Source organism: Cupressus sempervirens, chromosome 11 (genome assembly GCF_028749045.1).
Source record: "Cupressus sempervirens isolate cs-2001-9-10 chromosome 11, ASM2874904v1, whole genome shotgun sequence".
NCBI classification, from domain to species: Eukaryota; Viridiplantae; Streptophyta; class Pinopsida; order Cupressales; family Cupressaceae; genus Cupressus; species Cupressus sempervirens.
The window spans coordinates 750,568,651-750,857,008 of NC_143128.1; the positions used below are offsets into that span (position 1 = coordinate 750,568,651).

Consider the following 288,358-nt stretch of genomic DNA (forward strand, 5'->3'; position numbering starts at 1 on the left):
GGCGAGGTGGGACCAGACATGGAAGTTACGCGTTAAGTCCTATGCTAGGTTGTAAAGAAAATGATGATGTGTAACAAAATTGGGCCATTCGAAAGGATTCATGAGATGAGAACGTAGATAATTGTGTGATCATCAATTTATATCAAGATCACAGGTAGACACTTCCCCATAGTTTGAAGCTGGACAGGATTTAAACAAAGTGGGAATGCACCCTGTAGATACATGTCCATGGTGATGTCTAAAGCTTTTACTCAGATCCCTTGCAAGGTAAAATTAGTATGGGATCTACTGATGTGGAATGTTGTCAGACGACATGAGCTCATACGATAGTTCTTATTGGTCAGTATAGTTGACTAGTTTTTATTAAAAAGTGGATTAATCTGAACGTTGATCTTGTCTTGATCAATGAACGATGCTTCCCTACAATTCTAAGATGCAAGGAATTTAAATAATGCAAGGAAGCAAAATTGTGACACATAGCATTGTTTTAAAAGTTCTAATGCTTGTTACCTTTTAAATCAGGACCATTCGATCCGGTGAAGATCTATGGATGGGATTTAAAATTGGATGCAAATTGTGAGTGACAGTTACTAAGAGTAAATATGATTTAGACCTTATGCGTGCGATTTTATTGTACGATAAGAGCCCACAAGTTCACCATTAATGAACCACTAAAGCGCAGAGAGAATATCAGGGCATACAAAATATTTAGAGCTAGGGCACGCAAATTCTTAGTTAACACTATAGTAAAATTGTAGAAGACATCTAATTCTAGCGGGTAAGTACTTTGTGACTTTCTAAGAAATTTTAAAGTGTCTGCTATTGTGAAATTCCTAGGGTTTTATTCAAAATGCCTCCTCGAAAAGAGTTTACTAGGCAAATAGATTATTTGAAATGTTCTGTGCATGATGACTTTCTTGAACAATTCCCCTTATCAATGCATGAAATAACTAAGGGGAGGGAACTCATTCCAAAAAATCCAAGAATAGTTGTAGCTGAGGGTTTTTATGACAAACCTAGTTGGGTAAGAGATGCTTAGGTTCCCATGGGGGGTCTGGAGTTGTTTAAGAAATGGTTTTTAGAATGGAAACTGGACACTCCTATGAGAAATGTTTGGGAGTTTGATATTGGTGAATTAATAGTCCCCACAGTTTTCTTTGATAGTGATTTATCGATGGATCTAGCAAAGAAATATGATCCTATTACGGGATGGGTAAAAACTCATTCCAGAGTCAATCTTTTTAGGGTTTCCCCTGAGCTGTTCAATGAGGTTTTCAACCTTAACCCTAACCACACTGTGCATGAACTCATTGATATGGATGATTTACAAGCTAGATATGATGCTCAACAAATTTACTTAAAAATAGGGCCACTATAGGAGCATGCTACCAAGGTTGGTAATTTGCCTATGATTACAGCCAGTATATTACTTGGAGGAAGAGCAATAATTGAGAAAGGAGAAATGGGTAGCATATAGCAAAATTGTAGAATTCATTAATGCATTTGACTCCCATTATGATGCATTGAAAGAAAAGAAATATTGCGGAGCCAAGATACAAGCATTAATGAATAATTTTTCCATAATAATTGAAACCATGAATGAAAATAAAGCTATGTATGTTGAGGCACATCCAGAAAAGGCTACAGAAGTACAAAGAAGAATAAGCAGTAGAAATGTGGTAGCTATAGGGAAATACACCTTGCAGAAAAGAGTAGGGTATGTAATGATTTAGAATGTACAACAGGCTCTCCCTCAGCAGAAGCCAAGACTAGAGAGTGCTCCAAAGAGACAAAAGTTAGAACATGGGTCCTCTTCCTCTCAAATAGAGCAATACTCCCCAAGTTGGTCTCCAATTAGAAATGATAATGAAGAATCTTTAAGAGAATAGCTTAGACGGATTGGTGGAAAGGGAGATATGGTTGTTACTTCCACAGAGTTGAAAATTGGTAAGCCACAAGAACCACCTACACCTTCCGTGGAGCTTACTATTTCTGACTATCAAGGTAAGGAAATTGACCCTATATTTGCCCAAGCCTCCAAGGGGTTTGTCAATGATGAGGACTTTGTGAAATCTAGAGCATTTGCACAATTTTTGTGGAGGTTGAATATAGGCAATTTTGAAAAGGCTTGACAAAAAATAAAGGCAAAACAACAAGATAAACCAGAATCTGTCGTTAAAGAAGAGGTAAAATCTAAATAAGTAGTAGTAAGAAAATAATAGGAATGGCCTCAGAAGTGCTGAAATTTGGTGATGTTGTATCTGGCCAGGAAGAAGATAGATTTACCCAACTCAATGCTAAGTTTGAAGAATTTTTAAAAGCATATGAGGAAAGGGGTATACAGATACAATCACTGGAAAACAAAGTGTCTCAAATGGAGAAGATACTTAGGAAGAGAAAGGTGGGAGAATCTAGTGCACCTAGAATTGCATACCCTTCACAATCATTTGTTGGAGCAACCCCTATTGTTGAAATACCAGACACCCCTAAAAGGCCCCAATTCTATACTGCAGAGGATTTTGAAGAATAAAAAGCCAAATTACATGAGTTGCAGGTAGAATTAAAAAATCAATATGAAGGAAAATTAAACCAAGGTGTGATGTATTTAAAGGATAAAATACAATGGTCAACCTTCTTTGATTAGTTGACAAGATTTGCAACCCTTATGGATGAGTTGAACAGAGATAAGGATAACTTGACTCCCCTTGCACACAAGTGGAGGGAGAGGAATAATGATATCACAATTATGTGTATAACTGCCATCCAAATGCCTTATCATCAAGTAGAGAAAACTTTTGATTTGTTAAATAAACAAGAAGATTTTGATGATAAAAGGGATTGTTTGTAGAGAAGATTAACACATTGTTTTTCCCAGTATATTCCTGAAAAATTCATTTTATTTCCTTGTGCTTTAAAATCTATTGATACAATAAAGGAAAAGGAAAAGTTGAGAAAAGATTTGGATGAACTATTTTGTGAAAGGATCAAGAACATCAAGAGTGAAACTAGCCACTAGTTCTAGGCAAGGACAAACGAAGAGTTGGTAAAGATACAGTTATTTTATAATGCCAATAGAAAAGAATTTGATGATTTAGAAGAATTTGCAAATTCTTTAGTAATTATACTAAGAGATTCTTTAAATTTTAATTGGCCGAATGATGCTTCTTATAATGAATGGAAAAATCAATTCATAGAACGGATGTCGGAAGATGATGAGGAGGAAGATGCAAAAATAAAAGTTACCCTTATAGTTAGTAATGAAGACATGCAAAATCCCCAGATTAAAGTAAGTTTGTAGGTAGTTGAAGGTGATACGTCACTTTTTAACCTCATGGCCACTTACTTTGAGGATGAAGAATAAATGAAGAATCAAATCATATTTTCTTGCCTCAACAATTGATAAGCATAATAGAAACGACCCCACCAAGGAATGTTCGATGTAATAACCTTTTCTGAATGTATGTCAGTATCTTTTAGAAGACACCTATCACTTTCTTTTAGCCTGAAGCTTGTTGCATCTCACACTATTTAAGTGAGATTCCAAGGCTAAAGAAAGGTCTGAATTCTATATTCTAGGTGATATGCTTAGTCTGTTTTCAGTCCAAAATTTTGAAAGAAAGTTTATGATGTATTTTCTCTATCAATTCTCTGAAAATACATGAATACAGAATGAGTTGTGTTTCTTTCTGAAGGTCATTTTGAGTCTATTGTAAATGGTATACAGTTTTCAAAAAAAAATGAATACAAATTATGAACTGTCTCCATATCAGTTCTTTCTGAATCTTGTCTCCCTCTAATTACTTGGTTATCTTGATATTGTATAAGTAAAAACTTGTGCAATTGAATGCAATCTAGTTAGGTTGTATATCTATTTATCACTGCTATTAATTCAATGGATTAAGTAAAAGCTTTGGTGAATGTGATAAGGTTGCCCTAGTAGTGGAAAGTATTTTGAATGATAATTTCTAATAAGAATTGCTGATAGAATTTGTTGTAAGGCAACAAGTTAGATCTAAGAAGTTACTATAGACTCTAAACCCCAATGGATTAGGCATTGATCAAATTGATTTAGTTGAAGGAGAAGTATGTCACAAATGGTTATCAAAACGTAGCATCAAATCAAGTTTTATTTTTATTTCCTATAGATTTTCAAAGATTGGCCCATACTTGTCTACATGGAATGTTTTACCTTCAATTAGCCACTACTATTGAGAACATCTGCAAATCTATAGAAGATTTTTTATCCATATCTGTTATATGGGATGTTTTTATTAACTTATGAAGAATTGTACATGTGTTGGAGAATTTGAGATGAGAATCAGAATGAAACTAAAATAATTCTCATATAGTTTTTCCCAGTCTTGTATGATCCTTAGGTGTACCCACCCTAGTTTTGCAGAGCCAAAAGAGTAGAAAACCACCCTTGGTTTTGTAGAAGTTGGGCCCAAATGCTTTGCACATACAGTTGTTAATAAGAATTGGCTGGTCTTTAGATTGTGTGAGTAATGTCAACTTGGTATTAAGCATTTTGTACTATTTTAAAACTCCAACAAAATGGTGAGTCTACTGTGGTATCATTTTGTTGGAGTTTTAAAATTGATCTTAAAACTACTAAGCAACAATATGCTTAATACCAATTTGACACTGCTCACACAATCTAAAGACCAGCCAATTCTTATTAACAACTGTATGTCCAAAGCATTTGGGCCCAACTTCTAGAAAACCAAGGGTGGTTTTCTACTCTTTTGGCTCTGCAAAACTAGGGTGGGTATACCCAAGGATGATACAAGACTAGAAAAAACTATATGAGAAATATTTTAGTTTCATTCTGATTCTCATCTCAAATTCTCCAATACATGTACAATTCTTGATACTTTAATAAACACATCTCATATAACAGATATGGCTAAAAAATCTTCTATAGATCTGTAGATGTTCTCAACAATAGTGGCTAACTAAAGCTAAAACATTCCATGCAGACAAGTATGGGCCAATATTTGAAGATCTATAGGAAATAAAAATAAAACTTGATTTGATGTTGTGTTTTGATAACCATTTGTGACATACTTCTCCTTCAACTACCATTTACAATAGACTTAGAATGACCTTCAGAAAGAAACACATCTCATTCTATATTCATGTATTCTCAAAGAATTGATAGAGAAAATACATCATAAACTTGCTTTCAAAATTTTGGACCAAAAATAGACTAAGCATATCACTTAGAAAATAGAATTCAGACCTTTCTTTAGCCTTGGAATCTCACTTAAATAGTGTGAGATGCAACAAGCTTCAGGCTAAAAGAAAGTGACAAGTGTCTTCTAAAAGATACTAACATAAATCTGTCATAAAAGACAAAAGAAAATAACAGAAAAGGCTATTACATCAAACATTCCTTGGTGGGTCCCTTTCTATTATGATTCTCAATTGTTGAGACAAGAAAACATGAACTGATTCTTCATTTATTCTTCATCCTCGGAGTAAGTGGATATGAGGTTAAAAAGTGATGTATCATCTTCAACTACATGCAAACTTACTTTAATCTGGGGATTTTCCATGTCTTCATTACTAACTATGAGGGTAACTTTTACTTTTGCATCTTCCTCCTCATCATCTTCTGATATCTGTTCTATGAACTAATTTTTCCATTCATTATAAGCAGCATCATTTGGCCAATCAAAATTTAAAGCATCTCTTTGTATAATAACTCAAAAAATTGCAAATTACTCTAAATCATGAAATTCTTTTCTCTTGGTATTATAAAATAACTATATCTTTACCAACTCTTCATTTGTCCTTGCCCAGAACCAGTGCCTAGTTTCACTCATGATGTTCTTGATCCTTTCACAAAATATTTCATCCAACTCTTTTTTCCACTTTTCCTTTTCCTTTATTGTATCAATAGATTTTAAAGTACAAGGAAATAAAATAAATTTTTCCACAATATACTGGGAAAAACAATGTGTTAATCTTCTCTACAAAGAATCCCTTTTATCATCAAAATCTTCTAGTTTATTTAACAAATAAAAAATTTTCTCTACTTGATGATAAGGCATTTGGATGGCAGTTATACACATAATTGTGATATCATTATTCCTCTCCCTCTACTTGTGTGCAAGGGGAGTCAATTTATCCTTATCTCTGTTCAACCCATCCATAAGGGTTACAATTCTTTTCAACTAATCAAAGAAGGTTAACCATTGTATGTTATCCCTTAAATACATCACACCCTAGTTTAATTTTCCTTCATATTAATTTATTAATTCTACCTAAAACTCATGTAATTTGGCTTTTTCTTCTTCAAAATCCTTTGCAATATAGGATTGGGGCCTTTTAGGGGTGTCTAGTATTTCAACAATAGGGGTTGGTCCAACAAATGACTGTGAAGGGTATGCAATTCTAGGTGCACTAGATTCTCCCACCTTTCTCTTCCCAAGTATCTTCTCCATTTAAGATACTTTATTTTCCAGTGACTGTATCTGTATACCTGTTTCCTCATATGCTTTTAAAACTTCTTCAAACCTAGCAAATATTTGGGTAAATCTATCTTCTTCCTGGCCAGATCCAACACCACCAAATTTCAGCACTTCTAAGGCCATTCCCATTTCTTTCTTACTACTTACTTTACCAGCCCTGTATACTATCAATGTACCAGTATGCTCTGCAGTGGGAAATTCATGCATCCTAGTATTTTCCCTCTTTTCCATGCACCATATAAAAAGGGCTTGGTGGTCATAACTAAATTTGACTCCTTTATGAGCCTGTAATATTTCTTTAGCAGTTGTTAATTGAACATCTTTCTATTTCCTTACTGAATAAAAAACAATAGTATTTGCTATATCCCATTCTAGTAGAAGTAGGACTCCTGATTGTTTAACTAATTGCCTCCTGGCCTCAGGTGTGAATTGGGAAAAATCACTCAAGAATTTAGATTTTACCTCTTCTTTAATGACAAAGTCTGGTTTATCTGGTTGTTCTATCTTTATTTTTTCACAAGCCTTTTCAAAATTTTCTATATTCAACCTCAACAAAAATTGTGCAAATGCTCTAGATTTCATAAAATCCTCATCATTTGCAAACCTCTTGGAGGCTTGGGCAACTATAGGGTCAATTTCCTTACCTTGATAGTCAACAACAATAAGCTCCAAGGAAGGTGTAGGTGGTTCTTGTGGCTCACCAATTTCCAAATCTGTGGAAGTAACAACCATATCTTCCTCTCCACCAATCTGTCTAAGCTATTCTCTTAAATATTCTTCATTATCAATTCTAATTGGAGATCGACATGGGGAGTATTGCTCTACTTGAGAGGAAGAGGACCCCTATTCTAACTTTTTTCTCTTTGGATCACTCTCTCCAGGTGGACTCTCTGGTCTTGGCTTCTACTGAGGGAAAGCCTGTTGTACATTCTAAATCATTACATACCATGCTCTTTTCTGCAAGGTGTATTGCCTTGGACCTACCACATTTCTACTGCTTATTCTTCTTTGTACTTCTACAGCCTTGTGGAGATGTGTCTCAACATAAATAGCTTTCTTTTCATGCATGGTTTGAATTATTATGGCAAAATTATTCACTAATGCTTGTATCTTGGCTCCCTAGTATTTCTTTTCTTTCAATGGATCATAATGGGAGTCAAATGCATTAATGAATTCTAGGGTTTTGCTATATGCTACCCATTTCTCCATTCTCAATTCCTGCTCTTGCAGAGTAAAGACATTCCTAATCACATCCTCCGAGTAATATACTTGGTGCATCATATGGGCAACTTTTATTCTTTCTCTTAAAAGGTCATGGAATCCTTCAGGGTCATTAAACTTGGCATGAGATTCTGCCATGTTATATTTATCTAGGAACATATGAAGGTGTTTCCACCCTTTTCTGACAAAAACAAAATCATGGGGCACAGTAACAATTGGAAAAAATGTGCCCTTCTTAGACAACTCCCTCTCATCTATAGTACCTATCTACCATAGGAGTTCAACTATCCCTATCTTCAAAGTTACATGAAATGGTAGAACATGAGGCTTTCCTAGGAAGCCGTATACCCTTATCACTATTTAAACATTATAGGGAATGATGTCCCCCCAATTATGACTTACTAGTAATCCCTTTGCATGGTCTTTAGGTCTAACCAATTCCAATAATGCTTGTGGAATTTTTGGGCTATCACCTCTCAATAAAAATCTCAACCTAGATGCGAAATATCTGTCAAATCTTACATAACTAGCATCTATGGCTTCTAAAGTCATATCTACACTCCACAACTACACTAGATTCCTCTCCCCATTTTTGGTTGTTTTCGACTCCATATCTTTGGAGAAAAAGGTGAATCCCTTGTATAAGGATACATACATAAGCAAGGAATACCAATAGAATGGTTTGTTTACTTTTTCCCTTGCTATCCCCACCAAACCATTGTGAAACTCTTTTGATAGAAAAGTGGAAAAATCTAGAATGGTACTCATTCCAAATTGGAGGGTTTGAGCTATTATAAGGAAAATAGAACCAAGAATTTGATCACCTTCATCTATCCCAAAAATCTTGCAAAGAGAAAAATATAGTGCTTGAGCTCTAAAGTTGAAATGTCTTCTCAACGATGGCTTTGGGGGATTGGCTGTAATCACAGGCAAATTACCAACCTTGGCAGCATGCTCCTGTAGTGGCCCTGTTTTTAAGTAAATTCCTTGTGCATCATATCTGGCTTGTAAATCATCCATATCAATGATTTCATGCATAGCATGGTTCAAGTTAAGGTTGAAAATCTCACTAAATAGCTTAGGGAAAACCCTAAAAAGATTGACTCTAGAATGATTTTTAACCCATCTCGTAATAGGATCATATTTCTTTGCTAGATCCATCAATAAATCACTATTAAAGAAAATTGTGGGGACTATTAATTTACCAATATCAAACTCCCAAACATTGCTCATAGGAGTGTCCAGTTTCCATTCTGAAAACCATTTCTTTAAAAACTTTAGACCCCCCATGGGAACTTGGGCATCTCTTACCCAATTAGCTTTGTCATAAAACCCCTCAGCTATAACTATTCTGGGATTTTTCAAAATGAGTTCCCTTCCCTTAGTTATTTCATGCACTGATAAGGGGAATTGTTCAAGAAATTCATCATGCACAGAATGTTTCAAATAATCTATTTTCCCAGTAAACTCTTTTCGGGGAGGCATTTTGAATAAAACCCTAGGAATTTCAGAACAGCAGAAACTTTGAAATTTCTTAGAAAGTCACAGAGTACTTACCTGCCAGAATTCATGCTTCTGTACTGTTTGATATCTTCTACAATTTTACTAGAGTGTTAACTAAGAATTTTTGTGCCCTAGCTCTGAAAATTTTGTATTCCTTGATATTCTCTTTGTGGTTTAGTTTTTCATTAATGGTGAAATCATGGCCTCTTATCATACAATAAAATCACACGCATAAGGTCTGAATCATATTTACTCTCAGTAATCATTACCTACAATTTATCCAGAGATCTTGACCAAATCAGACAGTCTTGATTTAAAAGGTAATGAGCAGTATGACTTTCAAAATAATGGTACGTGTCACAATTTTGCTTCCCCACACTATTTAAATTCCTTGCATCTTAGAATTGTGGGGAAGCATTGGTCATTGATCAAGACAAGATTGACAATTAGATTTATCCACTTTTTAATAAAAACCAGTCAGTTGTACTGACCAATAAGAAACTATTGTATGAGCTCATGTTGTCTGACAACATTCCACGTTAGTAGATCCCATATCTTTTTTAGAGAAAACAAGTACTTGGCATCATTTACTCCATGTGTCATGCTGGTGCATTTTTGCATTCCTTATCTAACGAGCATCTTAAAATTGCAGGCATGCTTTGGCTTTTGATCTTTGATAGATCAACGGCGATACTAATTTTACCCTGCAAGGAATCTGAGAAAAAACTTTAGACATCACGATGGATACGTGTCTGCAGGGTGCATTCCTACTTTGTTTAAATCTTGACTAGCTTCAAATTGTGGGGAAGCATCTACCTCTGATCTTGATATAGATCGACGATCACACAATTATCAACCTTCTCATCTGACGAATCCTTTCGAATGGCCCAATTTTGTTACACATCATCATTTTCTTTACAGCCTAGCATAGGACTTAATGCATAACTTCCATGTTTGGTCCCACCTTGCCACTTGTTGCGCTACTGCTTGCCCACATAATTTAAATCTTGAGCAAGTCCATATTGCAGGAAAGAAATATTTGTCGATCTGCCTCAGATCAACGGTAGACCACCCTGCATCTACTTTAGTACCTCATCAGTTCTATTGATGAATAGGAAAATGCCACCTGGCCCAGGGTGTTGACTTTATCATGGAAAATAGAGGCATTCCTTGTGCTATGTGCCCTCTTTTTGCTTCCCTATATTATTTAAACAACTGGAATCTAGAGATTGCAGGAAAGCGGAAGCCATTGATCTAATCAAGATCAACGGTGCTAAAAAACATTTCAACTTGGTCATCCCTTTAAAATACAATATCAATTAAAGTACAAGAAAGGTTTATCACAAGGATTTAAAAGGTATTCTGATGCGAACAAAACATTAGGATAAAATGCCTCGCCAAAATTTTGAAACAATGCCTTTTGAAAAAAATGAAAGCTAGGGCAACACAAAACAAAGGTATAAGGGTTCTTTACACACTTGGGGCTTTTTTATGGATAATTTGAGAGACAAACCCTATTAATTTAAAAGGATAATACAACACATAGAATAGGACACGATCAGGGAAATTAAAAAGAATTTATGATTTCATAGGATAAAACCCTAATCTGCAAGAATCAAAGATTTAACTAATTTTTCAACCAAATATCAAAAGTTTTCTATACTGTGAAAAATCACACCAAAAGCTACGAATGATATTATTAATCCAACAACCCTCATTGCTTCATTTAACATATCAAGTCAGAAACATCTGGAGAAACACATCTATTCCCTACCTAAGTTTTCTAGAGTGAACTTATCCTATCAATATTTCCAAAACACCTTGTGTATCCTAGCTTGTTACTCTTAATGAATCATGGTCAACAAAAATCCTCACATTGTGAAAATACATAGGAGTTAGAGGAATCATATTCACTTGTCATGCCACTATGCAAAACTAGTGTTACCATGAAGCCAAAATGATCACCTATATGAGTGAGTGCTAGAATAACCAATAGAACCATCAAACACACAAAACCTTTGGATCTCATTGAACCTGATACCCAAAAAATTGTTTGTCAAATGTAGTTACTCACAAGTCATCCCTATTTAAAAAAAGTTCAGAATCCTTTACCAAAATGGGTTCATCTAACATATGGGATGAAAAGAGCATTGAAACTAAAATTGAAGACTTTCAACAAAATCCTAAACTTGTCGATATTATGGACAAGATACTTGAGAAATACAAGGAATGCTACATACTAGCATTAGCACAACAAGGTATGAAATTTCCATCTGACTTTGACATGACCAATCTGAAACAAGACAAAGAAAATTCACCCTTAGATATTGTCACAAAAAAATTACAAGACTTACAATTGGAAATGGAATGGATGAAGTAAGGGAAAATACAACCTGTAGAATTCAACCTTGAAAAGGTATGCCCTCTTCCATTTTATAAAAACATTACCTTTACACCTTTCCCTTAGAATGTATAGATACCAAAATATGATAAATATTTTGGTACATCAGATCTACAAGATCACCTTAGGTAATTCTATACCCTAAGTATGGAGTTTATCCATGACACAACTTACCTAGTGCATCTATTTCTTAGGAGTCTTGGAGGGCAAGCTATAGAGTGGTTCTCCAAGCTACCCTCCAACATTAAAACCTTTGATCAATTGGCTTCCATTTTTATCACCCAATATTCCTATAACATCAAAAGGGAAGTTACAATGATTGATTTGTGTAACGCAAAAAAACTTCGTAGAGAATCATTCAAGGTCTTCTTAAAATAGTGGAGACACAAATTTGCCAAGTATCATCGAGACATACCAAACAAAGAGAAGATAGACATCTTCACTAATATTCTCTCAAAACCCATGAATTATTGGCTACAACTCCAAGGCCCTAAAGATTTTATGACTACCTTAGAAAATGTTGCTAAGGTAGAAGAAACCTTGATTAAAAATGACATTATTAAATTATCTAAAGATGGTAAGGGTTTCTACAATAGTTCTACAAAAAATCATAACTCCTCTAATCGGACCATAGATAAATAAAAGTTGTGGTGGAAAAACAATAATAGGAACATCGCCAGTGATGGGTGGTTGAAGCTAACCATGTTAAACCTCAAACTCAGGTGTACCTGATACTAGGATGTTAGAGACAAGTGACAAGTGTACCTGGTATTGGTGTAGTAGGACATATAGAGTTGACATGTAGTAAGAGTGTGGAAGTGGGAGGTAGGGTGAGTGACAACCATAAATAAGTGTGAAACGTAGATGAAATAAAGCATGATGAAGGAGAGAGCATAGCTATTTAGCTTATTCAAAATTCCAAGTAAGTGCATGAGTGAAAGCATTTCGAGCTTGCTAGATCAGTCACAATAAGAAGATGATGTTAGCCAGGGGGATGGGCCAAAGATGATAGAGAAAGCTTAGTGGATGTAAAGTTACTAAGGAGACAAAGGAGGAGAGACAAACATAGTTGACAAGAAGAGAGTGAAGCATCCTCTCATTGAACTATGTGTCAATGTGGGCTGGAAGTGGAAGAGGAAAACCAAGGTGATTTGGTTGAGGAGTTTGTAGAAGAAAAAGAGGAGGATCCTACCTTATGAGAACTGTTAGTAGAAGGTGTGATGCAAAGAATAGAATAGAGAGATAGCAAAGGAGATGAAACCTCTAGGGGTGAGAGTATTAACAAAAGAAGTGGATGTAGAAGATTAGCCACCTATGGAAGAGAATTTACCAGAAGTGGAACATAGATCTATTGTGAGGCTAGTAGCAGAAATATGGAGGAAGGAAAAGAACATCTTGGGGGACATGAAAAATATCCTCGAAGAACAAATAGATGATCTAGTGTTATCTAGATTTTGACCTTTTCAAGTAATGCAACTTGATGTTGTGGTACAAGCAGCGCATGATGCATCAGTGGTGATGGAAGAAGAGTTGAAGAAAGCACTGGTGGTTGAAAAAGAGCAAGCTGACGAGGTAGAAAAAGATGCTAAGTTCTTTCAAGGTCTAATTGAAAAGGTTTGAGAGGATGGTTCATGAATTGAAGCTAATCACCAAGAAATAGTGTTGTTAGCCGAGTGAGCAAGAGTAACGAACTACAGAGGTAGTTGTGGCTACTAAGAGAGCTATTTTCGAGAGGATCCATAATCAACTAGCTTTGTTGCAGTCTCAAGTTAAAGAGTTCAAGGAGACAATGGTGAAGACCAATGAGATAGCATATAAGTCTCATAAGTAGTTAAATGTGAATAATGCATAGATTAATTGGTACCAAAATTAGTTGAATATGGTGAAACATGAGAGGGAGTTGATGAAAATGCTAGTGAATAAGTATGAAAGGGAGCATGATATTGCACAAAGGACAATAATGTTTCCTGAGGTGGAAAGACTGTGAGAAAAGATGAAGGATGTTATGGAGTAGTCTGTCCAGGCTGCACAAGAGGTGACATATTATATGGAGCTATATGATCAATCCATCCCTTTGGAATAAACAAGAGGAGTCATCTACTTAGAGAAGAAATTCATGGAGAAGACGAACATTATGTTAAGGTGTGGCAACATCCCAATTATGAAGGACATGATCTAGGAAGGTTCAAGGATGATACTTAGGGCATCATCATCTAGGACTAGGCAATTGAGGATGCCCTCAGCAAGAAACCCAAATGCTCTACCTCTACGAGGAGGTCATTCATGAGCTATGTATTCATATTTTGGATTAGCATGTTTGTAACCAACACTCTTTATTTAGTAAATAAAATTACAGTTGGATTTATTTCTGAAACATTTATTTTATATGGTGTATGATGTATTAAAAATATGGATTTGTTGTAATAAAGTATTTCACAAAAATTAAGGTGGGACTACCCAGATATTTTTGAAATTGTTTGGAATCTTGATTTATTTATTTTTTGGGATATTTGGATTTTTATGGAAATTTTCCAAATATTTGGAAGGTGGTCAATATCCATAAAAGTGCAAATGATGGGATATTTAGAGGAATATTGACCTTCACTTATGTGGGGTAATTGAATAGAAAAAAGGTGTTTTGGCCCATAAGAGGTGTTGATGGCCAAAAAAGGTGCTAGATGGGCCCTAAAAAAGGCATGTGGACTTGAAAATGGTGAAACTAAGCCTCGAAAAAGCTGTTTGAGACCTATAAAGGCAAAATTGAGCCTTGAAAAAGGCATCTGGGGATTGAAAAGGTTAAATCGAGCCTTGAAAAAGGAATTTGGGCCTAAAAAGGAAAAATGAAGCTTTGAAAAAGGTGTTTGAGCCTAAAAAGGCAAAAGAGAGCCTTGAAAAAGGTGCTTGATAGACCTAAAAAGGTGAAACTAAGCCTTGAAAAAGATGTTTTGGCCTAAAAAGGCGCATGGGACCTAAAAAGGTGCCGTGGGAGCCAAAAAGGAAAGAATATTATGATAATCTCTCAAACTTATGCTTACTTATTCTATGCCCCCTGTTAGGTGATGATGAAAGAGTTTGACAAATATCTGGGCCTTTCGGGATATGATTGATATATTTGTTGAAGCGGTCTAGATCAATCATGGCCATTGCAACATAAATAAGACTAATTATATGTCAGGATTTTTTGTTCTTGATAGGAGAAGAAAAATGGGGACTCTACTAGCACCTCTTATGCTATTTTCATTCTGCAAGATTTTCCAAAGCCTAGGAAGATGTTTCAAGACATATTTACGCCCCTTCTTAATCAAGTGAGGCACTTGTTTATTATTTTTTCCAGAGGTAATAAGGCTATAAAATATGCCATAAAATATTTAAATAATTTTCAATGAAGTGGGCCTCACTATTGATTCCATATAAAATTGGTTGAGGTACGTAAACTTGTCTTGAAGGAGCAACAATTATAGATGAACATCAACTCGACATGAGATCAAAGGATCATTAGTTTGAAAAATACAAAATAATTTATGCAAAATTAAACTAGCCTATTTTAGATGAGTTTGGCAATAATTGACTTGAGTTTTAGGCTATTTTTTATATTGTTGGGATTGTTTGATTGTTTCTAACAATTTGTAACAAATTTTGAATGTTTTTGAGAATTTATAACAATATTTGAATGTTTTTGAGAATTTATAACAAAAAATTGAATATTTTTGACAATTTTAAACATTTTTCGATTGTTTTTGACAATTTTCAACAATTTGTGAATGTTTTTTACTATTTTTGACAATTTTCAACATTTTTTTGAATGTTTTTGATAATTTTTGACATTTTTCAACTATTTTTGACAATTTTTGAATGTTTTTGATAATTTTTAATATTTTTTGACTGATTTTGATAATTTTCAACATTTTTTAATGCTTTTGACAATTTTAAATAATTTTTGAATAGTTTTAATAATTCTTAACATTTTTGACTATTTTTGACACCTTTCAACATTTTTGAATGTTTTTGATGATTTTTTAATCTGGTAATTTGTGAGAGAGGATGTGAGTGAGATTTGTTGGAATATGGAGATAGTTGGGGCCTGTTGGAATACATAAAGTGTCAAGGAGACCAAAAGTGGGCTGGGAAGGCTAAAAAGAAACTTAGAGGGCTATAATGGGGACCATGGAGACAAAAAATAAATTTTGGGACTTCAAATGGGGTGGATGAAGGCTAAGATGGATGTTGGGGACTATTGGATGTAGCATATTTTTTTTAGATGTGCATTGATTTTCCTACAATTCATGTCTAGGATATCTTATAACATAATCAGACTCCATGTTTCCTCTGAGTTGCCTATCTGCCTCTTTGTTGTTGTTTTGTTGGTTATATCTATTGTGAGCTATTTCTAATGCCAAGAAACCACTAAACTATAACCCACAAGCTTTTCTCAATTGGGTATCTGTGAAATTAACATGATTATGCTAGGTAGTATGTCAATATGGAGTGAAAAGGCCACAAACAAGCAAAAATTATCTTAAAGAGAGTTGTTTGAGCCATGACTTGTTGTATTTTCACATTAAAGGACTTGTGTTGTTTATGGAAGTCCAAAGGTGTTATCTCTTTGTCCTTCTAAAAAAAAGTCTCAATCCTTTTTGAACCTTTTTTTTTTTTAGATCCATTTCTATTATACAAGCGATAGGATTGTTATAGGTTCTAAATGTAAAATTTTTTTAGATGAATGCTATTGAGGGGTTCCTCACCATCACAATTGGCCAACTTATAAGTTCTAATCCTAAATGACTCAACAATAATATAGGGACCTATCCAATTAGGCTCCCACTTTCCTTTCCTCTCTTTCAACTTGATTTTTTGGATTCTCTTTGAGAACTAGATCACCAACTTGAAAGACACTTCTTTGACCCTCTTTTTATAGTGTCTAGATAACCTATTTTTATACACTTTAAGATGTTCATATGCCATGTTTTGGTATTCTTATAGAAGTTCCAACTACTCCAAACAAGCCACCCTATAGTCTTCATTAGTCATTACATCATGTAAAGTGACTTTAAGGGAGTGAATTTCAACCTCTAGCAGTAGAATTGCCTCACTTCCATAGACCAAGGAAAATGTTATTGTTCTTGTAGGAGTCCTCACACTTGTGTGATATGCACAAAGTTTAGGATTTAGTTATAGGTGCCAATCTTAGCCAAAATTATCAAGAGCCATCTTCAGAATGTTGGTGATGTTTTTATTTGTAGCTTCAACTTGACCATTTCCCTGGGGATAATAAATGGAAGATGAATGGTGAATGATATGGAATTTATCACATAATTCATCAACAAGTTGATTTTTGAAATGTAGGATGTTATCTACCAATATTGAATGGGGTGTACCAAACCTACTGATAATATGGTTCAATATGAATAAAGAATTTTTTTTTGTTGTAGCATTCATGAGTGGCACTGCTTCTACCCATTTGGTGAAGTATTTTGTTGCTATAATGACCCATTTATGTCCATTAGAATAGGGATATATATCATAACAATAAAATTAACAATCCATTGATAAAAGGGTCGCGGTGTTGTGAAAGGATGAATAGCTTGAGCTAGTGCATGAATAAGGTTACCATGGATTTGGAATTTTTTATAGGCTCTAACAAAATAAATAGAATCCTTTTCCATAGTTGGCCAAAAATAATCTATTCTAAGAATCTTTTTGGCCAAAGTAAAGTCACTATAATCTGACCCACAAATTCCCTCATGTACTTCTTACATAGCATTTTTAGACTCCTCACTCTCTAGACACCTAAACAAAGTCCTGTCAAGACCCCTACGATACAATGTTTCAGTTATGAGAGTGTAATGAGAGGCTTTTCTTACAAAGTTTCTCTTTTGGTTTCAGGAGTGGTGGTTGGGAAAAATATTATCTTTGAGGTAGGTATAAATAGGTTCATACCAAGATGCCAATAGTGGCATGTTGTGATGGTTAAGTTGTTGAGTTGTTATCCTTCCCATCAAGGTTCAAATCTAACAGGGATGAGGTCCCCTGTTTGTGACCTCATTGGTTCATAGCTCCAGGTCAAAGCATTTACCCCTCTTTAAAAAAAAAAAAAGGTTCATACCAAGATGATTCTGGGATATCAAGAATGCAAACAATGTGGGATTGGGGTAGGGAAAATATAGGTTGAACCTATTGGAATTTACAATTGGGAAGATTTAATTCTAAGAGGGTAGTGTGAATCAAAAGTAACTAACTTTAACCTCTTTAAAATATTTTAACTAAAAACATTCACATGCATCTAATTCATCTAATAAACATAAAAGTAAATTCATGCATGAAAAAAGATAACACAAGATTTGGTAAACTAGAAACCCTCCAAAATGAAAAGGTAAAACTGGGGTGGGGATGGCACCCAAAAAGTATCACTACAACAATATGTAGTTATTCAAGGTTACAAAGTTTGACCACTTCCAATGGTTTTCCCTATGGAAGGCATGTCTTGTTAAAGACTTTTCACCCCATTAAAAGTGACCTGGTTAAAGGATTTACAAATATTCACTTAGAATGTTACCCTATTAAAGGATTTACAATCCTCTTAAGGATCTATAATATGGTTGCTAAACCAATATAGCTATTAAGCCAACCTATTAGAATAGGGTTTCCATTCTCACAATACAATTATTAGAAAGTATGGTAGAATGTCTTGACCTAATGACTTGCAATCCTTAATTGCTAATTCTAGATCTTCATTCTACTTTGTCTATTTTGATCCTTGCTTGATCCTATATGTCACTCTTCACAACTCTAATACTCTATTCTTGATCAACTATATTCTATAATGTTGTTCTACTCTTCTCTAAGTCTTTATATCCTTCTTCAATTTTCTTTAGTTCACCCATACAATGGCTTTTCATCCTCCTTTTAAAGATTTCAAAGACCTATGGTTAGGTATGAATCTACAATCAATATCCACTCTTCATTTCCTGCTCAATTCTTGCACTTTTCCTATTAGTTGCATGCCTTCTCCAATTTTCTTATTAGTTGCATGCTAATTACATAAGTAATACAAAAGATTCGATCTTATCTTCAAGATCCTTCGAGATTCATCCTATGTTAGCTCAAAAATGATTTACATTTAAGTTTGTGAAGGTACAAACTCATATGTTGATTCTATGTTACTCAACACTTACTATTTGCTGATGCTCAGCACATATAAGAATTTACTCTCACTTGGCTCGTATAGCAATCCTATTTCACTCAAAATCTATACTTTTCTTGACACCTATAGTGACTCGGCATCACTCGACACCTATTGAATTCTCTGGCCTGGCACACACTATAGCTTAGCTTCTGTATTATACTCAAGATCATCTTGAGAATTGGTTAAGTGTATTAACAATCAATTGTCAAAACCAATCTGAGACTAACAATCTCCCCCTTTGACATGAGTGGAAAAAATACTTAACTAAACATTATGAATCTAATCTTTATGAGTATACTACACATTCTATTTGGCATATGTAAAAAACTTCAAAAACTTTTTCAAAAATTTTGCGTACCTCAAAATCTTGTAACTCCCCCAAGCTAATGTGCCATTTTTGCAACCAAAACTATTGTGCTGAATTTGTCTCATGTTGATGTATCTAATACTCTTTTTCTTTTCTACCTTATCATTCTTTTGCCTTTGTTTCTATGTGCCCTATTTCTGCTTTGTTTGTACTCTGTATCTATTCCCTCTTTTTCACATCTCTCTTACAGTTTTTACATCCTTTTGGCTTTATTCCTTTATTACTTCCTCAAAATTTGAATTTGAATATCTCCCCCTTTAGATATTCTTTAATACTTCCATGAATATAATATTTAACCAAAATAGTTTTATTTACCTCCACGATCATCTTCAAAGAAGCATACCAATTATCTAAGGCAATTTTCAATGATTTGTATTGGATGGATATCTTTGTTGCAAGATGTACTAGGCCTTCTAAGGTAGAAAGATTAGGATCTTTCTTTAGAACATTTTTTGCATGGGCCATTTCCTTGTGTAGAACTTCTAAATGTGGGGTAATGGAAGATTGAATTTTTATGAATTTGGCGTTAACATTGGTCTCTTTTGTTATCAATATAGCTAACTCTTTCTATGTGTGAAGTGTAGTTGTAAAGTGCTTCTCACTTTGAGCTAGATCTTTGGGTAGCTGTGTGCTACAAATCTTGAGATTTTGTTCCAAGCTCAAAATCCTTTGGCTAGTTTCTTCTATGAAGAATGATGAGTCACACAATTTAGAGTACAATGAGAATATATTCTCAAGTACTATTTTCACTTTCTTAACCTTCTTAGCTAATTCAACTTGTGAAAGTGCTATCTCACTAGATATCTTTTCATTGAATTTCATTTGAAACTTCTTTTCATGTCAACCATTCTAATAATTTAACATTTGTATCAAGGTCTTCATTTTGTACTTGGTCCACTATGTTGAGAAATTGCTCCATGATGGGCTATGTTTCATCACGGAATATGTCTTTGATTTCCACAAGTGTTTCCGTCTATCTATACTCATTTATGAGTATCTCTTGTTTCTTCCTTCTCTCTAATGCCTCTTGCACTTCATTTATCTATGCTAGGTTCATAGTCTTGGAGTCATAATTAGGTATGACTATTTTTTCATCAAGTGTAGTGTCTCCATAGTGAAGTGCCCTTGCAACCTTGGTGGAGCTTGAGCTTGGTGCTGAAATTTGCAGTCGTACTACATCAGTGCTTGACTTTTTGGTAGAAGTCCCTGAGGTAGGAAAGTTCACCAATGTATGTATTTCATCCTACTCTTTTTCTTTAGGGGTTTTCTCCTCTTCCTTCTATTCATCTCTATTTCCTTGATCAATAATAATTATTTGAGGAGGTGCACCTTGGATTTGTGCAGTAGGAATATCTTGTCCCATTTGTTCCTTTGATGGCTCCTCAATAGTTGCTATTGTTGTGACTATATGATCAGCCCTAATAGTTGTGTCATGTGTTGCTTGCTCTTTAAGTTGATCTACTATAGTTGTGGGAGGTTATGAAGTTGGTTCTTGTGTGTTCACCTTCTCCATAGTGATCTTTGCTACAACCTTTTGTAATTCTTCCACACTCACCAAAACATAATTTGTTCATAGTTGTGATTGCAATGTAGTTTGGTGAAGGATCTTTTTGGGATCCTCTGTAGCCAATGGATTTATGTTCTAACCTAAGATGTTAGGAAAATCCTTCACAATTATTATTTTTGTAGGTTTTGTGTGTAGAGGACTTGGTGGTGGTAGTTGGGTGTCTTGGACACTCTATTCTGGCTACTACTCCTTAGTTGTTGCCTCTTCACCTTGTGTCCTCTCCACTATTTCCTCTTCTTTTTCTTTCTCTACCTCCTCCTCTTTCTCATTTTCCTCTTCTTCTTCATCATTTCTTCCCTCAAAGGGCTCTTCTTGACCTTTCCTTATAGTTGTCAGTCATAAATTAATTTGCATATCTGTGTGGACTTTTGTACAACATCTTCAATTTGATTTTGCAAAATTCTAAAGTCTCTATATTCGAGTGCAAATTTTCTCCAATGTTTCTTACTAGCCTTAGTTATTTGACCTTTAGTTAGGTCTAGAAATACACAAGTAAATTTTGAATCCCTTATTTCCTTCTCCATTTTAAAACAGTAATGCCATTTATTTTCAACAATTCAGCTTAGCTCCTTAGGCATTGAATTGTCTAGTTCAAGTGGGGTGGTCTTGAACTTAGATATCATAGTGTAGATGGATTCTTCTACTATGTTTTTTTGTTCCCTTGAAAACTTATTGAAATCAATGGTCTTTAAAATGGTTAAATCTACATTATCTCTAATGTTATTACAAATATTTTCCAATTTAGACTTGGTAGAATGTCTTACTAATCTAAAATGCTCATCATCAAACTCTATCCTTTCTTTGTCTGATTCAGGAGGTGCAACATACTTTCTTCTCTTCTTTTGTTTTGCAAGCCCTCCTTACTCTATCTATTTTTGTTTCTCCTTTTTCTTTTTCCACTTGGGTTTTTGCCTTGGTATCTACCCTTGTAGTTGGCTTGGCTAGGCTAGGCTTTTTTTCTTTCTTCTTCCCTTTTGGCTCTGCAACTAGCTATTTTTGTGCCTTTATTTTCTTTGGCTTACCCTTGGGTGCTTCTTGCTAAACACCTTCCTCCTCTTCTACATTTTCCCCCCCTCCTTAGGTTAAAAAAAGCATTTCCTAACCTTGTTCCTCTTCATCATCTTCTAGTTCTTCACCTCCTTCTTCTACTATGCCTTCACCAAATTTGGCCTTTAACCTCTTAACAAGTTTGTCTTTCTTTTTTAGTGTGGAGGTAGTCTTTAACTCCATATCCACTTTTGATCTAACCATGTCATAGATTCTAAAATGTGATGCACTTTTTTCCACCTCCTCAACTAATAGTGCAGTTATAGCTACTGATGCCTCATCTATATTTATTTCATAGCCAAGAGGTCTTAACCATATCATTATTTGTATGGTAGCTTGTATGTATGTGTAGTCAATATCTACAAGAAAGCATACATTATTTTCATGTTTCTCTACCAACTAAAATGGAATTCTTAGCCTTTGCTTCATAGTCTTCTTGAAGTCTTCAAAATAGCTAGTCATTAGGGTCTCAAAATTAGCTCCCATCTACTCTATGTATTCATTAACTTGAGCTATTATTGACCTATTTTCTTTCCACACTACTTTACCAAAAGAAGGAAACTCATTCTATACATAAAAGAATATACAAATCAAAATAGCACCAAACTTGCATTGGGCTCCCTTGGTTCTCCTTATAGCTACTAAATTTTCATTAATCTATTGCAGTTCTAGTTCTGCAAGATCATAAGTATGATCCTTTTTCACTAATTTGTAGCCTACATCCACTGCAATGCAAGGCACATTGTTAAGTCTACTGGATTGGTAGAATTTGTGTGTAATGACTCTGACAAGAAAATCAAGGTCTTGAATGGTATCTATCATCATCCCTCTCTTGTTCCAGTTAGCACTATTGTTCTTCTCAATTGCCTCCTTAGAATCACTCCTAAGGGTCTTTGGCCGATCTAGGGTTGGGTACCCTGTCACTCTATGTACAACCATTTTTGTAATTTTTATTGGACCATCTTCCAACTAGAAGCTTCCATCGTGTATTTTTCTAAGCACTAGCCTAATCCATTCAATTTGAATACTATGGAGAATTCTAGGGCTTGCATCAAACCCTTCTTCTCAACAATCTAATATTCTTCCTTCAAAACTCCATTATCACATAGTCTCTCATAAGCTTCCCTCATCTCCATGTCTACTATGGCTCCAATCTTATAGTTTTAACATCTTCTTACATCTTGAACCATAACTACCTAAGGGGGTATGATCAATAGGGCTCGAGTTGGGTCATTTTTATATGCCACTTTAGGGATTGGGTGGAAGTGAGGTTTTTTCACTTCATTGGACTCTAGTTGGACCTCAAATGGTTCCTTCTCTTGAGTTTTCTTAGAGCTAGAAGCCATTTGTGCAATCTAGGGTTTGAACACAAAGAAAATATGAAACTACATAGCTCAACACAAATGTAAATACCTAAAAATTGATGAAATCATGCTAAAATGCTATTGAAATTTGTTTAAACACTAGATTCTCTGCTATAAAGTCACTCTATGCTCTTTCTCATCTTTCCTCTTCATTCGTGATGAAGAAAAATGATTGAAAATGTGATAATATACCCTATTTTCATTGCATTTAATGCTTAATGCATTTACAGTTCTCCACTTGACTTCTAAAGGATTTCTGTATTACTTGACTTTCAATGGCTTTTCATCACTCGACATCCATAGAAGTACTACCCACTCGGCTTAAACTAAATTTTTCTCTCTACTCAGCTACTACTACCAACTTGGCTTCAACTAATCTTTCAGCTTCTAATATCTCTAACAGTTAACTCGACATGCACTGACATTTTACTCAGTATCTAAGTGCAACTCGGCAACACTTGTAAAATTTTGAAATTTTAACTTTGTATCTTTTTTCATGCTGACCTCTTCCTTTCACTACTTTCTTATTTAGGAATTGATGTATGATAAATCTTTGTAAATTAGTTCCTCATGCCTTCCTTTTGCTTAGTTTGATGATGTGTGACCACTTATCCTTAAAGGTGAAGTGATCCCTTCCTTTCATGTGCTACACCCATCTTTCTTCTTCCATGTCTTATTCATTTCTCCTTTGATGTGCTCAACATCTAACTTCTCTTTGCCTTTGTTGTTCTTTGAGTTGGGTGCCTTTGACCTTGTTGGATAATTCCTACTAATATGACCAGTCTCCAAATAACTAAAACATGTGTTTTGGCTCAACCATCTACTATAGTTCCTTCTAAAATGTGTTCTTATGCAATTTTCAAGAATGTGTCCATATTCCTGACAGTAATGATAGCTATACCTGGTTTTGTAGTCCCAATTGTAGTAATGTCCATGGTTATTTCACTTAGCTGGTTGATTTGGTGTCCACATAGGCTTTGATCTGCACTCAAAAGCTCTATGTCCATACTTCTTGTAATTATAGTAGCGACTTTCAAATCTTGGTGTCCTGATGGTCTTATTCTTGTAGTTATGTGCTTGATGTCCTTGCTAATTGCACTTATGACAATGACTCACATTCTTGGGTTTGTCATGTTGATGGGTATTCTTGCTCCTGCATACATTAGAGATATGTCCTTTGTTACCATAGAAATGACAAGTAGGTTTAGTGTTCTTATTTTTCTTACTCCTTTCTTCTGTAGTCTTGGATGACTCTACTTGTTCAGTGTTGATGTATCCTAGTCCTGAAGGATCATTTCTAGCCCTTGGTGATCTCAGTAGCTACTCAAAGTATTTGGTGGCCTCATTAGGTTTGTTGAAGCTCTCTGCATTCTCCTTCTCTCTTTTTAGTTCATTTTGTAGTTGTTCAATTTGCATCTATAGTGTAGAGATCTCAATATCCTTGACATTTAGTTCATGATGTGAATTCATCATCCAACTTAGGGTGTCTAGCTACATGTTTGAAAGTCTTGCAAGCTCAATTGACTTTTCTTCTAGTCAGTTTTTAAGGTTTCTCTTGTTTATATCCTTGTCTTTAATGGCTTTTTTGTTCTTTTTAGTCACCTCAGAAAGCATCATGGCTTGTGATTCTTGTTCAAGCTTGAGTGTTCTGATTTCTTCTGCTTGAGCTCTATTCTTCTCCATCAGGTCTACTATTGCTACATTAAACTCTTTGAAATTCCATTTGCAAACAATCTTGAGGTGTCAATCTCCTTGTATTGTGTATCATTCTTAGCTATGGCAATATCTCTTCTTCTCTTTAAGGATTTTCTCAGTTATTCTTTGGCTTCTTCCAAAGCATATAAAGAAAGTTGTATATATATTCACTAATTCTCTATGAACTTCCTAAGTTTGTAGACTTTAATTTCTCGTTCTTTTCTCCAAGTTTTAAGGCTCATCCTTGTGAGAACTTGGCTCTGATACCAATTTTTGGAATTTACAATTGGGAAGATTTACTTGAGGGGGGGGGGGGGGGGGGAATCAGAAGTAACTAACTTTAACCTCTTTAAAACCTTTTAACTGAAAACATTCACATGCATCTAATTCATCTAATAAACATAAAAGTAAAGTCATGCATGAAAATAGATAACACAAGATTTGGTAACCTAGAAACCCTCCAAAATGAGAATGTAAAAATAGGGTGGGGATGACACCCACAAAGTATCACTACAAGAATATATAACTGTTCAAGGTTACAAAGTTTGACCACTTCTAATGGTCTACCCTATAAAAGGCCTATCCTGTTAAAGACTTTTCACCCTGTTAAAAGTGACCTGGTTAAAGGATTTACAAGCATTCAATTAGAATGTTACCCTATTAAAGGATTACAATCTTGTTAAGGATCTACAATATGGTTGCTAAACCAATATAGCTACTAAGCCAACCTATCAACATAGGATTTCCATTCTCACAATACAATGGTTAGAAAGTATGGTAGAATGTCTTAACCTGATGACTTGCAATCCTTAATTGTTGATTCCAGATCCTCATTCTGATGTATCTATTCTGATCCTTTCTTGATCTGATATGTCACTTTTTACAACTCTGATACACCCGCCTTGGTTTTTACAGAGCCAAAAGAGTAGAAAATCGTCTAAGGTTTTGTTGGAGTTGGGTCCTAGTACTTTGCATATGCAAGTGATAATGAGAATTGGCTATTCTTTAGGTTGTGTATGTATTGATATCTAGGTATTAAGCCTTTTTTTGCTTAGTAGTTTTAGCACTATTTTAACATCATAATAAAACACCAACAAAATGGTGACTCTGCTGGGGACTGTCTAACACATCTGTAAAAAGTACTGCAGTGGTCTTTAGTCTTACTGAGTACGTATGTGTTGTGTGATCTTTATTTTTCCCATAGCTATAAGGAAATATTTAGTGTCAAAACTTGAGGATTTAAAGAAGATATAACCCAAGTACCATTGCTACACACTGACGCATCCAGCTTATCCAAGTGTCTTATCTAACAAGCAAGAGTTGCAGTCTTACAACATTAGTGATTGGTCTGTCTGTGCCATTTTTTTTTTTGTTCCTACTTGTGTATTGTTTTTTTTCTGTCAGTAAGAGTGTTATTATATTTTCCTGAAAGAGGGTGGCAACTCAGTCAAGTTTTTGAAGCTAGTGCTTATTGTAACGAAAGAAGAATATGGCTGACAAGAGAAAGAACACAAGGGCTTACATGAGAGTCAATCCTGATGTATCAATGTATACTGATCTACCCCAAGGTGGTAGGAAGAACCAAAATAAGAAAAGAACAGATCCAAATCCTACTTGGAAGCCTAGAGGTAATGCCTCTGTAAATTTCCATTATCAACCAATAATAGCAAGAGAGTCATCTTCGCTTAGCTCTGAATCCAAAAATACAAGACTCATAGGAGGTATTTTCAGTACCCCATTACCAAATCAGAGAGTTTTTCAAGACAAAGATGTATCTACTATGGGAATTGCTTCACTAAGACCAGAGCCTGTAGCAAATATAAATTGTAGGCTAGGATTTAGGAGTTCATTTGATAACCCTTTTAATCCCAGAGTAGCCCCGTATATGGAACCAAACCTTATAGATCTAGATGACCCTGTTGATTTCAAGGCAACCTCTGCTGATTCTAAAGAAGTGCAATCTGAAATAGGATTTTTGAAGAAATGGATAGCTGAGGAAGAAGCTAAACGCATCCATCTTGAAAAGGAGAGGGAGCGAGCCACTTTGGATGCAATAATAGAAAGAGATACTCTACTAAGAAGGATGGCTGCTTTGAAAGAGCAAAATAAAAAATTAGAAGAGAATACCCGCACTCTCCATCAGGATGTCTTTGGAGATGTTGATAATCTAAGAGCTAAAGTTCAACAACAGGAGAAACGCCTAAATCAAAGGCAAGAACCAATTATTGCTCAAGTTCAAGCTTATAAACCCATTCAAGTTGATCCAATAGAGCCCACTAGAATAGTTCCAGATAAAGGGAAAGGCATGGCTATAGGAATCCAAATAAATGAGCCTCAAGCCATACCGAGCAAACCTATACAAGCCTCCATATCTAAATTAGATCTAGATCTAGAGAAGGCTCGAAAGGAGAGGGAAGACCTTGCAAAAGAACTTGAGAAGGTTGAAAATGAAGCTCAGGCCACAGAAACCAGAAGGAAAATCCAATTCATAAAGTCTAATTCTGCATTGAATTCATGGCCTAGTTTTTCTATCCCACCTACAAATCCTGCACCAGTTAGTGGTCCCATAATCCTGACTCAGAGAGTACCCCAATCTGCTCCTACCTCATCTTCCAATATTGGCACTCAAGTCCCATTTGTCCCACCACAGCTGTCCCAAGCTGCTCTCCTGAGTCAAGCTAATACAACTAGTACCTCTAATGTTCCTAGTTTCCAGAAGAAACCTATATACCTCAAAAAATATAGAAAAATATCATTTTCCAGTATTCCTGGTGCCCCCCATCCCATATCTTTTGATTTAAGGGATAAAGTGGTTAAGTTTTCTGAAAATAATGCTGTTACTGGTGAAGAACATTTGAGAATTTTCATTGACATGCTCAATGATTATGAAGTTGAACATGAGGACATGGTGATGAAATTATTTGTGCATTCACTCACAGAGGATGCAAGGGATTGGTTCCAGAGGTTGCCTGATGATAGTATTACTTCATGGAGTGATTTGGAGAAATTGTTCAAAGAGCAATATGGGGACAATACTAATGCAAGATTCATGTTGAATGAGTTCAATAACATCAAGAAGAATCCAAATGAATCCACATTTGATTTCAATGTGAGATTTTAGAAGGGGATGTAGAAACTATTTCAGTTTATACGGTTAAATCAAGACGTCTGTCTCACAACCTATTTCAATGCTTTTGATAGCAAAATGGCCTACCAACTGAGAGATAAGGATCCTAAAATTTTAAGAGATGCCTATAGAGTTGCAGTGAATATAGAAAATAATAGAAAGGCCTCTAGCAAATTAGGGAGGAGGGATGATCCTAAGCTTTTCAATCCTAAGAATAATAATAAAAGGGAGGGTGACAAAACTCCCATAAGAAAAAAAGCCTGAAGAACCTACTATAGGCCATGTTTTAGAAATGCTCAAGAAGATGAATCCCACTATTTTCAATAAGCCAAATGTTACTGAGAGAACCCCTATGAATAACAAAAATTTCAATAGACAGCCTAGGATGCAAAATTACCCTTACACCACTCAGTGGAAAGATGGTAAACCAGTTCCCAAACAGACCCAAAATATGAAAGATAAGGGTACTCCAGACCCCCTGCAAAGGAACACTGTAAATATGAATGATGATGTACCATGGTGCATTATATGCCAATCACCTCATTCTGCTGATTATTGTGATGTCGCCCAGTCGTTCGCCCAAGCTCAAGGAGTGCAAGCAGAAGAAGAAACTGAAGAGGAAAACCATGATGATATAAGCTGCAATATGGTGAACACATCTGATGATTTGATAGATTCTGATTCAGAAGAACCCGAGAATGATGTTACTAGCCAGAGAATTGCTTACCAGTTACATCATCAGCAAATATTTTTAGATGATGAAAAGAATGATACAGATAAGGTATGCAATACATTTTCTGACATAGGTCTCACAAACCTAAGAATCCCCTCCAAGGAGGAAATTGATAGAATTACAGCCGAGATGATTTCACAAGTCCATAGTAATTACAATTTGAGAAATAGAGCAATAAATAATGATGCAGGAAGGCCATCTAGTGTGTTCATCAAAGACACCACTCATAAGAAAAATGATCAACACAAGAAAGTCAGTATAGATGTGCCTAAGATCAAAGAGAACAAGGGTCAGAAATGGGAACCAAAGAAGAAGGTTCAATTTCAGATAGGTGAAGCAACAAAGACAGTAGTGCAACCAGAGAAATCAGAACCAGATATTTTCAAGCAAAAAGTGGTGCCCACTACTCAAAAGACTCTGATTCTAGGTACTATTGTAAAACCTACTGTGGTTGAACCTGTTGATATGATTGCCATGTTATCTCAAATTACTATGAAAGTACCCTTGTCTGAGCTTTTTAGAATTGAAGAGCATAAGAATAAGGCTTTGTCATGGTTGGGTGGAATAGCAAACAACAATAGTATTGATGATCAAGCTGTAGCCCAAAAGACCCCATTAATAATAGAGGACAATGGTATTATATCCTAGATTCCTCAGATGCTTTTAGATGATTCATCAATTGCATTCATAGAAGATATTGATCCTTTTTTCCTTAGTCTAATCATAAAAGGGAAAACCTTAAAAAATTGTATGATAGACTCTGGAGCTTCCAACACTATAATGCCTTTCAAAGTAATGGAAGCCCTAGGATTGAAGGTGGATACTAAGCAAGGTAGATGCCAAGGGATGGATGCTAGAGAAGTTCCAGTAATAGGTACTATAAATGCCTTACCATTCAAATTGGCTGCATTTCCTGAGGTAGAATTAACCATGTCTATCCTTGTGGTGGATATACCCCCACACTACGGGATGCTACTTTCAAGAAAATGGAGTGTTGCCATGGGGGGAAGCCTACAATGTGACCTTACTTATTCTACCTTCCATATAGGGGACAAAGCTGTCAGGGTAAATAAGGAACCAAGGGTTAACCACATCTTAGGTGAAGAAATTGACAAAGATACCACTTGTTTCCTAGACACTGTGATTAATGCTTTCAGGGCTGAATTAATTATTCAGGAAGTGGAAAACTTTCCTGCTATCATTGAAAATGAGGTTGAATGTTGCATGAATTCACCAAAATTATGGAAAATGTTCTTTGATGGGGCTAGTTCTAAGGAGGGTGCAGGGGCAGGTGTAGTCTTTGTGTCCCCTGAAAATAACACCTTCAGGTATTCATTCACCTTGAAGTTTCCCTGCACTAATAACATCGCTGAATATGAAGCATTGCTGCTAGGACTCAAAGTGGCCACACACCACAAAATTAAGAAATTGTGTGTCATAGGGGATTCTGAATTGATCATCTCTTAGATCAAAGGAACCTACTCCTCAAAAAATAGGAGATTAAAACAATATAGAAATGCAGTCTGGGATCAAATAGAATTCTTTGATGCATTTGGGATCTCATGGAGAGATAGGACCCAGAATAAAATGGCTAATCTTCTGGCCAATGTAGCTATCAAACCAAGAGAAATATCATTTGCAGGAATCTCCTAGATCGAGGTCCAAAACAAACCTTCTATACCTGACAACATTGAAAATTGGCACGTGTTTGAAGATGACAAAGATATTACAAATTTTTTGCTAAATGAAGACAAATACCATGGTCAGGAGATGGACTACAATGGACTGATTGAAACCATAAATGGGAAAGAAACCATTTTTGGTCAAGAAATCATGCAATTAAAAACAAATAAGATGCCTAAGGGGTTGGTAGCCTTGGAGAATATTTTTGATAACCAAGACAGAGTAAAATCGAGAGTAAATGACCCCAAACCCTAGGAGCTAGAAGAAATGAATTTGGGAATGGATGAATTCCCTAAAAGGGTTTACATCAGCCAAGATCTGCCTGTTCAAATCAGAAAAGCATTGATTGACCTACTTAGAAAGTACAGGCATGTTTTTGCTTGGTCATATGATGACCTTAAAGCTTACAGGGAGGACCTTTTCCAGCATGTCATACCGTTGAAGGAAAATGTAAAACCTTTTAGGCAAAAAAAAAGGCCAATCAATCTTACCCTTGCCCCAAAAATGCAGGAAGAACTGACAAAACTGAGAGATGGTGGAATAATCAAACCAATTAGGCATTCCACTTTGGTTTCAAAACTTGTTCCTGTGAGAAAAAAGAATGGAGATATTAGGCTTTGTGTGGATTTTAGAAATCTAAACATTGCATCTCTAAAAGATAATTATGGCTTACCTAATATGGAAGCCATGTTACAACAAGTGATCAGCTCTGAATTGATGTCAATGATGGATGGCTTTTCTGGATATAATCAAGTTCTGGTAAAAGAAAGTGAATAGTTCAAAACAGCTTTCACAACCCCTTGGGGAACATATGTGTATGTGAGGATGCCTTTTGGCTTGATTAATGCAGGAGCTACTTTCCAAAGAGCCATGAATGTAGCATTTCATGAGTATATTGACAAATTTTTGGTTGTGTACCAGGATGATCTGACAGCGTATTCTAACAAGGCTGAAGATCACTGCAAACAGTTGGAAATTTTTTTTATAAAAGCCCTGGAATATGGGGTATCTTTAAACCCAAAGAAATTATCGTTTGGGGTCACAGAAGGAAAGTTATTAGGACACATAGTGTCTAAGGATGGGGTAAAAATAGACCCAGAAAGGGTAATAGCTATTGATAAAGTCCCCAAACCTAAAAATGTGAAAGGTATACAGTCCTTTTTTGGCCAGGTTAATTTTCTGAGGAGGTTTGTTACCAATTTCGCTGAAATTAGTAGACCCATTTCAAAAATGCTCAAGAAAGGAGTTGTTATAGATTGGAATGGTGAACCTTCACAGGCATTCCAGGATATAAAAACTGCAATAAAAAATGCTCCAGTGTTGAGGACCCCAGATTATGCAAAACCCATGCATATTTTTTCTTTTGCATCATTCCATACTGTAGCTGCAGTTTTATTACAGAAAAATCAAGAAGGGTATGAGCAGCCTATTGCCTTTTTTAGCAAATCCCTGCAGCATGCTGAGCTGAAGTATGAAATAAATGAAAAAAAAAGCATATGCTTTGGTAAAGGCTATAAAAGCATTCAGAAGTTATTTGGTAGGTGCTACTATTATTGCTTTTGCACCTAGTGCTGCAGTTAAAGATATATTCTCTTAGTAGGAAGTGTCAGGAAGGAGATGTAGATGGATCAATAGAATCCAAGAATTTAACATTGATATGCAGAGAACTAAGTTAGTAAGAGGTCAAGGTTTGGCCAAACTCATGGCCAAAACTAACCTAGAAGCTAATCAGATAAACCTCGTAAATGATGATCTCAGAGCTAACTTTTGCGACATGGACTAGTGTGACTGGTACACCAATGTTATACACTACTTGCAACATATGGAAGTTCCTCCCCATCTGCCTAATAATGAAAAAAGGAATATTAAATTACAAGCCATCAGGTATGTAATTGTTCAAAATAACTTATGGTGGAGAAACTTTGAGGGAGTTCTATTGAAATGTGTTGACAAAGAAAGGGCAAAAGAGATTTTGAAAGAAATGCATGCTGGAGTATATGGAGGACATTACATGGCCAAAGCTACTACGCATAAGATAATGAGGGCTGGTTTCTGGTGGCCTTCTTTGTTCAAAGATGCTCAAGTTATGGTTAAGAAATGTGATCCTTGTCAGAGATTTGCTGGAAAGCTGAAATTCTCAGGAAATACTCCACTGAAGCCAGTTGAAACTCAAGCACCTTTTCAACAATGGGGTCTGGACTTCATAGGAGAATTTTTTCCCAAGTCCAGCACTGGCTATTCTTGGATTCTGGTTGCTACTGACTACTTTACAAAATGGGTAGAGGCTATCCCTACCAGAAATGCAACAAGTAAAGTGGTAAATAATTTCTTATTGAATAATATCATTTCCAGATTTGGATGTCCACAGAGAATTGTCACAGATAATGCTATGTGTTTTAGGTCTGAGGAGTTCATCAAGTTTTGTGATAAATATGGAATGACAAGAACATCATCTGCTCCATATCATCCACAAGGGAATGGACAAGATGAGTCCACAAATAAAAGCCTGTTGAAAATCATTAAGAGAACCTTGGATGATAATAAAAGGGCATGGGATTCCAAGTTACAGTTGGCAATATGGGCTGACAGAGTAACTGTAAAGAAGGCAATTGGGGTGGCTCCATTTGATTTAGTGTATGGAATTCAAGCTAGAATGCCCCAGAACAACTTGATGGGATTATACAATTACATCCAATCATATGATGAAGATACTATTGATGAAATGAAAGAAAGAATGGATGAATTGGTAGGATTGACCGAAGCCAAAAGAGAAGCATCTCTGAGGAATCAAAAGTTGCAGTTACAAGTCAAAACACTCTATGATAAAAGAACTGTAAACAAGAAATTTGAAAATGGAGACCTAGTCTTAATGTGGAACGCCAGAATTGAAGATAAAGGAAAACATGGCAAATTTGATCCCATTTGGTTAGGCCCATATCTCATTGAGAATGCTTGGGGTAAAGATTCTTACATAATCAAAGATATATTTGATAATATTCTTGAATTGCCAGTTCATGGACAGCTCTTGAAGAGGTATTTTTCTTGAAAAATACTTATTTTCTTCCATGAACAATAGTTTTAGGGTTTCCTATCATCCTATTTTTTGTAAATCCTTGTACAGTCTAGGTTTTTTGTTTTTGTGTGTTGCTTTGTGCTCTCTGAAGAAGTTATCACCTTATCGAATGTGTGGTCTACTCTCCCATAGATTCTGAATCCTTGCATAGACTCAAGTAGTCTATCATAGAAAAGTCAAATGTTCTATGCCTAAGTGAAGCATAGGGTTTTGGATAAATCATCCATAAGAAATAATCGTCATATAAACCCTATATCATCCCTATTCATAAATTTTTGGGTGCGAAATTTTGAATTTTCAAAAGAGACGAATATGCTATCATATTCCTTTTCCTTTCTCCCAGGTTACCTTTCTTCCTATTTGTCCCAACTGTCAGATCCGATTAGATCTACCGTTGGCGTTACCTCGCTATGACAAGTTGCATGCTTATTAAGTATAGCGAGATAATGAGTATTGAGTATTTAAAGCGGCGAGACCGTAAAGTGAAGATGTGGTGATCAGAGATTTTCTTATTAAATGATTTATTGTGCAGGTACACTTTGCAAGTCACCATCCAAAAAGGGATAGGGACCCACTAGAATATCTGACATTAGAGCTAGAATGTTGGTTTTTCCGGATGTTCCGCCACCTCGCTATCGGAAAATTCAGACACTTCACCATTAGTGAAGTAGCGAGGCCACGTGAAAATCTAAAAATGATGACATTGCATCTTGCTTGTATCATAATTACACCAGGTGGCATGACCAGTCATAAATACCGTTGTCAAAATTAGTTTTAATTAACAAAAGTAATTATTGGGTAACCCTTACATTTTTTGGCACAAAATCCTTTTAAGTACCAGAGCTCGCTACCTTGCTATCGGAAAATTCAGGTGCTTCACCGTTAGCGAGTTAGCGAGGCCTCGTAAAGTAGTAAAAGATCGGCAAGATCTCTGATGATGGGGAATGACAGATGACTATGATAAATTTTGACATGTGCCAACTATGCAGAGATCTGATTCTCATTAATACCTATCTGACTGAATGTACAAAAAATCTTGAACGTCAGCTTGAAGTGGATCAACAGAGCTCACTACCTCGCTATGACAAGTTGCATGCTTGTTAAGCCATGCGACATAGCAAATATAAATCAGGAGATCTTGTGTTTCTTCTTCACCTTTGATTTGGTAAGTGATCAACGGCTGTCATCTCCTCGCTATGAAGAGTTGCAAGGGAGATAATTATAGAGACATAGCGAGTTGGGCCCACCGCCTTCTTTCTTAAGAAGCCCTGTAGCGTATCTTTCGATCATTTCTTGATCTGATCAACGATTGTCGCCGCTTCACCATGGCAAGGTGCTTGTTCTTTATGCATAACGAAGTAGCAACATGCTGACATGTGTTCTCCATCGTCAGTGGGTCCAAATATAAGCGCCATCAAAAGAAAGAATTATGTACGTGGCAAGTTCTCATTGGGTAAAATAACTGACATGGAAAATATAACTCCTAGTTGTTCTCTTTGTACTGCATGATCGTAGGATCTTTGAAGATCGATGGAACAATTTTAAATGAAAATGTAGTGCCACTCTCTGTATTAATTAGACAAGAAAGCTTCATCTGTGAGGAAAAATAGAGTATAATACAGAGAGATTTCATCAGTTTCATTTCACGCAAGAAAAGATTTGGAGCCATTCTTGTGCAAAAGCCATTACTGAAAGAAAAGTGTGCCAAGGTTTGATAAAAAATTGTCAAGTTGTCTATTCACGGAAAATTTGCAGGAATACAGAGGAGAATTGAGATAGAATTCAAGTAAGTAAAACTACCATCATCTTTGAGAGCTTTTAAGTTCTAAAAAGATAGCCCAAGATGCCTCCGAAGAAGGGATTTACAAGTGCAATAAACTACTTGGATAGAAATGTGCATGATGATTTGCTTGAGTTACTTCTTGAGTCTACTGTAGAAACAGTGCAAGTTAAGAGGTTAACCTCACTAAACCCTAGGCTAAGGATAGCTGATGGATTGTGTGATAAGGGTAATTGGGTCCGGGATGCTGAAACTTCTCAAAATGGTTTGAGTTTATTCAAAAAATGGTTTGCGAAAAGGAAGTGATATGCCCCTCATGCCAATATATGGAATTTTTATCTTGGAAAGCTTGTTGTCCCCAGCGTGTCTATGGATTTTGACCTGCTTGAAGCTATAGCAAAAAACTATGACCAAGCCACTAAGGTAGTGAGAAGAATGGATGGTGAGGCTTTAGTTACCATCAGTCCCGAGGAGATTAGGAAGGTTTTCAGTCTGGGACCTCTCAGCATGTATCATGTGCCCATTAATTTGATAGAGTTAGAAAAAGAATATATATCCAAAAGGGATGTAGTTAGACAGGGTGCACTGAAAGCCCACATAGGCCAGATTGGAGGCCTCCCAACCATAACATCATCTTCTAAAGAACCATTCAAGAAATCATGCTTTAATGCCAGGGCAGTAGAGATATATAGGACCCTATGCAGAGTCTTCAGAGAGGGTGAAGAAGATTTTATTCCGGTGAGCTTCATGTATATGATCACCCAAATCTCCTCTTTTGGTGTGGAAATAATTTTTGATTTTGCATCTTACTTGGCAAATGAGATTCACCAAGGATTGGTGGGGATTGCAAAGGGCAAGGTGGAAAAGGTTTGGGGCCAGTACTCCTTATTGATGCATATGTTTCTTTTTAAAGGGGCCACTTATTTTGGTAAAGAAATGGTTTTAAATAGAGAACAAGAGGGGGAGGCACTGCCAGTCCAATTATGGAGTGTAGACATGACTTGGGAAGCATAAAATACTAGCTTTGTTAGATTTGATAGGCACTTTGCCTCCAAACTAAGATGCCTCATATTGAGTGATAATCCCAGAATCCCTAAGGCGTTAATGCACCTTGTTAGGCCTATGGACAAACCCCATAATCTAAAAGTTTCACATAATTGGGGAGATATTATCCCATATTCAGTCTCAACTGTCATCAGGGTCTATGGATTCAAAGGAATGCCCCATGTGCTACCCTATCAGGTACCTTTAAAGGTAGGGATAGCTGAATTTTTGTGGCAGTTGGGAGGAGTGGAGGAGGCCTTTTTGCAGAAAAGGGGGACAGGATCAATTTTTCCTACTTGTACTATAGCCCACAAGTTTGTGATAACTAAAGAAGGGTGGGTCTTTCTCCACAAAATTTTGGATCAATATAAGATGGCAGTGTCTCATTCTCATTTTTGTGATACAGAAGGTTTCTTTAACTCTGCTCTTAGATTTAGAATCAAGCTTCATCCAGTTCAGCATGAATTCTATTTTCCTGAAGATATAATAAGAAATGAATATTCTCTCCATGAGCAAGAAATAAAGAAAGAAAAATGGAGAGTCTATTCAAAAGTTTTGGAATTCATTAATTGTTTTGACAAAGATTACAGTCCTCTTAGTAATGCTGCAACCAATGCAGATAAGATAAATAAGCTCATGAGTACTTTCTCTGAGATAATGGAAGTAATGAATGAGAAGAAACAACATTTTATTAATTCTTTTCCAGATAAAGCCAGAGAATTTATGAGACAATTGGGTTTCACCCCCAAAATTGGAATGGGTCCACTGGTGGTACAAAAGAAGATAGGATATACTATTGTTCGACAACAAGTGCCCATTGTACACAAAGAAAAATAGATAGTTGAATCCACCAGTACTGTTTTGGAAGAAAGACCCCCTGAACCTTCTCCCAAAAGAAGAAGAATAATAAGGGAGGAAGAATCCCCTGATGAAAGTTACTCACCTTCTCAAACCCCAATAAGAATTGAGGAAGAACAGCTCACCAATGAGAAATTTGAACAAATGGGGTCACAAGGAGAAATTTTTGTTACACAAGCAAAAATTGATGAAGGGAACCCCCAGGAACCTCCTGTGCCAAGTTTTGAATTAACTATAGTAGATTTTAGAGGAAGGGAATTGGACCCTATTTTGGAACAAGCCAGTCAGCATTTTTTGTCTGATAACAATTTTGTAAGATCTAGGGCTTTCCATCAGTTTGCGTGGAGGGTAAACATGCACATTTTTGAGCAAAGGTGTAAGAATATGAAAACAGAACATCCAAAAATGGATGAGACCTCCATTCAAAATCAAATAAAAGAACAAATGGTGCAAGAGTTCCAAAATATAACCCCTGATGAGGGAAGACAGATGGTAAAAAATGCTAATGTTTTATTATTTCCCAATTGGGATATTGCTGATGCATTAATTTTTAATTCTGTTTCAAATAATTTAGGACTCCAGGATCCAAATAAAGAGGAATTCTTGGGTATAGCATTCAACAATGATCAAGCTGCCCTTGTTATGTGGTCCCTGACAAGAGGATCCAGAACTACTTCATCACAGCCTGATGATTCAGGACTAACAGGGAGTATCATTGTAAGGAGAGTTGCTGATACTTCAAATGTACAGGCAGCCCACATGAATGTGGATTATTCTAAATTTGCCTTGGCTACTGCAGAAAGAGAAGAGAGGGAAATGATTGATATGCATAATAAATATGAAATAGTGGTGGATGCTTATAACCAACAGGTAAAAAGGAGAATTGAGTTGGAAAACAGGGTATCTCAATTAGAGAAGGTACTTGGAAAGAGGAAAGTGGGAGAATCTAGTACGCTGAGATTTGCATATCCTCCACAGTCATCTGTGGGATTAACCCCTATTATTGAGATACATGACACCCCTGAAAGACCCCAATTCTATACTGCAAAGGAATTTGAAGCAAAAAAAACCAAATTACATGAGTGGCAGATAGAATTTAGAAATCAGCAGGAAGAGAAATGGAGGCAGGGTGTGACATATTTGAGGGATAAAATATAATGGTCAACTTTTTATGATCAGTTGACAAGGATTGTAACCCTCATGGATGAGTTGAATAAAGAAAAGGATGGACTAGATTCTCTTGCATAGAAATGCAGACAGAGAAATAATGATGTTACAATTATATGTATATCTACAGTCCAAATGCCTTATCATCAAGTTGAAAGGATTTTTGATTTATTTAATCAATTAGATAATTTTGAGAATAAAAGAGATTCTTTACAGAGAAAATTGATACTCTATTTTTCAAAATATCTTGCTGAAAAATTCACCCTATTTCCTTGTGCTTTAGAATCTTTTGATACAGTAAAGGAAAAAGAAAAATGGAAAAAGGAAATGGACAAATTATTTGATAACAGAATAATAAACATCATTAGTGAGACTGGCCATTGGTTTTGGGCAAAGACAAATGAGGAGCTGGTAAAAGTACAATTATATTATGCTGCTATGAGAAAAGAATTTGATGATTTAGAGGAAAATGCTAATTCTTTAATAAAGATACAAAGAGAAACCCTAAGTTTTGATTGGCCAGATGATGATACTTTTAATAGATGGAAAAATTAGTTTAGTGAGTAGATGTCAGGAGACAATGAGGAAGAAGATGTAAGAGTAATAGTTACTTTTGTAATCGGCAATGATGACATAGAAAATCCCCAGGTTAAAGTGAGTTTGCAGGTAACAGAAGATGATACATCACTTACAAACCTCATGGGTATGTACTCTGAAGATGAAGAATGATTGTAAGATCAGATCACATAAACCAAGAAGCATAACAGAAAGGGACCCACCAAGAATTGTTGTTGTAATTAACCTTTCTGTTATTTTAGTTTTTGTCTTTCTAAAGAAGGACACCTGTCACCTTCTTTAGCCTGAAGCTTGTTGCATCTCACACTATTTAAGTGAGATCCCAAGGCTAAAGAATGGTCTGAATTCTTTTTTTTTACTAAGTATTATTCTTAGTTCTATTTTTGGTCCAAGCATTTTGGAAAGGAAGTTTGTAGTATACTTTTATGTCAAAATTTCTGAGATATAGATGAATGTAGAAAGAACTGTGCTTCTTTTCTAAAGGTCTTTCTGGGTCTATTGTAAAGGATATACCATTTTCAAAGGAAATGAATACAAATTATGAACTGTCTCCATATTTGTTCTTTCTGAATTTTGTCTCCTTTTAAATACTTAGCTACCTTGATGTTGTGTGAGTAAAAGCTTATGCAATTGATTGCAATATAGTAAGGCTGTACATCCATTTGTTATTGCTGTTAATTCAATGGATTAAATAAAGGCTTTGATGAATGTGATGAGGTTGCTTAGGTGTTAAAAAGGATTTTTGCATGATAAATTCTGGTAAGAATTGCTGATAAGAATTTGTTGCAAAGCAACAAATTAGATCTAATAATTTACTTGACTCTGAATCCCCAATGGATTAGGCACTGATCGAAAGTATTTCAGCCAAAAGAGAAGTATATTATGATTGGCTTTTTCAAAGTACATCATAAAATCAATTTTTACTTATATTTCCTGTAAGATATTCAAAGTTGGCCAGCACTTGCCTGCATGGATTGTTTCAGCTTCATTTAGCCATTGCTGTTGGAAACACCTGTAGAGCTATAGAAGATTTCTTGGCCATATCTGTTCAAGGGATGTGTTTATCAATTCGGTAAGATTTACGTATATGTTTGAGGATTTAGAGATGAGAATCAAAATGAAACTAAGAATAATTCTCATACAATTGTTCCATCTTTGAACCATCCCCAGGTACACCCACCCTAGTTTTTACAGAGCCAAAAGAGTAGAAAACCATCTAAGGTTTTGTTGGAGTTCGGTCCTAGTACTTTGCATATGCAAGTGATAATGAAAATTGGCTATTCTTTAGGTTGTGTATGTACTGATATCTAGGTATTAAGCCTTTTGTCGCTTAGTAGTTTTAGCACTGTTTTAACATCATAATAAAACACCAACAGACCTAAGGTTAGGCATGAATCTATGATCAATAATCACTCTTCATTTCCTGCTCAATTCTTGCACTTTTCCTATTGGTTGTGTGTCTTCTCCATTTTTCTTATTGGCTACATGTTGATTACATAGGTAATGCAAAAGATGATATTATCTTCAAGATACTTCAAGATTATCCTATCTTGGCTCAAAAATGGTTTACACCTGAGTTTTTGAAATCACAAACTCATATGTTGATTTTGTGTTACTCGGCACTTACTAGTTGCTAATGCTCGACACATATAAGAATTTAGTCTCACTCAGCTCCTATAGAAATTTTGTTTCACTTAGCATCTATACTTTTCTTGGCACCTATAGTGACTCAGAATCACTTATCACTCGACACTTGAACTTCTCTATGCACCTAAAGTTCACTCATCACCTATTGAATTTTCTAGCTCAGCACACACTGTAGCTTAGCTTCTATATTATAATTGACATCATCTTTAGAATTGGTTAAGTGTGTTGACACTCAATTGTCAAAACCAATCTGAGACTAATAGAACCACCTCCTCTACCAATAATTCAAAATATTTATTTTGATCTAGTGACTAGAGTAAAGAATTCAAGGTAGCCATGGAATCTTCCACTTTGTTTTTCTCTCTTGGAATCTACTCAAACGTAATGATAACAAAGCATTCATTTAGTGCATCCACCATTTGTTTATATGGAAGAAGTTTATCATCTTTCATTTGATAAACATCATTGACTTGGTTTATAACCAACTAAGAGTCCCCATATACTTCTACTATTGTTAGCTTCCATTCTAATGCTAACTTGATGCCAAGTACTAGAGCCTCATATTTGGTCATGTTGTTGGTACAAGGAAATAAGAGCTTGTATGTTTTAGGTATAGTGATTCCTTGAGGAGTAATGAACAAAATTTTGGCTCCTGATCCATGATGTGTATGAGAACTATCAAAATGTAACTTCCATGTTATTGGTTCTAGATGAAGGATGTGTTCATCTAGGAAGTCTACCTCAATGGGGTAAAATACCTCCAAGGGTGATTTAGCCAACTGATTAGTGATAACCTACCGTATATCAAATTCACTCAAAATCATTACCCATTTAGCTAACCTCCCAATCAATGTTGTTTTACTTAGAAGATATTTTAATGGATCTATTTTTGCAATAAGTTTGACCTTGCATGCTAGGAGGTAATGACATAAATTTTGGGAAGAAAAAACCACTACAAGGCATGCTTTCTCTATGCAAGTGTAATTAAGCTTGTAGCTCACTACAGTTCTACTAATGTAGTAGATTGCCTTTTCATTGCCTCAGTCATTTTTTTGTGCCAAAAGTGCTAGAATGACCTATTACTTACTAAAATATATAGCAATAGGGTTTTTCTTGGAATTGGTGGCATCAAAATGGGTAGGTTGATCAAGTACTATTTCAAAAAATTGAAGGATGCTTCACACTATTCATTCCATTGAAATACTTTTTTTAATGGAGAAGATGAGTAAAAGGACTACATTTTTTGGCCAACTGAGAGATAAATCTTCGTACTAACTGAGGTTTTTAGGTGCTTTCATTTCCATGATTTCTTGTACCTTTTTGGGGTCACCTTCAATTCCTTTTCCAAAAACAATGTAACCTAATAATTTTCTAGACTTCACTCCAAAGACACACTTCTTTGGATTTAGCCTAACATTGAATGCTTCTAGCCTTATAAAAATTTGAGCTAAAAGAGGAAGGCGTTCTTCTCTTGTATGTGACTTAACTAGAATATCATCCATACAGTCTTCCATTACCTTATGGATCATATCATGAAAAATGGTGGGCATGGCTGTTTGATATGTGGCCCATATATTTTTTAGGCCAAAGGGCATAATATTCCAAAAAAGGTTCCCCAAGCACAAGTAAATGTGGTCTTTTCTTGGTCTTCTAGAGCTATTCTTATCTTATTGTAACCTAAAAATATATACATTAAAGAAAACATGGCATGGCCAACTACGAGATCTACTTTGGTATCAATATTGGGTAGCAAAAAATCATCCTTAGGGTAGGCCATTCTCTAAAATTAATACAAATCATGAGGTGTTGTATCCTAATTAATAAACTTAGGATAGATTAGGGTCAATGGTTCAAGATTATAGGCCAAATTGATTAGGTTCAAAGACATAACTTCATTTGATGCATCATGCATTGTATCACTTAAGTCAATAATGTGGGATTTTTCAAGGTGATCTAGATAACTACGGTCACGAAACCATTCACTATACTCATTTGTAATTTCTTATGGGAAAAAGTGTGGAAATAAAGCCTAAAAAGGGAACTCGCTATCATCATTTCTTCTCTTAGATGGTTCAAACCATCAAGTCATTGGTTATTTGGGTGATATGTTTGGTCTAGCTACATAGGATCAAATCTCTATCCTAAAATGTCATTGGACATTTCTAGAAATAAAGTGGTTTCTGGACATGAGTGTGCTCGCATGGGTTCAACAACCTATTCCAAAATGTTTTTTGAATACCCCTAATATGAAGTGAGTTCTAGAGTTGGGTTGAAGTTCATGTCAAATGTAGATTCTTGTCCACTTGTGGTTTGTGGATAACAAAGGTGAATGAAAATGTATTCTTTGTCTTGGGTAGACTCCTTAGATAAAGATTCAAAGTCCCATAGAGTAAAATCATCAATTGTTGAAGTGTTGTCATCATTCTCACCATAATTAGTACCCAAAAGAGGTTCCTCAATGGTATGGATGTTTGAAAAAGATGACTTCATGGATCCCAAGCATGTCACAAAGTTCTCAATGCCTACTTTTTTGTTAGGGACCCAAGCTTGTTTAGAAGAAGACATTTTCTACAAGTGTTGCTGGTTAGGAAAATATTGTAGTTTGGAATAAAATGGTAATTTTTTAGGGAGGTATTTTAGGTAACCAACACCTATCTTAATTTTATAGGGTCTAAAGTTTTCTTCTAATGGTTCTACCAAACTGTTACTACCTCTAAGTGGACCTGTACTAGTATATCCCATTTTCTTCATTACATCCAAAACTTTACTAAAGAGATGGGGTGAAATGTCAACATGTTGAACTCTTTGGTCTTCACCTTCTAATGCTATAAGTGATGAAATATCTATAGGTGTAGTGATCAATGAAGCATTGCCTCTAAAATATGTTAATTATACATTAGAGTGAGTATAGTTTAAGATGGTTTACCATGCGATTTAGGAGATATGGGTAAGTCAAATAGAGAAACAAAATATTCTTTTACTCCTTTATGTTGAATTTGGAAATTACGTTCAAAGGTTTTCATTTATTTTTTCATCTTTGTACATGTATTTGTTTCCCCTCCAATTTTGAAAGTGGCAAAAGAGCTAAAGAAGTAGAACAATCAACCTTCTCTTTATCCTTAACTAGTGTTTTTTGGTGATTGTTTTCTTGATCATGAGAACTAGAAGTTGTTGCAGTCATAGGTCCTATTCTTTGATCCATATTGTTAGAGATACTACAAACACGAGATAAACTTGGAACTGGAGTTAATTTAGAGTCTTTATGTTGATTCATTTTGGCAGACATGTCTTTCCTATTGTGACAAACAAAAGAGTTACAATACTAAGTGTTGTTTTGATCCCCTACTATGGTAATTTCTTGCCCCATGTATGGAAATTTTAGGCATTGGTGATATGTAGATGGAATAGCTTGCATGTAATGTATCCATGATCTATCCAAGAAAATATTATAGGTTAACTTAAGGTCAAGAACTTGGGAAATAGTTTCTTTGATCACAAGACCAACTCTTATAGATAGAATAACCATCCCTTTAGAAGATCTTTCATGTTCATCATACACTTTGATCAATATTTTCTTCAATGGATCAATAGTATCCTCCAAATATCCTAATTGTTTTATGAGACTTAAACTATACATGTTTAAGCCTGTATCCCCATCAATCATTGCTCTTTTAACTTGATGTCTACAAATGAAGACCTATATGTGCAAGGGGGAGTTTTGAGGTTAAGAAAAAGACATGTCATCTTGGGCCAAGAAATGTTGGAATTATGATATATTTGTCATTAGTGCAAACACTTATTCTATCCTAAATGCTTTTCTTGCTCATCACTTAGTCTCAAGTATATACCGAGCATTTAGTTGTTACCTTATAAGTTGAACAAGTAAATAGTTCTCACCGAGCATTCCAGAAGATACCGAGTGAGAAAGGTAAAAGAAGTTTAGCAGTGTTTACTGAGTGATAAAGGTAATCAAAGATCAGCATTTTTTACCAAGCGAAAAGGTAATCAAAGATTAGTAGAGTTTACCAAGTGAAAAAGGTAAACAAAGGATTTAGTGTTTACCGAGCTAAGCAAGGTAAACAAAGAAGATAGTTTCTACCGAGTAACACTACATCTACCGAGTCACCAATGGCTATCAAGTTCCAAGCAATGTTCTGTGACTAGTATGAACTAAGTCTCTACTTCTACCAAGTGCATGATGATGTCAAGTAACATAGTGGATGTCGAGTATAAGAAGGTCACCGAGTCAGTTTAGTGAACCCAAGTTTACTAATGGGCCGACTCATTAATGTTTTGTTCACTTGTGTTTTGGTTGACCTTGTAACGGTAAAATAGTGGAATGATATATATAATTTATGATATTATTTTTGATATATGAATAGGGATGTGAATATATTTTGGCATAAAAAGAAGAAAGTATTGTTCACATGTGAAGAAGGTATTGCTATTAGTAGCAGAGCGAAAGGAATATAGCAAGGTCAGCATAAGGAGCAAAAAAGTTATATCTATCACATTAGGTGATAAATGCAAAAGGATCTTATCAGCAAAAAAGTTGTAAGTAGATCCACTGTTTCATCCTAACAGGTGAATCAATTTTTTTTTTTAAATCCTTTAACAAGGTAGACTTAACAGTCTTTTGTAAATCTCCTAACAGAGTGCACACTTCACTGTATGTTTGTAAAACCCTCTAACAAGGTGGATCTAGTAGTCCTACTTGCTCCTAACAAGGTAGACCACCAGAAGTGATCATTGTAAGCCTTAACTAGCCAACTTCATACTGCAGTAATGAATTTTTGTGGGCATCATCCCCGCCCTAGTTTTACTTTCTATTTGGAAGGTTTCTGGGTCACCAATGCACTGTGTTCATGTGTTATGAATGATTGATCTTTCATTTATGCAATAGATTAGATGAATGAATGATGAATGCTTAAAATGCATAAGATTTTATATGTTACTGATTCACTCCTCCCCTCTCAATAACACATTTCATCCTAAATATTTCCAACAAGAAAGAGACACAATGAGGTGTAATGAGAGTGTTGACCATATTCTGAAACCTTACAACATCCAAATTATCATATACTAAGTGTTGGAATTATAATAGAAAAGATAAAATTTTGAGATTGGGGGGGTGTGGGGGAGGGTGAATCAATAGCTTAAACTTTGACCCATAAAACATTCACCACACATCCATCTCATACATTCAATAAGTAAACTAAAATAACATGTAAAACATGTACATCTAAATCATGTCAACAAATAAACATTCACAAATATATGACACTAGATATGATTACCCAGAATCCCTCCAATGAGAAGGTAAAATTGGGGTGGGGATGACACCTACAAATCTTCACTACTATAGTAATAAAGTGTATCCAATGAAGGTTAAAATGTTTGATCATGAGACATAATCTACCTTGTGAAAGGTGTGCCCTATTAAAGGCTTAGAAAGACCATTAGGTCTCACCCTATTAAAGGATTTTAACACCATGTTAAAAGTGTGCCTTGTTAAAGGAATTTAACTCACAATTAAGTAAGCACCTTGTTAGAGGATTTCAATATAGCTCATTAGGACTACTCTATTAAGAAATTTAATTGATTCACCTATTAAAATTAATGTGATGTGGAGCCTAATTAGACTCAAAAGTTTATTTGGCACAATTTCCCTTTAGATTATTTCTATGGAGGTTTGGGGGCAACACCTCCAAGATGAGGTCAAGGGGTAGTGCCCCTATGGAGTCTTGAGGTAGCAACCTAGGTGCACTCCTTATCACAGTATAGGATGGGGTCGAGAGGCAACACCCTTGTGGGGGTTTTTGGCACAGTGCCCCTGAAGCCAAAAATGACCTCATATTGTAAAAGGTATTGGCTACTATTTTCTATTATTCTAGCCCTAATTTTGCAAGTAACACAAAATTGTATAAAAAGGATTAGGGTTAGGGATTTTCATAATGTGTGATGTGAAAAATGGTTCTAATAGTGGTATTTAACTATAAGGGAGTATAAATTGTAATTAGGTTGTAATCACTAGATCATAATGATATTAGATTTTCTATTGGTGGACGTAGCCTAAGGATTGAGTGAACCATGTTAAATCTTGGTGTCTTGTGTTCTTTTATGTGTGATCTACTATTTTTTGATATTGGTTATATTTTTATGTAATTTTTATTTCTATCTGAGATTAATCCTAACAAAAAAGACTCAGCATTGATTTTGCAGTTAGCACTTTTTTGCTTGATGATATATCACCTCTAAATTGATGTATTCTTGATCCTTCTTGATCGATGTCTCTCTATTGCATACTATTTATTTCCTCTATTCTCCTTTAAATGATTATGTAATGCAATTTAATTTCACAATTTCTTAATCACCATGAATGCTCTATTTGCACATGAAAAATTCTCACTTTCCTCCTTCCAGATGCATATGAAGTTTTAGGGTTTTTCCTCCTTAAGAAGATCTAGGTGACTTAGGGTTAGGTATGAATCAACAACTGTGATTCATCCTTTTTTCCACTTACCTTCTCTTTTCCTGATTAGATGCATATAATTCATAGTGATTCCAACTTAACATTAATCCTTATCATCAAAATATTATAATTCAATCTATAAGTTGGCCCAAAAATGGTTTACATAGTAGTTTATGCCATTACAAAAAATTATGAAAAACTATGTTACTTGACATCTATAGTCTTTGATGCTCAGCATATACTGATTTCTATATTGTGACTCAGCATCTAAATGACTCAACTACTTACTCAATGTCTATATCACTCAGCATACATTTTCTACTAGGAACTTGAGTGACTCGACACATGAGTGCCTCGGCACTAACTATGAACTCAGTATGCTCTATCTTATGAATGTTGTGCTTGGCATGTACTACTTTTTCAACATGAACTAAGTAAATTACTTAAGTGTGTAGACACTCACTTGTCAAAACCAATCTAAGATCAACAATCTCCCCCTTTGACATGAGTGTTAAAAACACTTGGTCATGCATTGATATCCTTGTTCTTGTTGGAGTTGATGAAATCCAACTCTGAAGACACCCAAGATCACCTGCATGTGAAAACCTATCAAAGGGAAGCCAAGGAGAGAAGAGCATGGTGCAAGGAAAAAACCCTAAACAGACATGAGAGAGAGAGAATATGCAAACACAAGATAATATGTATTTACAATAGAATGCGACTTGTTATGATATGAAAATACAATGAAGGAGCTCAAATATAAAGAGCTCCAGGAATCTTCCAGAACAAGCTGGAAGATGCTAGGAGATAAGTGTGACAACTAAGCATACATCCACATGAGGTGGAAAGTCCTTGAACAATGTGAGAGGATAAGTATGACTTAGGAGAGAACAAACTCTCCTATTGTCAACAACTTATAACTAGATCCTAGACAACAACTGATAAATAAATGCATTTACCTAAGTAAGCTTAATTAAATAGAATAAATAATTAATAAATTAATTATTTACTCTAACACCCCCCTTAAGTGCAACTTAGGGAAATACCTTAAGCTCACAAAATTAATATGAATACAGAATGGGTCCTAGCAACGAGGCCATGTTAGGTACCCATAAACAATGCAAAAGAATGCAACCTCTATAAATGGGGAAAGAGAGAAAACCACGTGGGAAAAACCCTCCCCCAAAAAGAGGTAAGAACCTAGTGAAGAACTAAAGAAGCTTCCAACTAGGGGAATGTCCCCTAAAATAGGAACAATGATTGATCATGAAGAGCATCACTGAAGCATGTAGAAGCCACAAAAAATCTACCATCAAAAATAAAACTACTGATTAGAAGAACCTCCATGGAAGACAAAGGCACGAACTAAGCATGTCTATATGGTAGATGATCCATCTCACCGATATGCATAGGTAGCCAGCCACTGCAATCACCTTGTATATACGATCAACCACTAAATACATAGCTCACACTAATGAACCATCGAACCAAGGATGCATTAGAACAAAAACATAACCCCCCCTTAATGCCAACAAGGTGAGATTACAAGAAACTAAAAAGATGGGCAAAAAATCTCCTACAAATGAACCAAGAATGATGAGAGAGGGAAAGAGGTACAGACACCTATAAAGACATGGTCTCACTGACATTGCATGCAACTAATGTCATGGAAGGGAAACTCACTTGACAAAGGGAGAATGCCTAAAATAGCAAAAAGCTATCCCCCCATGGTGCTTTATGAAAAGAGTGCATGTACAACTGACTCAAAAACAATGTTCATGACCTTTGGAATGTAAGAGTGACACTTTATCTTAGTGTGATACATAAAAGTGCTTCAAAATGATAGGTAAAATGATCAAAACTTAAAACAAGCTACAACAAAATAAAGTACAGCCTAAAACAAAGGAAACCATGCCAGGAAAATGATCCTCAGGCCTAAAATACTCAAGATATCCACCATATAGAAAAAATGCCAAAAATATGATAGAAAGAGCATGGGAAAAAAACTAAGAAAAAGGACCACATTTTTGAAAAGTACACAGAGCTAGCTTTTCAGAAATATAAAGTTTTCAAAAAATTGACATGGGATAGAAAAGATATGTCAGAGTCAAAAATAGAACTTCAGACTTCACTAGAAAAAATGGGAAATAAAAATGATTCAAAACCTAAAAATACCTACACCAATCTCTCTGTCTCAAAACCAACTTTCTGGCACTTCTTTTGGATTGGAAAAATACCTCCATATGCTCAAGTTATGGCCAAAAAATTGAGAGTAGGTCAAAAAGGACCTAGAAGGAGAGTGCAAGAAGGTGTGCTAACATCATGCTGACATCAACATTTCATGCCATTAAATTTGACAGGTAAACTTCCATCATAGAAAAAAAGAATACCACATGGATGACACGTGGTAGCCACATGGATGACATGTGGTAGGCACTAATGGGGTAGGTGTGATGTATCGGGTGGAGCAGACTGGTGGTGTTGCCTCAGCTGAGCGAAGATCTAGAGGGAGCACAAACTAGTGGTGTGCTGGTTGAAAATATCCGCATAGCTCTGCAGGCGATTAGTGTAGAGGAGGAGATGGTTCCTAGGATAGCACTGCCCACTATGATTGCTACGGGTCACATGCAGGTGGCATGGTGGTGGGCCCATGGTGGCATGGTAGCAGCACTACATATTTTGAAATAAAATCACAATTAATGACCTAAAAATTGTCTGTATGGCCTCTTGAGCAAAAAAATTTTGCCTCCTGGAGCCTTGTCTCCAAAATTGATATGGATCCTAGCTAAAAAGCGCCTTTCAAATCCAATGGCAACATCTATTTGGGCTGAAAGTGCTCCAAAAAATTGATGTTCCCTCAATTTGAAGAAAAAATGCACAAACAAACTAGGGTATGTGACTCCAAATCACGGCTTCAAAAATTCTTCAAGAAAGCAATAGTAGGGAGGCTCTGATACCATGTTGGAGTTGATGAAATCTAACTCTGAATATGCTCAAGATCACTTGCATGAAAAAACCTATCAAAGGGAAGCCAAGGAGAGAAGAGCATAGAGCAATGGAAAAACCCTAAACGAACATGAGAGAGAGAGAATATGCAAATATAAGATAATATGTATTTACAATAGAATGTAACTTGTTTTGATATGAAAATAAAATGAGGGATCCCAAATATAAAGAACTCTAGGAATCTTCCAGAACAAGCTAGAAGATGCTAAGAGATAAGTGTGACAACTAAGCATACATCCACATGAGGTGGAAAGTCCTCAAACAATGTGAGAGGATAAGTATGACTTAGCAGAAAACAAACTCATGTATTGTTGATAACTTATAACTAACTCCTAGACTAAAACTAATAAATAAATGCATTTACCTTAGTATGTTTAAGTAAATAGAATAAATAATTAATAAATTAATTATCTACTCTAACAGTTCTTACAAGCATAACATATCTCTTATTTAACTACCATACAAAATATCAAAATATCAAAATTTTGCAACAACTTATACCTCAAAATGTTATACTCCCCCTAAATTATTTGATCTAGTTCTATACTCAAAATGTTGCAACTACTGAGTAGATATGCCTCAAATGATACTATTTTACTTCATACTTTCTCGCCCATCCTCTTACATTGTCTTAGCTTAGCTCTCTTTCTCTCCTTTCTTAATCTTTTAATTTCTCCTCCTTTGGTTCCCCCTTTTTCTTTGGCTACTCCTTCTCTCCTTTTTTACTTTCTCCCCCTTTTTGACATTGATGTCAATGGGCTATACATTGATAGTGTGTTTTTCCAAGAAAGATTTATGGACCTTGACGATAATTTTAAGAGCTACATCCCAATTGTTACAAGCTAAATCAAAAGACTTAATTTGGATAGCCAGCTTGGCAACAAGGTGAACCAAGCCATCTAATATAGAAAGATTGGGGTCTTTCATCATAAGAGTTTCTGCATAGCCTAACTCCTTCTACAAAATCTCCATGTGAGGAGTCAATGTTGTTTGGATGCTTATCAATTTGGCCCTTATGTTGGCTTCTTTAGTAGATAATGCTACTAACTAACTCCAAGTCTACAATAAAGCTTTGAAATGATTTTCACTTTGAGCTAGAGTCATGGGAAATTTAGCTCCTAATGATTGTATGTTACTTTCCAAGCTCAAGATGTGATTCCTTGTCTCTTGAGTGAAGAGTGTGCGATTGCACAATTTGGTGTATGATGAGAAAATGTTCTCAAGTACCTTCTTCACACTCTCTACCTTAGTTGCCAATGTAACTTGTATAAGTGCTATATCACTAGATATTTTCTCATTTACTTTACTTTGGAATTTCTTTTCAGACCATTCTAATAATCTTGCATTAGTATCAAGGTCTACATCACTTACCTTTTCCACTATAATTTTCAATTGTTCAAATAGTGGCTTGGTTTCATCTAGAGTAGGTAGATTCAATGCATCTAGGAAGATGTCCTTAATATCAAGCAAAGCTTGCTTCTACCTATGTTCCCTATTGAATAGTTCTTGATGCTTATTTTTGGCCAAGGCTTCTTGTAGTATACCCATATGCTCTATTGTCATTGTATCATAATCCTATTTTGGTAAAATAATCTCTTCATCCAAGCTTACATTTCCATATGTTATGACCTCTTCTACCTTTGATGAACTTGGACTTGACACTAAAAATTGCAAAGGTAATGCATCTATGCTTGACCTCTGAAGAGTGTGACTGGAAGGTATGCCAAATTTTGGTAAAGTTACCAAGGCTTGAATGGTTGCTTTCTCCTTTAGCTTTGGTGCCAACTCAGTCTCTTTAAGCTTGTATTTTTCTATCATAATGCTTTGGATTACACATTGAACTTGTGCTAGAAGTGCAAATAAGTCTATCTAACCTATTTGACTCTATGTTTTAGTAGTGGCTTGAGTTTCCACTTTATATTGTCCAACTATATCAACCTTTATTGGTGTTATTTATGGCATTTTAACTAAAAGTTTTACACTAGTGACTTGAGGGGTTATGGTAGGTGGTTATTATGTATTCACCTCTTCCCTTGTAGTGTCATTCACTGATTTTTGAATTTCATCTACACTCACTAATACAGGGTTGTCACACAATTTAGCTTGTAGTGTAGTTATATCAAGTATCTTTTTAAAGTCTTCTTCTATAAGGGAGTTGATGTTCTAAGTAGTGATCCTTTACCGTAATTTTTTCATTATTTACACTTGGAATTTGTTGAGGGTTGATATTTGGCAATTGTGTACCTTTTACACTCTGTTCTTCTAGCTACCCTATCTCAACTATTGCCTCATCATCTATATTCATTTCTGTACCTCCCTCACCTGTGCCTTCATTGTTGTCATCTTCTTCATCATCTTTCACCTCAATAGGCTCCTATTCTCCTTCTTTGGCTTTAGCTAACCCATATGTGACTTTCCACATTTGTGTGGTCTTCTTTACAACATCTTCAATATTGTTCTACAATATGCTAAAGCCTCTATATTTGGGTGCAAATCTAATAGCATATTTCTTAATAGCTTTAGCAATTTGTGCCTTACTAAGTTCAAGCATAACTTGAGAAAGAAATGTGTCCCTAATTTTCCTTTCTACATTCAAACAATAATGCCATTTTTGCTGCTCTCTTTCATATAAATTTTTAGGCATTGAGTTAGCAATCTCTAGTGGGGCTTTCTTAAAAAATTTCATCATGGCATATACTACCTCCTCCACTTGATTCTTTTCAAATTTTCCAAGATTATCAAAATCAATGTGAGAAACTACTGATAAATCTGCATTATTTTTAACATTCTCACACAGGTTGTCTAAATCTCAAGATGGATTGTGACTCACCACTTTGAATTGGTTGTTGTCATCACATTATGTTCTTTCTTCACTAGATGTAGTTTGAGAAATATACTTTCTCCTTGGTCTTTTATTTGCTCCTCCTTCCTACTCTATAGGTTTGGCTTTCTCATTAGCCTTTTGTGTTGTGACATGTGCACTAGCCCTTGTGGTAAGTGTTGTAGGTTTGTGTTTTCTTGGTTTGACAATCTTTTTGGGTCTTGTCCCTGCTTGTGCCTTAGCCTTTCTCTTCTTCTTATCAATAGGAGTGGGTGCTTATTGACACAAGGAAGAGTGAATAACTAGTGCAAAAGACACACCTAGCTATCCAAACCACCTTGCAAGAGTTAACATAGCAGAAATACAGCACACAAAAAAACAACCAAAGGAAGAAGAAGAGAAAAACACTTATTGATTCATCAAATAATCAGCATACATGTCCAACTATAGAAATTATAGGTTATGGCTAGATACAAAATATTCAAGATCAAAGATCCCACATCAAATTTGTAGCTCTAGATAAGCTCTAGAATCCCTCCTTATTGCCCTAACTCCAAGCCTAAACACTGTATATATACTTGTCCAAAATAGTTTATAGATCATTCTAGAAAATTATATAAGAGGAAGGCTGACCCAACAATAGTTTGGACACATCCCAAAAAAAGATCTTAACATAAATGTCATGATTGAAATAAATCCTACAAGTCAGCTCACAAAAATCATGTCCAAATGCTAACACTTAGCATAAATAGGAAAACTTGGCACATGAAGGGTCACTCGACATACACTAGGTAGCTTGGCACATGAACAGTCACTTGGCATACATTGGGTATCTCAACACATGAAGGAACACTCAATCAACACTAGATTGCTACAATAACTTGGCATCCACTAGAGCTATAGTAACTCGACATCTATTAGAGCTATAGTAACTTGACATCCACTATAGTTGTAGTAACTCAATATCCATTAGAGCTATAGTAACTTGACATCCACTAGAGCTATAGTAACTCAGCATAAACATGTAGAATGAACAAAAATGAGCAAGATAACAAGGCAACCCAGGATGCTCTTGCATCAGACAACTAGGGTTGAAAGAAATGATTCTCCTAAATCACTGAAATGTCACAATCTGAGTTGAATCTAACTTAGATTGAGAAATCCATGAAGCATCTTCAATAGGTATGTTCTTCCACTTTATCAAATATTCATAGTAATCTTTTCCACTTGTGTCCTTGCCAACTCTCTGATCCAATATCTATTCAACTTCTTCAATCTACTTCTTACAATAATCTTCTAATACAAAAACTTTATCATCTGACTCATCATACTTATACGAATCAATAATATTAGATATAGGAGATATATGCATGTCATCAAGTAACTCAACTTCATAAGCATTACCACTATCAAAATTTTTTAGGATCTTATAAGGTCCAAATTTCTTCATCTTCAACTTACTATATGTTCCAACCAAAAATCTTTCTTTTTTAAAATGAACTATCACCTCATCACCAACTTCAAAATCATGATGTCTTCTAGAATTATAAGCATTCTCCTTATACTTCTGATTACTTTATTCCAATCTCAACTTCACTTCCTTATACAAAGACTCTATAAAATCAGCAAATTCTTCTCCTACAATGCTTCTCTTTTCTTCCCCAACAACATCTCTCAAATCTGATATACCTCTAGGCTAGATTCTAGTAACAATCTATAAAGGTGTTTTCCTTGTACTCCTATTCATAGAATTGTTATATGAAAACTTAGCTTGTGCCAACACTACTTCCTAATTACTTGGCTTATCTCCATCTAAACATCTCAGTAAATTATCCAAGCTTCTATTCACAACCTTTTTTTGTCTATCTATCTATGGATGGAATGTAGAACTAGACTTCAACTTAGTACCCATCTTCTTCCACAATGTCTTCCAAAAATAACCAACAAACTTACTATCTTTTTCAGAAAAGATACTTCTTGGTAATCCATGCAATCTCACAATATCTTTAAAGAAAAGTTCAGCAACATGCTCAACACTTAATGTCTTCTTACATGGTATGAAATGAGCCATTTAAAAAAACCTACCCATCACAAAAAATATAGAATCATACCCCTTCACTGTCTTAGGTAATCCAAGAACAAAATCAATACTGATGTCACTGCAAGGTTTCTCAAGAATAGTAATAGTTGTATACAAACTAGTATTTTGACTCACTCCTTTTGCAACTTGACAAACTCCATAACTCAAGTTACAAATTTTTGAACATCCTTATACATTTGTGGCCAATAATACTTCTCTTTCGACAAACTCAATGTCTTATCAATTCCAAAATGTCCAGCCAATCCACCACTATGTTTTTCCTTAATCAAATTCAACCTCATAGAACCTTTACGAATACACAACTAAATACCTTTGAACATCATACCTTCTTTAATGAAATACTCATCATACTTACTCATGTGATCTATCAGATTTGGTGGTCTAAACTCTCTCAACACCTCAGAAAAATTAGGATTAACATCATACAACTCTTTCATTTCATCAAAATCAAGAACTTCAACCTTCATTTTAGTCAACAAAGAATTTCTTCTACTCAATGTATCAACTACTCTTTTAGTAACTCCACCCTTATGCTTGATAAAAAATGTGAAACTCTACAAGTACTCCACCCACTTCGTATGTCTCTGATTCAATTTATGTTGACTTCCCAAGTATTGTAAATCTTTATGATTAGTATAGTGTAAAAGTAAAAAGTTGTGTCACCTTTTAGGCTAACTTATCAGAACAAGTGAATTTGAGTATTTCTATCTAAAAAGCAATTTTTTTTCAAAAATATGATCTTGATAAAATTATTTTAGCTCAGTTATATATGGTCTCACACTTTTCCAATTGGAAATGTTTATTAAATGCATTTTTTATACTAGTTAGTATCCAATTACTAAAAAATTACAATTATTTTAGAAAACTAACATTTCAATAACTCTTACTATCAATTATGATATTTTTTTAATAACATATAAACACCATTTTATAGAGTTCAAAGTCAAGAATATTCTCATATAGAGTTCATCATGTTTTATTTGATATAGTATATTGTAAATAAAAAACTCTACAAGTATGTATTATAATACTCGACAAGATGTTGATTTTAAGAAAGAAAAAATATTAAATAATACAAAAAAATAAAAAATTATATGAGGTTCTAGAGGAGAGAGTCCTCTTTCAGAATCTACAATTTTTTTTTGGTTGGAACATATTTATTTTGAAAAATATGGTGGGAGATGAAAATTATCGATTTGAATAAGTTGAAATTTGAATCGTTATAAAAGAGAAAATATAGGTCTAGAGCGCATTTTTATTTTTTATTGTTCTAGTTGCATATATTGTCAATAAAATAATCTAAGATCAATGGAAATAATTTTATTTCATATAGTTTTGGGGTGGGAACTAGACCCCTAATTTCCAACATTTTTTAGCAACTAAAATTTATTTTTAAAAAATAAGAAAATATATAATTTTTTATTACAAATAATTATTAAAAATTATAATCCTAAAATTCATCCATTTATACACATTTCATTAGTTTACTTCATTTTAAAATTCTAAATAATAATACCTTTTTATGTCATTGAATGTGAACAACTAAACTTTTGTTAGCTTTTTCTTTTGTAAAATGGTAACATTGGTTTGTGCTTTTACTCTACACAACACAAACTCCTTAGGAATCAAATAATGTCTCCACTTCTTCAAGGCTTGAAAAATAGCATAAAACTCTTGATTATACATAGAATATTTCCTTTTAGCATCATTCAAATTCTCACTAAAGAAAGCAATAGGTTTACCTCTTGACTCAATATAGCTCCTATTGCACTACCACTTGCATCACATTCAACTTGAAATACCTTATTGAAATCAAGCAAAGAAAATACAAGTAACTCAACAAAATTTTGTTTCAAAGTCTCAAAACTCTTATTAGCTCCATGTGTCCATTTAAATTCCTTGTTATCTCCTCTTATTGTCTCAGTCATAACATTACACATAGGATTAAATTTCTTATGAACTTTCTGTAGAAACTAGCCAAACCATGAAATGATCTTACCTCACCCACATTCTTAGGTTTAAGCCATTCCAAAATTTCTTTAACCTTCTTAGGATCCATCTTCAATCCATTAGCTAAAATAACAAATCCGATATACACAATCCCTTCTTGCATAAAAGAACACATTTTTAGATTAATCAACAATTTTTCCTCTTCCAACCTTTGCAATACTTTCCTAATATGATCAAGATGTTCTTCCTTAGTCTTAATAAATATTATAATATCATCCAAATAAACAATCATAAACTTACCCAAGCATCTTTTCATAAATTCATTCATCAACCTCATGAAGGTACTAGGTGCATTAGTTAAACCGAAAGAGATAACCAACCATTCATACAAACCATCTTTTGTCTTGAAAGCAGTCTTCCATTCATCACCTTCTCCAATTCTAATCTGATGATAGCCACTCTTCAAATCAATCTTTGTAAAATACTTTGCTCCACTCAAACAATCCATTATGTCATTCATCCTTAGCATAGGAAACTTATATTTCACTATGATCTCATTAATAGCTCTAGAACTAGTACACATTCTCCATTCTCCATTCTTTTTAGGTGCTAATATAGCAGGCACAACACATGGACTCAAGCTTTCTCTGATCAAATCTTTTTGCAACAACTCATGCACTTGCCTATTAAGTTCTTCATTCTCTGTAGGTGTCAATCTACATGGTGCTTTGTTCAAAAAACTAGCTGTAGGAATTAGATCGATACAATGACTTACACTTCTCATTGGAGGTAAACCATCAGGTATATCCTTTGCAATAATCTCTTTATACTCATTCAGCAATTTTGCAATTTCTTATAGTACTCGATCAATACTACCGGCTATCACTCGGTCACCACTAATTGGCACTTGGTTAACACTATCTTCTAGCACTTGGTTACTATTGACACAACTCAATTTCTTTGGAATTATAGCAAAACAAACTTGATTTTTTTTCATTTATTTTTCAAATTGTTCCCATTGACTATGCAAATTTTTACAGCAATACAATTAACCTCATCTGGACTTTCAATTAAAGGCAGCAATATTTGTTTTCTCTCATTCACCCAAAGAGTATATTGATTCAATCTTCCATCATGGATAGCATATCTATCATGTTTCCAAGGTCTACCCAATAGAATATGACAACAATCCATAGGCATAATATCACACAAAATTTCATCAAAGTAATGTCCAATCTTGAACTTCACAAGGCATTTCTCATTTACCGATATCTTATGCTCATCTTTGATCCATGAAACATGATAGGGTTTAGGATGCTTCAGCCTTTGCAATTTCAACTTTGTAACCAGCTCTTCTAATGCCAAATTTTTAGAACTCCCACTGTCAATGATCACTTTGTAGCATTTTCTAGCCATCTTACATCTTGTCTTGAAAAGACTTCTCCTTAAAATGGGTTCCTCATCACTTCCCTTATTACATAAGGTCCTTCTCACCATTAGATTTTCTCTAGCCTTAGGTCCACTTGGTGAACCTTCATCATTTCTTTGAATTGCATCATTTATGTTACCTTGCCCACTTTTAGAGGATCTACATTCAAAAGATCTATGTCCCCCTTTACCATATCTATAACAATTACCATGAAATCTACCTCTAGAATAAGAATTACCTCTTCCTTGGTAAGAATTGGTACCTCCTTGGTAAAAATTACCACTTTTTCATTCAATCTTGCCTTTGTCATCATTTTTTAACTCAGATTTGCCTTTATCTTGTACAAAATTGTTAGATCTACCACCTTTACCATAAGATCTACCTCTACCTCTTTGTCTTTGTTCATGTTTCTTTGTCAAGATCTCCTTAGCCTTCAAGGCATATTGGTATGCTTCTTCCACACTTTCGAACTTCAAAAAACATATTTCATCTTGTATTCTAGACCTCAATTTATTTATTTACCTTGCACATTTTCTCGACATTATCATCCACATGTCCAAATCAGATGTCTAATCTATAGAATTCCTTTGTATACTCTTTCACAGTCATGTCCTTTTTTTCTCAAATTTTGCATCTTTCTCAACAAGCTAACTTGGTAATTAGTAGGAAGTAATTTGTTCTTTACCTTGTTCACCATCTTTGGCCAAGTTCTAAACTTCTCATTTTCTCCCCTTTGTCTATCAGTTTGCAAATGCTCCTACCATAATGAGGCATGACCTTTTAACCTAGTAACTACAATCTTCACCTTCCTATTATCAAGAGTGTTTACATACTCAATGAACTTATGTATATCTAAGATCTAATCCAACACAACATTGGTATCCAATTTTTCATCATAAGGAACTTCCACATCAGGCTTTGAATTTTCTCAAGATAAAACTCTCAATAATCTTACTTCATCTTGGTCTTCTTCAGGTTCTAGATTAGGGTTTGGTGCTATTTATTCATCATCACTTACCTCATCAAGATGTGCTCCTCTCCTATGGGTTGTCTCTATAGAATCTAATATGGCTACAATTTTTCTCAATGTATTTAATATTGCATTATCAAAATTTCTTCTACCTCAAACCATCTTTAAAAATTAGGTTCTTGCAAGATCGTAATAATCTACAAGCTATAGGTCAAATCCGTAGATATGTAACCCTACAACCAAATTTACTGATGGTTCTACATGATCCAATCACCACAAGGATGAACCTTAGGATTTGATACCACCTGACAGGGAGTGGTGAATAATGAGGGCCAAAGGTATAGCTAGCTATCCAAACCACCTTGCAAGAGTTAACACAATGGAAACACAAGACATAGAACAACAACCAATGGAGGAAGAAGACAAAAAGATTTATTGATTCATTAAATGATTAGCATACATGCCCACCTATAGACCTTCTAGGTTATGGCCAGATATAAAATATTCAAGATCAAAGATACCACATCAAATTTGAAGCTCCAAAAAAGCTCCAGAATCCCTCCCAGCTACCCTAAATCTAAGCCTAAACATCTATATATACTTGCCCAAAATGACTTATAGATCATTATAGAATATTACATAAGAGAAAGGCCAACCCAAAAATGGTCTAAACACATCCCAAGAAAAGATCTTAATATAAATGTCACAATCAAAATAAATCCCACAAGTTAGCTCATAGAAATCATGTCCAAATGCTGACACTCAGCATAAACAAGAAAACTCAACACATGAAGGGTCACTTGATATACACTAAGTAACTCAACACATGAATAGTCATTCGATATACACTAGGTAACTCGGCACATGAAGGAACACTCAATCAACACTAGATTGCTAGAACAATGCAACATCCACTAGAGTTATTGTAACTTAGCATCCATTAGAGCTACAATAACTCAGCATCCACTAGAGTTATAGTAACTTGGCATTTATTAGATCTATAGTAAATTGGCATCAATTAGAGTTATAGTAACTCAACATCAACATGTAGAATGACCAAAAATGAGAAGGATAACAAGGCAACCTAGGATTCTCTTGCACCACTTCCTTGGCTTCTTCTTCCTCAATACCTTCTACAATTTTTGTCTCTTCCTCTTGCTAATCTTCACCCAGTCCTTGTGTTAATGAAACTGGTGCTTGAATCTAAGTGTCTTGTTCCTCTTCCTGCTCGACACTTTTTCCAAATTTAGCTTTCAATTTCTTTACCAACTTATCCTTCTTCTTGATGATAGAGGTAGTCTTTAATTTCATGGTAATCTTTGATTTGGCCATCTCATAATTACCAAATGCTTTGGCATTTTTATCTATTTCTTCTAGAAGTAATTTTTTTTATTACTATAGAGGCCTCATCTACATTAGTTTCATAGCCTAATGACCTTAGCCATCTTACTCTTAGAGTTGCTACTTGAACAAATGTATAATCAGCATCAACTAGGAAACAAACATCATCATAATGTTTTTCCACTAATGATACTGAAATTCTCAATCTTTTCTTCATTGATTGCTTGAAGTCCTCAAAGTAACTAGTCATTATTGACTCAAAATTATTAATTAACTATTTAATAAGCTCACCTATTTGAACTACTATAGACCTATTTTTATTCCCTGTCACAGTGCCAAATGTAGGAAATGTGTTTTGAACATAAAAGAAGATACATATCAAAATAGATCCAAATTTGTGCTAAACAATCTTTGTCTTCATTATTTCTCCTAGGTTTTCAATCAATTGTTATAGTTGTAGCTTGGCAAGATCATATGTATGATCCTTCTTCAAAATATTATAACTCAAATCTAATGAAATATAGGGCACATTGTTCAATCTACTTGATTGGTAAAACTTATGTGTGATTACTCTTACTACAAAATCTATTAGAGGATCTATGATGGTGTCAATTGTCATTCCCCTCTTATTTTACACAGCCCTTGTGGTCTTCTCAATAACTTCTTTGGATTCACTCCTCATAGTCTTAGGCCAATCTAGGGTTGGATATCCTATTAACCTATGGGTTATTCTTTTGGTGATTTTGATAAGCCCATTATCTAACCGTAGTGAACTATCATGAATCCTACTCAATACAATTATGATTGATTCAGTTTTGAAAACATTGGGGAAATCTAGGGCATGAGTTAACCTTTCTTTCTATAAAATCTTGTATTCTTCCCTCAACAATCCATTTTCGAAAAAAAATCAATATGCTTCTCTTATTTCCATGTCACCAATACTTCCAATTTTACAGCTGTAACACTTTCTGACATCTTGAATCATTAAAACTTTTGGTGGTATAATAGATAGTGCACCAAAGGGATCTTTCTTATATGAAATTTCTAGCATGGCTTTGAAAATAGGTTGTTTAACTTTGTTACTAAGCAACTAAACATTCAAAACCTCATTAAACTCTACACCCTTTGAACTAGATGCCATTTTACGAAACTAGGGTTTATGAAATAAGAAACAACATAGCATAGTATACATTAAATACCTTGAAAAATCTAATGAAATGGTGTCAAATTACTGTTCAAATCTTTTGCAAATGCTTCAGATGGAATTTCTAGATCTCCTATACTTCTTCTTTCTCTTTCTTGATTTCAAATGATGTAAAAATGAGCTAAAATCAATCAAATACCCCTTTGAAATACTACAATTAATTCTAAGTGCTTACATAGCTATAAGTTCAACATTAACTAACTTCTAGATCACTCCACATCCATTAGTATTTTCATTCATTTGGCAACATTACAAGCTCAATAACATCTAGCCATTCTATTGGCTCAATATCCTCTAGAATTTCACTCAGTAATCATAGGAAACTTTTCATGCTCGGCAATAGCATGAAAAACTTAAAGATTTTTCTTTGATTCTTGATATAATCTTGCATCTTTGTTCATGCTTATGTAAACTTTTCAATAATAAATTATTTGAAACTGATGTATAGTATAATTTTTTTTTTGAATATCAATCCCACATACCTCTTGATTGCTTAGTTTGATGAGCTGTGATCACCTAACCCATTGGGTGAACTGATCCCTTCTCCACTTGATGTGTTGCAATCTTCCTTTATCTTCTATGTCTTGTTCATATCATTGCTCACATTTTCAACATTTACCTTGCCTTTTCCTTTATTGAACTAACATCTTGGTTCCTTTGACATTGTTGAACAATATCAACTGATGTGACCAATCTTCAAATAGCTAAAACACATGGTCTGACTCAACCACATTTTGTAGTCATTTTCGAAGTTTGTTCTAATACAATCCTTAGGAACATTTCCATACTCTTGATAATAATGATAGTTATATCTTGTATTATAATTGAATCGTCTCAGAATAGGTGTTGCATAGTCATGCGCTAGGCCTAGCTTAGGAATAATCTATTCAAGCTAAGGACTAAATTTTCCCTACCATGAGGTGCATTTAGATTATCAACCCAGGGATGTACACTTGAAATGGTCGGCACAGTATGGGCACTAGGTACCTTGATGAGTCATTATGCTTGTGCTGCAAGAAAGTAAAAAATTCAAAGGAAGGAAACTACACTACTACTGTAGAAAGGAAACTACTGAATCTATGAATGTTGAAAACACAATGACAAGATAACAGAGATTCCATCTTGTCTCATCAATTAGACTATTCTCGCAAATGTTGCAAGAACGTTCATTAAGTGTGATGCTACAGGAAGGAGTTAACTAGCTATGTCTTACTTAAAATACTACTAATGCTTAGTAAAATGAATCTATTATATCCTAATCTAATCCACCTTCCAAGTGGGCCCCCTTGGTTGGCTTCTCTAATCTACCAACATAGGATAGAAACTAAAGAGAACTAATTCATTTTATTTATCAGTCATTACATAATTCAGAATTGTAAAACACAAGTGCAACAAACTATAAATCAGTGTTTTCTCTTAGTCGATAAAACTTATCAAAACCAAAAGCTGAAAGACTAAAATCTTTTTACACATAGGAGTCGATCCTAACATATATAGGGAATCTACTCTTTATTGCATAACAAAAAAGTAACTATCCTAAGTTAAGTCTGCAGGAGAGAATATAGGAGAACAACTGAAAGCGAAAAGGAAGGATAACAGAATTGAGGAGGAAGTAATGAAATCGCAGCATCCACTTGTTACAACGTAAATGTAGAGAAGGTAATGGCTCGTAAAAACTCCTCCTTATTTTCTGCCATGTTTCCTGGAGTGTTTATAACTTCCTTTTTGTGGTTGTTCCTTGATACTCATTTCTCCTTGAATGCTGTCGGCAACAAACTTCTAGATTCTTCCACTCATCCTTTAATCGTTATCATCAGGTTAGTTATGATATAAACCATATTTGCAAATAAACATCCATCAAACTAAATTCAAGCATAAGAATGCACATTTGGATATTTATATGAAATATTGCATATTAGATATAATTTAGGCAAAGGATGACATAGTTTTTCTACCCCATAAATCATCAAAGGTTTATCAAACATAAGCTTATAAGTGTTAAAACAATGATGAACAGAGTATCATAAAGTATCTTTAACATAACAAAATAAAGGCATTTTTTAGACTCATCATCTGCCCCCTACTAAACTAATGCTTGTACTCAAGCATTAAACTTCTTTGTCAAAGATTTGAGCTCCCCAACTTCTATCTTTCCCTTTCTATTGCTCTTGAAGGTGTAATAGAATCCTCTGGTCCTTTCCCATACTTCTTGCCTGTGGTCTTCCTGCAACTTATCAAGTTTGTCAACATCAATATCATACAGGGGCCATAAAAGCATTGGAGGTTGCATGGTTAAAGGACACCATAGATTTGGCCTTAGTTTCTTTCCTAGTTCTAAATATTTTGGAACTCTATAAAATGATGCTTCTAAATTAATAGGACTGTGTGGCTCTGATTTCTTAAGAGAATCAGGTAACCGTGCCCATCTACCTCTTACTCCGGTCATAGCTCGTTGGAATGCAAAGTAGGACAAGTTTTCATATTCAGCATATACTTTGGCTCTAGCATAAAATACCTTCTTTCTAATGTCTGCATTACTCTTCCCATAGGTTAATGTAAACCAGTCTCCAAGCATTTCTTCTGATTGTTTACTTTCTGCCCTTAAGGGTAAAGGTTTTGTTCTCTTCTCATCTCTGTAATTAACCAATTGTCTGTCATAATTTGCCTCATTAGGCATCCATGACATTAAAGCTTTCAAATGCACATCTCCTATATAGAGCAAAGGATTCCACTCAGTTTCTACAGGAATGACAAAATTATGAATATACAACTCACACAATAGATTTTGCTGCCATGGTGGTAAGGTTTGATACAACCCATAAATCTCTTGTGTGGTTTTGAATTCTACATTTACATTTTTGAGGGTTAACATCAACTGAAACAAAAGATATTGTTCTTCCAAACAAAAAGCATATACTTAAGGAGGTGGTCTGCAAGCAAGAGCTTGATCAGCTAATTTAAGTGCATGTTCCATGCATTGTTTCTTTCTTTCTAGCTGTTCTTTCAATTCTTCAATCTCCTCATTTTTTGATGTTATGATCTTTCTCATTCTTCTCTTCTCCTCTTTCCATAGCACTTCAGCAAATAAATGCTATCCATATAATTGGAAAAGGAGTTTTTGCAAGGTGACAGCACTGTTATCCTTTTCATAATCCTTTTTCTTTTTCCATTCCTGTCATAGATGTTCCGCCAAACTATTGATCTATGTTGACTTATAGGGGACTAAGGCAGTATTCGAATCATGAATTTTAGGAACTACTTCATTCTCATGGCTTGAAACACCTGGTAAATCCATTAAGGTTTCATTAATTTCTTGCTCACATGTTGCAGGAGGACTACCAGAAGCTTCTGTCATCTCAGTGTGAAAGGGAGAATGGTCAAAAATTATCTGCATAGGCAACTCTAGAGCAGGTGCTTTAGACAATATAGGATATTTAAAAATCTACCCTCTCATTCTAGGGCTTCTCCACAAAGGAGTCTCTTCTTGTACTATTGTCTTTTGCCTACTTTTCTATTTTGATATCACTGCTGTAGGATTAGTTGTTGTAGGAACCTTCTTTGTTTTCTTCTATTGCTTAATTGTAGGACTAGGTTTTTGTTGAGCAATAGTTTCTTCTACTGACTTCTGTTTCCTTTTAGCTTGACTAGTAGTGGGTTTCGAGATGTCCTGCTCAGGTGGAGGCACATTCTCTTGAATGGAAGAAAATTTTGGTTCAATCCCTTGTGCATTTTTTGTTTCAGCTCCCTCAATATTTTGTTCTGCAAGCTCACTACTGGAAACTACATTTTCCTCACCCTGCTATTCACTAGGGTCAACTTGGGGTTGTAGGGATTCAAATTTCACAAAGTCATCCCATGTCAAAGGGGATATGTCCCTAAGAGACCTTTCTATTAACAACTTAATCAAAGCATGGTGAGTGACAGAATTATCTTTCCCTTTTTGAGTCTCTTCCACACTAATACAGAGCATATTATACAGAAATTTAGGGAGATTCATAGAAATATTGTGCCTTATACAACTACGCAACTTAAAATGGTGTGCATGTAAGTGAGAAAATTTTCCTTCACAAGTAAAATACCTAATGGCATGCATTGCTAGGTCAGGGTATGGAGGCGGCAAAGACAATCTCTTGCACCCCTGCTTTGTAACATCCAATGGAGGGTCATGTGGGGTAGTGAACTGGGCCCTTGCTGACCTAGCATCATGCGAGCTTAGATAATGCTCTCCAACAGGAGGTAACCCTATTACTTCTGCAATTTTTTCTTCTGTTGCAATCACTATCAAACCCCACACAGAAGCTTCACCTTCATCAAATGTCCTGGTGAATTCTATAGCTGCTTCTTCATCATATGCTGTTAAATTCAAACAATAACCTAACCACCCACATGCATTGAATCTTCTTACTACTTCTACATCAGAGAGCAACAAAATGTGCTCAACCGACTCTTTTCTCTATAAACCTCCTCCCATTTCTTGATACTTTTGCTACTCTGTTTCCCTCTCCCTTTCTGAATGCAAACTTTAAAACTCTACGTTATTTCTCAGATGCTTCACCGCTTCTTTTTGGGAACATTAATTTCCATAACCAATTGTTATGTGCCATAATTAAACTTTAGGTAAAAGTAAATCATGAATTTGCATGTAAATCGTCTGAAAACATGGTACAAACGCCAAAAATAATTTAAATAAATAGGTCACATCATGGCTTAGCACAAAAAATTTGGCACGAACAAAGAAAAATTCATTCAAAAATTGGGAGTACAACACTTGACATGGCATACTTATGGCAAAAAGTTCTCATTAATAAAGGGTAATGCCAAGATTTTTGAAAATCATCACAGTTCATTAGGCATGTCATTGGATAGTATGACACTCCCCTGCCCCCTGCTAATTTTATGACAAGTGTCCTCACATGTCAGACTCATATGGGTTAGGGACTGGAATACACCATAACTATAAAGACTATGCAGTATTAGACTATAAATGAATAATAATTTGAAAACGTTTGTACTTGCCAAGTGGATTGTCACATGCTCCAAAAAAAAAAGGTGGTGGAAATAATGTTAAAGGTAGCATCTATTAGCATGTGTAGATTTGACTAAAAACACAAAAATGTAAGTATGTAGAAAGTGAGTGGATGGAAGATTAAGAAATGGAGTGAGGTGGGTGGATGGAAGATTAAGATATGAATGGAAAGAAATATCATGAAAAGAAAATGGACTTTATGTGAACATAAAGTTATTATTATGGACATGCAAATTAGAATTAATGTTGAAGAAGAGCAGGCGGAAGGTTTTCACCTTCGGCTGCAAGAAGAGATACTTGAGTTGTTGTTGGATCCGATTGTTCGAACTGTTGCATGAACTCGGCTTTTGTTTGAGGTTGTTTGTAAAGTTTAAGTTGATGAATATTGATCATAATTTTGAAAGGCTTATCATCAATTGTGGTTAGTTCAACTATTCCATTATCAAAGACATGGATGATTGTGTATGGTCCTAACCATCGCATCTACAGCTTCCCTGGCATATCCTTGAAGCAGGAATCATACAATAAAGCCTAGTCACCAAATTTGAACTATTTGTTGAGGATATGAGAATCATGCCAATGTTTTCTTTGTTTTTGCACCAGTTTAGTATATTCTAAAGTGCTCTTGCAAATTTCATCCAAAGAATTAAGATGTAGGAGATGTTCTCTTTGTGCTGCAAGAAGATCAATATCTAAGGTTAAGGTTGTTCTTAAAATCTTGTGTTCAAATTCAATTGGAAGCATTACCACTTTCCCATACAAAACATCAAATGGTGTGAATACGGTAGTGGTTTTCCAAGTTATTCTATAAGCCCAAATAGCTTCTTGTAACTGGCTGGTCCAATCCTGATGATGCAAATGGACTATTTTGGTTAAAATATTTTCCAGCTCACGGTTGGTAACTTCTACTTGTCCATTGGCTTGTGGATGATAAGGACTGGATCTGTCATGCCTAATGTTATAGTATTTCATCAATTCTAAAATTAGGTTAGAAGTAAACTGTCTGCCTTGATCAATAACCAATTCTTTAGGAACTCCATAATGTGTAAAAATATCTTCATACAGGAATTCGGAAACTTTTTCTTCACGAGCATGTGTCATAGCCTTAACCTCAACCCATTTGGTTAGGTAGTCAATACAAACAAGAATATAAGACTTCCCATTGGATGGAGGATCAATAGGACCGATGAAGTCCAATCCCCATTTGTTAAATGGTGTTAACACCATTTGAGGGTTCAAAGGAATTTCATCTATTTTGGTTGGGCAACCCATTCTTTGGCATTGGTCACACTTTCTTGTATAATTGATTGCATCTTTATGAAGGGTAGGCCAATAGTAACCAGTGGCTAAGATTTTGAAAGCTGTTCTTTTGGCTGCAAAATGTCCTCCGTAGGGCTTATTATGACATGCATGCAAAATATCATATGTCTCATCTTCTCTTATACATCTACGCATAACTTGATCAGGTCCAGTATAGAACAGAAAATTGTCTATCCATGAGAAATGGAAGCTTTTATGAATGAGTAGCTTTCTCTCCTTATAAGAAAAATGCATTGGTGTCTTATTAGTTACAATGTAGTTAGCAATATCTGCATACCATGGAACTTTAACAGTAATATGAAACAAATGTTCATCTGGAAATGCATCATCTACTAAAGTAGTGTCAGTATCATGATGATTGATTCTTGACAAATAATTAGCTACGGCATTTTTTTTTCCAGGCTTATCTACTATGGTTATGTCAAATTCTTGTAACAAGAGTAACCATCTTGCTAACCTACCAGTTATAGTAGGTTTGTTCATGAGATACTTGATTGTTGCATGATCGGTATAAACATAGATAGGATAACCTATGATGTAATGTCAAAATTTATTTAGAGCATAGACTACTAATAACAATTCTTTTTCAGTCACTGTGTAATTTAGTTCTAGACCATGAAGACTCTAACTAATATAATAAATGGCATTCTCAAGATTTGAGTGTTATTGTGCTAAAACTGCTCCTATGGCATAATCAGAAGCATCTGTATATATGTGAAAAGGTAGGTTCCAATCAGGGCCTTGTAAAATTGGGGTTGTGGTCAAAAGTTGCTTAAGCTATAGTAAAGCTTTATCACACTCAGGTGTCCATTTGAATTCAGATTCTTTTGTAAGTAACTTATACAAGGGACTGGCTATTTTACTGAAATCTTTTATAAAATGCCTGTAATATCCAGCATGTCCCAGAAAAGATCTGACATCTTTTAATTTAGTGGGTATGGGTAATGTTTGAATTACCTCAATTTTAGCTAGGTCTACTTGTATACCTATAGTAGATATGAAATGACTGAGTACCACACCCTCTTGCATGAGCATGAAACACTTTTCACTATTTAGTGCCAAATTATGTTCTTGACATCTTACCAAAACTTTTTCAAGATTTATCATTGCTTCTTCAAAAGTAACTCCAAATGTTGTAAAGTCGTCCATATAGATTTCCATACAATCATGTGATATATCAGCAAAATACTAATTACAGCCCATTGAAATGTTGCAGGAGCGTTACAAAGACCAAATGGTAAAATAGAGTATGCAAAAGTACCCCATGGACAGGTAAATGTAGTTTTATCTTGGTCTTCAAGAGCAATACTAATTTGATTATAGCCACTGTATCCATCTAAAAAGGAGAAGTACTTCTTTCTAGCTAGTGTATCCAAAACTTGATCTATGATGGTAAAGGAAAATGATCCTTTTTAGTAGCCTTATTCAACTCCCTATAATCTACACAAATTCTCCATTTTCCTCCTTTCTTAGGTACTATAACCAGCGGTGATACCCATTTACTATCAGATATAGGATAGATAAAGCTAGCATCAAGCAGTTTCTGCAATTCTGTTTTGACTATTTCTCTAAGGCTTGGATTTATCCTCCTCTAAAGTTGACGAAGTGGTAGACAACCTTCATTAATGTATATCCTATGGGTACACAGTGTAGGGATTAATCCTTTCATATCATCATAATCTCAAGAAAAAGTCTTCTCATGCTTCTAAAGTAATTCTTTTAATTGTTCCATCTGTATCGATGTCAATTTGGGGTTAACATGTAGTTTATGACCTTTACTCAATTCAATAGGAATAGTGGATTCTACCATAACAATTTCAGAGATTGGGCTTCCTTCTACTTCATAGGGAAGTAGTGAACAAATATTTTTAGGTTCCTTAAGTAAAGTACAACTTGTATCACACTCCTCATATATAATCAATTCTAATATAGAGCTTTCAGACACATCTTTTCCTACCACACAGGTGTTGGTAAGGATGCTCTGGATTACTGAATCTTCTTCTTGCAACTTTAGAAAAGATTGCCTATGTAACATCATAAGTTGTACTATGGAATTTATCTCTTCTTCTTCATCTCCTAAATTTGGCCAAAAAGATGTACTCAAATCTGGTAATGGTTGTGCAGGAGGATATAGATCAAATTGCTTGGTTGCTTGGCCATTTAATATGGTCATATTCCCTGATCTACAATTTATGTTTGCATCAGCTATGGCCAACCATGGTATACCTAGAATGACAGGATAGCCAAATATGTTTACTTTAGGGGAAAAAAATCATGAAGTTCATAGGATATTCTAGGGAATCTAAGGTCACAACAATATTTTCTATCATTCCATCAGGAGTGACAGTGGAACTATCTGTAAGCTATAGAATAGTTGGTGTGGGCCTTAATCCTTCTATTTGTAACTTCTTCATGGTTTCTTTAGCCATCAGATTAATAGCAGCTCCCAAATCTATTAAGGCATTTTTAACAAATTTATCATTGATGCTGACACTTACTACTGGACTCCCTGGGTAAGAATATTTTGGTGTAATCACTCTTCCTAACTTGATATCAGCTAAATGTCCAACAACATGAACTATGGTAAGATCCTTCTTCTTCCTTCCAGGTTTCTTTAGACAAGCTTCCTTTATAGCTTTTCCATAAGTAGGAATTTCCTTAATAGCTTGAAACAAAGGTATTTGGACATGCATATTCTTCAACTAGTTAACAATGTCAAAGGGTTGTTCCTTGCTTTGTTCCTTTTGTATTAGTTGGTCTGGAAAAGAAGGCTCTACTGTTGGTTGGTCTGGTATTGGTATGGTAACATTAGTTGGGTCAACAGGTTCATCAACCAAAGGTTTTGATGCTGCAGGAGAGTCTGATGCTTCAGTTATAAGAGGTGGCCTTGGTGCTGGTAAGGTCGTTCTAGATCTCAAATGTATATCTGTGACATCTAGGGCATAAGCAGGGTACTGCTGGGTATTAGTACTATACATGGGCTGCTATGGTTTGCTATTCGGATTTGGTAGCTATGTTTGCTTTTGAGGTCCACTATTTGTAGGTGGTGGGATTAAAGCAAGTTGTTGAGCTAGAGGGGGTAATTGTGGAACACCAGTATTTTGGTTAGGCCATTGTTGAGATCCCTTCCATTGGTTTAGAGATTGCCAATTCCCTTGGTTTGGAGATTGCCAATTCCCTTGGGGTGGTTTCCATTGGTTCTGTTGGTTCTGGGGCCATTGGTTATTCTACTGGTTAGGGAAAGGTTGTTGGAAATTTTGAGACCATTGAGACTATTGTGGGTTATTTTGCCTAGCATTACTCTAATTGGGTTGGTTTTGTGGGGGACCTTGGGTATTGCAGTTTTACCATTGATTACCATATAAATTTGAATTTTGCAAGGGGTCTTGAGGCATACCTTGACATTGAGCCCATGGTTGGCATTGAGCAACAAAGAATACTTGCTCATCATCCCCATCTATCTTCACATATTCAGTTGGAAGATGTTGGTTCTCCATGCTTGCAACCAATTTACAGTGGCAATCTTTCTTTTGCTTTCGACAATGAGGACAGTACTCAACTAGTTGTAACTCAGCCTATGCTTGCTTCTTCTTTGCAATCAATGTATCCAATTGTGTAGTGACATCATTACTGATGTCTTGTTTGAAATTTGACAACAAATTGGATATTTGAAGTTTTGAAATGCCTTGACTAATTCCTTTTGTAACCGTAGAACGGGGTCCTCGACCTTTCTTCATGGTTGACCTTGAGTGGTTCTGACATATCTTTTTGAGGTCATCCCATTGAGCTTGATATACATCTCCACCGGCCATCAAGTCCAATGCTTCCAAACGGTCTTCATTCACTTCTCTTAGAAAGACTAGTTTTTGGGAATCTTCAGACAATGTGTGTTGAGGATTCTTTTGTAGTGTATATAAAAATTGAGAAACATAGTCTTCTAATGTCTCTTCCTCCTTCTATGATATCCTAAAGATATCCTCTCCTCTTGTGCTAGATTCTTTGTAATATTCTTTATATTTTTCCAAAAAAAAGGCTTGCATTTCATCCCAATTTACAACTGCATTGGCTCCTAAGCCCATGAACCATTGTAAAGTTGATTCTTTCAATGTGGCTAGAAATAATTTAATCTTATGGGCATCAATGTTATAGTTGAAACTATGACAAAGGATGTCAAACTCAAACAAGAAGGTATCGGGGTCTTCATTTGCAAGGCCGTAGAACTTTGGAAGAGCAGTGGGAGGTATATTCTTCAAATTGGCATTGGTTATGAGACTTGGAAGTGGAAATGGAAAAGTGGGTTGTGCCATGACTGGTGGGACTAGATTATGAGGTTGCTTCTAAAAAGGAAGGTTAGGCACTAGGTGATTAACAACTGGTGGATTCGAGGTAATGTTATCAAGAAAATTGGTCAATATTTTAGTGAAGCGCTGGAGACCAGATATATCTAGGGATTCAGCTCTTGGTGATGATACTGTGGGGAAAATAGGACTTGCATCTTCAAAGGGCAAATAAACTTCTTCTTCAACTTCTTCATTCAAATTAACAGATCCCTGTGGAAGAAATCTACCATATTCATCTCATCGTCTTCCTCTTCGATGCATGCAACTAAAATTTTCACTGGTAAAAAAACTTAATCTAAAAACTATGACTCAAAAAATGCTCCCCAAAAATGAACTGCCTCACAATAGGTGTTGTATAGTCATGTGTTAGGCCTAGCTTAGGAATAATCTATTCAAGCTAAGGACTACTTTTCCCCTACCATGAGGTGCATTTAGATTGTCAACCTAGGGACTTATACTTGAAATGGTCAGCACAGTATGTGCACTAGGTACCTTGATGAGTCATTATGCTTGTGCTGCAGGAAAGTAAAAAATGGAAAGGAAGGAAACTACACTACTGCTATAGAAAGGAAACTATTGAATCTATGAATGTTGAAAACACAATGACAAGATAATAGAGATTCCATCTTGTCTCATCCATTAGACTATTCTCGCAGATGCTGCAGGAATGTTCATGAAGTGTGATGCTATAGGAAGGAATTAACTATCTATGTCTTCCTTAAAATATTGCTAGTGCTTAGTAAAATGAATCTATTCTATCCTAATCTAATCCAACTTCCAAGTGGGCCCCCTTGTTTGGCTTCTCTAATCTACCAACACAGGATAGAAACTAAAGAGAACTAATTCATCTTATTAATCAGTCATTACATAATTCAGAATTGTAAAACACAACAGCAACAAACTGTGAATTAGTGTTTTCTCTTACTCGATAAAACTTATCAAAAACAAAAACTGAAAAACTAAAAACTTTTTACACATAGGAGTCGATCCCGACATATATAGGGATTCTACTCTTTATTACATAACAGAAAAGTAACTATCCTAAGTTAAGTCTACAGGAGAGAATATAAGAGAACAACTGAAAGCAGAAAGGAAGGATAATGGAATTGAGGAGGGAGCAATGAAGTTGCGGCATCCAATTTTTACAATGTAAATGTAGAGAAGGTAATGGCTTGTAAAAACTCCTCCTTATTCACTGCCATGTTTCCTGGAGTGGTTATAACTTGCTTTTCGTAGTTGTTCCTTGATACTCATTTCTCCTTGAATGTTGTCGGCAACCAACTTCTGGATTCTTTCGCTCATCCTTTAATCCTTATCATTAGGTTAGTTATGATATAAAACATATTTGCAAATAAACATCCATCAAACTAAATTCAAGCATAAGAATGCACATTTGGATATTTATATGAAATACTGCATATTAGATATAATTTAGGCAAAGGATGACATAGTTTTTCTACCCCATAAATCATCAAAGTTTTATAAAACATAAGCTTATAAGTGTTAAAACAAGGATGAACAGAGTATCATAAAGTATCTTAAACATAACAAAATAAAGGCATTTTTTAGACTCATCAATAATCCTAGTTATAAGATTTTCCATTGTTATTTACCTTTTTTTACTAGTCTAATGACCACATGAGTTTGGATCTGCACTCAATAGCTCTATGTCCATAGTTTTGATAGTTACAACAATATCCTAAAAAATCTTTGTGCATACATGGTCTTATTTTTGCATTCATGTGCTTGATGATCTTATTTTTTGCACTTATGGTAATGAACCATGCCCTTATACTTGACATTTTTATTTACAGTCTTGCTCCTACAGACATTAGTAGTATGTCTTTCTTACCACAATTATGACAAGTAGGTTTTGAATTTTTACCTTGGTTGCTCCTTTCTTCAACACTTTTGAATAACTCTCCTTTAGTAATTGTGTATCCTAGTCCAAGTGTATCATTATTGGATCTAGAGGATCTCAATAATTTCTCAAAAGTATTTCATGGCTTCACTTGGTTTATTGAAACTTTTAGCAAATTCCTTTTCTCTTTTAGGTCATTGTACAATTTCTCATTTTGCAACTTTAATGTTTTTATATTGATGTCCTTGACATTCAATTCATACTTGGTATTCATCATTTGACTCAAAGATTCTAATTGCATGTTAGAAATCTTAGTTATCTCTACTAATTTCTATTGGTCTCAAATTGGTTTTGACAATTGAGTGTCAAAACACTTAAGAAAATTAGAAGGTTTATGCTAAGTATAATATAGATGCCAAGCTATAGTATGTTCCAAGCCAAAAATTCAACAAGTGCCAAATTATTCAAATGTTGAGCAAGTTTCAAATGCCAAGTGACAATTGATGCTAAGCAAAGTATAGGAGCTAAGTAAAGCATAGGTGCCAAGAAAGACAAAGTTTCTATAGGAGCTAAGCAAGATAGAATCCTATATGTGTCGAGCATCAGTAATCAATAAGTGTCATGTAACACAAAACCAACATATGAGTTTGTGCCTTCAAAAACTCAGATGTAAATCATTTTTGAGCCAACTCAAGATGAGTCTCATAGGATCTAAAAGATAAGATCAAATCTATTACATTTCCTATGTAATTAGCATGCAACCAATTAGAAAAATGGACAAAGCATGCAACCAATCAGAAAAATGGACAAAGCATACAACCAATCAGGAAATATGGAAAGAATTTAGCAAGAATGATGAATGAATCACAATTGTAGGTTGATACCTATCCCTAAGTCTCAAAGCCTTCAAAAAGAAGTCAAAACCCCATAATTTAGTGTTGAATGAGAGAGTGAGAAGTCATGTGGGAATGCATGAAAGAATTCTAGAAAAGTTTTGAAGGAAGAAAAAGGGGTGTAAGGACTTAGGAGAAGAACAACACTATAGAATCAACTTGATTAGAATAGAGCATCAGTACTATGATCAAAGATATATCAGATCAAGAAGGATTAGATTAGATTGGACAAAGCAAGGATCTAGAATCAACAATTGAAGATTGTAAGTTATCAGGTTAAGATATTCTACTATACTTTCTAACCATTATATTAGGAAATTGAAAATCCTATGATGATAGGTTGGCTTAGCAGCCATATTGTAAATCCTTAATAGGGTTGTAAATCTTTTGACAAGGTAACATTCAAAGTGAGTGTTTTTAAATCCTTTAACCAAGTCACTTTTAATAGGGTGTAAAGCCTTTAACAAGTAGGCCTTTCATAGTGCAAACCATTGATGGTGGTCAAGCTTTATAACCTTAACCAGTTACATATTGTTGCAATGATAATTTTTGGGTGTCATCCCCACCCCAGTTTTACATTCTCATTTCGGAGGGTTTCTAGGTGACCAAATCTTGTGTTATCTATTTTCATGCATGTCTTTAATTTCATTAGATATGTTAGATGCATGTAACTAATCTTAGTTAAAAGTTTTAGAGGTTAAATTTTGTTACTTTTTATTCACCCAATCTTCCCACTTGTAAATTCCAACAATTGGTATCAGAGCCAAGTTCTCACTAAGGAGAAGCCTTACTACTTGGAGAAAAAGATCTAGAAATGGAAGTCTAAAAACTTGGGAAGATCATAGAGAACCAATAGATTTAGATAAATCTCATTTTGCATTCTTTGGAAAAAGCTAGGGAAGAATTGAGAAAATTCTTAAACAGAAGAAGAGAGATTGTCATAGTTGAGAATGATGCACATTACAAGGAGATTGACACCTCAAAATTATTTGCAAATGGAAATTCCAAAGAGTTTGATGCAGCAATAGTAGACTTGATGGAAAAGAATAGAGCTAAAGTAGAAGAGATTAGAACTCTCAAGCTCAAAAAATAATCTCAAGCCATGATGTTTTGTGAAGTGACTAAATAGAAGAAAAGATCCATTAAAGATAAGGCTATGATAGAAGAAGATAAGAGAAATATTACCAAAAAATTGGAGGAAAAGTCAATTGAGCTTGCAAGAATTTCTAACCTGCAGCTAGACACCCTAAGCCAAATGATGAATGCACATCATGAACTGAATGTCAAGGAAATCGAGATCTCCACATTGAAAATGCAAAATGAACAACTATAAAATGACCTAAAAAGAGAGAATGAGATTGTAGAGAGCTTCAAAAAACCCAATGAAGCCATCAATTACTTTTAATAGCTACTAAAATCACCAAGAGCTAGTAATGATACTTTAGGACTAGGATATACCAACACTGAAAAAGGAGAGTCATCCAAGACTATTGAACAAAGAAGTGACAAAGGTAAGAACACTAAACTTACTTGTCATTTTTGTTGTAAAAAAGGACATACCTATAATGTGTGTAGCAGCATGAAGGCCCATTAGCATAATAAACATAAGAACATGGGTCATTGTCACAAGTGCAACAAGCAAGGACATCAAGCACATAACTATGCAACTAGAACCATCATAACACCAATATTTGAAGGTCACTGCTACAATTGCAAGAAGTATGGACATATAGCTTTTGAGTGTAAATCAAAGCCTATGTGGACACCTAATCAACTAGAAAAGGGAAATAATCATGGATATCAATCAAATTGGGACTACAACACCAGGCATAGCTATCACTACTATCAACAATATGGACACATCTTAGAAAATTGCATAAGAACACATTTTAGTGGAAACTATAGTAGATGGTTGTGCCAAACTACATGCTTTAGTTGTTTAAAGACTAGACACATCAACTAAAATTGCCCAACAAGGTCAAAGGCACCCAACTCAGAGTTCAACAAAGGAAAAGAGAAGGTAGATGTTGAACACATCAGAAGAGAAATGAACAAAACATGGAAGAAGAAAGATGGAAGTAGCATATCCAATGAAGGGATCACTTCACCCAAAAGGTCAACTGGTCAAGCTTCATCCAACTAAGCAAAAGAAGGTATGTGGGATTGATATTCAATGTTTTATCATACATTAGTTCCAAGACAAGTACTGAAAAGGATAAATCATCTTGAATTAAGAAGCAAAGTTAAAACTTCAAATTTTCACAAGTGTTGCTGAGTTGCATTCAAATGCTAAGTAAAATCCTAGTGTATGTTGAGTTTTTAGTTTTAGATGAGTTAGTAGTGGATGTCAAATGGTAGAAAGACAATGGAAGCTAAGTAAAGCAAAATTGCTTAAGGAGCTAAGTGGACAACTATAAATGCACTAAGCATTAAATGCTATGAAATAAGGGTATATGATCACATCTTGAATCATTTTTCACCATCATGAAAAAAATAAAAAAGATGAGAAAGACATAGAATGATTTACAAGCATTGTTCAAAGAATTTGAGTATATTTCAACAAAGATTTAGAATAGTTTCATTGATTTCAAGGTATTTATACTTGTGTTGACATACGCAATTTTGAAATTTCTTTGTGTTGAAACCCTAGATTGCACAATGGCCTCTAGTTCTAGGAAACCTCAAGAGAAAGAGTCATTTGAAGTTCAATTAGTGTCAAATGAAGTTAAAAAACCTATTTTCTGACCTATCCCTAAAGTTTCCTACAAGAATGACCCAGTCGAAGCTCTATCCGTAATTCCTCCTAAGGTAGTAATGATACAAGATGTTAGCAGATGTTATAACTACAAAATAGGTGCTATTGGAGACATGGAAATTAGGGAATCATATGATTAGTTGTGTGAAAATGGAGTTTTGAAGGAAGAATATCAAATCATTGAGAGGAAGGGCTTAACCCATGCCCTAGAGTTCCCTACTGTCTTTAAGACCAAATGGATTAGAATTGTGTTGAGTAGGATTCATGATGGTAGTTTGTGGTTAGAAGATGGCCCATTTAAGATATCAAAAAGGATTTTTCATAGGGTAACAAGGTGTCCAACCCTAGATCTTCCTAAGACCATGAGGAGTGACTCCAAGGAAGCTATTAAGAAGAATATAGGAGCCAAGTGGAACAAGAGAGGCATGAGCATAGATACCATTAAGGATCCTCTTGTTGATTTTTCTATTAGAGTCATTTCCCACAAATTCTACCAATCTAGTAGACTCAACAATGTTCCATGCATTGCAATAGATGTTGGCTACAAACTAATTAAAAAGCATCACACCTATGATCTAGCTGAACTACAACTGCAACAAATCAATAAAAATTTGGGAGCTATAAGAAGAACAAAGGGAGCCCAATGTAAATTTGGTACAATTTTGATATGTATATTCTTCTATGTATAGAATTAATTCCCTTCTTTTGGAAAAGTTAGCTAGAAGACAAATGGGGGAAAATTTTGAGACATTAATGACTAGCTATTTTGAAGATTTCAAGAATTCAATGAAATAGAGACTTAGGATTCAAGTCTCACTTGTGGAGAAGCACACAAATGATATTTATTTTCTTGTTGAAATTGATTACACTTACATTCAAGCAGCCATACCAAGGGTAAGATGGCTCAATCCTCTTGGATATGAGATAAATATTGATGAGGCATCTACAACAATAGCAACTCTATTAGTAGACGAAGTAGATAAGAGTGCCCCTCATTTTGGCACATATGATGTGGTGAGATCCAAAGTAGATATGGATTTAAAGACAAATTCTACACTTAAGAAAAATGATAAATTGGTAAAGAAGCTCAAGGTCAAATTTGGAGAAGGCATAGCAAAGGCAAAGGAACAGGAAGAAGAAGAAGAAGAGGAACAGGAACAGGGGCAAGGGCCATTAGCACTGACCCAAGGCATGGGTGAAGATGTTGAAGAAGAATAAAGTGCCAAGAAAGAAAGAGAAGCACCTAAGGTAAAGCCAAAAAAGAGGAAAGCACAAAAGCAGCTTACTACATAGCCTAAAGGCAAGAAGAAGACAACCAGGCTAAGTCCAACAAAGCCTACCACAAGGGCAGATACAAGAGCTACAACTAAGGTGGGAAAGGAACAAGAAAATAAGAAAGCTATAGAACAAGGAGGGCTATTAAATTAAAAGAGGAGAAAACATATGGCACCTCTAGAGTTAGATGAGGAGAGGATAGAGTATGATGATAATGAACAATTTAGAGTGGTAAGTCACACCACAAAATAAGATTTGGAAAACATCTATGACAATATAAGAGATAATGCATAATTTTTAGGACTTAAAGGCATTAATTTTAATAAGCTAACAAGAGAAGAGAAAAACATAGTGGAAGAGTCAATTTATACTATAATGGACAAGTTCAAGAATACTCCACTTGAACTAGATAATACGATGCCTAAGGAGCTATATTCAATTGTAGAAAATAAATGGCATTGTTTCCTAAATATGGAAAAGGAAATAAGAGAGTTGACATTAGCTCATGTAATGCCTAACCTCAAAAAAGGTAAAATAAGCAAGGCAAGTAAGAAACATGGGAGAAAATTTGACCCAAATATAGAGCCTTTAGCATATTATAAAACAAAATAAAATATATTGTGAAAAAGTCCACACAAATGTCGAAATTGATTTATGGGCTGACTACAATGAAATAAGGACAAGAAAATCCCTTTGAGGGAAGGAATAATTATGAAAAAGAAGAGGAAAATGAAAATGAGGAAGAAGGAGAGAAAGAAAAGGAAGAAGTTATAGTGGAGAAGGAAACACAGAAAGGTGATATAGCAATAACTGAGGAGCAGCAACAGGAACATCATGTGCAAGACACACAATTGCCACCACCTAGTCCTCCACATGCAATACCTACATATATAGAGATAATAATTGTGAAATATGTTCCTAATACCTCTAGTTAGAACATCAACCCATTGACTACAGAGGATCTCAAAAAGATCCTTCACCATACTACTTTGCAAGCACAATTGTGTACCAATCTAGTCTTGGTGAGTGTAGAAGAACTTCATAGGGCAGTAATTGAGATAACCAAGGAGAAGGTGAATCCACAAGAACCACCTTTACAAACTCCAATAGCTACAAGTGAACAACCACAAGAGCAAACAACACAAGATGTATCTACTAAGGTTGATTCCATAGTCACAGTAACTTCAACTGTTGAGGAGCAAGCTAAGGAGAAAACAAGATAGAAGGATACCTCTGCACCTCTTCTGATCACTATAATTGATCAAGGAAAAATTGAAGAATACAAGGAGGAGAGCCCTAAGGAAAAGGAAGAAGAGGCAATCCAAACAATAGTCAATTTTCCTACTATAGGGACCCCTACTGGAACTAGACAGTAGTCAAGCAGTGATGTAGTACCACTATAAACATTAGCACTAGGTGCAAATTCTACCAAGGTAGCAAGGGTACTTCACTATGGAGACCCTGCATTTGATGAGGAGATAGTCATACCAAGCTATGACTATAAAATAATGAACATAGAGAAAATCAATGAAGTGCAAGAGGCACTAGAAAAGAAGAAAAATTAAGAGATACACATGAATGAGTATAGGCAAGGGCAAGCATTGATAGAAATCAAATACATCTTTCCAGATGCTTTCAGCTTGCAAGTACCTGATGAGACAAAGCCCATCATGGAGCAACTATCCAACATATGGGACTAGGTAGAAAATGAAGACCTGGATACCTATGCTAAATTTCTTGAATGGTCTGAGAAGAAATTCTAGATGAAAGTAAATGAGAAAATATCTAGTGAAATAGCACTATCTCAAGTAGAACTGGCTAAAAAAGTTGAAAAGGTGAAAGCAGTACTTGAGAATATATTCTTATTGTACTCCAAATTATGTTATTACTCATACTTCACACAAGAAAGAAGCCAGAGGATATTGAGCTTGGAAAGGAACCTCAAAGTATCTAGCACACAGCTACCAAAGAATCCAGCTCAAAGTGAGAAGCATTTTGCTAGAACACTTCACACCCAAAATGAATCAGCTATACTCATAGTAAACAAGGCTAACACCAAGGCCTAGTTGATATAGATACAGTCTACCATAACTCCTCACATGGAATTTTTGCACAATGAGATGGCCTATGTAGAAAATGTCTTAAAAAAAGATCCCAATCTTTCTACATTGGAAGGCCTAGTACACCTTGCAGCAGAGACAACCATCTAGCTTAAAGCATTGGAAATTACATTAGACAATTGGGATGCTGCTCTGAAGATCATTATGGAGGTAAATAATTTCTTTTGGCTAAATAGTCAATTCATTCATAGAAACCTTTGACATAAGTGTCAAAAAGGGGGAGATTTAATAAATTGGGGGAGATAATAACCCAAAGGGGAGATACCCAAAAGGTATAGATAATAAATATTCAAAAAGGGAGATAATAAAATTTTGAGGAGAAATAAGGAGATAAAGCTAAAAGGATACAAAAACTACAAGGGAAGATGTGTGAAAGAGGGAGCAGAAATAGAGTAGATAGAAACAAAGAAGATAAGGGAAGTAATGACAAGGCAAAGATAAAGAGTATCAAAATAATCAACATGAGACAAATCCAGCATAAGGACTTTTGGATACAAAAATGACACATTTAGCTCAGGGGGAGTTATAAGTTTTGTACATATGCCAAACAAGATGTGTATTATACTCATAGAGATTAGATTCATAATGTTTAGTTTAGTATTTTTGACACTCATGTCAAAGGGGGAGATTGTTGGTCTCAGATTGATTTTGAAAATTGAGTTTCATAACACTTAAGAAAATCCTAAGGTTGATGCTAAGTATAATATAGATGCTGAGATACAGTATGTACCGAGCTAGAAGTTCAATAGGTGTCGAGTTATTCAAGTGCCAAGTAAGTTTCAAGTGTTAAGTGATAGTTGATGCCAAGAAAAGTATAGGAGCTGAGTAAAGAATAGGTGCCAACCAAGACAGAGTTACTATAGGAGCTGAGAAAGATAGAATCCTAATGTGTCAAGCATCAATAATCAGTAAGTGTTGAGTAACACAGAATCAATATATGAAATTTTTGCCTTCACAAACTTAGACATAAACCATTTTTTAGCAGACTCAAGATGAATCTCAAAGGATCTAAAAGATAAGATCAAATCTATTACATTTCCTATGTAATCCACATGCAACCAATCAAAAAAATGGAGAAAGCATGCAAGCAATCAGAAATATGGAAAGAATTGAGCAGGATGGATGAATCTCGATCATAGATTCATACCTAACCCTAAATATTGAAGCCTTTAAAAAGAGGATGAAATCCTATAATTTCATGTTAAATTAGAGAGTAAGAATTTGTGTGGTAATGCATGAAAGGATGCTCACAAATTTTTGAAGGAAGTAAAAGGGGTGTAAGGACTTAGAGGAAGAGCAACACTATAGAATCAAGTTGATCATAATAGAGCATAAGTACTATGAATAGAGATATATTAGATCAAGAAGAATTAGATTAGATTGGATAGAACAAGGATTTGGAATTAGCAATTGAAGATTGTAAGTCATTAGATCAAGACATTCTACTATACTTTCTAACCATTGTATTAGGAGAATGAAAATCCTATGATGATAGGTTGTCTTAGCAGCCATATTGTAGATCCTTAATAAGGTTGTAAGTCCTTTAATAGGGTAACATTTAAAGTGAGTGTTTGTAAATCCTTTAACTAGGTCACTTTTAACAGGGTGTAAATCCTTTAATAGGATAGGCCTTTCATAGGTTAGACCATTGATGGTGGTCAAACTTTATAACCCTAACTAGTTACATATTGTTGCAGTGATAATTTGTGGGTGTCATCCCCACCCTAGTTTTACCTTATCATTTTGGAGGGTTTTTGGGTGACCAAATCTTGTGTTATCTATTTTCTTGCATGTCTTTACATTCATTACATATGTTAGATGCATGTGATTAATCTTAGTTAAAAGTTTTAGAGGTTAAAGTTTGTTACTTCTGATTCACTCCCTCACCCTCTTAGAAGTAAATCTTTCCACTTGTAAATTCCAATAGATTTCTCGTCCATTCTATTGGTCAAAACTCTTTTCTCCTCTTCAATCATGTTTTTTTCTTCCATAGCCTTTTTTTTTTTTTGGTCACCTAACATAGTAGTATGGCTTGTGATTCTTTCTCTAACTTGAGATTTCTGATTTCGTCAAATTGGACTCTATTTTTTTCCATTCAATCTACAACTGTTGCATCAAATTCATTGGAGTCTCTATTAGCAAATAGCTTAGTAGTACCCATCTCTCTATATTGTGTGTCATTCTTCTCAATAAAAATTTCCTTCAGTCTCTTTAAAGATTTCTTTAGGTCTTCTCTTTCTTCATTTAGTTGATGTAGAATGTGTTGTATTTCAATTCCCTGATTCTCAATGATCTTTCCCAACTTGTAGACTTCCATTGTCAAGATCTTTTCTCAAAGTTGCAAAGATTGTCTTTTAGAGAACTAGGATCTAATACCAATTATTATAATTACAATAGGAAAGGTCAACTAATTGGGGGGGGTAGGGGGTGAATCAATAGTTTAAACTTTGACCCATAAAACATTCACCACACATCCATCTCATACATTCAATAAGTAAACTAAAATCCCATGTAAAGCATGTTCATTTAAATCATGTAAACAAATAAATAGTCACACATATATGCCATGAAATATGATTACCTAGAAACCCTCCAATGAGAAGGTAAAACTAGGGTGGGGATGACACCCACAAATCTTCACTACTATAGTAACAAGGTGTGTCCAATGAAGGTTACAATTTTTGATCATGAGACATGATCTACCCTATAAAAGGTCTGCCTTGTTAAAGGCTTTCAATGACTTTTAAGTCTCACCCTATTAAAGGATTTCAACACCCTATTAAAAGTGTGCCTTTTTAAAGGACTTTAACTCATAATTTAGTAATCACCTTGTTAGAGGATTTTAATCACCTTGTTAGAGGATTTTAATATAGCTTGTTAGGACTACTCTTTTAAGAGATTTAATTGATTCACCTATTAAAATGACTCAACATTGATCCTATGGTTAGCACTTTGTTGCTTGATGATGAATCACCTCTAAACTGATGTATTCTTGATCCTTCTTGATTAGATGTCTCTCTAATGCATATTATTTCCTTCCTTAGTTCTCCTTTAACTAATTATGCAATTTCACTTCACAATTCCTTAGTCACCATGAATGCTTAGTTTGTGCATGCAAACTTCTCACTTTGCTCCTTCCACATGCATATGAAGTTTTAGGGTTTGTCCTCCTTAAGAAGATCTAGGTGACTTAGGCTTAGGTATGAATCAATAGTTGTGATTCATCTATTTTGACACTTTAAACTTCCCTTTTCCAAATTGGATGCATTTAATTCATAGGGATTCCAACTTAAGATTCATCCTTATCACCAAAATATCATAATTCAATTTGTAAGTCAGCTCAAAAATGGTTTACATAGTAGTTTGTGTCATCAAAAAAAACTATGAGAAAACTATGTTACTTGGTATCTGTAGTCTCTAATGCTTGGAATTTATTGATTTCTATATTATGACTCAACATCTGAATGACTCAACATGCACTACTTACTTGGCTTCTATATCACTCGACATACACTATCTGCTCGGTACTTGAGTGACTTGGCACATGAGTGACTCAACACTCTTTGTGAACTCAGCATGCTCTATCTTATACATGTTGTGCTTGACATGTGCTAATTGTTTGGCATGAACTAAGTAAATGACTTAAGTGTGTAGACACTCACTTGTCAAAAACAATTTGACATCAACAACCTTGATCAAAATATCTTTATGTGTAGGGGATATCTATAATAACTCAAGAATGGAGATATACATAGGATTTTTTAGCAATTGATTCACCAAGTTATATTTGGTAGGGTTGTAAATTATGGCAGGTTGTTCTAGGTTTGTTGTTATTCCTAACAATACTACCCTAGTAGCTTGTTGTCTTTTGGTGACATTTACTAGTTGTTTCTTGTATTGGTCTTTTACTATTATAAGACTCACAAATTCCTCAAACCTGAATAACATCTTGATGGTATGGTCATAGTTTTGGGTATAGTTGACCTTTTCATTGGTAGCTTTACTTTACTAGCTCTTGAAGATTCCACTTTCTCATGACTCATGAAGGGATTTTTAAATGTGGTATTGTTTTCATTGGTTTGGAGGTTATTTGCATCAATGAGCTTAACATTGATCAATTTTTGGATGGTATCCTTAAGGGTGAAGCAATTATTTGTAAGATTCCCCTAGTTTTGATGATAGGTGTAGTAATTTTTATCACTCCACCATTTTGGCTTAAGTAGGGGTTCATATGATTTAGCCTTGGGAAAAATAATAAGTTCATCAACCAAAAGTGTCTTCAAAATATTCTCATAAGTATCACCTATTGGGGTATATACTCAAGGTGGTTTGTTGGTATACCTTGTTGGTGGAGGGACCTAATTATATGCCACTTATTGGTTTGACATGTTTCTTATGGGTGATTGAGTATTCCCATGGAAATAGTTGAGGATTGATTGTTTGGGAAGAAATTGTACTAACATTATTATTTCTAGGAGATGAATGTTGCCTCATACTGTTAGCATCTATAACCCCATCATTCACCACATTCTTGTTGTTGTTTTGCCAAGAGTTTTTTTTTTTATTAGTGGAATTATTGGTACAGTCATTGGAGGAGGAAGAGTTGTTAGGAAACCCTTTTCCATATTTATAAATTTTAAGGCTATCAGTATTAAGAAAATTTTCCTCTGCTTTTGTAGCATTTTCAAGTATTGTTTCGAATTTCTATGGGCATTGGAATTGTAACCAATAATTCATTGGCTTAGTATTCACAAAAATGGCAATATTCTCTTTCTTGGATATGTCTCAATTGTATTTGGTGAATATACATCACCACCTTTGGAGGAATTGTTGAAAACATTCTCCTAAGAGTTGTTTGGTATTATAGAGATCTATCATTTTGACCTCTTTCTCGATGTTATAAGCATATTGTGTGACAAACAAAGAAGCTAGTTGGTCAAAAGTTTTGATATTAGATGGAAGTCTTGAAAACCAATCCATGGCTTGCCCCCCTAAGCTCCATGAAAAAAAGATCTTTAGGTAAGTAGTCTCATGTATGAATTTTATACTTAACATATAGAATTGTCTAAAATGATCTTGGGGATCAGATGTACCATGATATTTATCATACTTTAGGATTTGCACATTTTGTGGGAAGGGCACTAATATGGCTCTCTTGTTAAATGGGATAGGGCATATCTTTTCTAGACTAAATTGTGTCAGTTGGGTCTTTTCTTGTCATAGGGTATGAACTTCCAACTCCATAGCTTGCAGTCATTGAGTAACAACCTCAAATGGTGTATCATCATGGTCTTTATTTATATGAAAAATGTCAAAATCTAAAGGAAATTTAGCACCTCTTTCTACAAGCAACAACAAGGATCATTCTTTATTTCATTCCATCATTTTATCCATTAAATCAAGTAAATAAGGGTCTTTTTGAAGTTCATTAATTTTTTGATTGTAATACTTATCACTCCTTAGTGGGAATAGTGAAGACATCTTAGTTGATGATTGTTTTTCCTAATCTGATTGTTCAATTGGGTCTGATTATTCAACTTGGTCTAGTTTGGGTGTTTGATTAAGGTATATTTGGTTAATGAATATGGATGAGGAGTCAAGTTCAATCTCTAGATCAAATGCATTTGGTGATTCTGAGGAATCTACAACTACAACCTTTCTGGATAGTCTTGAACTCATTCGTATGGGAACTATTCTTATTTCTCCTATTCTCAAAGCAGTAGATCTATTTTCTCTTATTCTTGGGGTACTAACAAATTTTCTAGGTGACATGAACAATAGCTATACCTTTATTCAAATGTTTTCATTGTAACAAATGAGTAAAATCTTTGGACTAAATATGAGCATAAAGTTTTTATGCAAAATCAACAAGTTACTCAGACAAGACAAATCACAATAAGCTCTTTAAAGTTGGGATGAGAGGATGAAAATATCTTGATGTTTAACTATAAAGAAACTTAGTGATGTTGTTTGATGGGACCTGAACTTGGTTGTTTGTAATCAACAAGATAGTGTTAAACATTTTTCTTAAATTAGACATTATGGTCTTTCTGATTCCTTCAAGTAGTAGAATGTAGATCAAGAAAAATGGTATCCAATTGATTTTTGCTATGTGGAGTGAAAGTAGCCTTTTTTGGCATTTTTTTTCTTTCAATTTCAAATATGCTATTCCAAGTGATGGATTGTATTGTGAATGGTTTTAAATGGGCTAGCAACTACAAAGTTTTATTGACAGTGCTTTTCCAATATAATCCAAATTTTTACCTCTCTTAGAAAGAGAGCTTCCCACCTAATAGCTCCTATTTTCATTGAGCTTAATTTTATATTTTATGGTGAAAATACTGAATTGATTATTAGAGTTACATATACCTTATTTCCCTTTGTAGAGAAAACCCTAGAATTATTTTGCTCTGATCCAATTATTTTTATCAATTGTCCCAAGTATGTGATTTAATGCCCTTGGATTAGAATTTCATGTCACATTGCAAAAATATTCATAAAATTGATCTAAGCCCTAACCCTAGGTTTTTGAAATTAATCAAGTTTTTATTTTTTCTTTTACCATATTCCTTTAGGGTGTTATGATGAAGGGGTTAGTGAAGCATCGTAAACAAGTTTTTTCTTTGTTATAATCTTGAGATAAATATGTTGTCAATATATCATGAAAGGTTTAATTTGTCTTCTGGATCATACAACTTCCTTTGTGTCATAAGATCATGTCATAGTTTTAAATGGGTTAGTGAGTGGCCATCCCTAACATTATGACAACAAAAAAAATCATGGAATCATGACTAGTGACAAAGGATGCTATGAGGTACCAACAATCATAATATCCTAGAGGTTTTAAAGGTAAGTAATGGTGATAGTATGCTTGCAGATAGGTGTCCAATTTTTCATTGGTCAAAATATAGGTATGGATACTAGGTGTGTGCCTAGCCAGAAAAAAATAGGACCAAAGGAAATAATATATTATTTTGAATGGTTCATCGTAAGATCTTATAACAAAATAAAGTGTGGCCTGATGATATAATAGACCTGTGATTGTAAAATCGTGCATGAAAATTATATTGACTATGATGCTACAATGCAAAGGGTTAAACATTATCAAAGGATCAAAGAGGTCCCAAACATAACTAGTAATGTTATGAAATAGCAAATGAGACTGTGATCATAAGATCATATAGTGGGAAAGGTCAAGCTTCAATGCTATGAAGCTTTTTGTTGTGAGATCATGGAAGGAGAAAAGTTTAGGGCCAATGCCGCAACAATGAAGGGATTGTAAGATCATAGAAGGGATTTGCCATGGGTTTTGACTGATCAACAAAGGTCTTTAAGGGTTTTCATAACATCAGAAAACTAGTTTTGCAACAATAAGATGCTATGAAAGGTCTATTCATTAGTTATTGTCATAATATCATAGGCCATATTTTGACATTAAAATAAAAGCCATTTCTCTAAGCTGAAAATAATAGTAAAGTTCCCGACCAATAGGAATTAAGTGTAGTAAAAAAACTACATTGTTGGATAGTAATGGCAATGCTCCACTCAATTGATAGAAAGGATTGACATTGTATTTCAAGCATGCTAAAATAAATGTAAAGTGAATGTTTATTTACATGCATTAATTTGTAAAGATTTTCCCACCTTACAATCACAATTTGCCAATTGCAAAGAGAAGAGAATTTGAGCAGTATCAAAGTTTTTCAGTGCACTCCAAATTATTATTTCTAGAGCTTTTGAGATAAATTTAGTTTCCATATTTGGTGTTTAATTGCATAGTATCAAAATGTCTGACCAAGAAGCAGAAGAGATTTGAATCTCAGACATGGTAGTTTTAGAACCTTCAATTTCTAAAGGAGACAAAACCAAAAAAAAGAAACCACATAGATTTTTTGAAGAATGGATAAAGCTTTTTTGTGGTTCTTCTAATGCAAATTCTGTAGATGATTAAGCATTCATTAACCCATATGCTTTATGCAGAGATGCTATATGCCCTAAAGTTACAAGTTCAGAGCTTTTTAGATACTTCTATCATAATAGGGAGAAGAAAATTCTTACATGCAACCCATGGAAGAAGAATCTCAACAAATTGATATTTCTGGAGGTCATTGTAGATGTAGACCTGATGAAAGCCTTGTTTTGGTGCTATAATCTGGCCACAAAATCATTCTATAGGAGGGATGGAACTATCCTTTATACCATAGATAGAGAATTATTCATGGAAGCCTTTGGATTAGATGGAGCTATAGGTCAACCTATAGATTTAAAGGATTTACAAAGTGAATTTGAAGCAAACACTAAGGCATATGTCGGTACATCAATGCTACAACATATTCCCATGAATTTGAAGAAAGTGGGTGATTACCCTAAGAAGGATGAGAAAATGATGCCGCTAGACAAATTTAAGAATTATTTTGTTAAAATTGTATATGGTGTCCATAAAGTGATGGGTAAGGATGGGTTTGATATGGTCTATGGAGTAGACTTCATAATTACAAAAGACGTACAAGACTCCTACCATGTTAGGGAGTATGATTATGTAAATTATATTCTAGAAGTGATGAAAGAAAATATTGCCATGACTTAGACCAAAAATTTAAAAGAATTCACTTTCTATCATTATTCATTATTGATGCTTGATACTCTACAAGAACATAGGATACATCAATTCTGATTTCATTGGTTAGACTTTTGATGTAAATTGAGATCTACCAGTGCAGCTATGGATACGGGTATGGCACAACACTTACCATTTCTCTAACTCTCTCTCATTTTTCAATAATTTTAGTGCTATAATTATGAGAATGTTAGATCCAAGATACTTAAGGGCTCCTAATATTTTGTAAGGCCTTTTGAGACCAGGCCTGCTTCCTAAGGGAAAGAGACTCAACTACAATTGGGGAGATATTTTATTATTTCCCACATTTTCTTTAATGAGATTTTATGGTTGTCCTCAACCACCCCAGAAATTACCTAAGTTTATCCCTCCTAGATTAGGAATAATTGAATTCATTTGGCAATTATTTATGGTCAACATGGAATACTTGGGACCTAAAGTGCATAGAGGTACATTTTTTCATAGATGCTTTAGAATTGGTGATTTTACAATTAGCAAAGAGGTCCTAGATGAGATTCATTCCTTTCACAATCACTACAATATGTCTAATGGCCCTTACAAAATGTATGACCTTGATTTTTGAATGAGGTTCACCCTTAAAGAAATGAGAAACTATGTATTGCCAAGCACCAAGGAATTACCCCATGAGGATGTCATTCCAAAGATAATAGTGCAGGGTGAGATAGCTGATAAAATATCTTGAATACCATTATTGAGAGGGATAATTTATTGAGGAGAATGGCTTCTTTGCAAAACCAAAACAAGAAATTGAAGGAAAGATCTTCTAATATACATTCTAACATCTTTGGAGACATGGATGTTTTAAAGTCTAATATTCAAAAGTAGGAATAACTTCTTAAATAGAAGGAGGCCCATGTTGTTATAGAGGTTCAGTCTTACAAACCATTAGAGACTAGAGTAGAAGAGGTCAATAAGAAAAATTTAGATAAGGGAAAGAAAAATGTTGTTGGGATACAAATCAATGAACCCAATCCTCCTAATAAACTCAGTTCCTTTGCTATGTCAAGACTTGACCTAGATTTGTAAAAAGCTAAAAGGAAAAAGAAGACCTAGCAAAGGAACTGGAGAACATAGAAAATGAAGCTCAAGAAGCTGAGACTACAAGAAAGATCTAGTTCATTAAGTCAAACTCTACCATAGCTATTCATCTTGGCCAAACTTCACAAGTTGTTCCTACTATATCTAGTTTTGGTTCGCTAACAATAGGGCAAAGCTCCTCACAACTAGCCCCATTTTCAACTTCTACCACAACTAGAAAAATTCTTGTTTCTCAACAAACCTAAAAAACTCAAATTCCAGTCTGAAGTTAGCCTACTCATGCAAGTACTTCAAGTATCCTAGTTTCCCAAAGGATACTAGTTTATATGGAAAAGTATAGAAAGATGTCTTTCCTAGGTACCCCTAGTTTTCTTCATCCTATCTCAAATGACATTACGGATAAAGTCACAATTTTTTTTGGAAATAATTCTATTACTATTGAAGACCACCTCAAAAAGTTCATTGATATGTTGAATGACTATGAGGTGGAACATGAGGATATAGTGATGAAACTTTTTGTTCATTCACTAATTGAGGATGTTATAGATTGGTTCAGAAGATTGCCAGATGATAGTATCAAATCATGGAAGGATCTTGAGACAATTTTCAAAGGATAATATGGTGATAAGACTAATGTTCGTTTCATGCTAAGTCAAGAAGAATCCAAATGAGTCAGCTTTTGACTTCAATGTCAAATTTCAAAAAGGTATGTATAAGTTATTCCAAGTGATAAGATTAAATGAAAATTTTTGTCTCACTACTTATTCAATGCTTTTGATAGCAATATGGCTTATGTTCTTAGAGACAAAGATCCAAAAATATTAAGGGATTCTTACACAATGGTTGTAAATATTGAAAACAATAGAAGTGCTACTGGTAAACTTGGGAAAAAGGACAACCCTAAATTGTTTAATCCTAGGGGTAAGAAAGACAATAAAAAGCCTATTATAGGAAAGAAACTCGAGGAGGGTACAATGGGTCAAGTTTTAAGTTTACTAAAGAAGTTAAATTCTTTAACTTACCAAGAAAACAAACCAAATATTGCAGAAAAGGTTCCTTTTAATAATAATTTTAATTGGCAACCTAGGATGCCAAACTACCCTTATACAACTCAATGGAAGGATGGTAAGCCAGCCTTAAATGCCACTCAAGGAAAAAATGATAGAGGAACACCAGATCCTTCATGAAGAAACTCTATGAATATGATTGAAGATGTGCCTTGGTGTATTACTTTTCGACCTCCCCATTCCCCTAATTTTTGTGCTATGGCTCAATCTTTTGCTGCAAATCAGCAAGTACAAAATGATGAAGAAGTAGAAGGAAATCAAGAGGATGTCACATATAATATGATTCATCTTTTATATAGTGATGGAGAATCTGATATTAAAAAATATAAACATGATATTGCCGACCAAAGAGATTTGTGTAATACATATCATCAACAAGTGTTCTCTGATAACACAGATTAGGATGAGAATGTTATATGTAACACTTTGACTACAAGTAATCATATAAATTTGAGAAAACCTTCCAAAGAGGAAATTCATAATATTACTTCAAAAATGGTTTCACAAGTCCAAATTACTTATAACTTGAGAAATAGATTTCTAAATGGGTCCCTTGTGAAGTGAGCAGGTATTTTTATCAAAAATACTACTACAAAGGTTACTATTGAGATTAAGAAAGATATTCCTTAGACTTCTAAGATCAAAGAAAATAAAAATAAGAAGTGGGAACCAAAAAGGAGGGTACATTTTCAAGAAGTTGAAGCTACCAAGCCAATTGTATCAAAAAAAGTATCAAAACCTACGATTGTCAAGCAGAAGGAATCATCTATTGTTCAAACTCTTGTACCCACAAGTATTAATGCTAAACTATCCAATTATGATCCAGTTGATATAATTTCTATGTTGTCACAAATTACTATCAAGGTTCGTTTATCAAAAAAATTTAGGATAAAAGAACACAAGGATAAGGCTATCTCGTGGCTAGGAGGGATAAATAATAATAATGTTATTACACGAGAACCAACAATTACACAACAACTCCCCTTGATAACAAAAGAAAAGGAGGATAATGGTGACATGTCCCAAAAACCCCCAAATTTATCTAGATAATTCATCAGTTGCATATTTGTAGGACATTGACCCTTTTTTGCTTAGCTTGGTCATAAAGTGTAGAATTTTAAAGAACTGTATGATGGATTCTAGCGCCTCAAATAGTATAATTCCTTTTAATGTTATGGAGGCCCTTGGTCTAGCAGTTGACACTAGGCAAGGTAGGTGTAAGGAAATGGATGCCAGAGAAGTACCTATCATAGGTACTATTAATGCTTTAACTTTCAAACTTGATGCATATCTTGATGAAGAACTAACTATGTCAGTCCTAGTGGTAGATATCCCCTCTCATTATGGGATTTTTCTTTCTAGGAAGTGGAGTGCTGCAATGTGATTTGTCATATGCTACTTTTCAATTAGGGGAAAAGGCTATCAAGGTCAATAGAGATCCAAGAGTAACTTACATTTTTGAAGAAAATGTGACAAAGATACAACTTGTTTTAGAGACACAAATGTGAATGCATATAGAGCTGAATTGATCATCCAAGAAGTTGAAAAATTGCTTTCACTAATTAGATAGGAGGTCACATGCTGTATGGATTCTCCAAAGTTATGGAGCATGTATTTTGATGGTGCAAGCTCAAAGGAAGGATTAGGAGCAAGAATTTTTTTTGCAAGCTCAATTTTGCATGTACCAATAATGTTGCAGAATATAAGGCTTTATTATTAGGATTAAAAGTTGTAGCAAGCCATGGAATCAAGAAAATACATGTCATAGGTGATTCTGAGTTGATTATCTCTTAGGTTAGAGGAGTCTATGTTTCAAAAAATAAAATATTGAAAAAATATAGGAATATTGTCTGGGATATGATTAAGTCATTTGATGCCTTTTGAATAATGTGCAAAGAGACAAGTAATAATAAAATGGTTGATTTATTGGAAAATGTGGCCATAAAACCTAATGACATCATTTGATGGTGTATCTACTATGGAAGTGCAGAATAGACCTTCAATCCCAAATTATGTACAAAGTTGGCAAGTTTTTGAAGATGACAAGGACATCTTGAATTTTCTCTTTAATGGGGATAAATGTAGCAATAGATGGAAAAGAGAAGATTTTTGGCCAAGAAATCTTATAGCTAAAGACCAATAAGGTACCCAAGGGATTTGTTGTATTGGAGAGTGCTTTTGATAATCAAGACCAAGTGCATTCAAATGCAAAAGATAAGAAACCATAGGAGTTAGAAGAAATCAATCTTGGCATAGCTGGTTCCCCAAAGAAGGTATACATTGGTAAAATCTTATCCCATGAGATTAGGAAATCCCTAATAAATTTGTTGAGAAAATTTAGACATGGTTTGGCATGGTCTTATGATGATCTCAAAGCCTAAAGGCAAGATTTTTTCTAACATGTTATACCTCTTAAGGAAGATGTAAAACCTTTTAGACATAAACAAAGACCAATAAATCCTACTCTAGCTCCTAAGATGTAGGAAAAATTATTGAAGCTTAGTGATGGAGGGATAATTAAGCCAATTAGACATTCTTCATGGGTGTCTAACTTGGTATCTGTCAGAAAGAAGAATGGTAACATTAGGGTTTGTGTTGATTTTAGAAATTTAAACATTACATGTTTAAAAGATAATTATGGATTGCCTAACATGGAGGCTACGTTACAACAAGTGACTAGTTTAGACTTAATGTCCATGATGGATGGTTTTTCAAGATATAACCAAGTTCTTGTTAATGAAAAATAATAGTTCAAGATATCTTTTACCATTCCATGGGGAACTTATGTGTATGTGAGAATGCCCTTTGGTCTTATAAATGCAGAAGCAACTTTTTAGAGGCCTATGGATGTAGCTTTCAAAGAATATATTGACAAATTCATGGTGGTATATCAAGATGACTAGACTACTTATTCTAAGAGAGCTAAAGATCATTGTAGACATCTTAAAAATATTTTTATTAAGGTTTTGGAATATGGTGTGTCTTTGAACCCTAGAAAATGTACTTTTGGGATCATAGAAGGGAAGCTTTTAGAAAATATAGTTTCAAAGGATGGAGTAAATATTGACCTTGAAAGGGTAGCAAAAATTGATAAAGTGTTAAAGCCAAAAAGTGTTAAAGGTATACAATCTTTCTTTGGACAAGTTAATTTCTTGAGGAGATTTGTGACTAACTTTGTTGAAGTTAGTAGGCCAATTTCAAAAATGCTCAAAAAAGAAGCTACAATCAATTGGGAAGGTGAGCTTATTGTTGCATTCCATGAAATTAAAAATGCTATTAAGAATGATGCAGTCCTTATAACCCATAATTATGAAAAGCCTATGCATATTTTCTCTTTTGCATCTTTTCATACTATTGTAGCTATTTTACTTCAAAAAAATGAAGATGGATATGAGAAACCCGTAGAATTCTTTAGTAAATCTTTGAAACCCATAGAACTCAAATATGACATAAATGAGAAGCAAGCATATGCCCTAGACAAAGTTGTTAAAGCCTTTAGGTATTGCCTAGTAGGTGTTATTGTTATTGTTTTTGTGCCTAATGTAGTAGTAAAGAACATTTTCTCTCAAAAAGAAGTATCTAGCAGAAGATGTAGATGGATTAAAAGAATCCAAGAATTTAACACAGACATACAAATTACCAAATTAGTAAGGGATCAGTTATTAGCTAAGCTCATTGCACAAACTAATTTACATGCTAATCAGATAAATGTTGAAAATCAGAATCTTGGTTTTGGTACATGTGATATGGATCAGTGTGATTGTTACAAAGATGTGATATATTATTTGTAACATATGCAATCTCCACCTCATCTAATAGATAATGAAAAAATAAATGTAAAATTGCATGCAATTAGATATATTCTAGTAAATGGAGACTTATGGTGGAGGAATTTTGAGGGTGTGTTGTTGAAGTGTATTGATCAATAGGAATTAGAAAAGATATTGAATGACATGCATTCAATTGTATGTGGTGGGCATTATATGGAAAAGACTACTACCCATAAGATTATGAGAGCATGCTTTTGGTGGCCTAGCTTACTTAAAGATGCTCAAATCCTAGTCAGGAAAAGTGACTCTTGCTAGAGGTTTCCAGAAAAATTAATTTTTTTTTTGGAATACACCTCTAAAGTCATTGAATTCAGTTGAAGTCCAGGTACCTTTTTAGTAATGGGGAATGGATTTTATAGGTAAAATTTCACCTAGTTCTAGTATTATTTTTTCTTGGATATTAGTTGAAATAGATTATTTTACAAAGTGGGTGGAAGCAATCCCTACTAGGAATTCTACTAGCAAGGTGGTAAAAAATTTGCTACTAAATAATATCATTACAAGGTTTGTTTTTCCTAAAAGAATAGTAACTAATAATTCTATGTACTTCAGCTCTAAGGAATTCATCATTTTTTGTGAAAAATATGGTATCACTAGATTAGTTTCATCACCTTATCATCTAGAAGGGAATGGACAAGAAGAATCTATAAATAAGATTTTTTGAAGGTCATAAAAAGGACCTTGGATGACCACAAAAGGTCTTGGGATTCAAAGTTACAATTAGCTATTTGGGCTGATAGAGTAATAATAAAAAAGGCAATAAATGTGTCACCTTTTGAACTTGTATATGGTATTTAGGCCAGAATGCCTCAAAACAATCTGATGGGTTTGTATAACTATATTTATATGTATGATGATAATATTATTGATGATATGTATGAGAGGATCAATGAATTAGTTGGATTAGCTAAGACAAGGAAAGCAGCTTCTGCCAAAAACATGAAACTACAATTATAGATAAAACATTTATATGACAAAAAGACAGTGGTTAGAAAATTTGAATCTAATGAACTTGTCTTAATGTGGAATACAAGATTAGATGATAAAGGTAAACATGGGAAATTTGACCCCATTTGGCTTGGTCCTTATTTGGTTGATTTAGCTTGGGCTGAAGATTCATATTTCATCAAGGAATTATTAAGAGATTTTCTAGAATTGCCAGTTCATGGACAATTCTTGACGAAATACTTCTGTTGAAGATATTTATTTTCCATGAATAGTAGTTAAATTCTATACTTAGGTACATTTTGTGTAAACCCCTATATGTATGTATATTTTTGTTATATAGTTTCAAAAAGTTGTTACTTTGAGTTAACTGGTGTGTGGTCTACTTAAACCAAAAATTCTAAATTCTTGCATGGATATAAATTATCCATCATCCCCAAATAGAGCCACTAATAGATCCTATTTTCACTAAGCTTAATTTTATATTTTATGGTAAAAATACTGAAATGATTGTTAGGGTTACATTTACCTTGTTTCCATCTACACATAAAACCCTAGAAATATTTTTCCCTAATCTAATTATTTTTGTCAATTTTCCCAAGTATGTGATTTAATGCCCTTAGATTAGAATTTCATGTCACATTGCAAAAATCTTCATGCAATTGACCTAATTCCTAACCCTAGATTATTGAAATTAAGCGGGTTTGCATTTTTTCTTTTGACATGTTCCTTTACGATGTTATAATGAAGGGGTTAGTGGAGCATCATAAACAAGTTTTTACTTTGTTACACTCTTGAGATAAATATGTTGTCACTATATCATGAAAGGTTTAATCTATCTTCCTAATCTTACGACTTCCTTTGTGTTGTAAGATTGTGTCATAGCTTTGAATCATTTAGTAGGCATCCATCCCTGACATTACAACAAGGGAGATCAGTGTGGCATCATGAGCAGTGATAAAGGATGCTACGATAGTATGAAACAATGTATATTGTAGTATCATGGAAGACATAATGGAGTGTTGCGATGATACAAGGTACCAATGGTCATAAGATCATAGAGTTCTTAAAGGTAAGAAATGGTGATAGTGCATTGGTAGACGAGTGTTCAATTTTTCATTGGTCAAAACAAAGGTATGGATACTAGGTGTGTGCCTAGTCAAAAAAAGTGAGAAAAAAGGAAATGTTATATTATTTTGAAGTGTCACATGATAATCTTTGATGCTACGATGAATGGTTCATCGTAATATCTTATAACAAAACAAAGTAAGGTTTGATGATAAGATAGAGCCATGAACATAAGATCACACATGAAAATTATAGTGACCATGATGCTACAGTGCAAAGGGTTAAACATTATCGAAGGATCAAAGAAGTCCAAAACATAATTGGCAATGTTATGAAATAATAAAGGAGACTATGATTGTAAGATTTTATAGTGGGAAAGGTCAAGTTGTGATGCTATGAAGCTATTTTTAGTGAGATCATGGAAGGAGAAAAGGTTAGGGTAAGGGATCATAAGATTGTAGAAGGTATTTGCCATGTGTCCCAACTGATTGACAAGGGTTTTTCCTAACATTGAAAAACCATTTTTGCAACAATAAGATGTTATGAAAGATCTTTCCATCAGTTATTGTCATAATCTCATAGGCCCTAATTTGACATTTAAATAAAAGTCATTTCTCTAAGCTAAAAACAATAGTAAAGCTCTCGACCAATAGGAATTAAGTGTAGTACAAAAAGTGCATTGCTAGATAGTAATGTCAATGCTCCACTGAGTTGACAAAATTGACTGATATCATATTTCAATCATGCTAAAATCAATGCAATGTGAATGTTTATTTGCATGCATTAATTTGTAAAGATTTTCCTACCTCACAATCACAGTTTTCCAATCATAGAGAGAAGATAATTCGAGCAGTTTCAGAGTTTTTTAGTGCACTCCAGATTATTATTTCCAGAGCTTTCAAGAACAGAGTAGTTTCCATATCCATTGTTTACTTGAATAGTATCAAAATGTCTAACCAAGAAGTAAAAGAGATTCAAAGCTTTGACATGGTAGTTTTAAAACCTTGAACATCTAAAGGAGGCAAAACAAAATAGAAGAAACCACATAGATTTATTGAAGAATGGATAAAGCTTTTTCTTGCTTCTTCCAATGAAAATTCTATAGATGATGAAGCTTTCATTGACCCATATGCTTTATGTAGAGATTCTATATGCCTTGAAGTTACAAGTTCAGAGCTTTTCAAATACTTCTATCATAACAGGGAGAAGAAAATTCTTGTATGCAACCCTTGGAAGAAGAATCTCGCCCAATTGATATTTCCAGAGGTCTTTGTAGATGTAGACCTAATGAAGGCCCTATTTCAGTGCTATAATCTAGCCACAAAATATTTTCATAGGAGGGATGGAACTATTCTCTGTACCCTAGACCAAGAATGATTCATGGAAGCCTTTGAATTAGATTGCGCTATGGGTCAGCCTATAGATTTAAAGGATTTACATAAGAAATTTAAAGAAAACACTAAGGAATATGTTGGTACATCAATGCTACAACATATTCCCATGGATTTGAAGAAAGTGGGTGATTACACTAAGAAGGTTGAGAAAATGATGCCACTAGAAAAATTTAAGAATTATTTTGTTAAAACTATATATGGTGTCCATAAGGTGGTGGGTAAGGATGGGTCTGATATGATCTATGGAGTAGAATTCATAATTACAAGAGATGTGTAGAACTCCTAGCATGCTAGGGAGTATGATTATGTAAATCACTTTCTAGAAGTGGTGAAAGAAAATATTGTCATGGCTCGGACCAAAAATTTAAAAGACTTCACTTTCCATCATTATTCATTACTGATGCACTTGATACTCTATAAGAATGTGGGATACATCATCTCTAATTTCTTTGATCAGGCTTTTGATATAAATGGAAATCTACCAATGCAGCTATGGACATGGGTATGGGACAATACTTACCATTTCTCTAACTCTATCTCATTTTTCAATAATTTTAGTTATATAATTATGAGAATGTTAGATCCAAGATGCTTTAGGGCTCTTGATATTTTGAAAGGCCTTTTGAGACCAACCTTGCTTCTTGAGGGAAAGAGACTTGACCACAATTGGGGAGATATTTTCTTATTTCCCATATTTTCTTTAATGAGATTTTATGGTTGTCCTCGACTATCCCATATATTGCCTAAGTTTATCCCTCCTAGGTTAGGAATAACTGAATTCATCTAGCAATTTTTTATCATCAACAGGGAATACTTGGCACCTAAAGTGCATAGAGGTCCATTTTTGTATAGATTTTTTAGAATTGGTGATTTTAAAATTGGAAAATAGGCCCTAGATTAGATTCATTCCTTCCTCGATCACTACAGAATGTCTATTGGCCCTTGCAGAATGTATGACCCTAATGATTGGATGAGGGTCACCCTTAAAGAAATGAGAAACTATGTACTACCAAGCACCAAGGAATTACCACATCAAGATTTCATTCCAAACATAGTAGCAGAGGGTGAGGTAGCTAACAAGCTAGCAAAGCTTGATGTTTTAAGGGTAGAGAAAGAATTGAAAAGAGTTGATCCCCAATTTATGGGATTTTACATGGATATCCACTATCCTTAGAGGATTAGGAAGATGGGCATTAACCATGTAGAGATGATGGCTAAGATGCTAGAGGGCCCAATATGAGAAGAAGATAGAGTTTTCCCTAATAGCCCTAAGTCAAATGTAACCCTTGAAGTAGAGAAAGATGATGTTCCTCAAACATCATGGATAGCAAGGGGAAAAAAAAGATAGAGGATTGTCCACATCCCTACTCAGGTGAAATAGAGGAGATTAAAGATTTTTTTAGGGAATAGTCAATACTTTGCTAACTTGAGACAAAACTATCTTCAAAACATAACAACCACAGTTAAGAATACCCTCACATATTTGCAATTAGTAGTAGCTAGGCTAGATGATAGGATGATCCAAGCCCAATAGTTCCTTGAGATGATGAATTCATCAAGTCCACTGAATTCAAAATCTTCCTATACAAGATCAAATAAAGTGAACTGGTATTGAAGATTAAGCCATGAGAGTCTAATGAGTAGAAGATGGAACTTGTTGAGAAGTTGCAAACCTGTGATCCTAAGAGTGAAGTTATGACTCTAGAGGAGGTTAGGGATTTAGTATAGAGGAGTGGTATGCTATTAGTGCCTAGATAGGATTTAGAACAAGAATTTATGCTTGACCAAATAGGAAGACAAGAGAATGCCATTTCATATGAGGCATTTGGTGCAAACAGATGACAAAGAGGACCTACTTTTAACATAAATACTAAGTCTCTTGCTATCTGAAGTATGGCTCCTACCTCCAATAAGCCAAAATTCATGGATTTATAAAGAATTAAACAAGGTAACATGATTGTATGGACACCATAGGGCACCTCTAGCATAGAGATTTCAAAGGCATTAAAACATTTTTCATTCATGAATGAAGCCACGGTAGAGGACATGGAGACAAGATTGGCAAAATCCATACATGATTATATTATTGTTAGGAAGCTCTTAGAGATCAACTTATATAGGTGGAATAGATGGTTGTTCCAGAATGAACATGAAGGACAACAACAGCTAGCTAAAGATATAGCTGAGGTTTTGGTACAAACAGAGGATGTGGAAGAAGAAGAGGCATTAGAACCTGGAAGAATGAGCATTGATGCTCCATCTAACTCAGCAAGGAGTTGATGTAAGGACAATTGGCCATAAAAATATGATGAGTCACAGGATTGAAGTGTTCAAAAACATCTCTTAGAAAGCTCATAATCTTTATGTTGCCTTATAAAGTGTTGAGCAATTTTGCAATGAGGCACTGTCATGGCTATCACCCACTTTTAATCTTTGGGGGCCATATATTCAATTTTTGGAGAGGCTAATTGTATTAATGGCTAAAAATCTAGATCTACTTGATAAAATAATTATAGTGAAGGAAGGCCTAGAAATAGTGAGAGAATTGATGGGTTTCTTCCTTGGAAAATTGAAAATTATACAAGGGAAATTGAATGTTTTATCCCAGGGAATATAGCCCTATATACCACCAATTTTGGATGAAGCTAGCATAGTGAAAGACTAGAAGGACTGGTCAACTTCTTTTGATAATATTTTGACCCAAGAGGATAGATTATCAATTTTTGAAGACTTTTTAGATATCCCATTTAGTAAATTGATTGATTCCCTATTTAAGGTAGAAGTAGATTTAAATAAGTTCATAGTTGAATCCAAAGTAGTCATGGATGCCAGGTGGACCAAGGCCACTCAAGACCTGCAAGAAGTAAAAACCATAGAGTGGCCCACCAATAGGGAAATATATGTATGGGAGGCATTAGGAGAAATTAAAGCTCTATTGATAGGAGAGAGCGGAGATATTTTGTAAAAAGAACAAGGAAAAGATCAGTTGCCCAATGTAAATGTTCCTTTACTTTCTTAGCTACTTATCTTTGTTTGATCGATATTTTGAATGGATGTATATGTCCCTTGTTGTTCTCTTCTTCCAAAAAATTTTGTATCCAATAATTTTTTGACATATGTCCTCCTCTCATCTATAGCTTGTTTCAATCTTATCTATGGATTTCCAAGATGAGAAGCGAAGGTTGGTTATCTATAGGATTTTCTCATATGTCATGTATTATTTTTTAGTTTGTCCATTTTTCCTATGATTTTTTGAATGAGTTTAGTTATTTGCATACTTGAATACAAAAATTGAATATTTTGGGCCTATTGTATTGTCTCTATGGCATATGATGAGTTTTCTATTAGCAATATTAAGACCTAAATGAGAAGGATTTATTCTTAATTATCATTATCTTTGAAGTTTTGTCTCTTTTCTCACATATTCATAATTTTAGAACTGAATGAACAAGTTTCAATTTAGTTCAATGCAATTTAAATAGTTGCATATCTCTTATTGACTACTACTAATTTAATGAATTAGGTAGTTTCTTTCTATAATCAATAAGGTTTAGGGTTTGCGAAAAGGATGAGAATCAAAATGAAACTTAGAGTTTAATTTTGACACTTTTAATCACAAGTTGATTAAAAAGGTCCAACTTTGCTAATCTTGTATTCTATATCCCAATGGATAAGGCACTGGTCCATTTAGAAGTTCAAGAATATATCGATAGTTTATGTAATTGCTAAACATTCATAATAGCAAATAAAATGTACCATCTAATGTATTAAGAACCTAAGTGTTGGTCATCACTTATTTGTATTTACTCTATGGTTATGGTCAGGTACTGTTCTCAGAGAGTTTATCTACAAATAGAAGAAGAATATTGACCATTTCTATTGTAGGGAATAATCTTGAAAGAGAAACTATCCAATTAAGGTTATTTCTTTAGGTTTACCCATGTTGGCCTTGCAGAGCTTGAAGTGAAGTGAGTCTTGATGACTCTATTGATGTTGGCCCAGAACTGAGTTTAGCCTTACTGAATATAGGATTTAGCTACTCTTTAGGCTTGTTCTTGACTTTGTTTCCTAGTATCACGTTTAAATCCACCTAATATGTTCCTTACTAGAATGGACTCCAACAAAATGGAAACTCTAGTGGGGATTACTCTAAATTATTTTTTCTAGTAGGGTTCTCATTGGATTTTGGTTCAAGGTGATTTTTATCAAAACCTTTTTGTTATTCTTCATTTTATATTTTCCCATCATAGTGTGGCAACTTAAGTCAACATTTTGTAGCGAGTGCTATAAAGTTTAAGAAAATCCCAAACAAATGGTTGAAAAGAAGAGGAATACATGTGCCTTTACAAAGGATCACCCTAAAATACCATTATTAATAGAGTTACTTATTTGTGGAAGGGAAAATCAAAACAAGAAGAAGTCTAAGTTTAATCCTACATGGGTCATTAGAGGTAATATGTCAGTGGAATCATTATATCATCATGTCATAGAAAAGCAGTCATCTTCCAAGATTACTAAGTTAGAATAAGTTACACTATTGGGGGGAACATTCTCTACTCTATTAAGGGAGCAAAGGGTTTTTCATGATAAACATATGTCTCTTGTTAGGGGTATCCCTTATAGACCAAACATGGCAAATGAAATGAACCACAATTAGGGTTTTAGGGAAAACTTGGATATGGGTTTTAGTCCTAAACAAGAAACATATGAAGCAATCCTTATGGATTTTGGAGCTGCTACTATAGATCATGAGGAGCTATATCTAGAACTTGTCCTTCTTAGGAAGAGAGTTGCAGAGGAGGAAGCTAGACATACATGTTTGGAAAAGGAAAAAGAAAAAATATCTTGAATACCATTATTAAGAGGGATAATTTATTGAGGAGAATGACTTCTTTGCAAGAACAAAACAAGAAATTGGAGGAAAGAGCTTGTAATCTACATTTTGACATCTTTGGAGACATGGATGTTTTAAAGTCTAATAATCAAAAGTAGGAACAAGTTCTTAAACAGAAGGAGGCCCCTATTGTTATAGAGGTTTAGCATTAGAAACCATTAGAGACCAGAGTGGAAGAGGTCAATAAGAAAGATTTAGATAAGGGAAAGCAAAAGGTTGTTAAGATACAAATCAATGAACCCCATCCTCCTAATAAACCCACTTCATTTTCTATGTCAAGACTTGACCTAGATTTGGAAAAAGCTATAAAGGAAAAAGAAGACCTAGCAAAGGAACTAGAGAAGGTAGAAAATGAAGCTCAAGAAGATAAAACTACAAGAAAGATCTAGTTCATTACATCAAACTCTACCCTAGCTATTCATCAAGGCCAACCTTCACAAGTTGTTCCTACTATATCTAGTGTTAGTCCTCTAACAATATGTTGAAGCTCCTCACAGCTAGCCCCTTTTTCAACTTTTTCCACAACTGGCCAAATTCCCATTGCTCAAAAAACCCAATAGACTCATATTCTAGTCCAAAGTCAGCCTACTGGAGCGTCCTAGTTTCCCAAAGGAGATCAATTTATATGGAAAAGTATAGACAGATGTCTTTCTTAGGCATCCCTGGTTTTCCTCATCCTATCTCAAATGACCTTAGGAATAAGGTCACCCTGGAAATAATGCTCTTATTGGTCAAGACCACCTCAGAAAGTTTATTGATATGTTGAATTACTATGAGATGGAACATGAGCATGTAGTAATGAAACTTTTTGTTCATTCACTAATTGAGGATGCTAGAGATTGGTTCAGAAGATTGCCAGATGACAGTATCAAATCATGGAATGATCTTGAGACATTATTCAAAGGACAATATAGTAATAAGACTAATGCTTGTTTCGTGCTAAATGACTTCAACAACATCAAGAAGAATCCAAAAGAGTCAGCTTTTGACTTCACTATCAAATTTCAAAAAGGTATGTATAAGTTATTCCAAGTGATGAGATTAAATGAATATGTTTGCTTACTACTTACCTCAATGCTTTTGATAGCAAGATGGCTTATGTTCTTAGAGATGAAGATCCAAAAGTATTAAGGGATGCTTACACAATGGTTGTAAATATTGAAAACAATAGAAGAGATGTTGGTAAACTTGGGAAAAGGGATGACCCTAAATTATTTAATCCTAGGGATAAGAAAGACAATGAAAAGCCTTTTATAGGAAAGAAAGTTAGGGCAGATACTATGGGGAAAGTTTTAAGTTTACTAAAGAAGTTAAATCCTCCAGCTTATCAAGAAAACAAACCAAATGTTGTAGAAAAGGGTCCTTTTAATAATAATTTTAATCAGCAACCTAGGATGAAAAACTGCCCTTATACTACTTAGTAGAAGGATGGTAAGCTAGTCCCAAATGCCACTCAAAGAAACAAGGATAGAGGAACACTAGATCCTTCACAAATAAACTCTATGAATATGATTCAAGATGTGCCTTGGTGTATTACTTGTCAATCTCCCCATTCCCTTTATTTTTTTGTTATGGCTCAATCTTTTTCTACAAATTAGAAAGTACAAAATGATGAAGAAGCAGAAGGAAATCAAGAGGATGTCACCTATAATATGATTCATCTTTGTGATAGTGATGGAGAATCTGATATTAAGGAATCTAAACATGATATTGCTGACCAAGGAGATTTGTGTAATACATATCATAAAAAAGTTTTCTTTGATAACAAAGATTAGGATGAGAGGAAATTCATAAGATTACATCAAAAATGGTTGCAAAGTCCAAAGTATTTATAACTTGACAAATAGAACTATAAATGGTGGCCTTGTGAAGCCAACAGGTATTTTTATCAAGGATACTATTGCAAAGGTTACTAATGAGATTAAGAAAGATATTCTTGAGACTTCTAAGATCAAAGAATATAAAAATAAGAAGTGGAAACCAAAAAGGAGGGTACATTTGCAAGAAGTTGAAGCTACCAAGCCAATTGTATCAAAAAAAGCATCAAAACCTGTGATTGTCAAGAAAAAGGAATCATCTATTATACAAACTCTTGTACCCATAGGTATTAATGCTAAACCTTCCAATTATGATCTAGTTGATATGATTTCTATGTTGTCACAAATTAGTGTCTAGGTTCCTTTATCAGAAATGTTTAGGATAAAAGAACACAAGGATAAGGCTATCTCTTGGCTAGGAGAGTTTAAAGCATAATTCAAATTTGAGATGGCACTGATGAAGAGTGATATGATCACTGAGATCATAAGTTCTATAGGTGATTTACCTTAGGATATGGGTATTGAAGATGGTTATGCAAAAGTTTCTAAATATGTTGAGTTTGCTAGATCAAGTGGTGAGGACATAACTGATCATTTTGAGAGACCTATGGGAGATATGGCTAGTCATTTTTCTAGACCTGGATCTCAATTAAAGATGAAGCATAGGATGGAGGTTTCTATTTTTTTCAGGTAGTTTGAACCCTGAAGACCTAATTTATTGGATTGGTGAATTGGAAGACTACTTTGAGTTAGAGGATATTGGAGATTCACTTAGAGTGATGTTGGCATAGACTAAGATGAAGGGACATGATACTCTTTGGTGGAAGGAATCATAGTGAGATATAGAAGAGGAAAGTGAAATAAAGATCACTAGATGGAGGTTGATGGTATCCAAATTTAAGGTTAAGTTCATTCCCATTGCTAATGAACTTGATTTTTTTAAGTGATTGCATAATCCAAAGTAGAAAGATGTGACTGTGAAATATTATACAAAGGATTTTTAAAGTTGACTATTCGGTCTAGACATAGAGAACTATATAAGGAGAAGGTAATATTTTAATGGCTTGAGATTAAATATTCAGGATGAGGTTGGTATGTTGAATATTTCTGCGGTTGAGGATGCTTATCAGTATGCATTGAATGGAGAAGACATTTTGAAGAGGAAGAATCTATTGGAGTTCATTCTAGTAACGAACATATCAAGTGGATTTAAACCTAATACTAGGAAACAAAGTGAGGGACAAGCCTAAGGAGTAGCTAAATCCTATATTCAGCAAGGTTAAAACTTAGATTTGGGCCAACATTAATAGATTCATCAAGACTCACTTCACTTTTGGCTCTGCAAGGCCAAGTTGGGAAAACCTAAAGAAATAAATTGGTTAATAGGATACTTTCTCTTTCAAGATTATTCCCTATAGCAGAAATAGTCAATATTCTTCTTTTATTTGTTGATAAACTCTCTAAAATTAGTAGCTAATCATAATCATATAGTAGATGCAAATAAGTGATGACCAACACTTAAGTTCTTAATACATCAAATGGTAAATTGACTTGTTGTGATGAATGTTCTACAATTACATGAATCATCAGTATATTCTTAAACTTTTAAATGGACTAGTGCCTTATCCATTCAAATATAGAGTCAAAGATTAGCAGATTTGAACCTTTTCAATCAACTTGTGACTAAAAGTGTCAACATTAAACTCCAATTTTCATTTTTATTCTCATCCTTTTTATATATAAATAAATTACTTAATTCTTTAAATTAGCGGCAATCAATAAGAGATATATAACTATTTGAATTGCATTAAACAAATGAAACTTGTTCATTCAGTCCCAAAGTTATGGATATGTGAGAAAAGAGACAAAACTTCAAAGATAATGATAACTAAGGATAAATCCTTCTCATTTTTATCTTAATACTACTAATAGAAAACTCATGATATGACAGAGAGACAAAGCATAGGCCCTAAATATTCACTTTTTGTATTCAAGTATGCAAATAACTAAACTCATTCAGATAACTATAGAACAAATGGATGGACTGCAAAATAATACATGACATATGAGAAAATTCTACATGTTACTGGCCTCTACTCTTCATCTTATGAATCCATATATTGGATTACAACAAGCTATAGATGAGAAGAGGACACCCGTCAATATATTAATGGATACAAAACTTTGGAAGAAGGGAACAAAAAGGTATACAAAATGTTCTTCCAAAATATCAATCAAAAAAAGATAAGTAGCTAAGGAAATAAAGGAACATTTATATCAGGCATTTGATCTTCTTTCTCCTTATCCTTTACTTATAATGTGGGAAAAATATCTCAACTACTTCCCCCTTGTAGAGCTTTAATTTCTCCTAATGCTTCCCAGACATAAATTTCCCTTATGGTGGGCCACTCTATAGTTTTTACTTCTTGTAAGTCATGAGTGGCTTTGGTCCATCTGGCATCTATGACCACTTTGGATTCAATAATAAACTTATTTAAATCTATTTGTGCCTTAAAAATTGAATTATTTATCTTATTGTAGGGAATATTAGAAACGTCTTCAAAAATTGATATTATAGCCTCTTGAGTCAAAATGTTGTCAAAGGAGGTAGAGCACTCCTTCAGGTCTTTCACTGTACTAGCAACATCCAAAATTGGTTGAGTGTAGGGTTGTATCCCCTAGGATAAAATATTCAACTTGCCTTATGTAATTTGCAATTTTCCAGTGAAGAAACCCATCAATTATTTCACTATTTCTAGGCTTTCCTTCAGTAAAATTATTTTGTCAAGAAGATCTAGCTTTTCAAACATTAATACAATTAGCCTTTCTAGAAATTGAATATATGACCCCCAAAGATTAAATGTGGGTGATAGCCATGATAGTGCCTCATTGCAAAATTTCTTAGCACTTTGTAAAGCAACATAAAAATTATGAGCTTGCTAAGACATGTTTTTCAACACTTCAATCCTATGACTCATCATGTTTTTAAGGACAATTGTCCTTATATAAACTCCTTACTAAGTAAATGGAGCATGAATGCTCATTCTTCTTGGTTCTAATGCCTCCTCTTACACATCCTCAAAGCCTCAACTATATCATTAGTTGGTTGTTGTTGACTTTCAATTTCCTCTCTCAAATCTGTAGTAACTATCTGATCTACCTATGTAAGTTTATCTCTAAGAGATGCAACTTCATTTTCTAATGCTTGAACTTTGGCCTCAAGCTCCAGAATTCTTTCTTTGTATACATGGCTATTTCTAAGCTTATTTTCATAGAGCTTCCTAACATCAATGTAATCATGTATGGATTTTTCCAATCTTGTTTCCATCTCCTCTACCTTGACTTCATTCATAAAAGAAAAATATTTTAATGCCTTCAAAATATTTGTATTAGAGGTTCCTTGTAGAGTCCATAAAATCATGTTACTTTGATTAGTACTCTATACATCCATCAATTTTGGCTTATTTGAGGTAGGAGCCATACTCTAGACTTCTAGGGATTTCGTATCAATGTTGAAACCAATCCCTCTCTTCCATCCATCTACACCAATTGCCTCATAAGAAATAGCATTCTCCTACCTACTTATTTGATCAAGCATAAATGCTTTTTCCAAGTCCCATCTAGGCACTAGTAACATGGAACTCCTATGTACTAGATATCTAGCCTCCTCTAAAGTCATTACTTCACTCTAAAGATCATAGGCCTATACCTTCTCAACAAGTTCCATCTTATACTTATCAAACTCTCCTAGTTTCATCTTCAGTACAACTTCACTCTACTTTATCTTATATAGGAAACTCTTGAATTTAGTGGACTTGATGAATTCATCATCCTCTAGGAACTATTGGGCTTTGATGACCCTATCATCTAACCTTTCTACTACTATTTCCAAGTCTATGAGAGTATTTTCTACTAAATTTATTCTATTTTCTAAATAATTTTGTCTTAAGTCAACAAAGTACTGACTATTCCCTAGCAAAATTTGTAATGTCCCTTGTTTTATTTTAGGAGGGATATGGAAAATATTTTCTCTTTTGTTTCCTTTCACCACCCATGATGCCTAAGGGACATCATCTTCTTCTATTTCAAAGGTTACATCAGGTGCAGGGTTGTCAGGGGAAACCCTATCTTCTTCTTCCAGTGGGCCCTTAGGCAATTTAGCGATGATCTAAACATAGCCTGCTACCATCTTCCTAATCCTCTAAGGATAGGGGATATCCATGTAAAATCCCATGAATTGGGGATCTATTCTTTTCAATTCTTTTTTCTACCCTTAAAACATCATCAAGCTTTGCTAGCTTGTCAACTGCCTCACCCTCTGCTACTATGTTTGAAATAATATCCTCATTAGGAAATTCCTTGGTATTTGGTAGTACATAATTTCTCATTTCTTCAAGGGTGACCCTCATCCAACCATCAAGATCATACATATTGTAAGGTCCAGTAGACAATTTGTAGTGATGGAGGAAAGAATGAATTTGGTCTAGGGCCTCTTTGCCAATTGTAAAATTACCAATCCTAAAACACCTACATAAAAAGGTTTCTCTATGCACTTTGGGTCCCAAGTATTCCCTATTGACCATGAATTTTTGCCAAATAAATTTATTTATTCCTAACCTAGGAAGGATAAACTTAGACAACATATGGGGTGGTTGAGGACAACCATAGACTCTCATTAAAGATAAAGTGGGAAATTAGAAAATGTCTCCCCAATTATGGAAAGTCTCTTTGTTTCAAAAAGAAAAGTTGGTCTCAAAAGACTTTTTAGAATATCTAGTGCCCTAAAGTATCCTAGATCTAACATTTTCATGATTACAAGACTAAAATTATTAAAGAATGAAATAGAATCAAAAGAAATGGTGATTACTATCCCATACACATATCCACAGTTGTACTAGTAGAGCTCCATTTACATCAAAAGTGTGGTTAATAAAGTGAAATCTGATGTATCCTATATTTTTATAGAGAATCAGGTGCATCAGTAGTGAATAATGATGGAAAGAAAAGTCTTTTAAATCTCTAGTTTATCTAAAAAATATTTTCCTTCATCACCTCCAAAATATTATTGACATAATCATACTCCCCATCATGGTAGGAATCTTGTATATCTCTTGCAATTATGAATTTTACTCCATAAACCATATTAGTCCCATCCTAGCAAACCACCTTATGGACACCATATACAGTTTTAACAAAATAATTCTTAAATTTGTCCAATGGCATCATTTTCTCAACCTTCTTAGGGTAATCATCCACTTCCTACAAGTCGATGGGAATATACTGCAACATAGATTTTCCAGTGTATACTATGGTGTTCACTTCAAATTTCTTCTACAAATATTTTAGATCAATAGGCTGACCCATAACTCCATCCAATCCAAAGGCCTCAATAAATGATTCTTAGTCTAGGGTATAGAGGATAGTTCCATCTCTCCTATGGAAGGATTTAGTGGCTAGATTGTAGCACCAAAATAGGGCCTTCATCAATTCTACGTCTACAAAGACCTCTAGAAATATTAATTTGGAAAGATTCTTGTTCCATGGGTTGCACACGGGAATTTTCTCCTCCCTATTATAATAGAAGTATTTAAAAAGCTATGCACCTATAACACTAGGGCATATGAAACCTCTGTATAGGGCATATGGGTCAATGAAAGCTTGATCCTCTATAGCAATAGCATTGGAAGAACCAAGAAAAAACTTAATCCATTCTTCAATCAATCTATTCAATTTTGTTTGTCTAGTTTTTCCTCCTTTAGATGCTGAAGGTTCTAAAGCTGCCATGTCTGAGGCTTGAATCTCTTCTACATCTTTGTCATACAATTTTTATATTATGAAGGTAAGCATTGGTTATAGAAACTACTCTACTCTCAAAGGCTATGGAAATAACAATTTGGAATGCTTGAAATATGATATCAACCCATTCTATCAACTCAATGGAGTGTTAACATTACTACCTAGTAATACACTTTTTGTATTGCACATAATTCCCATTGGTTTAGAATTTTATTATTGTTTCTAGCTCAAAAAAGTGATTTTTCATTTTGATGTCAAACTAGGATGTATGATACTATGACAATGACTAGTAAAAAGACCTTTTGTAGCATGTTATTGTTGCAAAAATGGTTTTTTGATGTTACAAAAAACCTTAAAAAACCCTTGTTGATCAGTTAGGACCCATGGCAAAGCCCTTCTACGATCTTACAATCCCTTCATTGTCATGGCATCAACCCTAACCTTTTTTCCTTCCACGATTTCACAAAAAATAGCTTTGTAGCATTGTGGTCATTATAATTTTTGTGTGCAATCTTACGATCACGACTCCATCATATTATTAGACCATAATTTGTTTTGTCATAAGATCTTACAATAAACCATTCATCATAGCATCAAAGATAATCATATACTACTTCAAAATAATATAATATTTCCTTTAGTCCCACTTTTTCCTAACTAGGCACACAACTAGTTCAGTACCTCTATTTTGACCAATGAAAAACTAGGCAATTGTTTGCCAATGTACCATCACCATTTCTTACTTTAACATCCTTATGATCTTTCAATTGCATATTCCTCATAATATCACAACACTCCATTATTTCTTTCATGATCCTACAATATACATTGATTTTTAATATCGTAGCACCCCTTTTTATCTCTCCCGATGCTACGATGACCTCCCTTGTCATAATGTTGGGGATGGCCAAACACTAAACCATATAAAAAAGTTACATTATCTTATGATACAAAGGAAGTCATAAGGTCAGCAATACAAATTATACCATTTACAATATTATGATGACACATTTATCTTAAGATCGTAACAAAGAAAATACTTTCCTATGATAGTTTGCTAACCCCTTCATCATAACATCGTAAAGGAAGATGTTAAAGGAAAAATGAAAACTCTCTTAATTTTAAAAACCTAGGGTTAGGGCTTAGACAAATTTCATGAAGAATTTTGTGGTATGAGATGAAATTCAAATCCTATGGTATTGAACCTCACACTTGGGACAATCAATAAAAAATAATCGAATCAAGGCAAAATATTCTAAGGTTTCTTCTATAGATAGAAACAAGATAAATGCAACCCAAACAATTAATTCAATATTTTCACCATAAATTTGAAAATTAAGCTCAATGGAAATAGGAGCTATCAGAATCAAGGCATCTCCCAAGGGAAGGAGACACAAAACTACTTCACAAAGGCTAAATCAAGTGTAGAAGATGAACCAAAAGCTATCGATCAAAAGAGAAGGATGGGTAGAGGTGAGTTTAAGGGTGCCTTTTTTTAGATGTCATGAAGAAGGATATAGATCTTATGAATGTCCTAAGGTTGGTGATAGAAGAGATTCTATTGTGAATGAGTCTAAAAACCATATCAGTGAATTATATAAAGGAGAGAATTTACTAGCTCGATGAGTATTGGTCAATTCATGGACATTGGAATCCTGTCAAAGGAGTAATTTTTTCAAGAATCATTGTAAATCTAGTGGTAAAATTTGTAATGTGATTATGGATAGTGGTAGTACTAACAACCTTGTTACTAAGGAGATAGTTCAGAAACTTGGTTTGAGAAGAGTGAGGCATCCTTGTCCTTATAGGATTGGTTGGTTGCAAAATTAACATGCTTTAGAATTAAGGGAGAAATGTCTTTTTGATTTTTAGATTGGGCTTGTTATCAAATCTTGTATTGTGTGTTCTGTTTTTGCTATGTGGTTATTTGCTGGGGGCTAGGACATCTCCTATGGTGATTCTCCTATGTTTCATTATATCATCAATATTAGGAACAAAATAACTTATCTCTTTAGGATTCCATTGAAACACTTTGCCTCTATTTCTTGTACATATACCAATTAGTTTCTCATGTTTATCTATGATTGTACATGTCTTCTCAATTAATTAAAAATGATAGCCCTTATCAACAATTTATCCAAAACTTAACAAGTTATGTTTTAATCCATCAAAAAAATATACATCCTCAATGTTATTTTGACCATAAAGTTTAATAGATCCCTTTCCCTTAATATAACATGGAGCATTATTTCCAACTCTCACTACACCAACATCATAATTGTTAAACAACAAAATTATCTTTATGACCTACCATGTGATGTGAGAATCCACTATCTATTATCCAATTATATTTATTCTTCTCAATCTATGATACAAGTTATTTTTCTTATCTAATAGGACTTTCTTCCTTAATAGTGAGAAAACTTATCTCATCTTGGTTAGTAACTTTTTGTTATTATGAAAACTATCTTTTCTAGGCACATTATTTAAATTACTCTACTAGATTTAAATGCTTGCAATTTTCCAATCAATGTCTATCTATTAAAGCTAGGCATAAGTGGAATAACTTCTTCTATTGCAACCATCTTAATTTCATAAGGAGTTAAATATTGTAATCACCAAAAAATGGTTATCTATACTATGACCCCCTATCTAGCATTTTTTCTTAATTTATCCATCACTTATCTTTGATCAAATCATCACTTTTCTATTTATTTCATTGTAACCTATGGTTTGACTAGTTTATCCTAAGTCTTTTATTTAATTAAAATATTTTTCTCTTCTTTAATTAAATAAGTCCCAGTTATCCTAAGTGTGCACATGGAAATCACTATTCATATTTTAAAAAGAAAAGAAAAGACTTTTTTGTCTCACATGAGGGGAACACTTTTCTATGTGAGAGGAATTTTTATATTAAAAAATAGCTTTAATTATCCTCCACACATCTTTTACTCTTAATATCAACTATTGATCTTTCTTAAGTGATCTCTCTGTGCACATGGGTTACCCAAGGCTCATTCTCCACCCATTTTCCTCTTAATCTATATTGTCCATTTCTTTTTAAAAGGAGGCTCTCTCATCTCTTGTTCACTTATGCTAATTTTATTCTACAAGTTTTTCCAATGATTTTGAAGCATTTGGAGCACTCATCTTGCATTCATTTTGTGCCCACCTTGCATTCATTTGTTTTACTTGCATTGTAGATTCATGGCACTCTTAGCTTGGTTTCCTTTTATGCTCTAGCATAGATCACATAACTTAACTAGAAGGATTTTCAATACTTTCATTCTTCTTATCTTAGCTTGCATTTGCATCTTTCATTTAGCTTGCATCTTTATTTCATTTCATCTTTGATTCTTGGATATAAACATACTTTTTTCTTTGAACCTCTTGTTCTATGGTGTAGTTTGAAAGGGTTTCTTAAGATAGGTTAATTTGAGATGCATCATCTCATAGCTCTTCAACATCATAGATAGAGAGGTGCAAGTTAGCAAACAAGGTTCCTAATCCCTTGGGATTCTAGATCTAAAAAATTAATTCTCACTTCTTTACACATTTATGTTGTCTCACCAAGAAGCTTCATCTTTTGGGTGTCATAATTTCCTCCATTAGACTTAAGACTATCCTTTCTGAAAAGATTCACCACCAATCTCCCAAAGTTATTAAGCTTATCCTTTATGAACTTGATGCTTTGAAACTATTTTGTATAATATAGAGTCCACCAATATAACTAAGAGGGGGGAGGAGTGAATCAATTATCCAACTATTATCATAATTATTAACTTTAATCAAACCTAACCATATGAGAAATATCATCAAAAACCACAACAAGATACTCATGCACAATAACACCAGACATGTTGACTAGGGAAACACTTGATCAGAGGGAAAACCTCAGTGGGGATAGTACCCACAAGATGATGTACTAATATAAATATTCTTTGTTAGAGGATGGACCCTATTAGGAGTCTATAACAACATTCACTATATATCAAGCCCTATTAGGAGATTCCAACCCTGTTACGAGTTGTGCCAACCTAGTTAGGATTTTTGGAAGATAGCTAAACCCACTATCCAAGTAGCTTCAAGGGAAAGACCAATGAACCCACTATCTAAATGATCTCTATATTATTCCTTGTAGAATAATAGAAATGAATAGTACTTTCTTCCTCTATCATGTCAATCATACCTCTGCTCCTTTCAATCTTGTAACCAAATCACAAAAATCACATCCAATAATCCTTTGGATTGCTTACTCGCATTTAGTAAACAATCTCCCCTATTTTTCACTTCACACTTGAAAATGATCACAACACATTACAAACAAGGAAAAGCTCTTTCCTTTATACCATATCTTCAAAATAATTCCTCGAGTTGGCCTTGAGGTTTTTCCAATTAATTATAATAAGATAATTAATTAATTACCATTAGAATAAAAATTTTGGCTCATTGTCTACACAACTTCTTACATGTATGATACTAAGGCTTATGCATCTGCTAATCTCATTATCAAACTATCTTTTATCACTAATTGATCACGCATCTTCTTACCACATCTTAGATGAAAGATATAATACAAACATCAGAAACTTCTTTCCAAGCATTCTGTCTCTATACTACTCTTGATAAATCAATTATAATTTCCATATGTCTTCAACTTACATGTTGTGGATTAAACCTCATCATTAGAACATAGTCTAGAAAATGTCCATGGTGGTACATCACCAAACAAGAAAAACCTTTCCCTTACAACTAAGATCTCTCTACTACTATGCTAGTCTTCATAGACTTATTATTATGTTGACATCAATGAAAAACATAGTCATCAATGCAACATGTCAATACTCTCTAATGCTAAGCATACTCTCCCAATGTAGTATCATCATCATTCATGATAACAAGTATATCACAATAAGTTCATTAATCTCTTCCTTCATAACTTTCAATAAATTCTTGATCCATACAATGTTTGAACAATTCAAAGTTACAACAACATACTCAACCTCTATTATAGATTGAGAAATATAGGTTTTCTTCTTTTTTCTCCATGAAATCTGTCTTCTTCTTAAAAGGAAAGAACCTCCACTTGTACTCTTTCTAGCCCAATCAACATCTACATAAACTTTTAGCTCAAACTTATCACACTTTTTATACCATAATCCATAGTCTTATGTTCCTTTTAGATATTTCAATATTCTTTTCACAACCATCATGTGATTTTCTCTAGGATTAGATGAAAATCTAACAACAATACCAACTACTAATACAATATCAGGTCTTCTATGTATGACATATTATAAGTTTTCAATTATTGACCTATATAGTTTTTGATTCACTTCAACATAATCATCACTCTTTGAAAATTTATAACCAATAACCATAGGTGTTGCAACTCGTCTTGAGTCCTCCATTTCAAAAGTCTTCAATATCTCCTTGATAAGATTTGATTGAGTAATATAGATACCATTCTTTATTTTATAAACTTCTAATCCAACAAACAACTTAATCTATTGAAACATTGACATCTCAAATTATTTCTTTATTTCATTAGAAATTGGTTTATGCACTACTAAATTTGGACCTAATTTTCAATGAAGGTTGGTCAATTTTTTAAAACTAAATGGTCAAAACATTTCATTATTAAAAATTTTTCAAAAATTTAATGCAATACTAGGCTATCTATTTATCATGAAGGATTCCATCGAAAATGAGCCCAATTTCTAGTAGTAGGCAACATCGAGCATGATTTGATTCCACCTCACAATTGTTGAAACATGTACCAAAGGACATAGAAACTTTGATTATTTCCAGTGGTTTTCAATGAATATTCCTTGCCATTAATGAAATTCCTTGTCAAAACCTCTATTTAATGCCATCAAAACTTCAACAAAATTCTAGGAGATTCTAATGGTGTTTCGATGTTATTGATGACAAATGCCACTGAAAGATCAACAAAAGGCCATTGAAACATCAATTAGAGCCCTATATTGGAAAAAATAAAAGATTTGATAATGGATCACAATATTGTTTGTATGGGAAAGCCCATGGTTATTAGAGGCACATGAAAATCTACATGGAGTTCTACAAAAGCATCTTTAGGAAGTTGAAATGACAAAAGAATGCACATATATGAGGAATTGAGTCACTACATTGATTGATCAAGAAAATAATTATGAAACTATACATATTGAACATATACACTAGAATGGGAAGTGTACAATGAATAAGAAAGCTAGATTTAGGTCTTAGGTGAATATTGATTTGTATTTAAAGAGTCCTTCAAATGAGACACATATCCAGATGGATGTATATGCTTAGGGAAGCCTCAGGTAATAAAGAAGAGTTGAGTGTGAATTGGGGGGTGTTGATAAATGATAGAACATCATGATTCAAACCCATTCTCATTGCAATGTATGATGTTTTATTGGATATATAGTCTATAGAAATCGACTAGGTAAATTGGAAAACTAACATAGAAAACATTAAGAGGAGAAGACTATAACATGCCGCAAAGTTCTCAATGTCTAGCCTTTGAAAATAAAATCTAAAATTTTTCCCAAGAAATCATGTGTCGTGATCTCTTGACCATTAGGATGGAGGCTCAATTTGAAATGCAGTTGTATCCCATTCCTATCATGCTTCTAACACAAAAGAAAGGATGCCATTATTTAATCTTTACTCCTATTTGCATACAGATATTATAAAAGAAATGGAATGATTTGATCATCTCCATTCTACCATTTTACAAACTTTGACATATGGGTTGCAAATATCATGTGGAGAGACATAGATGTAGAGATAAGTATGGAGGATTTTATTACTAGTCATTAATAATGAAAAATTTGAAATAGGAAAACTTATTAGCCCAAGTCTTGTGTTTTATTTGTATCATGATCTATGCTAATTTAAGAACCAACACCCAAATTGATGAAGGAAATTGGGGTGTATTTTCTATCTAAATGAACATTAAGTTCTTACTAATGGAGCATGATTCCTTTAAGGTATTGCCATCAAAGTAAGGAAAGGATTTGATCAATGTATATAAGTAGAAATCAAAAATAGCACCAAGACAAAATGTAGAATAGAAAATCTAACCAAAGATTATCTAAATTTAAGAAGTGGGTCGCAAATATGATATCTGGTGAATCAAAATGCCTATGATACCAATGTTCAAGTTCTGGAAAATCTTGCAAAACTTGAAAGAGTTGTATGCAAACCAAAACCCATCTTATCAATTGAAATTGAAAGAATATATACAAAGATGGAATATCAAAAACCACCTTAGCCATGAATTTTAAATGTTTATGTGCCTATAATAAAAACAACAAAATTAAACCAAAACTATTCTAAACTAGGTGTTTAATTACCCCAACTTGTTAGGGTCATAAATTTAGACCTAGAGCTCAGATTTTGAAATTGCTTACACTGTTGGAAAGAACAACTAAAAATGTAATTTCAATCCCTAAAATAGTGAGCCTATGACTACCAAATTTTAGGGATCAATGAAAGTTTTGGTGAAAAGGTGAAATAAAAGGACATAGAAAAACTTTTTTTAAATATGGAAAAAATACTTTTAAACATTTGTTCTTCTATATAATATGGATCAAAAGAATAACCCAGTCTATATATGTTAAAGTTATTATCCAAGTAGTAAAAGGTTTTCTAAACCTTTATGTTGAGGGTAATATTTTAACAAGTGTCTTAATGTCTATTGGAAGAAATGGCATTGAGTTATATTGGAAATTGATGATATGTGAGATCTTATTATATTGAAGCTAGGATAATCTAGTGATGTTAATCTATGGAAGAGAAAAATTAATACATCTATGGTTTTTGTTTTTGGCTTTACATCACTTGTGTTGATGACCTCAGTTTTGGCTCCTTTGATGCACTCACTAATGCAAGATCATTTCTAGCACTTTTGGCTATAGCTTAGTTTTTAAATCATAACTTCATTGATGTACTTACCAAAGTTCACATTATCATGGTTTCTATTTTCATCCCAATTTTTCAAATTTTACATTATCTACATTCACATCTTTCCTAGATATGGTTCTTATTTGTTAGTGTGCATGTCATTAGAAAGAAAAATGGGGAACACAGATTGAAGTTTGTGAGTTCAAGTATTTTCTATCTTTTCTATTTATACCCAGTTATACAAAGTGAGTAAGAAGTTAATCTGGACACTTTACAAAATATGAAAGTATGGAACATTCAATAGACATAACTTAATTAATAGAATTCTTATATATTAATATTATCAAGATCAAGTGTATACATCTATCTTGCCCTTATTATCTCCAATTACATCAGTATATATCATTTTCTACCTTTATCTTTCATGGATTCTATACATCTTATAGGCACATACATTATACTCCTATGGAAAAAAATTTTTTGGTAGTTGTTTTCTCAACTCAAAAGCTTTGCCACTACATGCTAAGTCATACCATCCAACTAGTCTCCAAGATAGACCCTCTCAAGTATATGCTCTCCAGAACAGCACTCACAGGCCATTTGGCCAAATGGGTTATGCTCCTTTGCAAATTTGACATCTAGTATGTGGACAGAAAGGCAATCAAAGGGCAAGATATAGAAAATCACCTCGCTGATGCACCTCTAATAGATGTATATCCTTTGATCACAAAATTTCCAGATGAGCATATCTATCTAATTGAAGAATAGCCCCCATGGAAACTTCATTTTGATGGCTCATACACATCTCATAGATCAGGGGTAGGAATATTGTTGGTCACACCTCAGGGAGATTACATTCCAAAAGCTTTCAAGCTACAATTCCCTAGCACCAACAATATAGCTGAATATGAGGCTCACATAGCAAGATTAAAGATAGTTGTAGAATGGAACATCATTGAGTTACAAATCTTTGGCGATTCTCAGCTCATCATCAAGCAAGCCCTAAATGAATATCAAACCAAGGAAGAAAAGCTATTACCCTACAAAGAGCTAGTTGATCAGCTAACCCAGCATTTTACAAAGCTTCAGTTTACACAAGTGCCTTGAATGCAAAACAAAGCAGTAGATGCTATGGCTACTATCGGCTCCCTCTTGGAAATTTCACAAGTAGCTACATAGTATGAATTTTTAGTCGAGTAGCTCCTCCCACCTGCCTATGCAAATGATGACTCAAACCGTGTTTGTATCTTGGTTGGTCCCCAATCCCCTTGGTACCATGAGATTCACTCTTACCTTAACAATGGTATCATATCCCCTCACCTCACACATACCCAATGCCAAAACCTTATCCAAAAATCATCCCGCTATGTTATCATAGCCAATACCCTATATCGTCATGGTTATCACAATACTCTCTCTCAATGTTTAGATGAAAATGAGGTCACGATGGTGTTAAAAGAAGTACACTCCAGACTTTGCGGTGCCGACATGAGTGGTGTTTTCCTAGTGCGACAAGTCCTTAGAGAAGGCTACTATTAGCCTACCATTGAAGAAGACTCCTATGACTTTGTCAGAAAGTGTCTCCCATGTTAGCAGCACACAAATCTCGTGCACACTCTAGCACAGGATCTATAGCCTATTGCACCACCTTGGCCTTTCGCTTGTTGGGGCCTTGATCTAGTTGGAACTATCACACCTCTCTCATCTAATGGACATAAATGGATAATAACAGCTACATACTATTTCACTAAGTGAGTGGAAGAAGTCCCCCTAGTCTTAGCTATAGGAGTTCAGGTCTCCAAGTTCATCTTGTACCACATTGTTTGCCGCTTCGGCATCCCATCCACCATCTTCACCGACCACGGAGGTAACTTTGAAAACCTCAACATGGAAGAATTATGCACTTCCCTCCACATCCATCACCCCTTTTCTAGCCCATATTTCCCACAAGGTAACGGCCAGGTAGAGGCAAATAATAAAACCCTCCTCAAAATTCTAAAGAAAGTTGTCAATGATTCTGGTCGTGATTGGCACCTATAGATTAATCCTTGTGCATATCTTTGCAAGGGCAAATATCAAATCAAGAATACAGAGTAGCTCAGCTCACCCATCTAGATCTCTTAGACGAGAAGTGACAACAAGCCTATGATCATCTCATAGTCTATCAAACTTGTCTCAAAAGGAATTTCAACAAGAAGGTGCTTCCATGACACTTTCAGCCGGGTGACATGGTCCTCAAAGAAAACATGAAAGTCCAAGAAGATCGAGAAAAGAAAGGCAAGTTTGAACCTACCTGGCTTGGTCATTATGTTGTCACTACATCCTTTGGCTCCGAAGCCTATCAACTATCTACACCAGAAGGAGAACTCTTGAATGATCCTACTAACATCATTCATCTCAAGAAGTTCTATGCTTTTAGATCCTTGGTATACCCATTTGAAAAATACAAAAAAAAAAAAAAAATAGTAAAGAGAAATAAGCGTCCAATGGTGAAAACTTGCCAATTCAAGCACCTTGGATAGGTATCTTGGTGAAAACCTGGTAATTTAGGTGCCTTGTGTACTAAGACTAATCCATTATCTATCACTATCTTATCCCTCATCCATCCACCCACCATCCCATAAAACACCTGCTTTTTCCCTTGGTGTTCCAACCAAATATCCAAAATCTAATGAATCTTGTAAATACCCCCTGTATAGCTTGTAAATCTTGTACCTCAGCTTGTAAATCTTGTACCCAGCTTGTAAATCTTGTATCATCCCTTGTATCATAGCTTGTATATTCAAATCTTGTCCAAAGCTTGTACCATATTCCAGCTTGTAAATAAACTTGTATCATAGTTTGTATCCTATCATATGCACACAAAGAATCCCATTTTCACTTAAGCTTTTCGCAAACCATCTACCTATCCGCCTATCAACTATTGCACACATCCCACCCTTCACAAACATTTCCATCTCACAAAAACCAAAACATGAACAACCTTGTACATTTGTAACATATCTTGGTCCATCAGCTTGTACATCCTCTTTAACTTAGTACCATTGTATTTATCCAACTTTTGTGTCAGTTCCACCTTGATTAGCATCTTGCACACATAACACAACCCTTGGTTAGCTATTCCAATGCATACTTTAGCTAGATCTCCTATCACCAAAGTGTTATCCTTCTTAGTTCAGCTTGTTGGACGCATCACTCATCCAGATCCATCAGTTTAGGTACTCTCCGATAGATCCGTGTAGGATATAGTTTTCCTCATGTCTGATCTTGGTCCATTAGTACCTCGTCCTACCCATCTCATTGGCAAATGGTTCTCTTTTGGATTTTCACTTTCTTTTAATTTGGAATCTTCCCTTTTGGGTCTTGAAATATCTTTTCCAAGCAATCCTTTTATTCCCTCCTCAAGGTTGCTACGATCTTCCATATCATGGTATAGTGCAAATGGGGCAATCTGAGCCTAAGGTCTTGATCAGGTCTTTCATTTGTTTTTCTTTTTTTCTTGTGGGTTACCCAGTGTTGGTTCCACATTGCTTCCTCTGGGATTCATGTGTGATGCTGGGGCAATCCTTGCATTTTTGTTTTGAGTTAGTTCGTCAATCCTCTGGACAGTTGGTGAAAAGGCCTTGATGTTCTTGGTAACCTTGGCAATTAACCAACAGTCCTATAGAAAATCTAGTGCTCAACTACATGGTGGTACTTCTCTTTGAAGTATCCCCCACTCAATAAGCTTCAATGGATTTCCTTCATCTCCATTATCCCCCATACATATCCAACATCTGTCTCTCCTTACCTAGCTTGTGCATCAGTATCTCTCAAAATCAATCATCACTCTTAGCTTTAGGGATCCACAATTCTAGTCTTAGGGATCCACCAATCAAATCAATCCACCAAGCCTCATCTTTCGAGATCCACAATCCTAGTCCTAGGGATCTTCGAAACCCATCTTCCGCTAATCTGACTCTTCGAAATCCTATTACATCAGCTTTATCATCCCATCATCCATCTCCCTATCCTGGATTCCTTTTTTATAGCGCTTTCCTCCTTCATCCCCTGCAATCCCTGAGATCTTAAGCTTGCTTCCTCTTGTGCCTCTGATTTCCCCTTTATCATTCTCTCATAGTGAGAGTTTGAGCTAACTAAACCTCTTATCTTAAGCCAATCTGAGTCTCCTTGCTCATCTCGGATTCTTGTACTTTTCAAGAAGCCGACGAGCCTCACTTTCTCTCCCCGCTGCCTTCTTGAGGGGGCATCTCACATTCCATTCTCTCCTCTTCTGCTCTAGCCTTGGGCATCTTATTTTCTTATCTTTGATGCCATGCCACTTGCGGCATCACATCAAAGAGGGGCCAAATGTAGACACCTAAAAATCCTTTAGAAAATAAAGTATTTTTATTTTCTAAAAAATCCCTAATGACATCATCATTTATTAATTAATTAATTATTTTATTTATTTATTTATTTATTTATTTATTTATTTTTATGCCATTAAATCCCTTTATCTTAATTAAAAATATTTAATTAAGGAATTGCTCCCAAAACTGTTTAAATCTTATTTAAACATTATTTCCTTATTTATTAATTATTTAATTAATAAATTGACCAAAAATCCCAAAAAAAATAATTTATTTATTTTTTGCCCAAAACTTGGCCAATTTCCTTAAGGCCACTAAACTCTTCCAAAATCTTCTAATCCTTCTTTAATTTTGATTAAAGGCTAATCCCTTCATTTCCTACCCCTAATCCCAACTCAAAATATTTAATTAAGATTAAATACTAATCTTCATGTTTATTAAAAAAGTTTTAATAAATATCTCCTCAACCCAAACCCTTGAAATAAATAAAACTTTATTTATTTCCTAAAAATCTAATTTATCCTCATCCTAAGAAGTTCTAGACTCTTCTAGAAAGTCTTCATCCTCATCCTAGGAAGTTCTAGACTATTCTAGAAAGTCTTTATCCTCATCCAAAGTCTAGACTCTTCTAGAAGATGTCTTTAAACCTAATCCTAATCCCCTCCTAACCTTGTCACATTCCCTAAAAATGGGTTAAGACTTACTAACCCAAGCAAAAGTTAACAAATATCTCCTCCTTCACCCACCCTCATTAAATGCCATCCACTTGCCTATCCCTAAGCTAATCATAAACCATCCTAATCCATCCTCTAATCATTTGCACAATCCTAAGCAAGCTTAAAACCTTCATAATCAAGCCCAAGTCAAAATTCCTCTCATCTCCCTCAAAATTTCCCAACCATAAAACTTTATGAAGCCCACTAGGCCATAAATGACTCTTCCAAAGCCCTTTCATTGCTCTTAGAAGCCATTATGAGGGTCTTTATGAAGATTTTATCCCTTGAGCCTCCTTTGTTGACTCATCCTTCCCCTTTCCTCCATCCTCTCACCCTATGACATGTGTCACTCCTTGATTGGTTGTAAGAAAGCGCAATCCATGTGCTCTCCTCTCATGCAATCTGAGCCTTCCATAAGCTTTTTCTCATCCTTGCATCCTAGCCCTTGATCCCTCAAGCCCTTTGCCTATTTAAGGAATCCTCTCCCAACCCATTTTAACACAATTCATGAAGTAAAGTCATAATTCCATTTTAAGAAGCCATTTTACATCAAAACCATACACTCACACCCAAATTCCAACTCCATTTGAAGCACTTTTTGAAGCATAAGCTTGAGCATACGTCCTATCTATTTAGACAAAGCCACTCAACAAGAGAGCTTCTCATTGAGAGAGCCCATTAATGGCTCATATTCTCAATTGAGATCTCATCTTAGTCTATCTTGAAGTTTATGAATTTTGTTTAGTTTGTAGAAGCTTTATTTAAATTTGGTTTCTATTAGCATACTAACATTGCTCATATACACTATGGATATCAATTGAGATTGCATATTGAACTAGGGCCTCCTTTTGCATTCCCTAAAACCAAAAGATTGACATAGTTAACATCTAAAACTAGCACCATACTTACTACTACATTCCTATTGAAATACAAAAAAAAAAAAAAACCTTCAATTTATTCTACTCTAAATATTTACCATTAAAAATTTAAAGTTGTCAATTTATTTACTACTACATTCCTATTGAAATTACATATGAAAGACATGTAAACTATTTTATAGAATGCCTCAAAGAAATGTGGTCTCCTAGCAAGCCATGAGTGTGGGATATCCATAAAATTGATATGTTGAAAACACACACACGAGTATATTTACATTCTTAAAAATATATATAAATTAGAGGTGCACATGCATGCAAATATAGGTGGAGTTATAAATTTGTGATGCCCAAAATTGAGGTGTCAAGGTGTGAACAAATAAGTATTTTGTTACAAGCTAGTTATTTTAGACAAGAGGACAGTCCTAGATTCATCGCCTAAAATAGTTAGATTCCTAGGTGGAGTTACAAAGTTGTAATAAAATCATAGGTTAATGTCAAGCTTCACTTAGTTTCAAGACTAGTTTAATATTCTCTATTTATCAAGGTCATCCAAGTGAAGGTGGAACCTAATTAATGTTGAGATTCATTTGGTTTTGAGCATATGGCTAGTTATGAATGAGCATAAAAATTGAGGAGATGAACTCCATAGAAACAATTGAATTGGGTTCAGTGGCCTAATATTGCTAAGTTGAATGAGAAACAAAATAAGTTGAAGAAAGTTGAATCGGGGACAAAAATAGAAATAATATTTCTAGTTTAGACCAACATGAGAGATGAAGAATTTTAAAAGAAGAGACTGAATGTTTTCATTTTTTTAGTAACATAGACGCGAGTAGAGAATACAAAATAAAGAGCCACTCAGGGAATTATGGTTAGTAAATATAGCAATAATATCTCTTTGGATAGGTGCTGGTTGGTTTAGTTTGAGCTTCATTTGGTTTTAAGAATCCTTTAATATTATGTACTTAACAAGGCCAAACACATGGAGGTAGAAGATAATTTGACCCCTCCCCCCTTATAATCACTCTAAATTCCCCATTAACATCTAAGTAAATATTTCATTCATTCATTTAAGAAGTATAACATTGAATCATTATAATCACATAACATTCATTAACATGACATATAATTCATTAATATGTATAAACATTCATCAATAATTCATGAACACATCAATCGTTATAATGACATAAACACATTCAATAACATGACATAAAATTCATTAATAAGAAACTTTCCTCAAAAATTCATCGACACATTCATCATCAAATAAGGTTTTTAACAATCATTTCTTTTGTTTTCTTTGATGTTTGTCAATGATCAAAGTTAATAGGCACATCATGACTATCTTCAGCATTATCCTTTGTCTCTTTTGGTTTTGATCTTATGACATTCATGATGCCTCCTCTTCTTTTTTCAAGCAAAAGGCTGATGTACCCCTACAATAAAAAATAAATGGGTTTAATTATAAACATTTTTAAAAAAAATTGTTATAATTATTTCATTAATATAAAGAATATAACAAGGATTTTTCTTAACTTTATAGTGCTACATCATCTACTATTACATATGTTCAACCCCAACCTCAACATGCTCACCACTAACATCACACTTGACTCTGTCACCATGACATAATGCATATTAAAAATAATTTACATAAAGGTTACACAAATTGCAATTTAAGATGTTAAATTTAATTAATAATTACATAATTAATTTTAAATAGAAATTGAATATATACCTCTATCACTGTGATGCACATCATGGCCTTCATCAACTATGGGATTTGTGCCAAGATTAGAAGGCTATAGTGAAATGTCATGCACATTGTTATCATTGTTTGAAATTAACATCAAATAGATTGTTTCTCATGAAGTTCTAAATTTGAGTTATTATTCATTATTCCTATAACCTATGTCAAAACATATGCACTTCAATCTTCTATATCTCTTTGGCCATTGGAATTTGTGTGGTGATGGGAAACAACTGCTTTATAGCCTTTCTTGAAGCCAATTTGTTTTTCATCTTCTATGGGTGCTAGATTAAATTCAAAGCCCTACATTTTTGGATAACATTGTCAATATTGAATGTATTTCTTATTTTTAATTTTATATAAAACTATTGATACATAATTTTATTTACTACTACTTACAAGTCATGCGCAAAGTTTCATATATCCACTAGAGTCAAGATGGTGTTGGCCAACCTAATCTTTTCTAGCTTGTGTAGCCTTTGATGTGTCATGCAGCCTATATATGTAAAATTTTAAATATTTTAGAAATATGGTAAATTATACAAATATAGAGATCAATAATTTGTGCATAATTACATTAATACTACCACATACCTATTTTTGTTGGGTGGTGGTTTAATTTCTTTATCTTTTTATCTTATCTCTTTGGCATCTTCATTGATTTCATTCCAGTCCATCTTTGGAACCATAGGAGGACACTCATACTTTGGGTTGACCTTTAGAGCCCTTCTGTATTGGTCTCTCATAGTCTTTAGATGTTTGCAAAATTTTTGAAATTTTTTGGCTCTATTAAAAATATTGACCAAAGATATCCTCTAGAGATTTTATGAGCTAACATTTTAATTCAGCACCTTGTTTATTCCACCTTTTAACAAAAAACCAAATTGTTAGCTAAAAAAATTAGTTCAAGTTATGTACCTTGAATATATTACAAAAAATGGATGAAAGAAAAAATATTCTACCAATTATATGAAGCTAAGTACTTTTTACGTAATCTAGGCCCAAATATCTTCAATGTTAAATCATAAAGAGTTTCATAAAAAAACACTATTTACTACAATATCATCATGGGATCATTAGTCAAAAATGAGTTATGAATAAGTAAACTACAATTACATTCTAAATAATTACAATTTAAAGTACCCACAAGCTTAGACAGTTTTAAGGGAATCACATCTTTCTTGGCCATCAACAATGATTCCTTCAACAATCCAATAGATGTAACATAGGCTACTCTAGGAAAGGATGGTAAATTATCACCAGTACTAGTATTTTTTCTATCATGAGAAGGTTTACATGTCATTACACAAAGTTAATCAATGGTAAACTATGATCAAATGAACAAGAAAGTAAAAATCAAATCATATTTAACACATAATTTTTTTTAGAAAAACAATGATTATCAACTCCAATTGTAGTAGGCATAGATGTTTCCATTGTCCTTTTTTTCAATCTTGTAGTTGGAAATCTTAGAGTGGTGACTAAGCTTATTGAATGAGGTGTATGCACGTCATCAAGACATGAAAATAATCATATATAATATAATTTCTTTTTAAAGTATAGATTGCAAAAACATGAAAGCAATAATAAACTTCACCTTTCTCATAAAATTATCAATAATAATCATGAAGAAAATAATGGCATAGTTTTGACTATTAATGGACTACAATAGAGAAGCATGGTATATGTTGATTTTGATGATGTCCTTTTGATGGTTGAAAAATGAAATCACATACCTATAGGAACTGCACAAGTACCATCGTCATGTCCAACAACTCATTGAGGTCTCAAAAAGTTCTATAAGAATACATACACATTTTGGTTCATGATCCATAAATTAGCATAAAAAATAAAGCTTTATTGAACTATTGTACTAGCTAAATATTCATTGTTGCTTACTTCTAGACAACATGCTCTTTGATACAATTCATTTTCATCGCAACTTTCTCTTTGGTTGGATTTGGATCCATCACATGCACAAGAATTTGTAGATTGATGCTTTTTAGGCTCTATTTACATGTGCTTATAGGGTCATCTATACATGTGATGTCATCATCGTATAATACTATTTTTTTTATTAAGTAAAACAGCTTTTATAGGGATCCTGAAACCCAAAAGTTTTACAGCATATAAATATAAAGATTAAAAAAGTCTAGCAAGCATGAAACTGCTACAAAAAGCCAAAAATAACAAAATGCCAAAGGCCAAGAGGCAAAAGTCATCTACCTACCCTATAGGAAAAACCAAAAGAGAAATAACCTAATGGTTCTTCTTATCTAGGTCATCCAGATTTTCTACAACTTTGTTATCCTTCTAATTATCTGCTCCTTCTTGGTTCTTATTCTAGGCATCCTCCTGGTCCACCCGGTCCACCTAGTCCCTAGTAGCTTTCAGAGCAACCTCTTCCTAGCCAATGTCCAAATTGGTCATTGTCACCATGTTCCCACCAAGGCTAGTTCTCATTAGAGTATCCCCAAAGTTGACTATGTTCTTGTTCAAAGTGTGCAAAGTATCCACAGTTTGTTTTGTCAAAATCTAGTGGATGTAGTCAAACCTCTGAACTTTTTTTTTAACTTGGGAAAGTCTATTCTCCTATTCATCTCTAGAGTCCTAGCCACTGTAGTACTTTTGGCTATCATCTTGATTAGTCTTCTTTCTAGTGTTTTCCTAGACACTGCAAATGTTTTAGCTACTATCATAGTTTTTCTTTTCCTTTAGAGCCTTGATTTCCTAAAACAACCATTTGATACATTAGCAGTTATCTATCAAGCTATTCTTTGTGGTGTTCAAGAGGTTGAAGCTAGTTTCCCACACTTTATTACAAATGACCAACAGAGCAGGATCAATTAGCTCATCATAATGGGTTCTGCCATCAAGGTCCTCCATCACCTAGATGTTCATCAACTCTCTAACAATACCCAATCTAGTAGTATTCATGTTAAAATTCCTCAATGCCCTCCTCCTGTCCTTCCTTATCACCTCCCCACTTTTTTCCACCATAATTTCAATCATCTCCTCAGGCGAGGAAATGAGCGTGTTAGGGCCAAGTGTCTCAGGGGTCAAGGCAATGGGATCTTCCTAAAGCAGGGCCCAGTCGGCTTTTCTTTTCTTGGGGTTTCCTGGGGAAACATTGAGGGAAACCTCCTCCTTATCTATTTCCCTCCCCTTCTCCTCATCCTTCACTATGTCCTTCCCCTTCTCCTTGTCATCATCCTTGAAGTTAGTGTTAGTCTCCTCTTCTTCCTCACTATCCTCTTTCTCCTCCTAAGGCTCTGGCTTGGGGGGAATGGGGGGAAGACATCTAGGGCTCTTTCTGCTAGGAAAGTGGGTATTGTAGGTAATAGAGATGGCTTTGGTAGAGTTTTCCTCATCCTCAATTTTAACAACTTGAATATCCCTTGAGTCTGAACTAGTGGTATCCTCTGAAGCAATACCTAGCTCACCAATGGATTTTCCTTTGGTTTGAGTTTTCAAAAACTCATAAACCATGAGGAGAAGGCCTTCGTAGAGGGCATGATTAGTGACAAGTTTTCTCTTGAAACCCTCAATACCCTTAGACAAGGAAGTGTAAAGATAGAAAGGAAAATAAATTTTAACAGCATGCCTAAAGTGGTTTAGCAACATAAAATGGTGTGTTCTTATCCTGTCGAACCTGGAGTCAAGAGTGATATACTCAATGAGAATCCTAAGAACATAGCTTCATAATTTTTTGATGGATTCCATCTTGTAGTAGGTATTAGCTTTGATAAGTTTGTTCCTCTCAGCACTGACCAACATCTTTTTATCCCTGTAGAATTTTATGCCTTCTTGATAGATTTTCATCCCCTCTGTAATCAAGCCCTTAGTGATGTGGTGGGCAACTCCATCTATTTTGACTTTCCCGTTATTACATGTTTCCACCATCACCTTGGTAACCCTAGTGTCAAAACCATAAAGCTTCTTCATGAACCTGGTGATACCACATTTTTTGAGCTTGTTCCAAACCTTCTCCTTCTCCTTTTGATTCTTTGTTTCCCCCCAAGGCTCTCTTTTGATCCTTTCTCCGACCATGGTAGCTTTCAGCTCTGTAAACCTTATTCTGCTAGTAGAATTATTGAACTCAATTTTCCTTGGGATGTTGAAAACAAAAAAATTATTACTTTTTTTAGTGGTTCTGTTCATGTTAGCCCTTAAAGCATGCCTTTTGTACATGTAATTATGAATTGAAAAGAGCTCTGCATGACTTCTAATTACTCCTCTTCTGATGTGTGATTTGGCATATCCTTCCATTATTAAAATGGGATTATAGTTGTACCCTAGATTTAGTCCTACCAAAGTAACTCAATTGTTGTTTCTAGGGTTTTCTCACCGTTCTTCCATGTCATCACTTAGTTTTTGGTAATAGCGTCATTGGCAAACTAGTCAGCAACTGAGTTGGCTTCTTGGTAAGCATGGTTGACGAAAGTCTTTTTGAAGTTACCCAAGTCAAATTTGTGGTCCTTGATGACATTAGAAATTATACAGGAGGGAGTGGCATGTCCTATAATGTAGTTGATAATGTTTAGGGAGTCACCTTCAATCCATAGGCACTCCATCCCAAAAGTTAGGGCAAGCTTAACAATCTATTTGGTTGCATTGGCTTCAGCAAAGTGATTAGTTTGGTGACCAAGAGGGAAAGAAATAGTTGCAATTCCTCCATCCAAACTATTTCTAATGATGCCTCTGCTACCGGCTAGGCTGGGGTTCCCCTTTGTTGCCTCATCAAAGTTGGCTTTGTGCCAGTCCTTAGGGGAGAAGGACCATCTAGCTTCTTGTCTTCTCTGGTCCCTATCTTTTTTCCTAACTTTACTATTCCCACCTTCCTTGATATTTCCTCCCTTTGTTATGGAAAAGTTCTCCATAATGAGTCCTTCAATTTTCTTTGCATTTATGAACTTTGGAGCCTCTCTGTCTTTGTATATTCTATTGTTGCACTTTTTCTAGATTCCCCAGCAAAAGTGTGGGAGAGTCCAGGAGTTGAATAATTAAGTATTGAATCTAGAGTGGTGGCTTCCCCATTGGTAAAAGAAGTCCTGGATATTAATCGGGGGGCACCAATTGAAACCAAGATCCTTGGTCAAAAGGTTCCACACCTTGGATGAATAGGGGCAATGGATGAATAAGTGATTCATTATTTCCAGCTTATGCTTGTAGAGGCTACACCTATTGGGGATTATTTGGCCTCTCTTGGCTAAATTATCAAAGGTAAGAATTTTTTCTTATAGAAGGAGCCAAAAATAAATAAATAAATTTGGGAGTGAGATTAGAAATCTAGGCTTTGACCCAAATTGGCTTCTCCATCCTATCCCATATAGAGAAATAGCTAGAGACAACAAAGTATAGCCCATTTGAGTTATCTCCTCAAATGATAGTGTCTTTTTTCTTGTTGATGGGTGTGGCGTTCAATAAGATCATTAGAGGGATAAGGTCCATGGATAGCTCAAAAATTTCATGCTAGCCTTGACCAATTTTGTAATCACTAACTTCCATGCCAAATCTTCCTATGCATTGTTCTGCCCATCTTCCATAATTGGGGTGATTGATAAGAGGTCCCTGACTTGTCTAGTTATCCTACCAAAATAAGATATTATCCCCTTTGCCAACCTTCCATTTGGCCTTTGACTTGGCTAGGGGTCTAGCCTTCAAGATCCCATTCCAAATATAGGACCCTTGGGGAATCTCGCACTAGTACATTTAAGACCATTTTTCGACCATTATTGGTCAAAATTTTGACCCAATTTTTGACCAAACTTCGACCAAATTTGACCAACCCATTGGTCAAAATTTTTTCGGTTGAAATTTTGACCAACCCTCTGGTTGGTCAAAATTTTGACCAATACGTTGGTTGAAAAACCTCCATAGCCATGGTGCAAGTTCTGTCAAGAATTGGTCAAAATTTTGACCAATGAAGGTAGAAAATTTTGGCCAATAAAGGTAGAAATTTTGACCAATGAAGGAAAAAAATTTTGACCAATAAAGGTAAAAAATCTGACCAATCAAAGTCAAAAATTTTGACCAATAAAGGTAGAAATTTGGACCAATGAAGGTCAAAAATTTTGACCAATGAAGGTAGAAATTTCGACCAATTAAGGTCAAAAATTTTGACCAATGAAGGTAGAAATTTTGACCAATAAAGGTCAAAAATTTTGACCAATGAAGGTAGAAATTTTGACCAATGAAGGTCAAAAATTTTGACCAATGAAGGTAGAAATTTCTACCAACAGGTAGGTGTATATTTTTTTTCAGGCATTCTATAAAACAGTCACATGCCTTGCGTATGATATTACGTTTTGCATGCATCCTGAACTCTCATCTGGCTGATGATGGATTAGGGACAGTGATCTAAAACCATGATGCTAAAAAACACACACAATCAAATCCAAAACGAAGTTGCATTACAAATGGATTGTGGAAATCTGATATTGTTAATTTTGCATGCATGTCTACAGGACAAATATATGTTTAAGTTGTGATTGTCCTGGTAGACATGCATGCAATTTTACTAATATCAGATTTCCACAATCCATTTGTAGTGCAAGTTCATTTTGGATTTGATTGTGTGTTTTTTAGCATCATAGTTTCAGATCACTCTACGTAATCCATCATTAGCTAGATGAGAGAGAGTGCAGGATGCATGCAAAATGTCATATCATACGTAAGGCATGTGAACTATTTTATAGAATGCCTGAAAAACACTAACAGTAACTAATATGAAAAATATATAATTAGTTATATGATTGAGACAAATCATGTACTAGTGAGTTGGTCAAAATTTTGACCAGAAAAATTTTGACCAATGGGTTGGTCAAATATGGTCAAAAATTGGGTCAAAAATTTGATCAATGAAGGTCAAAAAATGAACCCAAATGCACTAGTGCAAGTATGCTCGCCAAGTTGACTCTTTGAGTTCGATCATCAAGTCACCCCACCAAAGTGCCTCATCAAGGTCAGTCTTTAGGTCCACTCATCGAGCTTTCTCAGCAAGTTAGCTCACCATGTCACGTCTCTAAGTGACCTCACTAAGTCGACTCACCAACTTGCCCCACCAAGTTGCTACTTTAAGCCCACTCACCATGTTAAATTTCCAGGCCGACTCCCCAAGTCAACTCGCCAAGCTGACAATTGAAGTATGCTCACCAAATTGACTCTCTAAGTTCTCTTTCCAAGTCTGCCCCCTAGGCCAACTCTCCAGGTCAGCTCACCAAGTCACCCCCACCTAGTCACCTCAACAAGTTGACTCATTAAGTCAACTCACAAAGTTGACTCACCTAGTGGTTTTACCACCTTGCCCCAGCAAGTGGGCTCACTCAGTGTGCTTATGAAGTTGCCCCATAGAGTTGCTTCTCTAATCTTGCTCACCATGTAAACTCACTTGTTCGGCATGCCAAGTTGACACTTTAAGTTTTCTCATCAAGTCACCCAACCAAAGCACCTCATCAAGGTCAGTCTTTAAGTACACTTAGTAGGTCAGCTCACCAAGTTTCTTCACAAAGTTGCCTCACCAAGTGGCCTCAATAAGTCAGCTCACCAACTTGCACCACCAAGTTGCCACTTTAAGTCAACTCGCCATATCAACTTGCCAGGCTGACTCCCATAGTCATCTCACCAAGCTGACAATTCAAGTACGCTCACCAAGTCAACTCTTTAAGTTCGCTCACCAAGTCCACCCCCTAGGTCAACTCTCTAGGTTAGCCCACCAAGTCACCCCCACCAAGTCACCTCAACGAGTTGACTCTTTAAGTCAGCTCACCAAGTCTACTATTCAAGTACATGCGCCAAGTCGGCTCGCCAAGCCCACCAAGTCATGTCACCAAGTCAATTGTTTGAGTACACTCACAAAGTTGACTCTTTAAGGTTGGCTCACCAAGCCAGCCCACCAATTCATGTCACCAAGTCACCTCACCAAGTTGGCTCACCCACATGTCCCACCAAGTCCTCAAGTCTGCTCGCCAAGCCGACAATTCAAGTGCGCTCACCAAGTCGACTCTAAGTTTTCTCACCAAGCCCATCCCCTAGGTCAACTCTCTAGGTCAGCTCACCAAGTCACTCCCACCCAGTCACCTGAATGAGTTGACTCTTTTAGTTAGCTCACCAAGTCTACTGTTCAAGTATGCATGCTAGGTTGGCTCGCCAAGCCAGCCCACCAAGTCATGTCATCAAGTCGATTGTTCGAGTATGCTCAAAAAGTTGACTCTTTAAGTTTTCTCATCAAGTCGCCCCACCAAAGCACCTCATCAAGGTCAGTCTTTAAGTTTGCTCACCAAGTCAGCTCGCCAAGTCACCACACCAAGTTGACTCACCTCTCACCTCACCAAGTGGACTCACTAAGTTAGCTTGCCAACTTGCCCCACCAAGTTGACTGTTCAAGTATGCTCGCCAAGTTGACTCTTCAACTTCGGTCATCAAGTCACCCCACCAAAGTGCCTCATCAAGGTCAGCCTTTAGGTCCTTTCATCGAGCTTGCTCACCAAGTCAGCTCGCTATGTCACGTCTCTAAGTGGCCTCACTAATTTGGCTCGCCAACTTGCCCCACCAAGTTGCCACTTTAAGCCCACTCACCATGTTAGATCGCCATGCCGGCTCCCCAAGTCAGCTTGCCAAGCTGACAATTGAAGTATGCTCACCAAGTCGACTCTCTAAGTTCACTCACCAAGTCTGCCCCCTAGGAAAACTCTCTAGGTCAGCTCACCAAGTCACCCCCACTTACCCCACCAACTTGCCACTTTAAGTCGACTCACCATGTCAGCTCGCTAGGCCGACTCTCCTAGTTAGCTCACCAAGCTGACAATTCAAGTACACTCACCAACTAGACTCTTTATGTTCGCTCACCAAATCCACCCCCTAGGTCAGCTCACAAAGTCACCCAAAACTAGTGCTTATTGTGAACAAACCAATCTGGATCATAAGAGAAGTGATTAGAGATTATTATGAAAGGGTGCGACTGAAAAGAGAGATAATTCACATCATTTACGACATGACTAATCATTTCAAATGAAAGCTGTAAAAAGGTAGTTCTATCATTCAACTCAGGATGATTGGAAGAACTTATTATATTTTGTATCTCACAATGATTTCTCTTTAAGAGAGCATATTGCCTTTGGCACCCATTCAGTGCAGGCATATAAAGTCTACCATCAGAAATGGCATCATCTTTGAGTATATTTATATTGTCATATCAGACAACTTATCACATTATTTAGAGCATAAATATAAAGTTATAACAGAGACGACCTGCATATTTGTAAATTCTTACTTGTATATCAGACACAACAAATAGTACAAGGTACTGAGAATTTCCTCAATCATTGCATGTAATTTCCTATATATCAGAAATAGCAAATATATATCATCTTGATTGTTATGCAATCATAATTATTTTGATCTGAACCATACTATATATGCATTTGGAATTAAGAATCATTCAAATATTACTTTAATACAAGAAACTATTTCTATATTCATTGAATTGTGAAGAATTCAAGTAGTATCTCATAATTAGAAACATAAGGAAATTACAACCACCAAATTATGTGACTGAGAAGTGAGTCTGCAGAGTCTGCAGTTGCTCATTTTACTATAGACAACATTTTCCTAAGAAGCTTTACCCTAGTCAAGAATTGATACTCCAATGACACATACTCACAACCACTAGTTTTCTGTCCACTAGGGTCCCTGCCAATATTTGAAGGTTGCATATGATGCATGACTACTACTAGGATTTTCTGCACAAAAAGAAATTCATGTTGTCATAAAAGCTATTGTCTAGTAACATCCTAGCAAATCTCATGCCTCTAAATTTCTAATGATGTTTGTATATGTCGGATCCCAATTGTGACAGTCGAAAATAACACACTACATATCTTCCTAGAATGTTCTTGATAGGAAGAGATCCCCTATTTTAAAATAAGACAAATCAGAGTCAGTCCATTTAAAAGTTAGATATACAAATATAGGTGGCACACAGTCTATTAGAAACTTAAGCTTCCACTCTACTTACCAAACATGAGAGTCACAGTTGTTTTTTCGGTTATCGCCCATCACAAAAACATAGCCATGAGGCACATGCTGCAAATGGATATAACATGAAATGTAGAGATTTTAGTTAACTTTATTGATCATGAAATCAATGAATAACAAAAGGATATGTGATGTGTGAAACCTCTATCTTTATGGATATTGTAACTTTAATTCCCATATGAGTATTTTTTCTAGTGTATCAAATTATGTTAATTCATCAAGATTCAACTGCGAGGAGGGTTTGAGTCAAAACTTATACATTTAGCATATTTTGCAGTGGGACCATTGTCTTCTACACCCAATATAACATGTCAACAAGCTCTACACCATATGCAGCAAGAACATAAAAATATAATTTCTTAGATTCAATCAACACTAAAGAAAAATTGCATATTTAATTCAAACTACTTTGAAGCCTCTATGATAAACTTGTAAATCTTTAAATGGCACTACAATTTATTACTGAGAGACTTGGTCTAGAAAGATAAGATGGATGACTGAATAGATTTTCCCCAACTAACAATTTTCTTTTCTGAGACTTCAGGAAATGCTATCAAGATCCTTTACAAATCAAAATTGGGGCAATTATATTATTTGATGAGAACCTGACTTTGCCCTCAATAATTAGACATTTTTCCTTCACAAACTCTTTACATTCTCAATTTTGACTCCTTAAACATAGACATAGCTCTGATTTTCATTGTTTCCCACATCAAGGTAACATCAATGGCCATAAGCAATGATGTTCAAATTAAATTTAAAAAGGACCAATAATTATGGCAAGGTATTTAACTAAGTCCAACCCCAAGCCTTCCTCCAAAAAAACCTAATATGACATCCATAACTTGATTTTGGAGTAAAAATAATGACTATTACAGCACTATATATTTCTTTCACAAACAAAATAGCAACAAGATAGGTACCAAATGATAGTGGTCATGAATCAATTTGTTAAGATGCCAAATGCATCTAGTCACCATATACTCTAAAAGCTTAATTGCCCTGAGACAAGATTCATGGGTAGGAAAATAGCCAGTATACAAATTGAGAAGAACTGAAATATTAGGCAGAATCTACAAAATAACATATCTGAGTACCCCATGAAAAGTAAACTAGATTTCAAAAAGTTTTCTATCAATATGTATGGCATGTGCCATATAGAAAGCAATGTAGTAGCATCCCCAACACAAGTGGTAATTCTGTGGGAAGGAACACTGATATCAAATATAAAATTTGATAAGAAAGAGACAAAACTCATTTTGATATTTCTTATGAAGGCTTGACCATGAAATCATAATAGGGGAACCCATATCAATTGGACCATCAAATTGTGAGAATACTTGCTCAAATACCCAACAAATCAAAAACTTTTCAACAAACTCAAACTCTTTGCAAAAATAAGGTTGGGGACTTATCTAGGCATGTGTGCAATTGTGTTAACTAATCAAATATTGTTATACAAGAATACATTGCAATTTTGGCTTGCAGAAGAATATTAAATGGGTTGGTGGTAAGAAACTCTTTCAAGTTACTCCTGATTACATGTATGCTTGACTACCCTCTGTGGATTGGTGCAATTAATTGAACCTCCTATGAGGTCTTCATGATTCTAGGAATGTTTGGGCTAAGAGACAAGAATTTGGTCTAATTATCTACCTAAAAAAGTCATTTTTTCAAATATTTTTTTTTCTTAATAAATTGGTTGTAGGGGATAACTCTTCTAAGTCTATCTAGATGCCACATTATCTATTGTTGTGAATAATGTGGCAATGCAGGTTCATAAAGATAAAGATGATGGTAAGAAGTTTTGTCCAGATGGGGACTCCTATTCTTTATACTAAGTGTCAGAGAAGTCTTTCAAAAGGTGTAAGTAAATGTTAGAGGTATTATATTTGAGACAAACTCTATTCAAACAATTTGATGCACCTTAGGCATATAGCTTGTGCTAGCCCTTGCAAAGAAATGGTTATTTAAAAATTTTGAGCCAATGATACTATTGTAGACTTAGAAAGTATATGTTGGTTTTCTTAGATCATATTTGTACAGAATATTCCTTTGCTTCAACTATTTTTAGTTGCAGAATGTAGCTAGGAGTAGAGAAAAGTGACATCACTAACAAACAAAATAATCTCAATATATTTTTCTCTACATGGATGGTTCCTCAAATGTGATGATCCCTCTCAATATCTGCTATAATTTTTCTTATCATTTTGGTTTTGAGTTATTGTGATTGAATATTCATTAAAAACATATATTAAAATGCAAGTGCAATTCTGTTTGACAACAAAAATGAACAGCATATATCTTCACAATAAAATACTGTTATAAAGAACATTAAGCAGATATGAAGCTTCTAAATATAATGGAGGTTACAGATCTACTATAACAATTCTCCCTTTATATGAAGTTGTATATAGATATAAACATTATAAGAAATTAAATATATTATTCAATTACTATGAAAAGAAACATTTCACTTAACAAAAACTAATATATCAAGTACCTCCATTTGAAGAAAAATTATCACTTGTTGCTCAAACATCATGGATACTTAATTGATGAGTAAGTCTTGACAATAAAGATGCCTATTTTTTGAATCTCTCACATTTCATTTTTGCATTCTGATCTTCTTGGAGAAGTTCTTCAATCTTTGTTGTACTTTGAGAGCTGTTTGAAGTAGAATTGAAAAATAATATATGAGGAACACAGAAAACAAATATAACTAGTACCATGGCCATATTAGCCACATGTAATTAACCTTCACCTGACAAAGCTATAAAGTTGAGTCAGCATTTCCTCTTTGGCTTTCTCAACTTGGCAGAGCACCACAACCTGTCAATCATTGAAGGACAAGTTAATACTCATGAGAACCATACAGAAGAACGCCTATTTCTATAGTGCTTTAATGCAAGGATGTTCTAAGGTTCTTACTTTGGGTACATTTGCAGCAAGACTATTCAAAAAAACTTCCACATAACCACATACTTCCTGAGACATCAACTTCAACTCCTCCTCTGGATCAACTGGTCACCTGGCCATTGTATCCTAATTAAAAAGAACATGAATAAATTGAACATTAGCTTTGCCTCATTATTTAATTTGTGTCTTGTTAGACAAATTAAGATGCATCATGATCAATCAACCTAACAGAAGGAAAAAACCATTCCTAGCATTTTCATTAAATAATTAATAGAAAACCAGCACAAATGTTTTTTACCACATTACATAAGTTTGTTTTAAGAATGCAGACTATAAAGTGTAGAGCTACTACAATTTTATTGTAAAGCAACTATGAGAAATAAATTGGCACATTGTTGAAAATTCATCTAAGCTCCATATGAATGGATATTCCTAATAGTACATGAGTCTGTGTCTCATCTCACATTCAAACTCAGTGACCTTCATTACCTAAGTTGAATTCCTTCTAAAAGGTAGCAACTAAGAGATAAAAAGATTTGTATGGTTGATAATTGACAATAGTTCCATAGGGCAGACTAAAGGGGAATCTATTTGTCCATCTCACATTCAAACTAAGGTTTTCCATATCATCTCCACAGTTTCTATTTATCACTTCGGCTAAGATATATTATAATATTAATGAAGCTGCACAGACCATAGTCAAGGTACCTGGTCCATTAAGAAATTTATCAAATTAACTAAAACATTTACAAGGTAGTTATCTTGAACTAAGATACATGGCATGTACATAGGCAAAGATTTTTAATTTTTTACATTAAGCTTCTTAACTATAAAGGTCAAAACTTTGCATGGGTATCCTATACTGTATTTCAATATAGTTATGCTTATATTGAGCTATCTTATTATTTTAGTTAGATACCTAAGTTACTTGCGGCAAAAAAAATGTCTTCCAGTTGATGTCAAAAGCATTGAAAAAATATGCAAGCTCATCATCCTTTATCTACAAGAGTCATTCGATGAAAATTCCTACAAAAATAACAAAGTTCCAGATACAAGTAAACAATAATGTGCTACTCATCTTGCATACTATGCCTTCCCACACTTGAGATATTAATATCTTTAATTTATGAAATAGTAAATGCTACCACCAAAATCTCTTCAAATTCTCAAGCTACCAACTAGTAGCTTGTATAATATTTCTGCACTTCGATTCTCATTCAGCCACCTCAAGCTACAAGAGCCTCTTCTCATATAAAAAGAATGTTGCCTTTAAAAAATTAAATCATGCCTCTCAAAGCTTGATTCTATTCCAAGATATGGCAGCCTCATGATCACATATATGTATGCCATAGAGATGTGTTAAAGAGACATCATACTAAGACAGCTTTGTAGTCTACTACTCAAACCACAATAAGGTCTCACAAACAAAAGATTAGACTTTACTATTAGAGACTAAAATTTTACAGTAAAAAATCTGACTATTATACTTACAATTTAATAATAGGATGAGCCACGACCACTTAAGTATCCACCACCCATGCCACAACTTGAATACAAAGATGAGTAAGAACCTCCACCAATCTAAATACAACAAGAACTAGTTAATATTGTTACAAAATTAAACAAATCAAAACAGAAAGATATCAAGTTACATAGATTAGCACCGCTAGATGAAAAATAGTCAAACACATCACAACCTTTGTTTTCATGCTAAGAAGATGCAGCATAGGAGATGAAAAAATAAAGGAATTAAGTCAGTATTTATCTTCATCAAGAAATAGGCATACACATGGTAGTTTCTAAATTGTAAATTGTGTTGTCTTCAATCAGAGGTTGATGTGGATTTTGTTTATGGATGCATAAAAATCATTACAACTACCAACAAGAGGAAAGGAGGAGCTCAAGTAGTTCATATATAGGCTTTCATCAGCATCAAAAACTTTATGTTGTATGGGTAAACCATTCAAAGGGATAGTCAGCATGACATCTTCAAACTAGTCATCATGTAAATTGTAAAGCAATAACCATCACAAGATTATCCATGATCAAATGGTGAAGGATCCTCAGTGTGATATCTAGTATTGAGAAATCATTCCTAGATGAAGGAAAGTACTCATATTAGAGAATCACAACTATGGATAAATCATCATTTAGAACTATTTTCACTAGTAGCTAAGATATCAATCTGCATCATACATGGAAGAAGTTGAAGAGCAGTCAATACACATCAACATCATGAGAAGAAGTGATTTGGTTAATGAACCAATTACTGAATCAATATGGAGTGATACATAATAGCAAATGAGGAATCCATAATGGGTATTCCGGTTCCCAAGTGCTGATAAGTATGATAGCTACTATGAAGACCAAAAACCAAGTGATAATTGATCAATGATCATATTTATATCCAATGATGGTCCATGATTACTATGTAATAGGATGATACACAAATCAGGAGAAGTTGTATCAATAAATATAAATAATCAAGAGGACATCAATCAACATATGACTGAGCAATATTAAGCATGCAACACTCATAACCGATACCAATATGGAGGAACAATAATTATGTGTTGATAATTATTAAGTGAAAAAATGAAAAAATTTGAGATCTATTGAACCAATGAACCATATTATTATACTAGCTCATAGGAATTTCTAAGGCAATACTCACTCTTCTCTTTTCTCCATGACTAATTCCTCTCAGGTGCCAGATTCCTATGGGAGTGTTGGCACATTCCTAAAGACCCATATAATATCAACCAATCAGCAAGCCCTTTGTAATGAAACACATGGGCCTTATATGACCAAATCAAGCTTAAACTAGATATAATGATGCCTATAATCAGGCCTACGATGAAACATGAAGCTCAAAACTTGAGATTGCAGACTAAAAATTATTTAAACAGCCTCTTGATCTAATGAATGGACCTGATCTAATTAGACAAGTCCATAATTCAATGTAGAATGGGCTTGATTAGGCCCCAATAGTTGACATACAGGCCTAATTAGGCCTAGATCCAAGTGGCTAGGGCTTTAGCATATAGGGTGTGAATTTGGGAACATATACCAGGCTAAGTTTGAGACAAAACTAACCTCAAAAGGGTAACATGTGGGCCTCGGCCCAGAACATGAAACATATAGGCCTTAGCCACATGAAATAAGACCCAAATTTGGGCACAAAATTCATAAACAAGGACCTAAACCAGATCCAATCCAAACATGTCGCCTCAAATCTACAAGGCGGATCCTAATTGGCAAGGTGATGGAAAACTAAAAGTTTACCAAAACAAAGAACATTTTTAAATAGAAGAGAGACAAGGGATGGAAAACTAAAATTTTACCAAATTATGGTTCACTAACATTTATAGCCATTGTCTTTCACCATTACTATGTCTCTATTGTATAGAGTTGTGAGAAAAACCAGTTGAGTCATTGTCTTTACCTTCGAAATTCCCCTCACCCATGGACTTACTTGGAGTAATGTGCACATTTTTTAGGCTAGAAATCCTACTTCCAATGCAAGAGGACTTCTCTAAAGGTAAGTTGAGCATTCTGGACATGGGCATTAGAGCTAAGTTACTATGTTCCCAGCTTGACTTTTGACTATATGAAATGATTCTTGAGACAATTTGCCTCAGAATTAGAGAGAAAATTGGGACTTGAACTAGAGTTGATAGTCTTGTTTCTGGCACAGGCATCCTTGAACCTGAGGAGGAGCATCTTGGCAGTCTCTTTCTCCCTCAAAAGGCAGGCTGCTTCATCCTTTGCAGTGTCAAAGGTGCCCAACAAACTGATCTTTTGAATGTTGTCTTCTATCTCGGCAACCCATCTCCTTGATGGCCTTTGTCTAATAGTAAGACCATTAGTTCTAATAGAAGAACCATTTCCTATAAGAAATATGTGTTGACACCAATAATATCATATCTGATTCTCATCACACTGAATATATATGGTTTAATCTTCAAAACATTTGCGAAGTTCAAGGATTTCTTCTTCTGTCAATTCAATGTTTCCTTGTTTAGCTTCTTCTTAATCAGAATACCAGCAATCTGTTGAAGTTAGTTTCTCAGTGAGATATTAGATGATACACATTTTATTATCCTTGTCTTTTTGGCCCACTACCAAGAAATCTCTCTTCCAATAGTGGTAAAACTTTGTACATCCTGTGCAGGGTTGACAAAGCAACGTTTCATAGACCAAAAAGCATGTAGAAGCCCAAAAACAATTCCATAAAGGAAAAAGCATTCCAGCCTAGCATGTATAGAAGATATAAAATATCAATTGTGAGCTATATTATTTCTTGAATTTCTAGAGGCCTGTATGATTTACTCTATGTTCTTCAGATTCGTATATTTGCACTTGTTTTTCTCATCAAATTCATTCTTTGAATATTGTGAATAACCTTCTTTTCTTTGCACTTAGTTAGAGCGGCATCATATTGTTGGATTAACTATCAACATTTTCTTTTAAAATTTGTGAGATGGTTTAACTCTTTAAGTTCGCTCACCAAGTTTGCTTGCCATGTCGGCTCATCAAGTCAACTCACCAAGTCACCCCTCCAAGTCCCTTGAAGCAAAGAAAAATTTGGTGTATTGTGCAAGTCTAAATAATGCTATCATTTTATATTTATAAAAACACTTACTTGGAAACATAACGAAGTGTTCTCCCCTTAGATTACTTCCCATTTAAAAATGCAATAGATATATTTATCAACAAAGAAATAACATCAACAAGAGTAACCATGCCATCTCTTAGCATTCTCAGTATTGCCATTGGCACATAAAGAACTGGGCTACACTTCACAATGCCAAAACCTTGAGCATAATTCACTGTGAGAAGAAGCAAGTTATGCTTCCTTGGCAGGTGTTAGCTAGCAATCATTTCATATAACATCTTATAAAAGAATTCCTAAAGCTAACCACATTTTGAAATGAGATAACAACTTATATATATCATTTAAAACTAAATTTATTCCTATTTGTGCATAACATTAGCAGGTTAGTGTTATGCCAAGAGAATGGAATTTATGTATCCTCTTGACTCTAACAAAGACAAAGGGCCATTCTTGTCACTCTTTAGAGGTAAGCCATAAACTCTAAAGAGACACTAAGCCAAAATTATTGGGCACACAAAGGTCAAAAAACATGGCAAATGTATAGGACAAATAGAGTCAACTTTTATGAAAATGATAAATATCTCCCATCAACAATTGAGAAAGGTTCAAAGCACATGCCTCCTCATACAACTTTAATATCATTTCTAGATGAGATGTTACCATAGCAGAAAAACACTTAGCTACTACCCTCTGAACCTTCCAGCAGATATCCTCATCATCGCTATATTCATTAGCACTCTCTCTACATCAACAGAATAGTATTCACATGTTGGTCATAAAATTCATAATTACATGAAAATAAAAGACACCATTGTGCAAAAATTAAATTTTCTCAAGCAAATAATTATCTTAAGCAATTTTAACATACTCATCCTCCTCTCCATTACTCTCTTCTATATCTTCTTCCATATTATTAGTTTAGTTTGGATCATAGCTTATGTAGTCCAGAGCAAGTTCCAAAATCGTATGACAATAAACAACCACATCTCTGGCCCAACATAGGAAAAAAATCTCCAATGCCTGCAAATTGCATCTTTAAGGTGATTATTTACAGATTTTTGAATAATCAGGGTTTTCTATTTGAAGAATGAAATCTGAAGATGCATTTCACAAAACATAAATATACTTTCAATATAGATGATATGAACTTTTAAAATGGAACCACTAATGTTAACAAATAGTGTGAGATGAAAATACATAATTTCTCTACAACCAAACTCTTTTAACACCTGCAAGCTATATTCTCTTAGCTCCTCATCAGTTTCAGATGCACTTTTACAATAGTTAATAAGTAGGGGAACAGTTTCATTTAGATGCGGTCCAAACCTGTACCCAACAGCTTGACTGCATGGGGAAAGGACATATATTACAATAAGACTATAGCTTATATAGTTAAAGGCCATTGATGATACATTGATGAACATGTGGAGTACCAGATTAAAAAATGGAAACAAAATATAGAATAGCATTTTTAAGTAACATAAAATTTCACAAATATTATATTGTTTTTATATTTTCTATATCAGTTACAATATTCAATTATTTTTCAAAAGGCCTTCACATTTTTAGCTTCTAAAACGATTTTTCCCATAAGAACCAACCATTAACTACCCAACACGGCAATATATTATTAGTAAGTAGGAGATATTTTCCACAGCAAGTCAAATTATGATATTGCTATGCGGAGTCAACTTTGTAGATTTTAAGTTAAACTCATTGACCCATGTTTCATGAGTAATAGTTCACAAGGACTCATCTTTCATGAGAATGAATGGAACACTTAGCACTCATTGCAATGAGATGATGCTCATAGGTGGTGGATAAGCTAATATTATAATTTATTAACTATAAACTAACACTATGGATCATAAACAAACAAAAGCCTAGTAGACTGAAAATGTGTTCTTAGCAAAAATAGTTGTCTATTTATTTAATGTGACAAGAATGTATTTAGATCCATGCATGAGAATCTCAAAAGAAGTTCAGCCTTCACTGTTTGACTGTCATGGCTATACTAGGATAACTATGGTACAAGGGGTGAATTGATAAATGTGTCCCTACAATTGGGACTGACAATAGAAACAAATAAATAAGCAATATTTGAGAGAGATTTAAACAACATAGATCACCTGGAAGGCTCTTAAGGTTGGTGCTAGATGACAAAATCAGAGGTTTGAAAAGCATAGTTGAATTACTAGTCACAATGGGAAATAGAGGCTTGTTGCCTACCACTTGGAGAGCTAATGTGGATCCAGAATTGTAACATTTCTTGTTCCTATACATGTGATTTGAGATATAAAAATGCCTTAATATTGACTATGAAACTCAGTCTTTGCTTCTTTATAGTTAGTTCTGTAATTTATATTGCCAAAGCATTGATGACAAATATCATTCAGTGTGAATCTGTAATTTGCTCAAGTAATCTGGTTCCAGATGTTTGGTGTAACAGGATCACAATGTACTAGTCATTCGAGTTCTTAGTTTTAAATATTGGAATCAAATTAAAAAATCAAATTATAGTGTCATTCAAACTTACCATATCTAAAGGGATATAGTGGCTGAAAGTGCATATTAGATTCATGGCATTGAATATAATGGCTGGAAATTGCATATCAAACTTGTGTAGGATAATATCAATCTTTCTGTTTCAGATCATACTTCATATCATACCTTAAAGTGGTCATTTACTAGTCCCAAAGTGGTCTACAGAAGCCTACAATAGCTAGCTAACATCTGGATGTGATACATGTTGATTATATGGCATTAAAACCTATGGATTGAATTGTTATAGTTTGATTTGTGACTGATAATAGGTCTTTAATCTCTCTTTTCAGTCTTAGCAATAAAAAATAAAGTCATATTTTGCCATATCATTTAGCTATACATGTTTTCATTCATTGCATAGTCATTTCCTTTAATCATTTGTAATTTGTTATCATAAACAAGTATCAAAGTGAACTCAGCTAAAGTCAGATCAAAATTGCCAAACGTAGAAACATCACCATTCCTAGGAGTCCAAAACATACATCAAACAAAACAAAATGGAAAAATTGGATTGGGTTTGGGTGGGGATCTTTCACAATTACTTATTGATGCTTAATCTATCTTGTGGTCTTGAGGATTTCCAAAACTTCACGGAAATCAAACTACCATGTTTGAATTAGAAAAGAATCGGTGTATAAAATAATAGCAATAAAGAATATAATAGAAAGTAACTGGTATGCAAGTATTCTTCTATTAATCTACATATAAATTTTTTAAGAAGATGCAGTAGTAATGGTCGTCCCTCGTCAAGTATGCCAATCGCGAGATGGATGGACTAAGGGTTCTACTCAGAGGCTCATTCCATGCCCTTGGCCTTGGTTGAGGAAGAATATCTTTGATCCTCTTAACAAGGAACATAAGATTAATAATTATTTATCTAATTTCTATCAAACATCATATTTGGGATCAATTTGAAAATGTTTGATAGAAAGATGCACCAGTACTGGTTCTGTCATTAAATACAACAACTACAAGATGATAGATGTCCTACCATTCTCATGGCCCAAGGGGCCATATGACTTGGACACTCATTATGTGCCCTTGAGTTTAATTGAGGAGGATAGTCTCAACTCTCCCAGCATCCTATCAAGATTTTCCACCGAATTCCTAATATGGTCAGCTATTAGAAGTATGCAGTGAAATGGATACAAGTGAATTTAGGGTGTTCTGTTTTCAATATCATTTGTATAATGATCATAAATCCTTGATACAATTTTCTCTAAATTGAATTTCAATTACGTATTTTATATATAGAATACTATTTATAAATAACTTGTGTTGTGGGACTTGTTATTTTTGGGCAAAATCCAATATATCCCATAAAGAGATCATTATGCTGCTTGTGCAGGAGCCCCATCATTCTGAAGAATCATACCATTTTTGGTAGGCACCTAAAAGGAAATTTCCATAAGGAGTTGATGCCTTCCATTGGTTAAGATAAAAAATTAAAATAGATCTTTGAGGAGTGATTGCAGAAGATACTTGAGCAACTGTAACACAATTATTGTTATTTTTTGGAAAGCCTTAAAGCATCTACAAATGTAGCAAACTAAGGCAGGAAATCACATTTTAATATGCAATAACAAACAATTCATGCACTCTCTCAGGTTACCATACTCAAGGCCCTAGAGCCAGTGGGCTCTAAAATGACAAATAAAACTTGAAACTAAGAACATGCAGCATGAAATTAATTACTAACTAATGTCATTATGCCAACATCACTGTTGCACTGCATCCTGGAATAGTTTAACAATATACACTACTTCCAAATGGCATTTAAAATATGCGAGCTAGAACGAAAATCTAGGTAACAAAAATGAGGGTCAATCTCAAGGTCAATGTTTTACCCTGCCATTTGGCAGAGTCAGTCAAATATATTCAACTTTCCCTTGAAAAACATGAGATTTGTTGAACATCCTTAAGATTCATTTTTTTTTTCCCTTACCTATAACTCATGGTATGCAGAATAATATTGTGGATATCTTCCATTTGACCCCCCAAAAGCTTCTTTCCATGTATCTATCAGGACCAAGATATTTTCTCTAACATTTAAATCAGGCTACAAAATAAAATAAAAATAAAACCCACATAAAGGATTGCTGAAAATATGCACTAAGAGCACAAACTGAAATTTTTTTAAGCTACAACTCAAAAAAACATGTGCAAGTTACACAAAAGCTTTTTTTACAGACCTTTTTCTTTACTATCTTGACCATTTCATGTAGCACATCTCTCTTGGCAACTTGCAAGTGAACAGTATCACCACAATTTTTTGTAAGTGTCTCTAATAGCTGCAAAAATAACCAGGAAAATATTAAATCAAAGTTATCCATCAAAGTCAATCATAAATGAATTCTTACTATAGTAAATTTTTTGCACTCAGAATTCAACCAAATATCTCAGTAATGATAACTTAAAATAAATCAAAATGTATATAGAAATTTATAATATTATTCAATACTAACCGTCAGAGAAAGAATTTGGATCTTAGGATTCTTATTGGCAATGTGTTTCTTTATTGCTTTGATTACTTCCTTTGCTTGTCTATTCCAACACAATCATATTGACCAATATAGACCCTTCGTTACTATCACCATATCTAAATGTCCATTTATAAGAAAGAACTTAGAAGACAGAGTTGTTAACCTGCTTTATAAAAACCATACCAACATCTCTTATGCGAACTCTATTCATATAACAAAGATGGGATTACATTCTCCGAACATGGACTACCATTAATACATAATACAGAGCAACTACCAATCAAATAATGTCAAATTGGATTTACAAAAGAGGATAATAGTGCATCAATATTTGCAAAGCATAATCAAGAAATCTGAACCTAAGGTGGATTAAAGCAATTTAGCATGATTCTATGCCTTGTAACTCAGAGATGAAGGTATTTCCAAATATTTTTTATGACTTCTCATGTTAGACAAAAGATTATACAGACACATCTTATAAATATAGCCAAGATAGAATATATGACAAAAGGAGTAAGATTTCTTTGTGCCATTCAAGGTTCTTGGATAGGCAGCATGAATAAAATGAAATGCTTTCATTTCCTTAAAAATTCTTGAAATCCATGTTTGATTGTGACTACCATACATGTTAATCTGAGCATGCCTGGCTCCCAGTTACTTCTATGATATAGTTTAAGATTAGTGCTGTAACTTATAAGTGGTGATGTAGATGAGCAAATTTGGATGACATTTTCTATATGTTAGGTGTTGAGAAGCTTCACTTTACAATTTAAAAAATGGTTCTACCATACATGCTATTTTATTTTGTGTCATCTTGGAAAACATTGGATCATTCATGTAAACAAACCTAACAAGCTCTCTTGTGTGTTTATACTTAAGTTCTAACGTTTCTTTTCCAGCCTGCACTAGGAGACTCTTCTGAAAAGTAATTCAACATTATAACATAATTATGAGCTGTGGAAGCATCAACTGTATCAAATCCTTACATAGCTGAAAACTATATAAACCATCACTGAAAAGTGATCAATATTACTCAAAAGATGCATTTGTTAAAACCATTGATTGATCAAAAGATGCACATCTTGTTTCCAACTCGTACTGTTTCCATTTCTTAATCTATTAATTCTCTGAGCTTGATTGTTCTAACACCGTGCATAATGCTTTTATTGTTCCTTCCTAAATAGGCTTTGAAAGGTATTAGAGAGAAGGTGCATATTATAACTAAGTTTGGATTGACTTGGAGTAATGGAGAATTTGGTGTGAAGGGAGATCCTGCATATGTCAGGGCTGCCTGTGAAGCAAGCCTCAAGAGGCTTGATATAGACTACATTGATCTTTATTACCAGAACAAGGTGGATATTACTATACCCATAGAAGCTACTATAAGTCTTCGGATTCCAAACCCTTAACCTTGCACCAAAATACTATTTTGTCATGGTGCTGTAAGTGTTAAGATTCAAAATTTGTACTACTGTGAATAGTTTTTTATTTTAATCTTATTTATAAAATTTTGGGCAATGGTTTTTCTCCAAAAACTACATAGTTGAATCTTGAATTTGATTTGATGTGAGAAATATAATTTACATATCAATTCTTGAGATTGATAAGTATGAAATATTTTCTACAGCAAGTCAAATTGTTATTTTGCTACAAGGATTCAACTGTGTGGTTTTCTAGTGAAACGCATTGACACAAGTTATTTTAATAGTGGTTCACAAGAACTCATTTTTCATAAGAATTAATGGAACACATAGTACTCATTACATTTAGATGATGCTCATAAGGTGAAGCATTAAGCCTTTCCAGAAGGTCACTAAGTGCAATACTACAACTTATTGTCATGAGAGATGAGTTCTTATAAGCTAATGTAACATGAGTCAATGAATTTGTCTCAGAAAAAAAAAAATCAAAATTTCAAACCTCTAATTTCACTAGAAAATATGTGTCTAATAATCAAGGTTGTATGGCTTTGGAGGGCAAGATTGTATCCCTCTGGCTCTTTACCGACGCCTAGCAAAACATAAGAAATTTGATAACAAGCAAATCAATTTTCCTTTTATATAGATGGGTGAACTAAAGAAGTTGGTAGAAGAGGGAAATATAAAATATGTGGGTCTATTTGAAGCCTCTACTTCAACAATCCGTAGGGCCCATGCAGTGCATCCAATCATTGTTGTGCAGCTTGAATGGTCTCTCTAGAGTAGGGATCCTGAGGCCCAAATTATTCCCACCTCTAGGTAAACATTGTGACAATATAATATCTCAACAGTCAGTGATTCAATGTTTACTTTATAGATTGCAGAGAACTGAGAATAAATATTTGTGAATTGGGTTCACAGTATATACCAAAAGTTGAAGTTTCTAATAAGATTTTTTTTTAACTTTGTTCCATTTGAACTTAGATAAGGAATACAAGCTTACTTATATTTATTTTATTTCATTTTATTCCATTCATAGGGAGTTGAGGATTGGGATTGTTCCATACAGTCCTTTAGGCATGGGTTTCTTCAGCACAAAAGGAAAACTTCTTCAAAGTGTGACAGATGATGACTTCGCAAGGTAAAGGATAGGATTTTTTTTTTCCATTTAATAATTGTACCATTTTAAAGATGATCTGATGTTGAGTTCAAACATTGAGACTGAAAAACAAAGTAAAATCTAAACAAAAATCTACATGACAAGACTAACAATAAAGGTAAAAATTAATTTTATTTGATTTTGTCATTGTTGATTGTTTCATATCATAATAATTGATCTGTTAAATAGGGGAATCTGAGGTTTTAAGGTGAGAATCTTGAGTGGAACCAAGATCTATTACTAAAGCTAAGTAAGATCAGTTTAAGAAAAGGGTGCAGCCCAAGCTAGGTTGCTCTTGCATGGGTTCAAGACCAGGGAAATGATGTTGTGCCCATTCCTGGAACCACCAAGATGAAGAACCTGGATGATAATATCTTCTCTCTCGGTAAAATTGACAGCAGATGACATGAATGAAATCAAAGCCATCTTTCCTGTAGATGTTGCAGCTGGAGATCGACACAGAGTTGTTGATTTGCAATTGACCTGAATAAATTCAGAAACGCCCCCATACAACACTCTCCATTGAATTAAAGCACATAAATGTTTGTGTTCCAGAGCAGAACATTTGTAATTGAGCTAGATGAATAAAGGGCTCTGAAGAGTTAGTAGCGTTAAAAAAAAGAATCTAAATAAATGGATTTTTTTGCCTTGTACTATATCAGTTATAAATGCTTATTATTGAAAATTTATTATTTTTAAAGTCTATTAATAGAGTATTTTCAGAGCCTATTAATAGAGAGCTTTTGGTAAATGACTCTATAAAGATTTTTATAAACCTGGTGGAAATATATTTTGTTAATAGTAATGATACTGGCATTTTAACACGTATGCATGACAATATTTATGGACTAGTGATAAACCCAAACCCTTCCAGATGGATCTTAAGCAGGAGTTAGTAATAAAGATCCAATAAATGAGTCGTAATGTCTCCAAGGTTCTCTCAGAGACCTCAATATTCAACCATTGTTACTCCACATAACTTGTGGGCTTGGACATCAGGATAACAATATGTCATTTATTATCAGTGCATGCCAAGGATACATTAGAGGTTTTCACCCCATATGTCAACAAATTCACGTTTCAAAGTAGATAATCTAGAGTGTCCATCCGGTGCCAATTCATGTTTTATTATCAAGACAAAGCACAAGAACCCGTAGCTACAAATAAATCCAAATTTCCTTGAATTTCCTTGAAACAATATGATACACACTCAAAGAAGTGGTATAACATTGAATAAGACCCATATTACATTACAAAAACCATATAAAAATCTCAAAGTCTTTCTAATACAAATTTCAAACTCGTTTATGATCATATTAATTTAAACAAAAATAAGTATATAATGGTAAGAAGTTGCATGCAGAAATTATTTATAATATTGCATTCAAATTCATTGATATGCACAGCAGTAGTGCCATGTAGAGTGCGGGAAGGGTCTATGTTGTATGGGTATGTCTCTCTTGATACAGAGGTGTGACTCCTAAGAAATAAATGGTAGCCCTCATTCACTATGTTGTGTACACAGATGTCACTTTTCTTGATACTTTAGAGTCTTAGACACTAATAAAATTATTGTAGGGAAAGTCAGTCAACTTACTAAATCTATTATGACACCTCCATTCTAAACGGCATTATCATATTAGACTTTGTCCTCCAACGTATTGACAAAATTACCTTAATATTGAAGAATTAATACAAGTGATGTTGCAGGTGTACTGGGATTGCTTCCAAATTCTGACTCTTCCAGAATACCACTCTAAATATATAGTCCATGTCTAGTTCCTTTGTGCTCATTCCATTAGGAAGACTCCAGTCAAAGGAGTGAACCAGCGAAGCCAAAATTAAATGAAGCATCTTATCAGCCAAAGGAAGCCCTAGGCATATTCTTCTCACTACTCCAAATGGTATAAGTTCAAAATCTTGTACCTTAAAGTCCATAGTAGCTCCCTCTCCCTCCAAAAACCTCTCTCGCATAAATTTGGAAGGCTCCTTCCAACACAATAGGATCCCTCACAATCGCCCACACATTAACCCATACTTGTGTGTCTTTGGGGATCACAAACCCCCCATTTCACAAGATCTTGATGCTTTATGAGGGATCAAAAGAGGACCAGGAGGATACAGTCGAAGCACTTCTTTCACCATTGCATGAAGGTAAGGTAGATGATCAATATCAGATTCCTCCACTCTTCTAATATGACCTACAACCTCCTCTAACTCCCCTTGGACTTTTTCCATTTTATCTAGATTACGAATGAGTTTTACCATTGCCCATTCTATTGTTGCACTAGTGATGTCAAAACCAGAAATTAACAGATCCTACATTATCAAAACACCCCATCCTCATTAACCAATGCTGCCACTCTCATCTTTAGCCCTAACTTGGCCTCCTCATTAGCAGATGACAACATTGATTGTAAGGATTTCATTAACACCGTCGCTGCCACACCCATCTCCATGCACCCCCTATACATAGATGCCCCTTTCTCAAAAACCTTCGCCTTTGCCTCCTCCAGCCTATGAAACCCTTCCTCCATTTTTGTCCTTAGCAACAATGAGTTTTTCCCACTTTTTAAAAAAAATTAACATATGAAGCCCGTGTTGGTCGAAAATTCGACCAACCTGGGCATGGATTTTTAAAAAAAGATATTTTTCCTTGCATATTTCAACCAATCTAAAACATTTTAATAGATGGTCAAAAAATTTGGTCGAAAATTGGGGTCAAATGTACTAGTGTCAGTCTCAATTATCAAGAAGTTGAGAGACTATCTTCTCAAATTTTCTCAATCAGGATATCCCTCCAAATGCCTATGCTTTGAAATACATGCCATAACTATTTGGCTAAAAGGGTGTTATTGAGATGTTTAATCTTTCTAATACCTAGACCTCCATGGCATTTTGGGAGGCAAACAAGGTCCTAGGAAACAAGATGGTATCTCTTGTGCTCATCAACCCCTATCCAAAGGAAGTCCCTCTGAATTTTCTCCATTCTATCCACATGTTTGGCAGGGACACCAAAGAGGCTTAATGCATAAATGGGGAGGTTCTAAAGAATGAATTTCACCAAGGTAGACTTTCCTACTTGGCTAAGGGTGACCTCTTTCCATCCAACAAGTTTCTTGTTGAATCTATCTATGATACTATTCCAAAAGGAATCTAGGGGTCTAGAACCCAAGGGCAGGCCAAGATAGTTAGCGAGTAGGGATCCAATGTCACTTCCCAAGATATGAGAAATTTTCCTCTATCTCTCTAAAGGGGTGTTGATGAAGAAAATTGAACTCTTCTCTCACTTAATAGCCTAGCTTGAACCCCTAGTATAGGTGTTCAGGAGGCCCTTGGAAACTCTGGCCTCATAGATTGAAGCTTCTCCCCCCAAGATAGTGTCATCCATAAATTGTTGGTGAGTGAAGGAAGAGAGACCTGAAGAGGGCTTGATACCTTGTAGACTCCTATCCTGACATTTCCTCTGGAAGAGTCTTCCCAGGAATTCAGCTAGAATAATAAAGAGAATAGTGGAAATGGGATCACCCTACTTCAGTCCTCTAGTGGGGAAGAAGAAACTAGAGGGGGTGCCATTAACCAAAATAGATAAAGAAGGTGAGGAGACAAGTTGAGAGATAATCTTACAAACCTAAGCATCAAAATTGAATGCCTAAAGGATCACCATAAGAAAATTCCAATCCACCCTATCATAGGCTTTAGACATATCCAATTTGAGTAGAAAGCCTTCCTTCTTACCAGCCTCTGAACAATGGATGACCTCATGAACTGTGACAATAGAGTTAAGAATCTACCTCCCAGGGACAAAACCAATCTACTGAGGGGAGATAATTAGGGGGAGAATGTTGAGGAGTCTTGTTGTAAGAACCTTAGAGATGATTTTGTAAAAAGAATTGCAAAGACTAATTGGCTTGAACTTGTCCATCGTGTCGGCCCTCAGAATATTTGGAATGAGAATCAGGAAAGTGGCATTAATTTCTTTCAAAATATTTTTGGCCCCAAAATTTTTTTGGATAGCCTTAGTAACATCCCTTTTGACCACCTCCCAGTAGATCTAAAAAAAGAGGGTCGAGAAACTGTCCAAGCCAGGGGCTTTGTACCCTAGAAGAGAGTTGAGAGCCTGAAAGATTTCCTTCGGGGAGGGGATAGCTTTCAGCATAGAATTGTGATATGGTTACAACAAGGAGGGCATTTCTAACAAAATGTCATCTTGATCTAACATCGATAGAGAAGGATCCTTGGAAAGGAGTGAAGAGAAGAACTAAATAGCTTCATCTGTAATCTCATCATCCTTAGATAGATGAGCCTAGCCTTTCATAATGTTTGAGCATGGTCAAATGGAAGAAACAAGAGTTTTGTGACCTTCTTTCAACCAATTTACTCTAGATCTTTATTTCCAGTAATGTTCTTCCTTAGAAATGATGTTGTGGAGGTCAGAGAGGATGACCCTTCCTGCTAGCCTGTTCTGATCATTATATCCATTTTGTTGAATCTCTTCCTAGATGATATAGAGCTAATCAATCTTCTCATCTTTATCCTGGAAAATGAGGCCAAAGTTTGACTTTTTCCAAATTTTAATGTTTCTTTTCACATTCTTCAATTTCTGGGAAACCCTATACATTGCAATGCCTTCAACCTCAATATTCCACTAGGAATAAATCTTTGATTCCAAAGCCAGTTGGGTAATCCAAATTTTCTTAAAATGGAAGGGGAAAGTCCTTTTGATAGCTTGAGGGCTAACAGAGAGAGAAATTGGAGAATGGTCAGAGCCCACTCTGGGGAGGAGGGAAAGCCTATAGGAGTGAGTCTATAGCCACCAGGGAGAGATGAGGGCTATGTCAAGACAAACCTAGATACATTCCCCACCAAATATTCTATTAGACCAAGTGAATCTTCCCCCCCAAGAGGTCCATATAAATGAGAGCTAGATTATGGATGAATTTGGAGAGGTCAAGCTTGTTGTCCTAATTTGGAGCAAGACCTCCACATTTTTCATCATCAGTGAGGGGAGAATTAAAATTTCCCATGATGATCCCTTTATTAATATTGTTGTTGGTAATGACTACTAAGATCTTATCCTAGAAATCTTTCATTTCCCTTTTTGAATTTGGGGCATACAGGTTTAAGATGAACCAAGAGTCATCACTATGGATGTGGGACACCTTGCATAGGAGAGCATTATTAGCATTTAAGATGGGGGACATCTTGAATGCCCTGTTGTTATAAAGAATCAACACCTCTCCCAAGGCTTCATTTGAATTAGTAGCATCATTGTTCATGGATTTGTTGAAAGATATCTTTCTTACCAAATCCTTTTTCATCTTAGTCTCCTAGATCATCAAAAAATTGGGTCTTTGATCTTTGATAAAATTTCTGACTAGTTCCTATTTATGAGCCCCATTGAGGCTCCTAATCTTCCAAGAAATGAGCTTCATTTCTTACTTCCTGAGAATTCCTTGATGGTTCTCTAGTTCCCATCTGCTAGGTTTCTTTTGGTTTCTTCTTGCAATATTTGGTTGGATTTCTTCCTTCCTGGTTGCTTGAGAGTTATCCCAACATCAGCCTTAACCTTGCTTTTGGTTGTTGCTGGGGACAAAGGGGGGTGGTCATGATGTTGTTTCTTCTTATGATTTTATTTTTTCATACACCAGCCATTTAAATTTTCCAGAGAATAGCTATCAATCTGCTCTTCCCAATGAGAGACCTTGTTAGGGGATGAGTTGTTGATGAGTTGAAGGAACTTTGCTTCCAAACCCTTGGGAGCTGGCATAGATTCCTCTTGACCAAAACCCATTCTAGGAGGATGAGTCAGGGAGGCCTTGGGCCTTGAGGAAATCTTTTGACTTCCATTAGGACTAGGGGTCTCATTCCTCTGACCAATATTCTCTTTAGAATAGGGGGGCTCCTACCTCAGACCATTCTGCTCTAGCCCTACTAGTTCAAACTTAGTCCTTTGACCAATATTCTCATCATATAATACTATGGCTACCATATTAGCAACTAATTTCTCTTGTGTAATTGGTTATTTTCCCTTTCCCTAAGCATCAAATTCTGACAAAAACATCAGTAAAACAATCAAAACAAGTCCAAAACCTTAAAGAAAATAACATAATAATATGACATTTTATAAAATTACAATTAGACCAATTTTTATACAAAAGGTTTACCTTCATTAAAGAAGGGGTGGGAGAAACATCCCTACCTTTGTCACTTGATAGATCCATGTTGCCTTGTGGCAAAGAATAAAAATAAAAATATTGACATAATGAAAGAAATAGTCAACTTAGCAAAAAAACTTATTAATAAAATGGTATATTCTATATTGGAGTTATTAATTGGAAGTAATTAGTTTAAATATTAAATATATAGTACTTACAAGTCCCATGATAGTAACTTTCTTTGTATCTATGTAATTCAAATTGTAATCTATTAGCAACTCTTCCCTTACACTTATTGATTTTCTTGCACATACAAAAATACGATTTCTCTCATGCACCTCAAAAATGTAATTGGGTCACTTATTAGTTGACCCAGGATGCGTACTATTTATAAAACCTATAATTTTCCCTTTTTCTTTTGGGATTCCATTAATGTACACATTAGGTCTTTTACTTTAATCATTTTCTTTCCATTGTAGGTAATTTGTTAATAGTGCATACCTATGGATTCTTTTTTTATATTGAACTATTTGCAACAAATTATAGTACTTGTAACAAGGTCCTACATACTCCATCAATTCAACAACTTTTTTATAACTAAAATTTATGTGATCCATGGAAAATAGGCCCAACCTATGTAATGATGATGGAGCTATGCAATATATCCTCTTGTTAACACAAAATATAATGTTAATTGGAGGTAATACCTTGGGTACTGATTCTTTCTGAAGATGTGTGTACCTTAAGGGAACCTTGATGTTTCCTTTTGTCTCATCATCATAAGAAGATGATACCCCTTGAGCAAGGAAAAATTATATACATTTATTGAAATTTCTTCTAATATTTTGACCTCTAGTTCATCTCTCTTTTGTAGACCTACTACATGTCTCACTATCCTCTTCTATTCATGCATTTCCCTCACTTGAGGAAGACAAATTTAACATATACTTATTTGATGGTACATGTGGCCCATCAAATTGGAGGTACAATTGAAGGAATGAAATATTTTTCTATAAAATGAGGCTAATATTGAAAAAGTTAGCCTAAAATTAATGTTGAAGGTTAGGAGAACATGTATCAAACTTATACCTCTTGATCCATGTCATTGTGTAGGATCCTTGTCAAATGGGTATAGTTTCCTACATATGTAAATCATTTATCTTAAGTTAGTTACAAATTGCATGCAACTTATGCTATAAATTGCATGGAACATAACATGAACAATATGCATATATCATAATCATTGTATATGCTTTAATTTGTTGCCTCTATAAATAATATATTATAAGTAATCAACACCAAGAATTGAGCATCCTAATACATATTTGCAACATGTATATCATAAGTTACCAATGTTGTTATTGTTAATTGACATAGTGAGGGATGAAACAACTAGGGCCAAAGGTACACCCAACTATCCAACCCACCTACAAGATTAAACATAGTGGAACACAAACACTAAATAACAACAAACTTAGAAGATAGAGGAAAAAATGCTTTCATATATTCATTCAAAATATCAGATACATGACAACCTATAAGGCCTTCTAGGTTACAACCACATTACAATTAGAGTCAATCCACAAAGATCAAACTTCACAATTCAACTTGCTTCTACTTCTCCTATCTTCTTACTCCTAACTTGAATTCCCCATGACTCTACCAAAGACTTCTTTTAAGTACATGCATGACCACAAGTCAACCTGTTGCAATCACAACAAAATAAAATCTCATATTAAAGGATAGAATAAGCCATAAGTTCGCTCTCAACAAATACCTATTACTAAATGAAATGCAAAGGTTGTCTCCAATAGGAAATCACACATACACAACCCAAAAAATGAAGAATCCAACCAATATTGCAACTCAACAAACTCAATAATATTCGAAAACCAAAGGAAACTTGACATCGCTCGGTAACCAAAGGAACTCAAAAATGCTTGGCAACCAATAGAACTTGGCAATGCTTTGCAACCAAAGGAACTTGACAAACATACAAAACTTAGAAATGCAAGGTATTATAGCTTGACAAAACTAAGTAACTCAGTAAACATGCAGGATAGCCATGCAACCTAGGATGCTCTTGCATTAGACAACCAAGGTTGAAAGAAATGATTCTCCTAAATCATTGAGATGTCACAACTTGAGTTGAATCCAACTTAGATTGGGAAATCCATGTAGCATCTTTCATTGGTTTGTTCTTCCATTTTACCAAATACTCATAGTAATTTTTTCCTCTTGTGCTCTTACACGCATTTTTTCCTCTTATGCTCTTACTAGCATTTTTTCCTCTTGTGCTCTTACCAGCCTTATGATCTAGTATCTTCTCAAATTCTTCAATTTGCTTCTTAAGATAATTATGTGATACAAAAACTTCATCATTTGACTCATGATACTTATACGAATCAGAAACATTGTTCATATAGGAGATATATCCATTTCATAAGGTAACTCAACTTCATGAGCATTTCCACTGTCAAACTTCTTCAAGATCTTACAAGGTCCAAACTTCTTCATCTTTAACTTACTATATGTTCCAATAGGAAATATTCTTTTCTTCAAATGAACCATCACCTCATCACCAACTCCAAAAACCTAATTTCTTCTAGACTTATCATCATTCTCCTTATACTTTTGATTACTTTTTTTTCCAACTTTAGCTCCACTTCCTTATGCAAAGACTCCATGAAATCAAAAAACTCTTCTCTTGCATCGCTTCTCTTTTCTTTGCCAACAATATCCCTTAAATCTAATACTCCTCTAAGAAACATTCCAATAAAAATCTCAAAAGGCATCTTCCCTATGCTCCTATTCATAAAATTATTATATACAAACTTAGATTATGCCAATATCATCTCCCAATCATCTGTTTCATTTTCAACTAAGCATCTCAACAAATTACCTAAGCTTTCATTCACAACCTCTATCGATCCATTTGTCTATGGATGGAAAGTAGAACTAAACTTCAACTTGGTACCCATCTTCTTCCGTAGAGTCCTCCAAAAATAACCAAAAAAAATTAGTGTCTCTGTCAAAAATAACACTTATTGGTAATCTATGTAGTCTAAAAATCTCTTTAATGAAAATCTCAACAACATGCCTGAAATCTAATGTCTTCTTACAAGCTATAAAATGAGCCATCTTAGAAAGTTTATCCACAACAAAAAGATATAGAATTGTATCCCTTCACTATTTTAGGCAATCCAAGAAGAAAATCCATACTAATGGCACTGCAAGGTTTTTCTAAAATAGTAATAGGTGTATACAAACTAGTATTCTAAGTTACTCCTTTTGTCAACTCTTTATAAACTTTTGAACATCCTTATACATCTGAGGCCAATAATACTTCTCATTCAACAAACTCAATGTCTTATCAATTCTAAAATATCTAGCCAATCCACCACTATTCTTTTATTTAATCAAATTCATCCTCATAGAACTCTTAGGAATACACAACTAAATACCCTTAAACAACGTACCTTCTTGAATAAAATATTCATCAAACTTACTTGGTTGTTCTATCAAACTAGGTGCTCTACACTCTTTCCACATCTCAGAAAAAGTAGGATCAATATCATAGAACTTCTTCATCTCATCAAAACCAAGAACTTCAACCTTCATCCTAGTTAGCAAATAATGTCTTCTACTCAATGCACCAACAACTCAATTAATGACTCAACTCTTATGTTTAATCACAAATGTAAAACTCTGCAAATATGAAACTCACTTCACATGTCTCTGATTCAACTTATGTTAAATTCCCAATTACTGTAAAGCTTTATGATTAGTATATAATAGAAAATCCTTAGGAATCAAATAATGACTCCACTTCTTCAATGCTTGTACGATATCATAAAAATCTTGATCATACATAGAAGACTTTCTTTTTAGCATCATTCAACTTCTCACTAAAGAAAGCAATAGGTTTACCTTCTTGACTTAATATAGCTACTATCACACTACCACTTGCATCACATTCAACTTAGAATACCTTATTGAAATCAAGGAAAGCCAATATAGGTAACTCGATAACCTTTTGTTTCAAAGTCTCAAAACTATTATCATCTCTATGTGTCCACTTCAATTCCTTTTTATCTCCTCTTATTGTCTCGATCATAGCATTACAAATAGAACTGAAATTCCTTATAAGCTTCTTGCAAAACCTAGCCAAACCATGAAATGATCTTACCTCACCCACACTCTTAGGTATAGACCATTTCAAAATTCCTCTAACCTTCTCAAGACCCATCTTCAAAACATTAAATAAAATCACAAATCCCAAATACACAATCTCTTCTTTTATAAGTGAGGACTTCTTCAAATTAATCATCAAGTTATCCTCTTTCAATCTCTACAATACTTGTCTAATATACTCAAGATATTCTTCCTTAGTCTTACTGAATATCAAAATATCATCCAAATAAACAATCACAAACATACCCAAGAATCTGTCTAGAACTTTATTCATCAGCCTCATAAAAATACTAGGTACATTAGTCAAACCAAAAGGAATTACCAACCATTCATACAAACCATCTTTTGTCAATAAAACTAGTCTTCCATTCATCACCTTCTCTGATTTTAATATGCTGATAGTCACTCTTCAAATCAATTTTGGTAAAATATTTTGCTCTACTCAAACAATCCATTATTTTATCCATCCTCGGCACAAGAAACCTATACTTCACTATGATCTTGATAATAGCTCTAGAATCAGTACAAATTCTCCATTCTCCATTCTTCTTAGGTTCTAATATAGTAGGTATAATAGATGGACTCAAACTTTCTCTCATTACACCTTTCTCTAATAGCTCATGCACTTGTTTATTAAGTTTTTTATTCTTAGTAGGTGTCAATATATATGGTCCTTTATTCATAAAACTAGCTCCAAAAATCAGACCCATACAATGACTTAGACTTCTTACTGGTGGTAAACCATTAGGTATATCCTCTGCAATAATATCTTTATACTCATTTAGCAATTTTTTAATTTCTACTAGCTCTTAGTCAATACTATTAGTTTTTGTTGTCACTCATTCATTACTAATTGGCACTTGATTAACACTATTTTTTGATACTTAGCTTCTATTGACACAACTCGATATCCTAGGGATTATGGAAAAATAGATTTGATTCTTCTTCATTTACTTTTAAAAATTCTTTCTATTAACCATGAAAATTCTCATAGTAGTACACTTAACCTCAATTGGAATTTCAATCAAAGGCAACAATATTTTCTTTTTCTCATTCACCCAAAGAGTATATTAATTGAATCTTCCATCATGTATAACATATCTATCATATTTCCAAGGTCTACCCAACAAAATATGACAAGAATGCATATGCATAATATCACATAGAACTTCATCAAAGTAATCACATAGAGCTTCATCAAAGTAATGTCCAATCTTGAACTTCATAATACATTGTTCACTCACCAATATCTTATGCTCATCTTTTCTCCATGAAACATGATAAGGTTTAGGATGCTACAACCTTTGCAACTAAAAATTTGTAACTAATTATTTTGATACCAAATTTTTAGAACTTCCACAATCAATGATCACCTTGCAACATTTTCTAGCCATCTTACATTTGGTTTTGAAAAGACTTCTTCTTAGGATAGGTTCCTCATCACTTCCCTTATTACATAAGGTTCTTCTCACCATAAAATTTTCTCCAACCTCAGGTCCTCTTAGTTAACCCTCAATGTCTCCTTGTACCACAACATTTCTATTACCTTGCCCACTTTTAGAAGATCTATGCCTTTCTTTACCACATGTGAAACAATTACCACAAAAACCACCTCTAGAATAAGAATTACCTCTTCCTTGATAAGAACTAGTACCTCCTTGGTAGAAATAATCACCTTTCCACTCAATCTTTCCTTTATCATTTTCCATTCAAATTTTTCCTTATCTTTCATAGAGCTACCTTCTCCATAAGATCTATCTTTGCCTCTCTAGAATCTACCACCTCTACCTCTTTTTCTTTGTTCATGCTTCTTTAGCATGATCTCCTTAGCTTTCAAGGCATATTGTGTTGGAAATGTGACCAATCAATCAAATAATGTGAGATATGTGGTTGTCATTTATGGAAATATTTGTTTTTTAGTTTAGTCATGATTATTTGTGAAGGAAAATTGTCTAAGTATTAGACAGTGACACAACAGCATGATAGCACAATATTCCCTTAGAATATTCTCTTATGCAGTTAACCCTAGATGCATGACATCATCCTAATGATGCATACTATTTCACATGTCCATACAATCAACCAAGTTCAAGTTTTGGAAGAAATATTGATACAGTTATCTCGTAGTGCAGAACAGAGCATGTCAGCAAATTAACTTGTATGACTTACACAATTGTTTTGATTACTAAATCTTGTTGAGTAAACTCAAAGGATGATACATGAGCTGACTAAGGAAGAATTTATTAATATGTTTGGTATAAGTAAAGAACTTCAAATCCAAAGTTAAAATAGAAATGATAGTGTGAATATGATATTATGATATGTGATGTGAAGCAATGTTATGCAAGATATGATTGATATGTGTGCAGCCATTCTTTGTATGAAAAAATGACAATCAGAAGATTTTTGAAGTACATCAAGTGATCTAGTATTGTATGTATACCTATTCTCTTGAAGAACTTATTGTATAGTTGCATGTTAGGGCAGTGGGCTCTTCTTGCACACATTTGTATATGATCTACCAACTCCTAACAAGGTTGAGACTTCTAACAAAGCCTAGTCCCCTAAAAAGGACTTAAGACACTATACATTCTTCATAAACTCCTAACAGGGTCAATATCTTATTTTCCCTTGGCTAGGGCTTCCCTAGTTAACAAAATATGGCATTATGAGTTCTCTCTATGTATGGTTATTTCTATTGTTTAGCATTGTTAATTTATTTCCATATGCATATGACAAAGTAATTAAAAACATTCAGTTGTGGGTAAAAACATTGAAAATATTGATTCACCCACCCCCTCCACCCCCCCGCCACCCCCCCACCTCTCAATATTAGTATCATAGCCTACTTATTCAGAAGAGGCTAAACAACTTGAATAAGATCCCTATGGATATGGAACAATTGAAGAAGAATCTTGAAGAACCTCTTGAACAAATTGATCTCCTTACTAATGAAAGAGATGGCCTAAAAGATAGATAAAGATGCAAAATCTTAAAATGGTGAACTAAAGGACAAGATAGATGACCTGAAGCAAAAAGGACCTAGTGAGCAAACCAGTGATGATTATATTGAAGATCTAAAGAAAGAAAATGAGATCTTGAAACATGAGTTACAAATAGTTGAACACAAGCTAAGTCTTAATTAAAATGGAGGGAAGAATGACTCTGAAATAAAAGCTGAAAATATAGATCTAAAATCCTAGTTAAGGAAGGTTACATCTGAATTGGAAACTATCAAGTTAGAACATGCAAAATTAGAAAAATACAACACTATTGTGAAAGGTGAGTTGGTGCAAACCAAATAGAAACTTTAAAAATTATATACCAACAGTGAAAAGATTGAAGAACAAATATCTATATAAAGACCTAGTTATGACAAGACTTAACTTGGATTCTTCCTTGGACAATCCACCAAGAAATCTATTCAGAGAAAAGAACCCAATACCCCTGAAGTCAAAAATGATCTAAGCATAAGAAAAATAGATGATACATCTAAGGACAAGGAGAATGTTGTTCACTTTGAGAAATCAAAAGAATCTAATCAAGATGGGATAACAGAAGAAAGGAACCTCATGCTTGATGTAATGAACTTGAACATACTAGAGATGATTGAAAAGGTAAGTCTTTAAAACCTATTTCAAATTTTTATTTTCATAATTGTCGTGGATATGGACATTATGTAGTATATTGTAAGAAACCTAAATTTGATAGCGATAATGCAAATAGTAGAAGGTCTAGGAACACGAACCATGTGAGCAATGGAAGAAGATCTCATAGCAATGAAAGTGGAGAAAGAAGACAATTTTTTTGTTACAAATGCAACAATCTTGGACACATAGCAAGGAATTGCAAAGCACCTAACAACTAGAATAATGAACAAATAAATAATGTACCTATCTACCAATTATGTAACAACTTTCGAGACACATCAAAGTTTTTAAGAATGGATGAAGAAACCTTAATAGGAATCAAAATCATAGAAGGAACAATGGAAAAAATGATGACAGTTTGAAGGAAGAAATGAAGCAGCTGACATAAGAATTTAAGGAAATATTTGTAAAAACAAGAAAAGCTGGAAGTTCTCACAGAGTTTAGGAAGAAGCTCATCCTAATGTACCTAACAAGATAGTGAAGTGACTTATTATCTGTGACCCATCTTACCTGCATTGAGCACCGTCAGTAAAATAGTCCATCATTTAATCATAACTAATGTTAGAAATCATATTACAAGTTGCACAGTTAATAGTATATACTAGAAATTGAGAGGAGTCTACAATTAAGTGTGCCTTACTTAATATGATCAAGATAAGGATATATAAGAAGAACAACCTCTCTATTATACAAAGACACTATTTAGACTAGTGGCAGATACGCATTTAATGCAAACTATAGATTACAAAAGATTTAAAGGATGAAAATTGATTTACAAACATCATTTTCTTGTGCAAAATCTTAAGTGCAAGATTGAAGAATGATTTGAAGTGTTAAATAATTTTGGAGATATAAAAAATTGCTGAAAGCCCTAAAACATGAAATTATTAAGGTATTTTCTATATTTTTTGAGTATATTTTTCAAAAATGGTAAGCAAAGAAGTGTTTAATATAAGTAATAGAGCTAGATATAATTTCAAGAAACACTCATCTGTTGCTTTGCTTGATGATCCCATTGCAGAATTTTAGCAAGTACCAAAAAATGTACTTCATGTCAAAGATAAAAGAGGTTATATTCACTATAAAATTGGAAGCATATGACTGTAGACACCTAAAAATCCTTTGGAAAATAATATTTTAATTTTCTGAAAAAAATCCCTGATGACATCATCATTTATTAATTAATTATTTAATTAATTAATTAATTAATTTTTATGCCATTAAATCCCTTTATCTTAATTAAAAATATTTAATTAAGGAATCCCTCCCAAAAATGTTTAAATCTTATTTAAACATTATTTCCTTATTTATTAATTATTTAATTAATAAATTGACCAAAAATCCTAAAATAAATAAAAAAATTATTTTTTGCCCAAACTTGGCCAATTTCCTTAAGACCACTAACCTCTTCCAAAATCTTCTAATCCTTCTTTAATTTTGATTAAATCCTAATCCCATCATTTCCTACCCCTAATCCCAACTCAAAATATTTAATTAAGAATCCTCATGTTTATTAAAAAAGTTTTAATAAATATCTCCTCAACCCAAACCCTTGAAATAAATAAAACTTTATTTATTTCCTAAAAATCTAATTTATCCTCATCCTAAGAAGTTCTAGACTCTTCTAGAAAGTCTTCATCCTCATCCTAGAAAATTCTAGACTATTCTAGAAAGTCTTTATCCTCATCCAAAGTCTAGACTCTTCTAGAAGATGTCTTTAAACCTAATCCTAATCCCCTCCTAACCTTGTCACATTCCCTAAAAATGGGTTAAAAATTACTAACCCAAGCCAAAGTTAACAAATATCTCCTCCTTCACCCACCCTCATTAAATGCCATCCACTTGCCTATCCCTAAGCTAATCCTAAACCATCCTAATCCATCCTCTAATCATTTGCACAATCCTAACCAAGCTTAAAGCTTTCCTAATCAATCCCAAGTCGAAATTTCTCTCATCTCCTTCAAAATATCCCAACCATAAAACTTTATGAAGTCCACTAGGCCATAAATGACTCTTCCAAGCCCTTTTATTCCTCTTACAAGCCATTATGAGGGTCTTTATGAAGATTTTATCCCTTGAGCCTCCTTTGTTGACTCATCCTTCCCATTTCCTCCATCCTTTCACCATGTGACATGTGTCACTCCTTGATTGGCTATAAGGAAGCACAATCCATGTGCTCTCCTCTCATGCAATCTGAGCCCTCCATGAGCTTTTTCCCATCCTTGCATCCTAGCCCTTGATCCCTCAAGCCCTTTGCCTATTTAAGGAATCCTCTCCCAAGCCATTTTAACACAATCCATGAAGTAAAGTTATAATGCTATTTTGAGAGCCAAATCCATACTAAAGCCATCTATCCACACCAAAAATCCACAATCATCCATTGAAGCCTTTTGAAGCATATTGAGCATACATCCTATCCATTTAGATAAAGCTACTCAACAAGAGAGCTTCTTATTGAGAGAGTCCATTAATGGCTCATATTCTCAATTGAGAGCTCATCTTAGTCTATCTTGAAGTTTATGAATTTTGTTTAGTTTGTAGAAGCTTTATTTAAATTTGGTTTCTATTAGCATACTAACATCGCTCATATACATTTTGGCACGCCCGGTGGGACCCCGCATGGGTCATCTTCATTAGCTTTTTTTAATCAAGTTTTGTATGTCATTTGCTGATTTTGGCTAATTTTGCTTGTTTTTGTGATTGGTAGGATTGTATAAATTGGTTTTGTAGGTCCACATGAGCATGAAGAAGACAAAGGAACTCATAGTCTATCTCATAGTATTTGCAGATTTTTCAAGCTTATAGGTGGACAAAGCACTTGGAATTCTTCTTCCTCTTCTTGTCTATATTCTTCTTATTCCATCTACTTCTTCTTCTTCTTCTTGTGGGAGATCTTGGCCATTTTTAAAATTTTTTTTGAAGGAAGCAAAATCATACACACTTCTTTTTAGTGCTTAAAATGAACCCCCAAATCATACTTAAATTCATTAAAAAATTATAAATTTGCAAAAAAGAAAAAATCTTTTAACAAGTGAAACTAAACCAATCTAATCATTTGCATCCTTGCAACATCAAGATTTTAGATGCATTCATGCAAAGTTAGGAATAGTTCATTTTTGGGAATTTAAAAAGAACTTCAAGTTTCCATTTCAAAAGGTTGAAAATCAACACTAAGTGCACTCTAAAATCTAAATCAAACTCAAAGGATCAATCAAGGATAAAATGAACCTCATTTGCAAATATGTTAAAGTTCTTTTAAAAATCTCATGAAAACTAAGAGTCCTAAATGGTTGCCAAAATTGTCCTAAAAAGCTTTGTTATTTGTTCCAAACAAATGTCTTGTTGCAAAATCTTGAATGTTTCTTAGGTTTTTCATGCATCAAAACAATCTAGGAATATCATTTTTGGGCTTAAAACATGCAAACTAGAACACAAAATCTTGAATGAAAAGCAAAGTCCAAAGAGTCATTTTCACTTTTGAGTCCAAAAACAATCTGGAATGATCTAAGGTTAAAACCAAGCACTTCAAAGTTCTTAAAACAACACACAAAATCTCAATCTTGAATGCTCAAAGGAAAAAACTTGAATGTTTAATCACTTGTCTTTGAATGCATGTTGCTAAAATCACTCTTGAGTGCCATGGATTAAAATCAAAGTTTGTTTTTTTTATGAATGCATGATTAAAACAAAAAATCCAATCTTGAATGCCATAGATCAAATAATCATCTTTTGGAGCATAAAAAGAATCTACATTTTTGTAATCTTTTAAGTTATAAAAACAAATAAAAATGCTTTGAGTTAGTTTGTTGTTGGAATCACCCTCTTTAATCACCCATCAATTTAACCATTGGTTGCAATCTCGGTGCCATCTATGGGGATGGGTCCACCTAAGAGGGTGTTAAGTGCTCCACGCAAATCAAACTCCACTCACTTGGGTTTTTAATGGTTTTTCTAAGTTAAAAAATTCCTTCAATGCGCATTAATCTCGCTCACACTTCATTTAAGTACTAAAATTGAAAAACTATTGATGTGGAGGGCCTTCGGGCACGCGCTTGACAAATTGAGTCTCACACATCTTTGCTTTGGGCTTAAAACAAACTCACAATCAATCTTGAATGCCTAACAATCAATGAAAATTGCATGGTTTGGACACATTTTCAATAGCACTCACATTTCTTATGTTGACGATCTCTCGACTTTCATTATGCTAATGACGCTGTCAAATTGGAATGAAAATTGTATGCCATAATCACAAGTGTCTTCAATCATAGCTTACAAAATCTAAATCATTAATTGGAATGAACGTGTGTCTTTTAAAGCCCAAGATCATGTATGTGGTCTTGTTTTACACTTTTTAGGAGGCCTACTTGGGGATTTCATCACCCCTTGGGATGACCTCAACTCCAGCATTCCGGCGGAGTATAAAGATCGGGAGGTGAATCCAAAGACACCTCTCTTGGAATCAAGATTTTGTCACTCAGGCTAAGCCTTAAGGAACTTTATACCTTTGAGAAGTGAAAGAGGAGAAGTGGGTTACCGCTCCTCTCGGCTGTGTGACATCTTTTTGGTTTCATCTACGAATTTGGGCCTCACGTACCTTGCGTATATCGAGGACTCCCTAGCTAAACCAAATTTCATCCTTGTAGAAAGCTTCCTAGGATGTTGGTGTGTTTGACATGCTTGCTAAAAACTTTTGTCTACTTGTTTGTTCATAGCTTTTGAATGAATGTTTGCCAATTTTGGTCGGAATCCCAAAAAAGTAGAAATCTGCTAGCTCAAGGCATACTTAGCATAGTCACTGCCTTATCAAAAAATTATCCAAGCTCCCCCGCTGCAACCGAATCTATCTAGTTCTTTGCCTTAGAACAATCCCAAATCCAAAGTCCATCCAAATCATCCCCCTAGCCAGCTAGCAACCCAATCCAAAATCACCCAAGCCTTTAAAGAGTTGTTGTCACTTTGCCAAAATTTTCTATCCAATCAATCTATCCTACCAATCAACCAATCTCACCAAGGTTATCCCTCTAACAGAGCATTGCCTAGGGTAATCTAGCTTTGTCACTTGCATCCCTCATCACCTTGAGCTAAAGGTTGGGATCCAAAAGTGGTCAATCTCGTGTCATGCCCATAGGATCATTAGTCTATCCTCAAGTGGACACAGCCACCACCAAATCTAGCGCATAGGAAAGCAAAACTCTCACCTTTTGACAACATGCCCTTGAAGTCTTCCATCCATAAGAAAGCCAAAAATCTCCATCCAATCCTCCTTAGGCCTGTCATGCAGCTTTGACTCTCCCTAGGAAATCTTTCATCAGCCAATGGACAAAATCTATGCTTAATCCAAATCCAACCATGAGCTTCCATGTTCATCCATATGAAAGACCCCATCCCCATCAAACTCACCATCAAAGCATGAAGTACCAATCCTATCATGATGTGTTTGGTCGCATTGTCCTTGCTCTCGCCACCTCCTATTCCAATGATGATGAAAATCTTGTTGACTATGACGGGTATATTGAAAGCCTTAGAAACATTCCCCCAAGCATCCCCCAAAATCCAAGAGTTATTCCAAACTATCTAGTCATGCCATCTGATATTCCAGCTTCCCCTCCATCACCCCATCAACCAAGCTTCCAATCTTCCACCCCCATCACACTAGCTATTCCTGTCAATCCACCTCCACCTTCGACACACGAGTCTCCAAGGAATCTCCTAGAGGAAATACAAGAAAAGTTGCCTCCAATAGTCGATAAGCCATGTCATCTAATCCAACCATGTGAAGTAGTCAGTGATGAAGCTTCCCCATCTATAATATCACCTCCATCTCCCATAGCTATCATCCCCATACCATCCATCAAATTGCTTAAAATCCTTCCACTTCCCGCAAGCATCAAAATCCCACCACCTATCAAATCCCTCCAAATCCTATCCACATCGCCTCCAAGCATTTCCCAAATCTCTTGTAACGACCCTTATGCATCCATCTTCTACTCACCCATCTCCACTACTAAATCTCCCATCTATCCATCCGCTGCCTTTGAAGAATCCATCCCTTCACCTCCTATCACACCATCCACTCCAAACCAATCCTATCACGATCCTGCCCAAAAGCATGTTGACATCCCCCAAAGCATAAATGAAGATATCATCATACCATGTCTTCCATCCATAGTGCAGACACCATCTCCTCCATCTCCAAAACCTCAAGCCATATCTCCTCCACTACAAGATATCTTGTCATCCCACCAGCTACATCAAGATCCTATCCTTCCATCTCCCCCACTCCATGCTTCCATCTTACCACCTATCCAAGCTATTCCATCATCTATAATCTACCCTCTTGGTTCACTTACATTCATCCACGGTGGCCCTCTTTCAGCAGAAGAATTAAGAATAGTATCTCCCCATTGCAATACACCTAATAAATCACTTCTACCATTTTCTGCAAGCAAAAATTTTCCTCAGCTTGTTCAAATGCTCAATCGATGGCATTATCAAGGTCAAGGTTTAGGACCACAAGAGCAAGGAATCAAAGAGCCTATTATTGCACAAAAAAATCTAGGATTTCATGGTCTTGGATATGTATCCAAAGGCTCACCATCTAAAGGTGTTGGTACACCACACCCCCAAACCAAGCCTATCTCCAAGCCCACCATGCCAGCCTCCCATCACTCCTTCAAGAAATCTTATGTCATCCCCCCTCCACCATCTTTGCAACCCAAAACAACCTACCATATCCCTCCTTCATCCGCTAAATCCATTTTGGGTCCCTATGTCCCAAAATCTACCATCCTCCATCCTCCTATTAGCCATCATAAAAATCCTATTCCATCCATTCCTATGCAAGATCAACAAAGGCACATATCAGGGCACATCATCCATCATCATCCCCCTACATGCTCTTTCATATCCTCTCCATCTCAGAAAGCTTCTCCTAACCATCTTCCCAAAGCTTACCACAACAATGTAAATGCCAACTTCAAAATGCATAAAGCTAAAAATCCACATCCTAGGCAATCATATGTCTATTCTAAAAGACATACTCCAAAAAGGCAAAATCCAATCAAAGAATGCAAAACAATGCAAAAGCCTATGAAAAGAAAATCCAAAACCATGTGGATCCCCAAGAAAAAAGTTGAAACCCAATGCATAATGGCATCCACCATTGCTAATCCCTCATCTAGTGACTCATGTCCCCCATCTCCTAACTCCATCTTGGGTGCCTATATCCCCAAGCACGCTTCCACAAATCCTCCATCATGCCCGCATCTACCATCTATCCCCCATATGCTCTTTTCACACCCGTCCCAACATGTGCCAATGTTGCTCTTGCAAGCATCCCCATATCATGCTCCTTTCCAACCTTTTCATCCCTCCATCTCCTACCATCAATCCCATCTAATCCAATCTATTGCATAAATCACACATCCAGTGTACCAACAACTAGCAACAAAATTGAACATTCCAACAGCCAGTAAAAAATCCCAAAAAAGCCAAAAAAAATATTTTTTGCCCAAACTTGGCCAATTTCCTTAAGACCACTAACCTCTTCCAAAATCTTCTAATCCTTCTTTAATTTTGATTAAAGGCTAATCCCATCATTTCCTACCCCTAATCCCAACTCAAAATATTTAATTAAGAATCCTCATGTTTATTAAAAAAGTTTTAATAAATATCTCCTCAACCCAAACCCTTGAAATAAATAAAACTTTATTTATTTCCTAAAAACCTAATTTATCCTCATCCTAAGAAGTTCTAGACTCTTCTAGAAATTCTTCATCCTCATCCTAGGAAATTCTAGACTATTCTAGAAAGTCTTTATCCTCATCCAAAGTCTAGACTCTTCTAGAAGATGTCTTTAAACCTAATCCTAATCCCCTCCTAACCTTGTCACATTCCCTAAAAATGGGTTAAAAATTACTAACCCAAGCCAAAGTTAACAAATATCTCCTCCTTCACCCACCCTCATTAAATTCCATCCACTTGCCTATCCCTAAGCTAATCCTAAACCATCCTAATCCATCCTCTAATCATTTGCACAATCCTAACCAAGCTTAAAACTTTCCTAATCAAGCCCAAGTCGAAATTCCTCTCATCTCCTTCAAAATATCCCAACCATAAAACTTTATGAAGTCCACTAGGCCATAAATGACTCTTCCAAGCCCTTTTATTGCTCTTACAAGCAATTATGAGGGTCTTTATGAAGAGTTTATCCCTTGAGCCTCCTTTGTTGACTCATCCTTCCCCTTTCCTCCATCCTCTCACCATGTGACATGTGTCACTCCTTGATTGGCTATAAGGAAGCACAATCCATGTGCTCTCCTCTCATGCAATCCGAGCCCTCCATGAGCTTTTTCCCATCCTTGCATCCTAGCCCTTGATCCCTCAAGCCCTTTGCCTATTTAAGGAATCCTCTCCCAAGACATTTTAAAACAATCCATGAAGTAAAGTTATAATGCTATTTTGAGAGCCAAATCCATACTAAAGCCATCTATCCAAACCAAAAATCCACAATCATCCATTGAAGCCTTTGGAAGAATATTGAGCATACATCCTATCCATTTAGATAAAGCTACTCAACAAGAGAGCTTCTTATTGAGAGAGTCCATTAATGGCTCATATTCTCAATTGAGAACTCATCTTAGTCTATCTTGAAGTTTATGAATTTTTTTTAGTTTGTAGAAGCTTTATTTAAATTTGGTTTCTATTAGCATATTAACATTGCTCATATACAATGAGATATAGATATTCATAAGGAATTAGAGAAAATGTGCAATAAAGATTTGTCACTAAAACTAGAACATGCATACCTAGAACAACTTAACCTAGTTAAGCACATGTTCTATATAGACTTTGATAATCATGAATGGATAGTAATACTTTTGACTAGAGTTCATGATGACCTTTTATGGTTGGAGGTTCTATTATATGTATTTATAATGACTAACTAACAAGGTCACATGTTTAAACAATGGAGGATGTAATCTAGTGAACATAAAGAATGTGTGCAAGTTACTTAAAATAAATCTCAACACATGTTTTGATGGTAGAAACATGAAGGTCAATACCATTTAAGATGATGGAGTGAGACTCATTAGTAAAATTTTGGGATATAAGTTCAACCATGGATCTAGGATAGATTCAGTTCCTATAGATTTCTTCATGTAGCTTATATGGTAGTAAAGGGTGAAGAGGTTAATCTATGTGACATTATTCAAACACAGTTGTTGGATAACATATCAAGAATCAAGAAGTCTAGGAATGTAGTCTTTAGGTTTGAATCCCTATTGACACATATATTCTTCTACACAAAAAAGAAGTTTTTTGGTATCACAAATTGGGATGGAAGTGAGTGCGCAATGTAGACTATAACTCACACATACATAACAAAACCAAAAATAGTCAAAGACAATGATATTGATAAAATGATGAAATCTTTCCAAGCTGAAATGAAGCAAAGGTATAGGATACCTCTTGTGCTAGTGGAAAAATATAAGGATGAACTATGCTTCATGGTAGAAATAGATTTCACATGTATGGAGGTAGTAGTTCCTTGAGTTAAGTTCATTGAACCTATGGGTTACAAAATGAGTAAGGAACTAATTGAAGGATATGCAGAGGTAATCCTACACTCAAATTTTGATTTTGAATGTCCTAGATGGGGAACATATACTAAGAATATGAGATAAGTTGAAACAAGTTAGATAATCAAGGACTCCAAGAAGAAGGTAGAAAAAGTGATTGATTCTATCTTGAAGGAATTAGGAATTTCAAGAAAGGAATTTGAAGAGGTGAGAGGGATAACCATGGAAATGAAGGCCAAAAATCAATCTAAACTATTGACATGTAGACCTATTGCAATGGTTGGACCTATTGAAGAGGTCACAATTACCTAAACAAGTATGCAAGGACCTATAGTGCCATATGTAGTAGTTGTACAGCAGCAACCTTTAAGGAACCTAAAGAAAAAAAAGGAAGTGTCAACACCTAGGAATTCCACAAGGCTTGAGAAAACCCCTCCTAAGAAGAGTGTCAAGAAAACTACAAGTATACCATGCAAGAAGAAAATAACTTTACAACTTAGTTCTATTAAATATGAAGAAGAAATTGGTGATAGACTAGTAGAGCCAGTAGATCAGGAAGCAAAGACTTTAGTAGGAAGAAAAACATGGAAACCCAATGTGGAAAATCTTAACATGCAAAATATTAATGATAATAATTTTGTACAATTGAATAAGTACTATGACTTGTATAATAATATGGATAGAGGATAGCTATAGAATGTTGTAGTTAGAAATCTAATCCTAAAAGATAAAAGGTGTGATAGCATAAGAGGTCAAATACCCAAAGACTTATACAATAGGATTTTAAACAAAAAAAGTAGAGTTATTGAGGAAGATAAGAAAATAAGGATAAATATGGTGAAAAAGCTACGTATTGTCAATAATGAGGATGAAATAATTGAAATTTTGAAAGGAATAGCACCATTATTGAGAAATAAGAAGAGATCTATTCTCCTCATGGGGGGAAATTATGAAGAAGCAAATGATGAAACTCGAAAGGCAATAGTCACATACATGTCTACTATGCTAAAGAAGAGTGTGAAAATAGAGGAAATAAGTCCTATTGTACTCAATCCACCTCACAATTTTGAGCAACCAACTGGAACACCAATTCCAAGTGATTCACCACATATTACCCTTGGCAGTGAAGCTATGCATTTGGATGACACCAATGTAATAGTGGATAAAACTAAGGACCCTTTTAAAGATTTTGATTTAAACATTGTTGGCAATATTGTTGATTATAGTAGCTCATCTGATGAAGAAAAAGGTCAAGAGCCTAAGGAAGAAGATGCACCTTCTACAAAGAAAATTGAATCTAGCATTGAAGCAGCTACTTCAAGTATGCCTTTAGAAATAGTATTAATAACACCCTCTACACCACCTACACAAGTAAAAATGGTCACAACAGCAACAGTACAATCAGATGAAGAAAATGAGGCACAAAATCTTATATCTTCCTTAAGTAAAAATCTATCAAGTCTATTGTGAAGACTCTAACTTTAGTTTTGGATAGATTGGAAAAGACATTAAGTCATGTTGACACACCTACAGATATCCAACAAAGAGCAGCATTTTTATGCAAAACCTTTGATACTAAGTTTACAATACTTACAAATGTGGCTACAATTCAAATAGAAACTAAGCATGGTGGTAAACCTGTTAATAACATGTGTACAAATGTAAGGAATGATATAGAAACTTTAAATATATGCATTAAGGCATTGGAGCAGAGTATGGAAGAAGGGAAATAGATATATGCTAAGTGTAACATGGCAAACCTTCATGTTCACAGTTTTGATGAGTGTTAGTAAACAGATTGTTCTTCTTCTTTTCCTCTTTTTATGCACCCAAACTTAGAACAAAGAACAACTTTACACAACAATAGGCAAACTATTTCTAACAATATCTAGTTTCCCTCTTAATTGAGGTACAACTCCCTATGTAAATGATATTCAAAGAATTATGTTTTATTCCTAAGACTAATGTGGGGTATGCTTTTAACTTGAGAGTAGAAGAGGCAAACCAAATTAAGCCTACCTAGAACTTAATTCAGGCAAGAAATACTTCTAAATACTAAAATGGATTCACGTATCCACACCTCTTATGAATCCATAAATCCATTCGCATAAGACTAGGACAAATTAAAATTTAAATCTAGACTACGACCGATAGATCAGGAAAAATTAACAGAATCCTTTCGTCAAATGAATTATAACAATACTTATCACATTCATTCATATTCTGAAAAATAGGGGAAATGAAACTCTATTCTTCCTTAGTTTTCTATAACAAAGAAAGGAAATACTAACTAATCACAATACCTACTGGAACGAAAAATGATTGAAATGAAGTGTCATTCAATTGTCTTTGCAAAAAATAGTACTTCACACAAAAATCTTGTCGACTTTTCATTAATTATTCAACTCCATACATATAGGGTTGAGAGATGACCGTTACAATAGGAATTTCAATCAGTTCATCTTCTAAATATGACAAATGGCAAGATACTAGTTTGTCAAATTACAAAAATTTACAAAATTTGCAAAATTTATATCAGGGAATAGAAAGGGAGTGTTAAATAAATCACTTAGATTTCTTTACCTTTTCAATTTTTGCCATATATGTTCTAGAAGCCACTATAATTGGGATCATTTCTTCATGACTAGGCACATCTACATTGGAAAATCCTAAGAGCCACTTTGAATTCTCTCAAGCCAACTCCTTTACTACATTCAGCTGACTTGTCAACTCTTCAAATGCCACATGTACGTATCCACCAAGTGTCTGTAACTCTACCACTCTATTTTGACCGCTTAATGTCATCCCAAATAGATTACTCAAGTATGTGGAGATGTTATTTTTCATTACTTCCACCCCAATGAGAGCCTTTCCTTGCCCACTATTTTGTGGATTAGTGTGTAATCCTCAAATGAGCTCAAATGCTTTGTCTTGGATCTTGAATTACATGTTTTGAAGTAATTCGAACAGAGGCTCAGTCCCCTTCTTCAAAATATTCACTTCAACTACCTATTTTGCCTTCATTTGGATGACCATTTTTAGGAGAGAAATGCATTCGTCACAACTTGCCTTTTCTGTGGCCAAAGTGTTGTGATTAGAAGTGATATTATCCTTCTCAATTACTAACCGAAGGATAACATTTCCAATTTGATCAATCATAACAACTCCATCTGTACCGAGCTTCTCAATCCATTCTTTTCTGATCTGGCCAAAATGTCTATCTTTTTGGAGCTGTTAGATGAAGGCTTGCACTTCTTCTACAATAGGATTCTTAGTACGACGTATGCCAATAATGGTTTCCAATGGAACCACTAGTTGCCTGATAAATCTTTTCAATTCTTTAATCTTTGCTTTCATTCTAATTTTTGACTCAATGGATTCACCACTACTACTTTTATCATCTCCAATCTCTATTATTTGAATAGGGGAACCAACAAGCTTAAGAATAGGAGCACTTCCAGATGGAGTAGGGCTATGATGAGGGGATAAGATAGGGGCAGCATGAAGAGATGGAGTTGGAGAAGGCTGAGGAGACAAGGGTGGAGTGGCATGTGGAGATGAAACTAGAGCAAGAGCTCCATCTTTCTGCTCTTCTATTCCTTTTTCAAATTAACTTGAGTTACAATGATTGGTAGTGATCCACCCTGACAAGTTGGGGCTATTGGAACATTCTTCTCTAGGGGTTGATCACCTCCACCTATAGATTGGGCTGGTCCTTGAGCAGCTGTGGTAGTAGCACTAGGTGTGGCACTTTCAGACAAAGCAAGAGTAGTTGCCGGTGGAGAAGCTTGAGTGGTTTTGCTTTTGCTCTGGCCTTTCTTAGCTGTCCACTCAACCCACTTTCCAGTCTTTTTGATAATTCTTGCCATCATGACATCAAAATCTTCTTCTATGTCAACATATGGTTTAGAGCTAATGGGAGTATTCCTCAATTTAGTCAAATATGTATTATTGTACATATTTTGACCATCGTCTTCCAACCCTTCCACATTTAAATTTATACCATATGTCTTTACCTGATCAATTCTAAATTTGGCAAAGGCACGATCTTGACTCTCCAATTCATTCTTACAATCTACCCAATAATCCTCCATGGTTGTCACATGTTTGATTATGCTTCCAATTTGAAGCACGTCTCTAGCATATCCATTCGGATCAAACATGGGCCTTACTACCTTGTACTCTTCCAATTTGTATTTACTCTCAAATTCTTTGAGTATATTCTTTGCATCTAATCTGGTCTCACAATTGTATGCTCTAACTAATATAGGGAATTCATACCATTTCTTCCTTAATTTGGTTGTCAACAAGCTCACTTGGATTGCTTGCCTCACTATCCCCATGAGCACGATCATATCATCTGGATACCTAGGAAGATTTAGTGGAAATCCATCAAATGCTGCAAGATACAAATAAGAAAATGACGAGAACTGAATGAAATAATTGGCAAATTGACTGATGGTTGCCATCACTTTCGGACTAAATCTCAACTTTGGACACCCTTGGAGCTCCCTGCAAATCCTTATGGTGAATGCATCATTTACCCAAATGTATTCTGCATAACTATTATGTGATTGCAAGCATGGATTAAACTCATAACTTTTTACATTATCAAGAAAATTCTCAATTCTAGGGAGTCCCAGCCACAATTGAAGAGAAGCCAACATGTATATCAAGAAAGAGGACATATAAAATGAATTATAAAACTTGGCTACACTAAGAGCCCTAGAAAGATGCTCACTAACCTCATATGCCCTATTAATATACTGTGTGTCTGAGAAACTAACTTGCACCAAAAAGAAGTACTGCTCTACAAAATTACAAGCTTCTACCTCACCTTTGAGTCGATGCAACAAAACCAAAATGTCAACAATTTTTGGTTTGAGTTCTATCCCAAAAAGAGTTTTAGGGACTTTACTCTTAGCTCCCCTTGGCTTTTGAAACCAAGACTACATGATCTCCCTCCTCCAAACCATCTTCTTCAAAGAGAACTCAGACATGGCTCCACTCATCATTAAATCAGAGAACTCCTCCCATTTTGGAATTCACAAGCAATTCACTACTGCTTAACGATCAATTGAAATCAACACTATTTGGTTAGGAAATAGAATCTACTTTGTCTCGGGGTTATAATGATTGATGCATTCCAAAATTAACTCTAGGGCTTGTACTGCTACAGGAAACCCAGTTGCTTCTACTAATCAGCTTCCCCAAAGTTTTCTCGTGATGGGATGAATTGGCTCTACTCTTAATCTCCTTTGAAAATCTTGTATATCATAAAAATGGAGTGAAGTATTTGTGATCATCGACCACACTAACTTAATTCCACCCAATCCATCAAAACACACGAATCTTGTTGCCATTTTATTTGATGTATGATAGAAAAAATTCAAACAATTGTAGATGATACAAGAAGCAAACTCTGTAACTTTGAAAATTTACTTGAAAGCACTATCTAGTACAATAGTATAATAGTGAAATGGTAGTTTGAAAGTTTGTTACTTCCCTCTTTATAAAATAACCCTAGATTTTCCCGTTGAATTTCATAAATCATGCCACATGAGAAAAATTAAGGGTAAATCCATTGGATTGGTGGATGTAAATGTTCTAATGAATTTATCTTTATCTTTTCACTATTTCCATTGGCTCAATAGTAACTCTCATTAATTACTGGTTTACTTTCTGTTTCATCCATCTTTCAAAAAAACAAGAATGGAGAACTCCCTAGGGAAAAATCTGCTTAACTCAATTCTACTTGCAAAAGCCTTATCAATTCACTAATTTGCTTCTATTTACTTGCCCAAAATAATTTGCAATCAATTCACATACTTACCATGCTTGCAGGAATGATTTTTCTTCAAATGCAGAATATGACCTTCGAGGGTAGAAAACCCGCGGCGGAGAAGCTAATTTCTGATTTTCCTCTTAAGCTTTCATTTTTTACCTTTTCTACCCTAAGCTCTTTGCTAGAAACCTTTGAAAAACATAAAAGAGGCTTTGCAAGCAAAAAATAGGGCCCACTAGTGACTTTACCTTTCTATTTAGACCTTTGCAAAAAATTTACCTCTTGGTTCAAAATTCGTTTGAGGAGAAGCTACTTCTGAGTTTTTTGACAATGTGTATCATGATCATCTTAATGAGTTTTGAGTAATTTTTGCTATGAAACTTGATAATTTTTGAATGATTTGGTCATATTATGGCTTACCTTTTCTTATTTTCAGCTTACAAATAACATTTATGGATTACTATAGAGTTTCACCTTCTATGTGTGAAAACTCGCTATGGAGAAGAAGAAACTTTGTTTTTTGCCTAGGCCCATTGTTTTACTTCTTTTGCCCTATTCACTTTATTTTAAGCCTTTGGAAAACACAAAACTGATTTCACAAGTGAGAGGTGGGACCCATGGCTCTCTTAATTCCTTTACATACACCTCTTCAAAAAATTGATTTCTGACTTTGGAGTCTGCCACAGAGAAGCTCTTTCCTTATTTTTTTCAATCGTTATTCCTATCATTTTTCAGACTTCAAAATGATTTTCGCTATGAAAACATGACATCATTTGAAAGATCTTTTCATAACATGATTCACCTTACTTCAATAAAACTCACCAATAGCATTTGCTAGTCTTTGTGAAATTTCACTTTTGGGGTGCGAAAACCTTGCTAAGGAGAAGCTAAAACCTATTTTTTTGCCAATTCAATTTATCTATTTCCAGATCAAATGAGCTACAAGAAAATCAATTGATGTAGCATAATTCGAGAATCCCCATCGAGTATGGTTCTAAACTACCCTTTAAGGCTCATGACAATCAAGAAATACTCACCCGAGCTATATATGACATGGGAGAAGGGGAAAGATGAAAACTAGATGAAGTAATTCAGTATCTAAAGAGGAAAGACCTATTGACCCGACTTGACAAAAACATGACATAGTTCATTTTCCACTTTGCAAAATTTGTATATGGTGAAAAGTGGGGCAACAACTAGCTCTGACTGGGGACTTGGGTAGAATATTCCCAAGCAAAGGGACTTAGGTTCTCTGGTTTCATAGAAGAAAATAAAAGGTGGCAACACAAAAAAAACAAAGCAAAATAGGAAAACAAGGAAAAGACACCGGAAAGGGAAGGATAACCAAGACACACACAACACTAAGTCTAAATATGATACATTACAGGGGTTACCTATTTTCAATTTGTAACTTAGTAGAGTCTGAGATCATGACCATTATAAGTCAACGGTATTACTTCACCATCTTCATACGCCAATTTGAAAGAATTATTTTCAAATGCCTGTTGAATTCTGAAAGGGCCTTTCCATAGAGTATCAAACTTCTTATGTATTCCTTTTGGAACCTTTCTTTTATCCCAAAGTAGCACATTGTCTCCTACCATGAATTTCCTTGATCTTGTTCTCTTATCAAATAGTTCTTTTACTTGCATTTGGTGTTGTGTGATATGATCAACAATCTCCATCCTTTCTTCTTCTAGTTTACTCAGATACGGGATTCTCTTTTCTAGACCATCCTTATAGACATCATCTTCAATTACTATTCTGAGTTTTCTTCTAGCCAATTCCAATGGTAAAGGTAGATTATCTTCAGTTCCATAAACCAATTCAAAGGGGGATATACCAATTTCCCTCTTGGGTGTCACCCTGTCTACCCAAAGTGCCTCATGAATCTTTTTGTGCCAATTTTTCTGATTATCTGAGACCAACTTCTTAACAATATTAATTAAATTCTTATTGCTATACTTTGCCTCTCCATTCGCTTGAGGTAAATAATCAGATGAAGGACTAATGGTGATCCCATACTCAAAAAAAAAGTCAGTAATTTCAATTGAAGAAAAATAGGATGCATTATCCATTACTAACTTAATAGGAACACCAAACCTGACCAAAATGTTCTCTTTTATGAATTCACACACCACCTCAGAAGTAGTCTTCTTTGTGGCCTTAGCTTCTACCCACTTAGTGAAGTAGTTGGTTGTAGTTATGATATATTGATGACCAGCCATGGATGCAGGTGTAATTGCCAATGAAATCAAGGCCCCATTGTTGAAAAGGTCCTTCAATGATAACAGATCTTAGTGGTAGTGCAGCTAGTTGAGGGCGACCAGAGAACATTTTACACTTTTCACAGTTCGCTACCCATGCATATGCATCTTTGAACATCCTAGGCTAGTAATAGGATTGCCTTGGTATTTTAAAAGTTGTAACTAAAGAAGAGAAGTGTCCTTCACAGGCCTCATCATGAAATTCTTTCAATAAATTTTCTTGCTATGGTTTATCTACGCACCTCATAAATGTACCATCAATTGCCTTTTTGAAAAGCTTGCCATCCCAAATCACATACTTGGCCACTTTTAATTTAATATCTCTTCTTTGTTTTGGATTCAAACCTTCTAGACATTCACCATATGTTAAAAGGTAAGAAATGTTTTTGAACAATGAATCATAGAGGCCTATTGCTAGCATCAATTGCTTCTCATCTAATTCTTCTAATTCTCTAGTGGTTTTGTTTTCTACAATTGCTCTACATAGAACAATTCCTCTTATCAGCTTGGTAGGTTTAATCTCAATATCATATTCCTGTATCTTCACCACCCATGTTCCTTTGACATTGCAAGCTACTTCCTATTGCATTACCACACTTTTTACTATTGTGTCTGGGACAAAGACAATAGAGTGTGAATGTAAGATATAGAAAGGAAGATTTTTAAGTGCTCCGACCATTGCATAAGAATGCTTTTCAATTTGTGAATATTTCAGTTCATGATTTTTCAAAGGTATGCTCATGAAAGCGATGGGAGCTTGTATTCCTTCATCATTCTCCTGCACAAGAATAGCTGATAATGTATGTTCTGAAGCATAGCAATAAATAATAAAATCTTTCTTGTAATTTGGATGACATAGCATAGGGGCATTAGCAACAGTAGTTTTTATATTCTAAAAAGCTCACTTTCCTTCCTCATTCCATTTGAAACTTGAATTTCCCTTCATCATATCTATCATATGTTTAGTAGTTTCTGCAAAATCAGGAACAAACCTTCTAAGGAAAAATCACCTAGCCAAAGAAAGATTTAACTCCCATATTTTTTATAGGTATGCTTAGTCTCTGGATGGCCTCTATTCTATCAGGATCAATTTTAATGCCTTCCTATGACACTATATGTCCAAGTAGTTTTCCTTCAGTTACACAAAAAACTGACTTTTTTGGGTTGAGAGAAATCCCATGCTCTTTTCATCTTTGTAACACTCTTCTTAGATCCTCCATATGGTTTTTCCTTTTCTTTGAGAACACAGTGAGATCATATAGGTATATAACTATTATTTGATCTTTCATATCGGTGAAGGTCTCACTCATACATCTTTGGAAAGTAGCCCCAGTGTTGATCAGTCTGAAAGGCATCCTATGATATGAAAATGTACCCCAAGGAGTTGTAAATGCTATTTTATGTTGATCTTTTTTTTATACTTCAACCTTATTATAACCTAAAAAGCCATCGAGCATAGACATCATCTCAGATCCAGCAACTATTTGTAACAAATGGTCCATGTTTGGGAGGGAAGAATTATCTTTGAGAGATGCCTAATTATAATTATGGAAATCTACACAAATCATTATCTCTACGTTCTTATTCCTGACAGGTACTATGTTGGCTATCCAGGTAGAGTGATGGATAGGATAAATGATCCTTTCTTTTAACATTTTATCAACTTCTCAGAAAATGGCATCTGCAACCTTCGGATTATAATTTCTTTGCTTTTCCAAAAAGGTACTGCATCTAGTTTGAGAGGAATCTGATGTTTCACCTCTCCTCCTCTGTAGCTCTTTAGGTCTTCATAGCTCCAAGCAAAGACATCTCTATATTCTTCGAATAATTTCTTTGTAGTTTCTCTCTTTTTGGGAGTACAAAATTTTCCAATATTAATCATTTTGGAATCATGGACATCTCCAATGTTTAATCCTTCATATTCACCTATGGTAGGTCCCTTTCCTATTCTTTTTCTCTTAACATAGGCATCATGTCTATTAAACAACTTTTCAAGAGCTACAAAATAAGGGGGAATAATATTGCATTTTAGTTGAACCTCACCACTTTTGTTATGTTCATCATCCTCGCGAGACTCGAGTTCAAAATTGGCTTTTTTATTTTCAAGAAACAACTACAAACTCTTATTATCATTGAAGACTTTCTAGGATTCTATATTATCTGGGATAGCAGATAGATATATAATTTTAATTTGATATTTTTTATCCTTAAAATCTAGATTTGGGAGTAACAAGGAAGCAGAGACTACAAGTGAGTCAGCCTTTGTATTCATTTCTCTTGGCACAGCTCTAATGGAGAAGGCATCTAAACTTTCTATCTCATCCTACACCCTATTCCTGTAATTCTTCAGTTTATGATTCTTCATCGAGTATTGTCCTTTGATTTGCCTTACAATAAGCTCTGCATCACCTTGTGCCTTCAAGATCTTTATTCCCCTTTCTTTTGTAGTGACTATCCCCAATATTAAAGCTTCATATTCTAGTATATTGTTTGTGTTACCAAACTCTAATTTGAAAGCTAAGGGCTCAGCTTTTCCTTCTGGGATACCAATACTATGCCAACTCTTGAGCTTGAGGATGTACAACTTCCATCAAATTTGAGTGTCTAGATGTCAAAAGCCTCTTTGTTTTCATTAGGAACCTTCTTGACTTGATTCTCATTCATTTTTTTACCTAAATCTTCTTCAGTAAATAACATATAATTACCGAATTCCAATTCCTGATATAAAATTTGAGCTTTGGGATCATCCAATTTCAAGACTATGAATTTTTCTTTTTCTTCAAGTTCTAACTTGACCTTCTTATTACCAATAGGTATCGCAGCTTGGGACCAGTCTAGCTTAATTTATCCTCCTAAGTCTTGGAAAAAACTTCTACTTAAAAGGAATCCATAAGTTGTAGGAATATCAGTGACCAGAATGGTTAACAGGAGTTTCTTTTCTGGATATGAGACTAGAGCTACTTGTGCATCTTTAATTTTTCCAAGCAAAGGAACTTGTTTGGCATCAATAGAATAACATCTTCCATGCGCTTTAGTAAGATTCAATCCCAAGGCTTTAGCTATGGAATATGGCGTAACATTATCTGATGCACCTGAATCTATTATCTAATTATTGAGTTTACATCCATTAATATACAATGAAATATAAAAAGGTTCAAGCTTCTGTCTAGGGAAGGTTGCTAAAATGGTAGAATCTTCTTGATTAAACAAGCTAGATGTAAAAGTTTCATCTTCAAATTCAGTAGTCACATTATGATTCAGGTCTGAAATACCTCCTTTACATCTATCCACTAGTCTCTTTAGCTCATAAGGATGTGACTTTAAATAATCAATAGTGGAAATTTGAACCTTTGACTCTTCACAAAATTGAATGAAATCAAAAAATGTATGGTCCTTACCTATTTGTGAAGTGGATGTTTCTTGATCAGTATGTACCTTACTCATAGAAGGACTAGAGTTGTCTTTGTGAGTATGACCTGAGCCTTGATTCTTCATCCTTTGTCCATGGGTAAGTACTGTGTATGACATTCCATCAATGGTTGCATAACACTAACCTTTTGATTCATAATCAAATTCATATTCTAAACAAAAATTCCCAAAGTTGCCATTTGAACAAGAATCAGGTTTTGAACATGGAGCTGCAATATTTAATTCATTAGTAGATAGTGACTGCATCATACGAACAGTCTCTAGACAATTTTTGTTGTCATGATCCATGGTTAAATGAAAGATGCACATATTTCCCTTTTTTGGTGCTGCTTCAATTTGCAACCCAAGTTCTAAACCTATAAGCTATAGAAATCTACTTTCATTTCTTCTTCCTGGTGAGTTTTAGTAATTCTATTGATAACAGTTAATGAATCTAGGTAATTGATTTTTCATTGTAGCTAATTCATTAGACAACTTCTAAATCATCTCTTCTGATGATGTGATATTACTAAAACTCCCTTTAGTTTGAAGTTCTCCTTTCCATTTTCTCACAAAAATTAGGTCATCTTCACATTCAATAGCTTTCTTCTATGCTTCAGCTAGATCAGTAGGGCGTGCTCTTCTCAAATCATAATTGATATCTGGAGGCATGGTACTAATAAAGAAAAAAATTTAATTGCTAGATGTGGGTCTATCAGCAGTAGGAATTTTGTTATTAATCTTATTGAAGTTGGCAACAAAATTCCTCATGCTCATAGTTGGTTGCTTCTTAATTGAAGTCAACTATGTTAGCAAGGCGTGTTCATCTTTCGCATTTTTGAATCTAGCTTCAAATTCAGTTCTCATCGTGTCCCAATCCATTATTGAACCATCAGCTAAATGATAAAACCAGTCCACTGCATTATCAGTAAGGGTCTCTACAAACGTTCTTATAGTGATATCTTCATGTCCCACCCCCAATATATGGGTAGCCATAAAGAAGTCTTTAATGTACTCATTTGTAGTAACCTTCCCATCACCTGAGAATTTAGGGAAATTCTTCCTTGAATCCGCTAGGAGTGGATGATAAGCATTTAGTGCTAACGGCCCTATTGCTATGGCCCATGGAGAAGCCATGATTGTTCTAGCAGTATATGGTAGAAAGTTAACAACCGGAGGTGCAGTAACTTCGTGAAGTGCTAACACCTGACAAGTGGAATGCGAAGTGCTGGCGTTTTGATCTCTAACAGGGGAAGGGGGTCTACTCAAAATTTTACCTTCACTTTTTTGCTTTGGAACTTCTAGAATGGGAAAACCAAGTTCTGTTAGTTTATCAAAGGTGGTATCTTGCCCACCCTATTCTTTGGTACTTTTGAGGAACCTAAATTGTTCCAAGATGCTAGGTGCAATTTAACTCTAAGCTTACTATCTTAATTGTCTTTCTGCTCTTTGCATATCTCTCCTTTGAATAGCTCTTTCAAAAGCTTCAGCTCTTCTTTCTTCTTCCTCTAATATCTGGCTAGCATGCCAAAAATTTTCAATGTTCCTTCTATGCCTCCAAAGAAATGTATTAAGCGATGAAAGTATATCCTCTTGGCCATCTTGAAAACCAAGGTTAGGTTGGAGCACTGGGATTATGTTTTCATGAGGTAGTACCATCTTTCCTCATGACATAGGCTTTTTGATCAAGTGACTGTTTGTCTCCCCAATGAAGTCACCAAAAATCTGTTAGTAAACAGATTGTAATTCTTCTTTTCCTCTTTTTATGTGCCCAAAATTATAACAAAGAACAACATTACACAATAGTTGGGAAACCATTTCTAAGAATATCTAGTTTCCCTCTAAATTGAGGTACATCTCCCTATGTGAATGATGTTCAAGGAATTATGTTTTATTCCTAATACTAATGTGGGGTATGCTCTTAACCCGAGAGCAAAAGAGGCAAACCAAATTAAGCCTAACTAGAACGTAATTATGAGAGAAATACTTCTAAATACTAAAATAGATTCACATATCCACACCTCTTATGAATCCATAAATCTATTTGCATAAGACTAGAACAAATTAAAATTTAAATCTAGACTACGATTGATAGATCAGGAAAAATTAATAGAATCCTTTCGTCAGATGAATTATAAAAATACTTATCACATTCATTCGTATTCCAAAAAATAGGGGAAATGAAACTCTGTTCTTCCTTAGTTTTTTTTAATAAAGAAAATAAATATTAACTAATCACAATACCTACTAGAATGAAAAATGATTGAAATGAAATGCCATTCAATTGTCTCTGCAACAAATAGTACTTCACACCAAAATTTTGCCGACCTTTCATTAATACATATAGGGTTGAGAGATGATCGTTACAATAGAAATTTCAATTAGTTCATCTTCTGAATATGACAAATGGCAAGATGTCAATTTGTCAAATTACAAAAATTTACACAATTTGCAAAATTTATATCAAGAACAGAAAGGGAGTGTTAAATAAATCACTTAGATTTCTTTCCCTTTTCAATTTTTTCCCTATATGTTCTGGCAGCCACTATAATTGGGATCATTTCTTCGTGACTAGGCACATGTACATTGGTGAATCTTAAGAGCCACTTTGAATGCTCTCGAGCCAACTCCTTTACTACATTTAGTTGACTTGTCAACTCTTCAAACGCCACATGTACGTATCCACCAAGTGTTTGGAACTCTACCACTCTATTTTGACTGCCTAAAGTCATCCTAGATAGATTACTCAAGTATGTGGAGAAGTTATTTTTCATTACTTCCACCCCAATGAGAGCCTTTCCTTTCCCATTGTTTTGTGGATTAGTGTGTAATCCTTGGATGAGCTCAAATGCTCTATCTTGGATCTTCTTCACCCTTTCTTTTGTTTCTTTGAGTCCTTCCTCTACCTCTTGAATCATCTCCTGCTTGAATTGCATGTTTTGAAGCCATTCAAATAGAGACTCAGTCCCCTTCTTCAAGATATTCACTTCAACTAGCTCTTTTGTCTTCATTTGGATGACCATATTTAGGAGAGAAATGCATTCATCACACCTTTCCTTTTCTGTGGCCAAAGTGTTGTGATTAGAAGTGATATTATCCTTCTCAATTTCTAATTGAAGGACAACATTTCCAATTTGATCAATCGGAATGGCTCCATCTGTACTGAGCTTCTCAATCCATTCTTTTTCAATCTGGCAAAAATGTCTATCTTTTTGGAGCTGTGAGATGAAGCCTTGCACTTCTTCTGCAGTAGGATTCTCAGTAGTAGGTACGCCACTAATGGTTGCCAATGGAACCACTAGTTGCCTAATAAATCTTTTCAATTCTTAAATCTCTACTTTCATTCTAATTTTTGACAATTTGATGTTCTCCAATTGTTCTTTTATCACCTCGTTACTTGATCTCCATAGGCCCACTTTTGTATAATGCCTAGCTTCCCTGAGATCAATTGAATGTAGAGTGAAATCCTCTAGCATCATATCTTCAATTCTCCCTACCTTGTTTTGTTTTGCTACCCCTAGAGTTAAGTGCCTTGTTTATGGATCTTGTCCTAGAATTGACAAGGTCTTCTACTTTTTAGCTTTCACTATGCTAGATCCTAAGTGAACCACTTGAGATACAACATCTTTTGAAGGAAAACTTTCATCTTTTATTTTCTTGTTGTTTTCCAAAGTATCCTTGAGCCAAGACTCTATACTAATCACTTTGGAGGCTATTCCAAGTGATTCAATGTTGAACATTTTCCTCTTTATTAGAGTTTCTGTCAATGTAGCTATAGAAAAGAGGTTATTCAGATCTTGAGAAAGAAGCCGAGAAGAACCTAAAGCTTTCTCTTCTTCTTGAGTTCTCTTCACAACTTCATCAGACTTAATGGATTCACTACTACTACTTTTATCATCTCCAATCTCTACTATTTGAATAGGGGAACCAGTGGGCTTAAGAATAGGAGCACTTACAGATGGAGTAGGGCTACAATGAGGGGATAAGATAGGGGTAGCATGAAGAGATGGAGTTGGAGAAGGCTAAGGAGACGAGGGTGGAGTGGCATGTGGAGATGAAACTAGAGCAAGAGCTCAATCTTTCTACTCTTCTATTCCTTTTTTAGCTTCAACTTGAGTTCCAATGACTGGTAGTGATCCACCTTGATAGGTTGGGGCTATTGGAACATTCTTCTCTGGGGTTTGATCACCTCCCCCTATATATTGGGTTGGTCCTTGAGCAGCTGTGGTAGTAGCACTGGGTGTGGCACTTCTAGATGAAGTAGGAGTAGCTGCCAGTGGAGAAGCTTGAGTGGTTTTTCTCTTGCCCTGGCCTTTCTTAGCTGTCCACCCAACCCACTTTCCAGTCCTTCTGATAATTCTTGCCATCATGACACCAAAATCTTCTTCTATCTCAACATATGGTTCATAGCTAATGGGAGTATTCCTCAATTTATTCAAATATGTATTACTATAAATATTTTGACCATCGTCTTCCAACCCTTCCACATTTAAATTTATACCATATGTCTTTACCTGATCAATTGTAAATCTGGCAAAGGCACGATCTCGACTCTCTAGTTCATTCTTACAATCCACCCAATAATCCTCCATGGTTGTCACATGTTTGATTATATTTCCAATTTGAAGCATGTCTCTGGCATATCCATTCGGATCAAACATGGGCCTTACTACCTCGTACTTTTCCAATTTGTATATACTCTCAAATGCTTTGAGTATATTCTTTACATTTGATCTATTCTCACAATTGTATGCTTCAACTTTTATAGGGAATTCATACCCTTTCTTCCTCAAGCTAGTGCTCAACACGTTCACTTGGATTGCTTGGATCACTATCTCCACGAGCATGATCATATCATCTAGATACCTAGGCAACTTCAGTGGAAATCCATCAAACGCTACAAGACACAAATAAGAAAATGATGAGAACTGAATGAAATAATTGCCAAATTGATCGATGGTCACCATCACTTTGAGACTGAATCTCTACTCTAGACACCCTTGGAGCTCCCTGCAAATCCTCATGGTGAATGAATCATTTATCGAGATGTATTCTACATAACTATTATGTAATTGCAAGCATGGATAAAACTCAACTTTTTACATTATTAGGAAAATTCTCAATTCTAGGGAGTCCTGGCCACAATTGAAGAGAATCCAACATGTATATCAAGAAAGAGGACATATAAAATGAATTATAAAACTTGGTTGTACTGAGAGCCCTAGAAAGATGCTCACTAACCTCATATGCCCAGTCAATATACTGTGTGTTTGAGAAAATAACTTGCACCAAAAAGAAGTACTACTCTACAAAATTAAAAGCTTCTACCTCACCTTTGAGTTAATGCAACAGAACCAAAATGTCAACAATTTTTGGTTTGAGGTTTGTCGCAAAAGAGTTTTAGGGACTTTACTCTTAGCTCCCCTTGGCTTTTGAAACCAAGACTGCATGATCTCCCTCCTCTTCTTCAAAGAGAACTCAAACATGGCTCTGCTCATCATTAAATCTAAGACATCCTCCCATTCTAGAATTCACAAGAAATTCACTACTACTTGACGATCAATTAAAATCAACACTGCTTGGTCAAGCAATAGAATTTGCTTTGTATCTAGGTTATAATGATTGATGCATTGAAAAACTAACTCTGGGGCTTGTACTACTACAGGAAACCCAGCTGCTTCTACTAATCCACTTCCTTGAAGTTTTTACATTATGGGATGAATTGGCTCTACTCTTAATCTCCTTTGAAACTCTTGCATATCATAAAAACGGAGTGAAGTATCTGTGATCGTCGACCATGCTAACTTAATTCCACCCAATCCATCAAAACCCGTGAATCTTGTTGCCATTTTATTTGATGTATGATAGAAAAATTCAAATAATTATAGATGATACAAGAAGCAAACTCTGTAACTTTGAAAATTACTTGAAAGCACTATCCAGTACAATAGTATAACAGTGAAATGGTAGTTTGAAAATCTGTTACTTCCCTCTTTATAAAATAACCCTAGATTTGCTCGTTAAATTTCATAAATTGCACCACATGAGAAAAATTAAGGGTAAATCCATTTGATTGGTGGATGTAAAGGTTCTAACAGATTTATCTTTGTCTTTTCACTATTTTCGTTGGCTCAATGGTAACTCTCATTAATTACTGGTTTACTTTCTGTTTCATCCAACTTTCGAAAAAACAAGAATGGAGAACTCCCTGAGGAAAAATCTACTTAACTCAATTCTTCTTGCAAAAGCCTTATCAATTCACTGATTTGCTTCTATTTACTTAACATGCTTACAGTAATGATTTTTCTTCAAATGCGAAAAATGACCTTCGAGGGTAGAAAACCCGTGGCAGAGAAGCTGATTTCTAATTTTCCTCTTAAGCTTTCATTTTTTACCTTTTCTACCCTAAGCACTTTGCTAGAAACCTTTGGAAAACATAAAAGAGGCTTCACAAGTGAAAAATGGGGCTCGCTAGTGACTTTACCTTTCTATTTAGACCTGTGTGGAAAATTTACCTCTTGGTTCAAAATCCGTCTGAGGAGAAGCTACTTCTGAGTTTTTCGATGATGCTTATCATAATCATCTTAATGAGTTCTGAGTAATTTCTACTATGAAACTTGATAATTTTTGAATGATTTGATCATAGTATGGCTTGCCTTTTTTTATTTTTAGCTTATAGATAGCATTTATGGATCACTACAAAGTTTCACCTTCTATGTGCGAAAACCTGCTATGGAGAAGAAGAAACTTTATTTTTTGCCCAGGCCCATTGTTTTACTTCTTTTGCCCTATTCACTTTATTTTAAGCCTTCAAAAAACACAAAACTGACTTCACAAGTGAGAGGTGGGACCCATGGCTCTCTTAATTCCTTTATATACACCTCTTTTAAAAATTGATTTCTGACTTCGGAGTCTGTCGCGGAGAAGCTCTTTCCTGATTTTCTGCCAATCATTATTCCGTTCATTTTTTGGCCTTCAAAATGATTTTTTCTGTGAAAAAATGACATCATTTTGATGATCTTTTCATAACATGATTCACCTTACTTCAATAAAGCCCGCCAATAGCATTTTCCAGTCTTTACAGAATTTCACCTTTGGGGTGCGAAAACCCTGCTAAGGAGAAGTTGGAACATGTTTTTCCACCAATTCAATTTCTCTATTTCTAGATCAAATGAGTTGCAATAAAATCAATTGATGTAGCATAATTCAAGAATCCCCATCGAGTATGGTTCTAAACTACCCTTTAAGGCTCGCGATAATCAAGAAATATCCACCTGAGCTATATATGACATGGGAGAAGGGGAAAGATGAAAACCCAATGGAGAAACTCAACATCTAAAGAGGAAAGACCTATTGACTCAACTTGAAAAAACATGACATAGTTCATTTTCCGCTTTGCAAAATTTGTATATGGTGAAAAGTGGGGCAATGATGAGAAAATCAAAGAGAAGGTAATTGAGATTCAAACACTCATTAATAACTTTCTAAAATAGAATTAGAAGTTAGAAACCATTGAGCATACAATGCAAGCACTTCATGATAGCATCAAGGATATTCAAGTAGAAAAGGAGAAAATTCTGAAAAGATTCACTCTTTTAAGGGACCATTTATCCCCATAGATTACTTTATTACAAAATTAATTGGAGGAATGCTTGGTAGCCAAGTACTCATATGACAAGTTTGTGGCTATAGATTTGAATGTAGCAGAGTTAGTCACATATGCTCTAAGTGCACTAATCAATGTGTTTGATGCACTGAAAGATAGTTGGACGAAAATACCTTGTTCAGTTGAAGACTAATTTTAGTGATTTTTTTCAAAGTTTTGATACAATTTTTAGATTTTGATAAGCTTTTTCCTTTTTTTTGGCACTTTTGTCATTGATGTCAAAGGGAGAGAAATAAGGAAAATTGTAATTATAAATTATATAGCTATATTTTGAAGTATAGTAGTAAGTTTTTCTTTAAGTAAACTTTGTAATTAGAGTTATAAGGGATGTAATCCTTTCAAAACATGAATACAATATTTTTACTATGTTATGGTTATTTACTTTGATTGGTATGACAGCATGTTTGGGACTCAACGATTTTTCCCAAAATGTTGCCATCAATGCCAAAGGGGGAGATTGTTGGCAATATGACCAATCAATCAAATAAGGTGTGATATGTGGTTGTCATTTATGGCAACATTTTTTTTTCAATTTAGTCATGATTATTTGTGAAGGAAAATTTTCTAAGTATTAGATAGTATTACAGTAGCATGATAAGATTTGTTGATAGCAAAATATTCTCTTGTGAAGTTAACCCTAGATGTATGAAATCATCCTAATGATGCATACTAGTGTGCATGTCTATATGATCAACCAAGTTTAAGTTATGGACAAAATTCTAATGTAGTTATCTCATAGTGCAGAACAAAGCATGTTAGCAAATTAACTTGTACAAGTTACATAATTGTTTTGTTTACTAAATCTTGTTGAGTTGACACTAAGGATGATATGTAAGTCGACTAAGGAAGAATTTATTTATATGTTTGATATAAGTAAAGATTTTCAAATAAAAAGTTAAAACAAAAATGATGGTCTAAATGCGATATTATGATATGTGATGTGAAGCAATGTTATGTGAGATATGATTGATATGTGCACAATCACTCTTTGTATGAAGAACTATAAGATAGAAGATTTACAAAGTATAGCAAGTGATCTAGTATTGTATGTATACCTATTCTCTTGAAGAACTTATTGTATAGTTGCATGTTAGGGTAGTGGGCTCTTTTTGCACACATTTGTATATGATCTACCAACTCCTAAAAAGGTTAAGGCTTCTAACAAGGGCTAGTTTCCTAACAACAACTTGAGGCACTATACATTCTTCATAGACTCCTAACAGGGTCAATATCCTTAACCAAATTCTTTATATAGTGAATCATCTAGTGGGTTGCATCCCCACCAGGGTTTTCCCTTGGCCAAAGTTTCCCTAGTTAACAAAATATGGTGTTATGAGCTCTCTCTATGTATGGTTGTTATTACTATTCAGAATTGTTGGCTTATTTTCTTATGCATATGATAAATTAATTAATATTATTTACTTGTGGGTAAAATGATTGAAAATACTAATTCAACCCCCAACCCCCCCCCCCCCCCCCCCCCCACAAAGTATTATCTATTTCTAACATATTAGTATGCTTCTTCCACACTTTCCAATTTCACAAAACTTATCTTGTCTTGAATTCTAAATCTCAATCCATTTATGTGTCTTGAAATTTTCTCAACATTATCATCCACATATCTAGATCTAGTGTCCAATATATAGAATTCCTTAGTATGCTCCTTAAAATTCATGTCTCTTTGTCTCAAATTTTGAATCTTTCTCAAAAAACTAACTTGATATTTAGCAAGAAGAAACTTATTTATCATCTTTTCCTAAGTCCTAATCTTTTCCTTTCCTCTCCTTTTTCTATCAGTTTGCAAATGCTCCCAACATAGTGAGGCTTGTCTTTTCAACCTCATAACTACAATCTTCACAATCCTATTATCAGGAGTGCTTTCATACTCAAAGAACTTCTCCATTTCAGAGATCTAATCCAACACAACATTGGTATCCAATTTTCCATCATAATGAACAACTTCAACATTAGGTTTTGAATTTTTCCTAGACAATAGTCTCAACAACCTTGCCTCATCTTGATCTTCTTCTGGTTCTGGATTAGGGTTAGGTGTTTTTTTCTTTATCATCATTCACATCATCAAGATGTGCTCTTCTTCTTTGGGTTGTCTCTACAACATCTATTCCAGCTACTATCTATCTTAACATATCCAATATGACGTTGTCAACATTTCCTCTACCTTGAACCATCTTTACAATCAAGGTCTTGCAAGATCATAACCCTCTACAAGTTATAGGTCAAATCCATAAATCTACAATACTAAAAACCAATTCAACTTAGGGTTCTATATGACCCAATCTCTACAAGGAAAAACCTCTACTCTAATACCACCTAACAAAAGGAGGGATGAGATAGCTAGGCCTAAAGAAATACCAAGTTATCCAAACCACCTACAAGAGTAAACACAATAGAACACAAACACCAAATAATAACAAACTTAGGAGATAGAGGAACAAATTCTTTCATATATTCATTAAAATATTAGATACATGCCCAGTTGTAAGGCCTTCTGAGTTACAGCCACATTACAATCAAATTCAATCCAGAAAGATCAAACTTCATAATTTAGCTTGCCTCTAATTCTCTTATCTTCTTACTCCTAACTTGCATTCCCTTAGACTCTATCATAGACCTCTTTAAATACATTCACAACCACAAGTTGACCTATTGTAATTACAAAAAAAAAATCTCATATTAAATGCTAGAATAAGCCACAAGTTGGCTCTCAGCAAATACCTATTACTAAATTAAATGCAAAGGTTGGCTTTAATAGGAAATCACACACATACAACTTGGAAAACTCAGCAACCAAAGGAACTTGGCAAACATAGAAAATTTAGCAATGAGGGATATTATAGCTCGAAAGAACTTAGTAACTTGAAAAACATGTAGGATAACCATGCAACCTACGACATTCTTGCATCATTAATCATGATAATATATTAATCATTATAACTTATAACAACTTAAACAAATTTTCAATGAATATATCAATGCCTCTTACATTTTATTGATCATACCTAACACATTTTCATTGATCATGTCATTGGTCATCTCCTTCATCCATATTTTCACCATGAACATCATCATTATGATCATCACTATGACCATCATCATGATCGTCACTATGACCTTCATCATCATTTTCCTTGTCGTCCTCATCATCATCATCATCATCACCATCACCACCACCACCACCACCACCACCATCATCATCATCACCATCACCATCACCATAACCATCACAATCATCATCAATTCCATCACCATAATCATGAACATATTTTCCATCATCATCTTCTTCTTCATCTTCGCCATTATCATCATCATCTACTTTGTCTTCCACTTCTTTGGTATCTTGTTCTTCAATCACATTATACTTTATTGGTCTTCCTCTTGGATCATGTCTAATGACCAAGCCAATTTATGTGGAATGTTAAAGTAAAACACTTCTTTACATTGGCTTGGAAGAACATAGGGCTCATTTTCAGGTGGCTCAAATGACCTTGTATTAATCACTGTAAATCTATTATCATGTTCAATAATAATTCTATCACAATCATTTTGATTTAGTCATAGCCTGTACCATTTGACAATGAATAGAACTAGTTTGAAGGAATTAAAGTTGCACTCAATTATATCATCCAAAACACCATAGTATCATTTTTCATATTGTAGAGGATGCATGTTGTTTATAGAGAAAATACTAGTGACCTCAAAGATTGTAGTTATCCAAGAATCACAAGTTCTCTTCATTTCATCCAACTTTTTTATGTCAAAATTATGCATCCATCAATGATTTGATATCAAAAATATGGGTCCTTATAACTTAACTTATATGTACCTTTCTACCTCTTAAACCATTTACTAAATAAATTACTATTGGTGTAAAATTGGAATATCCATTACATTGAAGAAACACCTTCCCATGTTAATGAGTGACTATTTTATTGAGATTGTTCAATCCATCTATCATCCAATCAAGATTGTTTACAATATACAAATGAAGTGCATCCCACTCACAAAAAAATATATAAAATAAATAGACTAGTTAAAAACAACTTATGTTTATGATGGATAAGAATTAATTAACTACAATAACATCTTGTAATTGCCTCTCACTTTCCTCAATCTACCTTTCCCCATCATTCAAATATGTTAATGAAGTTGGGATTCCAAATGTGATCTACATGGATCTTTGCTATAAACTTGGGAAGATATTCACTAATGTACACCATGGTTTGGTATACCCTCCACCATGGAACCCTTAGGATGTTCTCTTTGTTAAACCAAGCCCTTAAAAAATTTCAAGTGCCTCTCAACCATTCACATTGATCTAGTTGGTAGAGATCCACACAATTCAATCTCCTCAACTAGATGTATGAGGCAGTGTTCTTGTGCACTAAAAAATTTGAAGGTAGACACTTTTGCATCTCACACAAATGCTAAGGAATTTTTTTCTTCCAATATTTTATGACTTTTTTATCAATTTCTTTTGATGACAACCACCTAGAAAATATTCATAATGTAAAAAAATAATAATGAGACTGTGCAAAAACTTATACAATAAATGATAGAAAAAGAAAAGAAACATGAAAAAATTATATCTATACAACAAATCTAACAAATAACACTTTAAACCTCATGTATTTCCCAAGATCATATATAACCTATTTGACACTCATATTATCGAAGTTGTGTGGGAGATATATATGTAGAATGTACTACAATAATAATAAAATGATGTTTTCAATATATTATAAAATAATACAATGAAAAGTATATGATGTTTTATAAATTTATTCTAAATAAAAAAGAACATAACTTTCCTTGACGAAGATATGTCAATGATGCATTTTTAACCATAACCCAAAATCAGCTTTCTTTGATATGAGACTACTTACCAGCACATCCTATGGAAAAAAAAAAAAATTAATGGCTTAAAATATGGTACCAATTTGTTTCTGTATTCATAACCAAGGAATGACACTTGTACTGATCTAGTTTCCATTGCTATTTGATTCAATAAAAACTTCCAATGCATGATTGAATTCATGAATGTCATTACAAATTATGACCAATATTTCTTTGTCATGCCTTCCATCTAATATTTTCCATAGTTTCTATATTGCATTATTTCCAATATGCATAGCATCAAATAAATGAATGATTGGAAGGTGCTCGTAGTATGACAACCTACTAAATTGTCTAGGATAGCTTTTTAGTCCTTTTGGGACTTTTCTCATTAATGCCTTGACAATCTTCATGAACATAAATTACATCATTACTAAACAAAATACAATATCCAAATTTAAATTTCATATAAAAACATGCATCAGATGGAATGACATTACCTTGACAATTCATTCTATTGTATTCCAACTTCCATATGTGAGGTGTCATTCTTTGTGGATTTGTTGTTGTCTCTTCTTTCCCATTGAAAAGGTGTTTTTTGGTGATTTCATACTTATGGTTTTTGTGGAGAAAGTGACTATGATCATCAAACACCTTCTTTTCTAAATTTTTTGAATGACGAGATTCCATCTTTGGACCACAAATTGGACATGTAAATTTTTCCTTTGTCTAAAAACCTACAAGATCATGCATAATTGGATGACATGGATAGAAGATTCATATTTATAATTATCATGCACAACTTAAACATACAACAAAAATGCATTAGCACTATTACATATCAAAAATATGCATTAACTTTTTTGCATACCACAAAAATGTGTTAGCCCATGGGCATCATGTATTGTCCATACAAGCATTGCACAAAATTTAAACGGTCTTTCACCTATTTTTATAGAGATGTCATACATAGTGACCCCATTCCATAACTCCAAAAACTTATCAATAAGGGGCTCAATATATACATTCATATCTTTCGCTTGGTACTTATCTAGTTGAATGGACATAAACACAACATAATTATTAAGGATATTTTGATATGGTTTTTTATAAATTAATTTAGATGACTATTAAATGAATTACAATCATTTCAATAATTGTGTGCTCCCTCTTCACATATGTCTAAGGAGGAATATTATTGTTAATACAAACAAAAGTCTAGACTGAGTAAATAGATCTCATTTTTGCAAATGGATTGACACCATCTGTTACCAATGAAAGCTTTAAATTATGAGATTATTATTTAAATAGTGGCTACCTATCTTCTATGTCCTTAAATATAGAACCATCCTCAAGTATTCACATAATATCATCTTGACTTCTATTGTGTGCATGATAATCCATAAATTGTTCCAAGCTAGTGTACTTGAATAATCATTACAGACATTGAATAGTGGGAATGTACCAAAGAACCTTGAGAGGTACCATTTTTGTTATTTTATCAAATTGATATCTACTATTGTGATAATCAAGGAATTCTATTGCAAATTCATATTGTTTATGATAAATAATGTGATCATTGGGACATGCATGTATTTTTTAATACTCTATTCTAATACCTTTCATAATGGCCAATAATTCTTGGTAAGAGTGAGGTAGAATGTTTGATAGTTGTAACAAATACTCACTTACCAACCTAATCTACTACATTTGGGCTCTAATTGTGATGGAAAGTCATCATAATTGTGATGGCCACCCATCAGATGAGAAAAAGTAAGTGGAATTGACCCTTGTTGGATTGGCGTCAAACTTTGGCATGGGATTTTATCACAATTGCGTGGAAAAAGAAGTCGCATTTTTGAAAAAATAAGGTGAAGAGTTCCTCTTTAAGTCATTAGAATTTCAATGGTATACTATTGCAACTATGATGGCCTATAGCTTGAGCCAGTCATCGTAGGTCCAACAACATTTCTATAGGCCTAATGGGCATCAAAACCAAGGGGCATCACAATGATGATGGGTGTGTAATGGCAATTTTGTTGGAGCAATGCATGGTCGTCAGTGGTTTCCCATTGGACTAGCCATTGCAATTATGATATATCGCTTCATTATCAATATATGTTTATGTGTGTGTGTGTGTGTGTGTGTGTATAATTATTTGTAAAAGTCTACACGGATTAGTTGTCATGCAATCATAGGTTAATATTGAGGTTCACTTGGTTTTGAGAATTCTCTACTAATTAGGGCCAACCACATGAAGGTGGAAGGTAATTTGGCCACAACCCCCCCCTGACCAAAAAAAAAAAAATCTTAATTCCCCATTAACATCTAAATCTTTAAGAAATGATCAATCTTTAAACTACAAAAAAAGATTCTAGACCTTCAAAAGTGGCATCATTTTCCCATCTTTTGGTGCATGTCATTTATTCATCACATCCAAAATGAGATTGTGTCACTCTAAATTGAGAATGCATGTACAACTGCATTCTATATGCATGGACAATAGAAGAAGCTAAAAAACCCAAGCATGTTTACATTTATTTAATAGGTCTATGCAAACCTCTAACAAAAATACAAAATTGTTGGGTTTTTTTAGCTCCACCTAATGTTATATGCATATGTATTGAGATTTCATATTGAACTATGGTGTCCTTCTACATTGCCTAAAACCAATAGATTCACATATTTAGTTGTCATACAATCATAGGTTAATGTTGAGCTTCACTTGGTTTTGAGAATATTTTAATATTCTTTACTAAGTAGGGAAAATCACATGAAGGTGGAACCTCATTTGGCCGCACACCCCTGCCTCCCCCCCATAACATCTAAATTCCCTATCAACATCTAATATCTATAAGAATGGATCAATCTTTACAGTACAAAAAAAGGTTCTAGACCTGCAAAAGTGATATCATTTTCCTATCTTCTGGTGCATGTCATTTTTTTGTCGCATCCAAAATAAGAATTTGTCACTCTAAATCAAGAATACACATGTGTAATTGTGTTCTGAATTCATGGACAATAGGAACAACTAAAAAAATGCAGCATGATTACATTTATTTAATATTTCTATTAAGTTTTTAAAATTATAGATCATCATGAACATTAGAACTCTACTTTCTATGACCAAGAGAATGTTTGTTATGGTCTATAACTTAAAATACCTAATTAAAGACCTTGTTGTTTCATTTTTTAGCTGCACCTAATGTTGTATGTATATGAATTGAAATTTCTTATTGAACTATGGTCTCCTTCTACATTGCTTGAAACCAAGAGATTCACAAAGTTAGTTGTCATGCAATCATATAAGGTTAATGTTGAGCTTCATTGGGACTAGTTTAATATCCTCTACTAAGTAGGGCTAACCACATGAAGGTGAAAGCTCATTTGTGGACCCCCCCCCCCCCCCCAAAAAACATCTAAATTTACTGTTAACATCTAAAACCTTTTTAAAAGGATCAATATTTAAAGTACCTAGAATGTCCTCATCACTTCTTGCTACTCTCATGGGAAGTCCATCTTCATTTCTCACAAGAAATTCATCACAATTCTTTATTTATTCATGTACATCTAACATAGGCACCTCCAGGAATGTCCTCATTGCCTCCTAAATAAAATGAATTCAATATTATAAAATGCCTACTAATAAATAATAGTTCAAGTGAAATGAACACATGAAATATTAGAAAGAAAAAGAGGAATATACTTACTAATAGGCATTGTCATCTCATCTGTGGCCATGTTGTGTGATGAGTGAGTTTTTTTGTTTTTTTGTTGTACCAAGATCTCCTTGTTTGAATACATACATAAATAGATACATATATGTGTATGTATGTATGTATATACATATACATATGTATACATATGTAAATATATGTATATACATACATATACAGAGATCACAAGGGAATGACAACAAGGTACAAAGATCATAAGAAATGACAATGAAATGCAATGATCACAAGGGCACATACATACATATATATATATACATATATATACATATAGATCTTTTTTAAGGCGCTAAGTGACTTACCTCAAGATCCTCCACATAAATAATGTAGACCAGGAAAAATGGCTAGAGTTCACAAGAAATTTTACGAAAATATATCATAACAGATATTTTTAGAAAGAAACAGGTCATAAACTAGTTAAATGGCTCTAGTTGTTGATTAGCTAGGGTAATTAAAAATTCATTTAGAACTATCATCATACTAGGTATAAGGGCACGAAAAAAAAATGTAGTGATCACAAGAGCACAACAATGAAATTCTAGATCTCCACATTATATATACATACATACATACATACACATACATATGTACATATACATACATACATATACATGTACATGTATAAATGTATGTATGTATGCATATAGAGAGATCATTTTTAAGGTGCTAATTACATCTTAGCACAATAGAAAAATTGATCCAACTACATACATATCCAAAAATCCAAACAATTAAACAATAAAACTCACTCAACTCATGCTAAATTACTTAGCTCAAGATCCTACACAAAAGATAATGTAAAAACTATATATATATATATATATATATATAGTATTTACATTATAGTTATGTTTGTCATTAGTGACACACACTTATTTAGATTATAATTATCTATAGAGCATATGGTATAGTTAATCAAGCATTTTAGTCTCTACCGAGTTCTATGGTTGCTACTATATCCAAAGGATAGTATTTAGTTTTTGCCATGCAATTTCTACCATAATGGTAATCAATAGTCTAAATTGAGCTTCATAAGGTTTACCAAGTTCCTTAGTGTAAACTAAGTTATGTAGTACTTACTGAGTTCGCAGTTACAGTGATGTGAATCTAGTGTTAACTAAGCCACTCAGTGTTAACCAAGTGATTCATTTTATACCACGCTCATAGTGATAGCATTTACCAACCCATGCAGTGTGAATCAAGTGATTTAGTTTATATGTTGAGTTTCATAGTATTCATTGAGACACTAGTCCAAACCAAGCTCAAACTACTTGGAAAGTGATCAGTATGAACCAAGCTTCTATGTCTATTGAATGCATGACAATGTCAAGCATTGACTGTGGATGATAATTTTCATAACCTCATTGAGTTAGTCTTCAGTACTGGAGTTCCTACAGTTTGGGCTGACTTTGTATATTTTGTGTAAACTTGTAATGTAGTTGACTTTGTTGATTTGTAAATTGGATTTCTATATATGTAATGTATTGTATCACATCAAATATATAGAATGAAAGTAATGTAATAAGTAGAGAAGAGAAAAAGTGTGAAATACAAGGCTACAAGTAGTATAAGGAGCAGCATAGATTTATCTATCATAGCAAGGTGATCATTACACTCAAAGGAATCTCATTCAGCAAACCAAGTTGTAGATCAGAGATCAGCCACTATTTCATCCTAATAAGTGGATCAGTTAAATCATTTCATAAGGTACACTTAATAGTCTTTTGTAAATCTCTTTACCGAGTGCATACTTTATTGTATGTTTATAAATCCTTTTGCAAGGTGGACCTAGCATTCCTTATAGCTCCTAATAGGGAAGATCATTAGAAGTGATCATTGTAAGCCTTAACAGGCCAACTTTATACTATAATACTAAAGCTTGTGGGTATCATCCCCACCCTAGTTTTACTTTGTATTTGGAAGGTTTTTGGGTTATTGTGTGTCAAAGTGTTACAAATGTTTAATGATTTCATTTTCTCATGCATGCAATTAGATCATATTGCACATGAAGGATTAATTGGTAAATAAGGATTAAGCTTTATTAGTTGATGATTCACCCCTCCCCTTTTAATAACTTATATTGTCATATATATTTCCAACAATTGGTATCAAAGCTTTGTGGTTCTTAGAGAAAATTTTAACAACTTGAGCAAAGATCAAAGGCTATGGAGGTGTTCAAACTTGACAAATCAACAATGAGAAGTTGGATTTGGAAATGGCTATTACACAAATCAAGTAAGCAAAGGAGAAAATCTCTCAATCTCTGAAAAGAAGAAAAGCTCTTGTGAACTAGATGAATGACCATTTCTATATTGAATACATCCATTCAACAAGAAATTTAGATAAAGTCAATGAAGTAATCAAAGAACTATTAGAAAATAATGGTTCACTTCAAGAAGTAAGAAAACTAGTAAGAGAGCAAGAAATTTAGTCAATAAGACTATTGGAAGTCATGGAAGAGAAAAAAAGATAAGAGAAGAAATATAAGGAAAATACAATGAAATTCAACATTTATCCCTTCAGCAAGCAGACTTCATTAATCAACTTACCAATGCAAATGAAGAAATCATGAATCTAAGATTAGAAAATGAAAGATTGTTGAATAAACTAAACATTGAAAAGAGAACCAATGAGAAGATGATGAAATCTCAAGTAGACATGAATAAATTAAATGAGAAAAGTCATTTTAGATAGAAAGGTAAAGCAAGAATTGGATATATAGAAGAAGGTGAATCATACAAGAAAGGAGATCAAAAGATTGGACATACATCAAACAAATGTTGGAGCAATGGGAAGGCTAAATTCAATGGAAAAAGCTACAACTAGTCATAGAGCTAATGAATGCAAAGAGAAACCTAAATTTAAAGGAAAATGTCACAAATGCAAGAAACATGGGTACAAATCCTCAAAATGCAAAACTAAGATACTGAACATAGTAGAATAGATTGTAAAAGTTGTATTTGGTTAGGACTATAACACTTGGTGTAGATATCATTACTGTGGAGAATTTGGACACATTAAAATGAATTGTGTAAAATATCACATGAGGACAAGAGACACCACCAAAAGATGTTTTATCTATACAGAACTTGGTCATCTTGCTAAGAACTGTATGAATAATGGAAGAATTGAAGATGAAAAGAAGGAAAAAGATGATGACATCATAAAGAAGATGAGAAAATAATGGATTTCAAAATCTTCTAAAATTGCAAGCTCAAGTAGTGATGATCATGTCACTCAAGAATTAGGTGACTCAAGTATTTCTACTTGATCTCCCAAGGAGAGCTAGAACTAGGGTTCTGAAGAATAAATCTCGCACCAGTTTCAATCAGTAGAATGAAAGATCCATACTAGCATTCAAGATGCAAAGGGATCACTTATTATTCAAAGATACTAGTCACTACCAAGTAAGGTGTGATTACAATCCTTACTAAACAAGGCCAGATCGTAAGACTCTACTAAGCAAGGTTAGGAGTAATTGAGTTTGTATGGAAACTAAGTCATGGATGACTTTGCCAAGCATTCAATTCAAGAGAAGAGGATGACACTCTATCATTTGAATGAAAAATCATACCAAGCATTTATGGCAATAGAAAGAAAAAACTTTGATAAAAGGATGAAATTGAAGTCATTCATCACCATGAATTTTACAGAGCTATTTGTGCAAAGCAATTTATGAGGTTCTGAGCAATCTAAGTGAATCATTGTTGGAGATTTCTATGTTTTCTCAAAGCCGTACCAAGCAAAATGGAATCCACCAATAGAAAATTGAAGAAAGGATCTAATATGCTAATTCAAGGGGTGGAATGGAAGGCACCAAACTTTAAGCTATGTCCTACCATTGTGGAAGCCCTAGATCCAAGTAGAGCTCAATCGTAAATACCACCAAAGGTATTTTTGATCAATGGCATTCATTCACATTTTATTTGTATGATTCAAGATATTGGAACATTGGAAATTGATGAAACGATTGAGAATTTGTGTGTGAATGGCATGTTAAAACCTAAGCATCAACATTTTGAAGTGAAAAGTTAAAATCACATTCTGCATATGCCATGGGATTTCTAGATCAAATGGATAAGATTCATCCTCATTCATGTGCATAATGGTCAATTATGGTTAGAACAACCTATTTTGATAAACAAAAAGATGATCTATAGAATCACTGGTCTTCCTACCTTGGCAAAATCCAAAATGACCAAAACCCTAAGTCGAGTTGAGCTTGAAAAGAAAATTTTTGCCAAATGGGATGGAAGGGGAATGAAGATCAGCTATGTTATAGATTTGGAACTGAAGTTTAGAATTCATTTAATTTCACATAAGATATACATCTTGAACAAACTTAATAGTATCATGGGAAGCAGTGGATCTTGCATATAAAGTGGTCAAGAATAACGTTTCACTTGACCTTGCCAAGTTAATGGTGAACCAATTCAATAAAAACATGGAGAGTATAAGAACTTCAAAGAACAACCCTTGTAAGTTCAATTCACTCTTGACTTGTTTATTTTTCAATGTGCAAAAGTTCTTCCCATCTAAAGGTATAGTTGTATGGAGGAAGGATGTACCTATTCTTTATTAGATTAATAAATTTATTTCTGAAATGGGAGAAAACTATGTCAGTATAATGGGCAATTACTTTGATGCATTCAAGGATAAAATGAATAACAGATTCAGGATACCAAAGAAATTAGTTGATGATTACAAAGATGATGTTTTTTTCATGGTTGATAGTGACAAAGTATATATTTAGGCAGTTAGACTAACAATTGCATGGATTAAGCTTCTAGGTTATGAGATTAACATTAATGAAACCAAGGACATTATTGAAGCACTGATTAATGATCTTTTTAACCCTAATGGTGCATACTTTAGCACCTATGATGAAGAAAAGCCTAGAATAGAACTTGAGATAAAACTCCTTCTGGCAGTCAACAAAGGGAAGAAGAGAATTGCAAAATTGAAAACCAACTCCACTCTTCTATTGATTGAAGGCAAAGGAGAAGACGTTGAGGAAGGTGAAGTAGAAGGTGAAGAGAAATCAGAGGAAGAAGTGTTAGTAAAGAAGAAAGGTAAGGTTATAATAACCAAGCCTACCAAACCATCTACTATTTTTTTCACAATGAGAGCATCAAAGAAGAAACTTGATAAAGGAGGAGATGTGATCTTTAGAAGACCTCCACCCACCTTTCAAGAAAAATTGAAGGAAATGGAATCAGGAGCTAACATAACAAATTTGAAAACACTTAAGTATGAGACTAAGATTGCAGAGGAACAAAAGAAAATAGAAGACATGATAATTTCTAAAATGGGTAAGTGGAAATATTCCCCAGACCAACTTGTTCATAAAATTCTAAATTCTCTAATGGAGAAAATCAAGCCAAGATGGGAGAATGCTATGAAAACTACTAAAGACATATATGAGCAGACCCTAAGGCAACTCATGCTGAGTTTGAATAATAAGGAAGTAAAATAATCATTAAAGAAGAATGAAGAAAAAATTACTTTGAGATTCAACACTCGTTTTATATTAATAAATGACATTGAACATATGGTAAGAAATGCCACCGACACTTCAAAAAACATTTTCAATCTTCACAAGAAAAGTGATTTTGTAGTTCATATTAGTGACAAGGATGAAGATGATGATGAACATGAAAGAGATGAGGAAATTGATAATGAGGAAGTTGGGTAAAAGCGCAAACCTATGTCACCTTTTATAAAGAAACAAGATATCAAAATGTGACAATTTAACATTAATGACAAAAAAAATTGTATTTGTGTTTAGAATATGAAGATGATATAAATTGATGAAATGTGTAGAATTGGATGAATTTTATGCCTATAATTTTTATAATTCTTTTGAGTAAGAATTTATTCATTTTATTTTATTTTGAAATCCCTTTTTTAACTATAAAAAATATTGGGTCCCATCAAACAAGTATATGGAAATCATCTTCTTTTGTTCTGATTTGAAAATATCTTATAGATGACATGTATAACTAGGGAACAAAAAAAGAAATATTTTTTTGATGTATATTTTCTTTGTTATAAGTACTCAAGTTTGACCTTATCAAAATCCAACAATTTTTTCCTCTCGTCAAAACTTCCCTATCAAATCTATACCTTCTCAAAAAAAAATTACATAGTCATGAAGAGGATTCTCTCCTGTAGAGATAAATATGATTTTTTGATTTTTTTGATATGATTTACTATTTTTTTTCCTTTTTTGAGGGAGCATCTTCTGAAAAGTTGAAATATCGACTTATAATATTTTGAGATTATAACATATTATAACTAATCAAAACACTTAAAAATTTGTATAATGATGATATTAAATCTAAGATCTATAAAAGGGTATTTTTAGTTTTTTGAAAAAAATTGAGTTTTGAAAGAGAAATGAGATTTGACCAAAACAAGTTTCGGTATCATAAATGATGGCACAAATCTGTGCTTTTACCCAGTTACATATTTTGAAAATGTAGATGATGAGGAAGAGGAACAAGGATAAGAAGCTATTGAGGAAGATTTACCAAATGTTAAGAACATAAAGCAGACTAACCCTGAGAAAATTGCAGCAATGGTCATAGCCTCAATTCTTCATTCTCTAAGAAAAACATTGAAAACATCAAGCCCAGAGAAAACTACTATAGGGTTGATTGTGTCAAACACTATAAGTACAAGAACTCAGTCAATTTTTGCATCTATTCAGCCTAGTACTTCATTGATAGAAGTTTTAAGCACTTCATTTACCAAGTAGTTAGCACTTCCCTCTATCTCAATTTTGGTTACACCAAGTAGTTCAATTGGTATTTCAACGATAAGTGCAGTATCTATTTTTTCAGCTAATCCTACTATCTCTACCATTATTTCCATTTCTAGCATACAAAAAATAAGTACAAGGATAGTTGAGACCAAGTCTCAACTAAGTGCAAATTTTTTGAGTAAAGGCAAAGAGAATGAAGAAGAAATTGATCTTCTTGAGGAGATTGTTATTTTGAATTGGGACATCTCCAATCTTAACCTTGATCAAATGGAAACATTTGGAGAACTTCTTTAGAAGAAAGCTTACTAGCAAAGGCTTAGAAAATAAGAAACAAAGAGTTTCAAAAAATTGAAGATGCAAAGAATATTTTAACCGAGGCATTAAATATAAAGGCTGATACTTCTCAACCAATTTTGATTCAGTTAGTAGAGGTAGTCCATAAATTAAATGAATATTTGAATGGACAAGACAAATTGTTGTAGAGAGCTAAGAAGAAGTTTGAGAATAAAGTTTTGGAACTTATTTCTTAAAAGATTATTGTTCATCAAGTATATCTATCTACTATTCTAGGCTCATTGGAAACCTCGTGCAACAATGTCACTACATTATTCAGTAAACTCTATGATACATCTAGTTTCACAAAAGAAATAAGAGATAAATTGTCAAAGATTGATAAAGATCTACAGACAAGTGCATAACAATTGCAACTTGACCCAAGTTACAACTCTGCCCACTACTCAAAGGTTAGATTCTTAACTGATATGTAGGAAAAATTGCTAAGAGAAGAAGCTAGAATAAGAGCTACATTGGTAGACATTTAAAGCATGATTCTTTTCAACATGGATGCATTACAAAAACATATGCACATTCCAAAAGGCTCATCCATGATAACAACTTCTCAATTGTTGATCATATGATAGAACTTTTAGATGAAGTTCAGGTTGCATTATACACATGCAAGGTGTTGCAAGAAAATTGGGACAAGAAAATGGTGCTGATTTTAAAGGTACATTCAAATTTCTTGTCACATTTTGGCATTATTGTGTAGTATATAGCTTACATCTTTGACATTAATGTCAAAAAGGGGGAGAAGATGTATGTTGTGAGAAGATGTACATTGTAAGAAGATGTATATTGTAGAAAAGGAGTATACATAAAGGGGAAGAAAATGTATATATCAAATGAGAAAAGATGTAAAGTAAATTGTATATATGTATGGGGGAGCATTATATATGCATAGATACTTAGAGATATAGTTTCTACAAAAACAATTTTGAAAATCTCAAAAATAGAGTACTCTACTGAGTTGGAGACATAAGGTGATGAATAAACAGTGTTCTTGAAATTCAGTTTTGACTAATAAGTGTTTTTGTCACTAATGCTAAAGGGGGGGATTGTTGACATTATAGTCATGTTTGTTATTAGTGACACACACTTATTTAGATTGTAAGTATCTATGAAGTGTAATCTATAGTTAAGCAAGCATTTCAGTCTCTACCAAGTTTTGTAGTTGCTACCGAATCCAAATGATAGTATTCAGTTTGCACTAAGTAGTTTCTACCATAATGGTGATCAACAGTGTAAACTGAACTTCATAAGGTTTACCAAGTTCCTTAGTGCAAACTGAGTTATGCAGTGCTTACTGAGTTTTTAGTTACAGTAATGTGAATCCAATGTTGATAGAGCCACTCAGTGTCAACCATGTGATTGAGTTTATACCAAGCTCATAGTGATAGCATTTATTGAGCCATGTAGTGTGAATCAAGTGATTTAGTTTATATGCCAAGTTTCATAGTATTCATGAAGTCACTAGTGCAAACCAAGTTTAGACTACTTGGAAAGTGATCAATATGAACTAATCTTCTACATCTATTGAATGTATGATAATGCCAAGCATTGACTATGGATGTTGAGTATTAGAACTCGAGTTCCTATAGTTTGGGCTAACTTTGTGTATTTTGTGTAAACTTTTAATGTAGCTGACTTTGTTGATTTGTAAATTGGATTGGTATATATGTAATGTATTGTATGACATCCAACATATAGAATGAAAGTAATGTAATAAGCAAAGAAGAGTAGAAGTGCAAAATACAAGGCTACATGTAGTATAAGGAGCATCATATATTTTTCTATCATAGCAAGGTGATCATTACACTCAAAGGAATCTCATTCAACAAACCAAGTTGTAGATCAGAGATCATCCACTATTTCATCCTAACGGGTGGATTAGTTAAATCCTTTCAAAAGGTAGACTTAACAGTCTTTTGTAAATCTCTTTACTGAGTGCATACTTTATTGCATATTTGTAAATCCTTTTGCAAAGTGGACCTAGCAGTCCTTAAAGCTCCTAACAGGGAAGATCATCAGAACTAATCATTGTAAGCCTTGATAGGCCAACTTTATACTACAGTACTAAAGTTGTGGGTATCATCTCCAACCTAGTTTTACTTTCAATTTGGAAGGTTTCTAGGTCACTAAATTGTGTGTCAAAGTGTTATGAATATTTAATGTTTTTAGTTTCTCATACATGCAATTAGATCAGATTACACATGAAGGATTAATTGATAAATAAGGATTAAGTTTTATTAGTTACTGATTCACCCCTCCCCTCTTAGTAACTTATCCTATCATATATTTTTCCAAAAATATATATACAATGTATGTATGTAGGGGAAATATAATGCCCATTAATAATGACATTAACTCTGCCCATTTTTTCTAGTCTGTATATATATGTATTTACCTAGATACGTACACATATACATACATACATACATACATATATATGCATAAATATTTGCATACATACATATATACATAAATACATAGACACATACATACATACATATATCTGCATCATTTGCATGGTTTAGAGGTAATGCTTTTGTTGCAGAGGCTTCTACAAGGGAATGAGCCTCATGATTATGGTATTTAACCAAAAAAATGGGGAATGATTAATGTCATGTTTTCTTTTTTTTTCCTTTTTTTAAAATTTTATAGAGTCCTCCATATGGCCTATAGTAATATATGTATTGCATCTGCATTTTCTTTTCCATTTTAGTATCAGTAGTATATAATTGGGATCTTCGTAGGGGGAGTGTCCCAATACATGCATGCTTACATCCTTGGCTTCCATTGTTGGGCCAGGATATGGAGCCTTTTTGTCAAACCATTCATTATAAATTGGGGGATGTGCTTCATGCCTTGCATTCAAGTGATGCATATGCATATGCAATTTTATCACCTTCAAAAACTATATTTGATCCTACTAGCTGGGAACAACTTATTGTTCATTTTATTGTACCTAATATGTTGACAGTTCTATAGGAATTTGTAATCAACCTAGCTAATCAGCAACTAGACCCATTTAACTAGGTTTTGGCTTCTACAAAGGAATAAGCCTCATGATTATGGAATTTATACAGAAGCAAAAATTGCTTCTTCAACTCCTTACACTCAACTCTTCACTAAAGTTGTCCTTCTAGCATTGAGAATAATTGCTACAAATTCATGGGAGCCAAGGGACCTTGAACCTATACTACATTTTTTGGAGACATGGGAGAGATTACTGCTAGCTTTAGTACTTCATAACATTCTAGATCATATAGTGATGCCCAAATTAATAACATTAGTAGATACTTGGGATCCTCGTAGGGAGAGCATGCTAATACATCCATCATTACATTCTTGGCTTCCATTTTCGAGCTAGCATATGGAGCCTTTATATCTAACCATTCATTATAAGCTAGGTAATATGTTTCATGCATGTCATTTAAGTGATGCATTTACATATGCAATTTTATCAACTTGGAAAATTGTATTTGATCCTGCTAGCTAAGAATAGTTGATTGCTTGTTTTATTGTACCTAATCTAATGATAGTTCTACAAGAATTTGTAATAAACCCAGCTAATCAAAAAGTAGAATAATTTAACTGGTTTATGGCTTGGGTATTTATTATTCTCATTTATCATATGGTTTCAATGCTGGAGGCAAAACTTTTTCCAAAGTGGCAGCAGATTCTATCAAACAACAAGTTCTTGCACAATCTAGAGATAGATGGGTGATTGCATCATTAGAGCAACTAGTTGAGATGCATAGTAATCAAATTGGAGGAAACCAATGATAAACCAAACATATAATGAAGAGAAAACTTGAAAAATTGAATGTTGAAATGTTGAAATGAAAGCCATCAAGGATCAAACACCTATGCTAGAGTTAGAACAAAATGTGAACTTGATTTTAGATATGGTAGATGTGATTATTCATAAGTTTGATCATAATTAAAGGCACAAGGGAGAATCTGTAGAAATATATCCAAGAAAGTGTTGTCCTAGGTACTTTAACACTGGAGTCACTTGCAAGTGTCTTTGAGAATTTATAGTCCAAATATCAGGAGGACTACAAGTTGTGTAATTTGTCATGTATTAAAACTACATTTAGAGGAATAACAAATTGTTTCTCATATTTCTCTCATTGTTGGACACAAAGTGTGCTTGAAATAATGAAGTTTAATCATCTACCATTAGTGGATAGATATAATCCTCTCACAAATATAGTCCATAGAAAAAATGCCAAAAGATCTATATTTAAGTCTACAAATAATTTTTACTAGCAATCCAACATATATGAAAGTCATACCCATAATGAGACCACAAAGAAAAAAAAATCTACAAGATAATTTACAACACACACATCAAATCATAAAATGAAATCTCTATTTACCTCACCATACCAAAAGATTTATAATTTACATATGAACCACTTCAACTTGTATACAACTCATCTCTATGGTTAGATCATCGAGAACTTATAATCCTTTCATAGCCTACACACATATGTACCAATTAAAGTTGCAATTAAGAAACTCATCTCCATTAGTAGATCATAAACATGAAATCCATTTACAACCCACACTACCAAAAGCTCTATTGAATCGACAAATGAAAAATAGCATACCCACTAATTCAAAATTAGTTGCACAGTTAGACACTAAAGAGATTTTAATTTATAACCCACGACACCAAATGATAATCCTTTTAAGTCCACATGCAAACTTATAGAAAACCATAATTGATTTAAATATGGGATGTGGTTTAGTGTAAGAATACTCCCATTTTCTAAACATATAACTATACCCATAGGTATTATCACCTGATACAAAATGAGACAGTTTCTTATAATAAAATTAATAAATAAATGAATGATAACAAGAAAAATGTATATGAAAGTTTAATAAGGGAAATCACCTTGAGGAACTTGTTTATACTCTTGGAAAACATGTCATAAAAAAATTTCATGACCTTTCTAGCTTTTACATGTTTTTGCATGGATCCTTCAGACACCTAGTGCTCACAAATGTCTACTTAAGAATGTTTTATTATTTGAATGCTAGAATATGTATGCAGCTAGATCAAATTTTTTTTTTGTGCCAAGATCTCTCTGTGTATATACACATATATATACATATACATATATATAGATATATATGAATTTATATACATACATACATACATATATACATATATACATACATACATATACATAAATAATAGTAATATGTATTGTATCTACATTTTCTTTATCATTTCTTATTTGAGTGTTTCAAGGTTGGGAACCACTTCAACATCCTTTGCATGGTTTAGAGGTAACTACTAGCCATTTCTACCCCCCATTTAGCCCTTCATTGATAACCGATCTAAGAGATCTTCAATGGGTTAATTTCTTTGATGTGGGTTAACATGCGATTTGGTTGGTGTTAACTTTCATGTTAACCCAATCTCTTCATAAGATGAGTTGGCTCGGTTCCTTCATGTATCGAGCTAGTTTAGTTTGTTCATTGACCAAGTTGGCTCATTTTTTCTTCATGTGTTGAGTTGTAGGTTAATGTTCATTTTCTACTAGGGTTAACATTTATCGTTAACCAATTTCCCTATTTTGAGAAGTAACTTTTCTTGCTCTTGCAAAATTGAAAAATTGTATGTTGCCTCTTCGACTGCATATTAAGAAATGGGTTAGCAAATGAACTAGTGCCAAGTGGTGGATCTTATCTTGTTAGGGTGTTTTTGATCTAATGGATCTCGTATTTTCACACCATTCTTTGGGCTTTCTATGAAGTTCTGATGACTATCAAATTTAGATTCATCTTTGGAGATTCCTTGCTTCATCCCAGCTGTCCATTTGATATAAGTAAAATCTTGATCAAGGGTTGTGTTTTAATCATATGTTGGGGATTATCTTGCAACATCTAGTCCACCCATTTCAAAAAAGAGATCTACATCTACGGTCATCATTTTTTGGGGTAGATTTGATTTATCCTATGGGTCAACTCTATGATTCTCATGGCGAGTTAACATTGCATTTTATCCCATCCCACATTTTTAACAGTAGCATGAATGGATTTTTTGCGGCCATGGTATGGTACTAGGACTATTCATTTAATGCAAAAGTGATTCTTTGGGTTTTGTAATGCCAATGATGATTCCCCTCCATGCCTATTTAATTGTTTTGCAATAATGATGATCTTTTTGGTAGCCAAATTCTTTCTTTGGCCCTTCCTGTCACTTCTACAACAAATTGTATTTCATGATCAGATTTAGTTTTGATATTCATTTATTGCTTCTCTCTGCAACTTGACTCCATCTTGTGGGGTTTGAACTTCAACTTAGGATCTAAGTTATGCTCGAGCTATAAAGGAAAATTTTGAAAATTTTGTTAAGGTCAGATCCTCTCTATTTCGTTTTGTATTGTTCTAGCTTTGTACTGTAAATCCCCTTTGCCTCTAAATTGTATATCATTCTACCTTATCTCCTTCAACCATTGATGTACTATGCAAGAAATATTTGCCTCTCATTGGTGTATTGTGGATATCTAAAATCTTGCATGACTATATCTACTTTGGCCTATGAATGGTATACAAGTGAATTCTCCCTTTCCTTGTGACATTTATTTGGGTTTTTTGATCTGCACGTGATTGTTAGATTAAAACAAGTTGGGATGTGTATTTATTTTGGTGTCATGATGGTTCAATAGTGTATGTATGGGCAGAGATTGGTTTGAACACTCTATTTTGGTGCATCACCCCCTTAGCTTAGAATAGGTAGATTTTCTTTCTTGCATTCCTTCTACTTTTTCCTCTCCAAGAGTAGTTAGGTGCAGCCAAATAACAAGGGAAGTCAGCCTTCTTTAGAGACTCAACCTCACAGTTTAAGTCCCACAGCTTGGAGGTTGTTTAAATGTTTCACAAGGTTGTCCTTAGGTCAAAACATTGGACAAGGGTGCAAACTTTTGTGACAACAATAATGTCATTGTGGTAGAGGATTCTACAAGGCAATGAGCCTTGTGAGTTAACATATAATGTCTTGAAATAGTTAAGTGCTACCTAACTATATCCAAGGTTTCTACACACTAGAGGCAAATTGTACCAACCAAGTTGCCTACATACCCATATCTACAAGATCAAGACCCTTGAACTACTTACTCTAATAAATATGTAGTTGTGGGTTCTAATTGTGTTGATGTAGCTATATTTCTATAACCACTAGTGAGCTTTACTCACCTACTACAACTCTTTGACATCATACACCCACTTGTGTGAATTAGGCAGTTTTCCATAATTACAATACTATAATACCCTAGTGTAACCTTTATGTTATAGTTTATATTTAATGTAAGGTTAACCTATATATGTCCTAACTCACTTCTTATATAGTTATGTTTGAAAGCTAGTTTTGATGCACATATTTATTTTATTAAATTTAAGGTTGATTACTAGAACATCCATACATGTATAAGCATGGTAAGTTATCTAAAATTTCATGAGATCAATCTTTAAAGTACATGGACTGACCTCATCACCTCTTGCTACTCTCAAGGAAAGTCCATCTTCATTAGTCATGAGAAATTCATCACATGGGTACATCAAGGAATGTCCTCATTTCCTTCTTCATAAAATGAATCCAATATTATAAAATTTCTCCTAAGAAATAACAGTTCAAGTGAAATAAACACATGGGAAATGAGACAGAAAAAGAGGAATCTACTTACCAATAGGCATTGCCATTAGATCTGTGGCCATACTACTTGTTGAGTGAGTTTCATTGTTTTTCTATTATGCGAAGATCTCTCAGTTTATCTACATAAATATACACACACATATATATACATATACATATGTATATATGTATATACATACATGCATACATACATAAATATACACACATATATATACATATATACATACATACATATTGAACAAGGTAAAAATTGATCCTTAACAATGTGTTAGACATTCACCACTATTCATTTATTTATTTTAGATTTGACATGAAATAAGTAATAGAAATGCCTAGAATTTAATAGGATAGCATACATACCTCAAAATGGAACCAATATAAAAATACCTATTTTCTAATGCTTGTGAACAATTTATGGAAAGTCTGCAATTTGTTTCACACTAGAAAAGTCAAAATAAAGAAAACCCAAAAATATTTCATCATTTTGAAGGGAGGTCGAACTTGACCTTGTTGGCAAGGTACAATTGAGCCCCAAAAATTTGACCTTGACCTTTTTTGCTCCAATGAAAATTTTGTTTACAAATCTTAGAAGTTTTCCAAAAAGGGTATCCAAACCTATACTTTGATCTTTGAAACAACACCTGCATATATCTAAAAATAGGGTTTTGGGGTGGCTATATAGGGTTTTTCCTTAATCAAACCCTTGTTTTGGTGATTTCCAACTCCCTTAATATTCAAATATGATAAAATTTGTGTGTGTATTGATTATGTAATGCCAAAATCTAATCAACTAGATTGAAACCCTAGCATGAATGTGTGTGTGTGTGTGTGTGTGTGTGTGTGTGTGTGTGTGTGTGTGTGTGTGTGTGTGTGTGTGTGTGTGTGTGTGTGTGTGTGTGTGTGTGGGTGTGTGTGTGTGTGTGTGTGTGTGTGTGTGTGTGTGTCTGTCTGTCTGTGAAAGTAATGCATAGACTTGAATAAGATAAGAAAGCATACCAAGCCCCCAAGGCTGTAGTACTCCTACAAAACTCATAATCCATAATTGCTACCCCATGATTGTATCTTTGAATGCTTGAATATCAATAATGGCATATAAAGGAAGATTGGATCTCTTCTTGCTCCAAATAGATATTTAAAATGGTATAAAAATGCTTAATATCCATAATATCTTGATCTTCTATATCATTCTCTTGTAATCTTGCATTTTCATAGTATTGCCCCTTGATTGTAGCTAGTCCTTTTCCTCTTGTTCTAGTCTAGTTGTAGAAAGATGCAAATAAGAGTCTTTATATAAAGGCTTCAAGGTGAGGCTCCTAGAGTAATGCAAGGATCCATAATTCAAATTTCACCTTGAATTATGGTCCAATAAACATAATCAAGGAGGGAAATAATTAAATGAATCTCAAATTAACCCCTTCTGTATTTGAATACAAAAGCCCAACACTGATTTCAAAGCCCTTTGGGATCAAAAATGTAAAAGGGGATCAAACTCCTAAAGAGGTCAAGGATGACCTCAGGTTATGGTCAACCTTGAACTTTCCCTAGGTTAGGTTCAACCTAGTCAACCTTGCCCTAGATTAAGGTCAACCTAGGAATCATCATTAGGTAGAGCAGAAAAAGGGGGATTTCAAGGATGCCCAAAAACCTAGAAATGATGTCATAATAGGATTAAATTCCTAGAATAGACACCAACTCCTATAAAAAATATGATAGAGGCTAGGAGGACCTATTCGTAAGTCCTACCCAAAAAATAGAGCCATAAAGGAGGGAAATTAAGGAGAATCTTTGAGATCCTAACCCAATTACACCTAAAACAAAGGAATCAAGTGCAAAATGCATCCTAAATACAAATATATCATGATAAATGTACTAAAATAGGGTACAAATACCTACGAAGATGGAAGTGCTTCCATTTTAAGAAGATACATTTAGCCCCCACTTTAGCTCAAATATGACACTACATGAATATGAAAGCTAAAGTAAGAAAACATCATAGTAAATAAAAAGGATATAGCCAAGTCCTCGATGTATAGATCCTATAAAAAATTGTTAGAATCTACAACAAAAAAGGTTAATAAAAAATAGAAAACCACTCAAAGCTTACTAAATAATAGTTTGGAAGTGCATAAAACCCCTTATGCCCCCTATTTTGGCTTTTTATATTCAAAGGGTGAAATAGCGTGATAAGGATAACTCTAGACACTGAATATGAAATTTTTTGAAAAGATCTTTCTTAAACCAATTAGATGGATTCAAAATCTTCCTAAATTGATTCAAGGATTTAGGTATCTAAATAACATTTCCAACACCATTTACAACACTGAAAAATGGAGTTACCAAGCTCAAGTTATGATGAAAAGAGTGAATGTCTATCTAAATGCATGAGACAAGAGGAATCTGAGTATACCATGAGTAAAACCCTAATGGAAACCCTGATTTTTCCTGTAAATAATGAAAAAGAAGTCATACTTACTCATTCTTACCTTTTTTAGATTCAAAATGAAGAAGCAAGATGCTAAGGAGAGAACTTCAAGTGACACACCTGGAGCTATTGAGACAATGCCTAACTACCAAACAACCACTTCCTAAGGTGATTTTGTTGTTGTTTCATTCTATACTTTCCAAATATGTGATTTATGTAGGAAAGGTTGACCATAACCCATAAAGTTTGACCTTTTCCAAGAAATATTGACATAGAATGTTATATTTGCACTCATTTTGGGATGAGGTTGTCTTTGACCCAATAAGATTGACCCTGACCCAAAAAAGTTGACCTTGACCTAGCAAGATTGATCTTGACCCAGTAAGGTCAACCTTAATCTAGTTGAGTTTAGTTTACAGCTTTGATGGCATATAATACTTATATGATATTCATCTTTCCTTATAGGACATGCATCTCCAAGAGCATTTCTTTGGAGAGTTTCTTGTTACCATTAAAGAGAGACTTTTCAAGCTTGATTGGGAGGATATAGAGCTGCCAAGAGATGTAGGACTATACTGGGTAGTAGTCCTACTATAGATCAAACTACATCGAGCCATGTTATCAACTCTTATAGAGAGGTGGGATGAGAATACATGCTCCTTTCAACTTCCCTTAGGAAAATCACAATTACATTATAGGATGTCTACAAGATCTTGTGGCTTCTAATCTAAGGTGAGACCATCAGACCTAGAGCTTAGCAAGTCTATGAGGAGATCCTTGCAGACAAGGATTATTTCTTTGGACATGTTCCATAGATGTGGACCTAAATAGATCGTGTCCTTCTATTATCTATTTGTTAGGCCCTACTCCTCTGATACAAAGAGTGATTCTTAGTATAGTATCCTTGGTTGTGTTACCCAACTTGAAGGGAACTATATTTTTTACACCACTTACTCACATTATACGAAGGATGGAGAGTGAGAGGACTGAATTCTTATGCGGTCATAGCTTGCTAGCTTAGTTATACCATGATTTGAGTCAATTGGTGAAGTATCGAAGAGAGAGCCTACCTATATGTACTCTTCTATGGATTTGGTTGTTCAAGCACTTTACATGTACATGTCCATAGGGTATCCCAATAATGGTAAATGCAACCAGCACTAGAGTTTTTGCTTATCCACTAAAGAATGCCTAGCAATTTGGAGACATCTTGTTTTGGAGAGTTTCTCTAGACCACATTCCTAGTGTAGATGTGATATGGAGACCCTATTGTCGAATGATAGAGTGGCATGATACATGATTCTCGATGAGAAACTCATAGCACCAAAAGCTACTAGAGAGTCATATTTTATATAAGGGTGCCTTACTACTATGATTGGATGATGAGACAATTTGGTCTAGTACAGGGAGTCCCTAGAGCAGTACCTAGCTATGTACATTTAACAAGGTATTATCAGATATCTAGCACCATACACAGACCATCAGTAGTAGACATAGAGGATAGTGATGTCGATGATATAGAGGATATAGAGGTACCATCAAATGTGACTTATTCAGGCATGAGCTAAGATAACATTAGGTACTAGAGTATATAGGGGTCCCCTCCTATCTTCCCTAAGGATTATCCTATAGGTGATCAAGGGGATTTACAAAGGACACATCAAGATGATAGTACGATAGAGGAGAATGAGGACATCAAAGATGAGGAGGAGCACATCTTTGAGGGAGATCCCATGGAGGAGGAGAGAGAGGAGAGAGTAGAGGAGATGCCCCCAACTGGTGATATTGGTGCAAATGTACACATTTATCACATATCACCACTAAGATCCTAATGGCCCCCACATACCCATACAGAGACACCATCGACAAGGCCTAGACATAGTGAGCATGGAGAGAGTACTCAATCCATGCCTCCACCTTCTAGACCTTTCAATGACATCTAGGAGAGAGTCCCACATATGAAATATGAAATATGATTAAATATGTAATTTGATTTGAAAAAGTATGAAACTAATAAATGTAACTTCTATTCTATAGCTTGCGTAGCGAAGTGGAGACATTTGGTATCAAAGATTATGAAGGATAAATGCATATCCTACTGACTACTAATGAGCAAGTGAGACTCCTCTCTTGGCTATAGAGATCCTGACAGGCATGCCAATATCTTTGTAGTTGTCACTTGAGAGTTAAGGACATGCAAGGAAAGGGAGAAGAAACTGATAGCTGAGCTATAGAGTCCCCAAGAGTTCTCACATGGTATGAACATATCCAAGAGTCATACATAGACACATAGATCTAATTATTCCTATTATAGGCTAGAGAGATTCAATAGCCACTGGCCATCAGAGCACATTGATAGGTGTAGTGATAGATAGGGACATTGGCCACATATGTATCAGAACTTAAATCACTTTGTGATGAATGAAAAACTTTGTTTACTATTTAGTTCTATATTTACTATACAACTTAATAGAAAATGCATAAATATATTCAATATTTAATTTTACTAAAACCACATAACCTATAAAAAAATGTCTATAAGGAATATATAATGTAGAAAGAAAAAGAAAGAATAAAATTAAGGATAATAACATTTAAAATGCTTAATATTCATGGATTCCTTAAAAGAAACATCATCCATATCAACAAGTTTATAAGAACTTGAACTAAAATATTCAATAGTAACAAAAGGTTGAAGCCAATTAGGGCTAAATTTTCCTTTTTCACCAAGTAAAGCATTCACATTTCATTGACTCTCATATAAAACTAAATCACCAACTAAAAATGTTCATTGAATTACATTATGATTATATTGCTCCTATAAAGATTTATGATAAGCTTTTATATGTTCTAATACATGTATTTGTTGTTCATCTAGAATTTCTAACTCTTGTAAATATTTTTCTTGAAAAGTATCTTTGTCAATTATTGATGCAAGAGCATCCTGGGTTACACTACTATCTTGCATGTTTTCACTTTTTACCTTGCTACTGAAACTATGTTTTGCTGAAACTGTGTTTTTTTAGTTTCTAGGTGCTTGTTGTAGACTATGTAACTAATTTTACAAAATGAATGAGAGGATTCACTTTTCAAGGATTGAAGATGACATAGATTAATATTTATAATCAAAGGAAAAAGTTCTAATTCCTCATAAGTTGGGAGATATGGCAATTCTCCCAAAGTATCAATTTTTGGCAGTTATGCATGATAGTTTTCTATGCTTGACTTTTGGGATAGATGTGAATTTATCCTTGGTGAATCAGTCTTTACACATTTAAGGAGTTTTAGAGAACCTAAAATACTACCCATAGTTTGAATTGTAAGTTCTAATTCAATAAGAACTAGGAGATATTATGATTTTTCTTGGACATCAATTTCTAACATTTAATTGCTGATGCAGGGCAACTTGTGGCTCTTCAAGTGTTTAACTTTTTTTTCTAGCATTTTGGGCCAACTTGTGGCTTAGATTAGTATAAGTATGGGTCTAGGGTAGAGTTTTAATCAAAATTTTGTAATTAATTTTGGTAGAGAAGTCTTAGGTGGAACGTAGAGGAGTCTTAGGTGGAGCATCTTCGAGGTAGAAGTTTGTATTTGAGTCTTGAGATTTTTTCTTCTTTGAAAGATCTATTTTTCTTTGTAATGATCATAACCCAGAAGGCCATATAGTTGGGCATATTGGATGTAAGCTTCTTTATTTGAATATATGATATATTGTCTCTCTAGATTTGAATATGACTCCTCTTGTTCATTTTCTATTGTGTGTTTGTTTGCTAGTTTTTGGATCACCTCATTTTGGGGTACATCTGGATTAGCACTGCATCAGTTGGTATTAGAGCTCAGTTGTTCCGAAGAGTGCAAGTAGATTGTCAAAGTGTGAGGAAATTTGTACTAGTACATTGTTTGGGAAATTAGATCATGTAGAACCCTATTTCAGATTTGGTTATAGGGTTGTAGATCTGTAGCTTTGACCTATAACTTACAAAGGGTTATGATCTTGCAGGAACCTAATTTATAAAGATGGTTCATGGTAGAGGAAATGTTGATAATGCTATATTGGATCAATTGAGACAAATTGTAGCCAGATTGGATGCTATGGAGATGCCCCATATGAGAGGATCACGTCTTGATGATGTAAGTGATGATGAAGTAGTAGCACCAAACCATAATCTAGAACCTGAAGAAGATCAAGATGAGGAAACATTGTTGAGAATGTTGTCTAGGGAAAATTCAAAGCTTGTTGTAGATGGAAAATTGGATACCAATGTTGTGTTAGATTTTAATCTTAGACATAGAGAAGTTCTTTGAGTATGAAAACACTCCTGATAATAAGAAGGTGAAGATTGCAGTTACTAGGTTGAAAGGTCATGCTTCACTATGGTGGGAGCATTTGCAAACTGATAGATAAAGGAGAGGAAAGAAGAAGATCAGAACATGGGTAAAGATGCTGAACAAGGTAAAGAAAAAATTCTTTCATGTTGATTACCAAGTTAGCTTTTTGAGAAAGATACAAAATTTGAGACAAGAGGACATGACTCTAAAAGAGTGTATTGAGGAATTCTATAGATTGGACATCAAATCTGGACATGTGGATGATGATGTTGAGAAAATTGTAAGTTACATAAATGGATTGAGATCTAGAATTCAAGATGAAATAATTTTTGTGAAGTTGGAAAGTGTGGAAGAAGCATATCAATGTGCCTTGAAAGCTGAGGAGATATTGACAAAGAAGAATGAATAGAGACAAAGAGGTAGAGGTGGTAGATTCCAAAGAGGTAGAGGTAGATTTTATGGTGAATGTGATAGATCTGACAATTTTGTGTAGGATAAAGGAAAATGTGAATGGAAGAATGATGACAAAGACAAGACTAAGTGGAAATATGATTATTCATACCAAGGAGGTACTAGATCTTACCAATGAAGAGGTAATTCTTATTCTAGAGGTAGTTTTTGTGGTAATTATTTTAGATGTGGTAAAAAAGGACATAGATCTTTTGAATGTAGATCTTTTGAAAGTGGGTAGAATAATAGAAATGTTGTGATTCAAGGAGACATTGAGAGTTTACCAAGTGAACATGAGGCTAGATAAAATCTAATGGTGAGAAGAACCTTGTGTAATAATGGAACTAATAAGGAACCTATCCTTAGAAGAAGTCTTTTCAAGACGAGATGTAAGATGGATGGAAAATGTTGTAAGGTAATCATTGATAGTGGAAGTTCTACAAATTTGGCATCATAAAAGCTAGTTACAAAGTTGCAATTATAGAGGCTAAAACATCCCAAACCTTATCATGTTTCATGGATCAAAGATGATCATAAGATATTGGTAAGTGAGCAATGTATTGTGAAGTTCAAGATTGGACATTACTTTGATGAAGTTTTGTGTGATATTATGCACATGTATTGTTCTCATATTTTGTTGGGTAGACCTTGGCAATATGATAGATATGTTATGCATGATGGAAGATTGAATCAATATACTCTTTGGGTCAATGGGAAGAAACAAATATTGCTGCCTTTGATTGAAAGTCCAGATGAAGTTAGCTCTACTGTAATAAAAGTTTGCATGGTTAATAGAAAGCAAGGGGAAAAATACTCTAGTGAATGAGAAAGGGGGAAAATACCCATACAAGGTTACTTGGCTTAGCAAGGAGAAAAATACTTTAGTGAATGAGAAACCTTGGGTGGAGCTCACCATAGGAGGCTATAAATATAAGATTGAGTGTGATATTTTGCCAATGGATGTGTGCCACCTACTATTGGGCAGGTCATGAAAATATTATAGAAAATCAATTCATAATGGTGAGAAAAAATACATTCTCCTTCCAAAAGGATGGTTCACATACAAAACTTATTCTATTATGGATGGAGAAGAGGGTAGTTATGTTGGCACTAAAGTTCTATTGTTATGTGACAAGGAGTTTTTGAACACTCTCAAGGAGGGTGAATGAGTAGGATATATAATTATTATGAAGCCCAAAGAAGAGACTAAAGATAGGAGGGTAGATATTCCTATAGAGGTGCAAACTATATTGGAGTTCGAATATATCATTAGTGATGGAACCCTTGCCACTTTACCATCAAAGACAGAAATAATTCATCAAATTGACTTTACTCCAAGGGATTCCTTGCCAAATAAATTTTCATTTAAGATGACTCCAAAAAAAAATATGGAACTAACCAAACAAGTTTAAGAACTTCTTGATAGTGGTTTGATAAGGAGTAGTATGAAGCTACCACTATTTTGGCACCAAAGAATGGAGGAACATGGAAATAATGAACAATTCAAGTGATATAAATAGAACCACAATTAGATATAGGCTCCTAATGGCTAGGATGAAGAATCTAATAGACTACTTAGAAGGAGAATAGTATTTCTCCAAGATAGATCTTAAAAGTAGCTATCATCAAATTAAGATTAAGGAGGGACATGAGTGGAAGACAACATTTAAGACTACTGAAGGCCTATACAAATGGCTTGTTATGCCATTTGGACTAACCAATTCCCCTAGAACATTCATAAGGCTCATGAATGAGGTCCTCAAGAATTACATTGGTAAATTTGTAGTTTTTTATCTAGATGACATCTTAATTTTTAGTAAGATAAAAGATGAGCATCTTAAGCATTTAGAAATTGTAATTAAGAAGTTTCATGATGAAAAACTAACCATCAATTTGAAGAAATGTTAGGTTATGAAGAAGGGACCATTATATCTAGGATTTGTGGTCTCCAAAGGTGATTTGGAGATGGACCTATCAAAGGTTGTAGCCATTCTTAAGTGGCCTACTCACAAGAAAGCTAGTGAGTTGAGAAGTTTTCATGGACTAGCTCAAACATACAAGAAATTCGTAAGGAAATTCAATGAGGTTTGTGGTAGAAAGTAAAGTCCACCAAGATAACTAGGGGGGGTAGTGGTAGGGTGAATCAATTATCCAATAATTAAAAAAATTATCAACTTTATTAATCTTTAACCATGTTAGCAATATAATCAACAACCATAAGAAGATACAGGTATACAATAACACCATATATGTTAACTAGGGAACCCCTTGTTCAAATGGAAAACCATCATGGGGATGGTACCCACAAAATGATCTACTAATATAAAAGTTCCTTGTAAGAGGATGGACTTTGTTAGGAGCCAATGAAATACATTTAGTACATATCAATCCCTATTTGGAGACTTTGAATCCCTATTAGGAGGTTCCAACCCTGTTAGGAGTTGTATAAAGTAGAAGGACCCACTATCCAAACAACTTTAGGGGTAAGATCACCAAGCTCACTGTCCAACTGACCTCTCTATTATTCCTTATGGAATTATAGAATGAAATAACCCCAACTCATTATGTGGCTCTTGACTAAACCAAACCTCTTCAGATCTCAATACCAAATCTTCCAACTCACATTTAGAAATCCCTTGGATCACTTACACACATTTAAATACTTCACATATCACTTGTAGGATTTAGACTTCAAGCACAAAATCATAAGGAAAATAACCTTCCTTTATAACATATCCTTAAAAAAATTTCTTGAGTCAGTCTTGAGGCTTTCCTAATTAATTATAATAGTACCTCATTTAGATATTATAATCAATTTATAATTACACAACATTTTTGGGTCACAGACTTTGCATCCACTAACCTCACGCACTCACTAATGTGATCATTAGATTGTTTACTATCACTTTCTAACTATGCTCATCATGATTCTATCCCTATTAAGAGATCTAATCCAAATATCAAAAACCATTTATCAAGTACTTTGTCTTCACATTTTCCTCTATAAATATTAAATAACTTCCGCATGTCTGCTACTTCCTATATGTGCACTTGTTTATAGAACCAAGACACAATGTAGTATACATTGTCAACTCTTCTTAACATGATCATCAATACATAGTTTGTATGGTCTTTTTCTCTTTCTACTACTCTAGTAATCTTCATAAAAACAATACTATGTTGACATCAATGACAAACATGGTCATGAATGCAACATGTCAATCATGATATCCATCCATCCAATGCTTAGGATAATCCCTTAAAGAAATACCATCAGAATTCATGCTAACAGTATCCCCCTTTGGCATTAATGGCAGCATAGATGAACAACATTTTAGGTCCAAGATTAACAAATCATACTCTATTATTGTTGTTGATTTCTTCCTTTCAAATCCTCTTCATCAATCAAATTTGAAACTCACAAGAACATTGCTCTATATGTGCTTTCCCACTCTTAGGATATGCATCATTTTTTTACACTCTAACTCATAGGAATAACTCTCCATTATTATATAATTTAAATGGATGAAAATTAGTTTTTCACAACTTCTCCCCTATCAATATCAATCTATCTATCTAGCAAAAATTCTCCCCCATACATACATGTTTCATGTACACAATCTCTCCCCCATTAGGTCAAAGAATTTTTAACTTATTCTCCACCTACAACACTTCTCCCCCATACACAGGAGATTTTTTTCATGTAATCTCTCCCCCATTGACATAAATGACAAAGGCTTCACTATGTCAATCACCTACTCCAAGTCTTTAGCTAGCTCAAGTGTCCAAAGATACTATTTTGTACTAGCTACCAAAAGTTATTGATGACTATTCTCATCACAAATACTTCCCTACATAGGAAGCATCAACATTCAGTATAGATAAACAATAGTGGTCTGTAGTAGTGGATTGATGGAGTTTCTACATCTCTACTCAAAAGTAGGTAGAGCATAACCCCAAGCATACCTTGCAAATACTAAAATGTATCCTTAGGGAAGGCTTCATAAATATATGTGCAATCTTCTATTTTGTAATCACATATTCCAATCTAATTTCTTTATCTATGGCATTTTCTTTCAAAAAATGATAATGGATATATTCCTAGTCTTAGAATGCAACATAGGATCCTTAGACATACTTAATGCACTTATGTTATCACAATGTATGATAAAGGTTTTAAACATTATATCCCAATGTCCTTTAGCATCTGCTTCATCCACATAATTTAATTGCAATTTTTTGTTGCTTCTACATACTCTAATTTTTTTGTACTCTTTGAGATATAGTCATGTTTTTTTCTTAGCCAAGAAATCAATCTTCCTCCAAGAAATAATGCTCTACCATTGGTGCTCTTTCTGTCATCCATACTACCTTCCCAATTTCCATCAATATAAGAACATAAAGTAAAATCACTTGATCTATCATACCATAAACCAAAATTAGGTGTACCCTTCAAATATCTGAATATTCTTTTTACGATTACATAATGAGCTTCTTTAGGATCTTCTTAAAATCTTTCTACTATACCAACTATATTTTCTATGTCTAGTCTGGTATGAGTCAATATTACAAACCTCCAATCATAGATATGTACTTCTTCTGCTCAATTGTAGGCATCTCATCTTTGCTAGATAACTTGTGACCAGTTATCATAGGTGTACTAATAGGCTTACAACTCTCCAAGCTAGATCTTTCCAAAAATTCCTTGAAATACTTACCTTGTGAGAAGAAAATACCATCATTGTTCTACACAATCTATAGACCTAAGAAATATTTCATCTCACCAATCATACTCATCTCAAATTCATTCTTCATTTTATTAGAAAATTTGTAACTTGCTTTATGATTACCTCCAAAGATTATGTTGTCCACAAATATCACAATAATCAATAACCCATTCTCAATATCTTTCAAATCCAAATTACTATCTACCATACCTTTAGCAAATCTCAACTTTGCCAAAAACTTGTCCAACCTATCACACCAAGTTTTAGGTGCTTGTTGTAGACCATACCACATGTTCTTTTCTTCTATCAAAGGGAATCCTTCAAGATTCTTAATCTAGACTTGTTCTTCAAGTCATTCATTCAGAAATGTTGACTTTACATCAATCTCATATACTTTGAACTTCTTACTTGTTGCACAAGCCAAGAACATTCTTATTGCTTCAATTATGATCATAGGAGAAAAATTTTCCTCATAGTCTATACCTTCTTTTTATTAATATCCTTTGCATACCAAATGTTTCATCTCTGTAGGGTTTAATTGAAACACATTACCTTTGGATCTTGTACTAGTGCCACTCAAATACCATCTTTATCTTTGATAATGCATGCTTTCTTTGTGAATTGCAACTGATAGCCCTTTTCAACCAATTATCCAACACTCAATAGCTTATGCTTTAATCCATAAACAAAATGGACATCACCAATGTTAGTCTTTCCATCAAGAGTAATAGATCATATTCTCTTGATATGACAAGCTACATTGTTACCAACTCTGACGATTCCTCCATCATGATTATTGAACTTAATAAACTTATTCATGTCTTTAGTCATATGATGTGAACATCCACTATCTATAATTTGATTAGTTCTCTTTTCAACTTGAAAAAATATGACTTTATCTTCTCTAAATTCTTTTTTAGGATTTTCTTCTTTTATAGCTATAAATCCTAATTCATCATCACTGTACTCTAAATTCTTTCCTCAGACTCATCATCTTCATTTGCATACAAAAATATCTAGGCCTTCTAGACTTGAAATTATTCTTATACTTTTTCTCTATTTTAGGACACTTAAAAGAATAATGACCAAATTTATTGCAAGTCCAACATTTAAAATTTCTCTTACCATATGGTTTTCTTCTTACAAGCATGACAATTCCTTTTTTAATTCTTTTATCCTCCTCAAATTTGGATCTGTTGCTGCTAGCATAGTCTTAGCTAGTGCTTTCACTTCTTGATAAAGAAGGGTTAACACTTAATCCACTAAATGTTGTTTGCACTCTATGAAAATTTCCATATTGTTTAAGGATTTCTTTTGTTGCTTCCAATCTTCCAAGTAGTGTCTCTCTAGTAAGGTTCTTAGTGTAGGCTATCACTAGCTCAATTATCTATGATGTTTGCTTGAATGGTGGTCTCAAAGTTTTCAAGATCCTCCAGATAACCTCATCTTTAGTTTTAGATCCATTATAAGACTTAATTGCTACAATTGTTTATGATATTTTGCCAATATAACTTCTTATAGATTCATCTTCCATCATCTTAGCATCTTGAAATAAAAATGTCTGATCCTATAATTTGATTTTTTAGTATGCACATCACCTTCAAATGTAGTTTCTAAAGGTTTCCAAATTTTATGAGATGCCTCTAAGGATTTTACCTAACTATATATGTTCTTAGGAAGAGTTGAAAAATATGCTTCTTTTGTAAGCATATTGCACATAAAAAAATCTCTTTCAGGTTCACTGCATTCCTCAAGTTTTCTTTCCTCCACAATATTATTTTCATTCTTGGTCATCAACCAATACCTTGGACCCATACATAGGAAATGAGTCTTCATCTTCTCCTTCCAGTTGTCATAGTTAACTCCATCAAATTTAGGACTTTCTTTTCCGAAGTGACTCACTATTGATCTCCTTAAGTTGTTAAGCTTTTTCTTCAAGGACCTGATGCTCTAATACCAATTGTTAGTAAGTAAAGTCCACCAAGATAAATAAGAAGGGGGGGGGTGGGGGGTGTGAATCATTTATTTTATCATCAAAACATTTATCAACCTTATTAATCCTTAACCATATAAGAAATATAATCAACAACCATAAGAAGATACACATACTCAAAAACATTAGATATGTTAACTATGGAAACCCTTGAAATAGTGGCGATGGTATTCAAAAAATGATGTGCTCATATTAAAGTTCCTTGTAAGAGGATGGACTTTGTTACAAGCCAATGAAATACATTCAATACATATTAGTCCATGTTAGGAGATTTTGAATCCCTGTTAGGATATTCCAACCCTATTAGGAGTTGTATAAGGTGGAAAGGCCCACTATTCAAACAACTTTAGGGGTAAGATCACCAAACTCATTGTCTAAGTGATCTCTTTATTATTCCTTGTAGAATAATAGAATGAAATAACCTTAGCTCCTTCTTTGTCAACTTGACTGGACCAAACCTCTTCAGATCTCAGTATCTTCAAACTTGCATCCACTAATCCCTTGGATCACACTTCACACACAAAATCAAAAGGAAAATAACCTTCCTTTATATCATATCCTTAAAATAATTCCTTGAGTCAACCTTGAGGCTTTCCCAATTAATTATAATAGACCTCATTAAGATATTGTTGTAGACACCTAAATTTGTCCAAAACCCATTTCCTAGTCAATTAAATAGATATTTATTATCTATTTAATTACCTTATCATTTAATTAAATAAATTTACATTTATTTAATTATATTCCTCTTTCCTTTTATATTCCTCTTTCCTTGATTTAAATAAAATAAGGTTTATTTAAATCTTAACCTATTCCCCTTTCATCCTTACCTCTTTCACTTTAATTAAGTACTTCATTTACTTAATTAATTCTCTCCTAATCCCACTAGGAATTAAATATTGCATTTAATCTTATTTGAGCACATGGCTCCTACATTTAACCCTCACCTAACCTCACTAGCCTACCTAACCCATCTTGCTAAACCTACCCACTTCCTAATCATGCTTTCTTTTCCTAATCATCCTAGCTAATCACCTCTTGATCCTAAGTGTGTTCTCACACATGTGTGAGGAATCCTCACACATGTGTGAGAGATGTTCACACTTTCCTCATCCCTCATATCTTCCATGCCTCTTGCACACTTGTCCTCTTGCATGAGAATCAAGTTGTCTCACACGTGTGAGAAGCCATGCTTCTCACACCTCATTGATCATGTCACTTTCAAAGGTGTCTCACACATGTGTGAGGAAACATGAACTTACACACTTCTCACACCTCATTGATCATGTCACCATCAAATGTTTCTCACACATGTGTGAGCATATTGCCCCCTTTGAATGGTCAAAACCCTAATCCATGTGGAGTCTACTTGGCCTCCACCTCATGGACACTTCATTGATCCTGAGAGATCCTAGCCCTTCATCTTTCATTCGATCTTAGCTGTCCATTGCATCCATTTTTCTATAAAAGGAGAGATCTCTCCTCATTCTTATGAAGCACCTTCTACCTCATTGTTATGCTGCTAGATTTGTGAGCAACCACATCCCATGAACAATGTGAAATTAATTGTAACAGATTTCCACAATCCATAAAATTCTGTATTCACTTCTGGGTGTGATTGTGTATGTTTTTTTAACATCAACGTTTCGGATCATACTCTATGATCCATCATCAGGATGATAAAGAGAGCTAAGAAACAGAATGAAATTATCAATCACTTGATAGTTTCATGAGGTTTGCATAGTGCTATTTTGTTTTTCATGTTATCTTATTTTACATTATTTTCTTTCATATTTTGAAGTTTTGCATGATAATGTAGGAATGTGCATTAGTTGCTTAATGTTATTTCTTTTAGTTACATTTTTATGCAACAATTTTGGCATGCCCAGTGGGACCCACTTCACAGGTTCAAACTAACGATCTAATGTGTTTTTGAGTGTTTTGTGAGTTTTCAAGTTCGTAGGTCAACAACATGCATTCGAAGGTCAAGTTTCATGAGGAGCATCTAATCAAGCCATAGAGCCCATCATTTCCTCTAGAGGACCTAAGGGAAGTTTTTTTGACATAAAACACTTTATATTTTGCTTATTTGTTTGTTTTCAAGTTTTAGGGTACATATACATTGAATATCCTCTTCATTATTAAGAAAATTTAAAAAGAAAAAAAAAATTACTCCTTCTTTGTTCATAGATAAATAGGTTAAAAGAAAAAATTAAAAAGGGGTGGGGCTTACTTTATTTGTTTTATTTTTCAAAAAATCAAAAAAATAAAAATAAATAAATAGAAAAAAAAAACGGGGGGTTTACCATTTATATATGTAGAAAAATTGTTTGTTAGTTTGTTTTTTTTATATAAATCAAAAATCAAATTTAAAAGAAAAAATTAAAAATTAAAAATTAAAATAAAATCATTTTTTTTGGTTTTTTAGCAAGCTAGCGCCGCCTGCGAGCGTCGCCCCCATGGCCACCGCCACCCACGACTCCCCCCGATCTCAGCCCCGGCACAAGCTCTATGTCTCCCATGTGGCCCACAACCCCTGCTCCTTGCCATGACTCTTCAACTCACACCTACCTCTTCATCACCGCCGCTGCGGCCTCTCTTCGCCTCCTGCCACTGAAAAAACCGCCCGAAGCCTGTTCTACCGTGTTGCCATGACGCCACCTCCCTCCCACCCTCCCTGCGGCCCCCGCTCATCTTCCCTTCCACCCACGCGGCTAACCACCACCTCCGCGGCTACCCTGCAACCCCCGGCACCACCGCCCATCCCCTGCTCCCTTCTTCCCCCTCCTATGGCGTCACTACAACTGCTGCCACCACTTCCCTGCAAACCCTTCACCGCTCCCTGCGCCCCACGCGGTGCCCGAAACCCTTCCCCACACACAGCCACGGCTTCAAACCCCTCCTTCTGCGCTTGCCTATGATTCAAACTTGCCTCCACCCTCGGTGCCTTCGCCACCACTTCCACCACCTTTCCGCTCCTCCCTGTGCCCTCCACTCACAACCACTCCACTTTCCTCCTGCGCGTAGCTCGGCCACTACAACCACTCTTCTCCCTGCAACCTCCGTCGCACAACTCCCACCTTTGCCTTCGGCCCTACCTCCACTCACCCCTGGTGGCCACTGACTAACCTCCACCTAACCCTCGCTGACACCATAAAACAAATATAAAGTTTTTATTTTTTTTATTTTTTTACCAAAACTCAAAACACAAAAAAAAAAAAAAAACAATGACAATTTATCTTTTTAATGAAATCTTGTAAATATACCTTTTTTTTTTCTCATTTTCTAAAGCCAAAAAGTTCAAAAAACAAAAAAAAAACTGCTTGACGTTCTCCTAACCATCATATTTAACCTCGTAGGTCACTGCCATCAGCACTGCATCAGCAGTCGACATGCTCTTCTAAACCATAAGGAGCAACCTTCACGTTTTTACTCATAACTTGAGCATACAAGCTCCATTTTTGCAAAACAAAATATTGTCGAAAAGCTGATTCTGAGCTCATCGTCATGGTTTTAGTTTCATGAGATTTTGATGCTATTTATATCTTTATTTTTCCTATCAAAGACCAAACTTTGTGCTAACCTTTTCATTGCAAGGTTGTTTCGCGTTTGTCCTACATTTTTGCTGCCCTAACTTGTTTTGCAGGGATATTTTGTCACTAACCATATTGCTTGCAGATTTTTGCTTTAATTTTGTTTTGGGAATGAACTTGTATGCTTAAACACTTGTCTTTGGAATGCATGGTTAAACGCTAAAATAATCAAATGCAATCTTCAATGCCTTGAAGGAAATGGACATGTATGCCTAGGCTAGATCACATTTAGAATTGGTGCTTAAAATGAACTCACACAATCTTGAACGCCTTAAGGGAAATTGATTTCATTTTCAACATTTTGCTTATGTACATGCTCGATTTACTTTCTTGTTGATGAATTCGCATTTTATTTACATTGGCAATATTTCAAATTGGAAAGAACATTGTATGTTATAAACACGTGTGTCTTCAAGTAGATTACATAACCTAAAGTTTCATTGGGAACGAATGCGTGTCTTTTTGAACCTCGAGGCCACTTACGTATTCTCTCCCCTCGAACCTTCGGGTGATCTTGGCTGCACAAGAAATAAGTGGTCTTGGTTTTTTTTTAGGAGGCCTGCTTGGGGATTTCATCATCCCTTGGGATGATCTCAACTCTAGTGTTCTGGCAAAGTATAAAAATCAAGAGGTGAATCAAAAGACACCTCTCTTGGAAGCATAATATTGTCATTCTTGGCTAAGCCCCAAAGAACTTTATACCTTTAGGAAGTGAAGGAGGAGATTTGGGTTACCATCTCCCCCCGACTGTGTGGCAGTATTTTCTTTCATCTATAGATTTGGGCCTCACGTACCTTGCGTATATCGAGGTCGCCCTCTAGTTGATCCTTGTACATCCTAGTCAAAACCTTATAGGTTTTTTGGTGTGTTTGATGTTCTTGCATGTTTGAAAAACACTTGCCTTGTACATATTTCATTGTATATATTTTGCATCTTAAAACATAAAAATCCAAAAAAAATCTTAAAACCTAAAAATCCAAAAAATCATAAAACGTAAAATCAAAAAAAATCATAAAACTTCAAAAATCCAAAAAAATCAAAAACAAATTTCAAAAACAACAAAAACACGTCTTGGTCTAGGTCTTCTTATTCAAGATGTCCACATCATTTCCACATCACTTCTTCTATCCATCCAAGTCATCACCCTCATACATCTTGTCTTCATCATTCAAACCATTCTTCCACATCTTAATCATCTCCATTTGTCCACAGCATTTCCTCATCATTCAATCTACTTCCTAACCTTCATCCTAGTCATGTTTCATCATCATCTAGATCCAATTTCCTCCACCAATCTCATAATGCATTCTTAATTCAATCCTCCACATCATCATTCTTCTAATCCAATCCCTTGTCAAATTCATTCTTTTCTAATAAATTATTAATTCAATCCATCTACATATTCCTCCATAATTAGTCTTCCTAATTTCATTCGTCTTCTTCTAATTCAACTTTGCATCACATCTTCTACTTTGGTCATAGGAGCATTTTCATAAACATTGGACTTTAATTCAAATCTCGCATTCACTCATTTGCAATATCATAGGGTTTTTATCAAATCAAATCAAACCCTAATCCAATTCAATCACATCATATCCAATCAACATAAAATCAATATCAATATCAAATCAATATCAAGTCAAATCTAATTTGAATCAAGTCAAAGTCCAACATTTTCTCCTAGTCCCAAGTTCATATTTCCTTCATCCTCAAATCGTTCATCACTCTTCTTCTAGCATCTATGGATTTGAATTTTCTTAATCAAATGGTTGACAATCTTCAAAGACAATATGGAGTTCTACCTCCTGTTCAACCTACATATCAAATCCATCCCCAACACTTCATGTCCAAATCTAATCCATCTCATGTTCATTATCCTTCTACCTTTGACAAGGGAAATCCACCTCATTATCCTTATTCTACATACAATTCCATTCATAGACCACACACTTCCTCAAGCACAAATGACCTTGCCAAGGAAATGGAGCAATTAAAGAATTATATATTGGCAAGCCAACAACAAGAGGCCACCTTCCATGCTATGTGTCATCTTCCCTCATGTTTCAAAGATCCTAGTCCTCATGTCCCATCCAACCCCAACCCTCCATGCAATCCCTTAACCATAGTTCAGCCTTCACATGATCCTCATCCTCCACAAACATCATCCCCACCTCGTAAGGGGTTTTTCACATCACTCTTGGCTAAGTGTAAAGAACAAGATAAAGTGAGCCAAGCACCCAAGTCTCTTCCTCAAAAGCATGAAATTATAGATGCCTCTTCTCCTCTAGATCCAAGCATTTCTCCATCCCATCCTTCCCCTATCCCTCAAGATCCATTTATCCCTCCTAGTCCATCTCATGATCCCATTCCTAACCAAGATCAAGACATTCCATGTACCACACACATTATCAATTCTGCGCCACCTCAAGAGTTAGCCTCCATAGATCCTCCACTTCATACAAACATTCCTTCCACTCCATCCACTAATCCTCCTCCATGTCAAGATCAAATCCCACCATCTCATGATCCTATTCCATCTCATGATCCACACATTCCACTTCATGATCCTCTTCTAAGTCAAGATCAAAGCTCCCCTTCATTTTCCTTTCATGCACCCACCCCATCCCAAGATCCTATTATCCCTCATGATCCCCCTTGTGATCCTAATCCTCCACATGATTGTAACATGCCTATCCCATCCACTCATGTATCCCATCTACATGGATTCACATCTTGTGTTAAAAATGATAAATATCCCATTGCAGAAATAATGTCTCAAGATGTTGGTATACCTTCCACTCCTTCCAACCCCACAATTCCTCCATCCAAACCTAAAGCTTCCCATCATTCATCCTCCAAGTCCATTCTAGGTCCTTATCTTCCATCCATTCTAGGTCCTTATGTTCCCCCATCTCACCCTTCATCCCTTCCATCCATTTTGGGCCCTTACATACATCCATCCACCATATCTATGTCTGCCACATCATCCCCTCATAGTCCTACTAAAGATCAACAATGGAACACATCCTTGACTTCCTTCCAATGTTCACCATCCATACGCTCTCCATCTCACTTACCTTCATGCACCCATACCATAGCCAATGGAAGCACATTGGATGCTAAAGAAAAAGCGAATAATGGCAAAAATCCACAAAAATCCAAGGATCAACATGTCCCCTCTAAACGACATGTTCAAGAAAAGAAAAATCTGATCCAAAGCAAAATCAAAAGGCCACAAAGGCTGAAAATCAAAAATGCAAAGATTATGTGGATTCCAAAGTTACTTAATGTAGAAATGAATCTCAAAGAAAGATTCCAAATGACATCCAATTCTACTAATCCAAAGGCTTCCACATCCATTTTGGGTCCTTATATACCCAAATCCACCATCCCCAATCCATTTTTGCCTTCTTCCATTTTGGGTCCTTATATCCAAAAATTCAAATTCTCTCCTACCTATCCTCCACAATTCCTCCTTTCCATCACCCTTCAAGGTGTGTGCCAATGATGATCTTTCCGCATCCTTCATCCACTCATTCACAAGTCTTCCAACCTGGCATCCATCAACCATGTCTTCCTCCCACCCACTCCACCCCCTTAATCCAACCTTTTCCATAAGCCATTTTCCTCCGTTCACTACCCTATCAACATCTAGGAGCAAATTGTAAAAATTCCTTGAAAATAAAAAGAAAAAAAAATATCAAGGGATACCGTCCATGAAAATAGATGCTTGAGTTGTCCCTTCATTTTCCTATCATGTATCCATTGCCTTCCACTTCCACTTATCCTTCCATCTATTCACTTTTCCTCTTCCACTTGCACTCTACACTGGGGGCAAGCTCCATCCATACCGCTCTTCCTTACATATCTTACATACTTCCATTTACCATTCCTTTTCCTTTTCCCTCTTTGATCTTGACTTTCATTTTCCTTTCATCCATCCGTATGCACTTTCCATGTCCCTTTCTCCTTCTCCACACATTTTCCTACATCTTTCCATCCACTTTCATACATTTGATCTTGACATGTTATCCCTCTCTTGCATCCCATAGTCCTTGTCATGTTCATTTCATCCATTTTCCATCCATACTCCTACATACTTCCATCCTTCTTTCATATGTCCTTGATCTTGGTTATGCCTTCCATTTCATCCCCTTCATATCCCACATTTCATTCATACCCTCCATATCATTATCCCTTTTCCATCCCTCCCTCCCATATCCCATATTCATTTTGATTGCATCCCCATGCTCGTGATCACCATTAGAGGCACAATACCATAAATGTTTATACATGCTTTGGAAGAGCACATGTCTTCTCTTCCTCCATACACTAGCCTTCGCACTATCCTTCCATTTTCATGCATCCTTTCCCACCATATCTCTTTCCATTTTCCTATCCTTGGAATGGGGCATTTGGACTCCTTCGAAACATGGTCCTTAGTTTCACACTTTCCGACACCATATCATTGGCCCCTCATATCCTTTCACCATTCCTTGCATCCACCAACATCATGTTGCTTTTTCCTCCATTTACCATACCTTGACCCTCCCTTGTCATTGGTTCCATTCTATTCATTCTATCTCACATTCATTCAATCCATTCATTTTATCCATTCTCTAACACATTCCTCTAATCAATTCATTTCTATCCATTCTATTCGTTCATATCACATTCAATCTAATTCTTCCGGTCACTTCAATCAAATTCATTCATTCTTCAATCAATTTTCAATTCTTCTAATTCTTTCAAATCATATCTATCCTACTTTCGTCATTTTTCATCTTATCAATATCCATTCTTCCAATCTCATCTACGATCATTCTTCTATCCACCATAAAATCAAAAAAATCAAAAAAAACAAATCTCACTGTGCAATCAATACTAATTCAATCAATCTAATCTTGTAATCTTGTACATCAATCCTTAATCAGTTCATCACTTTGACCCAATCAGCTGATAATCTATTTGTTATATTCAAACATCATTATCATGGGATTAATCCTTCCCAATCCTTAGATCTACATTATGCTTAGCATTAGCTTTGCCATCCTTAATCAATCATCATCAATCAATCCATTCATGGGTTTTCAGCTTGACTAGGGGCAAAATGTTGGTTTGCTTTTGGTTTCTTGTGCATGATTGCTTGATTACTTGTATGCATTAGCATTTCTTGCATTTATCATGGTCTTTGCATCCTATTGTCCTAGGAATCATGGTCTTCCATATCATGGTTTCATAAGGCATATGGTTTTATTAGACCCCTGTTTTCACATACTTGACACATTGTCATCTTGGTTCCTCATACCTTGGTGCATAGTGTTAAATACAATATCAAACTTAGGTTGTTCACACCATTGCGGAATAACTCCCTTCCATTTCGAGAGAACATCCATTTTCTCCTAACCCGCATGTCCTCTCGAGGGGGCATACCCTTCCACCATTTTCATCCTTCCTCATCCTTTCATGACTGGGGCATCATGCTACTAGTCTTATCGTTCCAGCCACTATATTTTATTCTTCTTTGATATAACATTACTAATGCTATATCAAAGAGAGGCAAAATGTAGACACCTAAATTTGTCCAAAACCCATTTCCTAGTCAATTAAATAGATATTTATTATCTATTTAATTACCCTATGTTTAATTAAATAAATTCACATTTATTTAAATATACTTGCCTTACCTTGATTTAAATAAACTAAGGTTTATTTAAATCCTAACCTATTCCCACTTGCATCTAACCCCTTTCACTTTAATTAAGTATGTCACTTAATTAATTCCCTCCTAATCCCACTTGGAATTAAGTATTGCATTTAATCCTATTTGAGCACATGGCTCCTACTTTTAACCCTCACCTAACCTCACTATCCTACCTAACCCATCTTGCTAAACCTACCCACTTCCTAATCATGCTTTCTTTTCCTAATCATCCTAGCTAATCACCTCTTGATCCTAAGTGTGTTCTCACACATGTGTGAGGAATCCTCACACATGTGTGAGAGATGTTCACACTTTCCTCATCCCTCATGTCTTGCATGCCTCTTGCACACTTTTCCTCTTGCATGAGAATCAAGTTGTCTCACACATGTGTGAGAAGCCATGCTTCTCACACATGTGTGAGAAGCCATGCTTCTCACACCTCATTGATCATGTCATTTTCAAAGGTGTCTCACACATGTGTGAGGAAACATGATCTTACACACCTCTTATGCCTGTCATTGACATGTCACCATCAAAGGTTTCTCACACATGTATGAGCATATTGCCCCCTTTGAATGGTCAAAACCCTAATCCATGTGGACTCTACTTGTCCTCCACCTCATTGACACCTCATCGATCCTGAGAGAGCTTATCCCTCCATCTTGCATTCAATCTTAGCCATCCATTTTCCTATAAAAGGAGAGCCCTCTCCTCATTTCCACATCTACTATCTACCTTATTGTTATGTTGCTGGACTTGTGAGTAACCACATCCCACAACAATGTGAAATCATCAATCACTTGATGGTTTCTTGAGGTTTGCATAGTGCTATTTTGTTGTTTATTAACATGTCTTCTTTCATATTTTGAGGTTTTGCATGATAATGTAGGAATGTTCATTAGTTGCTTAGTGTGTATTTCTTTAGTTACATTTTTATGCAACACAATTGCAATCATTTTATAATTACACAACACTACAGACTCAAAGTCTTTGGACAACTTCTCACATGTGCAACCACTAACCTCTCACAGTTTGTAACATCATCATTAGAATGTTTACTATCATTTTCTAACTACACTCATCATGATGCTATTCTTATTAAGAGATACAATCCAAACACCAAAAACTATTTATTAGGTACTCTATCTACACACTGTCCTCTGTAAATCTTGAATAACTTATACATGTCTTTGACTTTTTGTATGTGAACTTGTCCATAGAACTAGGACACAATGTAAAATACATCCTCAACTACACTTGAATTGATCATTAATACACAGTCTGTATTATCTCATTCTATGCCTAGTACTCTACCAATCTTCATAGAAACAATCTTGTTTTGATATCAATGACAAACATAGTAATGAATGCAACATTTCAATCATGCTATCTATCTATCCAATGCTTAGGATACTACCCCAAAGTAATACCATCAATATTCATGCTAATAATTTTTGCTTCAGCTATTAAAGCCATAAAATGTGTGATGAAGACCAAGTTTGAATGGACACAAAAATTACACAAAGGATTTGAATTCCTAAACTAGAAGGAGGTCACACAACCAGTTTTGGTGTTTTACCAAGCTTTGAAAAACTTTTCACCATAGAATACAATGCTAGTAACATTATAGTTGGGGTAGTGACAATAGACTAATGGAATTTTTTAGTGAGGATCTTAATGAGAATAAAAAGAGGTATTCATTGTTTGACTTGGAACTATATGCTCTTGTTCAAGAACTTAGGAACTAAAGGCACTACCTTATTCCAAAGGAATTTGGTGGTTATACATATAACTAGGCACTTAGTTTCATCAATTCTCAAGATACATTAAGTTATAGGCATATAAAATGGAACGAATATTTGCATTCCTTTGCATTTACCATTAAGCACAAGAAAGGCCAATGCAAAAAGGTTGTTGATGCTCTGAGTGGAGGTTATTAACTATTTAGGAAGTGTAGTTTAAAAACATAGGAATTAATATTTTTGAGGAGATATGCAATGAGGATGAGGACTTTGTAGAAGCCTATACAGTATGCCAAGATTTTAACAATCATTTCTATCGTGAATTCATAGACATTACTTTCCAGAAAGGACTCTTGTTTAGGGGTGAACAACTATGTCTTCCAAGAGAATCAATGAGGGAAAACTTGATCCACGAAAAGCATAATGACATTTTGAGTAGACACTTTAGATTGAATAAGACCTTAGAGTTGTTTCAAGGATTCTACTATTGGCCTAAGATGCATAAGGATATAAGGAGAGATGTGGAGCAATGCAGTATTTGTCAAAAAGCTAAGGGAACTTCTTCAAATGTGGGACGTCACCTCCTTTTTCAATTCCCAATAGGTTATGGGAATGCATAAGTATGGATTTTATTATTGGTTCACCCAAGACAAGGAATGGATTGAATAATATCTATGTTGTTGTAGATATGTTTAGTAAAATGAGCCATTTGATTCCTTGCAAGGCAACTCATGATGCTAGTTACATAGCTCTTGTCTTTCAAAGAAATTTGTTATGATTCATGGTTTACCACTTAGCATAGTATCTAATAGAGACACAAAGTTCATTGGGAATTTTTGGAAAACCTTGTGGAATAGGTTGGACACTAACTGGTCTTTTGCATTTTCTTACCATCTCAAAATAGATGGGTAGAGTGAAGTTGGAAAAAGGACATTGGGTAACCTTTTAAGATGTTTGACCAAGGAATATTGGAAATCTTGGGATCAAGTCATTCACTAATAATAATTTTCTTATAATGACATTATTAATAGAACCACTAGAAAAAAATCATTTGAAATTGTTTATGGTTTTCATCCAAGGGATATCCTTGAACTTAGAGGCCTTTAAAAAACTGAAAGGAGTGAACACACTGAGGTTTTTCCAAATCCATGAAAGGAGTACATGAGGAGGTCATGAAGACTTTGACAGAGAACACAAAGAAAATAAAATATAAAGTTGATACTATGAAGAAATATGTGCAATATGAGGTTGGAGACTTAGTAATGCTTCACTTGAATAAAGCCAGACTTAAAAAATGTATGCCTAGAAAGTTACAAATAAGAAGAATATGTCCTTGTAAAACATTGACCAAACATGACAACAATGCTTATAAGGTAGACCTACTAGAAGACATCTAGCTCTTTCCCCTAGTTTTAATGTATCATATCTAGTACAATATAGAGGTCCAAATACAAAGGAAGATAAACAAAAAAGTTGTAGAAATGGTCACTATTTTGACCTTGCCTCCCCAAATCAAACCTCATGTAGAGAAGGTGCTAGATTAAAGGGCTACAAAGAAGAAAAGGCATTACACTTACATGGACAACCTGATCAAATAGAAGACCCTACCTAAAGTTGAAGCCCCTTGGATTTTGAAAGTGATTTTAAGAAGCTTGGGATAGATCTTTCACTCATGTCACTTGGTTTGATTTAACTTCTTTTCTATAGGGGGAATGGTGAAGGAGCACCTAGGGGTTCCATGTGGTGGGTGCTTGTATATTGGTTATGAGATTTTATAAGCGTCATTTGGAGAATAAGGACTATCCAAGAGTCTAATAGGTGAATTTAGGAAGGTTTGCAAGTGTTTGTGTTTAATTGCCAAAGTTGGGAAAAATTTTCAATATACTAGCCAAATGTTACCATATACGTCAAATTTGTCTTAGAAAGGGAAATGACACTTAAAGTGCTCAAATGTTGTGTTAAAGTGTTATACATGCATATGGAGTTATTTAATAGCATTCTACATCAATTGGAATCAAGGTCATAAGTGATAGGCCAACATAGGAAAATAATAACAAAGAATTAATGATTTATAGTGAAGTTCAACTGGTCTATATGTGTCAATTTGAGAGCATAAGCTTGTGATATGCATCTAAGAAATATGCTATCAAGGGATGATAGTTGTGATTTGAGTAATTATGTATGCATTTAAAACACACAAAAATGAACCTATGTAAGAAAAAAATAAAACTACGTTAAGAAAAAAACTTAGTTGAAACCTACTAAAACAATAAAACATTAAAAATGAAAATGTCTCAGAAATAATGATACCAACTAAAAATCATTCCAAAAATCAAACTCACAATTCCAAAGAACATTAATCACTAAGCAATAAAAAATGTCACGTGTGAATAGTTTAATAACACACCAATATTTGAAATGCAAATCTTATTTAATAATTTAAATATATCATGAACTATTAATAATGTATTGACTAATCTAAAATTAGAAATATAGTGGGAACTTTCTTTGCTAAATGAATAAGATAAAACATTAATAATTCTATTATTCAGAAATACTGATAATACAAATGTGACTATTAATTTTTAAAAAACACTATACTATTGAAACTTCAAACACACCACACTTGAAATAAAAACTAGAAAACACACTAGATGTCCCAAGCAGTGGGCCCCCTCCTCAATCCACAACGTGGTGAGATAGAAAATTTTGAGCATGGGATTGATCTACACAATAAATAGTCTTTTATTTTTCAAAAGAATAGTACAAAATTAAGATGTGACACCTTTGATTATGAATTATGGTGTTTATATATACACACCTTACAACATAGAATAACTTATAATAGACAAAATGATAGTTAACATATAGAATTACTTGTAGACTATAAGTGGTTGCATATAAAATAGAAATCATTTATACCAAACAAGTTTGTCTATCTTTTTGGCTATAATGAGGAGAAAACATAGGAGAATAAGGTTTCAAACAACCAATCATGTAAACCATTTTAGAGTGTATTCAACAAATGATATAGCATTGCATCTCCCACTCCAAATAATACAATTTGAATAGAATGACTTTTATTTTAGCAAAAATCTTTCTATTCAAAGCTTGTGGTTCAAACCTATGTATATGTTTGTAAATATGGCTGACAAGTATGTTGTTCATGTAATTCATGAGCTACAATATCTTTTATTCATTTCCTAACACCCATTTCCTCCAAAATACTTAGCAATGCTTAATCTTTGGTCTAGCTTTATTCCCATCCTTTAATTAGTTAATAAGGGAGTTATAAGACTTTGTGAAGATGGCAACTCCCTTAGATCCCATAGATAAGAATGGGGACTGATTTCTTAGCCACAAGCTAAGAATAAGTAATGGTAAAATCACCATTGCATAGCACCTACATAGATGAGTTTATTGTCACACTAATAAATGTAACTATAGCACCAAGATAATGTGGTAAATAAATATGATATCCTTGTGATCAACCACATACATGGGTTCTTTTCCCAAAGTGCAACATGAAGAGTTTGTAAAATAGGTGATAGGAACATCTACACTCATAAATCAACATGTTGTAATATAACAATTAGTAAAAGAAATCAATAACGCATTTTCCATATTTTAATTGCAAAACCTCATTAAATATGACTTATATATAAAAAATCATATGCAACATAAAATAGTAAAATGGCTTGAAATGGGATGGAAATGGAATACAAAAATGAGTATGAATCTAAATGAAATGGATTAAAATATGCCATTAAATAGGTTGTACTCGGCTCTCATCATTCCCCCTAACTGCACATATTTCACATCCTCATGCAATAATTATGATCATGAGGTCTTTAGTTTTGACTGGAAGCATCTTAGATTTATGGATTTTGTCTTTTTCTCCAGCTCAAACCATGATAACTCATATATAGATACAAATCCCTTTCTTTGCTTCACATGACAAGATTTCTTTTTTTTTTCTTTGTCAATAGGGATATCTCCTTTAAATCTTCATAAGTTATTTCTATATTCTCTTTTCTTTTGCTTTTCATTTCAAATTTTTACAGTATCATGTGTCAAAAGGTTGCATATAGGAGAAATTTATCTCAATTTGCACAAAAGTTTAAATGGGTGAAACAGGAGAGATATGAGACAAAACAAAGGCTATTGTATGATGGATATAATGGATAGTGTGATGTAATTATTAAGGATGATGGATGGAAGATAATAGGATGGCATTCCTCCCCCCAACTTAAATGTTGACCATCCACAAGAAATGAGGAGAGGCAAGGTAAGGGTGTTGCATAATGATCAAATATAATAAGCAATACAAATAAAGTTAAGATAAAATAAAGAAAATAAAATTGATTATTTTACCAACATGCATGTGAAGAGAGACAAATGTTGGAACATAGAGTAGCTCAACAACCAGTGCCACTAGAATCGATGAATCAACAAAAATGAACCAAGAAAGGAATCTAGAACGAAAACATCATGAAAGACCACCATCTAACTAAAAGCATTGAAGAGAAGACCACTAAAAGGAACCATAAAATTGGGACAAAGAGGGCAAGCTAAGTGATCGCCATCACTAATTTAAGTACTGGATATCATATAGTAGGTAGAAAATTCCACTGAAACACCTCAACTAAGCATGCAAAAAATATGAGGGGTGATCAAAGATTTGACGACCATACGGAGCTGCAAGAGGAGCAGAGTGATAGGAGGTGCAAAAGAACCCCTAAAGCCAAAGAGTGTTCCTAAAAAGAATGATTAAAATAGAAACCAAGAAAACCAATTATTCAATTTTTATTTTATTTTTTTATTTTTTATTTTTTATTCATTTTTTTTCATTTTTTATTTTTTATTCATTTTTTTTCATTTTTTCAATTTTTTATAATGACAAGTGACTGTTGGCAAGCCAGTTTTCAATCACTCACTGCGTAATGGTGCTGAAAAATAGTTTTCACCACTAGAATTTATTTTGCAGTTAACATCCCCTGGGAACTGGTTTTTAGATATTAACTAGCCAACAGTGCCCAAAGGTTTGTATTGTTGGATCTTTTATTGCTTTTTTCTTCAATTTTTTTTTCCAATTTTTTTTCATTTTTTTCAATAACTACATAGAATGACCAAATGGATGATGCAAAATGATGTCATCCAAAGCTAAATTTTTTTCCATGAACTCACAAACGGCACTATTGAAGCTTTATTTCATAACGAACTTGAAATGATGACCAAGAATAATCTCCACAAAGTTGGGAACACTGCACTAATCAACCTTGATCTATGTATCTCATGTCACTAAATTTGAAAGCTTCTTGGAGAACTTTTAGAATACACTAGCACACTTGGATGAAAGAAGTATTCACAAGGATGATGGTACTTATATGACATAGTTCTCTTATAATGATAAAATTGGATCACCTAGCATGAAGTTGTGCTACATATCTATTCCTTGTAAAGAATGAGAGATATCCATTTCCTAAAATAAACACACCTTCATTATCAAGGATAAGGTCATAGAGGGAAATACCAATGATAGTCTCCAATGTATCCATATAACTTCAAAGAGAAGGTGACATGACTCGAGGAAGGAATGTGATGATTGGCAATGTCTCTAAAGTTTTTCTAGATGTGTAGCTCAAAATTAAGCATGAATCTTATAGACCAAGTTGCATATTGTCCTTTACCAAGCACCAAAGAAATCTTGTCTCTCAGTGGTGAACACCTTATGCCAAAATCTGCATGTGATCTAAAGAAAAAGTGAAATAGATATGCTCCCAATAGCTAGCAAGCCCACACAGTGTTAACAAAGCCAACTCAGTATGTTAGGCAATGCTTGTGTAGAGAAGCATCATTATTGTACCTCACCAGAACAATAGACCTATAACCATATTCTTGAAACCAAGCATGTCAAGTGTAGTAAAGAAATATTATCCAATTAATAACCTACCATTAAGTGAGTAATGCATTTATGTAAATGCTAAGTAGAGTCATTAATATAAATAAACACTTGATAAAAAAAAATAATGTGATTACAATGATTATACCAATGTCAATCAACATAAGAATACTTACCTTGAATTGTTGAGGTGTCACATGTCGAGGTCTACTAAAAAGGCCAACAAAAAAATAATTGAATCTTGATTCGAAATCATCCAAGAACCACAAAATTAGAGGAATTCCCCCCACCTTAACTTCATGCTACAAGATCACAAAATCATTAGCATAACCAAAGAAATTAGGCGACCCAAGAGAGAGTAACACATCATTATAGCTTTGTGAGCCTTTTGTAATGATAGATAAATCAAATATTTCAATAATTCAATGGATGTACTCCCAAATTAATTTTAGGTTATAAAAGCATAGGGAAGTCAAATCATCCAAGGAACCAAGAAATTAGCATGTATAATCAATGAATGATCATCGTAAGATACAAGAACCAAGAATGAAGAATATATGGATATTAATACTATGATCCTTGTTAAATAAATCATCCATAGTTTATTTGGCCATCTTAGGACAATGGAAAGAATCAACAATGAGGAATCATCCAGTTTTAACATGTTGGCCATTAATGAATAGAAACCCTTATGATTGTGCTTAATCAATTATTGGTCCTAAATCAACAATTATGTGAGGGATGCACATTTTAACCATAGGCCTCCAAATATCAATATGTATAACTAAAAAAGTAGTATAATATAGATAATGGAGGATATGGTACCATGTTTGTGAAATATGGAATGTATATGGTTCAGTATTACTTAATGAATGATTAATATTAACACACATACTTATGAGTCCAATAATTAAATTTGGTGAAATTTGAAGTATGGGCTCCTTTATGGGTATTTGGAATTAACTAAGTGGAAAAGAAGAACAAAGTTGATTAATATTGGTCTTCTAATTTAATTAAACCAAAATCTCATTCCTTAAATGCATCGATTTATTCCAATGTTAATTTATCAATTTCAAGAAAATCATTAGTTTGTATAGGGATCCTTGAAAGCTCAATATTATATATATTTCTAGCCACCTTATTATAAAGTATTTTATGAGGCAATATAGCTTCCTTTGGTGGATATGGTGGAATGTGTATAATATGATGTGAATGAGATAATAAATATGGTAAGAAGTGTAAAGGAGATAAAGTAGATGGGAATAAGTAGAATGGGTGGAATGAAGATGGTAAGGATGGATATGGTGGAATATAAGAGGGATATATGGGTTTTTGTGAGCATCCATGATTACATTCATTGTGCATACTATCTAAAGAAGTGTGTTTTGAAGAAACGTGTTGGCTATGTAATGAAATAGAATGACAATACATGTTACCAACATAATGCATAACATGATCTTCTTGAGTTGGCATTTGAAATAGGTGACCAATTGTAGGAAAGACTCATTTTGCTTGACTCTTTTTTGTAGTGAGGCTCACAAATGCCTTGTGCTTCATTTAGAATATGCTCTTGGTTGCTCGGGCATATGCATTGATCTTCTTTCCTGTAGCAATTAGAAAAACAAGTATTTATATTTTCATCCTCAAAATCACATTGTTCTAAGAATTCATTAATGATATTTTCTTGGTCAAACATAAAGATACTATTTGTACATACTTGTGATGATGGAGGATCAATATCTTTTAAGATGCATTCATTAGGTAGAGAGGGTATTAAAATATCATCTTTGGTCAATGTGATTTCCCCACCAATTTCTTTATTTCTTTTTAACTATGAAGGTAGGGTTTTGGGGGCAGTAGCCACCAGTGGGGTCAAGAGGCAACATGCCTTGCAAAGTCCTAGGGCAGTGCCCAAGGTGCGCTCCTCATAGTATAGGGTAGGGTCAAGGGGCAAGGCCCCCGATGCCAACCACATTTTTCCCCTTGTGTTCCCTTCAAATTTTGCATTTTTGAAGCAATTTTCAACCAAAATTGATATACTTGAACAACCTTGAAAATGCATTATTTTTAACATTTTTCTTCAAAAGTGTCTAATCTGTAACAATAACTCACAACTAGTAATAATATAAAATTGAATCTAATTTCTAAAGCAATGCATCTGTATGATTAGCACAACACAAATTAAGATTAATGACTTAAACAAGGCTAGCAATTGCAAAAGCTTTCATCCTAATGCATTGTTCCTAATTCAAACCATCAAACTAACATGCCTTTGACACCTTTCCCTAGCAACAGCACAAAAATGATTGGCCAACACTACGAAAAATAATAACAAAGAATTAATGATTTATAGTGAAGTTCAACTGGTCTATATGTGTCAATCCAAGAGCGTAAGCTTTTGAAAGGCATCTCAGCAATATGCTATCAAGGGATGATAGTTTTGATTTGAGTAATTATGGATGCAGCTAAAACACACGAAAATGAACCTATGTAAGATGGAAATAAAACTATGTCAGGAACTGTCACTTCCTACAATAGGAACTCAGTTGAAATACACTAAAACAATAAAACATCAAAAATGAAAATGTCTCATAAATAACAATACCAACTAAAATCATTCCAAAATTAAACTCAAAATTCAAAAGTGTTAGTGTAAATAATTAATTATTATTACACTTTACTTAAGTTTACTTAGGTTAAATGCATTATTTTATTAGTTATCATATAGACACCTAGGACTATGCATATTGTATGAGTTGTCTTGTTGATAACACAGGAGTTTGCATATTCATCTAAGTTGTCATGTAGACAACATAGTTGTTCACACTCTAATTAAGCACATGGTGTCTACAACATCTGTTTACAAGATACACCTATGCAAGCTTATCTTCTCATCATCGCACAAACTCGTGTGATTAGTGGAGGATAATCCACTCTTGGTGGACATGTGCTTAGTTGTGAGACTTATCACTTTGCTGACTCCTAGTCATTGTAGATGCCTTTGTATATAGGCACTTCTAATGTGTATGTACATATTATATTCTCATTATTGTTATTATTATCATCCATTATTGGTCCATATTGTGCTAGTGTTTCAACTTCTTGATCTTAGTGTTATCTTTCCCTAAGGAAAATTCTTGCATGGTATCAAACCTGAGGGAGCTTCTCTTCACATAGCCATTGGAGACCATTTTTGCTTCACCCCTCAAAGCACCATGATTTAGATCTAGAGAATAAATAGTTATTGAGAGTATTTAGAGCCAAAGAAGACCTCATCATTGCATCTAGAGCGCTGATTGGTGAATTTTGACTATAAATTTTCCTACCGTAGGCTATAGTCAAATTTGAGGCAATTTTTTTTTGCAAATCGAAACCTGAAGGCTTGATTTATGAAATTGGTATGATCTTTTAGATATGTGAAATTGATTTTGAGATCTACATTTATTTTTATTTGTCTCTGCAATTTTTTCAATTTTATATCTGTGAAAAATTTTGGCCGCTAAACCTGTAGGAGAGCTTTTATTGTAGGAAGCTAGGTGGTCAAATCCTAGCCCCCTATGGCTAGTATCAATTTTTCATAGACCACAAGTGGCCAAGCAACACACAACTAGTGAATCAAACAACATCCAAATTGGAATATTCCTCACTCAGCAGCACAACCCAACTAGCGGCATTCACAAAAAAAAGAGGTGGTTCAAACCATATTTTAGCAACTTCATAGCAGAGTCTATCCCTACGGCTTTCCAATCTTAAACACTCGGCTCCCCTTGCACACTATGCATGTGGGACTAATTTCCCACCATAAGCTAGCCACTTCACTTCTTGGTAACTCCTACTCTTGTTAGCAACAACGTTGGCCCCGCACTCCATCAACCTCCTGCTACGCGTCCTCCACTCATCAACATCCTTGATCTTCCACTGGCCACCATCCATGACTTCCTTTGGTGATCTTTGACTACCAAAAAGGCTTTTAAGACAACTTGACCCTAGTGATAGCTTAGCCTACCATGAAATCTACCATGTCAGTGACATGACTACCCTGCACGAAGTGCCACATCACTATATGAGTTTGCCAAGTCAATGTTGACTCAACCTACTAGTCAAAGCCACATCTACCACCCACAGTGATAAGACATCATCTATGTTAGCATCCACATCATCTACCATATGACTACCATGTCAGCACTATATAGATTTGACACATCATTGTACAAATTGCCACATCATCCAAACTGGCCCCCTTTTTTGCTAACATCATCACAACCACAAGTCTAAATTTGGTAGTTGTTTGACCATCACAAGCAAGCTAGATTACACTATTGCAATGGCTGTTTGGATGTCAAATTTAACCTAGCAATTTCCTTAGTAGACCCCTCCCCATATGTAGTTTTGATTTGATAGTCCAACTTCGGGGGGCCATATCTCAGTCATCGAGACTCTAAATTAGGTGCAAATTTCTTTTATTTGGGCTGAAATTCCTAAATTTTTCAATGGTGCTATTATTTTCTAGTTTTGGTCTATGGATATGTTAGAAAAAAAAATTTGGTGACTATACCTATCCAGTCCTACATTTTGCAACTTCAATTGCTCTGTACGAGCTCATCTGGACACATATTCAGGTTCCATTTTTTTGAAAGTGCATAATTTTTCTATATGAACTCATCTGGATACTTTCTTTGATTGAGTGAAAAGGGGGGGTGTATCTTGTGTTCTTGTGTCTGCTTGATATTGTGCTCTTTTTTTTGCATTATGGGTTCTTTTTCTAAGTTAACACCACATAATTATGCTACTTGGAAAGAAAAGATAAAGGAACCATTAGTTGAAAAAAGTTACTGCATTATGTAACTAGTGCAACAAAAAAACCTGGCGATTGCTCTACCTCACAATAAGTGTATCATAGTCATGCTTTGGGCCATACTTAGGAACAATATATTCAAACTAAGGACTATTTTTCCCACTATGAGGTGCATTTAATCTTGTCAACCCAAGGACATATACTTGAAATGGTTGGCACAGTATGTGCACTAGGTCTCTTAATGAGTCACTAAGCTTATGCTGCAAGAAAGTAAAATGCAAGGAAAAGAACTTACTCTATTCTTGCATGAAACTAACACACTTAACTCTATGAATACTGGAAATACAATGAAAGGATAACAAATATTCCAACTCAGTTCATCCACTACAACTGTTCTCACATATGTTGTAGGAACATTCACGAAGTACGATGCTACAAGAAGGAACTTACAACTTCTACTTATGATACTAAGAATGCTTGGAAATAAATCTATTCTATCCTAATCTAATCCACCTTCCAAGTGGGCCCCCTTGGTTGGCTTCACTAAACTACTAACACAAAATAGTAGCCAAAAACTATTTCACTACATTTCAAAAATTCATTACATAACACATAGAGCTGTAAAAACATGACTCACTATAAAAGCTAACAATCTATTCTCATAAACTCTTTCTTCTAACTTGCTAAACTAACACACTTGGGTCGATTCCTATATATAGGAGATCAACACTTATTCTCATAATAGAAAAGTAAATATCCTAGCTTTAAATCCATATGAGAGAAAGAAGGAGAATAACAACTCAAGGTGGGAAGAAGAAATAACTGCTTAAGGTAGGAATAATAAAGTCTAAACATCTTCTCGTCATAGGAATAAATGCAGAGAAGGCAATAAGTCTTCATAGCTCCTTACTCATTGTCGTGTCTTCTGGAATTGTTACAACTTTCCTCCACCATGGCTACTCCTTAGCATTCTCTTCTCCTTAAATGTTTTTGGTGCTCATCTTTGAATTCTTCTAATCATTTTTTAGTCTTTATTGCTAACAGGTTAGTTATTATACAGAGACATGTTTGCAAATAAACATTAATCAAATTAAATTCAAATATAAGAACACACATTTTGAAAACTATATGAAATACTGCATAATATATATAATACTAGCAAAAGATGGCATGGTATCTACCCATAGGTTTATCATAGGTTCGGTAAACATAGGTCAACAAATGTTTTGACAAAGATAAAACAGAGTATCAACAAAGTGTTTTAAAACTATTATGAAATAAAAGCAATATTTTGTCTCATCATCTACCCCCTGCTAAACTAATGCTTGTCCTCAAGCATTGCACTTTCTTGTTAATGACCTAAACTCTCCAATATCTATCCTTTTTTTCTTGTTACTCTTGAAGGTATAGTAAAATCCTCTAGTTCTCTCTCACACTTCCCTTATGTGATCTTCCTGTAGCTTGTCAAGTCTATTGGCATTAATGTCATATAAAGGCCATAGGAGCATTGGAGGTTGCATAGTTAGGGGACACCACAACTTTGGTTTGGCCTTCTTCCCTAACTCTAGATATTTTGGAACCTTGTGAAGTGTTTCCTCCAAGTTGATGGGACTATATGGTTCTGACTTTTTAAGAGATTCAGGCAATCTGGCCCATCTACTCCTAGCACCAGTCATAACTCTCTAGAAAGAAAAGTATGGAAAATTCTCATAATCAGCATAAACCTTAGCTTTCGCAACAAATATCCTATCACTTACTTCTAGATTCTTCTTTCCATAAGTTAACATGAACCAATCCCTAAGAATTTCATCTAGCTTGCTACTCTCATCTCTTGAAGGCAAGGGTTTCATCCTTTCCTTGTCCCCTTAATTATTCAGCTGCCTATTATAGTTTTCTTCATTGGACATTCAAGACATGAGAGATCTTAAATGTATGTCCCCTATGTAGAGCAAGGGACTCCATTAAGTCTCTAAAGAGATAAAAAAATTATGAACATATAATTCAAAAAGTAAATTCTGCTACCAAGGTGGCAGAGTCTGATATAGTCCATAAAATTCTTGTGCTGATTTGAACTCTGGATTAATATTCTTAAGAGTTAACATTAATTGAAATAAAATAAATTGTTCTTTTAAATAGAGAGAATAAACTCTTGGTGGTGGTGTACAAGCAAGGGCCTGATCAGCTAACTTCAGGGCATGATCCATTTGTTGTTTGACTTGCTAATTGTTCCTTTAAATCTACAATTTCTTCACCTTGAGACTCTATGAGTTTATTCATCTTTCTCCTCTCTTCTTCCCACAAGGCCTTAGCAAATAGATACTATCCAAACAACTAAAAAATGAGTTTTTACAATGTGATAGAAATGTTGTCTTCTTCATGATTTCTTGTCCTCTCTCTTTGTTCCTTCCATAAATGTTCTACAAAACTAGTAATCCATGTTGATTTGTGGGAAAATAGGGTAGTGTTTGGATCAACTTTCTCAAGAACTATTTCATCCTTATAGCTTGGAGTACTTAGTTGGTCTTCTGTGGTATCATCTATATTTTCTTTTATTTCATCTCTACATTCCTCAGTAGGATTTTTGGGAACGTTTGTAATCTCAGGATGGGAAGGAGAGTGATTAGAGACAATTTGCACAGGGGATTCCTTAGTAGATTTTTTTGACAAAGTAGAATCTTTAGAAATTTTCCCTCTCATCCTAGTGCTTCTCCTTACAAGGGTTTCTTCTTGCATCACATCCTTCTACCTACCTTTCCCTTTAGGTGTCTCTATTGCAGGAGTAGTTGTTGCATGACTTTTCTTTATTCTCTTTTGTCTCACAATTGTAGGGTTCAACTTTTTCTTTTCCTGAATAGAGATTTCTTCTTGCATTTTGTATTTCCTCTTTGCTCTACTAGAAGTAGGTTTTGGGGTCTCTTGGACAAGTGAAGGCATAGTCTCTTGAATAGGGATAGTTTCTTGCACATTTCCTTGGGTACTTTTGGCTTCAGCCTCTTGGGTATTTTGTTTGGTAGGCTCATTGGTGGGGACATTTTCCTCACTAAGCTATTGACTAGGGGCATCTTGGGGTTGCAAATTTTTGGCTTGTACAAATTCATCCCATGTCATGAGAGACACATTCCTAAGTGACCTCTCTATCAGTAACTTGATTCAGGCATGATGGGTAACAGAATTATCTTTTCCTTTCTGAGTATATTCTACACTAATACAGAGCATATTATATAAGAAATTTGGAATGTTTACTACAAGATTATGCCTTATGCAAGTAAGTAATTTGAAATGATGTGCATGCAAGTATGAGAATCTACCTTCACATGTAAAATACCTCATAATATGCATGGCTAATTCATTGTATGGCGGTGGTAGTGACATTCTCTTGCAACCTTGCTTTGTAATGTCCATTTGAGGATTAGTCAGTCTAGTAAATTGAGCTCTTGATGACCTCGCATCATGTGTGTTGGGGTAATGTTCTCCAACTGCAAGCTACCCAGTTACTTAACTAATGCATTCCTCTATTACAATCACCATTAAACCCCAAATGGAAGCTTCACCCTCATTAAATGTCCTTGTGAATTTTGTGGCTGCCTCTTCATCATATGCAATCAAACTCAAGAAATACTCTAGCCATCCGCATGCATTAAACCTTCTTACAGCCTCTATGTCTAAGAGCAACACAGTATGTTCCACTAGTTCTCTCCTCTGCAACTATCCTTCCCATTTTCTTAACACTTTCTCTGCTTGCTCTATCTTTTCCCTTTTGAATTCAAGCTGCTTCATTGTTTTACAAACTCAACTCACATTTCTTTGTTTTAATAGGCAATTAATGTCATAACAAATTGTTATGCACAATAATATGGCTTTTAATGAAGGTAAATCATGAATATGTGTGAGAATCATCTAAAAATTGGGTTCGGATCACATAAAATTTAAACACAAGTTACATCACAACTTGACATAGAAAATCATTCAAAAATAAGGGGTACGACACCTCACTTGTGTACTTATGGCAATTAACTTATATTAATGAAGGGAATGTGAAGATTTGGAAACATATTTATGGATAAATAGAAATGTCATTGGATATTAGTGACCTTCCCTACCCCTTGCTAAATATGGATAAGTGTCCAAACTTGTTAGACCTAGTATAGGTAAGGGACTAGTGTAACACTGCCATCATAGAAACTATGCAGTATTAAATATAATTAACAACATCTACGAACTATAAGTGAATAATAATTTGAAATTTTTATACCTGTCAATTGATCATCACAAGTACCAAAAAAAAGGTGGTGGAAGTGATATCAGCATTGGCAGCATCCATCAGCATCTCGTAGGGTTTATTGAAAACATGAGAAATTGATGACGTGGAAAGTGAGTGGATGAAAGATAAAGAAATGAGATGGAATGAAAAAGTGAACTTTATGTGGACATAAAGTTTTTATTATGAACATGCACAAAGAAATTAATGTTGAAGAGTGGTAGTCGGAAGGTTGACACCTTCGACTGTAGGAAGAGTTACCTGATGTGTATTTGAATCCAGCTACTGAAATTGCTGCAAGAAGTCCTCTTTAGTTTGGTGCCATTTATATAATTTGAGTCTGTGACCATTGACTAATAATTTGAAAGGTATTAGATCAATGGTGGTTAATTGAATAGCTCCATTGTCAAAGACATGACTAATTTCATATGGTCTAAGCCATCTTGTCTGTAGCTTTCTTAGCATATCTTTAAATCTAGAATCATATAGTAGTGCCAAGTCACCAACTTGAAATTGTTTACTAATAATATGAGATTCATGTCATTGTTTCCTTTGTTTCTGTATCAGTTCAATGTGTTCCAAAGCAGCTTTGAGCATTTCATCCAGAGAATTAAGATGTAGAAGATGTTCTCTTTGTGTTACAAGAAGTTTAATATCCAATGCCAATGTTTTCCTTCTAGTTTTATGTTCAAATTCAGTTGGAAGCATTGCTACCTTTCCATAGAGGAGCTCAAATGGTGTAAATCCTGTAGTAGTGTTCTAGGTTGTTCTGTAGGCCCAAACAGCTTCTTGTAATCTACTGGTCGATTCCCTATGATGTAGATGAATTGTTTTTGTTAGGATGTTCTCTAGTTCACAGTTTGTGACCTCTGCTTCTCCATTAGCTTGAGGATGATAAGGACTAGATTTTTGATATTTGATGTTATACTATTTCATCAACTTTGAGATCAAATTAGAGGTAAATTGCACACCTTGGTCAGTGACTAGCTCTTTGGGTACACCATAGCAAGTAAAAATTTCTTCATACAAAAATTCAGCAACTTTTTTATCACGAGCATGCTTCATGGCCTTGACTTTAATCCATTTTGTTAGGTAATTAGTGCACATAAGAATGTAGGATTTCCCATTAGATGGAGGATCAATTGGACTAATGAAGTCCATGCCCCATTTGTCAAATGTTGTTAATGCCATCTAATGATTAAGAGACATTTCATCTATTCTTGTTGGTCAGCCCATCCTTTGACACTTGTCACACTTCCTTGTATAGTTGGCTACATCTTTGTGAAGTGTAGGCCAGTAATAACCAGTTGTCAAGATTTTCAAGGCTATTATTTTTTTTGCAAAGTGTCCTCTGCATGGTTCATTATGACATGCATGTAGAATATCATATGTCTCATCTTCTCTCACAAATCTTTTCATAACTTGATCAGGTCCAGTGTAAAACAAGAGATTATCTATCCAGGAGAAATAGAAACTTTTCTCTACAAGTAGCTTCTTTTCCTTGTAAGAAAAATGTTCTAGTATTTTATTGGCTGCAATGTAATTAGCAATATCTACATACCATGGAGTTTGAACGGCAATATGAAAAAAATGCTCATCTAGAAATGCATCATCTACCAAAGTAGTGTCAGTATCATCATGATGTATTCTTGATAAGTAATTAGCTACAACATTGGCTTTTCTAGGCTTATCAACAATAGTTATATCAAATTCTTGCAACAACAATAATCATCTTGCTAATCTGCCAATTATAGCAGGTTTATTCATAAGATATTTAATTGTTGCATGATTAGTATGAACAAATATGGAATAGCCAGTTATGTAATGCCAAAATTTGTTCAAGGCATAAACTACTGCTAGCAATTCTTTTTCTGTCACTATGTAGTTTAATTTTTGTCCATGAAGGCTCTTGCTGATATAATAGATTATGTTTTCAAGATTTTGGGATTGTTGTGCTAGGACTGCACCTATGGCATAATTAGAGGCATCTATATATATGTGCAAAGGTAAATTCCAATCAGGGCCTTGTAAAATTGGGGCTATAGTTAGAAGTTTCTTAAGCTACAGGAAGGTCTCATCACATTTAGATGTCCAACTAAATTTAGCTTCTTTTGTGAGTAACTTATACAAGGGACTAGCTATTTTTCTAAAATCTTTTATGAAACTTTTGCAATATCTAGCATGACCTAGAAAAGATCTTACATCTTTTGATTTTGTAGGTATGGGCAATGTTTGAATTACCTCTATCTTAGCTAGATCCACTTGTATTACTACAGCTAATATAAAATGACCAAGTACCACACCTTCCTACATGAACATGAAACACTTTTCACTATTAAGTGCCAAATTATGTTCTTGACACCTTACCAAGACCTTTTCAAGATTCACCATTGCTTCCTCAAAAGTGACTCCAAATGTTGTGAATTCATCCATGTATATTTCCATACAATCATGTGATATATCAGCAAAGATGCTAATAACTACTTGTTGGAATGTTGTAGGAGCATTACATAAACCAAATGGTAAAATAGAGTATGCAAAATTACCCCATGGACATGTAAATGTGGTTTTGTCTTGATCTTCAAGAGCAAAACTGATTTGGTTATAACCACTATACCCATCTAGAAAAGAATAATATTTCTTTCCAACAAGAGTGTCCAGAACCTGGTCTATAAATGGTAAAGGAAAGTGATCCTTTTTGGTGGCCTTATTTAGTTCTCTATAATCTACAAAAATTCTCCATTTTCCTCCTTTTTTAGGCACTATGACTAGGGGTGACACCCATTTACTATCAGATATAGGATAAATAAAACCAACGTCAAGCAATTTTTGCAATTCATTTTTAACTATCTCTCTAAGGCTTGGATTTATCCTTCTCTGGGGTTGATGGAGTAGTAAGAAGCCTTCATTAATATATATCCTATGAGTGCACAATGTAGGACTCAACCTTTTCATATCACTATAATCCCATGCAAAGGCCTTTTCATGCCTTTAAAGCAATTCTTTTAACTGTTCCATCTATGTGGGTGTTAATTTGGGATTAACATGAAGATTATGATTGTTAGTCAGTTCAATAGTAGTGGTGGACTCTATCATAGCAGCTTTAGATATTGGACTTGCTTCTAATTCACATGGTAAGAGTGGATAAAGAATATCAAGTTCTTTGAGAAAAGTACAATTCTTATCATAGTCCTCATATGTGATTAATTCCAACATAGAACTTTTAGATACATCTTTTTCTACCACACAACTATTAGTGAGGATACTCTAAAGTACCGAACCTTCCTCTTGCAGTTTTAGAAAAGACTGTCTATGTAACATCATGAGCTATACTATAGAATTGATTTCTTCTTCTTCATCCCCTAAATCTGGCCAAATAGATGTGCTCAAATCTAGTAATGGTTGGGCTAGAGGATATAAATCAAATTTCTTTGTTGCTTGGCCATTTGATATGGTCATATTCCCTAATCTACAACTTATATTTGCATCAACTATGGCTAACCATGGTCGACCTAGGATGATAGGGTAACCAAATAGATTAACTTTTGTGGATAAAATCATGAAGTCTATAGGATATTCTAGAGAATCTAAGGTTACAACTATGTTTTCTATCATCCCATTAGGGGTAACAGTAGCCCTTAGTCCTATTTTCAACTTCTTCATAGTATCCTTGGTCATAACACTTATCACAGCTCCAAGATCTATTAAAGAATTTTTAACAAATTGACCATTTATACTAACATTCACTATTGGACTTCTTGGATCAGAATATTTTGGTGTGATCAATTTCCCTAACACGATGTGAGCCAATTGTCCCACAACATGGATTGTGGTGGGGTCATTTTTTTTCCTTGTAGGCTTCTTCAATCAAGCTTCTCTAATGGCTTTTCTATAAATAGGAACATCATTAATGGCTTGAAACAAGGGTATTTGGACATGTATTTTTTTCAGCTGATCAACAATATTAAAAGGTGCTTCCTCTATTTGTTCAAGTTTCTTTTGTAAAAGCTTTTCTATAAAAGGAGGTTCCACTATTGGTTGAGCTTGGGTTGAGATGGTAACATTGGTTGGGTTAACTATTTCAACAACTGATGGTTCTGATGTTGTAGAAGGGTTTGGTATTTCAGTTATAAGAGGTATTTTAGGTGCTAGTAAAATTGTACCAGATCTCAAATGTATATATGCAACACCTAAAGCATAAGCAAGATACTATTGAGAATTAGCACTATATATGGGCTACTATGGTTTTTGGCTATTTGGGTTTGGCTAAGGTTGTGTAGGTAACTGTGTCTACTTTTGAGGTCCAAGATTTGCAGGTGGTGGCATTAGAGCAGATTGTTGAATTGGAGGTGGTAATTGTGGAGTAATAGTATTTTGGTTAGGCCATTGTTGAGATCCCCTCCATTGGTTTGTAGATTGCCAATTCCCTTGGGGTGGCTACCATTGGTTTTACTGGTTCTGCTAGTAGTTTTGTTGGTTTTTCCATTGGTTATTCTATTGGTTAGGCCAAGATGGTTGGGAATTCTGAGGCCATTGGGATTGTTGTGGATTGTTTTGCCTAGCATTGTTCCAATTAGGTTGATATTGTGGAGGACCTTGGGGATTATGGTTTTTCCATTGATTACCATATGAATTTGAATTTTACAAAGGGGCTTGAGGCATACCTTGACATTGGGCCCATGGTTGGCATTGAGCAACAAAGAATACTTGCTCATCATCTCCATCTATCTTGACGTACTCAGTTGGAAGATGTTGGTTCTCCATGCTTGCAACTAGTTTACATTGGCAATCCTTCTTTTTCTTTTGGCAATGAGGGCAGTATTCAACTAGTTGTAGTTTGGCTTCTACATACTTCTTCTTTGCAATAATTGTGTCAAGATGTGTAGTGACATCATTGATGATGTCTTGTTTGAAATTTGACAATAGGTTAGATATCTCGAGCTTTAAAATGCCTTGACTAATTCCTTTAGTGACATTGGAATTAGGTCCTCAACCTTTCTTCATGGTTGGCCTTGAATAGTTCTAACAGATCTTCTTGAGGTCCTCCCAAGAAGCTTGATATACATCACCACCAGCCATCAGGTCTAGTGCTTCTAGACAGTCATCATTCACACCTCCTAGAAAGACTAGCTTTTGTGAATCCTCAGACAACACATTTTGAGGGTTCTTCTGTAGTGTATATAAGAAATGTGAAACATGGTCTTCCAATGTTTCTTCCTCCTTCTGAGATATCTTGAAGACATCATCTCCTCTTAAACCAAATGCTTTGCAATACTCTTTGTACTTATACAAGAATAGAGTTTTCATTTCATCCCAACTTCCTATTGCATTGGCTCCTAAGCCCATGAACCATCGTAGAGCTAATTCTTTCAATGTTGTTGGAATTAATTTAAGCTTATGGGCATCAGTGTTGTAATCAAAACTATTGCAAAGTATGCCAAATTCAAACAAGAAAGTATCAGGGTCTTCGGTTGCAAGGCCATAGAACTTTGGAAGGGAAGTTGTAGGTATATTCTTGAGATTGTCAGTATTTATAAGGCTTGGGAGAGGAAATGGAAAAGTAGGTTGTGACATGACTGGAGGTATTAGATTATGAGGTTGCTACTAAAAAGGGACATTGGGTATTGGATGATCAACAACTGGTGGATTTAGAGCAGTGTTATCAAGAAAACTGGCCAAAACTTATGTAAAAGGTTGAAGACCACTTGTGTCTATTGGTTTAGCTCTTGATGATGATGCTATGAGGAAAATAGGGCTTGCATCTTCAAATGGTAACTCAACTTCTTCTTCATCAATTTCTTCGTTTAGATTAACAAACTCCTGTGGAAGAAATCTGCCATATTCATCTCACCATCTTCCTCTTCGATGCATACAATTAAACTTTTCACACTAGTGAAAGAAACTTCAAAACTAGAAATTTCTAAAAAAAACTTTATCTAAGAACTATGACTCAAAAATTCTCCTAGCTTGACACCATCCCTGGCAATGGTGCCAAAAATGGTTCGCCTCACAATAGGTGTATCATAGTCATGCTTTGGGCCATACTTAGGACTAATGTATTCAAACTAAGGACTACTTTTCCCACTATGAGGTGCATTTAATCTTGTCAACCTAGGGACGTATACTTGAAATGGTCGGCACAGTATGTGCACTAGGTAATGAGTCACTAAGCTTATGTTGTAGGAAAGTAAAATGCAAGAAAATGAACTTGCACTATTGCTGCAGGAAACTAACACACTTAACTCTATGAATACTAGAAATATGATGAAAGGCTAACAAATATTCCAACTCAGTTCATCCACTACAACTATTCTCACATATGTTACACAAACATTCACGAAGTGCAATGCTATAGGAAGGAACTTACAACTTCTATTTACAATACTAAGAATTCTTGGAAATAAATCTATTCTATCCTAATCTAATCCACCTTCCAATTGGGCCCCCTTGGTCAACTTCACTAAAGTACTAACACAAAATAGAAGCCAAAAACTATTTCATTATATTTCATAAATTCATTACATAACACATAGAACTATAAAAACATGGCACACTATAAAAGCTAACAATCTATTCTCATAAACTCTTTCTTCTAACTGGCTAAACTAACAAACTTGGGTCTATTCCTATATATAGGAGATCAATACTTATTCTCATAACAGAAAAGTAAATATCATAGCTTTAGATCCACAAGAGAGAAAGAAGGAGAATAAAAACTCAAGGTGGGAAGAAGAAATAATAGCTTAAGGTGGGAATAATAAAGTCTAAACATCCACTCACCATAGGAATAAATGCAAAGAAGGCAATAAGTCTTCATAGCTCCTCCTTACTCACTACCATGTCTTCTAGAACCATTACAACTTTCCTCCACCGTGGCTACTCCTTAGTGTTCTCTTCTTCTTAAATGTTGTTGGCGCTCATCTTTGAATTCTTCCAATCATCTTTCAATCTTAATTGCTAACATGTTAGTTATTATACAGAGACATGTAATTAAATTAAAATATAAGAACACACATTTTGATAACTATATGAAATGCTACATAATATATATAATACTAGAAAAAGATGGCATGGTATCTACCCATAGGTTTATCATAGGTTTGGTAAACATAGGTCCACAAATGTTTTAACAAAGATAAAATAGAGTATCAACAAAGTGTTTAAAAACTATTATGAAATAAAAGCAATATTTGGTCTCATCAGTGATGATACTGATGAGTCTCGTAAAGAATAATGGGAATCCAAACAAGAAATGGCCCTAGGAACCTTGTTAAAGAATATCTCAAATCTTGTCAAATATCACATCAAGAACCTTAACAATCCAATAGAAGTTTGGGATAAACTTGAAGCATTGTATGGGATAGTAGATGAAGATATGGCCTACACCATTGAGGACAATCTTCTCAAATTGAATCCTAGGAATTTCAACACCATCAAAGATTATCTTACCCAAGTACACATGTATAAGGTACAACTTAAGGATTGTGGTGAACCCATTAAGGATGGAAAGTTGATCAAACACGTGATGACTCATCTTCCTCCTTTTGTTTCTAATTATAATACTCACAAGTTAACAATGGGTAGTGCCTTCACTAAGCCTTCATTTGAGTCATCTTCAAGAATGTTGGTCTTAGAACATGAAAAGTTAGTGAGTATGGGAATTCTCTAGTCTTCCAAGACCAAAGCATTGGTAGCTAATCAAGGGAATCAAGGTAGTAAAAATTCCAACAACAAGAAAAATCAGTAGAAGGCTAAGCCACAAGATGACACACAACAATCTTCCTCTACGCATCAATCTTCCTCTACACAACAATCTTCTTCACAACAAGGAAAGTCTTTTTCCAAAAACAATTAGAAGGGGAACAACTTCAACAACAAGGAGAAGAAAACTTGTGCCTATTGTAAGAAGAATGGTCATGATGAACATGAGTGTAAGGATAAGAAAATTGATGAGTTGCTAAATTTAATGAAGAAACATAAAATTGATATACCAAATGCCTATAAGGATAAGGGATCTTCAACCACTTCAAAAGGTAAGGGACAAGCTTTGGTAGCAAGTATAAACAATTTTGAGGAATGGGTTCTTGATTCAGGAGCTACACATCATATGGGTGCTTCAAGGGAGCATTTTTTCTCTTTGAAACCATCACATGTACCTTACATCTATGTGGGAAATGACACACAAGTAGAAATTGAAGGAAAAGGGAATGTTTAGTTGGAAAATAGAGTCTTCAAGGATGTTCCCAACCTTGGCACCAACCTTCTTTCAATTTACCAAATAACTCATTATGGATGTGGCAACAAAGTGGAGTTCCTTCCTGATTTAGTTGTGGTGAAAAATCTAGAGGATGATTCTATCATGGCAATTGGAAAGGCTAATCAGAAGACAAGACTTTATTCTTTTTCTCATTTTGTGCCTAAGTCCACTTCCCTTGCATTTGACCCACTCAAATTCACAAAGTAAACTATGGCATGAGAGGTTTGGATATCTCAATTACCGCTACCTTCAAAAATGTAGCAACAAGGATATGGTCATGGGTCTACCTCAAGTCAATTATCCAAAGGGTATATGTATAGGTTGTGAAGCAAGCATGCATCTCAAAGAGAAGGTTGACAAGGGGAAGTCTTGGAGAGCTACTGTTGTTCTTGAATTGGTTCATAGTGATGTAGTTGGCCCATTTCCAGTACCATCATTTGGAAAGGTTCGTTATGTTCTCACCTTCATTGATGACTTTTAATGCTACACTTGGGTCTTCTTTCTTGCTCATAAGAGTGAAGTGTTTGATAAGTTTGTCACCTTGAAAGATCAAGTTGAGAATCACTCAAGGAAAGCCATCAAGATTCTATGAATACATAATGGAAGGGAATATGTGAACTCAAGGATTATAGACTTTTGTACTCATGAGGGTATTGATCTTCAACATTCAGTTCCATACACTCCACAAAAAAATGGTGTTGTTGAACAAAAGAATAGAACCCTTAAGGAGATGACCACTTGTATGCTACAACATAAGTCTCTAGATCAATTTTTTTGGGCAGAAGTTATGTTTTGTGCCAATTACATCCAGAACATAAGTCCACATTATGCCTTAGATGGAATTACACCTTTTGAGGCTTGGTGTGGCAGAAAACCAAGTGTAAAACACTTTAAAGTTTTTGGTTGTCCAGCATGAGCAAGGATACCTCCACAAAAATAGAAGGCATTGGAAACTCAAAGCAAGCCTTGTCTATTTGTTGGATATCCTAATCATCTTAAGGCATACAAACTCATGGATCCAAAGACACATGAAATCTTCTTTGAGAGGACTGTTCACTTTGAAGAGACTTGTCCAAGTTTGGGTCCTTCAACTCCTTCTTCCTCCTTCATGGAAAGTGATGATAGTGATGATAGTGACTTGGAAGATGATATTCCTTCAACTTTGACTCACAGGACACCACCTTCACAAGGTCCACAAATAGTTGAGGATATTCCTTCTTCTTCCACTAGACCTCATTGGGCACAACAAACACTTGATTTAGTAGGTTCATTGGTGGGGAATCCTTCAGATACTAGGAGGGCAAGGTCACAAAAAAAATCATTTCCATATGCATATATAGCCATTTCTTTTGAGTCATGGTCATCTAAGGAAGCATTAAGGATTCTTGAATGGGACAAAGCCATGGAGGAAGAATGTAATTCTTTAATCAAAAACAACACTTGGGACTTAGTTCCTCTTCCTAAGGGAAGAAAATTAGTTCAGTGTAAGTGGATCCATCGAACCAAGTTTATAGTAGATGGAAGTGTGGATAAGTATAAGGCTAGACTTGTTGCCAAAGGTTTCTAATAGGTTCCTGTTATTGACTATACTAACACCTTTGCACCAATAGCTAAGATGAACTCCATTCGTTTGACACTAGCTACTACTACAGCTCATGGTTGGGTTGTACATCAAATGGATGTGAAGAGTACATTCTTGAATGGTGATTTTCTTGAAGAGATCTACATGGAGCAACCTCAGGGATTCATACAAGATTCTACTTTGGTTTTCAAGTTATAAAAGTTTATCTATGGTCTTAAGCAAGGTCCTCGAGCTTGGTATGCTAAGATGGATTCCTTCCTACTCTCAGTAGGATTCACGAGGTGTCATTCAGATTTGAATGTCTACATTCTTCAGAGGGATGACTCACACTTGATACCCATGCTTTATGTAGATGACTTGATCATTATAGGAAGTACTTCATCCATCATTGCCAATGTCAAGACTTCTTTGCAGGATAGATTTTCTATGACAGACTTGGGTTTACTTCATTATTTCCTTAGTATTGAGATCACACAGTCTTCAACTAGGATCACACTTTCTCAACCCAAGTATGCTCTTGATTTACTTTCTCAATTTCACATGAGTAACTGCAAGCTTGCACCTACTCCCTTTCTTTTAGGTTTTAAGTTAGAGGACAAGTGTTCCACTCCACTTGTTGATGCTACATTGTGCAGACAATTGGTTGGGAGTCTCATTTACTTGACACATACATGCCCTGACATAGATTTTATAGTTGGCACAATTTCTTGCTTCATGCAAGAGCCATGTGAGTGTCATTGGAAGGTTGCCAAACACATCTTGCACTACATACAAGGTACACATACACATAGGATACACTATGCAGCAGGTATTGGACTTTTGTTGGTTGGATATATAGACTCGGACTATATAGGGGATCTTGACTCTCACAAGTCTACTTCAGGTTACATGTTTCATCTTGGTTTTGCCCCCATTTGTTGGCAAAGTATGAAACAAAATACTATTGCCCTTTCTTCAACTGAGGATGAGTATCGAGGAGCTATCACTACAACTACAGAAGCTATTTGGTTACATCATATTCTGAAGGAGTTTGGATTTGACATACCTAAACCCATAGTCATTCATTGTGATAATTAGAGTGCGATTGAGATCTCAAAACATCCAATTCAACATCAACAAACCAAACACATTGAGGTTCATATGCACTACATCGGAGAGCTAATACATGAGCAGGTCATTGCATTGTAGTATTGTTCTATAGTAGAGAAAGTTATGGATTTCTTCACCAAACCATTCACTGAGGTCAAGTATCTGCATTTGTGAGATCTCTTGGGGGTGCAGGATATTACATTAGGGGGGTCACGTGACTTTTCTTTATTGTACTTATCTCTCTTTTTAGGGGAGGGTTTTTCCCATGAGGTCTTCCCTCTTTCTCCAATTTTAGAGAGATTGCATTGCATTGCATCAAATTATATGTAGAGCATTGCATTTGTACATGGGTACCTAACATGGCCTAATAGCTAGGACCCATCATGCATTTTCGTCCAAGCTTTTTTGAGCTTAAGTGTGTTCATCTAAGTTACACTTAAGGGGGGGTGTTAGTGTAAATAAGTAATTATTATTACACTTCACTTAAGTTTACTTAGGTTAAATGCATTATTGTATTAGTTATCATATAGGCACCTAGGAGTATTTGTAGTTATATGAGTTACAAGAGTTTGCATATTCATCTAAGTTGTCATGTAAACAACATAGTTGTTCACACTCTAATTAAGCACATTGTGTCTAAAACATCTCTTTATGAGGTGAACCTATGTAAGCTTATCCTCTCATCATCACACAAACTCTTGTGCTCAATGGAGGATAATCCACTCTTGGTGGACATGTGCTTAGTTGTGAGACTTATCACTTTGCTAACTCCTAGTCATTCTAGATGCCTTTATATACAGACACTTCTAGTGTGTATTTACATATGATATTCTCATTATTGTTATTATGATCATCCATTATTGGTCCATATTGTGCTATTGTTTGAGCTTCTTGATCTTGGTGTTATTTTTCCCTAAGGCAAATTCTTACACAAATAACACTAATCACTAAGCAATACAAAAATGTCATGTGTGAATAGTTTAATAACACGCCAATATTTGAAATACAAATCTTATTTAACAATTTAAATATAACATGAACTATTAATAATGTATTAACTAATCTGAAATCAAAAATAATATGGGAACTTGCTTTGCTAAATGAATAAGATAAAAAATTAATAATTATATTGTTTAGAAATATTGATAATACAAATCTTACTATTAATTTAAACAAAACACTATACTATTGAAACTTCAAACACACCACACTTGAAATAAAAATCAGAAATCACACTAGACATCCCAAGGATTGGGCCCCCTCCTTAGTCCGTCAGGTGGTGAGATAGAAAATGTTGAGTATAGGATTGATCATCACAATAAATAGTCTTTTATTTCTCAACAAAATAGTACAAAATTAATAAGATGTGATACCTTTGATTATGAATTATGTTTTTTATATATACACATCTTACAACATGGAATAACTTACAATAAACAAAATAATAGTTAACATACAACCTTACTTATAGGTTGTAAGTGGTTGCAAATAAAATAGAAATCATTTATACCAAACAACTTTTTTTTTTTTTCTATAATGAGGAGAAAAGGTAGGAGAATAAGGTTCCAAACAACCAAACACATAAGCCATTTTAGAGTGTAGTCAGCAAATGATATAGCATTGCATCTCCCACCATGATCTCCAAATAATATAGTTTGAATAGAATGACTATTAGTTTAGCAACAATCTGGCTATTCAAAGCTTGTGGTTCAAACTTATGTATATGTTTGTAAATCTGGCTTATGGGTATGTTGTTCACGTGATTCATGAGCTACAATATCTTTTATTCATTTCCCAACACCCATTTCCTCTAGAATACTTAGCAATGGTTAATCTTTGGTCTAGCTATATTCCCATCCTTTAATTAGTTATCAAAGGAGTTATAAGACTTTGTGAAGATGGCAGCTGCCTTAGATCCCACGAGCAAGAATGGGAATTGATTTCTCATCCACAGACTAAGAATAAGTAATGGTAAAATCACTATTTCATAGCATCTACATAGATGAGTTTTCTGTCACACTAATAAATGTAATTGTAGCACCAAGATAATGTGGTAAATAAATATGATATCCTTGTGATCAACCACATACATGGGTTCTTTGTCTAGAGTGCAACATGAAGAGTTTGTAAAATAGGTGATAGGAACATCTACACTCATAAATCAACGTGTTCTAATTATAACAATCAGTAAAAGAAATCAATAATGCATTTTTTGTATTTTAATCCCAAAACCTCATTAAATACGACTTATATATATTAAATCATATGCAACGTAAAATAGTAAAATGGGTTGAAATGGGATGGAAATGGAATACGAAAATGAGTATGAATCTAAATGAAATGGATTAAAATATGCCATTAAATAGGTTTACTCAGCTCTCATCGGTAAGGATAAATGGAAAATTTCTCGAGGTTACAAAAATGTTATGATAAAATTTGCAACTTTGTAAAGTTGCATGACAACATTTTGCAATAAATTGCATCTTACTTCAAATCAGTTAGGGACCCAACACAATTGTTTGACCATGATGGGGGGACATATATAAGCCCTTCCAAGGAAATGTATAGAGGTTGGATGGTAGTTTGAAGTGTGAATAGCATAACAAATAGTACAACTTCTAATTATCTTCTCACACTTAGATTGCATCCATAGCATTTCATGTTTAATTGACTAAATCAATAAGTTTTGCACTGTAAATAGATAAAGTAGGTTTTTTTTCTTGCATTGTGTATTCTAGTGTTGGATTTTATAAATTTTTAGTTGTTAGAATAAAATCAAACTATGGTACATATTTTTCTGGATTGGATAGATTTGAGCACTTAAAATGGCTCTATCTTGAAATCCCACCTTGGGCATTTCACAACCATTGGAGGACAGAAAGTAGAGCTAATGTACTTTATCTTTTTTCTTTTGTAGGAGGTTAGAAACTATGTTTTGTTGTTTCTAAACTCTTTCCCTAAGCAAGCTTTGTCATAGCCTGACTAGGAGCAAAGAGTAACAATAGATTACAACTTGTAGAAGCAAATTGACTTGATTAACTTGATGATTTGGAGAGGTACACATGGCTCCTATGAAGCCTCTAAAGAATGGAGGATGAGTTGAATCCATTTGAGTGGACTTTCAAGTGCAAATTGATAGATGTTCTTGTTTTCTTTATAAATTGACTTAGTTAGGGTTTGATGTTGTAAGGATAGGCCATAGACCTAAAACCCTAAAAATATTTGAGTATTCTCAAAAGGTTATCTAGAATGGGAATTTTTTCATAGGGTCACTTGGAAGATTTTCGAGTTAGAAGCCAAAAAAATTTGAAGGCCAAATTAAGGCCTAATAGGGCTGGTAGGCCTAAAAAGAAGGAACCTTGAGATCAATAAGAAATTGATGAAAAGAGACACCAAGGTGATGTATTTGGTTAATTGATTTAGAAGCCCAAAGCTCTTGCAAGAAGATTGCGAGATGGCTAGGTAATTTTCGTTAGAACTTACTATTGTGAATTCAAAGGAGAAGAGTCATTTGAATTCATAGTGGAGCTCTAGTTGAGTAGGGGGAAGTGAATTGAAACCTCCTAATGGTGTAGGTTTTGAGGATAGGATAAACCCTAATAGATCCTTGAGTTGGCCTTGTGAAGAGCTCAGTGAAGCTCATTTGGAGAGCCTAATAATCAAGTCCCCTTCCTATTAGATGTTTTTGAAATATCCTTCCTATTAGATGTTATTAGTTGAGTTGACACATATTTGTGCAACATGTGGCCATATCAACTCACATTTACATACATGAAGTGTGACACTACTTTATAAGAGATACATTAAGTGAACATCACATGGAAATTATAAGGGACTCTTCAATATTCTTGAGGGGCAACAAGTCTAATATACAACATCTATCCATAAGTGTCACTTGAGTTCTTGTTTATATTGTCTTTGAGTATTTGCTTTGATTCATAGAGTCTATCAATCTAAAGGTCTAACCTAAGAGACCTTAAAAATGAAAATTCGAGTGGATATAAGAGTTTATAAGCGCTATATTCCTTACTAAACATTAGATATCATGGAAAACACGTTTAAAAAATCTACACTTTACCATATCCATACATTAGAGTTTAAATCTATAACAACTGAAATCAAATACATAATGTGTAAAATTGAATTACAAGACTTTGCATGATTGTTCCATACTCCAAAATATTCATCAAATCATAACTAAAATCATTTCTACATATTATCATTGCTCCGCTATGACAAGTACTAAAATCAACACTCTCAATCATCACATTCAATTTTCAAATATTCATCAATTCTCCATGATCATATTTCTCTTTAAAATAATTTTTATATTGAACAAAGTGATTCTCTTCTAATCAATTCTTCAGTGTCACCATTGTTTCCTTCAAAAATCAGCCTATCAAAGAATATATCACTCACCTACTTAATCAATATAAAATTACATATTTTTCTTTAAAATATTTCACAAATTAATTCTTTCATTTTGCTCCCTTCCCAAAAACCTAATAATGCACGGATTATTCTCTCCACCAACACCATCCCCTCATTAGATAAAGACATGTTGTAAGATCCAAATGAATGATATAAAGTTGAAAAGAATAGGAAACCTTAGGTAGAAGAATAGGAAACGTCCTTGTTAAAGCATGCTTATAATCTTTTCACTTATAATTGTGTCGGTAAGTTTGTCATATTTGCTGCAAATTATAGCAAAATTTGTCATATGGCAAAGGTATCACGGATATCTCCCCACTTTTGTCTAAGCCAAAAAAATGGGCCCCGCGATATAAACGTGTGGACGTTCACAACAAAATGTCGGCCTACCCAAGTGATTACAGCTAAAAGGTAGGAAGTGTACGTCCTAGCAAAGGGGATTTCTAGGTGAATTAAGTATGTATGAACATATAAATTATCATTATATAGAAGACAATTATATCATGTATAAATAAATAGTTTATAATAACTATATAAAAAATTAAATTTTATTATAGTAATGATTGATTTGGGGGTGATTAATTACGCCCAAAGATTTGCTTTAGTTCGTTGTTGATATTTGTTTTTGTCTTGCAATTTATTATTTCAGAATTTGTTTTGTTTTGTTAATAATTATTTTATAGGTATACCAATTATATTTTTATTTTCCTTTATAATATTTTTGATATAGTATATTTTTAATTAGAAAATATATTATTAATTATAATATAAAGTATATTTTTATATATCATTAATTATTAGTCCCTGCTTATTTATAGGCAAGGAACTAATGTTTTCATTAGACCTCTTGTAATTAATTGACATGAAAAATACAATTCAAAATTTTAAAGTTTAGGGAACAATATTTTTAAAATCAAATTTTAAGACATAATTTCTCTTTTGTCATTGGCTGGTTGCATTTTTTCCGAGGGTTATTTTTATTTTTAAATTACAAAAATAAGGAAGAAATTGTATAAGATAACAACGAATTTATTACATCGTCAGATTGTACATTAATGTCAACTTTCAGTTGGAAGTCATCACGGCAGTTTCCATAACCGCGAGAAGACTCTGGTTTTCTTAGGAAACATCTAGAATAACTCTTCCTTTTCTCCTACCCTCGCATGACCGCAACATCTTAGCAACATATATCTATTGGCAATCTGCAATTGGGTAAACATCAAAACTTCTTAAGCATAAATTGTGTTGTGGAGCTTTTTTCATCGCAAATTGTTACAAAACGTATTTTATTCCAAGTTGTTGGGGTTGTAGGTCCTCTGTTTACGATCCGTTTTCACTTGTTATGTGGGATCCTTTCCAAGTTTTTGACTCCACAACTTTTGCAAGGGATGCAACAACTATGGCAAATACGCAGATCAATTGGAAGGAAACCCCTAATGCACACATTTTCAAGAAGATCTTCCTGGTATTAATTAAATTCTTGCTTTTCTCATCAACAATCATGTTCTACTTGTAGAAATATTCTATTATTTGAAAAGATGTAAGAACAACATGCTTTACTTTTGCAAATTTTTCGCTTTTTAGAAGAAAATTTAAATGCAATGTTTTGAGTGTAAAATTTTGCCACAATTTGAAAGCATATTAAGTGGAATTTGTTGCTTGTAAAAAAATTCCTTTATTTGAAAAGATATTTAAATGGAATGTGATTATTTTATTATAGGGCTGAAGTAGAAGACAGGTGTATTCTTCAAATCAGTGAAGAATAGAGCAAAGAAGAGGAGCATTTGTCAGGTGTAATTTTATTTTTTAATTGTAAAAAAAATCTAAAAAATCAAAGACGATAAGGTTACATTTATTGTGACAACAATGAGTGTCAAAATGTATAGGCCACCAAAATTTATTGCTTGAGATCGATGCAACCAAATCCATTGTTCCTACTCCAAACCCATTGTTCGTGCTCCTACAAAGAAGCAAGAAAAGCCAACTACCACCATCCACAGAAAGCTTGGCAATGACTAAGCCCAAGAAACCAGCTACTAAACCTAAGAAGGCTACTGAAATGTCCCTTTTCTGATTTTATATGATATTTCAAGCCTCTAATCAGATCTTTAAGATCAAACAACCAATCTTTCAAAGATCCACCAATTTCTCAATAAACCCCAAATCGGGTATGCTGGAAATAGTGTCAAAAACTTCACAGCTTCACATATTATTAGTAAATCTGAAAGTGGACTTTTTTATAGAAATTTCAGCAGCATAACATCCTACAAAATGACATTTTCATATCTGTATAACATTTACACAACAGCTCCCAAACGGAGGATAAAAACAATGCTCATCGGGCTCCCGAAAACAACATAGAATAGCCCCAAAACACCACAAAAACACTAATAATCTATCACATAAGTATAATCATGACCAAATGCATATATTCAGCTCTATTTTAACATCTAAAAGTCTGAAATACAGCAGCAATCCAAACTAATATGAAATACTCAACCGGAAACACCAAACTCTTACAAAAAACACACCCGAAAAACCACAAATCTGCACTACTTCAAAATCCCATCCTTAGCCTTCCTGGAAACCTAAAAAATCTCGTTCTTGAGTCTCCTTCTCCACAGGTTTGGCAGCCTCTGAAGAATAACAAAGAAATGAGCAAAATTCAAGTTCCGGAATCAGCCCAAAATGCCTTCAAACCCCTTAAAAGAGGGCATAACCCTAACTCACATCCAAGAGGGGTTAATAAAACATATTTTAATAATAATCTTCATTTATTAGTCCATTAGCTTCCAAAGATTATCCCCTTTTTTTCCAAAACTTCATCTTTTTGGGCCTGCCTGCCTTAGCAAAGATTATTATTTTTAATTATTTGAAAAGGGGACATGACAAGTCCTCCCCTTCCAAATATTGCTTGTCCTCAAGCAATGGCTGAACAATAAACCAATCAATCCACCTAGATCCCAAATGTAGTCATGAACTATATTATTGTCAATTAACACAGGCTCCTGCAATATCCTCTGCAATATAACCAAGAGGAATCCATAATCAAACTGACAATTACTGCTCAACCAAACTCCAAAGTCACAACTTCCACAGTCAGAAACCCATGAGACACAAACTCTTAGAACATCAAAACCCAAGTAAAGTGGACAAATCAAACTACCAACACAATAAATACCATCAATGCATTCCACTGGCCTATACGAAATGTACAATCCAACTCTGCAACAATGGTGAATGCTCCCGAATGAAACTATACCAAGTATGGAGAATCCACACACTGTACAACTCCTGCAGTCAACACAACTCTGTAGATCACCGGCCACTATCTCATAACCATAACTCCCATGCACCCCTGATGGTGAAAAGCCATCACAAGATAAACAGCAAGAAATGGAACCCAAACCAAATTTTCCTGCCATCAACTCCTCAACACAAGGATCAAATGCTAATTGATGTACATATCTTACAATACAATGTTGATAAAAAAACTAACCTCAGTTAATAGCTCACCATGAACAAGTGATACAACCCACTGTGACTGATCACCAGCTAAGTCAGGAGATGTCATAGCCAAAGGAGTAGAATAAATAACAACACCTACTGAAGCATCACTCCAAAACTCCTGCTCTAAGTCATGTATTATCAAGCTATCAACTGCAGAACCTATCGCCATGTCGTGCCCATCACAACTCTCATCTCGAAGTGTCAAACTATCTCGTAACTGATGATAAGCACTAGGAACCAAAGTACATATATGTATCATCATCTCATCAACATGGTCATCAAAGGTAAATTGATGAGCATACCTCACAATGTAATGCTGATAGAATGCGCCAATCTCAGTCAATGGCTCAGACTGCAATCCAGATGTAACTAACTGCAATCGATCACTAACCAAGTTGGAACTGACTACTACCTCTAAATACATCGCCAAGGGAGTAGTATTACTAGCAGGAACCATGCCAACTATCGGCTCACCAACATCACACATGGTCTTTGATACAGCATCTCTAGTCTTCGTGCCATTAGTGCTAGAGGTCACCACCATGTTAGGCATACCACAACAATCTATTGTAGCACCCAACTCAACTAAACCTGACTCTAGTGGGGATGAACCCGATATTCCAATGTTAGTATCAAGGATGGATGCATCCCCATCTCCACTATCTTTGACAATCTCGACCATGGACATCCTCAGATCATCAGACACCACAGCTTGTGACTGTACAAAATCTAGTAAAGAATGTAGTTGCTCTAACTCCATGGTCACCTTAGCCAAATGAAACTGTGACTCCTTGAAAGCCAACTGTGTACTCTCAAGAATCTCAGAAGTCACCTCAAGCTTCTCAGTAAGCTCACTCACCTCATCTTCCTTGGCCAACAATGCATCATATGCTGTACTACCCCACTCCATAAGATAATCTTCGTCGGCTACCAACTGCATATAATCATGTCTCAGAATCTGGATAGCCTCCCATAAAGAGTGGAACCCTGTCAAGGAAAGATAACTGCTTCCCTGCTCATCACTAGTAGGAGAACCCCATCCATAAACTGCTAACAATCGATGAGCAGCATTGAAATGTTGGCAAGCGATAGCAATGTCTCGCTCACTAACTCTCAACTAATTAGACACATGATGGCACTGGCTTGACTGTCTCCTACAAGCCTCTTCTGATGCATTGTCTAAAGGAGTATCCTCAAAGTTACTAGTCTCTAGAGTATTACCATCCATATCCTATGAATCAACTCTAAAGCTCATATCAACATACGGAGTATCAAAAACTATAGCACTGTTGTCCAACTCCTTTGTACCCAAGGAAACTAAGTCTTCAAAACTGCCCACTGCATCCTCTTGGATGTCATCAATGCCAATATGATCCTGGGACTCATCTATACACACTGCTAAATATGAAAGATTATCAACACATTCCAGCAAGTATGGTCAACTAGATATATGAACTAAGCCCAACACTGGTGTATAAAAACTAATACCAACATCGAACAAGATGCTAGCACAAGAAAAGAAAACACCGTGCAATCTGCTAATCAAATCCATGATAGCACCCAAACAAACACTACTCCAAAAAGTGTTAAAGATCTCCAGTCAACTGAATCCAAAATGCCAATATAACAATCTCAAGTCCATATCTATAAACTAGAATCAGCTGGTAACTCAAGCAAAATCCTCACTTGAGTAATATGACCAATACCAACTAACTCCACATACCTGTCATGATGAGATAATGAAGTCACAATACTATCTTTGTTCACTTTCAACTGGCTAGACAAATCGTGTGAAGTACTACCAGCCTCAACCTCATGTGACGAAGCATCTAATTGTGCCTAGTACTCTTTCTTAGCAAAGTCATGAATGCTCAATGTCTACTCATCTCTACCAGGTATCTCACCATCATGCACAATAACATCCTCATAATCATCATCTGAACCCATTATGCTGTAGTCACTACCTATTGTAACTGTACCATCCTGAATACCTGTGATATCACCCTTTAATGACCTGTATACAATTGTCTCAATTTGAGTATCAAGTTGACCATTATATCCTTTCTCACTACCTCCTATGGCAGAGTAGAATCTGAGACCTCTGCCTGGCTATAAGCTAGTTTCTCAAACTCCTCATGCAAGTTCTTAGTAATTGTGTCACCTGCCCTATGAGAAAATTTGCCAAATAGAAATCTGGTCAACTTATCCACCTTAGCTGGGTCGGACAACATGTGATTCATCATACGGTGGTGCTCAACCAACTGTTCAGACATGTCATGGCTTATTTTCCTAAGTTTATCTCGAATGTCTAAATAACCATCCTTTCTACTATTCTGACTCTGGATATCAATTGTCCAAGATTGTGTCCTCTGAGACTCTGTACTATACCTATCCATTCTGGATAAAGTAGAGTGTAACCCCAATAGGTTATAACATCTTCAAACACCAAGAACTAACATGCAAATGATTAGAAGTAGCATGCAACCATAGATTTTGACATGCAACTGATTAGAAGCAACATGCAACCACCAAATTCACCAATAACTAACATGAAAATGATTAGAAGTAGCATGCAACCATAAATTTTGACATGCAGCTGATTAGAAGCAACATGCAACCATAAATTATGACATGCAAGATTTGGGTAGTTGTCAAAACTAACATGCAAACTTCTACAAACCCTCAGGCTGGCAAGATCATAGCTCTGATACCACTGAAATGTCCCTTTTCTAATTTTATATGATATTTCAAGCCTCTAATCATATCTTTAAGATCAAACAACCAATCTTTCAAAGATCCACCAATTTCTCAATAAACCCCAAATCGGGTATGCCAGAAATAGTGCCAAAAATTTTACAGCTTCACATATTATTGGTAAATCTGAAAGTGGACTTTTTTATAAAAATTTCAGCAGCATAACAGCCTACAAAATGACATTTTCAGATCTGTATAACATTTACACAACAGCTCCCAAACAGAGGATAAAAACAATGCTCATCGAGCTCCCGAAAACAACATAGAATAGCCTGAAAACACCACAAAAACACTAATAATCTATCACAGAAGTATAATCATGACCAAATACATATATTCAGCTCTATTTTAACATCTAAAAGTCTGAAATACAGTAGCAACCCAAACTGATATGAAATACTCAACCGGAAACACCAAACTCTTACAAAAAACACACTCGAAAAACCACAAATCTGCACTGTTTAGCACAAAGGAAAACTCTGCATGAGAATGCACATGGAATGGCTTCAAACTCCCATCCTTAGCCTTACTAGAAATCTTCAAACTCCCATTCTTGGGTCTCCTTCTCCACAGGTTTGGCAGCCTCTAAAGAATAACAAAGAAATGAGCAAAAATCAAGTTCCGGAATCAGCCCAAAATGCCTCCAAACCCCTTAAAAGAGGGCATAACCCTAACTCACATCCAAGAGGGGTTAATAAAACATATTTTAATAATAATCTTCATTTATTAGTCCATTAGCTTCCAAAGATTATCCCCTTTTTTCTAAAACTTCACCTTTTTGGGCCTGCCTGCCTTAGCAAAGATTATTACTTTTAATTATTTGAAAAGGGGACATGATAGCTACAATCCTAAAGAAGTGGCATCCAAGCCAACATCGACAAAAAAAGCACTATACAGATTCTAATAATTAATGGAAAATCATGAAAGCTTTTGCACTATTCCTATCTCTTACGGCTTTTGAGTCTGTGGCTATGAGTGGATTATCAATAATAAATGTTTAAAAAGGCACTGTCACCAACCACATGCATATATGTAGATTTTTTTATTGGTTGTTTGACCTTAATATTTAGTAAATACCTTTGGACTATATTTTGATTCAACTTTTCATCAATATACTTATTATTGTTATATTTTATTAATACTTTTTTTATTGGAAGGATTCAAGTAGGCAATGCTTAAATAGATAGATCTCAAACACCTTTGATGAAAGAATTTATTCAGGTTTTGAGAAATGTCAAAAGAAGGTAATTCCATAATTTAAACATTCGTTGGCCTTACTATTACAATTTCTCAAAAATCTCCATGATGTGCTCAATGACTTTTACACATCACTTAATCAACATTTACACTAAAAATATTAAAATTTTAAATACTTCTATAACCAATATCTAAAATCTGAACTTTTTTCATCTTTCAAATTCAATATTACTAATTTTTTTACTTTAGATTTTCATTTTTAATTTTTTACAAATAAAGATAAATTTTAAAATTTGTGTGAAATCTCAATTACAAATGTATATTACGGTCCCATCATTTATTAAGAGGTTCTGATATTTGAAGTTCAAATATTAATCAGTTACTATGTATACAAATAATTTATCATTGTTGCTTCTATATTGCACTTTTAGTATTACCATTACATAAAATTTTTTGCCTCTCTTGTATAATACATGTTATAACTTAAAAATTTAGCAAATTCAATGTTTTGCTGATTTTATATGCAAAGCTTACAACAAAATCATTAAAGACATTCAAATCAAATGGGTTGAATCTATTTTCACTTCATAAACAACCTATAAATTAACTAGCTAAACAACATCTTGACTCTTTATTACCTTATACTATTTAGTTAATTTTTTCTAACTGTATGCTATCATTTTGCTTCATTCTCCCCACATAAGGTAGGGACTCAAGCTCTAACAGAGCTCTTGTTATTATTTAAATTCAATTAATATAGATATCTTAATTAAAATTACTTAAAAGAGGTTTTACTGTTTGAGGTGTGGTAAAAGAAACTGCTCTATTGATGATTGTAGTAGGAAATGTGGATTTTGAAATCCATGGAAGGGGTGAAGGACCAAACTAAAAGTGAATTAGGACTAAAAAAGAGCAATGATAAGAACTTTATAGGGCAATTTCATGCCAACCAAGTTGTAGACCTATTTCAAATTTGATGGACATAATAGGCAAATAATTTAAGAATCAAGAAAACTAAAATATGAAATTGGATAATGTTAGAGCTGATAATTATGAAGTAAATGAAAATAAGGTGGTCAACTTGTTGGATAATGAATGGAAAAGAGAGGAGGACGACTATGAAAAGGAGCTTGGGATCACTAATCCAACTTTTTTTAGCCAATCTACTACTAAATTACTTAAGAAGGGTAAAGGTTGTAGAGGAAGGAAATCCAACAAGCAAAAAAGATAAGATGAAGCCTTAGAAAGAGGGCTTCCCAATAATATAAATGCAGCAAGGTAGTGAGAAAATCCCTTAGGAAACAATGAAGATATCAACATGGAATATCATGGGCTATGTAGCCCGTGACAAATGTAGGATGGCTAGGCACCATCTGGAAAAAAATGGCTTGTAATGTTTTACTTATACAAAAACCCAAATGCAATGTTGAGGATGGAGAAAGTTTATCTTAAATAATACAAGAAACGTTGGAGTATTTTTTTGGTAGTGAAGAGCCATGAAAGGGGGCTCCAAATACTATGGGATCCTCTAATATGATTGGGATTATTCCTATTGGTATCAAGAAAAATTGAATGTTGTGCAAGGTCTAGTGTAAACTAATTAAATTGGTGTTCTTTCTATGGAGCATTTATGGACCAATTCAAACTACAAACAAGGGAAGGCTATGGAAAAAAATTGTAGATGTCACTCTCTCCTCCTCCAACAGCAAGTTCACAGTCGAGGGAGACTTCAATCCAATGTTGACTTTTTTGAAAATTGTGGTGGTATGGGTAAATTTAGTAAAGACATGTTGGACTTTAGGGACTTTATGCACATAATCAATGCAACAAATTGTATACCAAAGGATGGTTGGTTTACATGGACAAAAAGAATAATTATTTTCACAAATATTGTAGAGAAGCTTGACAGATTTCTCATTGGCTATCAATAGGCAATGGAGGATATGTCAATCAGTTCTTCCACTTTCCCTATGCAATGTTTTATCTCTATCTGATATTTTTGGAGATCAATAGGGAACATATATGGACATGTAGCTACTTCAAGTTTCATGACATGTGGAGGAGAGAGAAAGCATTGATGTATTCACTGGAGAAGCTCCCTCTCTAAAGTGCCTCATTCTAGTCAACTATAATGATAATGGAAAAGAAAGAGTAGAATATTTCTTATATTTATGTATGCCAAGTTACAAAACAAAATGATTGGTTATTCTTTACATAGAATATGTGTAGCAAAGACTATGAGTGGAAAATATCTCTTTATAAAACAAAATGATAAGTTCCCACTTGGTAGTTTTTCTTACCTAAAATCTTCAAGACAAAAATGGGAGGAGAAAAAAAATGCACCCTAACAATCCCACCTATTTCTAGGTGAAAAAGAAATTTTTGATGAAAGATAACATACCTTTAACCCCCAAGTAAGGGATTTTTTTTAACATAGACATACTCTTTGAAGGCAAGGAGAATATTGTTGCTTAGGATGTAAATCTCCTAAAAAAGAGAAGATCCTTATGTAAACAAACAACTCTATGCAACAAAGGATATTGTTAGCCCCAACTAAATGTATGTAAAAGAGTCATGTCAGTTGTTAAGTTTTCATTGATGTCAAAGTCATAGTTGGCTAGACATTATGCTAACTCAGCTGAGTCCTAAATCATTATCATTGATGAAGAGGATTTGAAGAAAGTATGTTGAAGAGAAAGTTGATAAGTATGGTATACAATGAGCACTTGAAGGAGTTTGATAGTGATAATATAATGTTGTGTTTATTAGTTTATAATCATATAATATTGTAATGTATTGAGTTACACAATCATAATCGTGTGACAAGGTTAAAGAAGGAAGATTGTATTTGTCAAGTGACTATAGTGTTCACCAAGCAAATAGCAAAGTGAATGAGGAATTCAATATTTCTAAAGCAAGGTATTAGCCAAGTACTATATTATTTAGTAAAATATTATGTTCACTAAGTAACAACTAGAAGAACAAGTTCAAAGAAATGGAATCTAAGGCTGACTTTTGATGGAAAAATGGAATGTTCGAGATGTTCAAAGGTGCAAGTCAAAGTTTGTTACAAGATCAATGACTGGAAAAATTCAATCAAGATCTAATGATGTAGATTGAAGAAAGATAAGGAGGCACACAATTTTCTATGAAAAGTTCTATTTTCTATGTGGTTAAGTATATAGAATCTAAAATCGAGGATTTTGATTAAGCAAAAATAAAAGGAAGAATCTGGAAGCATCAAAATGCCTACTTAAGGAGATGTTCAAGATGCTTTTAGGTTGTTGGTTGGATGTTGATTTTTTTGATTGTGTTTTAATAAATGTGAACTATTGAAGTGTTGACCTGATGGTTAAATCAATTGTCTATTAGTGACTTAATTAGATGGTTACATTGCTACCGAGCTCTATAGTTGCTATCAAGCTCATCATATTGCTAGTAGTGCAAATCAAGTGTTTTAGTTGCTACTGAGCCAATTAATCTGATTGCAAGTCATGTCAAGTTTCATAATGTCTATTGAGCATCTCAGATAGGATATAGTGTTAACCGGGTTGGAAGTGTTAACAAAGTGAATGAAGGTAGTGTTGACAAAGTAGAGCTCTCCAAGTCATCCAGTATTGACTGAGCTCCTATTACCCCAAGTGATTAGTATGGATTTAGCATCTACATCAATCGAGTGCCAGAGTTTTTCAAGTGTTGAAAAGTATTTTCGAGTGTCATAAGATCACCTGAGTGATCTTCAAAACCCAAGTTATAGTAGCAAGCCAACTTTGGGTAGATTGTTTGGATTTGGTATTGTAGCCGAGTCCAAAAAGAAATTTATTGGATTAGTATATATATGTAATATATCTTTTTATATCTAGTGTAATCATATCAAAGAGCCAGAAGTAGATGAATGTGAATTAAGAAGGCTATAAGAAGTATAAGGAAAATTAGAGTCTTATCTATCATAGTCAGGTGATCATTATGTTTCAAAGGAATCTCATTCAACAAACTGAGTTGCAGATCAAAGATCATCCGTTAATTCATCCTAATAGGTATATCAGCTAAATCCTCTATCAAGGTGGACTAAACAGTCTTTTCCAAATCTCCTAACAGAGTGCATACTTCATTGTATGTTGTAAATCCTTTCATAAGGTGGACCTAACAATCCTTATTGCTCCTAACAAGGTAGATCATCAGAAGTGATCAATTGTAAGCTTTAATAGGATAACTTTATATTGTAGTAAAAAATCTTGTGGGTATCATCCCCACCCCAGTTTTACTTTCAATTTTGAAGGTTTTTGTGTTACCAAATATTGTGTCAAGTGTTATGAATGCTTTATTGCTTTCAATCTTTCATGCATGTAATTAGATCGAATTACATGGTGAATGTTTAATTGGTGAATTAAAGTATAAGTTGTATTAGTTCCTAATTCAACCAACACCCCCCTCATCCAGTCACCCAGTCTATACTACATTTCCAATATGAAGAAGGTGAAAAAAAAAAAAAACCAGAAGAACTAAGCAAAGTTGAAGAAGGAGAAAGAGAATATGTAAGTTAGCAAGTTGAGTGAACAGAGAAAGAGATCAGAAGACAAAGATGTGATAGAGATAAGAATAGAAAGGAGATCTAAACAAGAAAGGTAGTGTTATACCTAAACAAATTATTTTTACACACTTTCTAATGATTGTAGTAGAAAACATCATAGACTGAGTGGATCTTGTTGGGTGGATATTTGCAACTGACAATTTTGGGTAAAAATACAATCATGAAATAGGATGACCAACCACAACGTGTGAGACAAAGTCTCTCCTACCTTAAAGAGAAGGCTCCCCATTCTCATCGTTCCTTGGATCAACTCAAGGTAAGAAAAAAGTCGAGAGATTTTATAAAATGGGTGTTACCAATATCATTTCTTCTTATCTTTCAAAAAAGAATCTACTTACTTATGGAGTGAGTAATGGGCAGGGTGAATATCTAAGTACACTTCTATCAAGAGCTAGAAATAGTGATACCAATACACCTTCACTAACTCAAAGGCTAGTTGAAAATGTATCAGTTTGGCTCTAAGTTCAATCGATCTTCTATATGGAAAAGTTTTACCATTAGGGCACAAAGACTCCTAAAAGTAAGAATAACTTAACTATTTTTTGAATTAAGAAAGAAGTATAAGGTATAGACAAAGATTCTAGCTATATATTCCACAACAGCTCCCAGTCAAAGCTTTGACTCTGATTGCTTCTTTAATCATCTTGCTCTTTTATTGAACACATAATAATAACATGAATCAAGAAAATAAGCACAAATTATATTCAAAGCTTCTAATTTTCTCTATCACAATTTGTTCCAATCAAAGCTTCGAATCCAATTACTTCTTTTATTCATTTTTCTCCCATATTCATAGTACAATATCAAAGTTATGCTTGCATAAATGTGGCAGAGCTTTCTTGCATACAAAAAAATATGATTTTTACAATGAGAGGGCACTCCTTTATATAGGCATAGGATTTAAGAAAAAGATGGAGGAAAAAGTGGGAGCAACTCAACCAACTTTGACCTAGTCTAACTAAAAGAGAAAAAATAGAGTTACGTGCAACTACACATGCAACTCACATTACATCTTTTACATACACATGTGCATGAAAATCACATTATATGTAATTACACATCTTCAAGTAATACATTCTCTTCAATTACAAACATGACTAAAGAAGAAGAAGAAAGATAGAAGATAATTAAAACAATCCTAGGGAATGTCCTGAAAAGGCCTTATACTTGGTGATGCTATCCCAAATGATCATAGGATTAGGAATTCCTATATTTTGTGCCACTGTATTCACCTTGATAATCATTGTCTTGCATCTTTTGATAACCATTGACTCTCTTTGATGAATTGTTTGTCATCATTTGAAAACTTTGACATGATCCAGCTTTTGTCGCTCAAGTTGTCATGAATTCTCCTTTGTAGATTAGCACAAACTGGAGTCTCTAACACTTTGAAAACCTTCTCAATGGTATCCAAATGTAAATTTGGAACAACTTTCCATCGGCACCTTTAACTCTCTTTTTTGAAGTAAAGTGGTTGGCACATAGAAATATGTGCAAATGGAGATTGCTGATTTTTAAAAAGTGACTTGGGCTTTCAAGATGTCATTGAATTGAAAATGGATTACATGTAAATGCAACATGTAACAAGGGATGGAGGATGAGATGGAATGCAAAGGTGGATGAAAGATTGAGCTTTTACATGTAAGTGCAAATGAAAGATAAGGTGCAAAGCATGGAAATATTCATAAACATGTATTTTCTCATGGAGGCGTGAATACATATGGAGAGATGGAAATGAAAAATGGAAGAGGAATAATGAACTTTATAGTCATCTTTAGTGAAAAGATGAAGTCAAAGGACATGGAAATTGAAAATGACATCTTTTTGACTTTTCAAAAAATGACTTTTAGTCAATATTGGACCTTTGAGATGCAATTACACATAAGGAATTTCATTAATTATGTCATACGAATGGATGCAAAAAGTGAGATGAGTGAAAATGAAAGCAAAAAATGGGATTACATGCATGTGCAGATGGTGAATGAGATGGAAAACATGTAATTGCATTTGTCAAATGATATGTGAAGTGTTTTGACATGGAAAATGGAAGTGGAACATGATGATGCTTTCACATGAAGTGAAACAAGAACAAGTTCTTGGGAAAGAGCTTGTAATTTCTCCAAAGTGGAGCAAACCAACAAGCAAGCACAAAACACAAAAATACAAAGAAAAATGTACCTTTGGAAAGTGATTCAAACATGTCAACATGTAAAGCACGTCAACATGCAATTTCAAATTTGGAGTTTGGGGAAAAACCAAAAACATGAAAATGAACC

The 288,358-nt window shown here is 34.5% G+C and overlaps 1 pseudogene; it reads left to right on the forward strand.

Annotated features, from left to right (window-relative positions):
- Positions 1-13,071: 13,071 nt before the first annotated feature.
- LOC149531778 (putative aldo-keto reductase 2) lies at positions 13,072-153,162 on the forward strand (annotated as a pseudogene).
- Positions 153,163-288,358: the final 135,196 nt, after the last annotated feature.